This window comes from Phalacrocorax carbo, chromosome 2 (assembly GCF_963921805.1).
Source record: "Phalacrocorax carbo chromosome 2, bPhaCar2.1, whole genome shotgun sequence".
Classification (NCBI taxonomy): Eukaryota; Metazoa; Chordata; class Aves; order Suliformes; family Phalacrocoracidae; genus Phalacrocorax; species Phalacrocorax carbo.
This window is the reverse complement of record NC_087514.1, coordinates 10,152,526-10,396,318: the sequence shown is the minus strand read 5'-3', so window position 1 is coordinate 10,396,318 and position 243,793 is coordinate 10,152,526. Positions and strand designations below refer to the sequence as shown.

Below are 243,793 nucleotides of genomic sequence, written 5' to 3'. Positions count from 1 at the left end.
TGTTATGGACGTGAGTCAACTAGCTTAGAAGCATATAACTCTACTTGAACCCAGCTAAAGGTGAGAAGAACCTACTCGATCTCCTTATGCCTTTGCTTTCACCCAAAAAGCATGGACAGTGTTGCCTCCTTTCCCCGTGATTAACTCCCTATACAAATTTATGTTCTAAATCCCTTCAGCCAGGGGTTTATTCTTGCCCCCTTCTACAGGTAACTGGCACAGCAGAGCACTAGCCTGCAGCTCCTATGTCTGGGCATTCAGAGGTTAATCACAGCTTGGGGGAGAGATGCTGGCACCGTTTGTTAAAATGTAGAAATCTGAATCTCACAGAAATATCACACCAGAAAATAACCACACTTCTTCTAAAAAAAATTAAACCCTTTTTATTTGTATATTTATTTTTATATATAAAAGAAATACAAAAAAAAGAACACAAACAAAATGCTGATTATGGCAATTCTGTTTTGTCAGCCCCCTCTGCCTCAGCTGCTGCCTCAGATCCACCGGGAGTGAGCAAAGTCCTCCGGTTGTAATGTCCTTTTATGATTCCAGAGTTATTGTTCTCATTAAGGATTTGCTTCTGTTTTTGCCTGTTAAGAGACTGTACAAGTCCTAATACAACAGCTGCTAATGAATACTGTCCAGTCAGTTTTCTTGGTTGTAAGATTAAAGGATTTGGTTGAACTCTTCCTAGAAGAAAATATGTTTTGATTTTTCCTTCCTGTTCACTGATACCTTTGACATAAATCTCTCCTCGGTAGTCGAAGGCAAATCCCCGGTCCTTCAGGATCAGATACGTTTCTTCAGGCACTTGTATTTTGTCACTAACACCTGTGCTGTCCATTCGACTTGCTAAATTAACTGTTTTGCCCCAGATATCATATTGGGGTTTCTTAGCACCGATAACTCCCGCTACGACAGAGCCATGACTAATCCCTATTTAAAACAAAAAGAAAAGGAAAAAAAAGTTGAGAAGAGCTGGCCAGTTAGACAAGAATGGCTGAAAACTGTGTTTGCACTCAAGAACCAGATGAAGCCTGGTTTAGATATACTTATCTCTAAGCTTAAGGAAGAGGTGTGTATACAAAGAAAGTAAGGAAAAAAGGCCAAAAAAGCTAGAAAACATGAAAAGTGATATCCACAGAGTTATTTTACAGGACGTCCGACACAGTGGAACCACAGTACTTACATATCATCTGTATTCTGCACACTATTGCCAAGGCTCCTGCAAACTGATTCTTAAGTAGTAGGAAAGATCTCTCTGGAAGGATCTTTCTGGGGCTACATTTGTCGAAGGCAACCTTGTTAGTGCTATACAGCTAAGAAATTACATTCTTATGTTCCATGGAGTGAAAATATTAAAGTATTACACAAAGTTATTGAAAGACTGTATGTTGTAAGATTGTAAGATTCAAGGCAAGTAATAATATAGAAGATACTATTTTTTTTCTACAGTGTTTTAAGAATACATTAGTGATAGTGAAAGGCATATCTTTGGGAAGAGGATTTTAGTTTTTAATTTAAAAAAATTATTTTTTTAAATTGGTGTTTGAAATGGTTTCCAAATACTGTTGCATTTATGCTCTATGAAATCCTTGCAAGTGACCCATGCTTACTAAGGGTGGATGAATGTTCCCTGAGAAATCTTGGGAACTGGAAGTTTTCTGTTCAAAACTGTTAGGAAGTGTAGATCACACATAGTGGTGCTGTGACCCTCCTCCTGTGACTGATGAATATACTTCAGCTTTTTTATGGCAGGGTTGTCTGTAAGGGACATGCTGCTTCTGGGTGTTTTTTGGTTTTGGCCAGTGATCCAGTCAGCATGAGAAGCCATCACATTTGCTCCTGCCTCATGCCATATATTCAGGCCATCTTTTCATGTCCCATCCTACTAGTGATGCAGGATATCCCATCCAGCACAACAGCTTCCCCATCACAGCAATTGAGAGCTGCTGCCACTGGGAAAGGTCAGGTCAGAACTGGAATTCAATTTTTGTCCAAAACCAAAGTACCGCACACAGGGTTTAGGCTAAGCTACTATTGCTCCTTTACTGAAGAAAAATCTAAGACAGGGAGGTTAATTAGAGACTGTGCAAGCCAGTATCAGTCCTGGGGTTAGGTCTGGGGTGCCCAGGTCACTTTTTGTGTTATACCTATAGGCTCTTAGCTACAATTCTTAAAGACAGTAGTTTAATTGTGTATTCACATTTCCCTAAACCTTAGAGCTTCTGCAGTCTGCAAATCAGGGCCCATATTCTGCAAACAGTGTATTTCTTATTTCTAAATTTGCCTGGGATGAAGTAACTTTGAAAAAAAGGGAGTCTTTAAAATTACATGTCCTTGCAATGCTCCTGGCATGCACTTACAAAGTTGGATCACACACACACACACAGAATAACAGGTTGGAAGGGACCTCAGGGATCATCTAGACCTTGCAGATAAAACCCCATTTTAATTCTCATGTTTGAACTATGCTTACCAATACGGAGTTCAAAGTTGTTAAATGAATGCTTGTTGATCTCCTGTATGCTTTCATTCAGAGCTATGGAGAAGTCAGCCAGAGCACACAAATGCCCCCATTTGTCTTCACATTGCTGAGGAGTAAGTTATAAACCGATATCTTAGAAAAGTTTTGCATTTGCCCAACTCCCACCCATACCCACCAAGTGCCAAGTATCTGAATTTGGGATTTGTAAGAACAGTCTCAACATACTACATCCAAGAGAGGTAGGGTATTATTAATGGTAATGCTTCCCATTTACATTACAACACTTCTACACCTGGGTACAGACAAGCTTAGCATGAAGTACCGAAGAAAGTAATTTTCTGTCAGTAATTTGCCAGGCAATCATGGGAATTAATGAGGCGTGTGAAATCTATCTAAGGTTGAGAAAGAAAGTATAGAGAGGATTGAGATAGCCAAGGTGTAAGGGACGAAAACTAGTGGGAACTAGGGATGATCCAGGTAATGAAGAAGAAGAGCGAAAGAAGTGAAAGACATAATTCTCCTTTGCTGAAACTGTCACCTTAGGAAAAGCACCAATTCCAGTGTTCTCGGGGATGGAATAGTGGCAGGAACAACAGGGCAAGTCAGGCAACCTGGGACTGGTTAAGTGGGAGAGAAAAGGCTATTCTGTAGCTCATTAAGCTAAGCCTCTGCTTAGAGCAGTCAAGTCACTCCCTGCTCCATCCCCTCTTTTCCATTCCTACATGGCAGTTGATATACACATGGGGACCAGGACCAACAGAGCAGATGGTGGGATAGGGACTCTCAAGGGAGGAGAGGGAACTCCTTAATTGTTTCTCTGAGTAGAGAGTGGAATAAGGAACAGCCATGGTTTTAGCCCAATAATGGCATGATGTTGTGTCATCTATTCTGAAGCCAGGTAATTCTTTCATCAAATAAATTTCCAATCCATAGGAATGAAGCACTACAAGCCCTGCCCCGGGTCATGCAGTCCAGCCCTTTGCAATTTTCATCATCCTCAGTGTTTAATACTGAATATAAGCATCTCCCTGGCATCGCCCTGTTCTGTTCACACCATGCTTGGTCCTTGCCCTCAGTCTCATTCAACCCACAGCATGCCAACCTCCCTTGGCAGCCCTCACCTCTTAGATGCTGACAAGGTGAGAGTCATGTATGTATGAAGATAAGTATAAATAAATACTTAACATACCTAAATACATAAAAATTCCATTAGGCTATTATAATTCAAGAAAAAGGATGAGTTAATCAGTCTTGGAAATGCGGTAAAGATTTTCTCCCTTTGAATTTTTACCCACATCAAGAGTCAGAAGAAGTGGTTAGGAGCTGTGTAGCTATAACCATCTACCTCCGTGATGTTCAGTCCTTCTTTGCTCATCTCCATACAGAAGCATTTTGAGTTGGAACAAACAAAAATCTCATGCATGTCTAGTTTTGTGGATTTCTAGCTGCCAGCATCACTTGTTACTCTGTAGGTGGGAAACGCTCAGCTAGTTACACTCCACATGTTTTATAATGTATGCGAAAAAAACAACGGACATTTTCTAGTTTATAAAGCTCATACTAATCCAGCTTCTGCTTTCCTGGCAGTTGCAATCGACGTGGGCAGATCGGATTCCCGTGCTGTGGTTGCTCTGGGGCAGCACACCCTTTTTTGTGGTGCTTTTCCTTGGGGAGAGGCACCAGTTGCCAAGCAAGACAGATTTCAGCAACAGCCACCTTCTCACTGGATGTATTTTAGAACCTCATCTAATTCCTTTGGAGACCCCATTTTCAGGCATATGCTTGGGTGTAATTATGAATGGGTTTCTCTCATCTGACTTATCTGAGGTTTTTGGCTGTGACTGTGCATGTGCCCTCTGTGGTTCATTTTTTCCCTCAGCTTGGTTTGTGCTCTGCAAGCGAGGGTAGCGTGCAGACTTCTGGCTTTGTGATGTTCTTCAGTTGAACTTACGGGTCTGCTTTCTTTCTGATGTGTAGTTTATTGTGCTGGCTGTAGATATACAGCTACATCATCACAAAAATGTATAAATGAAGCCTTACACTTGCATAAGTATGCTGTCAGTTAATGGATCTGCTCACTTCATAGATTATTGGAGGCTGTTAGCCAGGTTCCAGCCTGAGTTACAGTGATAACTTTAGAGTATGTCCGAAGATATAGATAGAGCTGCTCTAGATTCACATCAGTGTGACTGACAGGAGATTCTTTTTTTCTCTCCTCTAAACCTAATTTTGAGTAAAGAATCCATATGGTTCTTGTTCGGAGCACAAGGTGGCATTTCAATTCATCAGGAAGTGCAACTGTTGTCTACCAGAAGCCCAAAATGTCTATTTTCATTTAGCAAACACAGCTCTACGAACATCAGAAAGATAACATTAATATTCTCTAATATGAATGTTCAGACAGATCAAAAGCTTTGCTTCTTAAAGAAAACTATTCTCTCACCTGTTTTTCTGGTGATAATCCTGACACGGCCATGTATGTGCTGCCAATCGTTTTAATTTTTTCAATATCTTGAAATCTCTCTTCACCTAGTAACTAATACATATGTAAAAAACCACAGTTACTTCTGTAATTCTTTATGCAAAATGCTTCCACAGATATCAAAATCAATCATTACACTCATGGTGTCTTCCAGTTGGTCATGGTGTACAGTCTGTTCTGGGGCACACTGAGCTGAGACACTTTGCAACATCATCCGCTCGCAGAGTGCATTCAAGCTAAATTCCGCTGTGCTCTGTACAGCTGTTTGGTAAATCGCATAATGGATGATACAAGGCATACATATTCCAGCCTAACTTAAATGAAGGTGAGTCCTGCATTTCCAGAGGTATAATCACTGAAGATTAGTGAAGATAAACTCTCTGCATATTTGTGTGTGAATATAAGACAGCTTGATCACTAAAATTGTTCCTAAATTTATTTTGGAGGAACTCAGTTTACATATTAAGTGCTGCTACAGCAACATTTCAGGTGATGAGACCAGTGTTAAAGGGAATTCAGTCCACTTAAAATAACCATTTTAACCGTATTACAAAGTCAATGGATGAAGGTAGATGCCTCCAAAGAACTGCTATGAGAGATCATGCCCTCCTGTATCCCATACTTCTCTCTACTTACATTCAGACCTAACAGTGGTTATTCATTCTACACTTTTGTTATGTATTTTCCCCTTCTACAAAAAATACAGAGAACCAATGGGAAGTGGTAAACACCTATATCCTTTTTGAGATAGCTATAGTTGCTAGGTATGCACAAAGATCTTGTCATATTGAGAATCTGCAAGAGGAAGAATAAATCTAGTCTAGTGACTAATGCACTGAGTGGTGTGGGAGTGACAGTTTCGTTCCTATTCCAAGTCCATAATCACAGTTTAACTTAGGACTTTGCATGAAACAGAAGGCAGAGCCTTACATCCCTGGAGACAGGAAAGTAGAGTCCAGGTTGTGAACTCTATCAATGAAAATAGAGCTTTATGTGGGATATGGGCACATATCACCTCATCATAGGCTTTAAAAATGTGTATTGCTCATGTTAATACTGAAATAGCCTGAGAAACTTCATGATAAGCAGTATGGTATCTAATAAAATTAAGTATCGATGTGGATAGGCAGTCCTGGAAGAAAAAAAATACAGTTCACAGAGACAAGGAATTTCAAACTTTCAGTTCTAAAGGCTCAACTTAGCTGGGTTTTAAATTAAACAAATTCTTGCTGTGGTGAAGTAAAAATTTAATGAAGCATTTCCCCCTTCTTTTATACACTGTCATGCATTCTTTTTCCATCTTGTGGGTTTGAGTTTCCTGTCAATTAAAAACTAAAGGGATTATTTCATTCAAAGGGGGAAACATACCAAAGGCATAACATGAAATATCCCCTGCCATTGAACTAACCACAGTGTACGTCAGCCAGAGCGCCGGGGTCTTGGAAGCTTTGCTGTTCGTGTACAGATATCACGCCATCTGTCTCTAATGGGAGGCTGCACAGCACTGTGCTCAGGGAACACAAAGCCATATGGTTAATGGCTCCCTTCCAAGTCAGGAAAGTCCAAAAACTTGACCTGCTTCTTGTTTTTCTTCAAACTGCCAGAAAACCCATTATCTACGTTTCCCTCCTACAAGGGCAGCTCTTCCAACTGCTCTCTTAAAGAAAAAGATCGTATCTTGTAGCTTTGCTTTTGTGAGCAGTCTGAGAGCACCAGGTGTGTGGGCAAGAGGGAAAAATGGTCTTGGTTAAAACAGCCTATATTTTAATTTCCAGATGGTTGCTGGAAGCAACAACAAACAGCACAGTAATTTAAAATGTATGATAAATATCTAAAATTACTCTCTTTAAGAAAGAACGAACCTCATGGCTGTGAGGTAGTTTAGAAGAAATAATCTCAAGTTATCTTTTTTCTTCTCATTCATTACTGCTTCCAGATCTCTGTTTTTTCCTGCTTTATTCTGTCTGTTAGATAGCTCCTTCCCTCTTCAAATACAGGTTTATTTACCAATTCCTTTCTTCACAGTATGACAGGATGATGGGTTTTGATACTGGGGAAAGATATTCCAACTCGGTCCTAAATCAGCTGCTATTTGTTACAACATTTTAAATAGGCTTGCTAATTTACCAAGGTAGTCCAGGGAACATTTTCAAACACTAGAATGTGGTTGGTATCTGAAATGCAACTAATGGCTCGATGCCGCAATTCATGTACAAGCCGAGGTTATGTGGAGGTCAGACCCTGGGATATACACACGCAATGAAACATGTACAAAGTAGTACAAAAGAGAATGTTCCAGGACATGGCACACAATTTCAAAGTAATCAGTGAAGTCTGAAAGCAGGATCCTGTGTCCTGCTGAAACCTCTATTTGTGGCAACATAATATATTAAAATCTGTTGTAATAAACACCGTGTAAATCACTACAGGATAAAGAAAATGGGGGAGGAAAAGAGCCTATGAACTAGAAAGCTCTTATTAAAGCACAAATCCCGACTGTAACATCACTAAGATACATAAATGAAAGATTAAAAGGCTAGAAAGAATATTACACTTTAAAAAAATTCCTTCAAGACTCATAATCTTCAGGAGAAATGTTCCAATATTATTTTTTTCAGTGTAACATCTCTAAGAATGGGAGTTTAGCCCTGTATGTGTCTTAAGATTACAGACATAAAAAATGGGTAATTATAAAAGTAGATTTGCAATGTTCATATTTGTTTTTTGATGTATGAACTGTTCCTGTCAGCACCTTTGAGCTTGGGTACAAAATAGGAAATTATATATAACTGTATTCTGTAATGATGCTACATGTTAAATTAAAAAAAAAGATACTTTTTTCAGTCCAGAAACCAACACCTTCCATTCTGCCTCAGTCAACAGGAAGCCTGGATAATTTGGAAATCAACAGGTTTGTGAGCCATCAGGGGGGAAAAAAAAAAAAGAAAACCCTGACTAAAGGCTGTGCTTTGAGAAGAGTCAATCACATATTCCCCAGGACCGACTTTTGGGTCTGGTTCCCCCGGCTCCCTAAGAAAGACCCAGTCACAACCTGACTCCTCTGTGGGCTCCTACCCCATGTGGTTGTTGGTGCTAGGTTCTGTTCTGCCATTCACTATTTCTTGTTTGACTGGCTTTGACTGTCTAACATAGTTCCATTATCTGGAAAACAAAATAACAGATCTGGATTGTAAGCCTTCTATTTTGCAGTAACAAAGAAACTCCTCTAAAAAGAAGAAATAAATAACCCAAATCTCTTTCTTGTGCATGTGTCACACTTTCCAAACCAGGTCAATTTGTAATTTTACCACTGCTTTCATTCAGAAACATCTTCCTGGCCCTATAGACAGATCACCCCTACTATGACTATCTATGTATGGAGAGGAGAGGACTCACAGTGTAGAATCTGATTTGAGATTAGGAACTCAGTTCAGTTGTCTAATCATGGGTGTCTGGTATCACCTAGAGCATGCTTCCCTGAAAATCCTCCAATGACTTGTTCCAGAACAGCATGAGTTTTCTGACAGTGCAATATGGGACTTGACAGTCCCATGTGGGTGTCTCAAATCACCTAGGATATCTTAAATTGCACCAGGTACCAATGTCATACACTCCTGTGCTAAGACTTCTACGTTCAGGTATCTCTACAGAGGTATTCACATGATGCTGAGGAGAAAAGTTTTCCCATGGCTAACAGATCTGTGCTGCTTTTAGGCTGCACATCTGCATTTTGCTTCCAAGGCTGTATTGAGACATCAGACAATCCTGGCAAGAGACATCATGAAAAACAAGACATCATGTGACATCATGTAGTGTCAGTCAACATGTTACATGGAAACATTGCTGGCCCTGAAATATCGTACCTGAAATGGCTTCTGGTTCCTTTTCCATGGGTAGGACTACTCACTTCAGTTGCTCTGTCTGGCATATCACCTTTCAGATTGCTTAGACTGAACAAACTAATGGCATGACCGTGCTGGAAGTTGGTTAGCAGCCAGCAGGGGATCACGTAATTTCATTTACTACCCGTACCAAGAACATATCTGTTATTCAACTAAACATGTCTGGGACATAATATAGTCCCTAATTAGGTTCTTTATTAATTACAGAGCAGGTGTTAGGGGCCTGAATGTAATATTGTGTTAGGGCTTTTGATGAAAACCTTGTCTTCAGTAATCGTCACAGCAGCAATGGAATTTTGTTGTGAAGATTACATGAATGTGCATGACAAAATATCTTAAATTAATTCATAGCAATAGGCTTTGCATTAAGTTTGAGCTGTAATAATTTCAATCAGATCTGGAAAGAAAAACAAAACTATTAATCAAGAAGCATGCTGACAGCTGCGCAAGATCTCAGACATAAGAATCAGGTATTTATACCTACAGGGAAAGGAGTACAGGAGCTCAGCATGTTACAGAGCTCTTCTCATAGCAGAGTAGTTTTGTTTTCTACTAAAATGCACAGGGATGAAACCCCTGTGAATTTTTCTATTTCCCACTAGTAATTTTAGGATCTGACCAATTATATGGATAAACTCTCAATATCATTGGCTCTCAGAGCCTGGTAATCTTAACCTTGGTCTAGTTTTTATGAGCTACCATGCTATGAACATTCCTCATGCAGATGCCCAGGATGAGAAAGGTTGAAGGTGCAGTTAAGACCCTGATCTGGGTTCATATTGAGATTCCGGCATAGGAACAGGTATCTTTGGTTTTTTAAAAAATGCAGGAAAGTCAATTATCCCTTTGTGCCTTTGTGTTCCACTTATGAAATGAAGGTAATATGAGCAAATGGAAAATAAATTCTTTAAAACTTGTGAGAGGCCTTAGCTACTTGCTGCTCAGGATGGAAAAAAAAGAATTTTTTCCCTAATCTCTTTTTCTCAGTTATATGCCTTCCACTTTCATTGTTTCCTCCAGTACCTTCCTCTGAAGCCCTTGGAGATACTTGCTCTTCAAAGCAAAAAACCCAACCCAAACCAAAAACTCTAGGCTAGATCCTCAAAGAGAGATAGGTGTTTAAAGTAGGACTGAGGCAGAACTAACTAAATAAATAAAGAGACACTGATTCTCAAATGTTCATTCAGCTGTGTTCTAAATCCTGGAGAGATTTGAACTCTGCCAATGCTTTAGTTTTCTAGAAAAAAGGTTTTCTGTATGCTTAATCTATGGGCAGAATCCTGGTCCAGATGCAAAAACAAAGTATGTCTTCTTGTCCTCTCTCGAAAACTCAATCTTTTGCATTCTGATAATGCTTTTTGAGTTGAGAGCCAAAGTAGTAAAAGATGTTCTCGTTTTTCAAACCACAAACTAAGTGGAGTTTTTCCCTTCTCTGATTTAGACAATTGCTCCATGGTTACATAGCTCATGTGGGATGTGAGATCCAGATCCAGCTCCTTTTGAGGGAACAAATTCTGTTTTCTTGAACTGCATCTTAATTTTAAGATAACAAGACACTCATTAATCCTCCAGCTGATACTCTACCACAATACAGAAATTAATTAAAAAATTCCTTGGGATAAACAGAGATTAAACAGAACATGATTTCTTGGGCAAGATTTTTTACTGTTTCTCAATAACTTCTTGCTATCCATGTGCCCTCTTCTCTGTTGTCCCGTTTAGTACTAATCTTGCCTTGCTCAGCAGAATTCTGAAAAGGCTATCTTTTTCCCACTTCCTCTTTAAATAACTTCTGCAAAAACAGAGTTATGGACCAACGATACCACCACCACCTCTTCCTTTCCCCTCCCCTTTTCTATCTGGACCATTCCAGTCTGGCACTCAGAGCCAATCTCACTGTTAAGTAGAGAAACCTCAGATTCTGCTTCTACCACTCGGGGAGCTCAGGAGGGCTACACACTCCTGAAAACTGCTTGCAGGAGTTAAAATTCCCCATGTTAGGTAATTTTGGCCTTACTTTTGCACCCTGACTAGATTTAAAGTTTTTTTCAAAGCTCTTCATTGGTCTATCCTTTGTCCCCTTTCTTAACTCCTCTTGGGCTCAATGCAGGACTTGATACCACCTGTCTAAGCTTCCTTACTAACTAGTTGGCAGAGTACGCAGCGCCAAGCATGCACCTTGCTCCTGACTTCCTCTTCACTACATTGGGGATCTGACTTTTCTTCTCCTGTTTATCTTATCCCCTCCTGAATTCCCTTTCTGAAATTAACTGGACAGCATACCTAAATAAATTCTTCCTTTCTATATCCTTTCTATTTTTTTTTAATTTCCCTTCACCTCTGAATTCCTTAGTAAAGCAAGCAGCTGTACTTCATTTGCTTCTGCATAGCATACCTGACCAGAAAAGTCTCCTCAGCTGATATGACACCACCTTTCATTCTCTACCCAGCATTTGATTCTGAGCTGTGTGCTTCACATTTAGCTTGACACTGGTTTACCTTTAACATTCATTGAGTCCATTCAGCCAATGGCTTCAAAAGAATCTGTTTGGATTTAGATCACTACTTTCCACAACTGTTGCAAATATCTTCATCCTTCTTTTGTCTACAGAATTAAGGCATGTTCTACTTCTAGATACACTGGCACAGATTGTGCTTTTATATGCATGTTTATACTCAAGTAACTATTGACTTCAGCCTCTATCTCACTAGGTCATTCAGACCAAAGTTTGGCAAGACTAAGTGCAAATAAAGCAAAATAGACACTTGTAATAGTAATTGGAGTAAAAAACCCAGACAATTATTGGAAGTGGAATAGTTACTAAATTAGATAGTTTAGGATGACATGTTTGGTATTTGGAAACTCATCATTTAAGCGCTGTCAGATTTCCTCTAGTAGCTGGTATTACCTCATCAAAGTCTGCAATTATTTCATTCAGCAAGCGCAGACATTCTACTCCTTGGTTATTCATCTCGGTCTGGGAATAGAAGTCAGCAAATCCAGGAATAGAAGCAAACATCACACCAACAGCATCATAGGACTGAGAGTATAATTCCTAAAAGAACAATGAAGAAAAATCAGTTTAAGTGGTAATATAAGGAAAATAATTTAATTGGCTGCAGTAAATGTAGGTTTCTTATCTTTGCCATGCATAATACCTTAATATCTGAGGTTAGCATTAGTATATTAAGTGTTAGTCAAGTTCAACAGGAGGAGGCTGACAGCTCTTACATTTTTTCATGGATTCTATGCAGGGTTTGCCCTTTCTTTGAAAGCCTGCTCTTTCTGCTTCTGAGGACGGGGGCTACACCAGCAAAACTGAAATAGAATTTTAATTTTTATTTATATGGGGAACCACTTTAAAAAATGAAGGATTCCTTTGCAAGTATGAATACCAGAGAATCAAACACTGTTAGGCAAGTAAAAGGAACCTAATGTTTATTATTTATTGTTGTTTAAGTTTGTCTCAGAAATGTTTTCTGTTGACAATATATTTCTAAATGTGTTGATTAACAGGGATCAGATGGGACCATTTAAAATGTCTAATATGACGTCTTTGTAAAAAGTCCTTTCAGCTACCACATTTTCTAATGGATAATTTATACTTCACACTACTGCAGCTCTTTCCAAGTTTGTTTATTCGCAGGTTTATTCACATCCTAAGGCGACTATGGAGACATTCGGTTGCCTGGCTCTGAGAGAGGTTCCTGCTTTTAGGTTTTGAAAGGAGGGAGAAAAAGAAGTGAGGGTGATAATGGAGTTACTGAGGACAGAAAGCAGCTTAAAAGGGATCGGACACAGGAAGTTATTAAGATAAAGTATGCCCTAGGATAAGCTTCCGCTTATGTTATTCATCTAATTCACTCTGGTACTGAATGACAGATTTATTTATGGATGGGTTCTTGAGATTATATATATGTGAAACCGCAGTCAGTTCTTCTCCGAACACAAAAAAATTTTTAGGAACAAAAGTAATTTCAACTTTTAAAATGCCAAGGACATAGCCCTACCCCACCCCTCCCTCCCTCTCCCGCCCCCCCCCCCCCAGCTATGCTTTTTTACTGCCTGATATAGCACAAGTACCTGCATTGTCTTTTGTGTAATGTTTTTCTAGCTTCCACTTCTGTAGTTTTACCCAATGGCTGATACTTTCATTTATGTTCTGGGACTTCTTTTATGACATTCTGACCTGGAATAGTTGCTTTTCAATGTTCTTGTTAGTGTGCTTTAGGAAATTTTAGTGCTTTGCTGTCATGATGAAAGGACTTACAGCTGGACACCATACACCTGATATGAATACCTCAGGCTCCTCTTCTTTCTTCATCCTGCTTCTCCCTAGAAAAGCATCCTGAACCCCTTCCCTGCACTTATGCTTATAATGTTGCTCCTTATCTAGACTCTAACAATATGTGCTCCAGTAAGTGGGAAAATTCTACTAGTTTTCAAGGACACCACAAGGCTTTGATTGAGAAAAAACATGACTGATTCCCTTCCTGCTCTTACACTTTTTTTCACTGAAGAACATCTGCAGAGTCATTGAAACCATACTCTAAGGACACTCTTATTCCCTTTCATAGGTATAGAAAAAAGTAATAAGTTTGTTCGTGAATGCTTATGGAAGACTAGTCAATATGTGTTAGGAGAAGCATATATACACTCAAGCATACTCTTTCCTCAGATTGTGAAGACAGAAGCCTTCAGCTGCTAAGTTTTTCTATTTTTGGTAAGAAGCATCAAGACAGAAATAATATATCCATGAGAAAATGCTTACAGTACACGTTTGGGAATTCATTTTTTTGAAAGCAGAGAAATTGACTTAATGGCCAGACTTGAACTGCAGGATTGATTGTACTGAAGTCTGGTAGATGTTACATAAATCATCCCCAAGTACAGTCACTCTAGAAATTGCCTTACAAAAAGCAGGGGTGGTGGAATTGAATTCAGCAGCAAATTATTGAAGCATCAGTAGTGATCCATGGGACATCTGTTTGCTTTTGAAGATTATTATGCATGTGAGTGTATGTGAATGAATGTGTAAGACAGGACACATATTCCCTGAAAATACATAATGCTGTTATGCCAGAATATGCTCATGGTTGGTATTGGGACCTGCTTCATTTGCAATGAAGCATTTTAACCTGGTTGCTTTCACACACAAATTTTCACATGTGCAGAGCAGTGCTTTTATGGCAGTTTAATACCCACAGAGTGTAAAATTCCTCAAGAGGCTGATTTCTAAAGTGCCTTTTCTTGTAGGTTCTCACTATGTCGCCCTTCCCCAGGTGATATTTGAAATCACATCTTCAGAACACAATGATTCCTTACTGTGCAGTCTAATTTATCTGGCTACATCTATTTCTGAAAAGTACAATCAGAAAAGGGTAGCTTTGATTCCTTTTTGCTGCACAATGACTGGATATGTCAGTACTGGCAACCTGAATATTGCAACATTGGTAATCTCTTCATTATAAAAGATAACTTCAACATTACATGAGAAAATTCCAGAAAATTTCATTGTACAATGGCCTTTATTCACTCATACTATTATAATACTCATTTGCCTATTTCAGATAAGGAGTAAGTGACTCACTGCTGCTTTCAGAAACAAATTCTTGACTTTCTTTTATCCCTTCAACAACCTGTCTTCAAACTCTGCCTTAGGAATATCCAGAGACTCCATTATCAAGCTTTTCTTTGTGTACTACAAACACTCTTTAGGAACATAGCCACAAACTATGTTTTTGAAATGGGTATTTCATTAACTGTCCCAAAGAGGCAATTCAGGGGCAATGTGAAATGGCAAAAATGTTCTCTTGGGTCTGAAGATGCAAGAGGCTTGAGTCTGTTGCAGCCTGTTGCACAGATTCCTTCCATGATGACTGGCAGGGCTGTAATAATACTTCTGCAACACTGAACTATCTTAAGGTTGCACAGGCATTCTGTTAAATTCATATATCTTTTTTAGGAATACTAGATTTTCATAGACTCATAGGTTGGAAGGGACCTCTGAAGGTCATCTAACACAGTTCCCACTCAAAGCAGGGCTAAATACGTCAATTTTCTCATGCCTTGTTCAGTTGAGGGTTGGACACCTCCAAGACTGGGGATTTCACAACCTCTCTGAGTCCTATTGCAATGACCACTTTCCCAGGGATCTTTTTTCCTGTATATCTAACAGTGATTTTTTTCCTGCGACTTGTGTCATTGCCTCTTGTCCTTCCACTTGCACATTGAAGAATAGTTTAGGTCTGTCTTCTCTATAAACACCCATTAGGTAGCTGAAGACAATGATGAGATCCTCTTTCAGCTTTTTCCTCTTAAGGTTGAATGAACCCAGAGCTCTCAGCCTCTCCTCATACACCATGTGCCTCTACACATCTTGGTGGCTCTTTGCTAGACTCCCTCTAGCAGGTCTGTGTGTCTCCTGCTGGTGAGCCTGAACCTGGAAACAGCACCCCAGATGTGGTCCTAGAAGTGCAGAAACCTTTACTTTAAAAAATGATTTTTTTTTTAATGTGGATCAGATACCAGATATTGGCAGTTTTCATGTAAAGAATCCTATCAAGAACTAAGTTCTAACAATTCTAACAGTTCTAACAGTTCTAAGTTCTAACAGACCAGCATTTTGTTTGCTAAATAGACAAAAGTATCAGAAATAAAACTTTTACACACTTCATTATCCCGATCCTTCTCCAGGAAGTGACGGGCTACGTGACTGGGTAAAATATTCCGTAGCATATTTTCATTGTGCTCCCTTAGTTCCTTCATTTCATTGATTTCTTCTTTTGCTTGAACACGCCACAGAAAATCCAGCCTTGCTGTGTATTCAAGCTGTAGTTCCAGAAAGAAAAAAAAAGGCAAGAATAAAACCAGACAAGATAAGAGTATACATGGTATCATCATCCTGGCAGGCTGCTCCTACCACGTAACTGCCTTCAGTGCTGCTGAAGATCTTTGACTCTGAAAGAATTTTATTTAATTGCCAGAAAAAGAATAATTCTTTGCCTTGTGTATGGTAAGTGTCTCAGAGGAATCTTGGGCAAAATAATATTTGTTATATTACTGCTCTGGTCAGCGGCTAGAAAATGACACAAACCTATTTTCCTTTTAAACACCTCTTTAGTAGTTAGATAACAGAGTCAGACAGGAGATAAGGTATTGGAAGGTATTGGTACTGGTGTGAAATACATATGTTCCCCCTTTCATATGTGTTTTCAAATGAAATGGGTTTCATGAGGAAATAGCACAAGGGCCATTCTAAACACTCTGCAGACAGGTAGTTCTCAAGGATGAGCATTTTTCAACAAAACTAAATATAACAGCCCAACACACTCCCCAAAGGACTTTCAAATCTGTGTCACCAAAATGAGGTAATTCTGCTATTGGGACATGCAGTTCTTTGCATTTTAAGTCTTATAAAAGATAGTGAAAACCATGCTATTTGATACTCCCTTGAATACTCTGTCCCTGGTGTTTTGTTGATCCAGAGCCTGCAGTCGCAATTTAGCACGTGCGCGGTGGCAGTGCCTGATACCCTCAGATAAAAACCAAAGTTAAATGGTTTTCAGCGCTGTATGTGTGGGGGAAAAAGGGAAGATTGCTGCATGACACAGCTGATATATGAATATATATATATTGTATATTTATATTTATACACCTATAAATGCATATTCATACATATATAACTGGCAACTGTCTGCTAGCTGAAGCAGGGAACACGAAGCATCATGTTGTTTGCCTGAGAGGCACATGTATCAGCACATGGACAAGACCAACACTGCCAGAACTTTTGAGTGGATTACACTGATGGAGAGTTTTAATCAGATTTTAAGACAGGTGACACTGTGGCTTGCACAAGGGGTGATTTATTAAGCTACAGTCTTACTGAAAATGATGGAGATATATCTGTGTGCAGTAAACTGAAAGAAAAGGTATTTGTGCAGCTCGAGATGCTCTAACCAGAGATAGTAATCAAACACCCAGCAGAGGAGCGCATTATACCAGCAAATAAATGCATTTTACAACTGGGAGAGACATCAAATGGGTTGCCAAAAGTTGTTGGGATTAAGGAAGTGCTTGGGGTATAACTCACCTGCCAAGCTGAGGTAAAAGGCTAGCCTGCAGTGGGTGGGAGCGACTAAGAAGGGGTTCAGTCCTGTCCACATTTTTCATCACCAGCAATTTGGGCTGTTTGTTGGCAATACCAATGGCAAACTCTTCAGAAGACAATGCAAAACACCTTGCAAGGGGGCTTACAGTTTGACTGTACTCCAGGGAGCTTTCCTTCCTAAAAGCTAAAAGCGAGCCTGGTTTGATATAAACTTCCAAAGTTTGTATGCATTTTAGCAGTGATTTACTTGCCCTCTGGATGAAATTGCCACCTTTATAAACAATTAACCTCTTTTCTTGTTCTAATATTTTGTTCTTCCATCTTGTGACTATTAATTCCCTAAATTAATTGCACCAAAAAACCTGTCAGGAAAAAGTATTTTTAAACAATCTTTTTTCAACGTTTTTCAGTTTCCTTCCCCCTTCCTTTTGTGCTAGAAGACAGAGCCCATCCCAGATCATAACTGACTTTTATCTCTACTGACTGAGAAGGGAACAGTGACTATAATTTTGCAATGAGTTCTAAAGGTGTTTTACTGACTGGCTTGGAGCAGGAGCTGCTGGTGGATTCTGACTTTGTTGATGCTTCAGATATTTAATGCCTCTACAACAAGAGCTTTGCAACAAACTGTAGTACAGTTTTTCACGGCTGATTTTTTTGTGCTGCTGTACAGGAAAATGTCACATCTATAAACCTAGCTCAGAATAGTAGCAGCTAATCTTTACATTTTAGGTAATATCAGTCTGGTTATTTATAATAACATTGTAACATGAAATATTTTTCTTGCATCGTCAGTGGACACCTGAGATAACGCTGTCAGTTCAGAGATAAAAGGGTGTGCTACATATGAGGTTTGAAAATAGAAAAATTTAAGAAGATGCTATGCTAAGTTCTGATATTTGTTAAAACTAACAAAATCATAAGGATGAGTTTTGGGTTTATTTTTTTTTTTATTGTGTAAAGAAATGTTCCTGGGCATGGTGGTGCCAATAAAAATGGCTGTCTGCAACATAAATCTTGAAATGTCCAGACTTTCTTGCCCTGATATACAGCTCTACAAAATACCCCCAATTCCAACAGTGAGTGAAGAAAATAGCGAACATGTATTACACAGAAAGTCTAACACTACCTATGGCCTCTAAATTCTGTACAACCCCACCCCTCTGCAGACGATTGCCACATGCAAGGAAAGCACAAGGTAAGGGCCAGCATTTGAGGGGCAGAATATTCTTCCTCATAGAATGAGAAAAGAGGATTTACATCCCAAAGGGATACTTCCAACGACTGAAAACAGTCTAACTCCATGTAAAACAAGGAAATATCCTTTATTCACTGCACTAAAATCTGAATCGAGAAAGGGTAGTGAAGAGATGTGAAGCATAATACCAGAATTAGGTATGTCTCTTCCTATCTTTTTCAATTGGAGCAATTTCCTCTTTGTATTTCCCCATTCCTCCTCTTTTTCCAAAGCATGAAGAAGGTTCAGGGGGTTGTGACTGTTGCAGATAAACTGCTGTGCAGGGCTGTAAGTCCTTCCTCCCTTCCCACAAGGCTCTGTAGAGCTAAGCTACGGCCCTGACATCCAGAGGTTATTAGGTATGTAGCTTCTTGTGCCTGCCCAGTCAAAGTTCAAGTCTTCTTTTGTACCAAAGAGCCCCAGAAGTGGAGGAGCAAACCAGTCAGCCAACACTTGCCTACACCAGAACACTCATCTGGTATATACAGGATCCACACTTGGATCTACAATCTAAAATAAACCAGAGAGGATTTTGGCCTCTGTTTTATAAAGCCTTTTTTTAGGTCTAATTGGGGTGGAAGGGGAGGAGGGACCGCGTCTGCTGTGGGCAGTTTTATTCCCTCTTTGCAGTTATTAAAATATTCACTTTTAAAGCCACGACAGAAATTTTGGTCAGGGTTAATAGACTATTTATATTGTGTGTTTTCACTAGAGGTGTATTTCTAGTAAAGAGACTGTATATAGTATTGTATTTTGATCAGGTTTTAAGGGATAGTTTATGTTTATACAAAAAGTTCTATTTAACACATTAAAAAGCTAAAGCAGTAAATTAACGCATTTTACAACAGAATAAGTCTAGCTTCGAAATTATCCACGACACTTCTGTCATGCTTTTTCTCAAGTTTAATTTGCAGAAACACTGCTGTAAAATATGTATTACTTGTATTTGAAAGATGTGCTTCTAGATGAAATTGAATTTCTAATAGGGAATTAGTCTATTTAGCCTGACGTCATGTAGTAGTAACACAACTACTTTTAGTTATGGGTTTAGCACCAGAAATCCTTGAGATTTATTGGCTGAAGTACATGTAAGATTTTAAGAAAGCTCTGAGTCTGTTTAGAGAGTCTCACACAACTTTTTCTGGAATGTAACTTAAAATTCTGGGTGCAAAATTGGGGATTAACTTTAAATCACAATGGATAAAGTTAATAAATTAAAGGCCCATAAATTTAGCCTTACAAAAGTAATCTTTTTTGTAAATCCACTTAGAATGAGGCAAGTTTTAAGTTATTCTACTTCAGAACACTTCTGCAATTTGTGAGAATCAAAGCTGTGCTGGAGGAGAGTTTTATTGGACTTACTGCTCTCCCCATCAATTCAGATTATTGAAGAGATTTTTTTTTTTTTAAATGTGCTCTGGATTAAATTTTAATATATTTTTTATTTGGAATTTATACAGAGACCTTTAGGTTAACTCTATAATAAGAAATTAAACAAAACAAGGAAATGTTCCTGGGCACTGCTGTTGGATATTGTTAAACTGATGGAGTGGCCCTATGAGTCGTTTGGGAGAACATGCAAGCAAGACTTAGCACATCTCAGGGACCATTTCCAAGGGTAGTCTGAGTGCAGCCACCCTGTTTTATGGAACATGGAAGATTAATAGGATAGAAAAAGACTCTGCTGTGCTAACAGGCTTCTGTGCTGAAAAATACTCTTCAAGACTCCAGGTCAGGCTTTTGTAGAAGACAGACATTTACACTCAGAACTGTGATCCTGAAGAGCATTGCCTGGATTCTGCCTAATCCTTGCTTTACCTAAACTCCTTCAGCATTCTATTTCTTAGTAGTTACTCTTAGTTTAGACAATTGCCAACCCTTCTATTTGTATCTTTGCATATATTAAGAATAATTGGGAATATTATAAGGCTTATCACAAATCTGGGATGTGCAATTCTTATTTGTTGCATATTTTCCCTTAATGGGCTTTATGTCTTGATAAAAATATGTCAAAGTACTTTGTTTTCTGTCAAACTTAAATCTGGGCACAAAGTGCGTTTCATCCCTTGCCCTACTTACTCATTCCTCATTTCCTCAAAAAGAAGATAAAATTGAAGAAAATTGCTACACTATTTAGGTGTTGCTTTATTTTTGCTCTATTGTGGAAGGAATGGAGCCTGTAGGTACCTGTACAACTTATAAAGTTATTATAATATTTTAATGAAGTGTTTAATATTGTGTTATTAATCACAGCAACATTCCTCTCATTGCCTCACTCAAATTAAGACTGAGAAATGCTGGTATTAATCAGCCTAATGTTCTTGAAGGGAAAATCTTTAAGCAAGTTGGACAGGCAGAACAATGTCTAAAGGCAATTTTTGTTGCTGCTTCCTTTAAATCAATGGTCCCATTTGCCTTTATGCGAACAGAAACTTCCCGAAGTCAGCATGTTTGACATGCAGCAGCCTAAAGGTTGCCAACCAGAAGCACTGTGAACAAAACACCCTGCTTTAGGTGGTTTTTACTCAATGCACTTGTTTTAAATCTTAATTTGTCATCCTTCACCCTCCCTGTGCACTGTGTATGGGTTCTTGAAATACCTGGTTTCTCAGTTTCTCCTTGAGGATATCAAGCTTAAATCTTTGAGGTCCCTAAACCTTGCTTATGATCTAGGTCCATGTGAAAGACTTCTTGCAAGTGGTCCATGACCCAAAGAAGTTAGTGTTGGTGCTTAGCCAGAAATTTTCCTCATTTCCTCAAATCTGGGGTTTTTTCCCTCTATGAACATACTAAGCTATTTCATGGGAGTTTTGTTATTTACTGTTTGTTATTCCCTTTCTTTGTTTTGGTTTTATGCCTACTCAAGTGCACTGAAGCAGTCAATGCCACTGGAATTGTACATGTACCTAAGATAAATGAAGTCCTGTTTGTTCCTTCAGTTTCTATTAGAAAATGCAATATAACTTGCATATTGCTGAATACAATATTGCACATGTTCTTTAAGAACGCTAGGCAGTGTCAGATGTGAGCTTTCTTTAATCAGATTCTGCATATAGTTTATTCAATTGTTAGAGGTCATACGCTCAAGTGAATAAAAAGGCAGTTGGTATTTTGAAAGTAATTATGTCACATCCTGTAATTGCAAGTGATACAGGGAATGGTTAAAGAAAATATTTGCATTACCTGTTGACCATGATAAAATACAGCTAAAAGGAACATTGCCATCAGTAGTAAAGACGCCTCCTTTGTACCCAGGAAGTCTGTGCTGGAAAAAAAATCCAAAGTAAAGTACAGTTATTGATTTGTCAGTGTAGTAATTGTTCAGAAGTTTCATATCATAATGCATCCTGGTACTTGTTGTTGTTCTTTAAAAATCCCTTGTATTTGAAACTGAACTTAGCAATAATTAGTTCAAGAGAACAGGAGTGTAATTGGAGTGCTCACTGTTTGGAGACAAATGGATTAAATAACTAAATTGTAGGTACACAGAAGGTGATGATCGTTCTCTTTCAAATGTGATATGCAAGCTGTGTGTCAGTCAGTCTCTTTTCTTGGGAGTCTGGTAAACAATGATGAACACCACAGTCCCTGCAGAGTACAGGAGGTGCAATCTGGATGGGGAAAGATTGAGGCTGGAGCTGGGAGAGAGAAACTTCCAGACTGAAAGTAAAAGCCCCGTGAATGGGCCTGGAGATAAAAGATGAATGAAGCCCAAGACAGGTGCTGAAAGTTACACATCCCTGTCTTGTGAGAAAGGTTCAGAGAACATGACAGCTGAGTTAAGGAAGGAAGTGTGGATCAGTGGGGAATTAAAAAAATGGCAAACAGTAATTAGGGCTTGTTTTACTGAGCCACAAAGAGGAATGCAGAGAACAAATGTCTGCCTATGACAGGGGAAGTAAAGGAAAATCCTGCAGAGAGTAGGAATGCAAAGACGGTAAACCAAAAAGATACTGGCTGTATGAAGTCTGCTGTATGAAATCACTGAGGTTCTGTGTGTGGAACATGAAGAAAGAGTGACAAAATAAGGTGAGGGGTCCAGAGCAGTTAAAGGGGGTTTTAAGTATGCGGAGAAGTTTCAGTTATTTGGAAAGATGACAAAATGGAAGAAAGTGAGTATCTCCGTGTTATCAGTGGGGTTTAAAAAGGCATGTTTCCCATGGGAAGACATAAATGAAGAGGCTGGGGAACTGGTAGGGCCAATCTTATAGTAAAGCAAAAGGGAGAAAGAAGTAAATTTGGATGCAGCTCAAGCATGGATACTTAGCAATTATTTTGTTGAAGGGAGATGAGGACAGATGAGGAAATGGATGAGAGGTGATTAAAGCTTGAAGTTGTGAAAAAAGTTAATAAATGAGTAAAGAAGGACTGGAAGTTGGAAGAGACTTTGGGACAGTCTTCTGTCTACCTTAAGGTCTAAGAATGAAGCAAAGTCCAGACCCTGAATCCATTTTCCATAGTAATTTTGGAAAAAAGATCAGGTGATATTTGTCAGAGGAGGGCTGCCATGACAGAGAAATTAGAGAAAGAGCAGAGCATGGTGGAGACTAAACCAAAAGGAAACTTTCTTCTAGGCCTAATGAAGAACTTACTGTGAGGAAATGGGATGAGTCATAAGTATAGACCAAAAGACAGTCAAGAAACATCTTTGTCGTCTGCAAATATGTTGGAATTCACATGTTTTCCATTTTGAAGTTGTATGAAATACAACCTCCCAAAGATTTCATTCCAGAAGGACCGCTTGTACACTTGCTAAAGGCAACAAACTCAAAGGTCTTAGTAATGAAGTAATCTGTTATTGCATATTGTGGTAATGTAGTTATAGCCACAAATATAGGAGCTAGATGGGTTTTCACAGGGAGTGGCAAAAGCTTTTATTTAACTAATTGGTTTAGCTAAGAAAACAGCTAAATTTCTAGTCACACAGCCTTGAACCTCATGCTCCCTAATGACAGAGCTGAAGTTCAGATCCTTGTCCTGAGTGTGGAGCATCTTAGCTGAGTTCCCTATGTCTTGGGCTGTTGGCTACTCTAGATGATATTTCTGGCTCTTTCTTACTCCTCTGTGATAAAAGTCCCTAGGGAATTTCATTGACACAGGGAATAGAAATTACTCTGAATTCTCTAAGATTTTCACACAAGGGAAAATCTTTCATAGAATCATAGAATCATTAAGTTTGGAAAAGACCTCTAAGACCATCAAGTCCAACTGTCAACCCACCACCACCATTCCACCTGAGCCATGTCGCAAAGAGCCACGTCTGAACATTTTTTGAATACCTCCAGCAATGGCAACTCAACCACCTCTCCCGGCAGCCTGTTCCAATGCCTGACCACCATTTCCGTTAAAGACATTTTTCCTAATATCCAATCTAAACCTCCCCTGACAGAACTTGAGACCATTTCCTCTTGTGCTATCGCTCGTTACTTGGGAGAAGAGACCAACACCCACCTCACTCCAATCTCTTTTCAGGTAGTTGTAGAGAGCGATAAGGGCTCCCCTCAGCCTCCTCTTCTCCAGAATAAACAACCCCAGTTCTCTCCACCTCTTCTCATAAGACTTGTGCTCTAGACCCTTCACCAACTTCATTGCCCTTCTCTGGACACGCTCCAGCAACTCAGTGTCCCTCTTGTTGTGAGGGGCCCAAAACTGAACACAGTATTTGATGTACAACCTCACCAGTGCTGAGCACAGGGGCACGATCACTGCCCTGCTCCTGCTGGCCACACTATTCCTGATACAAGCCAGGATGCTGTTGGCCTTCTTGGCCACCTGGGCACACTGCTGTCTCGTGTTCAACCAGCTGTCAACCAACACCCCCAGGTCCTTTTCCACTGGGCAGCTCTCCAGCCACTCTTCCCCAAGCCTGTAGCGTTGCATGGGGTTGTTGTGACCCAAGTGCAGGACCCGGCACTTGGCCTTGTTAAAGCTCATAGAGTTGTCCTCAGCCCATGTATCCAGCCTGTCCAGATCCCTCTGCAGATCTTTCCTACCCTCAAGCAGATCAACTTGGTGTCATCTGGAAACTTACTGAGGGTGTACTCAATCCCCTCATCCAGATGATCGATAAAGATATTAAACAAGCATTAGAAAAAGGAATTGGATCCCAAATCTGTAGTGCCTGCTACTGTAGAAAGCTAGTAAGGAAAGACATGAGTGCAGAGCCTTGCTATTTGTAAAGATGTGGCTGTTGTGAGAACTAATTGTACTGCAAATCCATACTTTTCTGTCATTCCGAGGATCTTCATTGGGCATGCACTTACAAGCACCGCAACTGCAATACCAAATTTGTCAAGTGTCAAAGACTGAAGAAGTGTTTTTCTGAATGAGGTAAATCACTGCTGCTCTAGATTCAGCTATTGCAACACCTAATGTGCATCTGACTGCTAAGTACTGTGGCTTTTCTCTTCTCCTCTTTAACTCCTCTTGTTGGGAAGGAAGCCTGGGAGTAGTAGTCTGTCCTTCAAACGCACTCCTACAAAATAGGATCATCCCTGTATTCTTTATATCTTTTACAACTAGATGCTTTATTTTGGATTTATTCAGTTAATAAACTAAAGCAATTGTTCACTCCTGTTGTCTGAAGTTGAGGTAAGAGTTTCAATCAGTATCTCTGGAGTTTTCAAGAATAGAATCAACCAATGTATATGCACTGTAATGCATATTTTTAGCAACATGGATAGGCTATGGGAAACATAAAAGACAAACCCTGCTCAATGCTTAAATGTCCTTATAAAATGAACATTTTAATAAAAAGGCCTGAGAAAGAATCACATTACAAATCTTTTTGGATTAGTCATTGCCTTTTGCAACCACCACTCCATACTTAACTATGGTGCTGTGCTATATGTATACACTCTGGGAAGACTTGACCCATTACCTTATTAAAAAGCAGTTCCTAAAAGGGGCTGTGAACACTTACTCTCCATTGTGGTTAAAGTTGTCATATTGCAGAAAAAGGGAAGCATAAATGGTCTCAGTCAGCAGAGAATAGATCGCAATCATGATGAGAAGTACTGCCAGCTTCAGGACAGAGTTGAGACGAAGAAAGACTGCACAAGTCACCATTGCCAGCACACCGGTGAAGACAAAATACTGAATAGAAAACAGCAGTCGTTACTTTCAGTGATCAGTGACTACATATTAACTCCATAAATATTTACATGGATGATGAAGTGATCAGAAGTATAAAAAAAAATCGCTCTGGATTTCAGTGCTCAGCTAAGCCTTCTTAGGGTGCAGGGCACTTTGAAAATAAGGGGTTTGCTAAAATAGAATATGAAATTACAAATTCCTTATTTCTCATGCTGCCTCCATGTTAGCACAAATCCCTCTCTGTGCCTTTATGGCATTTTCATTGTATTAGAAGGGAAATGCTGTATGGTATATTGAAAAGAGAAAAGGGAGAGATGTAATAGTTTACTGATAAAAAGTCAGCTGAGAGAAAATAATTTATATTCCTCTGGATTCTGAACTACCATAAGACCCACATTAATCAGGATGGGAGAATCCTATTCCTGCTTTAATCCTTTTCCCATGCTACTTGCAGAGAGGATAAAGTCACAGGTTTGAGCATATTTTTTTTGTGTTTTTTTTTTTTTAAATTATTATTATTATTTTTAATATTGCAGTTCTAACTTAGTTATATTACTTTCTTAAAATATGATGCCTGGAAGTTTTATTCATATCTTACTTTCTAATACCATCTTTGTCTCATTTTTCTCAATGATTAGTCATCTGTCAAATGCAATCCACGCAGCTGATACTGGATATAGAGAGACAATCATGGCCATGAGCCATTCAGATTTAAAATAGAAACACCAACACCCACAGTCCAAATGTAGTTTAAATTAATTCCTATCATACATCTTTAGGAGAGATAGCATTCATTTTTCTGAGTACAGTTTTTCTTCAGTACAGTTCCTCTGTAGGAAAGTCTGCATCCCTAAAATTTGCCACATACTGCTGGCAGTATCATGACACAGCCATATAACTTTTTAAACAGCATACTTCTTATATCTACACATGAACAACCTATTGATTTTGTTATCTGCTTGCTCATCAGAGAGAGGATTTCTTTTTGTTCCAAATGCAAATTTAAAATAAATACAGCAGAATAACTGCTGGTTTTTGCAATGTAAGAGGAATTAGTCTCCATTAGCTTCCTAGGAATTCAGTGTGTTTTATTGCAGTAGGTGCATTGAATCATTGCTGGATGTGTTTCCAACAAAAGGTTCTGTATGAAGTCCAAAGGTTGAAGCTTGGTTCTAATGTCCCATTAGACAATAAGATTAATTCCTCTGTAATCCGCCTCTGCTTTTTCTATCAGCATATGGGTAGAAGTAAAGGTTCAGCTTCACAGTGCTGTTGAGGCACCTGACTCCACCACCCGTGCACACATCACTGATTCCAGGTAGTGGTTGCCATGTAACCTTCGTGTATCTGTGCCTCAGATTCAAAAGTACCCTTAGAAGTACCTCAGGATAGGAGCAGATGTCTGTAAAAGATGCAGATGAATTGAATGTCTCATTCTTCAGGGCTACTGGTTTGTCAAAATCACACCATAGCTGTCAAGAAAGAAAACAAAATCAGGGCTATATTGTGCACTGGTGGCTAAATGCTTGTATGGCTGGATGGATGGGTTTAGGAATGGAACTCGCTGACATGCTCCTTTCTGTGCCAGCTCCCTAACTGGCACTAAGGATTAAATGGACAGGAAGAAAACATACTGTGGAGATTAAATGGAAAGGGGGGAGCTATTCATACTACAGACATTCAACATCTGAGTAGCCTTCCTGTGCTCTCTTGTTGCCAAAGGTGAAATATGAGCTTCTCTGGCAGTTTCAAGAGGACTGATGTTGGACTCTTAAGAATTACCCTCTCACTATTGCTATAAACTATAGAGAAAAATATTAAATTGGGAGGATAAAATCAGGCTGCATGTGTGCACTTGTCTGCAAGCAGTTTTTTCTGCTACATTGCTATGGACAGTGTTATCCTTCTAGATGTGGGACAAAATCCCATGGCATCATACGGAATTGGCTTGTGCCAAAACATAATGTAGTCCTAGAACTGCAACTTCGCATGCCTAGAATGGAAGGGAAAGAAAATTCATTCATGATACAATGGTTCTGAGAATGTAATACTGCCTTTCACTGTTATGACCTGCATTCATTTTAATGGTATTTCAAACCAAGTGTATTAAATGTAAACAAAACAGCAATGTTGAGTTGCAATACATTATGGTCTTAGAATACAGGAAAGAAATCTTTAATCGTTTCATATTTTGTCAGTTAAAGCAGATGGAGTCTCCTGTTACACATATTAACACATATTAATCCAATCTGGATGTTTATGCTAGGTCTTTTCATCAACCTGGTATGTACAAGCTAGTTCCCCTGTCTTTCTTTCCAACAGAGTTAGAGAGTTTGTTTAATGAGGCCCAATTTCTTATAATTACATTCTAATGAATTTTGAACTTGGAACTCTCTTGTTTGTTCTTTCAGCAGTTCAGTCATCTCTGCAGTGCAGCAACATTATCTAGGTTGTCTGTGCAGTCCTCCATGACAACAGATAGTTAATGGTACCTTCTGAAAGTTTATGAGGTGTACAGAACCTCTGTGTGTGGCAGAGTGCCATGACAACCACTTTGGGTGTCTTTTTAAAAGACTTTCAAGATCAGGAACTTTATTCTAATGTTACAGCAATAAGAATACACTTGATGTAAAGAACTGCAAGACTCATTTCCTCCCCTGGTGAAACCAAAGCCTTATGGCTCTTGTTAGAAAGCGTCTGAGTCTTAGTACCCTCCAAGTGGGTGCATTTGAACTCAGTGGATGTATACAGCTGCGAGGCTGAGCGGCATTCCCTGTTCTTAAATGCACGCAGATCCCTCCTGAGCAAAGTATTATTAAGGCAGGATTTTGACATATGAAATAATGAGGTTATATGAATGTTGTGATTTCCTGTAGGACTCAATGACTCAAGTCATTGCCATTCTAAATGTATGACAATAAATATAACTGTTTACTGCTTTATAGAAACCCACTGGTATGACAGTAGAAAGATTTATATTTCTTTTGACTGTTTTTGGATTAGCCATCCCACAAGATTGCAATGGATGCAATCTTAAAAATAATCCACAACACGTCAGGGAGGATCTTGTTAGCATCACATCCATAGCAAACTGGGTATGGATAGCACGTTAGAGATCATCTTGTTTCAAGAACAAGATTAATTCTACCAAAATCTTTCCTGACAGATATTTGTCAAACACAATTTAAAATCCCTAAATTCTGCAACTCTCCTTAGTGATCTATACCACAATGTACCACTGTCCTTATGTTCAGGAAGTTTTCAGCCCTATTGAACTTCCTGTCATTTACTGTATTTATATTTTCTCTGTAAGGATAGCAATCAATGGCTACATTATTCTTTCTCTGACTAACTCTCATATCAGTGACTGCTTGGTATCACTAAAAACACAGGCAGATGCTGAATCTTTACATATTGGCAACCTAAATGCAATCATGGAAGAATGACAGCAATGGAACATAATAAAATCTCAAATCTGTTAGAAAAAGATGAAGCAAACCCTTGAAGTATCAGATTTCAACATACTTACTCCAATGATATAATAATTATAATTATTTGATTATTACAGGATAATTATTGCTGCTGTTGTGTTGTTATAGTTGCTACTGTTATTACTGTCACTTAGTGTTTTCCTGGTATCATCTAGATGAAAATAAATATTTAAAAAGAAAAAAGTTCCGATGAAAAAACACTGCTACATCCATAGCAAAAATGTGCTTTACAGGAGGAAACAGTGATGAAAAAATTACTTTTAATCTATCAGTGAGGTATTCACCAACTTCTTGGCTCAGGCTTCAACATCAGCAAAGCTGTCTGACATATTAATCTGCCTAATTCATAGAATCATAGAATCATTAAGTTTGGAAAAGACCTCTAAGACCATCAAGTCCAACTGTCAACCCACCACCACCATTCCACCTGAGCCATGTCGCAAAGAGCCACGTCTGAACATTTTTTGAATACCTCCAGCAATGGCAACTCAACCACCTCTCCCGGCAGCCTGTTCCAATGCCTGACCACCATTTCCGTTAAAGACATTTTTCCTAATATCCAATCTAAACCTCCCCTGACAGAACTTGAGACCATTTCCTCTTGTGCTATCGCTCGTTACTTGGGAGAAGAGACCAACACCCACCTCACTACAGCCTCCTTTCAGGTAGTTGTAGAGAGCGATAAGGGCTCCCCTCAGCCTCCTCTTCTCCAGAATAAACAACCCTAGTTCCCTCCACCTCTTCTCATAAGACTTGTGCTCTAGACCCTTCACCAACTTCATTGCCCTTCTCTGGACACGCTCCAGCAACTCAGTGTCCCTCTTGTTGTGAGGGGCCCAAAACTGAACACAGTATTTGATGTACAACCTCACCAGTGCTGAGCACAGGGGCACGATCACTGCCCTGCTCCTGCTGGCCACGCTATTCCTGATACAAGCCAGGATGCTGTTGGCCATCTTGGCCACCTGGGCACACTGCTGTCTCGTGTTCAACCAGCTGTCAACCAACACCCCCAGGTCCTTTTCCACTGGGCAGCTCTCCAGCCACTCCTCCCCAAGCCTGTAGCGTTGCATGGGGTTGTTGTGACCCAAGTGCAGGACCCAGCACTTGGCCTTGTTAAAGCTCATAGAGTTGTCCTCAGCCCATGTATCCAGCCTGTCCAGATCCCTCTGCAGATCCTTCCTACCCTCAAGCAGATCAACTTGGTGTCATCTGGAAACTTACTGAGGGTGCACTCAATCCCCTCATCCAGATGATTGATAAAGATATTAAACAAGACTGGCCCCAAAGCTGAGCCCTGGTCAGTTTTCAGTGCTGGAACATCAATCGTGACCTGCCTCCAGCTGGATTTAACTCTGTTCACCACAAATCACCGAGCTTGGCCACCCAGACAGTTTTTTTACCCAGAAAAGAGTACACTTGTCTGAGTCATGAGCCTCCAGTTTCTCTAGGACGATGTTGTGGGACACAGTATCAAAAGCTTTGCTAAAGTCCAGGTAGATAACATCAACCTCCTTAGCTGATTAATTCATGCAAACCTGCCCCAATATTTCTGAAGAGATCCAGATAATCAGGGCTCTATTGTACTTGCATATAAGTCCCTACTGTTTTACCCTGTGTCATTGTATAGACCTAGGCCCACTGTATTAAATTATCTATATTTTTATCTAGACAAAGCTACTAAGCAAAGCTTGGTACATACATTTTCTCAGAGATATACTGGTAAACTCTGCTCTAGATCTGTCATGCTTGAGAGTCTTAGTGGAGATGTGTAAATCAGACTAAACTCCCTGTGTGGGCAGTGGAGAGAGAAAATTTCCCTTATTGGGACCAGCATGATCAAAAGAAATCTTTGGGGATGCCTGTTTTTCTGCACTGACTATAATGTAACCTGAGAGTAACTCTGCTTGTAGTTTGGTACTTCAGCTAAGTTGAACCTGGGCCAAAGGGGTTTGTCAAGCCACTAAATGAGCAAAGGCAAAGTATGTTTAGATTTTATGCTTTTAAACTTCTTTTTCAATGCTGTGGTTACTGGCTCAGCTTGACCTGCTCCATCCTTTCTTTGAAGGTATTTTGTGGGTTCATTGATATTTCTCATGTTTTTAATCTAATTAATGGGAGAACTGTGAGATGAAGAATTTAGTATCTATGAGAATTACTTGGGTTGACAGTGTTTAAGAAAGTATACCAACATGGTCCTCAAAGGGTAGATATATTGAACAGAAAGTAGCAAAAGGGTTTAAAAACAGATGATACTCATGAGGGAGAAATAATTAGATATTTCAGAAATACATAGTTTCAGCAACAGATTGAATTTCCTGAAGCTGTGGTACTTTGCCTTTTATATTCAAATCATAACTGCTTATAAACACATTAGTTAGCAAGTCCTGTAGCAAGCTTAATAATTCATAAATCGTCTTTTCCTGTATAATATTCCCTGGTTCCCTATAAGCTTACAATATTGATGATGGCTCCAAGAAAATTAATCAGAATGGATGCAAATATAATGACATTCCTGGCCAGGTAGGTCTCATTAATCCAGCAGCAAGTTTTCCGGAGCATTAAGGGTAAACATTTGTAATCCTCTGCTGTAGTGATTAGCACAAGAGCGGAGTGCAGCATAATCAGAATAGAAAATTGAATGACCATTGGTATCACCCTGGGAAGAAAAAAAACAGAGAACCCAGCATTAAACCTCAGCACAATACCACTGCTAATAAAAATAAATGTGTAACAGTTAAGACTAGGAAAAAATCAGTTGTCATAAATCTGAGACAATTAGTCTAGGAAAAAACACATGAAAACAAAGATTGGTTCATGTTCCATAGGTCTGCCATTGTTTCACATGGTTTCTTGCTGAGAAACTGCTGTTGAAGAAACAAGCCAGGGAAATCATTGCCAGTGCCTCTATCTGTCTATATAGAGTCTGAGTGGCAGGAATGCCCTTTCTTTTGGGACTCAGTTGTGCCTTAAATTTCTTTTAGAGCAAATCTATTAAACCTGCAGGATCCTGATGCCTCTTATGTATGACCTGGTTCCCAGTCTAGCAGGTTAGTTTGGGGGTAGTTTAGTAGCATGGTACTTTGTATACAGCACAACACAGGTCTTAAATTCTTACTATGAGGGTCATAGACTCTAAAGGGAAAGCAATAATGCAGCCTGTTTTCTGGAGTAAGTCAGGATATAATAATTACAGAAGTAAAAGATTCCCCTTATTTTAATTAATAGTGGATCAACTGCAGCTAAGAATGTCATTGGTTTCTAAAAAAGCAAAAGAACTGATCTACTGTTTTCATGGAAGCCCTTTAAAATGCAAAACAGATGAAAAGGTGTTCTATGATCCAAACATGTTTAAATAAAACATGTCATTTGGCATACTCTATAAACTTTGTTCTTGCAAATGTGATCCTTAATGAAGTATTGTTAAGTGTGTACACAGAATAGACAGATCAATTCCTCTGAATAAACTGTTAAACCCCATAATTTATTCTAGTCTGACTTTCATTATATTTTTCTAAATGTATTCCTTTTTCCTGCTTAAAGCTGGGGCCTGAAGTCAACCGAGAAACTGACGTGGTTGGGAAATGCAGTAAATCATTTTACTTTGCTGAGAAGAAAACACTCAGAACTTCACAAGTCAAGTTTTTTTGTCCCCATTTGTGCCATCATTGTCTTCCTGTGTCTCTTTCTCCAAAGATCAAACCCATGCAAAAAAAAGTAACTCCACTGCTTCTGCAAACCTCTCCCTTCTTCACTCTGCTTTCCCTTGCCTTTTTGCTCTAAGGAGAATGATTAAACTTGAGGCTCTGAATTGAATGATTAAAATATCTAGTAACCTAGTTGTACACGTGCCAGTACACTACAGTAATTCAATCATAATGTCTAACAGAAAAAAATCTTTGGAAGTGGACTGTCAGGATGCTACAGGGAGAATTCTGCATTTCCAGGTGCTGAATGTAGGTAAGCTGTACTCTGCTCATTAAGCCTTCTCTAAACGTATGTTTTGTCTTATTGAAAACATAAAGTTTCAGATTTTGCTACCTATCACCTATCCCTCTTCTCTTCGGGTAGGCTGCGATGCTATTTGTACACTTGTGCCCTACAGTAAGACAAATTTAAGGGTGCAAGGTGGAAATAGAATTGAAAACATCAACATCGCTCTTCTTTCCTCGTTTTTCAGGTCAGCCACATCCACTCCCTGAATATGAATGGACTATATCTCAACCTACCTGAAATTCTCCTCAATTTTAGGCTATTCAAATTTGGCTTTAGAAGAGCAAATTCTAAACTCATACAGTTCTGAATTCAGATCTGTGGTTTGAGCCTGTTAACTAAAGCTTCCACCCTAGAAAGTTTCACCTTAAGCTAACAGGTAGCCAACGAGAGGAGGAAACCACACTGAGATAATGGCAGGAGAGGATACATGGACATAGCAGGACAAGCTTGAGAATCAGTCTGTGTCGGAACTGGTATTTCTTAGCTCTGGCCATGTTTGCAGGTGATGGATAGAGTCCAAAATATTTGCACCAAGGAGACACCAAAGACGAACTGGGTAGTTTATGTGAAAACTGTGAGTGTATCTTCCTCACAGTACTGATATTTGTAGAAAATACCTTGAGAAAACAGGATAAATGAAAATATTTATGTTTAAAAGGAAAAAAGATTTTTTTGGAAAAAGTAGGCAGAAGTCAGAGTATATGTGGGGAAATGTTGGTCATGTTGAGGGAAAGGATATAAAGAACACGTGAGATACAAGTGTTGAACTGGAAGAGATTTAAGTGCAGAACTGTACTCTGGTATTCATTAGCCTGCTTATTTTTAAATATTATCTCTTACAAGAATGTTCTGATTTTTAATGCCCTAATTTAGCTGTGATGATAGAGATTGATATACATTAAATCTGATGGTGTTTTAAAGTAAACATTTGCAAAAATATTATTCCTTTCTGATCACCCAAAAAGACCTGCTGGGACAGTGACTCCTTTAAATTATCAGGGTAGAATAACATGCGATTTTCTTCAAACTTTCTTGTTTACCACCTACTAAAATTAACCAAACTAACACAGAAATATGATCAAGGCATAAGATTTTGAAAACAGCATGCAAGCCTCAGAATAATTTACAGTAACGCAGCTATGGCTTATATATACAGCTCCTGTTCTCAGAACCTCAAAATTAATGAGACTTGCAAGGTAGGAGTCCAGAAAAGAAAATGGGTTAAACAAATAACAAACAGAAAACAAGGCTGTAGTTAGCAGAGAGTTTTTCTTTTGGAACATGTCTGAACTGCTGTAAGATATATATGCACAAGTGATACTTTCTGTAGTGTTAAATTATATTAGAAAACTTTTTGAAATAAAACATGAATAATATCAAAATGGAAGTTCTTCTCTCTAGTGAACTGAAATAAGATGAATTATGCATTAACTTCCATTGAGAGCTTCCATGTGGTTATATTAGCTTTGACACTGTTCTGTTGATGTACCCTTGGTACGAAATGTTATCTTACACTTGGTTTCACATTTCATTCCAAGAAGCTTTGTCAGAGTTTTGTATGTCACCTGAATACAGGACACAGTGGAGCTTCCCAAAAAAGTCCCATCTTCTCCAGCAAGCTCACCCAGAAGTAAATTTTGTTTTTGAAAGAAGGAACAATGTAGCCAGTAAAAACAAACTGTACTATGAAGGGAAAGGTGAATAATGAGGAAACAAAGACTGGAGCAATCAAAAGTTTTGTGGGAAGAGTGTCAGGACTTGCTGAAAGTCCCAAGTAGATATACAACGCAATGATGCCTTGAAAGCACCTTCTGTCTGTGGAAATACACAGAAAGCCAAGGGAGAGCCAGTCAATAAAGCCAGGGAAAAGCTGGACAACATGTTCATGGAGAACTAGTCAAGAGAGTCAAGAGGGCTCATCAAGAGAGCTGTGTAGTTTAGGATACAATTAATCTCACTGCACAGTAGTCTCTTACATTTATTCAGGTGGATACACCTTAAGATACATTGATTGACCTGTTCTCCAGTGGCTTTACTTTGAACCCAGGGTATGGACACTGACAGATAGTTAGGTGAGATTAGTTCCCTCAGCAGTATTCTGCAGTAGCCTTCTTGCTTCCCAAAGCCAAATGACTGAGATCCTCTTTGGAACTGAAAGTTTCTATCTATATCTCAGATATATATAGACAGTCTATATACGCAGATGTGGCCTACCAATTCTGCAGACCTGACCTGATCCAGCTCTAAATGAAACCAAGTAAATGCTTTCAAAAAGATTAGGGTCAAGCCTCAAGAGGTAAGACCTGAGGACACTAAACATGAGTTCTTATTTTGGACTGCCAAACATGTAAGACCCAGTGCTATTGAGTTGAGGTACTATAACGGGGGCATCTAGGGACCTAAGTCTGGGATGTCGATTCAAAATGCAGCATAACTGCTTAGGTGCCTAAGAAACCAAGGCCTTGTATTTGTTCATAATAAATATATAGGCAACAAAAATCCTTCTACTGTATTTGTTTGAACACCGATGTGTTTGTCTTTTGTCTAAGCCTGCTTGAGATAAAAACAAAACTGAAGCCTGCACACCCATGACCTCCTAGAGGATCCATCCAGTATCTGTGCAAAGATTTTGTTAACAGCATGCTGATAGGATCAAGTACAGCAGAAGACATAGCCAAGGTTAGAGGAATAGGAACAAACAGCCATAATACTCTTCTGTCCATGAACTTCCTGCAGAATTAGGACACCTGGGTTGGATCCCCTCTTTATTCAGAAGAGATTCTAGACCAAATGCTTTTCTTTCTAGGGGTTCCCTTACTGTCAAGATCAAGTGAAGTTTGAAATGGAGCTTTTGCCTTCCCTCCTTCTTGTGTACAGTTGCAAATCAAGAGCTGAGACAGAAGGAAAACTTACTAAAAGGGAAGATGCAGGTGTTTAAGGGAATAACAGTCTGAAATATTTTTTCCTCCCTTCACAAGGATAACCCAGTAAAAAACTGACAGAAATAAGAGTAGTTTAGCAGTCTACTCTAGTATGATCTATTGCCCATGTGAGCATACAGAAAGTTCATTGCAGGAAATGAATCAAACTCCCAGGCCTCTCAGACAGAGAAGATGAATCACTGCAAGGTTGGCAATGTAACTTAATGGCTTCATAGAGGATAATTACAGCAGAAATATGGCATTAATTTATGTCACTTAGAGTAATTTCCCCAGCTCAATATTTCAAAGAATAAAAACTACTGCAAAAATTTTTAAATTCAGTGATGTGCCTGCCCTGTCAGGGAAAAGTATGAATGGATCAAATATTTATCCTATGGGAGACAGATATAAACTGAGATAAAATTCTGAAACTCTCATACACAGTAGATGCAATAATAGAAAGATATTTCCTTTCTTGAACATACAGACTAAGGCAACTTATCTGGGAAACTCCCTGAAGATCCTTGGTAAGATATGTTTTCCGATTATTTAAATAATGTTTTCTTTCACCGTGTTTGCAGAAATCCCCAAAAGACTCAGCTCACAAAAATATTCAAACATGTACTTAAGCAAATACAAAATTCCATCCCTGTTCAACACAGCACTGAAGCATTCACCGGAAGATACATAAATGTGTTGTTAGGAAATGAGTAAGTTACCATGAGGAGCGTGAATTATAGTTTATTAGTTGTTCCATGGAAATTATATCCGTGCTCTTCCACTGTGGTAGATTACTTCTCTGATATCTACTAGAGGTATAACATGAGCATGCAGTTATCTCCAACACTCTCTGCATCCAAATCCTGCCTAACTTTGTAATAGCTTGTTTATGTGCTCATATCTTGAATTGTTTTTAGAACTGGAATTTAGGAAATTTGGATTGCCAGATTACTTCCTCATTCAATAAGTTTAAGCATATTGAAATCTTCTTACTCAGAACCCCTCATCCTATTATTTTAAGGTTGTTCAGCTGTTGACCTCTGCTCATTTAACAAGCACGTTTTTTTAAGACTGAAACAGAATTTTGAAGCAGAGTATCAAAATTTGAAATATGAAGACCAAAATTTGCCTTCTTAAATCTTGACAGTGATCTACAGCTCCTGAAAGAACATAAGAACTGCCATAAAGAACCCGTGTGGCTCCAAATCTCTCTCAAAAGGGATAGTGGAAAATATTATTTCCCTAAACATCTTGCCATGCTCCAGCAATCAATCTCTAAGGGCATTCTTGAGGCTAAGTTTCCACAATTTGTTTTAAAAGCCCTGCTGATCTTATCATGTAGGAATTTATCTAATCTTTACTTGAACCTATTTATATTTACAGCCTCTTCAACATTCAGTGACGGAAAGGTCCAAAAAACATTTGTGAAGTGCAGACAAAAACACAAGACCGTGGTGCAAGATGGGAAACCAGAAAGTGAGACAGCTGCAGGCAATGTGCTTATGTGACTCCTTCTCCCCTAATTCCAACAGCATTAGACACTCTCACAAGAATTAAGAGAGATGAATCTGTGCAGATAGAAAAAATGTCATGTTTTTTTGCTGGTGTAACAGTGATTGATATAGCAGCAGAAATCTTTTTGGAAAACAGGTTTGGTTAATAAGATTCATAAATCTTCTTGTACACACTGAGAAAAAAATGAAAAAACCAAAACCAGCTACCAGAAGTGAAGAATTTTGAATGTGTATTGGGAGAAGAACTTTAAAAAAGCAAACAAACTTGCTAGCATTAGAGCAATATAGCCCATAAGGAACAGCAGAAGGTCAGGGACTACTCCGGGTACTTTCCCAGATGAGAACTACAAAATACATGGGACACCACTTCTGCAGAGTGCAGTTGCCTGCCTGCACCTAACTACCATTTTGGTATTCTTAGACATAAACATGGTGAACCCGGTCTTCCAGAGATGATCCAAGAAATATCGCTAGATTACTGTAACACAATACATGCCTTATTTCTTATACAAATACTGTATTTTTAAGGTTATTCTACAGGCAGGATAAATTAAGGATCTTCTCAGTACCAGAAACCACCTGAGAATTATGTTCATCTGGGCATTTCTTTTTTAGCACCTGCTCTGCCAAAGACCAAATGGGACCAGAGGCATCTTTTAGTGGCAATCATATTCTGCTGTCTCTGCTATGATGCTAGAAAACTCACCTTAGGCCTTGTACACACTCTTGTGTCCTCACTACTAAATAGTAGACAAAAATGCCAGTTGATGGGTTTGACTGTGTGAAACATGTGGACACAGAGGTCTCAGCTATGTCACCTTTTTGTCACCTGGATAGGAAGTTGTTGCTTGGTCAGCCCCAGATAAAAGCAGAAGTGAGAAAAGATCTACCAGATCACCTCGTTGCTTTTTCTTCATGGCACAAGATTACTTTCCCCAGCAGGGTAATACTTATCATCAGCAACAAAGCACAACAGTACAATTTTCTTACGTAGCATGCAAGAAACAAAACCAAAACAATCACTGAATCCCAAGGGGATTACCAGTCACTTAGCAAAGAGGCACCATTGTAAGTCGGGATTGTGCTTTACTTCAACACTGGAAGCAGCAGGCCATACTGTGTCAAACCTTTGTAACCCGCAGTTCCCACTTATCCCCAAAGGGGTTCTGCTTAAAAACATAATATGAGTAGATGCTGCTGTCTCACATGAAAACATGTAGTTGCAGATAATGTGATACAAAAGCAGTTAATATTGGGAAAAAACTGAAAAAATATTTCCAAACACTTTTTGTGGAACAAGCAGATTTTATTGGTTCATTCCACTTCAGTCCTAGAAATGTTATGCCACTGTTTCCCCAAGAGCACCTTCAGATATAAAGAGATATATTTCTGTATTTACCTGGAAGAAGGAAGTAAGCTTTGGATAGCGGTGATAAATACAAGAACAATGAATGCGCACACCAAGTTTGATTTGAATACTTCATCCCGCATTTGAGAATACTAGAATAAAAAAAAACCACAACAAACAGAAGGGTAAATTAGCTTTTAACCCATGCAGTAGTTTCATAAAGACTGATGCACATAGGAGAATTTGGGGAAATGAGCAGGAAGTGCTAATAAATCAATAAACCTGAATTTGTTTTTAAAAATTAAACACAACAAATAAATCATTAATAAGCTGATAAAATACTTTATCTAAGAGAGCAAAACCCTGTAATTTGCAATACAAAGTTATTTTACTTGGTTGCCACTTTTTCAAAATTGTTTGCTTTGAAAATCGCCAGGTACATACTGGGGGCTTGTGCTGCTGAGTGGAACAGTAAATACTTAATAGCTTAACCAGAGGAACCATGGGTTTCCTCACCTGATGGCAAGCACTGAAGTCAGCTGAGACTTTGCATGCATGAGGTCATGGAGGTGTCTCTGTGTTTGCCAAATTAAGGCCAGTCTGTTTTCTTTTTTACTTTTCTTTTTGAAGAAAAGTATGTATTTTGGGACATTCTGTGACTATTTGGGATGTGGGTCATGATCTCTGCATCCTAACTTATTCAGAGGCTGTGCATGAACTTGGCGATAGGTGCATTCTCCAAGGAGAAAATGAAAGTATTACTTTTTAAAAGACCATCTGAGGTGTATTATTATTGTTTTACTACAAAAGTATTTTTCTCCAGCATATCAAACCACTGGAAATGCTAGCAGGTTTCCCTTTTATGGGAGTTACCAAGAAAAGGAGTAACAGATACATCAGTGAATCACAGTGGATAAGTTGAAGTAGAAACACAACTGAATTCCTCAGCTGGTATTTATCAGTGCTAATTCAGTTAAACTCCAGTTGTTTACAGCAGATGAAGATTGGTCCATAGATATATTTTTGTAAAACTCTTTATCCTATACTGATGCCACTAAGTTTTCTTCACCTAATAAAAAATCCCACGGATGCCTGCCCTGGTCATTTTTCCTCCTCTGAACAATAACTCCATTTCACTTATTCTCTTGCAGTTTTGAAGGAGCTAGGAGTTACATGTGCAGAACAAAAGGAAATCAGACTCAGATTGATATCAGATATCAGAGTCTTTCTCCAGCAATTTGGAAATAAGGCAAACTGCAGTTATAAATGCCTAGAAAGCATTATAATTGAGAAAAATTAAAACCAATTAAGAAATGCATCAGGAACATACATTGAGACACTCCAGCTATGAATCACATTTTATAGCTAACCTGCTCTTGAAGGAAGATCCTATCTAGACTTAGATTATATTCACTACATGGACCTTCTGTAGGGACTTCATCTCAGTTGTAAACATCTAGTCAAAACAGTCTCAAGCTCTTGAAATAGGAAAAAGGCTTCACTCTTCCCTGCTCCCATTTGCTATGAGTAAGAGGTGGGGTTTATTTGTTGGGGGCCCTTATTTTGACTCCTCATCTCCTGTGATTATACCCTGTGTCTGCTGTTGGCAGAGGCAGTATCATTTTGACATGATTTTCAGGCACCTCCACTTCATTTTGCTGCTGGAAGCCCAGGGGCACTGACTGTGGGTTCATGTGCAGGAAAACAGAACCCCATCAGTCTGCTTAAATAACGGACCAGGGCTTTTCTTCTGTTGCAGCACAAAAAGAACCAAAAGGAAAAAGAAAGGTACGTTCTTTAAAATATAACATGAAATCCCAACTGTTCCTTAGGGAAATTATAGCAAACTAATTGAATGAAACACAACCATGGAATTTCCTGCTGTGTCGAGCATTTTGTGAAAAGGGCGAATGCTGTGGTCTAATCAGTAACAATGTTGTGATGAGAAATTGTTAGTATCTCTGAAGCAGCACAAACACCGATGATTAACATAGCACTTCTGTAGCAGTCTATCCCTTAATGACTTGGAGAAGTAATTGAAGGATAGCCTAAGCCTCAAGGCACTTCCATAAGTATGGGGAGCCATGTAGCCACCTAGAGCTGCAGAGACAACTAGAAACAGTCATGGTGTGACCTACTCTGCAATGAAAACCTTAGCTGCAACATCCCACAGACCTACCTGCCCTGGCATGACTTGCTTGTGGCGCAGTGAAGGCTCACCCTGCTTCCCGTGGGACTTGAACCATTTGCCTGCACTGTTGTGGGGAGGACTGTTCAGCTATTGGCGAGCCCAGCCAGCTAGCCTAAACTGAGCTTGCATAAGAAAGGCCAGGTTTCCCTTGCCAAGTAGTGCTGCTTATTCCCTGCCTGTCCTCTCCCAGGGCTCTTTGAAAGGGGAGTACCAGTAATACAACAGGCTTTACATGTTCACCTAGAGAAAGTGTTTGTGAACTGGGGAGGAAGGTTTTTGGTATTATCTTCATTGCTGCTCTTTGAGTCAGATAAGACCTTATGGATGAAAAGGGAGACCATATTTTTTTTTCTGTAGAGTGTTGGTGTTTGTGCCACTGGAAAAGCTTCTGCAGTACAGGAGAGAGACAGAAGGAGGTATATCAGGAAGCCCAAGGGAGGAGAAGAGATGGATGAACTCCTGAGAAGACCAAAGAGTAGACACAGATACAGCTGTTGACCAATGACAAAAAAGAAGATGCTGAACAGGCCCAAAGTTTGATCAGTGCTTCTTGCAGACCTTCTTGCCACTGGAAGTTCCTGGGTTGAAGTGAAAATGTGAGGCCCATGTCTGCAAGGATACAGCATGCAAGAAGGGGAAAATATTTTTTCTGCTCATTTAATTTCTATTTATCTTACCCGGCAGAAATTCTGAAATGGAGAAACTCAGATATTTAGGTCTAATATTTGACCTAAGAAAACCTGTACTGTAAAATCCAAAGCCATTTTGATATTTTCGGTGTGCTCACCTCACAGAAAATTTGTAGATATTTTACCTCTAAGCCCAGTCTGGTTTATGATCCCACTATAAATATGCAAGAAGACTTAGAACACTTTATGCAAATCTTTCCATTGGAAACTTTCCTTAACGAAAACCCTACCAGTGTATAAAATTCCCTGACCTCTTACTATGCATTTTCCTGTATGAAAGTACATGGTACTGATATTTCCAAGTCACTGTTATTAAGGCAGAGCATCATATGTTATCTTTTAATGATTGGAAATCATCTAAAGTAGTATCAGATTTTCCTTATGAACTGCAGGGGAATAGACAGGGATCGGTGACTGGAAGATCACGGGCTGTGACGGAAAGATAGACTCCTCCCCATAGGAGTGGCAGGAACAGCAGGCGCAAGAGCTATATAAGCGTGTGACGCAGCTAAATAAACGGGCATTTTGTATCCATCATATTGATGTCTGTGCATCACTGTCCCCAGGGTGGGTAGAGCCCTGTGTCCCGGAGATATGCAGCCCAAGGTAAGTTCTCCCATAGAAGCGTACAGCTACAATGAACTATTACATATCTGCAAACCCTTAGTGTGTTTTGATGCCACCTTTAGAAGTACTCTCTTGTGATGAGTGTTTAGCCTTATCTCCCTATGTTTTATTTGTGAAAATAACCTTTAGCAAAACTGAGAGTTAATTAGTCCCTACATGAAATATCAAGTGCTAATGTGTGAAATACAGGTTAGTAATGGCTAGTCCATTTAAGTAAAAAAACCCCTATAAAATACACCATGTGGGTATCCTACACAAATCTTCTGAAAAATGAAGTATTACGAAATTCATGTGGAAATATACATACTGCCTCAGGGAGATAACCCATTTGCTAATGTAACCATTACTGCTTGCTGTGAAATGTACATTTATTCTGTCACCAAGAAGGACACAGAGCAATGAGATAAGAGAGGAGTGGGACGATGTACCAATGGCTTAAACTGTTGTGATATACCAGTCATTTAAACCACTGAAATCAGGAAATATGCTAGCTCCCATGGTAGTTTTGGTCATGCTGATTCCAGAAATTATTTCTTTCTTTTTACCTTTTGAAACCTTAAAAGAAGAAAACCAGCACTTTCATTGCTAGCATAAATCTGCTGTGTGCAATTGTTTTACAATGAAAAAACCAGTAACAATGCAGACTGTTTAAACAGAAGTCCAGCATGACATTTCAGGTCTATGATCCCACGGGATGGTAGTCCTGTTACTAATGCAGGAAAAAGAAATATAGTTTATTCTTCTTAGGGTTACTCACTTCTTGGTGGTTTGAGGTAGAGAGCATTAACACAATTCTCATTGAACGAGGTTAACATAACACTTCTTGATCAGGATCTCAGCTATGGGTACTGGTTGTTCTGCCTACGGAATAACTGTAAAGTCTGGGGTAAAAACTACTTACAGATTAAAAAAAAATATTAGGAAGACTGCAGTGCTGCCTGGAAGTGTGATGGCTAAACATGAGGGCACAAGATCTTACATAGGAGAAGTTCCTTTACTTCAGAGCTACCTCTGACTTGAAGCTGCCACTGGTCTGAACAGAAGGTGGGTGCCAGCAGATGAAAACAGCAGTGGGAGATGGGACATCCACAAGCATCTACTGCCCACTTGCTCAGCAACACTGCAGGGAGAGGTTCAAGATGCTGATGTAGAGGGTCACGTAAGCAGATGCAAAATATTAATGGCCAGACTGAAAGACTAGGGGTAGGGAGAGCAGAGGGAAAGGCTTCTGAAATAACTTCATGAGACTCCAATTTAAATCTGAGTTTGTTATATTGTTTCCTAAATGGACAGGAAGAAGGGAGAAAGTGATAGTAATATAAGACAACATAGAGGAAATAGTTACTTTCTGTAGCAAAACAGTTCTCGTGACTGCATGTAGACTATGGTTTAACATTAGATTTGCCTGGGACAAACCTGTAATAACTGCAGAGACAAAGAGAGAAGGGACATTTCCCACATGGTCTCACAAGACATTGCCCCTGCCTATAATGAAGAGGACATTGTGATTCATATTTCCTTAACCCACATCGGCCCATGGCATCCTGATGCATTCTCCATCCTTCTCTGAGCGCACCTATGATACTGCAGCACCCTGAACACAAGCACAGAGGTTCCTGACCAGCAACTATGCAGCTGTTGGAGGTAGATGAACCAGAGCAAGTAAAGCAGTGTTGATATTTTTTAAAACTGTACTCCTGTGTAATGCTAAAAACCATCCTGATTTAGAGGACAGAATAAAGATTGAGTCCACGTTATGGACAGAGTTTTGTGTTTGTATTGCCTGTGCTTACTGGCTGGGACTAGCACCTAAGGAAATATTGAATGAAAGCACCATTTTCTAAGCATTGCAGCACAGGTTGTCAATGGAAATGTTATTCTGAGAAGAAAATGTATCAAAACTGCTCAAAATGTTGACTTTTAAATAGACTTTTTGTCATCCAGATGCAATGCAATACATTTTTTAAATCTCTCCTATGTAACGTGATGGATTAAAGCATGGGGGGTTCCCCCCCCCCCCCTTGCTTAAATTGCACTTAAATGAAAATCTACCATTTCTGTATAGATTTTCCTTGTGACTGTTAACTGTGAAGTCTAAAATGACAAGAAAGTATATATTCTGAATATAAGATCTGATTCTGGGTGATGCACCTTTGCTCCAGCCTGTGTTCAGGCCTCATTTTTATTAAATAGTAATGTAAGACTAGGTGAATCATTGAGTAGCTTGCTCATTCGGTAAGTTGTTTGGGACAAGGCTGTTTCCTCTTTTGCATACACACAAAAAATATCTAATATACCACCCCCCACCTTCTAGGTTAAATGCTATTTTTTCTAGACTTTTTCACCATATCTTTTGACCTTGTGCCTTGAAAAGACTAAAGAGTATTCATGACTTCTAGGCCTTTAGATAGTAATTCACAGGATATCAGAAATCTTGGGTTTCATTTCCTCTGGGTCCCTGTCAGCTTTGCACGATGACTGCACTGAAAGATATACCTTCATATCTTCTGTTGCAGCAGTAGTGGCTGATTCAGCTTTGGGGATTCTACCTTGTATCTTAATATCATAAATATTCTCATGGGGAAATTGAATATTTTCTTTTTGTTAAACGAACCTTTCTTTTTCCTTCTGCAGGATTGCTTGTGAAATAAGGTCTTAAAGGTACTTCAGGCAGAATTTTTCTTTTCTAGTGGTTTTCATTAAGCTCTCACCACTGATACCACCTGAGGACTGGTCTCCCACAAGTCAAGTAAAAAAGTCTGTTTTCCACTGGACATTAAAGTGATGATGGAGAAGAGGGCCTCCATGCTTGCAATTCCCATTTATTTTTCTTTCTTTTCAGTCTAAGTGCACATCCTGCTGCAGACCTTCTGTTGCTCCATCGTAATAGCACACAAGTCAATGAAATAATTTGAGATCTGTGCAAACCTGCCCCATGTCACCAGTTTGTAAGGCAAATTCTCCCATTGCCTTATCTTTTTTAATGTATAACTTACATCTGGATGTAGACTGAAAGAGAAATTAGTGAGATCATACTGCTGTTCAGAAGTAGCAAAGACACAAAAATATTTATCTCTTAGAAGCAGATGTTAAAAAAAAGGATGTTTAAAACAAAAAGTTGACAAATTAGTTTTGACTTGAAATAAACATAGTGGCTGCCTAGAGGACAACAGATGGATCCTATGACTAAATGAAAGAAACATATCTATATAAATATAGATATATGTTTTGAATAGAAGTGTCAGTTTATTAATATGCTCAATCACTGTGCCAAAGCAACCTGCCATCTGACAGAAAACTGCTTGTACTAGACAGCAAACGAAACCCGGCAAATGGCTGTTTTCAGAAGCAGAGTTTGCTCAGTGTAGGCATTTTCCAACAATGAAATATAATCATTGCAGCATTATAACACCTGTGTCATGACACTGTCTATTATGACCTCTAGCTCAGTCCAAAGAAAAAGGAAAACAAAACCAGAAAACAAACAGTGCAAGGTAGAACCTACAGCTTCTCTACTTCAGTGGACATTTATTACAATTTAAGTTGCAAATAATGCAGCTACCAAGACCCAGCTACCTTATGCTCCAGGCTGGAGTCTTTAAACATCAGTGAAAAAGGCTTGATATGCTCTCTTCTCAATTTATCGCCACTCCGTAAGTCGATGGTGTGCTCTATTCGCTTGTTAATTTCCTCAGGCCCAGACTGGACATGCAAAGCTTGTGCAAGATGGTTTGGAAGCAGATTTATTGAATTTCTTGTTAGGGCAGCCAGAGTCTAGGGGAAAGCACATGCAAACAGAATAAACCTGCTGGTCCCCTTGGGTTAAAAATGCAATGTTTTAGATCATGTTGCATTGCAAACCATTACAGCATTCCATGCAATTCATTCAATGAAATCTATAGAAGGTAAAATAATAAGTCTGTTCCACTAAACACACACAGTACACTAAGGGGAGTACTTTAATGCCCTCTTTTTTACAGACTAGGAGCTTTTCTGCTGCACTGAACACTAGGAATACATTCCCCTTTCCAGATTCTGCTAATTAATTATTAAAGCATGCATGAGGGGAGTACACACCAAAATCACAGCGGGGTATCTAACTCAATGGTGTGTTTTAACAACTAAGAATGGAAGCTACAGAAAAAAGAAATCACAAAACAGGAGTAATGATGTTTTTCTTGATCTTAAGGTTACTGGATGTGTGTAGTTAAGGAACAGACCTGTTAGGCAGGAGTGAAGAAGGTGACATTTCTGATTACTTCAGCATGGGTTTCAAGTAATATCTTCTTCACTACTGGTATATTTCAGCCAGTCTAGATTACAGTTAGGCTATATGATTTAATTTAACTGTAATTCATATTATTATTTTACATATTATCTCAAATGCATTATTCCTTTGGTATTTCATTGACTAATGAAAAGAAAGAAAAAATTTTTGCACAGCTTCACAAAGGAAAGCCAACAGAGATAGTATGAAGGGTGCTTCACCTTCAGGAAGGAGGTAGAATTTGCTTTCATAAAGAGAAAAACTCAGTCCAGTTTCATGGTATCATTTCATGACACAAACCACAGTGAAGTAGCACTTTCCCACTGAATGGGAAAATAAACCTTACTACCTGTGATATTTCCAAGGGTTAACAAACGTTACTGAATTGAAAAGATAAAAACCTTCATACACCACAGCATAAGACATTTCAGAATTATTATCAACAAGAAATACACTTCTGCTTGAGAAAAGTTATCCCATAGGTCCTTGCTGGAAAGATCTTCTGCTGTATTGTTGGAAACAGGAGTTTGGGCTGGATTTATCACTAGGTTTCTCTGGAAAGCCAATTCTTTTGGATCATGGGATTACATACAGCGAATAGTATAGGGAGGTTTCCCTTGCTTGTTTTAAAAATATAGTCATCGATTACATTCTAACAAATCTGGGAGAGCACATTAAAACACAGGATGGGTCTTAAGTAGCCACTGTTGAACCCCAAGTGACAAATTTCTTTACAATAAAGTCCAAGGACTCTCTAGTCACAGTTAGTATCTTGTTTTCTTGTATTCCATCTTTTGATGTGTAACTTAAGACCCCATTATACAGGCAGAAAAGAATATCAGGACTGAAATCTTCTGTCTATTGAAGTGAAAAGCAATATTCCTGTTTGCTTTAGTAGGAAAAGGACTACAGTAGAGAAGGTTTGGCAAACCACTCTACTCAAATCTCTCCATCTTCCCTCCAGAAAATCAATATCATCAACATTTGGAGAAAAAGAAATATCAGAGAAACTTTTCTCATACTAAAGTTTCAGATATGCCTGAATTCGTATCTTAGCCTTGGATTTAAGGTAGAAACTCTAAGTTAGAACTAAATCCAAAACAATCCATTGAGTAAGGGATTGCTTCAGTTTAGGTGCTCCTCTCTGTTTTAAACTGAGCTATGCAGAAAAGTTATTATCATTTGTGGTGGCTGAAATTGCACAAATGGGTCTGAAGTCACTATTAAAGGATGAGATCATATCAGGTGCTATTTTATGTATTAATTCCTTAGAATTAGTTCATATTGCTATATCTCCACTGGAAGTGAGGATGGAGAAGGCCCCTAATGTTTTAGTTGGCATTGTATTTTATTTACATGAGGAGACTGATCTCAATTCACCCTGGTAAATGACTACATTTTGCTTCAAATTATATTTTAAAATTTGATTAATACGAAGAACTGCCTTCTTGCTGAACGTATAACGTACTTTACAATTCATGGTGGATGAACATGACATAACATTACCACTATGGCAACAGTGCCAGTAGTATTGGTGCAAAAATGGACTTTGAAGTTGCATTTTTTTTCAGAGTATAACAAGGAAATTAATGTTTGAGTTTAGTGGAGTCTTCTATCCCTCACACCTATACACTTACTTAAGAAAATGGCTTCCCTGTAATTAGTAATAACAATAATGGAAAATATAATGCAAATTATTGTCCCAAGAATATGTTCTAACCACATTTTGTCTCTTTATGCCCCTCTTTGCTTTCCATCTTTTAAGACTGTGTTATGCCAACGTAAAGAAATATTGGTTCTCCCAATTAACTCTCCTACATCTTTGTGAACAGCTGTATGGAACATACCATTGTGAATCTTACAATGGGCTTTTGAACTTTCCTGATGCTGACAATAACCATTCATCATACAGGAACACATACAAGGTCCTGTTAGGAAAAAGTCCAGCCAAACTTGCATCTGAGACTACAAGATAGAATGAACTGAACCAAACAAACAATAAAGCTCCAACTTTACAGATATTATATAGATATTTTAAAAAGATAGCTGGGATTAGGTTTTACTTCCTTCCTGCAAAGTTTTCATGTAACAAGTCCAAGAACCCTGACCTCAACAAGGAGAGAATTTTTTAATTTATAAAACTGTAGGAAGGCTTCAAATTATTTTTTCATACTGCGAACATCAGGTCTTGGACAGAAATAGGGAAATACCAGATCACATATTTAAAGACACAGGATACAGGTAGGATTTAGTTCCAGAGGAAGACACCTAAATGAAGGTGTCTAGGTGCTTGGTGTCTAAGCTTCTGTTACTGGTGATATACACTCTGGATACTTTAAATTGCCCAATCATATGCACCTATGGTCAGCTGAGATACTCCAGGGAATCCTGGACAATAGTTTGGAGCTAGAACATATGACAACACCTACAGAAAACCCATGCACTGCTGGCTGATGGTGGTGACCAGCTGGAGTGTGCTGGGGTATCTCAAACTGCGATGGACAGCCACTATTAAGAAGCTGAATCAAGCTCTTACTCAGCATGTTTCAGCAAAGGTGTTTAGCTCTGTTTGGGACATTAGAATCTCTTACCTCGATTCTAACTGATAGTCCAGATGATCACAGATCTTTTATAGGCCCCTTGTCATATGGATGTCTCTGGCACCCTGGAGAACCACATATAGCACTAGACCCTTATGTTTAGGAGCTGAGCTGCGTGGGAGATTGATACCTGGGACAGTCAGTAGAGACACACATGCAGGTGCCTTGGTTTTGAACTGAATTCCACCCTGTTGCTTATACTTGTCCGTCACCTTGACAGTCTTTAAGTATAATTTTTGTCATAACTGGTAAAAGTCATTGCAGCCATCACTAAAATAGGATTGTACAAGACAGACATTTTAATTTGCCTTTTTCCTAATTCTTGTCATTACAGACCCATCAGGTGCCTCCAGCACCACACACAGTGACCACCTCTTTTGGAAGGCCCAGAGAAGAAATCCAACTTTAACAGCTATTAATTTATTTTGAGGAGGAGGCCTTAGAAACATAGAAACATCATAGAATGGTTTGGAAGGGACCTTTAGAGGCCATCTAGTCCAACCCCCCTGCAGTGAGCAGGGACATCTTCAGCTAGATCAGGTTGCTCAGAGCCCCATCCAACCTGACCTTGAACGTTTCCAGGGATGGGGCATACACATGACCAAGGCATCTCTCTGGGCAAATGGACCTTCACTCTTTTAACATAAAATAACTTCTGTCCAACATTCCGTGCTTTAGAAAAGAAACCCAGATACCTGTTTCAATAACAGAAAACTCCATCCATGTTGGGCATGGTCTGAATTTCAGAGCAGACACTTGCATCCTTGGCTTACCTCACTACCAGAACTGACACATGGTGCTAACTATGCTTAGACACGGGCAGCTTTTGTTAATGTCTGTGACTGTGTACATAAAGAGAGGTTATTCTGTTCTTTACTCATGCAATTCACTGTCTTAGGCTGCCCATAGAATATGAGGTTGAGGTAAAGACTAAGGATTGTGATGAATTTGAGTTTGGCAAGAGAACTTACCAGAGACTTTGCCATTTCATATTCTTCCTGACATAACTACAGCTAAAAGTAAGACACGTGGTAAGAGTTGCTCAAATTTTATTGTAATTTATATTGGGTAAAGAAAACATTGAAATGGTATTGGCAAATATTCAGGCACACGGAGTGATTCCTTGTTGGATTGCAGCTACTTGGATTCTCAATGTCTGATGCTGCCAGTGACATTTAGGTGGCATAATTAATGTTATTAAATGCTCACTCTGTCCAAAGTTGACGTACCTTTGGAAAAAGCTACTATATCCTAATATAATTTAAATCTATCATCTGAATTTTGAGCTGAAATACATTATTTATGACCAGTAATGCCTATTGTCTCACCTTTAAAATGATAAATTACATCATTGAATCACACATGGAATAGCAGACTTTTAAAATCTTGTCTTCACCAAAAAGCTTGTTGTAAAGCTGTGTAATATAAAATTATATTTTTATTCTTAAATTGTTAAAAAACAGTGAGAAACTATTCTAAAGACAAAAATTTGCTTTAAAGCAAGTGTTTAGTTATACCTGTTTCAACAATTTTCATGCATTTTTTACTAGTTGATTGAGTGGAAGTTGATCAGTAATAGAAGACCACTAGACCTTTATTTCATTCCTCCTCTGTTAGCATCAAGGTCAGGTTTAGCTGAGAAAATGATCAATGAAATGATAGCCTACTATGCACAGATTTTTTGGACTACAGAAATTGGAGTGTCTTAAGGAGAAAGAAGAAGAAACAGTGAGAGATCAGAAGATATTCACAGCAGCATGCACTCACACCTCTATTCCTAATGAAATGAGAGTAGAGACACAGGTCAACAAACTACAGTGAATACTAAAAGGCAGCATACATGCACATACACAGATGTACAGAACATATATAAAACAGGTGTTTTATATGACAGCAAGTTATGCCATGCTCCAGTTCAGTTTGAAGAGACGAAGAGACCACCACGGGCTGATTGTGAAGGCTTATTACTTCCGAGCAGATTTGTAAGAAGCAGAAGACGGTTGACAAAGCAAGACCTCCAAACAGCAATGCTTGAAGTTCAACAGACAGTGCAGACAAGTAGGACTAAGGATGTGCAGCAGAAGGAAGGATATATCATGTCATTACAGATCCCTCAGAAAAATGGAAGAAAACTCCAGCTGACCTTGTTTCATAAAGATTCATCAGTCTTTCAAATGCAGTGAAAAAAGTGGTGTCTGAGGGCATTTTAACCTTTCCATCTTTAATTCCTCTAAGCAAGCAGACTTTACAAGAAATTTTTATGACAGTACAAGGATTGCTGGTTCCCAGGGTGCTAGCAATTAGCCTGCAATGCTTTCAAAAAAGTCTGATCAGGAGCAGTTTTTATTATCTCATATTTCTATTGAGCTACTCATGACCTTAGACCCTAACTCACGTGCTAGTGAACCTTATTGTCTTAGAATCTAAATTTTTTATGTTCTTTATTAAAAAATATTAAAAAGTAAAGAATGGACAAAGTGTTTTCACAAGGGTTTTTTTTTTTTAGGGAGACCTTTTTTCTTTCTCTTACATATCAACAACCTACACTATGTTTTTTCCTCTGGCCAAACGTCCATTCACTCATCCCTTTACTTTGATGGCAGTGCAGTGAAGCTATGAAATGAGATAAACACTCCGACAACGTGTCCCAGCTCATTTAGTAACATTAACTTTACTTTTAATTTACTACTTTATGGACTGGTTCAATTAAAACTAAGCTGTGTTGGAAAACCCTAAAACCTCTAGTCCCCTGGCATTTCCCCAGTTTGCATACATGATTTATTTCTGCCCTGAAACAATTTGTTTAAACCTCTGCTGTTACAGTATGTGTTAGAATAAATGTTAAAGATGAATTTGTCTCCTCTGAGGCTTCTGTTATTGAAATGCACACAAACATTCATTTATACTTGATGACATTAAAGGAAGTTTAACTTACATTCTGTTTTCCCACTATGTTATCAAATGGAAGTTCAGGGCTCCAGGATCCTTCAGTAAATGTTGCTCCACTGTTTCTCCTGTCAGAGGAGCTGACAGCCTCTTTCACAATATCTTCAGGCAAAGTCAACAGACTCTCCTCAGGTTGTTTAATTAAATAAGTCTCAATGTTATGTTTCCTCAAGAATTCGTTACGCTCTTTGCCATGCCCTTCTTCAACTTTATAATCCCCATTCAGGCAGTCCAGAGTGGCTTTGGAGATGTGAATTCTCCTGCATAAGTGAAATAAGTAGTAGCAAATACTGATTGTGCTCTACCATACGTAGGTAACAAGGAGATTATGAACTCTGCATCGTTTTTAACGTGATGGATAAATAGAAGGTTTTCTATTGTATATGATGATTTCTAAAAAGAAAATTAAATACTGTATTCACAAACATGAGCTTCATTTGGGGACAAATACTCTCAAGGCATGTTCACATCAAGAGGATCTCACTAATTCACAAAGTCCTGTCACAGGAAAAACACTTTGATATTCACACCTGCTACTTTTGCTCACAGTAATAGTTTAATGGAAGGCCTTCCTGAGTAAAATACTATTCAAAGTGAATGAAAATTGCCACTTGAGTTAAATATGGTGAGAGGAAAATATAAGGTATGTATTCAAGCAGTTTGTGTGAAAGCTTTTTAATTTCCTTCAGTTACATGAAGTAGCTTAGACAGTTAACATTAGTGGTCTGATTGCATCTGAAGTGAATTAGGGAAATAGGGAAACTATATAAAGGCAGGTGAAGTGATAATTTCTGGTAGGACTAAGTGATGAGTTCAAAAAGCTTTTGCAAAAGTGACATTGAATCTAAGAAATGACATACAAAAATCTCAAATTTTGCAAAATCATAATAAGGTTTTGGGTGTCTCCCAAGCAAACATAGAGGTGCTTCATATTTGGATTTTCTTAACTGGAATTATGTTTGCATGAGAAGGACAGGAAGAAGTTCAAGTAACCAAAAAAAAAAAAAAAAAGAAGTAGATTTTATTTCTATTTTAATGAAATCTTCAGTTTCATAGATGTAAGGTAAATTGCAGACACCTCTTAACACATCCACATGGTTAGCTGTGCTATACTTTACAATGTAGCGTCATAAATGCAGTTAGCTAACTCAAGCAAAACAAATTAAGATACTTTAAAATCAGCTCATTTTTCCAGTTTGGATGCATGGCACTTTTTGCGAGTCAGGCTTGCAGACAGATTCCTAAAATTCATTCAGCTAAAATTCTTGATCATTTCTTAATGCTGAGGCATTTTTCTCAGGCACCACAAATTGGCTTCTCTCCACTGAAGGAAAGGGTCCTAGCACGCCCCTTGGGAGCTTTCTTCTGGAACTTAAAGGATGCCACTACAGAGTTAGATTGCATCAAATACTGCTGGAGTAGGAAGGCTGTAAAGATGTGCATGTATGATGCGCATGTATTACCAGAAAATTAAGTGCTGGTTGTCTTTAAGCGTTGTGAAATACCCAGGAGTTTCAGAGTTTGGCACAAACTGTGTCTACGTAAAGTATTAGAGAACAGCATATAATGAAAAGATCAAAAATTTATATCCTAGCCATTCTTTAACCTGTCTCAGCTTCTGTCTGAAGTCAGCACAGGTTTTGTACGACTTCAATGTCTGAAATCATGCTGTTATGACATCCACATAGAATAGTGTTCTTCTGTAGTCAAATGTCAGTAAAACGAACAATAAAATACAGTAAAGATGTTTCTCAAATATAAGCAACTTTTGGCCTGGACTTTAAAACATGATCATATGATGGCTCAGAAAGGCAATATATTTCCTAGATCTTAGAAATGCAAATAAACTGAAATGATTTAAGTAAAGAACTGTTATAAAAAAAAAAGAAAAAGAAAAAAGAAGAAGAAAGAGAAAGAAAATGATACATTAGTTGCCAGGGTGACTATCTTTGTGCTGAGTTTCCACTAATATAATTTGGGAGGATTGCATTATAAAGCCATGAAATATCGATTTTAAAATGGAAATGGTAACAGCTTTAACTGGAGCATGGAGCTCGCTACTGATATAATACCCATATATGGACCAAAAATTAATAAATATTTGCTAGGTTAAACATATTTTCTGGTTTCACCTTTTGTACAGCTTACTTAAAAGAACTTAAAATATATAGTGGAGAGCTGTCTTTCTAATTTTACAGACATGCAGTAAATTGGGAACCTGAGCATTGAAATAAAAAGGTATACCCTTTCCTCCTGTCGAATACACATCAGGCCCAAAGCTTTAGATGATACCTGTCATTGATACAACCTGGAAAATTAATTATTAGCTAAGTTTTATGCCAATTCAATACCATCGATTAACACGTAGATTCACCAGGTGAAGACTATTAGAAGATGGGGCCCTTAGAAGAGTGTCTCTGAAATAGCACTGTAGGATCTTGCATGGTTTCCTTCTCAGGTGTTGTGGACACATTTTTTCCCTCTTAGAAAACCAGAAATGATTGCTTTTTTTCTTTTTTCAGTGTTCCAGACAGTTGGGCTGCCCGTTTATGCTTCTTCTTTCAGGGGCAATCAGTCCCTGTATCACCCATGCTTTGAGGTCTCAGGGTCACATGCAACCGGCAAGGGAAAGAGCTGAGCCGCTTCTCTCCTGCCCCCAGACTGGGTGAAGGGATCCTCCCCATCCTGGGCAGGCAAGCTGCCTCCCTCCCCTGTGCACTCAGGAAAGGACAGTGGTTCATCTTTGCTCTTGTTTCACACTGTGAGAGCAGGACGATTCATAACCCCCGGGCAGCATTTCTGACAAAACAGAGGAAAACAGCACAGCTCTGGGAACAGGAATGATCTCGGTATTGCGGCAGGGAGGGGGATGTGAATGCTGGCAGCAGGGAGAAGTAAGGAGAGGCTGAAGCGAACTTAACTGCTCTATTAAATCTGCTCTGCTCACTAGGAAAGCCTGTGGTAAATCACTGTTTTGAGGGACTTAGTGAATTGCTGTCACATACAGGCTTTGTTCTGTTGGCAAACTGATACACAGGAGTAGAAATCACTCTGCTCCAATAGACTGCAACTTAGCCAGGCATTTTATCAGCAATAGCAAGGTGGTGCATTCTCTGGGTTATTCATTAATAGCCATACTACCTGCACGCATTAACAACAATAAACTAGACTTTTTGTAGGTGACAATGGTGAAACGTAGATAATTGATTTGCTCATGTTAAAAAAGCACCATGTGATCTTAGCCGTCTGGGGCTATCATGTGGGATAAGCAGCAGGGAAAGAAAATTTTTTTCTGCAGTTTTATACACCACTGACGTATGCAGAGTATAGAAGTTGTTTTCAGAGCATGTAACGTTTTATTTTCTGCTGATTCTAAGAATATATATTAGTATAAAGGTCTACTATGGGGAACAGTGGAAGGGGCCCACATTTAGAAATACAATATAAAGCAAATATCTTTCTAACTTCCTGGCAACATGACAGCTCTGACAGATCCTGATGTGCGTGTAGGGAGTACAGCACATGACTCAGATTTGATGACTTAAAACCTCTTTCAGTCAGGATGACAGCATCAGTTAGACTTTTTCCACATAAAGATGTCCACTGCTAATGCTTCGATGTTCCATGGCCAAAAATTGAATTATTGCAGGGGATCTTTTGCTACATCTTTCACCTATGGAAGGTGGAACTAAAAGTGAGCAGAGGATTCCTGCCACTGCTACTGTTGCTTCAAATTTAGGATCTGCAACTTCCAAACTACCATGACATATATGTCATGTCAGGCAGAAATAACATTCTATCTTCCAGGTGAATCAGCCACCCCTGATAAAGAAAAACTAGGCAGTGAAATGGAAAACAATGTATTTTCGCTTATAGGCAGGCTGACATAAATGTCTCAAAACATTCACCAAAGCATCAAATTATTTAAAAGACTTCCTAGAGAGCCTGCTGTCCACAACACCTTGTTATTAGTGTAACAACCTGTGAACACATAAATCTTCCCACACTTTGTGCATTGTGAAATAAAATAAATTACAGCCTTGTGACTCACGCCAGCATTTGAATGCAAAGGACAAGAGAATGAAGCCTGGAAAAACTCAGGAATGGTCAATGCCTAACTGGGAAATTTGGGCTACCTCTGAGTATTATATGGGTGGAGTAAAACCACTGACCTTATTCAGGAAATCATAGCTGGCAAAGAAACAGAAATACCTTTGTCTTTTCCAATGCCTCTGAAAGCTGACCATTTCTACCTTTTCTGACTATAGCCTCACAAATCCTTACTAACCACAAAATAATAAAAAAAAATATTTAAAAAACCCCAAAGGTCATGGTTGATGACATTATGTAAGGCAGTTAATCTGTTGGCAAGGTTAACTGTGTACCGCGCTGGAAATGGTTTTTGACTGTGGGACATACACGTTGCCTTACCCAGGAATTCCGCCTGACTCGAGTTTGTTTGCGATGTCCACGTCCCATGACCAGACATCAAACTGCCACTTTCGCAGGCCCAGCACTCCACACAGAACTGATCCGGAATGTATCCCTATTCTCATGTCAATGTCATGCTTTGTTCTTGACCTAACATATCTGTTAAACAAAAGAAAAAAAAAAAGACCAGACTCATGAAAGTATATGCCACAGTTCTTTGTATCTTTTAGAAAAGGGTACAATGTAGAATGCAATGTCATTTGTTATAAAGAACCACTTAGTCTGAAAAATTAAGAGATAACTTTCTAGGTAACAAAGTACAGGTAGTGTTAAAAGGACTTTAAAAGCCAGATTATCATTAAGGCTTAACTGCATGCATGGTTCGGTAGCAGAGGTTATTATTCTTATCAGACAGAAAGTGAAAGATTGGGAGAGGAAAAGATGTCTGAGTGAAGTGTCTGGACTCAATGAGTCCTTTAGCTTGGAATTATAAAAGAGCATTCAACCACATTACAGAAACTATTATCATGAAACCTACATATACTTTTTATATTTTATTGTATTTTTGAACAATTTTCAATATTTCAAAGATGTTATTTTATTGATTGAAATTTTCCAGAATTACCCTTTGTCCAAAGGTGAATTATTTTAAGTAGATTTGGCCAGAACACCATTTGCTCTGTTATGATAAAGGTGTGATTCTAAAATCCGTTTCTTCCGTTTTGTGTGATGGGAAAGACCATTTCACTTCTTTAAAAGTAAAAACATGCGGGCATATTTGTCTCAAAAAAGGGACTTTGTCCCATTACTATTTTCAATTAATATGGCTATTGGTTATAAAGGGAATTTTACTGTGTTAAAATAATATCTTCCTCTTCTGGTACAAGACAACATGCATCATTCATAGCCACAGGCACCTTAGTAGTGTCTTAGACCTAGGTCTGCCTCTTCCAAATCAGTATTTGAGATACTCCAGCACATCACCATGGGAAGCTCACAACTAAAATAACTGAGCTGTATCCACTGGGATGACAAAGAGAGCACTTTTCCCATTCTGCCTGTGTGACAGCAATTATTTGTGCCAGAAATACTATTAGAGCTAGTGTTCATTAATATTTGAATAGCATGCTCAGGATAGGAAAAGCACGTTGGTCTACAAACAAAGCTGTTGCTTCTCTGTAATGAGTCGCAGTTCTACGGTCACTGAAGTCAATTGTTGCACAGCAAGATCACAAACCAGAGAAGGCAAAGAATAAACAGTTCTATTTCACAGCTCTGAAGCTAACTACCGTAGCCTCAGATGCCTCAGTCATGACCTTGACAGACCCTTTCTAGAGGAGAAAAGGGTAAATTGCTTACTGCATTCAATACTTCGCCTTTCATTGTTGCAACAGGGCATCAGTTCAGATGGGGGGGGGGGGAGGGGGGAAGAAATAAGCATTTTAAAGAGAAGCTAGTCATATAAAAATGGGAGGAATTGAAAATAAGCAATTAATCTTTATTTCCCTTTCCTGCATATTCTGAAACCTTTGAGAATAGCATGCATAATGTAAGTCCCAGCGCAGTTGTGTGCCTACAAGATCTGTTCATCATATCAGGAAGCTAACATTTCAGATACTTAAAAGGGAGAGATTTTAAAAAGTTAATAATAAAATAATAAAAAATAAGCTTTGAGAAGGGATTTATTTGCATTCTGATACTCTGAGTTGACAGTTTTAATTTACAAATTGCTTTATTGCTCTGCAAGCAAGAGGGCTTGAAATATCAAAAATAAACAATCACCGGTCTCTGGAAGATGGGACATGAAAACAACTCCTCCGCACTGAAGTAGTGCCTTAAATGTTGTGAGAAGAGTTAAGAGAAGTGAAAGAACTGCAATTTGTAATGTGTTTTGAAGAATTTTTACAGATATGCTACAAAAAAATCTAAGCTAACACTCATTACTGTCAGCGGAATTAGCACACAGCTCCCCACATGATCGTTTCCCCAGTCTACTTTTTGCTTTTGTTCAGACTAAGGTAATTATTTCTCATTTTATGTCTGATTTCCTTATCTTGAAATAAAAAGCTAATTGGATCAAGAGGAATAATTGAGCAAAAAGCTTTTCATTGAAAAGTGCATGCAATAAGAAGACCTTAAGTTTAATAAAGTGGTCTAATAGCATATATTTATGTAATATCTCTCTCTGCATATATATATACACACACTCTATTAGACCAATTTCGATTTTAAATATTATAGTATTTAATTGCTAATAATGACTAGTATTTAACATTGGACAAATACTAGCATTGAGCAATCATCAATGGCATGGAATTTAACATGCCCAAATGCCAGAGAGAGTAACAAGTCTAAACTGGGAGAGCAGTGGCTGGAGAGCAGCCCTGCAGGAAGGGCTGTGGGGATGCTGGACGACAGCAGGCTCCGTATGGGTCAGCAGCGTGCCCTGGCAGCCAAGAGGGCAAACCGCATCCTGGGGTGCATCAAACACAGCATAAGCAGCCAGTCAAAAGAGGTGATTATCCCACTGTATTCAGTGTTGGTGTGGCCTCGCCTTGAGTACTGGGTGCAGTTCCTTGGATGCATCCAGAGGAGGGCAACAAAGCTCGTGACAGGGCTGGAAGGCATGTCCTATGAGGAGCTGCTAAAGACCCTCGTTTTGTCTAGTTTGGATAAAAGGAGGCTGAGGGGTGACCTCTTTGCTCTCTACAGCTTCCTGACAAAGGGAGGAGCTGGTATCCAGTGATAGGACACGTGGGAATGGTTCAAAGCTGCACCAGGGGAGGTTTAAGCTGGACATTAGGAGGCATTTATTTACTGAATGGATCATCAAACACTGGAACAGGCTTCTTAGAGAGGAGGTTGATATCCCATGCCTGTCAGTATTTAAGAGGCATTTGGGTAATGCCCTCAATAACACGCTTTAACATTTGGTCAGCCCTGAAGTGGTTGGGCAGTTGGACTAGATGATCGTTGTAGGTCCCTTCCAACTATTCTATTCTATTCTATTCTATTCTATTCTATTCTATTCTATTCTATTCTATTCTATTCTATTCTATTCTATTCTATTCTATTCTATTCTATTCTATTCTATTCTATTCTATTCTATTCTATTCTATTCTATTCTATTCTATTCTATTCTACCATGCCATTCCACCCCATTCCATTCCATACCAAGTTAAGTTAATATGTTGTTAAGTTAAATAGTGTAATTTATGGTCTTGTATTTGTACCCTATGTGAGAACTAACACACAAAGATCTCATTGGAGAGACCACATACAAATGATGGTGCAAGCGAGCAATACATTCCTCTGTTTCCAGGGTGTTCACTAAGGATTGCTGGATTTTAACATTTCCTTTGTCATAAAAATGTAATGATGGCCTGAAAAGGTTTCATCAGCCTCAAACACATAGGACTTCTGCATTTGTTCAAAACTTCACATAGCTGTACTGTCCACCCCGCCTCCTGCATGACACTGCAGACCCTAATCAAGGTCCTACCTCCCTTGCCTCATTTGTTGCCTTTCACAGCCTCCCAGCAACTTATTCCTGTGTGCTGCTCAGGTGATATTTGATCTCAGCCCTTCATCTGCAGTTAGTGTGGATTTGGCTGGCTGCCTGCATCCTTTCACTGAAGGCTGTCCCGTTGTTCTGTCTGCTACAGTGCTGGTGAACCTGCAGGGCCCCCATCTTCACATCCTCCTCTTACTCGCCCTTCACAGCACCATGCTCTTATGTTGATAGATAGGAAACTAATTGCATGAGAGGACCTGACTGAATCGAGCCACAGGCAGTCTGAGATATATTTAAACAGACCCTGTCCAGAACATGAATCAAAGCAGAACAGCAATCTGGTCCTGCTCCATTGCTTTATTATTTGCAACACAAGACTGAGGGCAGAGTGGCTGAGAACCTCTTTGTGGAGACATTACTCTTCACGAAACTTTTGTTGTAAGATTTTAAATTCAATAAAGAATAAATGGATGCAGTTTAAAAGTGAAGTGATTGATTAGTATGTAAAAAGTCAAAAAATTATTCTTTTTCTTTAAAATTTGGTGTGATGTGAGGTGAAACAGATTTCTGATTTATGTAGAGAAAGAGACTTCACCATAGTCAAATCAATCTCCCTAACAGCCAGACAACCACACACTTTAAGAGGTGTTGTTTATATACTGTTATAGGAAGAAAACAATTAAAAACTTTGAAACAATTAACATTGGATCATCTTCATCAATAAGGGCAGTTCTCATTTATTCAGAAAAAAACTCTCAAAAATAATAGCTGTACTAGATACTAAAAAAATGAGAAGTGTTCATTTTGCATAAGCTCAGGTGTTTGACATCTTTTAGTTCTTCTGACTCTATTCGACTATCAATGAAGCTTCTAATTAAAAAAAGTATTTGCTTCAACTGTTTTACAGGCTTTCTGCAAATACTTTGACAAAGTGCATGCATGAAGCAGCATTACTGATGATCTATAAAGCAGACCCTTCTACTCGTAAGCTATCTGATATCTTATCCAGGATGAGGCAACTGTGGCTGATGCTATTCATGCCATACCTCATTTCATTCAAGTCAATGATAAAATTTTCATTGATTTTAATTGGATCTTGGCATTTCATTCTGGCCAGCATCCTTTGATGGGTATTCGATTTTTGTGCTGTTAATCAGAGGCTTTCCTATTTGCATGTAGAAGGTGAATCAAATGTCAGAAATCTGCTTTTCAGCCTTTTCTGTAGCTGCCAAAAATCCAAATTCCCTGGAATTCATACCATACAGGCTCAGACAGTGACACAGTGGCTACATCTGTGATGACAGTTTAACTATGCAAGGTCCTGTCTATGCTTTGAGATATTTAAAACAGCCCCAAATGATTTTCCTGGCCAACTAGGTATATCACAACTTGTCCCCAGGTTCCGGAGTTTGCATAGGACGAAGACCATTTCCAGTAGGCAATTTGAATGTAACTGCCTGCTTTTGGAAGCAAAAAATAGTTTAGAAGAATGAAGTTGGCCAATCTGTGCCACTTTTTCCTAGTGACAGCTAACATTCCCTGGAGGCGTTTAATTTATCCATCAAGTAATATCATCCTCATGCAGATGTAATAGGAAAGTCTCTGTATTCTGGTTGAAGTAAATAAGGGTCATAGCTGATCCTGCTTTGAGCAGAAGGTGAGACGAGCGATCTCCTCATGTCCAGTCCAAACTGAACTGTCCCATGATCCTACGGTTCAATTACACAGGCAACATTTTGGTTGGGCTCAACAGATTTGTGGAATTTTCCTAAATGAACTCAAGTGCTTTTTGGTGGTGACATGAGATGGTAGTAGGTGAACCGAGGTAAGTGCTCTTTCTTGGTGTGATTCTGGGAACTGTGTCATACTTGCAAAGGAGCTATCCATTATTTTAAAAAAGCTAGGTAATAGGGTGCACTAAACCGGTGACAGCTCAAAGAATACAGCTCAGGTACTATGACTCACAGGATATAACACTTTGTAGATGGACTTCACACAGCACTGAATTTACAATTTAAGGAGGATATTATCCCAAGAAGCCAGTTTAAAATAGCTCCAGGGTGAGTTTACCTTGGAATTAGAGCTGGATTCCAATGTCAGCAGAAACTATTATCTGGAGAAGTTTCATATCGTCAGACTTATCATTAATATAACTGATTTGCTCTGAGTTCAGATGGATACTATAGCAACATGGTCAGAGTTGAACCACTGTTGTATTCCTGTTTCTTAAATCTCTCTGCTCTGAGAGGCAGGAAGCTAATATAGCACAAGGGACTACAAAAAATATTATCAGAAGTCTGCTTTTTCATTTGAAAACTCTCTTATAAAAAGCTGTATAAATATACACACTCCTATGCCATTTTGCCAACATTGCTTTTATTACATTTGGTGGCACATTCAAAGAAAAAAGGTCTCAGAGGTACACGATCCTATTAATCTCTGCCCAGTTCAATTCAGCAAAAACAGGGAAAGAGACTCTCTTCTGATGCTCTGTTCTTTCACAGTCAGTGGCTGAAATGGACAAGTGGAGGTGACGATGTGATCCAGCCCCAGTGTGAAACCTATTGACTCTGTGGCCTGTCTGAAAAGTGCTGGCTGAACTTGTGAATATCTTGTAAAGCCCCTTTCCACCACCATACAGAAATGAAGGTAAGCAATAGGGTTTGATTCTGTGAAGCATTTGACTGTCTTCTGTGAATCAGGGCTAATTACAACATAGGCTGAGCCGTGTGTATTGTACAAGAAATAATCTGTGGAAGGAATCCAGAACGGGATCAATTATATAATTATATAATTATAAAATTAAATAACTATTGATTAATCACAGAATATGAAAGCAATTCCTGGTTGTTTCTCTGCCTACGTATCTTCTTTAACAAGCATTGATCACTTTATGATTTTTTTTAATACTCAGCAGATGAAGTTAAAAGCAGTTTTTCCTGCAAAAGGCAGGAAACCTGCCAGGTCAGTCACTGAGATAATCTGAAATATTTGTGGTGTTTGGGTTTTTGTTTGTTTGTTTGTTGTGGGGATTTTTTTGTTTTGTTTTTGTTAGTTGGTTGTCTTTTTTTTCCCCTCTCATGAACTGATGTCACTATTAGTAGCTAATTACAGACTTTTAATGAAGACAAACTGTTATCTAATTTCTGGAGTTTAGCTTGCATTGTATGCTGGGACTATTTTTTCTGTCATAATAATTACTCTTTCAGCTGGTACTTTAGTGGGAAATAATCCAAGAAACAAAATACTCAGAACTCCTGGACTTACCAAACAAATACACCAGCATAAAGATTTGTCTGAATTTCCACTGTTATGTGGATTGTTGTTGGATTTCCATCGTTAGACCATATGACTGAGTCCTTGGGAAGGTGGACCTCACACAACCTCCCTCCCCCCTCTTTTCCCAGTTAGAAGGATTTTAAGAATAAGGATATTTGAGCAGATGCTGGTGAAAGCGGCAGCCTTTAACCCCTGCAGGCAGCTCCTGTCACTTATGCTGCCACTGTGTCCCAAGCTGAGGAGCAGAAGGGACAGTTACATTGTCCACCCTGATAACCTGTGCCACACGGCCTGGTACATTTTACCCACTCGTGCTCTTTTGTATTCCAGTAACTTGTGCCTGATGGAAGTATTTACTGTAGGAAGAAATTCAGGTTTGATTCAAAAACACTGAGGGACAGAAAAGCCATCACTTCTCTTGGTAATACCAACGCCCATTTTTAAATCTAGTGTTTTCTGCCCATAAAATTTTTTATGTGCTGCTACCAAATAACTTCTCAATCCTTTTTTTTGCTCAGCTAAAGAGATCAAGCTTCTCAATTCTCTTATTTTAAAGGCACTTCTGCTTCATGAATTATTTTTGTGACATTCCCCTGCACCCTGCACCCTTATAAAAATGTTTAATAAGCTTTTTAAAATGAGGCCACCACAGCAAGATTCATTATTCTCGTCTTGGTCTTGACACTGGCAGACTACGCTCTATAATTTCCACTTTGGAAGTACTCTTTCCTCTTCTTTATGATTATTTCCTTCACCTCTCTTTACAGTCCTTCCTCTACTTCCACTTTTTATCATGCTTCCTCTCCTTTCTCCTTTACCTTACTTTCCCTCTGAACTTTCCTCGCTATGCTTTATGTAACTACTCCTCTCCCCACAGCCCAACCCAAAGAATGGAAAGCCCCAATGAACAAGCATGCTAATATCTTTCTGGAGCATAACATGATATTTAGAAATCATCTCAGTTCAGATATACTTTTATGTTTCTCTTATCTATTTTACATCCATTTTAATACATTTGAGGAAGCAATTTTCTCACCAAATCTAATCTCATTTTATTGTTAGGTCTTAGCTTATGTTTCATATTTTACTGTCAGGAAATAGATACCTCCATCCTGAATCTTATCACATATCATACTGTCATGATTTTAGCTGGGATAGAGTTAATTTTCTTTATAGTAACTAGTATAGGGTTGTGTTTTGCATTTGTGCTAAAAACAGTGTTGACAATGTGGATATGTTTTAGTTGTTGCTGGGTAGTGCTCACACTAGTCAAGGACTTTTTCAGCTTCCCACGCTCCGCCAGGTGCACAAGAAGCCGGGAGGGGAGGGGGCACAGCCAAGACAGATGACCCAAACTGGCCAAAGGGATATTCCATATCATAAGACACCATGCTCAGTATCTTAACTGGGGGGAGTTGGCTGGGACGGGCAGCAATCGCAGCTCGGGGACGGGCAGCGTCGGTCGCAGGTGGTGAGCAGTCGCATCACTTTTTCTCCAGGGTTTAATTTCTCTCTTTTGTTATTTTCCTTTTCATTGTATTATCATCATCATCGTCATCATCATCATTATCACTTTTATGACCATTATTACTGTTACCATTTTATTTTAACTGTTAAACTGTTCTTATCTCAACCCACAAGCTTTCTTACTTTTGTTCTTCCAATTCTCTCCCCCATCCCACTGGGGTGGGGGGAGTAAGTGAGCGGCTGTGTGGTGCTTAGTTGCTGAGTGGGGCTAAACCACAACACCTCCATAATCCCACCCATCTGGCACTCCAACACGGCTTCGGAATCTCACTAACATGCAATGAAAATGCTGATGAGTGCTTTCTTCTTACAAATCTTTTCCTCCCCATATAGATATAATATGGCTGCTCTTTTTTGTAGGTAAGAGCAGTTGCAGGTTTAGTTTCCCTGCCTGTTATCTCTGACACCCATTTAGCTTGGGTGATAACTGTTAAAATAAAACATTATCATCTGATGACTAAACATTCCACTAACATCTCATTTCTAACAACTGTCAGTACAGACAGGCATTAATACAATAAAATGAAATACAGGAAGAGTTATGCTGCATGTGAAAATATATGAAAATCAGCTAAATATATGAACCTTGGTGAACAGCTTGTTCTTTTTATTTTGATTTGTGTTTCCAACTGCAGCTAAAGAGAGTTTACAGGAAGTTGGGTTTTGCAAGACAGCTGGAGTTAGGATTCTTGCTCGTACACGAATGTGATGGGGCAAAGCTTCCTTGCTTTAGAGTAAATATAAGATTTCATGGAACCTTTCCATGGCTGAAAGTTGCACTTCAATAGTACTCAATGGTTAAGGGAGCAAAGTACAAGACAACATACTGGAATAAAAATAATAGCTTTTCTTTTATAACATTTGTAACAAGACACGGTGATGCAAAAAAATCATTACAGATAAAATAATAATCTTGGATTGTTTTACTGTGTTCTGAACAGGTCCTTATATCTGCAAAGAGAGAAGTGGAGCAGCAAAACTCAAGTCTAGATCCTTGGTATATGAGCTTAAGAACAAATTGTAGCTTCTCAATTAACAATAATGTAACACTTTACATCTGTCCATGTAGAATTATTTTACATGTTGTGTAATGAATAGATTTGAAATTCTTGCTCCATTCCTGCTGACCATGCAGTCTTCAAGAAGGCTAGAAGGAAAATTCAGTAATTGTACCCTGAGATGGCCGATTTTTGGACACTGCCTTACTGAAAGTGGTGGTACTGGTTCTTGAAATATTACCAACTACCTGTTGTCAACGGAGAGAACAGGAATCTTGGAGGACTTGCAGGGGAAAATCTGGTCTGTGTAATGCAACACATCCTTCTGCATTAATTGCTTAAAGAATTTAAACTTGTACAAAAATCAGGAGTTTTAAAAGTACTGGGATTGCTCTCCATGATCTAGGTGCCTAAATCCCAATTCTAGATACAATGTTGTAGCATAGACACTGGCTTTTGTTTTAATGTCTAATTCTTAAGCTAGCCTAAGTGCTTGAGCTAAAATATAGCTAAAATTTAAAGCTAAGATGTAGCTCTGCAAGAGGGAGAAGAAACAACTATTCATGTAGGCTTTATGAGTAGAAAAATTTTTGGACATTTCCTGTAAACATCTTCTGATTTGCAAGAAGGCTTTGAGTCTGTCTATATAACCTCAATGTAATTGTGAAGTCTGAATGATGGTTTCTCATATCCTGGAACATCTCCCTTTCACTTTGGACATACAAAATATTTATCTGTGAAATCTTCAGGTGAAGATAAAAAGATTATAATCATCAAAATGTTATTTCTATAAGGTTTTAGATCTGATCAAATTTTGCATTGACCAATATCGTAGAAACTCAGTTTTCTAAAGAAGGGCTTTTTTCATTTTAACTGTGCAAAATATCTACTAATTTAAGTTCTAATTAATAGACTGTAGATAACCCCAGATTCTCTCAGAAATGTGGACTGAAGTATTTGTAATATCCCATGGAAGGATTAGTCCTCATGAACTATATGAGCACACATTAAGGTAAGTAACATAAGGCTCCTATAATCTGAACAGAAGAGGCTGGGGGGGAAACTATGGTCATTGAATTGACAGAAATACAGATACTGAGATTATAAAATAAATTGGAGTGGCTGATACACCAGAAGGCTGTGCTGCCATTCAGCAAGACCTGGACAGGCTGGAGAGCTGGGCCGAGGGGAACCTCATGAACCCCAGGCACCAGTACAGGTTGGGGGCTGACCTGCTGGAAAGCAGCTCTGCTGAGAAGGACCTTGAAGTGCTGGTGGGCAGCAAGTTGACCATGAGCCAGCAACATGTTCTTGTAGCCAAGAAAGTCAATGGTATCCTGGGGAGCATTAGAAGGAGTGTGGCCAGCAGATCGAGGGAGGTTATCCTCCCCCTCTACTCTGCCCTAGTGAGACCACATTTGGAGTGCTGTGTCCAGTTCTGGGCCCCCCAGTTCAAGAAAGACAGGGAACTACTAGAGAGAGTCCAGCGGAGAGCTACGAAGATGATCAGGGGGCTGGAGCATCTCCCTTATGAGGAAAGGCTGAGAGACCTGGGTGTGTTTAGCCTGGAGGAGAGGAGACTGAGGGGTGATCTGTCAAGAGGATGGGGTCAAACTCTTTTCAGTGCCCCAGCAACAGGACAGGGGCAATGGCCACAAGTTGGAACATATAAGTTCCACCTGAATATAAGGAAGAAGTTCTTTCTTTTGAGGGTGACAGAGCAGTGGCACAGGCTGCCCAGGGAGGCTGTGGAGTCTCCTTCCCTGGAGAAATTAAAAACCCACCTGGACACATTCCCATGCTCTGTGCTCAAGCAGGAAGGTTGGACAAGATGATCTCCAGAGGTCCCTTCCAACCCATATTATTCTGTGATTCTGTGATTCTGTGACTCTGTGAACTGAATTATCCTGGGATGACTGAAGTTCTAATGGACTTTGGTTTCTCAGTTCTCACTGAATATAACAATGTTGTGGTTTAGCCCCAGTCAGTAACTAAACACCACGCAGCTGCTCACTCACTTACTCCCCCCAGCCCTGTGAGGTAGGGGAGAGAATCGGAGAAACAAAAGGAAAAAAAAACTTGTGGGTTGAGATAAGAACAGTTTAATAGTTAAAATAAAATGGTGATCATAATAACAATGATTATGATGATGATAATAATAACAACAATAACAATAATAATAATGAAATAATAATAGTAAAAAGGAAAAGGGAAAAAAAACCACAAGTGATACAACTGTTCACCACCTGCCAGCCCAACGCTATCGGTCCCCAAGCTACGATTTCTGCCCACTCAGCCTGGCCACCCCTCCCAGGTAACATACTGGGCATGACGTTGCATGATATGGAATATCCCTTTGGCCAGTTTGAATACACTCTCTCAGCTGTGCCCCCTCCCCTCCCGGCTTCTTGTGCACCCGGCAGAGCCTGGGAAGCTGGAAGGGTCCTTGACTAGTGTGAGCACTACCCAGCAACAACTAAAACATCCATGTGTTATCAACATTGTTGTCATACGGCGTCCAAAGCACAGCACTGTGCCAGCTGCAGTGAAGAAAACTAACTCTATCACAGCTAAAACCATGACAGTATCCACCCCTTTATTCCATATAATTTACATAATGCTCAGGTCTCCTACTACCCAATACAATTTCAATAACCCCTCCCCACCTTCTCATCCTTTAATAGAACATACAGATTTCATTTATCATTCCCCTAGTCTATGGACCACCCCTGTAAAATGTCTGTGAAATGTCCACTCAGTTCATTTAGTGCATGACTTTGGGTTCCATCTATTGTATGAGTCTTTCAGAGAGCGGGTGTGTGTGGTGTTGGATTGTTGCATGCTGAAGTCAGTCCTTGTTCCATCACCGCTGCACTTTGCTTGGTTCAATGGAAGTTCATTTTTTGTATTAATTTGGGAGATTCCCACCACGATACCATTGATATGGCATATAGCAACCATAGCAGTGGTGACATACAACATTACATAGCAATTAACATCTTACTATTCAGTTCATTGGCTGTTTTCACCCAAAATCAAATCTTGAGGCACACACCGGACTCCTCCATCCTCCCGCATCACCCACCAAGTGCACCCAGGTCCTCGAGCAAAAGCAATCCCACGAATGGGTTTGCCTTTGCCTGAGGCACGAAGAACCCAGGCTGTTTTGCCCAGCATGTCTTTTACATGCACTGCAGGGACTCTGTCCCCTTCCAGGGTACGTAAGGGTTCTGACTGGGCAGGGCAGCTCGACTGGCAGATCCCCTCGTGTTGACTAACCACGTGGCTTTTGCTAAATGTGTATCCCAGTGTTTAAATGTTCCACCCCTCCCCCATTGCTCTCAGTGTAGTTTTTAACAGTCCATTATATCTTTCAATTTTCCCAGAGGCTGGTGCCTGACAGGGGATGTGATACACCCACTCAACGCCGTGCTCTTCAGCCCCGGTGTCTATGAGGTTGTTTCAGAAATGAGTCCCGTTGTCTGACTCAATTCTGTCTGGGGTGCCATGTCGCCACAGGACTTGTTTCTCAAGACCCAGGATAGTGTTCCGGGCAGTGGCGTGGGGGACAGGAGATGTTTCCAGCCAGTGCGTGGTTGCTTCTACCATTGTAAACACATGGTGCTTGCCTTGGTGGGTTTGTGGGAGTGTGATATAGTCAATTTGCCAGGCCTCCCCATATTTATATTTCAGCCATCGTCCCCCATACCACAGAGGCTTTACCCGCTTCGCTTGCTTGATTGCAGTGCATGTGTCACATTCGTGGATAACCTGTGCAATAGCGTCCATGGTCAAGTCCACCCCTCGATCACGAGCCCACCTGTATGTTGCATCTCTCCCTTGATGGCCTGAGGTGTCATGGGCCCACCGAGCTAGAAATAGTTCACCCTTATGTTGACAGTCCAGATCCACCTCAGCCACTTCAATCTTGGCAGCCTGATCTACCTACTGGTTGTTTCGATGTTCTTCAGTGGCCCAACTCTTGGGGACGTGAGCATCCACATGATGTACTTTCACAACCAGGATCTCTACCCGGGCAGCAATATCTTGCCACAATGCGGCAGCCCAGATGTGTTTGCCTCTGCACTGCCAGTTGCTCTTCTTCCACTGATGTAACCAGCCCCACAGAGCGTTTACCACCATCCAGGAGTCAGTAGAGAGACAGAGCACTGGCCACTTTTCCTGTTCAGCGATGTCTAAGGCCAGCTGGATGGCCTTTACCTCTGCAAACTTGCTTGATTACCTTCTCCTTCAGCAGTTTCTGCAACTTGTCATATAGGACTCCATACAGCAGCCTTCCATCTCCGGTGCTTTCCCACAAGGCGACAGGACCCATCAGTGAACAGGGCATACTGCTTTTCATCTTCTGGCAGTTTGTTATAGAGTGGGGCTTCTTCAGCACGTGTCACCTCCTCCTCTGGTGATAATCCAAAATCTTTGCCTTCTGGCCAGTCCATAATCACTTCCAAGATTCCTGGGCGACTGGGGTTTCCTACTCGAGCCCGCTGGGTAATCAGTGCAACCCATTTACTCCACGTAGCATCAGTTGCATGGCATGTAGAGGGGACGTTTCCTTTGAACATCCAGCCCAGCACTGGCAGTCGGGGTGCCAGAAGCAGCTGTGCCTCAGTACCAACCACTTCTGAAGCAGCTCGAACCCTTCATATGCTGCCAATATCTCTTTTTCAGTTGGAGTATAGTGGGCTTCGGACCCTCTGTATCCCCGACTCCAAAACCCTAGGGGTCGACCCCGGGTCTCCCCATGTGCTTTCTGCCAGAGGCTCCAGGTAGGGCCATTCTCCCCGGCTGCAGTGTAGAGCACATTTTTTTCATCTTGTCCTGCCCGGGCTGGCCCAAGAGCTACTGCATGAACTATCTCCTGTTTAATCTGTTCAAAGGCTTGTTGTTGCTCAGGGCCCCATTTGAAATCATTCTTCTGGGTCACTTTATAGAGAGGGCTTATGATCATACTGTAATTTGGATTATGCATTCTCCAAAAACCCACAATGCCCAAGAAAGCTTGTGTTTCCTTTTTGCTAGTTGGTGGAGACGTGGCTGCTATTTTGTTGATCACATCCATGGGGATCTGATAACGTCCATCTTGCCATTTTATTCCTAAGAACTGGATCTCTTGTGCGGGTCCCTTGACCTTACTTTGTTTTATTGCAAAACCAGCCTTCAGAAAGATTTGCACTATTTTCTTTCCTTTCTCAAAAACTTCTTCTGCTGTGTTGCCCCACACAATGATGTCATCAATGTATTGAAGGTGTTCGGGAGCTCCACCTTGTTCGAATGCATTATGGATCAGTCCATGGCAAATGGTAGGACTGTGTTTCCACCCATGGGGCAGTCAATTCCAGGTGTACTGGACACCCCTCCAAGTAAAACAAACTGTGGCCTGCACTCTGCTGCCAAAGAAATGGAGAAAAATGCATTAGCAATATCAATTGTGGCATACCACTTGGCTGGCTTTGACTCCAGTTCGTATTGAAGTTCTAGCATGTCCGGCACGGCAGCACTCAGTGGCGGAGTGACTTCGTTCAGGCCACGATAGTCTGCTGTTTGTTTCCACTCTTCTTGAGTGAGCTGATATCTTGCAGCTCACTCAAGGATAGAGATCAGGTAGTTTCCATTTCTTTTATGAGTTCTTCCTCTTCCTCCTCCTCTCCTCATGATGGCCCTGCTCTTCCATTGTCTCTTTCTAAACAAGTTGAATTTCTCTTCCAAGATTTCTTCTTGTGTATAGGGGCGACTGATACTGGCACGGTTGATCCTCTGATTCAGCTGCAGTGCTTCTCACTGGGGCTGGAGTAGCCACAGCATCTGTCACGGGGTTTTGAGTGGCCACAGTGCTTGCCGCTTTCCTTGTCTTTGTCTTTTTAGAATCAGAGGGCTTCTCTTCCCCTTGGGGGTACTGAATAGTGTTAAACAGGGCTCGATAGGCATGGGCCAGGCCCCAGTACATCGCAGTGGTTTGTATCTCTCTGGAATTGCCAGGGTGACAGCACACTTCCTCCAATTGTTCTACTAATTTTTCAGGATTCTGCACTTGTTCAGGAGTGAAGTCCCACAACACTGGGGGTGCCCACTGTCTTAGGCATTTGCCCATACTATCCCACATACCCTGCCACAAATAGCTATCGAGCCTTGGGGCAGATCTCTGGATGATATTCTTATATTGCATATTAACCGTGGACAGAACAGAAACAGTCTGCCAAAGCAATATCAACAGATGTATCTTAACTAGCCAAGGATGTTCAAGATACTGAAAAGTTGTTGTAATGAAGGAGGAGGGTTTATAGAAGATGGTAGCTAAGGTTCAGTTCAGTATTTCCTCCATAAAAAACCTCTCAGAGGAGGAGGTAAAATTGTTAATTGTATCCATGAGGTGGTACCCAATGTACAGTAACGGCTTCAATATAAACTTCAAATACCAAATAAAACTCAAGGCAATCACTGCAGAGCACAGCAGACCACAAAAACCAACACCAATCTTTAACAAACACGGCAAATACAAGATAAACTAATCAGTAGATCAGATAAACTAATACTGTGACCAGCAACTGTTATTATCTCAAACCCTTCATGCCCCACATTGGGTGTCAAAAAGCACAGTCGTGGTTTAGCCCCAGTCGGCATCTAAGCACCACACAGCCGCTCACTCACTCCCCCCACCCCTGTGGGATGGGGGAGAGAATCAGAAGAGCAAAAGCAAAAAAAACTTGTGGGTTGAGATAAGAACAGTTTAATAGTTAAAATAAAATGGTAATTATAATAATGATTATGACAATAATAATAAAATAATAATAACGATAATATAATAAAATACGTAATAAAAAGGAAAAGGGAAAAAAACCCACAAATGATACAACCGCTCACCACCCACTGACCGACGCTGCCCGTCCCCGAGCCGCAATTGCTGCCTCCCTTCCCCAGCCAGCCCCTCCCAGGTAACATACTGGGCATGACATTGCATGATATGGAATATCCCTTTGGACATTTTGAATACACTCTCTCAGCTGTGCCCCCTCCCCTCCGGCTTCTTGTGCACCTGGCGGAGCGTGGGAAGCTGGAAGGGTCCTTGACTAGTGTGAGCACTACCCAGCAACAACTAAAACATCCATGTGTTATCAACATTGTTGTCATACGGCGTCCAAAGCACAGCACTGTGCCAGCTGCAGTGAAGAAAACTAACTCTATCCCAGCTAAAACCATGACAAGCTGTCATTTAAAATACTAAAACTACAGTACCATTTCTGCTGGATTACTGCCTTTGAGACTTGGTTCATAAAAAGGCACCAGGGTGTTAGACATTTCCACAGGTGACAGGAGATTCAGAGGAATTTACTATCTTAGAAGAAAAATAACTTAAAAGGGGTTTGCTGCAGATGGTATTACCAAGCAAATGGAAATTATTTGATGTGTGTCTCCAAGAATTTTTAACAACGTTGGTAGCTTTTTTCATCTGCGTATGTTCTCTAATTCATATTTCACTTTCACTGTGGGGATTCCAGAAGCAAAATATTGATTACTTTGTGCAGCGTTTATGCTGTGATAATTGAATCCAATCTTCTTAATGATCATTGTTTCATAATCATTATTCATTTACATTTTCCATTAATTAATTTTTGTCAAATTCTTTCTTTATTAAGTAGTAATGTAGCTGCAGTACGGATTAACTGTCTGGTGTATGTAATGAGACACACTCAGATTAAAGGAGGAATGCAGTCTGGAAAAGAAACAGACAAAGAGATTGGACAGAAAAACATCCATGGAGAGAGCGCTTGGGTTAGGCAACAGTGTTTTAGGGAGACAGCAACAGAAGAGGGGTTTGGAGGAGGGGAACTCAGCAACATTGATATCAAGGATAAAAAAGAGAAAACCTCTCTTGGAGCATTAGATGTTGGCAACTGTCACAGTAAATCGGTGGGCAAGCTCTATACACGGACTGCTGAAACATTGTTATTATTAATCCTGATTGCATCAAAATTCAATAATCTATCAGCAACACAACTGTATTTACCTGATGGAAACACATCCATTAATTAAGACAATTTCAGCCCTTATGGATTTAAGCCCCAGCGTAATTTAACATTAAAATTTGCTCATCTGGCAAAATTTAGTGCTTACGAGTTTGTCTATGTGCTAGTTTCCAAACAGCTGTCTATTCAATGTTTATATTGTTTTATTTCATTAAAGGGATTACTGGAAGCAATTCAGTCTCCTCATCATCAACTTCCTCTTAAAAATGACAACAGCACAAAGTGAGAACGGTTAAGATCTATGAAAACTATCACTCGCGCACACAGCTATCATGTTACATGCTCTGAAATAGCACAGGTTAATAAAATGCATTTAGTGTCTGTTCCCACCCATTACATGGATTGAAAAAGTCCTGCCCTTTTCACAGTGATAATCCTGAGGTCTCTGAACCACCCTAGGAATTACTTGTCTCGTAATAGCATTCGCAGATAAGAAGTTCAGGACACTGTCAGAAACAATGAAACAAGAAGAAGAAGAAGGAAAAAAACAAGCATTACCTGATAGTTTTGATCATGCTGAGCCCCATTTCAACACAGCAGTGTGCATGGTCCTGGCGAGGTTCTGGGAGCCCTGACACGCAGTAGTAACAGTCCCCCAGGATCTTTATTCTGAGACAATGATGTTCCTATATGCAAATGTATCAAAGAGAAAGCAAAGATCTGCAGTTATGTTTTCATAATTGTAGATGAATGTGAAAGTGGTTGAAAAAAGTACTGAAAAAAATATTTTAGAAACTTGTTGATGGGTGTTTCTTTCTTGTGATTAGTACAATCTTGTTTTATTTCACTATAGAAATAAAGTACCTTTTTCAGTAAAGTACCATTTTCAGTAAAGAAGGATATAGTGATTTCTGTGTTATGCTAGACAGAGATGGTCTTGCTGACGGTGAGAAATATTTCATCAGAGTTAGGCTGGAAGCTAGGCCAAGGATTCAGAAATGCCTGCTAAGATAATGAATAACCCATTTTAGACTATATTTCTCCAGGGCATCCTTTCTGCCCCTTTTATGTACTGGAAATAAATGCAAAAAACTCTTTCCTCCCAGTGATAATCCCTTCCCACCTAAAGTTTTCACTGTCACACTGAAGGATTCCCAACATCTGTAGGAGCTGATCAAGTGTCTGCAAGCCAAGGATGTCAAAGGTGTCTTGCAATAGTCTTGTACTGTGGAAAAAATGACATTTCTTTGGCAACCAGCTAGAGACATTCTTTATCCTAGGAGCAAATACTGAATTTCATTACTTAAATACATATTAACAGTGTCTTTATAGACTGGGATGACAAACTACTGAGTGATTGGATCATTACTGGAGAGTGGAATAATGATTTGTAAAACTGGTTCGTTAGATGATAAAATTTGGCCTGTGGTATTTATTTCCTTTCTTCTCTTCTCTTTCTCTCTGGCAAGCTGTGGTGGAGGCTGCACTAATCAAAGAAGTGGGGATACATTAAATCCACTGGGAAAGAGAGAACTTAAAGTAGAACATAGGAGCAAATGTGAATTTTGACTGTGCCTCAGGAATTGAGTACTGGCCCAAATGAATGGGACTCCAGGCTATTTTTCAAGATTTTCCTAGGAAGTATGAAGCTCTGTAGTTAACCTCAGACAAGTCTTCACAAATCCTAGAGTGGCAAAGGGAACCTACACACTTCTACCCAAAGCTTTTGCAGAAGTCAGATGAAGCTTTAAGCATGCCAGCAAGGGTAAAATCTGCACTGGGCACAGGGCCAAAGTAAGCTGATTCACCCTGAAATCTCCCTAAACCACCCGTAGGAGCTAAGTGTGTTTGAAGCTTTGGCTAAGTCTCCAGCTAATACCATTGCTGGGTCTCAGAGTGCAATGTCTAGCTGCCCAGTTTCACAAGGAAATTCAAGACTAAAGTCAGGCTTATAAAATGTCAATGTTCATATGTAGCTCTCCTCTTTCCTTGCCTGCTTCTCTTCAACCCTTCTGCAGACACATACAAGCAAACATCAGTATTTTTCATATGATTGCAACTGAAATCGTACATCCTATAATCCACCAAGTATTCATTGTTTAATGTGTTTCTTCCTCAAGGGAAAGAATGAGAGATTTGGTTTCACCACACTTTCCAGCTATTTTTTTTTCTATAGAGTGAAACTAGGAAAAAATAAAGTTAATCAACAAGTAGTGAGGACTCAATGGCATAAATCAGTGCATGTTAAACTGTTAGTGGGCTTCCTTAAATTTCTCTCTGTGTTCCTGGGTTAGACAAAATGTAAAGACATAAAGATATAATACAGATTCTAAAAGTCTTTGGCTTTTCTAATAGTGTCATTCAATCGATTCATATTTTAATTGCCATTTGCTTTTACATCTACAAAGTAAAAGGAGCATTTATAATGCCATATTGGTTTGACTGAGGTGTAGTAAAGCAAAAGGCAGCACTTTAAGTCCCTTCAGATCCCCTGCAAATATGTTACAACTGATAATCTCATAATATAATATTGGGGAAAAAAAAGGAAAACCAGTCAGTTCCAAGAAAGGGAAAGGGAAAGGGAGACAAGTCTCAAGTAGTATCATATTTTAGTATTATAATTACATTTTTAGATGCAGCATTTATCATGCAGTCTTGCACCTGTACTACCTGCCTGTCTGACAATGTGGGAATCCCCTATTAAGTAAGCATCTAATTCAGAGCAGTTAGAGAACATAGTCTGCAACAAAGAAAAACCTCAGCTGTTGGGTTTCTAATGCCTCATTTAAACTGCTGAACTGCTGATTCCATTAAAGACAGATGAGACCTCTGGCACCTGGCTGAATGTCTCTTCATTTGCTAAAAATCAGAACAAGGCAGACCACTTCAAAAATATGTGATTTTTATAAGAATAAGAAAGAAGAATCTTAATGCATAAAAAGGCCAGCTAATGAGAGTTTCATGTATGCAAATGTGAGTACCTCTGTGTGACACAGGAAATCCATTCAGCTGCACTTGAACGTATGCTTTTTCTTGTCATGATATGTCATCTCTACATTCATTTGCCAAAGCTCAGGAAGTCATCTATGGAGTGAGATGTCCAAACAGAGATGGCTATATATAGGTGTCCATATGTCAGCCAGTTGTCAAGGCTGCCATTGCAGTTAAATGAGAGCCAGGCAACGCAGTCAGTGAAGCCTAGGTACTGATTCAGCTCACAGATCAAGCATTTGGCTGGCCTTCAGTTCAGTGGTCTACACATAAGCTTATGGTGCATCATTAAGACCCTGGGGTAGGTGAGGCGCTCACACAAGACTAACAGACATGACATAAGGCATATGTCCCTCTGAGGCAGTGCACGGGCCAGGCAGGGTGTTTCTATTGGCACAAGAAGCCACAAGGAGCACTTAAATGACTCCTCGTCTTCCTTATTTTTCTTGTTAGTCAAATCATTATGACTGCTAAACATGAACCATGTTACAGTCTGACTATGTTGTCCTCACCTTTTTTATTCTTCCCTTATTATTCCCATCATACCTGTTTCAAAAGTAAACTATGATTTTTTTTTATCACTGGAAATGTTTCAGCTGGAAGAAAATAATTCAACAGCTGCCAGGAAGGACAGAGGGGTAATGGTATCTGCCTTTGGCAGAGGAGGAATGCATGGTCTCCTGAGATTCCCTCTGATAAGTCTCTAGTTTAATCACATCTATAGTTTAGTCTAGATGCTTTGTCAGGCTGGTTGTATTAGTACATTGTTAGATTAATGGCTAATGGGGTAGCCATGTTGTAGCTGTAAGTAGGAGATTGAGTTTTGTAAGGACCTACCTACTTTTCAGTAGCATAAAATGATAATAATAGCTTTCAAGATTTTCCTCACACTCTAGAGCTGAAGCTCACTTCCTAAAACCATCTCACTGCAATGGTATCTAAGACTTGCAAGCTGATATTAAATGAAAATGAATTAAAATATTAACATGTATGAAGAAACTGTAAAATGAGTAAATTATTGCAATAAGAGAAAATGGCCATACAGGAACTTTGATGCAGCAGATATTACACTACAATATTAAACCCTTACACAGTTGTGAGGCTGTTATGATCTTCTCTTTATTTTATTTTATTCCTCTTCCCTTTCAATAAGCAATTCCAGAAGTTGTCCTTGGGCATGTAAATGATGCTGATATTACATAGACATTCACTTCAGTATCCATCAGCCTCACACCTGTCCCCATACTCACTCATTAATGTCATTTACGGACGATATCAATTAATTTCTCAGCATGTCACAAATAGGGGTTTCTTTCACTGTATTTCACTTGCTACAAGTGAAATATTAAGGGACCTGATTCTGCCAGGACCATTTGAAATTAGTAGAAGCTTTGCCTGGGGATATTGAGCAGACTCAAACACTCAATTACAAATAAAAATAATTCTAGATGAATTCAGTAGCAATTGCTAAGAAATCTTTTTCCAAACCACCTTAATACAAAACAAAAGAAAATATGCAGATTTTTCATAAATAATTACCTCCTACATGTGAATAATTTAGGTTTAAACTTATTAAATACATCTTTAGTGACTGGAAGGGAAGCAAAGCAAATTGGCATGAAGTGGAGCTGAAGAAAACAGTTGCTCAAATATCAAGTTACTGAAAGACACAGTCAGAAACTTCATTAATATTTCTTGTTTCCTTGGGCTAATTTTCTGATGAGGGGAAAAAAGTAATTGTGTTTTATAAGTTATGCCACTTTTTCAATTCTGCCCATAGTGAATTAATCACTTCATCTGCTTTTGAAGGGAATCCCATAGGCTAGTGAACAGCCCACAAAAGAGCCCACCTTCACAGTCATTGTAATTTCAAGCTAAAAATTTAGAACATTATGGTGAAAATTACTAAGGGTGAATGGCAGAACAAAGAGATCATCCACATAAATCTTTTAAAAGAGGAACAGAGTGGGAGGAGACACGGACTTGGCCTTTGTGTACAATAGCTCAGTTCTAAAACATTTGCCAAAGGCATAGGGAACCTAGATGACAGGCCTTTCTCAGCACGAATGGGGTCTAGGCCAAAGTTCTTAATCAGCAGGTTGTTTTGGGGTGGGCTGGACAGAGAGGTCCATCCAAGTTCCTCCTGTTGCAGCTCTGTTACTTTGGACAACAGAGCTGGGACCTTGACAGAGCCAGACAGAGGGAAGTTCTGGAGTCTGGTGATGCAGGCAGAAAGGGAGACCAGGTTTGGGACATGGCTGAAAGGACTGTTTCTATGTTTTATACGCATAAAGGGAAAAATGTGGCAGTCTTTCATCCTCTTTCTGGACCAGGAATACTTAAATATAGCTTTATATTAATTTTTTTTACATAGTTTAACAGATCATGTAAGGTATGATTTCTTTTTTTTTTTTTTAGAATAACCTACAGTGGGGTGGTTAGGACTCCTCCAGGCTGCAGAAAATATGGGTTTGTGGTCTCTAATGCTGCAGAAGGAACCGAGGCATGTTCCTGCATGAGTTTTCTAAAATCAACACTTCTGTTCCTTGCTATACTGTGGAAGAAAAACAGCTGTGGCTGTTGTGTCTGGTGAGCAGCCATCCTTGCCAGCTAGCATTAATGAGTAGATTATGCTATAAGAGTTTTCAGGTACAGAAATCCCTGTTAGAAAGACTCAAGGTGTGTTTCTTTCCTGCCAAGGCAGGAGCAATTCTGCATGGAAATTCTGCCACTTAAGAATTTCTAGGACTGCAGATACATAAAGGGTGAGGTGGACATTTCTCAAGAATATACTTGTGAATACTAAATTTCATTCGAATTCCAATTTAGTCCACAAAGTGTTTGGTTGGGTTGGGGTTCTTTTTTTTGTCTGTCTGTTTGTTTTTCTTTTTTAGGTTTGGATTCACATAACTCTTAGTTCCTAAATCACCAAGAAATTTTAAAACTGAAATTTTATTTAATCTGTCATTTTCATCTGACTTTTTTAATAAAATGCCCATAGGCTGTCACGTTCAAAGGTGTTTTGTGGGCTGATGTTTTATTTGACTGTTCAGGTCTTTTGATGATTTACTGTGCCTTTTAGCATCTAAAATACTATAACTTTGGTAAGAACATTGTTTAATAGTGTTCTTTATTCTCTAGTATTAGACAATTTATTATTGACACTGGTGCGAAGGGAAAACATCTTAGAGTTAAGCACTGCAAAAAGAGCATTTAATCCCTCCCATTACTAGAAGTTCATATAAAGTTCATATAATTAAGTATCATATATACACTCATAATCCAGCTAACTCTGCTTCTTAATACAGTGCCCCAAACATATACTCAAGAAGAAATTCACACCTTTATTTACTGGCATATATGTTTAAACAGACAGGGTTTTTTTAGGGAGTCTCTAGAGTCCTGCTGGTTATGTGCTTGAAAATCATTTCACAAAAGAATAAAATGGCGACAGCTCAGAGGTTAAACGTGGCCGGGAAGAGTAAAGCACTGCAACAGGTGTGTCTTTATTGAGGAGACAAAGGAACCTTTATTGCCCTCCACTCTTCCCTCTTTGATATTAGCTGGTGCGGGTATTGTACTAGGGTTATACCATGATGCATTCTTGTGGAACTTGATAGTTAGGCTGGTTTCCACTCTTGGCAATGCTAGTCACAAGTAAGACTGGTAATTCATTGTGAGAGGAATTTTTGGCAGGTTGTCTGCAATCCCCCAAGAGAGAATTTAACCAAGGTTACAGAAAAAGACCATCTTCTCAGAAAAAAAAATAATCATCATTCTTTAAAAAGCCAAAATAACCTGTGATTCACACTACATAAATAACTTTCCTGCTAGCACCAGACTAGTGACATAAAGAGAAAAAAGGTTCATATTAAAGTGTGAATTTTCCATTCAACATCTACAGTTCCTCTGAGTAAGAAGCACTGTTATTCTGGTTTATCATATGAGAGCTGATGAGACTGTAAAGTGATGAATTGCCTTATGGGCCAGTTATTTTATTCTTTTATGAAACCCATGCATTTTAATTCTTCAGGGGAAGGTTTGTTTCAGCATCAATGCCTCATATTAAGGATGGGTCCAAACTCAGATCTAAGACTCTATGTGTGTTCGTCTTTTTGTGTGTGTCTAAACTAGAATGCTGTGGCTTGATTTAATCTTTAGGTCTCTGTGATGTTGGACTACATCTCGGCTGCTGTTGCAACAAAGCTTACAGATGTCTGCTCATCTATTTAGGGTTTTACTCTTTCAGCTTTGTCATATGTGAAACTGAATCTACACACAGTGTAGGCACATTTAGAAATATAACAAACAATTTAAATCATAGTATCGGCTGACATCTAGCACTGCACAGAAGGCAGAGGAAAAACAAACATAAAAAATAACTATTATTTCATCAATGCAGGACCTTTTTTAGGCTTAATTATCTTACCAAGTGTCATCTTATTTCCCTTCTTTCCTCAAAATTTCTGCCTAAGGAAAATATTAATATTAATTAAGTTTCTGTTTAGGCCTTTCAGTAGATATAAACATAGGGAAATACTTTCATGAGTTCTCTTTTATGCCAACTTATTTTTCTTCCTTTCGAACTGTCACTTTTCTCTTAATAACTATAAATCTTCCACAAATATAGACTGATTAGAAAGGAGAAGTAGCTGTACATAACAAAATATTACATTACTTTCTTACAAGAAGTATTGAACTGAGTCCTAATTTTTATTCAGAGTTCTGTGGTAATGACACAGGTATTACGGAATTTGTTGTTATCAGTTATATGCATCAGCATATGCCATAATACTTGATGTAACCGACTGAAGGTTAAAAATATCTCAGACTTCTCACTGCTTCTGCATTGCACAAGAAACAGGAAAGCTGAATAAGAGAAACAAAAAACTAAGCTAAATTAAGTTCTTCAGTAAGCTGTGAAATAATGGCTTTAATATAATATGGTTTATATAAGACGATAGTGCAGATCAAACAATCTTTCATATGGGATTATAAAATACTACTTTTATTTAGAAGTAAATAAGTATTTATAAGGATTTTCCTTAAAAGCTAAAGAAACTGCCTCAAGCTTTCTGCAATTGACCTCTTTGCTTTGATAATTCTTAGCACAACCCAAGAATTTGAGTGTCTATTTTAAAAAGTTATGATAACTTCAGTTAAGCCAGATAAGAACCAGTTAAGTGATAGTTCTGAATTCTAGATGTGAATGTGTAATCCTCATTAGCAGAAGATCCTTCTAGGGAGGTTTGAAAGGACGACTTTCCAAAACGTTTGTCGAAGATTTGCAGGCAAGAATGTAACCATTGCTAATAGCATTTGGAGAAGGAGTAAGACTGGTAGAATGATCAATTACCATACAGGCATGTTGGTCATAACAAGACAGCAAGACCATAAAAATCCAAAATAATATGTTTCAGTACAAAGGTGTCATCACTGTATGGTCAGAAATGTGTGAACTTTGGACAGTGACCAAGAAAAGAGAGAATAGGAGGAATGGTGATGATCTCCCTCCACCACACTAGTGGAGGTTAGTCCAGGAACATTGCTTCCAGTGCTGGTACCTGTACCCTAAAGGAGATTCTGTAAAATTAGAGGTGGTCCAGAAAACTAGTCCCAAGAATAAATCTTACACAAATAAAGGCTCTCAATGAGCTTAGTCTGTTTCTTTTATCAAAAGGAAGTCACTCTAGGCCCCCTTTATAGTAAATAGAGAGCACGGTCACTGACATTCAGAATATAATTCCTCTTTTCACATAGTAAGTGCCTACATTTGGTTGGATAAATTATGAGCTAAACTCCATTAAATGTACTTCATTGCCTACACTAGCATCCTTATTAGCCAGCTGAAATGTTGACACCTGAAGGTAGTCACATGGAATGAAACTTTGACCAGAGAGACATGAAAAAGAAGAAAAGAGAATGCAAGCCTAGCAAAATTGAGCATGTGTTCTGCTTGTATTTCTGTGCTTTACTTTTTTTTCAAATCAGTACTAATTAAGTAGCAACTAATTTGCCTAATGGAATAAATTCCTCTACTGTGTTTAATCAAGGTCATTGTTGAGTTAGATAGAATCCAGCCTAAAGGTTGTAAAACCTGCTAGTTGTAAAACCATTGCAATGACTGTGGTGGTTGATTATATGACCTTTAAATGAATAGGTCTTTTAACCTTCCTCAGTTCTTAGAAGAAAAGTCAAAATAAAGATACAGTCTTAAAAAAAATTCATTTTCCAGCAAGGACCAGAACTATAAAAATTCCTTAGAAACAGTGGTATGGGATCTGCTTTCATACCATTCTTGGCCTAGCACTACAGCAGCACAAAGTTCTGATGACTATCTGAGCTTTCACTTGCTATCAAAACTAATCACATTTGATAAAACTTGTCAGTGTCTTCCAACCTCAATGGCTGTATAAAATCCCAATGGGGAAAATCTGGATGAATGTTGTTCAAAGTGATCAGAAGGTATTTCCCAAAACTCTCACCAAGTTGGCTTTACATCCTTTTGCAAATAAACTGTATTTAACTCACATGTGCTAGCCGATCAAATCTGGCAAAGAGTTCATTCAGCATTCGGACCAGCTCCTGGGCTGACAGAGTTGTGGAGAGGTTGGTGAATCCTTTAACATCTGCAAAAAGAATGCTAAAAAAAGAAGAAATATTAATATTTCAGTCTATTTCATTTGAAAACTGAATGTTCTAAGTTACCTTCTAGTAATTTACTAGTGAAGGGTCATTTTAAAGTCATGCTGCCTTTGCCCTGGACCTATGGAGATTCTGGAGTACTGAATATAAACACTGAAGGAACTAAAGAAATAATATCAAGTGTGAGAAAGGGTTTTGCCAGAAATGTGTGTTATGCAATTTTGAATTTTCAAATCATTGAGGAAGATATAGTTAAGCCTTAATAAGCACAGCTGTCCCCATTTATCAGTGAGAAGAGTGAGGCATAGTGCACCCATAATAGAGAGGGCTGTATAAGGAGGCAGACTTGGCACCCAGCTGTCTGTTAGTATCTGTCAGGCTTCTTTGAGGGTGGGTTTATATATAGGTGTTTTTTACAGTGGTGTCCTGGTTTCATCTGGGATAGAGTTAATTGTCTTTCTAGAAGCTGGTACAGTGCTGTGTTTTGGATGAGAATAATGTTGATAACACATGGACGTTTTAGTTGTTGCTGGGTAGTGCTCACACTAGGCAAGGACATTTCCAGCCTCCCATGCTCTGCTGGGTGCACAAGAAGCCGGGAGGGGAGGGGGCACAGCCAAGACAGCTGATCCAAACTGGCCAAAGGGATATTTCATATCATGCAATGTCATGCCCAGTATGTTACTGGGAGGAGCTGGCTGGGATGGGTAGCAATCGCGGCTTGAGGACTGGTGGCATCAGTTGGTGGGTGGTGAGTGGTTGCGTCATCTGGGGTTTTTTTCCCCCTGGGTTTTGCCTCTTTCTCATTATTTTCCCTTTCATTACATCATCATCATTATTATTAGAGTTTAATTATTAAACTCTTCTTATCTGCACCTGTGAGTTTCCTTACTTTTGCCTTTCTGATTCTCTCCTCCATCCCACAGAGGTGGGGGGGAGTGAGCAAACAGCAGTGTGGTGCTTAGTTTCTGGCTAGGGTTAAACCATAATAAGTGGTTTTGACTTCAGTGATTTCAATTTTTAGTGTGATTTTCAGGCTTTACAGTCTATGTGCCATACAAGTCTCAAATTCTAAGATAACAGACAGATTCATAACAGACTCTTATGGACTTGACAGATGTACCTGAGTTAGAAGTATAATACCCTCTATTTAAAAAGTAGTAATGTTCAAAAAGACACATATCATGCTGGCATAGCCTGGAAATAACCCAAATGAGACTTGTTAGCACTTCAAAGTCAATTAATAACTTGTGTTACAATCTGAATATCTGAAGATCTTTCATTTGTTGAACAAGATCACAATTTGACAGTGTCTGAAAATCACAAATGTAACCAATAATAAATACACTAATGGACAGGTTGACAATAAAATATGACTAATGAGAATTCAACTAATCTTCAAATGTATGGGCTGATAAGGTTTTGGGTGAGGATTAAGTAAACAGCTCACAAACGATATAAGATTTTTACCAGTGAGAAAAAAAAAATAAGATGTGAAGTACTGAACTACTCTAAGAGGAATGAATAGTAATAACAGCCTAAATTGATAAAAGTAAGGTTTTCAAACAACTAATTTCTACAGTTTTCATTATCAAAACAATAAAGATCTCTAACTGGATATTAATTTTAGGGATTCACATAGCATTGGTTCAGGTAGTGTTCAGTGCTCAACTTTTAGGAAAAAAGGTGAAACTCAGTTTTGAAAAGATCTAGTCCCTGGCTGCATGCATAGGAACCAACCAGTATCTGTACTCTAAAACACACAGAATCTTCAGTTCAAATCTCCTTCAAGCATAAATTATGTTTCAACCTTTCACCCTGATGACATTCAAACAGAAGGGTCATCTTGTCCCTATTTTGATTTTTCTATAACACTTACTCCAAGAATGAAAAAGGATAATGGAAGACATTTTAATTTAGTTTAATTCAAACCTTTTCTAAGGGTCCTTGATACTTTCCACCAGATTTAATAAAATAGTATGTCTGAGCTACTGCAAGACCACAGAAGAATCAGATAATCAATTTACTCTTTTGAAGAAGTTCAAATTATGTGTATTGAACTGATCCAGACAAAGTTATATTTAGGTTTCATCAAAAGGCGAAGTACATATTTTCCTGGCAAACCATCTCCCATCATATCCAAGGATGCTTATTTTTCACTTCCTTCAGTGACGGCCACTCAGTCATTTGCCCTTGTGGTTTGCAACAAACTTAGGAAAATATTATTGGCTTAGCTAAATACTCTGATGGTTGGGAACCACAATAAAATCAGAGATTGCATAACATCATGGAGCAGATGATGATCATTCTGGCATAAACTTGCAATTAGGACTTATTACCTTGCGTAGCAGTTCATAGGGTAGCTATCATCTTCCAGCTAACTAATTTCAGGAGAAACAAAATTTAGAGAGGAGAATAAAAAAAAGGAAACGGAATTAGGAAAATTATAATAAGAATAATTGAATGAAAATGGCAACTAAACGGAAAAGCCACATGATATGGCCACATCTTTGAGAGCATCCTACAAGTCGCCATATATTTTCTGTGTGTGGTGTTAACCAGAAGGTTGTGGCAGAATATGTGTCCACGTGCAGGCAGTGTTCCCCTTTCTGTGCAAACCTGACCACTTAATTAAAGTGAAAAAATACACAAAAGGTCTAGACCCAGTGTTCAATTCAAATGGGTCTTGCCATGGCAAAGGCATCCAGCCAACCTGATAAGTAAAAGAGGACACCAAAGTGCTTATCTGCTCAGGGATCAAAGAAGGGTACACTAATTTTCTTATTTTTGAATGAATAAAGCAAAAGAAGGGAAACACTCAAACAAGAGACACTTAGCAGCATCTGAGACCTTAAACATTAAAGAAAGGCTCCTCCACCCACCTGACATTCTCATAACGATGGATGTAGATCTTATGAAACTGGTGTTGCAAATGTTCATCTTCTACATTCGTCATATCGTTTATCATTTCCAGGACTACAAACCGTGGTAAGACAGAGAGCACCAGCCTTTCCTAAAACAAAGAGGAAACCAAAGTGTCAGCATCAGTCTGAATGAGTACTTCACGGGAATCTGATTGAGCTCTGCCCTATTTAAAGAGCTGGGTAACTGGCAATTTAAGATGTGACCCTCCCCTCTAGCTCAGATAAACTGTGATAATTCACAGTTCAATTCTGAGTCCAGAATATGGACCCTTCTCTCCTTCCCTTCCTAGACATTCTTCCCTCTAATATGTTAAGCTTACTTATTGATTATTTCAAGATTCATCCTGCTTATTACCTCCATTATGAGCTTCTCACTGAACATCACTTACAAACATATCAAGCACTGCATTCAGGCAGTAGTAGCTTGATTAACAGATATAGGCCAGAGAAATTTTAAAGTCTTCAGCAGCAATGAGGATCAGATTTTTATTGTTGCTTGTTTATCAGAACTTACAAACCGAGTGTTTAGCATTCATAACCTGTATAATTAACAATAAAGCTGGAGAATAAATGAAGTGAAAAATACGCAGAGGAACAAGACTCCACTTGGTGAAAAGGACAGCATTTAGACAAAGCTTAGTTGTACTGTCAGAGATTAAAGACAGGGTTAATATAAAATAATGCATGCCTAAGATGTTTTATGGGAAAGATTTAGCCATAGACTAGTTTGTATGTTTATAGGGTTATAACAGATAACAAGAACTAAGTTATAAAGTGCCTTGGGAATCTCAGAGTCTTCTCAACAGTCTGTGACATGGAAGTACTTACACCATTTTGACAAATGGGACTGGATTTCAAAGTTCCTTGAAAACTCTATATGTAATCTGAGAAGTAAGTGTTTATATGTGTCAGTGAAGCAGGTTTCCAGGGCTTGTTGGCTTGTGGCCCACTTCACCTCTTTTTTGAAGATGCCCCCAGGACAGATTGTGGGCTGAGCTGTTCTGCTGACCCAGAGCTGACCATTCTTTTTCCCAAAGGCCTTGTACAACCTCCCTGTCCCATAATGGATTCATGACTGTTCATGTCATACAGTAAAGACTGTACAACAGCAGCCACTGAAACAGTTCATGGAAAATATAGCCTTCTCCCACACCTAAAGGCATGTGGGAGTTGGGAAAATGGGTTGTTCTGCAGATGACAGCCTGCTCCTGGCCATCTTTTAGGTCCTAAGGGAGCAGATAGACTTTCACTCATTCATTGTATGGACATTCATGGTGGAGTGCCTGTCAAGAAAGAAAAAACTAATTTATTGGGATGTTTGGATAGGGTGATGTTTGCATACAGTCTCAAATCTCCCAAAACAGAGAGTTGGTTACTGGTGGTGGGAGTCTCCATTGCAAGGGTCCTCATGGCAGTGGCTTCAGCTAGGTCAGCAGAGACTCCTCACATGACTCTTCTGCTCAGTTCTTATAACCTGGCTGGCCCATGATCCTGTGACAACCCCAGTCCAACATAATTCATCACTATTGGTATATTTTAACAACATACTAAACATTTCTTAAATATCTAAACTACCTACAAAAGACTAATTCCATAGACCATTTCTGCAGGGACAGTTTCTACTGTGTGTTTACAACTGTCTTATCTATGCACAATTTAATCATAGCAGCAGGAATCACCTAGAAAAGGTCCTGGTTGGGACACTCCACTCAGGATATTAATTAATACACTTAAACATATAAATGGGACTAGGCAAAGCAGGAGTTGCATCTGGGAAATTCTAGAACTGCCCAAAATTCCCAGCTTCTGTAAGAGTCTCTTAATGTGTGTGAATTGTGAAGTTAATCTCCAGCTTTCAGGGTGGTTTCAAGTTAGTCCATTGTGTCCAACCAGTCTGTTGTCTCATCTATGCTGCTGGATCACACAGAGAACTGGCGATGTAAGTCTACTGTGTGAGCGCACACGTCTCTGGTGCTAGACCACAATTACGAAAATCAATTCTTTAGTTATACTGGTAATTCGAGTCACTTAGCTCTTTCCACACACATAGATGTGTTACACGGTTCTTCTGAGAAGGGCTGACTCTTCTGCTCATGTGAAGTAGGTCCAGTCATGTGCTCTGCTACTGGAGGAAGGGGCATGGGCTCCCTGAGCTATCATTTGCAGACTGTGCATCTGGGACTCAGGGCTACCATGTCTCTTGACACTCAGGAAGAGTAAATATTTGAGACAAGCTGGAATAACATATAATTATATAGATGCACGAGTTTATTAACAATGTATATTATTAATGTATATTAGTAGAGTATCGGTGTATATTAGTTTATTATTAGTGTGTATATATAGTAGATCGGGTCATATTAGCACACATATCTGTACAGTATTAGTGTGTAAGTATATATATACACATATACACAAAAGTGCTCTTTTCCAGCCTTTGTCATAATATGAATAACCGCATCTCAGTAGGGCCAGGCAAGCCTTCGAAAGATTATTGAATTCTTTCATAAAAGCCCTAGATCATCCCCTGAGAGATTTTACAATGTCCCTGTTTCAGTGGCTCATCAGTTTGACAGCTCTGGCAGATTTTGCATGCATCCCACCCAAATCTGTTTCTCTGCAAATTAAGCTTTCTTTTTATCTTTTCAAAGTGGGTATGGAAAATCATTGATTGCCTTCTTCTCTGTAATGATCTTTCTGTACTGAAATACTGTTTTTGTGTCCTCTTGCCCTCAGTCTTTCTTTTCTAGATTAACCAGATTTGTCCAGTATTGGAATATATCACTCCAAATCACTCTGAGGCAAAGCTAGCCGTTTTTCACTGAACTGGCTCTAAATTATTAACCATTTTTTTCTTTACAAAAGAGTAAAAGAGTGAAATCTTATTGAACTAAAGAAAAGAATGTCATTTCTGTAAACTACTTATCACCAAATTTCAGATGACATTTTGGGGAATAGGATAGATCTAGGGATAGCCAGATGTGAACTTCCAATTCAGGCATATGCGGAGAGTGTGAAGAGGTGGAAGACACCAATGAAGAAAGTCCTCTCAAGCAATGCCCACAGAGGAAATGCAGCACAGTGTGAATATCTTCCCATATTTTCAAAGAAGTTTAGTACTACTGCTGTGGAGAAAGCCCTTATGTAGTACCAAGCCATATGGGGGGTGGAGATGGTTTCCAGAGCTACTCTTCCCTTTCATACCTAGCAAAGGCAGCTATTTCTGTAAACCCTTTCTCCATCTCTGTCCACCACACCCATCACACTTTAAGAAAGACCATTTGCAAGTTTGGAAATTGAGATCAATGTTGAACCCAGACATGAAGTGGGAGCCAAAAGATATAAAGAAATTAGTGTCAGAAAAGAAAATGTCCAAAGGTTTCAAAATCTCTTTACTGAAAATAAGAATATGGAATAAAATAAGTAATACAAAATAATGCCATATAAATATTTGATGAGAAAAAGCATGAGTCCTGGAAATAGCCTTATAAGTTTTAAGATGTTCAGAAATTCTAGTAGATTGCAGCTCTTTAGGGCTAAGTCTTACTCAAGCTTTTAAACTGTAGGGAAACAAGCACTTCATTACCACTCTTGTAAAGAAATTCTTAACTGAGAAGGAGCTGCAAAGTAGGACATAAGCTGAATTCCAGAGGTGCAGGACAGATGATACCGTCTTATAAAATCTAATTACTAGTATGGAGCTGAGTTATCACACATATGGTAAATAGACTTGTTTTGTTTATGACCATTTCTAGGCAGGCTCGATCTAAATCTTAACATTAATTTCTGATATTTATTTTTTGTTCAGCTAAGCCAGCCTGGTCTTGCTTTGTATCCTGTTCTATCTAGTCAGGTGAAAAATCCATTCTTGCCATCACTTCTTGGCAATGGCCATTTCCTGTGATTCCGGTTGCCTTAAGCTGGGCTGAAGACCCTAACTTATACAGCATTTGCATTTTCTATGCAGATTTCTTACTTATTCCTTGCATTAGGATCAGTCTTTTCTTCTCTTTGTACCTCACCTCTCAGACCTCAGAAGATTTGTTGTCATCTAAAGATCTATTTTGGTCACACTGAGGAGATATATGAGAAGAAAAGGTAATTTTAGGTTGGTTTAGAAGAATATGGTTAATTCTTGAACCAGCTGTAAGGATAGGCCCATCCCTACTGAGTACCACAGAGGCAACACACAACACTCCCGTTATTAGGAGGTTATAGCATAAACTAATATTATCCAAGCTATGGGGTATGTCCCTTCTTGATGGGAAAAGTTGTTCAGAAAGAACAAGACAGGGCAAAGAGCGATGATAGGTGGAATGAGAGAGAAAAGCAAAACAATCACGAAAATGCTGGGTTTGATGCCAGCAGGATTAGGTGCTGTAGATGAAATATAGCCACAGAGGAAACATCTGAAGAAATGAGGAACTCCTCCTCAGCATTCATAGGAGGCAATATAATTTCTAACTTACAACTTTTACAGTAAAGATCATGAAGAATTTCTACTCTGAGCAGTTTTAGTCAGTAGGGACAATCCTTAGCTACAATGAAAACTGATTGTGGATAAACACCTTCATTTGTCTAGGTGGCAGCCCCAGCTGAGATGAACTGTACGTTTACTTAAGAAGGCAAAACACATGCTGCTAATAGGTTCTGCTGGAGTGGAGGTGTGTAACACTCCACTCTGAGATGGCAGCTTTCTCCCGGGTCCCTGCCTGCATAAAATTGTAACACAGAAGGTGAGAGAACCAAGACTCTACTAATATTTAATCCACGTGTTCTACAAACCTTTACTAAATCATGGTCAGCCTTCAGAAAGGAGAGAAAAAAACCCAATCCAATTCAGTGATAGCTGATATAGAACAGGCAGTGAGCTATCATGCAGTGAGCTCATCCTTTATTCTGGTAAAAAGCCCAGCTCAGACCTTCTGTTTCCCCATATAAATTGTACTAATTTTAGCACATCTGCATTGTCTTGACTTTTTTTCTACCATTCCCACTTGGGAATTCGGCTATCGTCCGCTCTTCTTCTTACATGTAAACACTGGATGTGGTGCTTGTGATAGCGAGAAGAAAACCGGTGCCTCAGGAGGTCCTTTACACTCCTGCAAACCCAGCTTTTCACAGGAATGTCTAACACTAAGATAGCTCCCATTTCAAGCAAATGTCCCATGGCATCTTAAGATGTCATATTTGGGAACAGCTGCTGATTGATATTGCAGGAACCAGAAACATTTTTGATATCTTGTGCCCTTCAGCCTTCTATAACAGAAGGCACTTAGACTATATATTCTCTTATTCTTTCACTATTAAGATACATCACCCAATATGACCGTATAATAAATCCAGCCTTTGAATAAATCAGATCAGTCTTTCAGGGAGCCATATGATTAAAGTGTTCGATCAGTTCCTATGAAAATACTTTCAAAATAGCACAAAATCTTTTCACTGTAAAAAGAAATATGTTACCTCCTACCTTATCCTTGCAGGAAGACAAATAGGAACACAAATGCAAAAAGAAAAGAAGATGAAAGAAAGCAAACAGAAATCCTGGATATTATTGAACTGCTTATGAAATCTATGATAAAAGAACATAACAAAGGCCATTTCTTCATAGACATATGGCTAAAATGCAGAATATACTTTTTTCACAACAAGAAAAGCTTACATTCCTTGTTTCCATTCACTTAAGAAGGTAGCAAGCAATGGGTTTAAAACATTTATTTAAAATAAAACATAGTTCGCTTGGCACATGTTCACTAAGCCAAGAAAAATGTGCCCAGCACATTTGATATCTTAACCTTGATGCTACTCATTAAGGTAAGTTAAATGTTCTTGGCTGCACATAAGATCTGGCAATGATCCATAAAAAACAGCGGTTAATTAGTATGCCTCTGCTGCAGTCCCCCTCTGTTAATACCGTAGCATGTGCGAGCTCATGTCAAGATCACAGCTGAGAGCACATATGTAGCTTATGTCACTATTTTGTATTATTTATGTCATGCTATGGAGGAACAAGAAAAATAACGTGTGTGTGTGTGTGTCTTTATGAAGCACTCCAACCAGCAGTCAGTTATCTGGTGCTGAAACATCCAAAGGATAGAAAATTCTTCCTTCTACAGGCACCAACTGTCCTTTGCTGTTCAAGCTGCTCTTACACCACGCCAGACTGACAGGGTGGTGGGGACGCTGAACCGAGCCCCTTCCAGAAATTGAGCACTGAGAGATGGACTCCAGTGTAGATCATATCCATCTTTTCCTACAGCTGGTGCTAATGTTCTATGGACCAGGATGTCTCTCTCTTGACAGGTCTTTCACATCATTTTTTGCTTTAATCCAGCAGTCAAAAAAGGTTTTCATTTATCTGAGAATGAGTGTCAGGTCACAGTTCCCTTCCTATAAAGATCCTTGCCACACAACTCCCCTTTAAACTAGCTAAATATGATTATTCCCCTTCCACAGATTTAGATACCGTGGCACAGAAGACCAGTGCAAATGTTTAGAGGTCATGTGCAAAAGAGCAGTAGCAAATCACAGAGAAGAAAAATGCAAGTTTTCTTATAGTCTTCTGTACCATCCTATTTGCATGATTATAGAGTCCTCACATTTCTGTTCAGTCTCTCCTGGAAGGCATTTCAGAGAGGGTGGACAGACATGAGAAAAAAAATATCTTCTCTTTTTCAGAGAAAGGCTTAATAAAGAAGTGTCATGAACTCTAGGGTGAAGGAAACTACATTATCCAGCTTTGTTGAAAGCTTGCTAGTTGAGCAATTGGCTAAGTGGAGACAATTCAAAGGTGAGCAGCAGTAGTGATAAGTGGTTTGAAAAGCAACAGATATACATTTGTTCAAGAGAAAAGGCATAGAAGAAAGAAAATAGCAACAAAAGGATGTTATAAAGGAGCTGGTCATCTATTCTCCTATTAACCACTCATGACATGAATCATCCCTAGTCTTTAAGATGGAGCAGTCAGAGTTTAGAGTAAATAAATGTAAAAAGAATGTTTAACCCAAACAATAATGAAGTGAAAGGAAAAAAGACCAGTAAAAATCACTAAATGTAACAAACTGATGGTGGAATTCCAGTCTGGATACAGAAACCTGAATTTTGGTGACTACAATGTAGGTATGCTTAAGCTTCCATTTTATCCAGTGAATCTGGAAGGATACTCAACAGATCAGATGTAAATGACTACTTTAGTGTCACTACAGGTCTCTCTGGGCTCCTTTGTCCATATTGACTGGATCTCAGCTGACTGTAGTGGGAGCTCAGAGGTGAAAAAAGCGTGTAGTCACCTAGTTTAGGAGGTGTCTAAATATGGAGCTGACTCCTACCCAAGCTACTCCTTCAGGAAAATTTAGGAACAGTGAAATAAATCCTGAAGTGATGAAGCAAATTAATTCATGAGTCACATATATCTGTTTAAAGTCCCAAGACTGTAACATTGATACTTTCTCTAATGGCCACTTCTCGTTTTATACATCTGTAATAGTCATTCTTTTCTGAACAACTTCTCTGTGGTCTGTGTGCACTGATCCCTTGTGTTCCTTGTACTGAAGCCGGGAGGTATCAACAGTGCTTACAACTGCACAAATGTAGCTAGGCACATTCATGGAAAACTGGGACATGTCTCTGATGAGTAAATAACAACCTTTGGAACAATTTTTGAGAAAAGTCAATTAACCAGTCCACAAGGTCTCGGTCTTGTGAATAAAAACTGAACTGGAGACCTTTCCACTGGTCCAGATCAAAGAAAGCAAAATACTAACAAGCACAAATCATCAGCAAACAATCTGAGGCCTGCAGGAGGTTGCCAGAAGGAAGGCCAGACTCCCCAAGGTTTCCCTGCAGACCATGTGAGGGTGTCCCCCCTGCAGGGTTTGCTGTCTGCATATGCTTCCTACACCAGCTCCTCTTGGATGGTGCACAGCAAATGACAAAATGCTGCTTATACTGCCCTGGGGCTTTCCTTTGTTTCTCAACATTTTTATTAGGACCGGCTTTGCTGAGGGATGAAAAGCCCCTCTTGAATGACAGTTCAGTTCAGGTTTTGTTCTTCCTCCTCTACACATACTTTCAGATGGGTGAACCTACCTAAATCTTGTGGGAGGAAATCTTTAGATTGCGTAACAAGTTCTTACGGCTATTCCCAAGACAGTTCTGTAAAACTGGAATGGACGTACCCCAGAAATATTTAACTTGGCAGAGACTCTAGAGAAACTGCTTCACACTTCCCATATTGATTTTTAAGAATCATTTTGCCAGAACTGTTCAGCTCGGCTTTAACAACATTTATAATTAATATCATAGATGCTTTATTGTCTTAAGCACTGAACTTAATAGGATGAGAAAAAGGCTGTTCAGAGCAGTGGTTTTAGCCTTTCCAGAGCACGTGAGCTTTTGTTACATTTAGGGGAAGTAGATAAAAATGGTATTGTTTTACTGAAAAACTGACAATGTTCAGAATAGATGTAATTATTGTAGATGCCACTCTAGAAAATGGGAATTAACACTTCTCGTTATGATGAACAGCTCTGAAGAGAAATTCCTTCATTCTTACTTAGTGCACAATGGACAGTCTATTTGCAGCTGTTCTTTCGTGTGCGTTATCAAGACAATGGCAAGTAATTAAAAAATATGGAAGGAACTGCAATATCTAACATGTTCAGACTCGTGGGTTATGAGGTTGCCTGTCAGCTTTTACTACTTACTGCTGCAGTATGTGATATTAACTTTCTTTTATTTGAATTCAGGCAGTTGCCATTCCCGCTTATCCCATCCTTGGCTGCATGCTCTATTTAGGCATCTGCTGTTCTCAAAGAGAAACAAGGCCAGATCACACAGGAGGTTTTGGAGTCTCCTTTTGTTTAGCCATTGGCTATGAAACATAACTAGGGTCTCATCCAAACTGATAACCCAATGTTTATGAGAGTCATGATTTTTTCCAGTAGTGCCTGATTAGTTGTTAACTGAGAAGTACTGTAGAGTTTGTAGTAATGTGAGGAGGAAAAAGTTTCTTCCACACACTTCTTGCAGTAAGGGCATTTTATCCAATTGTTTCCTCAATACTATTGTCCAGAACAGCATGAGGCAATATAAGTAGCACATGCTGAAGGGAAGGACTGCAAGATACTGCTGGTCCTTTGCTTTGTTTGGGTAATGAATAGTTTGAAGATTCGAGAATCTGAAACCACATGACAAATTCTTGGCAGAGCTTGGTGATTACCAGTCTATTGCCAGGTGTCAAAGGAGGTGCCTTTCTCATGAGCCAGTTGGCTATGTAAGACTATTGCATTCTTAATGCCTGTTGCCCTGTGCTCCCTGAGCAGTAGAAGGCTGATTCTAGGGCTGCCAGTTCATGCCTTCCCTGTATCATTTTGGCTTTGTAAACACTTACTCACCCTGTAGCCTGCTGGGAGGTGGTGGAACAACCCTCCCTGTCAATTTTTTTGGTGTGGTACCTGTTACTGCTGCTACCTGTATCTTTTAAGTAAAAAATTGTATTCCTACATAAAATACTTACAAAAAATATTTATTAAAATATTTTAAAAGGTAAACGATTCATCATGAAACTAAGTGCAGCTGGTGCTTACACTGTATGGCATGGGTGCAATGAATCATCTCACTGTAAGGCCACATGAGCGCCACTAACTGGCACGGGAGTGGGTGGGAGCACATGTCCGGGGATCAGAGCTGTAGGGAGCAAGTCTGTGTTTCTTGTCAGCAGTGCCTGGCTGTTAGATCTGCTAGGCTACATCGTGAAACTATCTCCTGACACTGCTTTGTCATTTGAGCTGTCTTTTAGCTTAGGCAATAGAAACTACAGGTCTCAAATTCAGTGCCGGTGTCTGTATTGTATTTGAGCAATGGTTAATAATCCCAGATCCTCTGGATCCTAACACATGATTTTTTGCGTCCTGAATGAAGAGCACATTAGACTTATAATCCACTGTGAAACCCAACCATGTAACAAAGACATGCAGCACAAAGCAGGAGTTACAAAACTATTTGTGTTACCACCCTGCCTTGTTGACATGAATATTTATGCTTACAAGTGATACTGTCCAGCCCCACAGTAATCCATTAGACATATCTAATACATGGAAAGGCAGATTTTGTATCTTTGTAATTTTGTTTCTTCTAAATCTCATTATTTTATTTATTTATTTATTTACTTACTTACTTATTTATTCTGTATTGAACAATTGTGCAGAAAAAAATATCCAGAAGAAAAATATTTATAAGGAAATAAGACACATGTCTCAACAAAAAGTATTGTGCTGTCTTCTAGAACATTGGTTTCCTTAAATTCCAGTTAGTTTGGACAGGAAGGATGAAGCCATGCCTTAAGAACAGGAGAAAGACAGACACATCTGCTGGAGACTGATTCCATAATGACAGACCTTAAGCAATTTCTTATTTTACAGGAATGCAACATGAGAGCAAAACAACTCCTACAATTCAGTTTTGTTCTAAAATATCAGAATGGCCCCATCTGACTTTAATGTCTATAGGGCTATGTCCCGGTACACTTTCACTTCTCTAGGACTTCTTTGACTTGTCTTCTGCTGAATCTTCCTGTAATTGTTCTGCACTGTTTCTACTTTCTATTCATTTAGATGTTTCTTTTTTCATTTTGCTACTTTTTTGCTGTTTCATAAATTACTGGGCAACTTCAGCAAAATATACATTTCTCAACAGTACTGGTTAGTGCAGCTAATGACATGGAAAATGCAGAAAGCAAGCTCACATGCCATTTATTTTTCAGCTTCATCTTTATGTGACTAAATCACTGCAGAACAAGATGTAAAAGAGCTAGAAGATCATCTGTTCTGTTCAAAACAAGGAATACACATTTCTCAGAGACTTACAAGACTCCAATACTAAACAGCACAAGCTGGATAAAACTTCCCCTGCGAAGTTTCTCTAGGTTGGAGTAATGGTCACTTTCTGAAAATCAAATCCCTTTTAATAGGCTTGTAAGTGGGTACTTAAATACTGATGGTATGAAAGAGCTTTGGTCATAAACATTTAATAAACATTGATTCAAAGATTTTATTTTACCTTAAATTATCTCAGCAATGGCATCAGTGACTTAACTCTGTCTAGCTTAGAATTGGTACGGCTCCTGGTCAGGTAATTTAAAACCGTTATCTGGACCACAGAGTCTCTATATTAATTGTGAAGCTTGTAAGGATGTTTTTAGAGTCCTCCTACAGTCATTTCAGGTACTAAGGAAAGTCAGTATAAAGTTTCCTTAGTACCCTAAAAATTCCGATCCTGAAAAAGAAAGAAAAATTAGTAAGTATATTCAGAGCCTGGGAGAGGTACTAGCCTGATGAATTTGGAGCCTGGAGTTTTTTATTTAAGCAGAGATAACTGTACTGCAGACCAGCTGGCAGAAATGTCTCATCGCTGTAGGGGGCTGAAACTATTTCATTCCCCTTACTCATTTAACCCTTGTCCAGTTCCTTGAGATAATCAGCAAGGGCTGCTACTGCCAGTCACTGGCAGCTGTGATTATGTTTTTTTTTCTTTTTCTTATTTTTTTTTTTTTCATTAGAGACCTCTGTAGCAAGGAGCTGAGAACACGGGAGGCACATACCACAAAAGCCTGATCAACGAGTTATCAGTCCCATTCACTATTGACCAGCACAGAATTTAAACAGCCTGGTTTAGAGATGAAAAAACCCACACATATTTTCACAAAGTAGTTTTATCATTGGTGAATCCAAAATCCATCTACTAGGGAGGGGAAGCAGAGGTTAATTTTTCTAGGGAAAACCCTGTGCCTGAAGTCCTGACACTCTCTGGGATTATTTTTCCCCTGTATACATTGCAGTTCAGGGCCTATTTCTCTAGCACTGGCTGTAAATCTTATTATTCTGTTTGAGTCCATGTGACTACTCCAGATTTGCAAGGATGATTTTTTGTCTTGATTTTACTTTAAATTTCTATTGAAAGCAAAATGTGGAGGTTATGCTTTGATGATAAAGAACAGACATCAGCAGCAAACGTAAAGGAACAACATCTAAAATCTGACAGGTAAAACATTGTGTTTTCTACTAAGTGGGCTGAGCAGATGGGGTGTTTTGAGACAAGAAGATGTAGAAAATGTGCATGCTGGTCCTGAGGTATGTTCGCTGGTACCTACAAAAGCATAAGTGCATGTAAATATTTCTTCTCCTCATCCCAAAAGGTAGGAAAAGTCTGTCAATCGACTTGAGAAAAAGAAAATCTTCTGCATCACAGTATGGATTGTAAAGAACAATACAAAGTTTGGATATTTCTTTCCTTCTTGGATTAATCAGTATGTTATACTTTGAGTATGATCCTCTATTCTGAGAAGAAATTTCTATTGGGATCATGATTCTTTAGAGAAAGGTGCCAAGAAGAAAAAACTCTGGATAACTGTGAAAACCTTTCTGAGCATCTCACATTTGACAGACTTTTTCCTATAAAGAAGAAAGCTGGCTAAAATGCAATATCTAACCAGATGTTTACACAGAATTTTTAATTTGGAGGTTATTGTTTGTTCTTTAAAGATAAAAGTATTGTGATAATGATTTTTATTTATGAAGCATTTTAAACTACTTCTACAATGAAAAAGGAAGGACACGTGATCTCTAAAATTCAGATTACTCTTTTTTTAAACTAAATCTGAACTTCATCCTCATGCCACTTTAGAGGGATTTTCATATTCTTAGCGCCAATATAAAAAAAGATGACTTTATGGCATTTAACCCTCTTAAAGCGCCCTTTCCAATCCCAGTCAAATCTGCTCTTACTTTAGAGACTGCAAAGTACTGATGGTTGATTAAAATCTAGATCTGTAAGAGCTTGATAAAATGTACACAACATATAAGCTTCTTTTTTCTCAAAAAAAAAAATAGAAAACAGAGTTCATCAATCTGCAAGAGAGCTTCTTAAAGCTGCAGGAAATAAAGATTGTTGTAAAGTGTGAAAAAAATCCTCTGGAAATAGAGGTAGAAGGGAAACAAATGGTGAACAGAACAGTTTTCTAATGGAAAAAGAGATTAAGACAGGATTACAGGTTTTCCCCAGATAACAGGCAGGAAAGACTAAATATGCCAATGGCAGACTGTTCTGAAGACTAAGGGATGTCTTCTTTTTCTACAGCCCTCATACTCACTCTGGAAAAACAGAATGTGTGTTCATACCCAGAAAACAAAGCAACCCTCTTCTCGCCTGGAAAAATGGTTCTTTAGGGCAATTGAGCTCAAATCCTATGTGGAAATTGAATTAAATAATATCCAAACTGGTTTAACTTTCAAAATGAGCTTTAACTGAATTTGTCAAATCTCCTATGAGAAAGAGATTAGCTGCAAAGTAGGTGTCCAGTAAGCCAGTGGCAGGTCTTGCATGTCTGCTAGTGTGTTCTCATAGAGGACACTTCCCATTAGACCATTTAATGAAGAAAAGGTTTTTCTTCCTGTTCCCCACTAATCTGACCAAACCCATAATTATGCCTGCAGATGCTTGTCTTCATCCCACCTTGATGGGAAGCATCTTCAGAAGCTGGATGGATCAGATATGATACCAGCCTGGACTTTCTCGCCTGAATACTCCTTGCAAGACAAGAGGCACACAGTGGTTGTTCCCCACCAACTCTGTCTGAATTGCTCCTTCTTCTAGCCTTCACCTGTTTCTTCTGCCAGTGTGCTAGACACCCAAGAAAATATATTCATAAGGCTTAGGGAAGATACTGAGAAGGAGTTTTATTTCCATACAAGAGGACCTTCTCTTAGTGGAATTTATGATGATGCCTGCAGAGAAAGGGGTCTGCTTGCTAAAGACTGTGTTGGAGGGCTATGGAAAAAATATAGCTAAAGATACTACTGCATTTTGGCTTTATTATCTCCTAGCACTAGCTAACTCCACTGAAACTGCACAAATGTAGTGCTAAAGTAGAATAATTTTCACTATTTGGCTTCTCAGTGCTTAACATCTGGAGGATTTCTTTCTGATTTGAGTTTTAGTCCCTCCCAATAGCTTAGCACAGCACTGGCAACACAGCTTTGCTAGTGAGCTCTCTGCACCAGGTAGGGAGTTTTCTCTTCATGAATTATGCAGGACCTGCTACAGTGAAAACAAGACCAAACACCTCACCAGAGGATGAGTATAAGCATCACACAGGTCTGGGCTGATTTCACTCATCATCTCAAACAACTGCAGAAAAGATCCTTCTTTCATAAGATGCCATGAGGTGCTCTAAATCTACCAGAACTAATGCAAATAAAATGTTTCAGGGAGGCTTTATGTTATTTTTTTAAACACTGGTCCCGTCCACACATTATTCAAGTTAGTAGAATACAGTCTAACAACTTTTCTTAGCTTGAAAGCAGCCTCCAACTGATATTTCCCTACTGCTTTATCTGGGCTTCATTAGCCTCATTGGTCTAGAGAGGTCTTGGATGGCGAAGTCTCTTAATTATGAGTAAAATTACTTTTGTCTGAATAGCAGTCCTGTAAGGCTGTGATCTTATTACAAGCTAAGAGGTAAGTGTTGGACTGATTTTTAAAGCTATTTAGCTAAACTTCTGTGATGTTCCCTTCCCAGTGATTTTAAGCCTCCGTTTCCAGCTTCAGTCATAAGAAATGTTGTAAGTCAAATATTAATCTCCTTGCACAATAATTATTTTCAGATATGTATAACTTGGCATATATATGTGTGGTGGAGGAAGAGGCAGTGAGACAAAGTTATCTGAGAGACTCTTTATAATTAGATTATAACATCTGAGGGTTTAAAATGTTAGACAAAGTTCAAGTAAAGATGAATTGCTGGAGAAAGAGAAGGTAAGGGCACCAGAGATATATTACAAATTCATTTCTTCATAAAGTCATCATTTCAATATGTGTCTGGATTTAATATGTCATCTATTTAAAACTTAGGGATTTTGTATGATGAGAAATAGAAATGAAAATTAAAATTAATGCAGGTTTCTGCTCTTAACTGAGGGCAATTTCACAGCATTTTCACAATGAGAGAAATGACATGTTCATTGTTTTTGAAAGATTTGCAGTAGCTAATCAAGAAAGTAAGATATACTTTCTGTTTTCATTGTCCAGATATGATGACAGTAGAATTACCTGCTGTGTACTTACAATAACAGCAAGGTAAAAAGGAAAAGAGTGTGTTTGAAGTGGTTATTAACAAGGTACAGCACTGGGTGTCAACCTTTTTGAAACACATAGATATCAAATCAAAATATTGACCCAAAATTTCAAACAGGTAGTGGAAAGTGATTATATTCTTGGAATGAAATGGACTTAAGAAAACTGTGAACCTCGTCTTTGTTGTTTACGCATAATTACCATGTGTTGAAAACAAAACTGGAGGACATTTTATGGCAGCCATTTTTGGTTGGTTGATATAACTACATTTATTAAGCACAAGCAGCTAACTACATTTCATTAGAAAATGCTTAAATTAATAATTTGATCAATAATTGGTAAATTGAGACTGTTTTTCAACATTATTTTGTCTATGCTACCTTCTCTAGCTTGCTTCTCTGACATTTCTCTTTCTATGATATAGTTTTTCTGGTACTCAGCAGTGGAGTCTCATCTAACTAAGCCAAGCTCTGAAGTGTAGATCTTCACCAAAATTCTAATTTTGTAATGAAAATTGGGAAAAAAATAGACACAGATGTTGCCATAGTTTCAGAGAGTGCTGGGATTTACAAATGATGTCACACAGATAATACTGTAGAGTTAAGTGCATAAACATAATTAGCAATGTCTGCTGGGGTAATTCTCCTTTGTATCCACAGTACTGTTCACTTCATTAATAGAGTGATTAGAGTTAGAAAATTCATTGTAATTGAAAATGCTAATGTGTACTTGTTAACAACCCCAGGTGCTTAAAAACAAAAAAAATAATAATAAATAATTGGTTCCTTGATTAATTAGTCATTTTTGAAAGTGCAACTAAAACTCCTGACTTTCTGAAATACTTCTGAAAATTTTACTCAAAAGTCCTCTTAACAGTAAATGGTGATGGGGGAGAAAGGATGAAAAAATATATAGGAGCTTAATTGTATAGAGCTTTGGAAACACAGAACCTGGCAATTAAGTCACTTAAAAGCTTTGGGAAACTTTGGCCAGGCTCCTTAAAGTCTTTTCCATCATACAGGTCTGCATTTTACCCTCTTCCTTCCTGCGCAGTTAGAGAATGAATTGCAGTTAGTGTAAAAGCTGAACTTGCACCTGAGGATATTTTCTGTGGACAATGAACCAGTGGAGTTAATTCAGACTTACAGATATTCAGCTGAGACATGACATGGGACACAGATATTTTCACAGAACAAAATGGCTTTGACTGTCAAACTGGAAAACCCCACGGCAATACTGGAATAGAGCAAGGAGTCCCTAAACCGTGAAAACCTCACAAAAAGAAGAGATCATAGATCATAGATTTTGGTAGTTTCTATTTTCATCACACTCTACAAAAAATGTGATGTCAAATGAATGAATGAAACTGGTTTCACTGAAAAACTTCAGCTCATCTACATGAAATTTATCAGGAAATACAGAACCATCTCTTGCTTTGCACCACAAGAGAGAAGCTGATACAGTGAAAACTTTATATTTGTAGTTTAGAAAATCTGCAAATACTCATTAGGGGATTCTTAAAAATCTCCAAAACCTAAACAAATCCTTATTTATAAGTATTGTTGTTTTCCTATAGAGCTCCACATGTCTGATGGTACCTCTTGCTTGTCTCTAAAAGAAATTATAAGATGTTTGGCTCACAATTGGGTGACTTTCCATGACTGGCTTTTTCAGGCATTACACAATACTGAATAATGATAGCAATAGCATTTATAGTTATTAGAATGACAGATGATTAGAGATGACAAATGTAAGGGATATTGAGAAATTGGAAGGGTCATTTTGAGAGTGCAGAAACTCGATTTCTTAGTTTTAACAATGCACAGTAATGAACAGAAGTATATCTGAAGCATTTATATAACCTTTATAATGATAAAAAATTGGATTCTTATTCTGCAATTACTTAGGGAAGAGCATACCATTCCTTCCTTCATTTTTTAACTCATGCTGTTTTTTTCTTCCTTTAATTTTACTGGTCCTCCAATTTAAACAAAGTAAGGACAAAAAAAAGACCCTATGAGACCTGTCTTGCAAAATGTGTGTGGTGGAAAGAAACGTTGAGAGAGTTTAATTGTCACCCATTACTATTGAAAGTAGCAGTACCACCAATGAAAACCACAAAAGCATGACCCTGCTGTAAGAAACCTTAAGTTTAGACAGTTTATGAAAAGTGAAGGCTAAATAAATCAAAGTGGAAGATAATTCAGAATTTCTGGAATTATTATGTGGAAGAATTACACAAATAATTATTCCTCTATTTTATCTGCACATTTTTAGCTCTTCAGCCATATTTTTAGAAATTTTCAGAAGACACATCACAACTATTGGCCTGCACACACTTTTCCCCCCTTCATATGAGAGAGTTGTTTTCCAGAAAGTCATAGAATGAATTTATTAAGATTCATCAGGATTTAATCCTTAGTTTTTAAAACTATACACATTAACAGGTAATAGAATCTTTATATTTGTGTGAACTACAGATCCCCCATATCATGAAATATATGTCTTCAAGATACAAGAATGCTAGCAGTCACCTGATTACTGCCTGCAGATACTGATCAAGAGAGCATGAACAAGCTGGTCAAGAAAAGGCGTCACTGAAAATATGACATTGCCAGACTTGTTAAAGGAGCTATGTTTAGAAATTGCATAAATAAGCCACTATTTCAGGGGCAAAGAAGACAAGACTGAAGGAAACAGGGTCTTCATTCCTCAAGACATTCCAGTACTGGAATATCTTGTCATTGTTGTTGTCCCAAATACAAATGAAAACCTGAAAATTGCATGATATGTATTTTTATTTTATGTGTGTGTATATGTATAGGTATGCATAATATCACAGTATCAAAGTTCCAACCGAATTAATTGGAAATATTTCAAAATGTTTCGTTCCTAAGTTTTGGGTTATTTTATCATTAAATTGAGTTTTAGAAGAGATCTTTCATTCAGTGTCCTGATGCCTGTATTTTTCTATTGTGGGTATTTCCCTTGGCCTGAATACATTTTCCTTTATGCTTTTCCAGTCATAAGATGCCTATCACACACTACTTTGTTTGGTTATAGGTAGGTCTCAAGAGCAGTGAGATAACTCTCCAGGAAGTTCTGCCTTCAGGGGACAGCACAGCCTTGAAGCCTTTCAAGGCACTGGGCCAAGACAAAATGCACAGTTCAACGTTGACTGATTAGAAACAAGTATTTCAGATCCAAGCCCTACTTCCCCCCTCACAAAGAAAAAAAAACCCAACCAACAAAAAAAACCCAAAACCAAACCCCAAAAATCTGATTTTTTCTTAAACCCACCAAAATGGAAATAATCTGTCTTCATTTTCCTAATACAAAATAAAATTTCAGCAAAATGTAATTTATCAGAAAAAAAAATGTTGTCTTTGTAGAAAACTCATTTTCCATGATAATAATTCTAATGGAAAAACCTCAGAATGATCTTGAAGAGGGGAATCTTTTGATAGTGTTTCATAAAGATTTTTACAATGAACTCTACAAAACAATGAGCAAAGTAAAGCTTACAAAATAGTAGTTTATAAAAGATTACACAAGAGGAGAAATGCGAAATACAAAGACTCACAAAAAACCAAAAGCCATAAAAATGTGGTCCTACAGTTAAAATGTGAACAGAGCATCCTAGATAGCATCCCTCAAAGCCCCTTCAGTCAGCAATGGCTGGGGAGATATTCTGGCATAGGCAACTTGCATTACTCAGCACAGTCACGCATTCATACTGAGTCAGTCAGTAAACTCTAGAATATGACATCTTCCCAGATCTCTGTAGAAGAGCGTGGCTTTCAAGAAATCAACGAAATAAAACTGAGAAGCAATACACATATCTATACAACAGGACAAAATGAAGGGCTAAGTTCATTTGAGAATGAAGTAGCAGTGTAACATGTAAATATATACAGGCTGTGTTTTGATCTTAATGCAAGTTTTTAAACAGCAGGTGAACCTTCTGATATTTCAGTGAGAATGCAAAATACGTATGGCATGCTACATCTCATTTCTGCTGCCTTGATATGAAACAATAAGCGGCCATCTACTTTTTATTCAATGCCTTTATTCTGGATTGGAAAGGATGCTGTATCTAAGAACAACCATACCTGCTCGGATCGGAAGTTCACCTAGCCCAGTATGCTATTGCACACAGTGGCCAAAAGGAGATTTTTAGGCAGTAGTTTAAGAACAGAGAAAGCATCCAGTAACACTTCCCTGCAGTGACCCTCCAGCTCCAAATATTCACCTGTGAGCCGATGTAATGTTCTAGTATTTTCTCTGCCTAGAGTTCTCCTCCATGAACTTGCTTAGTTTTCACTTGACTGATACAAGTTTTAGTTTCCACAACACTCTGAAACATGAATTTCCCCAGTTTAACCCCTCTTGAGTAAAGAACCATTTTTAAATACCTGCCAGCTGCTATTTCGTTTCATGGCCTCTTTTTATTGTATGGGAAAGGACAATGAATAGCCATTCTTTATTCATCCTGTTTCCCAGTAAAAACCTTTAAGATGTCATATCAGATTGATACACGCCGCCAAAATAACAGCATGAAACTCACTTAACCTGCACAAATCAGGTGGCATCACACTGGAGTCGGCAACGCTAAAAAAAGCCCTGTCTTGTCCAATTATCAGTTCCAGTTAATGTAAAAATAGGATTGTTTCTCCAATACCTGTCGCTGATTTTCTGTCTCTAGTCTCAGTCTGGCTTCTACACATCTTCTGGTCTCCAGGAAGGCTTGACGTTGTGCTCTGTCTGATAGGTAGCTAATGAAGATTCCTGCGGTGTTCATACACATAAATAACACTGCCTGAGCCGCTATCTGCAATGAACAACAAATAGGATTTAGTCAGACAAAAGAAGCAAAAATATGTTTGGAAAGAGAAAGAGAGAGAGAATGACCGCTCTGCAGTCATGTAGGCTGTAAAACTAAAACCGTTCAGAAAGTTTGCATAAAAGAATCTCTTGGATCTTAATTAGGGGCATCAAACGTGTAAAATTCTTTCTGCCTTGAGGAAGAAATATGCAGTATTTGGGGGCATTAAACTCTAGTTGAACCACAAACGATGTTTCCAAGAACTGACTCACAGGGCTTTAGTCAGGAATGATTACAAACATAATTAACAATTTGTTTTTGCACTGCCTCTTCTGTAAAAGCAACTTTGTGATTTGTTCCATGGCTTAGTTTCAGAACAAAGCCATATTAAGGAAAACAAAGAGTGTCAGTTAGCTAAGAATTAATACTAGTGATAACAGTTATTCTGTTATTATTGACCAAATTAAATAAATTAATTTTCAGCTGATGCCAAAGCACAGGCTTGCACAATCTGAATCCTGAACCGTTCAGCAGAGGAAGCTGAAAGGATAACCAAATGCTTGCGTAGCCTGTGCCTGTGTACACAGACCTTTTCTTCACTGATGCTTTTATAATAGCTGCACTCTTTTTCCTTGTAGTAGGTGCATCACAGCTTCTTCTTTTGCAATACGAACTTAAAAGAGCTAAATGGGAGTGGATCCTTGGGCAGTGTAAATTCCAGTGGTGTATTTATCTTTCATTGATACCTCTTTGTGCTCTGTATGTAAGGCAGAGCACATCAACACCATTGAAGTCAGGATTTTTTGGGAAACCTAGTAAGAAACATACACTATTTACATCCACTAGAGGCAGAACACAGACCTGGATTTTCAGTGGCTTTATCCAACATCTCACCCGTCCTGTACGTTACAAATTCATATGAACTGAGAGCAGTTCCTACTTAGAACCGTAGAATAATTCAGGTTGGAAAAGGCTTTCAAGATCATTGAGTCCAACCATTAACCTAGCACTGCCAAGTCCACCACTAAACCAGGTCCCTAAGCGCCACCTCTACACATCTTTGAAATACCTCCAGTCATGGTGACACAACCGCTTCCCTGGGCAGCTTGTTCCCATGCTTGATAACCCTTTTGGTGAAGAAATTTTTCCTAATATCCAATCTAAACCTCCCCTGATGCAACCTGAGGTCATCTTCTCTTGTCCTGTTGCTTGTTGCTTGGGAGAAGAGACCAACACCCACCTCGCTACAACCTCCTTTCAGGTAGTTGTAGATAGCAATAAGGTCTCCCCTCAGCCTCCTCTTCTCCAGGCTAAGCACCCCCAGTTCCCTCAGCTGCTCCTCACAAGACTTGTTCTCTAAACCCTTCACCAGCTTCTTTGGACACACCAAATTCTTCATTCTGCCTTTTTTTAATTTGTGAGAGTGTCAAGAGTGATAAATAAGTCGAGTAGATATGCAGCATGTAGGGCAAAACTGCTCTGACTGCTGTCTTAGCTAGAGAAGCCATCGGGGCACAGTCTGCAAACTGCAGCTCCCTATCTTCCCACCAAGGCCCAGTCACAACCACTGTGCTGATGAGGTCCCACTGAGTGCACTTTGTCTTGTAGGATCACACCTTTCTCCCAGTGGCAGACCTGTCATGGAGTAGGTGGGGTTACGTTACCCTATGGCCACACTGCCTGCCCAGCAGAGCTGTCCAGGCTCTGACAGCTATGGACCATAACGCTATGGGTGATACCTACAGGATTATAACATCAGAACAGCCACGCCAGGACAGATCAAGTGTTCATCATTAGGATTCTGATAGTGGACAATAACGGGTGCCCAGGTAGGAGTACAAGGGTAAAACAGTAGATACAAGTACAAGAATAAAGCAAGTATCTAGTGATGTTATGTCAAAACAGTCTTGAACACTCCAGGAATCTGTGGTTGCAGAACACTGTGGGCTAGAGGTTGCATTTTTGTAGTATTATCTGCTAATCAGCCTCCCTAAAATCAAAGTGTTGCTTGTCTTAATAAAAGAGAGAAAACATTTAGCAAAACCCCCTGACCTCATTGTGATGCTGGGCCTCAGATCTGCAGGTCTTGCTTCTCATATTCACATGGGTTTGCAAGTGAGATTTGATATCAAACTATCTGACAGAAACTTCAGCTTTATATATTCCCGTATTTCTGAATCTGGAGTATTGTTCTACAATAGTACAGGGAATTAATTTACAATTTATATGCCATGATTAGATAAGAATGCATATCCTGGCTCCAGCTGAAGTTTTGCTTAACCTTTGCCAGTAATAGATGTCTAGGAAAAGCTTTTGAGAAATAGGGCATAATTAGTATGATCCTTGCGTCTTCCTGGCTTCCGGGATCCTGTGGCTTACAGCATCTCTGAGCTGGAGGTGGCATACTCTACCTGTCTGCTTAACTTTTTCTGATACCTTTCTGAAGTTAATTGTACCTTTGGGCCCTATGGCATTCCCTGAAAAAGATTCCTACAATTTAATTAGGCACTTTGTAATAAAAATGCTTCATTTTTTTTTTTGCTTTAATTCGCAGCCTTATTATTCCTTTGAGTGCCGCATCATGCTTGTAATACGAGAAACAATGACTAATCATTCCCAATTCATCTTCCTCTCACCATTCCTGATTTTACTGACTTACAGCATTATCCCTCTCAGCCATTTATTTTTTAAAAGGGAGGAATTTGATACTATTTAGGCTCACTGCATTTGTCATTATTCCACCTCTGTGTTTACTGCTTTTTCCCTGTTATCTACCTTACCCTCTTTTACTGGAGACAGGATGCCCCAGACCAGCCAGCTTCCCCCAGACACTTTCCGCCTTTGCTCCAAGATAAAACAGAGAATGCAGTAATCCAGCCCATGAGATAACTGCTTTCTGGTGCAGGCTATTAAGAGGTATATGATGAGCTGACATGAGATAAGACCAGTTCAGAATTACATTGTTCAGCAGGACAACTGAAATCAGCTGTGGGTGGCTGGAGGAGTCAGCATTTCATACCTTTTTGACTGACTTGAAAATAATCAGTGCTCAGAAACTAGAAAAGCTAGGGTATAGGGTAAAAGAAAAAAAAAAAAGAAAAGCCTTTCGCAACATTTGAAATGTGCATTTCAATGGTGAAAGCCGTGGCAAGGTGCTCTCCTTTGTTCGTAAATTCAATTGCAAGTTCCTCATGAGCCCAGTTCAGTCACCGGTCTCTGCTATACTCAGGACTAGCACCACTCACTTCAGCAGATCTCCTTAGAGCAAATGCAGTCGAATTTGGTCTTCAATTAGATTTCATGAGCACATAATTTGATTTGGACAAAGGGAATTATGGAAAACATGTTACAGGTAAAACAACAGCTTACTCAGAGGCAGAATCTGCTTTACTTACACATAGTAGTCTGACTGAAACCAACCTAAAGAGTAAAGCACTATGCCTTATGAGGATACTAATCTGTAGTCTCTCATTGCCACTCCTTTTTCCTACAGCTTACTGTGGACAATTCCAGAAGTCCTGCAGGATTTTCTATGGCCTATCAGGGCCACAAGCCAGGGCAGACTCTGACTTTATAAGATGTACGCAGTTTCATATCTTTTTACCTGACCTAAAGATAATCAATACGCACACAGTAGGAAAGCTGAGGTATAATGTGAAAAAAAGAAAATAGTTTCACAATGTTTATGAGCTATTTAGTGTATTTGTACCTTGCATAGCATTCAAATAAACAACTGTAGCAGAGACAGCAAGTGATCTTGAAAAGTGTTGAGTGATACATTTTGATGTTTAAATAGGGCTCTGGGGAGGTCTGCTTCTCAAATATTTAAAAAATGCAAACAGGAAGGTACCCATCACCATGTTGCTTGGGAATATCTGCATAACAGGACCAGCACTGCCCCTGCTGAACCTGCAGCCGCACATAATCGCATAATAGGATGAACAGAGCTAAAGAAAGGTACTTGACAAGATCATGCAAGTAGTTAGAAGCAGCCATTAAAAATTTTACTCCAAAACTCTTGTTCCCATATTTTTCATAGAAGGTGATTAAAAGCTTAGTTCACAAATAAATCCTTTGTCAAATAAATTTACTGTTATAAAGTGTCCTTCATGCAGGCACCTCGGGGCTCCTTGCAAAGTCAATACAAAAACTAGTCAAAAACAAATGCAATGAAAGGAGAGGAGGGAGGTCAGACAAGAAAGCTGAGTTTAAATTTGACAGTACACATCGATTCAAATAATTTCATTTTTATCTGTCACTTATTGTATAAAAAGGACTTTGCCAAGACAACTGAAACCAAGATAACATCTTGAGTGGATTTGGGAACCACCAGGTCTCAGCCAAAGAAACAATCAAAGGGCACTGGACACAGCTGGTTGGGAAGAAGTATCAATCAAAGTAGGTACAGTACAGTAATGTAAGAGAACAGGAAAATGAAAATTATTTGAAAAGACAGTGAAGTAGCTCACAAGTCTGTTGCAAACTGGTAGGTGAATCAGCCACCAACAGCTTTTCAAGACAGAATTGAATGTAGTTCAGGAAACAGGAAATTCCAAAGGGTACAGGTGAGTTACTGAGAGCAGAGCTGGGCCAAGCGCAACAACAATTTGTAGGCATTCCCACTACTAAAAGGAGTTAACTGAGTTTGCCTTGATTTGGAGTTTACACAGATTCCTGTGAATTTATGAACCACTGGGAGTGAGTTAAAGAAGGGTTTGCAAATGTCAGAAGTTTCAAAACTTAAAAAAATCATAACTGAATTATGTTTTAGTTTTTCAATGTGTTTCCTCTTTGAAAAGGTGCAAGTGTCCACCAGGGAATATAAAGCCATACAGCCAGCTGTAAAGTCTCCTAATTCAACACTTTCTAAGACCTGCCATTAAAAGACATTTGTGGAGTGTATAGTGATTGACTGAGTTCAGTACTCCCAAAGATCCCATAACCAGAGGAAAAGTGAATACTTACGAACATTCGGCAAACACAACAGTTTGAAAATATGTTGACTGATTGCTAGCCCTATAAGATAGTAATTGCCACAGACAATCTTCATCATGAATTGTTGAACCAATGGTAGCATACATTCACATGGAAAGCACAGTGGAGATGGATGAGAGAAATCTGAAAGAGTTTAGAAACAATTCTGCAGTGCAGGAGGACACTGAGCTTGTGTGTTACTATGTCAAGTGCAGAAAGAAACCCTAGTATGCCCTGCAGAAATAAATCTACCATTAATCTGTTCAGCAGGTGATTTTGTCCTGCTGTGTAGAAACAGAGCAGTGCTAGGTCTGATCTTGCCAAAACACATCTGAAAAGTAAAGAAATAGTTTCCAGTGTAATCTCCAGTTGGACATTCTCAGGGCAGATCAATCCTAAAGAGCAGGAATTTCATTAATTCCTGAGAGGAGCTTATGGGAAGTTAATTAATTCATTAATTTTGTTATTTTGCTTTCTAATTTTGGATTGGCTTCAACAATGGATTAGAGTAGTTCTTGCTTGTTTTCAGAAAACTGGGAAAGTAAAGCTGTTCTGGTTCTTTAAGAGTGTTTTCTGTATGTGCCACATAAAGAACTGGTTGCTATGGTAATTATTATTGGTTAATTAGGTTTGAAGAAGCATTTTGATTCATCATTAGTTGTTTAACTAAAAACAGCAGCACCCCACAAGGTTGGGTTTTTGTAACTAAAATGCCTCAGAAAGCCCATTGCCCTCTCTCCCTTCCCCATCATCCTCTCTTTTAGGTTACTTCAAGGGAAAATAACTTATGCTCTTATAAGAACTGGTACCAGGAATGAACAGAGGGTTGCCTGAGAAATGTGGGATTTGAGACCAAAACACTCTACTTTGTATAGAATAGGAACATCTGGCAGCACAGACTCTACCACTGTCTCACTGCTGAGCTGCAGCAAGCTTCTGTCTCCAGCTGAGACCATGATTTTATGAATCAAAGCTCTTGGCAGTGAAACTAGTAAGTACCTGTATCTGTACTGCCTCTTGCTCACCTTGATCCCTCAACACAGCTTCCCCTTTGTTGTGCCAGATCAATTATTTGTGGGACCATACCGTGAACTATATCAGGGAACTCGGCCAACTTAAAAAACAAACATTTGGCGTTGGCAGTGATTTTCCTATCTGGAGCAGTCGTCTGATTGAGTTCACAGTACAGCCTCCACAGGGAGAGGAAGCACATGAACATTCATAGTTGACATTGCTGCCAACTCATTAAACTGAAATCACTGCTGCCTTATTGTTAAACCACCTTGTAAGGAGTTTTTTTTATTCCCCAGGTTCACTCCTGACTTCTCCTGGGTCTAAAGGCTAAATGCCAATGGGCATAATAGAGGGGGGTTTTGTTTGTTTTAGATTGTGGGTGCCTCTTCATCAACATTTATTGGAAACCAACCTTTCTCACAAAGGTGCCCAAACTGCTGCCATGAGTTTCCAGAAAGCTTATTTGTCTCTGATCCTCTATATTGTCCAATGCATAAGTATAACAGCTGTTTAAATCCTACTTGCAGCTGGAGTGAATGCTAACTCTTTTATCTGATCTACATATACATAATTTACTGAAAGACAGGAATATACTATGCACCTGGGAAGACAGGGATGGAGAAAGGTTTATTCGTGGTAAATTTAGTCAAGCACAGCCTATGATGGTTAAGAGCAGTGCTTTACCACACCCGCCCCGGTTTGCTAAATGTGAGAGGAGTTATTTGTATCAGTGTCACCTCCTGATTTTGTGTTTAGAACTAATTTTTGTGGTTCAGCTGTGCACAGCTCCCATGGGAACGTTGGCTGATTCTTCAGAAACTCAGATCTTATTTATGCCTCCAGGAGAACTGAGATATTCTAAGAAGCCTGGTCTTGCTGCTTCCAGAGAAGGCATTAGAGGACTTCACTATGTACTTAGGGACACAGTCTAGCCTTTAATGTGTATGAAATCTGCAGCCTGCAAGGCAGGCTGGCTTTATCAAAACACAGGGTGTACCCCCTGGAATTACTAGATTACCCTCGATGACAGTAACTGATCTCAGACATGGTTTTCTCCATCCTATTGCAGAATATCCCAACATGCCTATTGCTCCTGCACTGCTAATGATTTAGAAAACAAAGACCATTTTCCTTCTGAACAATGACACATTTGCATAAAATAAATTGTTCTAGATCAAGACAGAATTCAGAAATATGTGTCTTGTCTTTAACATTCAGAACAAGAGTTTAATTTGCTGTTAGAAGAATAGCTACTTCCTTCTTTCTCTTCCTCTCATTGAATTCATTAGAAATGTAGAAAATTGAATGTCTGATTAAGTTGTTGATAGGTAGCTCAAATCATAAAATTTGGTAAGTCAGGTATCAACTATGGCAAGACTTTTGCAACATGGTGTGGTACAAGAGATATTTCAGAAAAATCATATCTTATTATACCATATCATATCAGACATGTAAGGGCTGACATAACTCGAGTGATGCACAGAGGTAGTCAAGCAAATGTGTAACCCCGCTAGTGCTATCAAGCAGCCCCAAATGGCAAATAATTTGCAGCACATCTCCTCTAACAGCCCTTGAGTTTGTCTAAAATTTAGGATTCAGGCATAATCTGAATTAAAAAAAAATCTTCTGGGACTTTGGATAACCTTTTTTGGTACTTTTAATAGATGTTGAAGTGACTAGGCATGTCTGAGACAACGTCGGTAGTAGGGTAGTAGACAATGTGTACAGGCAAATGGACAGAGACGGGTCAATGACCTTCAATTTTCAGTAACTTTTCAATGGCTACAGGGTACTCAGCTGAACTCTCTGACCCTTATCTAGGAACTGGTCCTGAACACAATGAAATCTGGCGATGACGACTCAGTTCAGTAGCACAGCACTCTTTTGTCATCATTTTGCACACAGGATGCTATTACAGACACCTAAAATGTTCCTATTTAGAATGAATAATCTTATCCTTTGATGTGAATAACTTCTCCTATTCAGTGTTTTCCATGTGCTGGTTAGGTACCTTCTCCCACCTCTGAGACAGCTGCATTGCAGAGTAATTACAAGGAGAAATCTAAAGCCAAACCTTCCAGATGTCATCCTTTTATTGTCCAAAATACTTCACCTCGTTTGGTATGTTTAGGTAAATGTAAAAGGCTAAGATAGGAATCTGTGTTTTCTTCTCCAAATATATGTAACCTTGAAACCATAGTACATGTACTACAGAATTATTTTAAATTACCTGTGCTGTCTAACCAAGAGTAGAATCTGTAACAACCCAGAAAAATAAATGGCAAAAAACAAGGCACAGCACAAAATCCTGCTCAAAAAGAACACACTGGAAGCAGCCCATGGCAATCAGGGTAAATTAGGGAACTGTTGAAATGATGGTATTCCCCTCCCTGTTCACTGCTTAGAAAGGAGTGCAAAGCAACCGTGGGGTTTCCTTTTCTGCACTTCCATATTTCAGACTCATGAAGCTCAGTCTGACACTAAAATTTTCCCTACCCCTTTTTTATGCAGAAGCTGATCTCCCTTACAAGCTGCACATTCACTGTTCAAAACAAATACCAAAGCAATTACGTTCAGAAGAAGCCACATTCCATTTAAAGCCACTAGAGAAATAAGTTACTCTTAATGAAAGTTACAGCATCTAAACAAAGATTTGTAAGAAAATAATCTGAAATGGGGAAGCACATTCACAACATCCTAGATATTAAGAATTAAAAATCATTCCTGTTTTTTTTTTTCCTGAAGAAACCCTTACCAAATGCTAATTCTTCCCCTTGCATTACATGCATGGATGTCTGAATTGTAAATAACTCTCTCCCAATTCAGATGTACTAGTGTTTGGGGACCAGGCATCAGACATCATAGATAACTTCTCAGTGACAAAGATTCCATCTGACACCCAGTCTGGAAATGTCTGAGAGCATCACCGAGCATAAATGTGAGCCTGGACACCTTAAACCTAGGACTTCTAAAGTGAAAGTCACTTTTGGAAATTTTCCTTGAATTATCTCAGTAGTTCTGTCTAAGTCAATGCAAGATAGCCAAGACAGAAGAACTCCTAGTACTTTCCTTAATAGATTATACAACTGATTAGGAGTAATGGTAGGGAAAAAATTTTCATCAAAGCTGCTTTGCAACATTGGAAAGAGTTTAACTACATTTTAAGGAAAACAGAATTAGGTAGTCTGCATTTCTGCTAAATGAGTTTGGGGTGGTGTTCTGCACAGCTGTTTTTATTGCTCTAGATAATGGCTCTTATCTGAAGTAGGACGTCAAAACTAGGCAAGCAATAATTATATTTGTAGGACTGACAGCAGTTCATCTTTTCTGACACACTTCATTGCTGTTTTCATCTGATCAAATGTATGGGTGTCCAGCAATTACCTGCAGTACGTACTCCGTGTCTCTTTCCAATGGAACTGGCAATCGTCATAATTTCTGCACAGGTGACCCTGCTTCAGTGCATTCTGCAGAGTTATAACGACAGCCTGCACAATAAAAGCTTTTCATTTTGTCTCTTAGCTATGTTAGGCCCGGCCACGTGAGTTTTCCTCTGAATTATCAAGCTGTGGCCATAGGCAGAGGAAAGAAGCAAGATTTTGCAAATCATTTTTTCCCCTTTGGTATTGCAATGGAAAAAGAAAGTAATAACGAAACGTAATGACGTTAAATTACTCTTGGACTCTTTATCAAGAAATAAAGAAAGCCTTATGAAAGCCACTACAGTCTGGGTGAGAGTGAGACTAATATCTATTAGGAAGTAAATTAGTTTAACTGAAATAGTACTGAAAATACTGGTAATGAAAAATAGATGAGGGATATCATAGTATTGAGTGTCCTTTTCCACATAACCCCTGTCCTTCAAATCCTGCTTCTACTCTGATGGGAAGCTCTGCTGATCAGCTGTTTGTGTTAATCCGTTATACCTGCTGGCAAACAAACCACCCCCTGCAGCTGTTCTTTTTTTTTAATTATTCACAAAAGAAAAAAAAAAAAAGCCAAACCAGTGCTGGAAACAAAGGCTCTTTACACTTTATTATCAGCACTTTTAACTGAAGGTCAATGGCAAGGCTAAATTTTTCCCACTTGCACCTCTAAATTGTTGTCATTTTGCACAGGTTTCATTAGAGATGGAGTTCACCCACTGAATCTACTGCTGATTGATGTGCAAGGCAATGAGAGTAGACTTATATATCCCAGATCAGGCTGTAGGTTTGCTAGCCCAGAAATAATAAGGAAAATATCTCCTATCTCCAGATTTCCCACTACGGCTGCTCTGCTTCCATCTTAAATTATTTTTGGAAAAGTGACCCGAAAACACCAACGAAAGCCATTTGATGTTCCCTGTGTTTATTTTCTCCCTCAGTATCTCCTTTTATTGTTGACTATGATGGTCCCCAGAAAACGAAGAAAAGACATAACTCAGCAATGCTATTTTTAGAGTCCTTTCCTAGTAAGACATTAAAAATAAAAATCAACCCAAAACCCAAGCACCTACTTTCTCAGCTATGCCTGATACTAATGTTTGGCTGTAAACATGGCAGATCATAGCACCTGAGGCCTTGGAGAAATCCTGGGTTGCATAAAGGTAGTGGACTGTAGTCTGACTTCAGTGTAGACAGAATTTCAGGCATTCTTAACCACATGGAGAACCAGTGCTGATATCACCTTGGGAGACTGTAGGAAACAGCCTGTGAAGATATGAACGTGCAAGGAAAACTTTAGGATGGTTTGGGATGGGGTAAGAGGGTCCAGGAGCCTTTGCCCTCCAGAGCTGAGCTGAAGACACCTTAGGCACAACAGAAGATATGAATCACTCAAGGTTAAATGGGAATTTTATTGATAACTATCTAGAGTTACTCACTATTTTCTTTAAGTCTGGTTTATCTCTAATTTTTTAACTTTCAATTAGGAACTGTCCTGGAGACAAAATAGAGAAGGGATGTGGGAGCAAATGGAAATGTACCAGACAAAAGGCATGAAAGGTTACAGCATTCCAGACCAGCTGGATTAAAACTTTATCTCAGAGTTAGGCAAGGACAAACATTTTCCTTTGTGAAACCTGTGGGTGTTGTTTTGCTACTAGTCACGGTGAATGCTTCAGTGTGGTGAGCTAGAAGAAGTCAGACTGACATCAGAAGCAGAGAGAGTGCTGTGGGAAAAAGTTGGTTGAGTCCTTTGTCTGGCGGAATACGCCACAGACAAATAATGAAGGATTAGGTTTCTTCCACCACTCTGCTAGCAGAGGAGGTATATAGCACAGGATTCATTCTTCATTGACACTGGTGTGACCTAGGACTAATTCTTTTGAAGGCAGTGGCTTATTCTGGTATAAAACAAGGATGGGATTAACATCAAATCCTGATATTTACCATGGGCCAAATTCTCCTTGCCTGACAATACAAGCCATGCCTTTGTTTTCACTGCTTGTGTAAGCATGAGAAATAGAAACTGGACTGTTCATGGAATATTAAATAAATGATACAAGACAAAACAATTGCTGTCTGTGATGCTGAATAATGAATCCTGCTGATACCAGTGAGAGCTGGTGGGGAGTATTAAATCTTGATAGACATAAACTAACAAGAGAAGTCCCCCAGGTGTTTTACATCAGTGTAGCTGTGTGTAAGTTTATACAGGGTTTGATCTAATGCATGGCCATGAAGGGTGTCCACATTTTTGCAGTTTGGGTTATTTCAAGGCACCCACTCAAGACCAAAGTCAGTCCTAACCTGCTCACACAGAAGCCCATTGACTTCAAAGGGAAATTTGCTTGGGCAAAGCAGTCTTTGGTCTTAGTGAGTATTTAGCTCATGTGTCTACTCTTTAGATCAATGTAGCCGCAGTCATGACACATAAACATTGCTCTCTTAGGAGCACTCAGCAGAGCATTTGAAAAAAAATTGTGTGTGGCCTTGGACATGCTGGGGTATGAATACCAAGGCTGACAATGCTGTGTTTCATGGGACAGAAAACATGCCAGAATTTAAGATAAGAAGAATTAGCCAACAAAGTGGATTTCTTACTGGAATTTCAGGCAGTGGAGAGAACATTACTTCTGAGCCTTGAAAAAGAAAGCCAATCAGTTTTAGCAACTGACCTGCCCAGTTGGTTGATGTTTTTTGGAACCAGACAGCAGTAACAGTTAAATCTATGAAAGGGCTCAAGGAGAAAGGAAACAGTTAATGACAGTGTGAGATATTTTCTGGTGTTTAATGCTTGATCTAAAACCTGTTCTGTTTGATGGAGGTAGGCCTGCTGGCTTTGATGGTTTTTTAAGCAGTTTCCTCCAACGATCTTTGTTATCTGTCAGTACACAAGTGAAACAAAGCATTTCAGATATCCTAGGGAATTGCTTATGTCTCCTTCCTGACAAGAATTTGAATTATTTTTTTCCCTAAAAGGTTGAAATCAGTTCTTAGAGTGCAATTTCTGCCACCCAGCCAGTCAGCAGTGGCCAGATACAACTTTTCCAAGGCATGTACAGAGGTTTCAAACTGCCAAAACGTTCTTGCCCTCTGACACGTTCCTATGTATTATTTCCACAAAGAGTTTATAAAAAAGAGAAATCTTCTAAGTCATGCCAATTATTTTTTTAAGGAGAAAAATATTAATAAAAAAGTAGAACCAGTCAGACTAAATACCTCACAAGATGATATAAATAAATAAATAAATTTGAGAAAAATGTCTGGAAACAGGCAAGACAAATTTGGATAACCAGAAAAGTTTTATGAAGGGCTATTTTAAAAAAAATTATTTAATGAAAACCAAAAAATATGTGCATCTCTGTGTTTTAAAATTTTTAGTTCTTGGCAGACTCCAAAAAAATTCCCTAAACACTCACATTTTTTTCTTTTTCTCTAGTTAGTAGCAAAGAGATACAGCTACTGCATTTCCCAGCAGCTCAGCCTTGTAGGTATGTAAAATGCCTTTCTAAGGCTGGTACGGCTCTGGTGTCACCCAGAAGGCAAAATGTGGTTACCTAGAGATATTTAAGATTCAGAAGACACCTATAGTATGTGAGCAGCATATGGTAACTCTCAACTCCCAATTTCCACTGAGTTCAACTGGAAACTGAAATGGAAGAGTCATTACCACTCAGAGCTGGAAAATGCCTCCTCTGGGAGATGGGGCTCCTGCTGACCTCAGTATTCAATAAAAACTCTTTGCTGGATCACAAGGGCAGATATTGCTGACCTGCAGGACCTGCAGTTGTGAGAGGTGGTAGCTCAGGAGCCAGTCCTGTCCAGGGCTTGCAGGAGCACAGCAGTAGCACTGGATTTGGATGGGATCATCCAGACATTCTGGAAAAATTTGTCTTAATCCATAAAATGTCAATGTGTCTATCTTCGAAATTATAACAACAAAACCCCCCAGGATGACCTGCCTCTACCTAGCACCCTACTTTCACTAAGAAGGACAACACCTGTATTCCACATGCATGTCTTATGCCATCCTCTGCTGTGAACAGAAAATCCAGCATGAATTTGCAAAGTATTCATCATTACAAAGAGATTCCTGTATCTGGCAGGAGTAGAAATGGCTGTCTAAAAATCTTTCATTAAAGGTTTCTCTATAGTTACTCTGAACTTCTGATGCTGATTTTGTAGCCTGGAAATAAAGGCATTTTGCTGAAAGACTGAATAGCCCTTCACAACATGAAAGATGTGATTAAAATATCCTGGCAATGTCAGATGTTATTGCCCTTGAAGAGAACATTATCCACCATGTTCCCTGAATTACAACTGTGTGATGTTAAGGCCTTTTTTCTTTACTGGAGAAGGAAGGGAACATTTTGTGTCTGTTCAAAAGTAATTGCCCAATTCTCTGCTTTCCGGCAGGGTGGGATGCTCAGTCCTAGGAAAGGTGGTGTGCTACTCCAGTAACAGAAAGCGGCCTCAGGTCTAATGGACCCATTGTGGGTGTTACACATGAAGCTTTGCAAGAGACAAACTATCCCATGAGGTTTCCCAGTGTGTAGGGGAGGAAGACCCAGGACTCTTCCACCTTTTATGCTCCAGCTACTCAGCAAGCATAAAGCAATCTCTATATTTACTTATAGCATTGTATGCCTATACTGTTTCCATTATTTTCATGTGTACCATATATCTAAGAATAGTTCTAAAGTCAGCTGTAGTCTCAAAGACTTCAGAGACAATATCCACGTCTTTTAATGTACACAAGCACTTACATACTTTGCTTAGATCAGGAACAACCAGGAAAATTCTTATTCTTTATAATTACATGGCATATGCACCACAAATGCATATAACAAACAGACTCTACAATAATGATGATCCTCTGAATATATTTATATATGTATATATTTATATATATATACATAAATAAAATAAATCAGACCAGGTTTACAACATAAGAGAAGGAAGATAGAAGGTCAATTAAAATGAGCTGAGGATGACCTGAAAAATATTTTTCACTGCGTAAAAATGGCCCTTCCTTATTCAGCAGATTCACTCTTTGCTGTTTCTTTGCCTTCAGCAGGACTTTACTGACAAAACACTCCTTTCACCAGTTGTTAGCCTCTTGGAAAAGATTATTAGGTTCTGTCATTTTCTTGTACCATCAGCAATACTATTGGCTAGTAGTTGATCCGGCATGTCCTTAGCAAACCACAGATATAAATCCTTGAAGCTGTGGCATTTCAGGCTACATAAATGAAGCTAGTCCAGACTAATACATCAGCCTCAGTGCAGCAATCATGAGAAATACACAATGGTTTTCTTCCTCGGAAAATGGGGGTTGAGAACACTTTGCATCATAGCTGGAATTAAGAGCCAGTATCATTTAATTATAGAAAGCAGGGCATGAGAGGACCTTGACAGGTCATTTAACCCATGCTCCAGGTCCTGGATATTATCTAAATCACTCCTAAAAAAATGCCTCTCTAAACTGCTTAATCATACCTCAGGGTAAAGCCTCCCAAGCAAAATGAGGTTATTTAAGTTATTATTATTAGGTTATTGTTACACAGTTTCACCTACTATCTAATGTAAATATTCTTTATAACAACTTAAGCCCATCATGTCTTGATAGCTATAGGTGAAACAAGGAACAACTAGTTTCTTCCTCTCTGTAGCAACCCCTTCTATATTTGAAGGCTGCCAGTCTTCCTTCAGCTTCCTTTTCTCTAGAGCAATCCTTTTCCTACAGAAGTAGTGAAAATGAGCAGTATCCACTGCAAATAAAAACAGTATGTTTAAGGATTATCAGTGTTTTGTCAGGAGATGGTTAGTTTCTGGATTTTTAAAAGGAGGACAGTGTCAGTTGCTCAAAATATTGTCCTGGCAATGGTAGACTGCCTAAGGGTAAAACTGCCTCTAGCTTTTGTTGGCAGCTAAGACCGCTGAGAAAGCCATAGTGAGACTGCAGTCCACACACAGGTTTATCAGATATCTCCTAACACTTATGTAGCAATCTGACCATCTGAAACTGACTGGTTGGTACTGGTGGAGGAGCTCTTTTTGCTGATGGAAAGAAAGGACATGTATTACTGATATTCTTTGAACTCTCCCACCTATAATATTGCACATACCACAGAGATCTAGAGGGTGGAGACAGAACTGTTCTCCAAAAGAAGCACAGAGTGTGCGTGTTCTTGATGTTCGCTATAAGCTTGTGCTCTGGGACTGCCTGATGTCACCAGAGGGGGATGGCGAAAGCAAGGGTGCTGCTTTGAGCTTTGGAGTATATGATGGTGATAAGCCCATAGAAGAGCTCTCATGCAGAAGTGATGTGCCAGGTCAGGTGATCATATGTGGTGGACTTGGCAGTGTTAGGTTTACGGTTGGCCTCAATGATCTTAAGGGTCTTTTCCAACCTAAATGATTCTATCATCCTACGATACCGGCCTGCAGTTAAGTCCCACAGTAAGACTCAAAGCTGGAATCGACTTACATGAGTACAGAAGGCCTGGCACGTATATGAAACCAGGTGTCACACTGCAGTCACAGGACCTGTGCCCTGCACTTGGTTTGTGTTTGCTTCAACTGGATTTGGAGATGTTACTTCTGCCCTCCAGATCATCAGCAGATCTTCAGATCTGTCTACTTGAAACAATACCTGTACTGTTATCACAGAATCACAGAATGAATGAGTTTGGAAGGGACTTCTGGAGATCATAGAGTCAAACCTCCTTCCTCAAAGCAGGATCACCTAAAGCAAGTTGCTTGGGGTTTTGTCCAGTCAGATTTTGAATATTTCCAGGGATGAAGACTCCACAGCATCTCTGGGCAACCTGTTAGAGTGTTCAATCACCCTTACAGTAAAAAAGGTACTTTTATGTTTAAGTGGAACTTACTGTTTTTCAGTTTGTGTCCATTGACTCTCATCCTGTCACTTGGCACCACTGAGAAGAGTTTGGCTCAGTCTTCTTTACTGCCCCCCAGTAATGTGTTTATACATATTACTCAGATCACCCCCTCACATACACATATACCCTGAACCTTCTCATCTCCAGCTCTCTCAACCTTTCCTCATTTGTCAGATGGCCCCTCACAGCCCTTCTCTGGACTCACTCCAGTATGTCCATGTTTCTCCTGTACTGGGTAGCCCAGCACTGGATACAGCTCTCCAGATGAGTTTCACCAGGGCTGAGCAGGGGGAAAGGATCACCTTCCTCAACCAACTGGGAATGTTCTGACTAATGCAGCCCAGGAGGCCTTTGGCCTTCACATCGCTGGTTTGTGGTTAATTTGGTGTCCACCAGGACCCCCAGGGCCTTCTCTGCAGAGCTGCTTTCCAGTTGGTCAGCTGCCACTGTACTGGTGCATGGGGTTATTCCGCAACAGGTGCAGAACTTTGCATTTCCCTTCTGTTGAAATACATGGCATACCTGTCAGCCCATTTCTCCGGCCCGCCAAGGTCCCTCTGATTGTCAGTGCAATGGCTGATACATCCAGTGTATCAGCTCAGTTTTGTATTGCCTATGCTGTACAGGACTGCTTAACTCTACTGAGTTTGGTGGGAGTTAGTGGGACTTAAGGAGTCCCACAAGATACATACTCTTATAACCATTTAAATGATTTAAGGAGTCCCTTAGCTTGTGTAGTGTTGAAAAATCTCTCTTGCTACCTCCCAGTACTTCTAAGTCCCCAAGTCACGTTGAAAATTGGGTTCTAGGCCAGCTGACTATCCTGGGAATAATCACTATGGACCTTTCCATGTTTTGTAGACCACAGGTTCATACAAAGTCTGTGAGAACGTTTTTGTGTGTGTGTTTATGATTTGTATTTTTATATTTTCCTTATTTGTAGGATGCTTTAACATTTTCTTTTTTTTATCTGAGATTCCTTGGATTGTCATGATATGGTAAAGGCCACTAAGCTCTGATGAAGCACCTTGCAAGTTCTCAGCAAATCTGCAACTGCTGAACCTATATTGCTGTTAGCCAGAAGATGACAGTTTGATTAGCAGATTTTAGTTTGAGTTTTTAATGATAGTAATTAGAAAAAAAAATCTCTTAATTAATGGTGTGTGTATTTTCCATTTTTAAATTGCACCTATAAACTCTCTTTAGATATACACAAACTTTAGGAACATAGTAAATATTATTTTGACTTGCAAATGTAATTACTGAACCTGAAAGCAAGTTATAAAAAAAGAATAAAGCATAAAATTCCACGCACTGAGTTTCCTGAATAATCACGTCTATCTAATACAAATATATTTAAATCTATCAAGTGGTTTGAACCTTTAGAAATTTAAATATGGGTTATTATTCAATTTTATTAGATATATTAGTTGTTTCTGGATTTGAAAAAATCAACTATGTCAAGTTTAATTACAGAAGCCTTGTGTTGCAGAAGAAAACCAGAAGTTATCTCAAATATTGTTCCCTCTTGTACATCATCAAAGGAGTTCTTTAATAAATGACACTTGGACAGATGATTTGTAAATTCAGTAAGGAAGTTAGCATGTTCTGGTGCCATGGAAAGCAATCTGGCCAGAAGAAGCTTTGTTAGCTGCATGAAGAGCAAAGAACAGTGGCCTTAACAATCTTCGTACTAAGTTTCGAGGCCTCAGACCATCAAACAACTTAAACTTATAACTGTCTTTTTGCATGTGAGTGCATTTCTTCACTTTAAAATAATCGGCATAATGTTGAGATGCATGCTTTTACACTACTTCAAAGTCACATTACCACTGACAGTCAGAATCACAGGATCACAGAATGGCAGGGGTTGGAAGGGACCTCTGGAGATCATCTCGCCCACATCCCCTGCTTGAGCAGGGACATCTAGAGCAGGGGGCACAGGAATGCATCCAGATGGATTTTGAATGTCTCCAGGGAAGGAGACTCCACAACCTCCCTGGGCAGCCTGTGCCACTGCTCTGGCACCCTCATGTAAAGTTTTTCCTTATATTCAGGTGGAACTTCCAGTGTTCCAACTTGTGCCCATTGCCCCTTGGCCTGTCGTTGGGCACCACTGAAAAGAGTCTGGCCCCATCCTCTTGACACCCACCCTTTAGATATTTATAGCTATTGATGAGATCCCACCTCAGTCTTCTCCAGGCTGAACAAAGCCAGGTCTCTCAGCCTTTCCTCATAATGGAGATGCTTCTGTCCCCTGATCATCTTGGTAGCTCTCCACTGGGCTCTCTCTAGTAGTTCCCTGTCTTTCTTGAACTGGGGGGGCCAGAACTGGACACAGCACCCCAAATGTGGTCTCACTAGGGCAGAGTAGAGGGGGAGGATAACCTCTCTCGAACTGCTGGCCACAATCCTTTTAATGCTCCCCAGGATACCTTTGGCCTTCTTGGCCACAAGGGCACACTGCTGGCTCATGGTCAGCTTGTTGTCCACCAGCACTCCCAGGTCCTTCTCAAGAGAGCTGCTTTCCAATAGTTCAGCCCCAGCCTGTACTGGTGCCTGGGGTTGTTCCTCCCCAGGGACAGGACCTTCCACTTGCTCTTGTTGAATTTCATGAGGTTCCCCTCGGCCCAGCTCTCCAGCCTGTCCAGGTCCCGCTGGATGGCAGCACAGCCTTCTGGTGTATCAGCCACTCCTCCCAGCTTGGGATCATCAGCAAACTTGCTGAGGTTACACTACGTCCCATCATCCAGGTCATTGATGAATGTATTGAACAGGACTGGACCCAGCACAGACCCCTGGGGAACACCACTAGTGACAGGCCTCCAGCCAGACTCTGCTCCACTGATCATGACCCTCTGAGCTCTGTTGTTGAGCCAGTTCTCTGTCCACCTCACTGTCCTCTCATCCAACCCACGCTTGCTTAGCTTGCTTACAAGGATTCTTTGGGAGACAGTGTCAAATGCCTTACTGAAGTTGAAGTAAAGAACATTCACTGCTCACCCTTCATCTACCCAGCCAGTCACACCATCATAGAAGGCTATCAGCTTGGTCAAGAATGATCTCCTTGGTCAAGCACGATAAACTTCTTGTCCTCTACATGCTTGGAGATGACCTCCATGATGAACTGCTCCATCACCTTTCCAGGGATGGAGGTGAGGCTGACTGGCCTAGAGTTTCCCAGGTCCTCCTTCTTGCCCTTTTTGAAGACTGGAGTGACATTTGCTCTCCTCCAGTCCTCAGGCACCTCTCCTGTCCTCCACAACCTTTCAAAGATGATGGAGAGTGGCTCAGCAAGAACATCTGCCAGCTCCCTCAGCACTCGCGGGTGCTTCCCATCAGGGCCCATGGAGTTGCAAGGATCCAGTTTGCATAGGTGATCTCTGACCCAATCCTCCTCAACGAAGGGGAAGTCTTCCTTTCTCCAGATTTTCTCTCTCTCCTCTGGGGGCTGAGATGCCTGAGGGCCAGCCTTGGCAGTAAAGACCGAGGCAAAGAAGGCATTCAGTAACTCTGCCTTCTCTGCATCCTGTGTTGCCAGGGCCCCTTCCTCGTTCAGCAGTGGGCCCACTGTATCCCCAGACTTCCTTTTACTGCTGAAGTATTTAAAGAAGCCCTTCTTGTTATCTTTGACATCCCTTGCCAGATTTAATTCCAAGTGGGCCTTGGCCTTCCTCCTTGCATCTCTGCATACCCTGGCAACATTCCTATATTCCTCCCAAGTGGCCAGTCCCTTTTGCCACATACTCTATACGTCCTCCTTCTATTTGAGTTTTTCTAGAAGCTCTTTGCTCATTCATGTGAGTCTTCTGGCTCCTTTGCTTGACTTCTTCCTCACAGGGATGCACTGATTTTGAGCTCGGAGGAAGTGGTCCTTGAATACCGACCAGCTCTCTTGGACTCCCCTACCTTTCAGAGCCCTAGCCCATGGGATTCCTCCTAACAGGTCTTTGAAGAGGTCAAAGTTGGCCCTCTTGAAGTCCAAGGTTGTAACCTCACTCATAGCCCTGCTTCTAATTTGCAGTATCCTAAACTCAACCATCTCATGGTTACTGCAGCCAAGGGTACCCCCAACTCTCACATTCTCAAACAGCCCTTTCTTGTTTGTTAGGATAAGGTCGAGCAGCACATCTTGCCTCATTGGGTCCACCACCACCTGCACCAAAATGTTGCCCTCGATGCTCTACAGGAACCTTCTGGATCATGCATGTCTTGCCAAGCTGCTTTTCCAGAAAATATCAGGGTGGTTGAAGTCCCCCATGAGGATGAGGGCCTGCAATTGCGAGGCTACTTCCAGCTGTCTGTAGAAGGCTTCATCAGCTTCCTCTTCTTGATCAGATGGCCTTTAGCAAATGCCCACAACAGTGTCACCCATATTTGGCTGTCCCTTAATTTTTACCCACAAGCTCTCACCCTATTCTCCTTCCACTCCAAGGCAGAGCTCGATGCATTCCAGTTGCTCCCTCCCATAGAGAGCAAGCCTCTACCTCCCCTTGCTGGTCTGTCTTTCCTGAAAGGCCTGTAGCCATCCATGACCACATTCTGGTCATGTGAGCTATCCCACCATGTCTCTGTGATTGCAATGAGATCATGGCCCTGTGACTGCACACAGACCTATAGTTCCTCCTGTTTATTCCCCACACTGCATGCATTGGTGTACAGGCATTTCCTCTCTTCAAACCCTTTAAATGTTATTGTGTCATTGTTGGTGGGATCTGGAGTAGCTGAATGCTTACATTAGATATTCCACTATAGAGGAACAGCAAAGAGTGGCTGTCATCAAACAATGTACATAACTATCCCTTAAGCATAAGTAGACACAAATATATTTTTACAGGAAAGAAAGTGATAAGTCATTGGAAAAATAATTTCTAAACATGAAGAGCTATTAAGATTATAAGGAGATTATTGGAGGCTCTATTATCCTGTACCATCACATAGAAAATGGGAACACTTCATGTGTTCTTCTACCATTCCTGTGGCCTCTCAGGTGGCTAATGAAACATAGCAGACAAAAGCAATTACGTTAGCAGAAATGAAATACATATAATAAATTCTTCTTTTCTTCCCATTATTGTCAACAAGATGCTATTACTCTAGGGATTGGGGAGAACATGGAAATTATCATAGCATCAGTCAGAGTGGCATTTAGCTGCACCCTAGAAATGTCAAAGAATTTTTTACAGTAACATCCTTGGGCAAGATCCATATGCCTTAAGTTCTGCCTATATCTCAGAGAACAATTTTCACTGGCTACTCTCAAGGACTTTCAGATCTTGGAGGAATATACTAGAAACCTCTCTGTCCATTTTGTGATATACTGCTCCCTTAATGCTTCAAGTATAGGCTACTTTATGCACTTAGCACCTTGATCAGGAAAATCAAGTACACACCTCCCACTCAGCTTCATTGCAATTCAGAGGAGGGCAGGCAGGCGGGAGGCTGCATCCCTGCAGTGCACTAAACAACATCAAGGAACGTCTTTGGAATGCAATGATCTATGCTGTTAAACTGCCAGAATGGTCACAGGCACTGTTCTGACTTCGGTCAACCAACCCTCCCTCTGCAGTTCCCATGTGTTGTTCAGCAGTCATCATAGACCTGCTTCTCCCACCTCGCAGGCTGGATGCAGGCACCCTGTTTGGGAGGAGTTAATATAGCTACAGCCTTTGGGGAGAGGGGTGAACTGAATCCAGACATGTGTCCAACTTCGCTTAACTCTTTGGGCAGCACAGAGCTCAGCCTGAGACCTACAACCTCCAGACAACTTCATTCATCACCCAGGAAGGAGGGAATTTCTTGTTGGTCAATTGATTTCTGGGTTTCCCTCAGTTCTAGGTGAGGCAGTTTGGATCTATGGATCCCAGACTTGGAAAGACACATATTAAGGCAACACAATAATCAAGGCGGGAATCTTCTCCATTCCTCTCATTGAAACTGGTCCACTGCATAGATGTGAAAGCAAGAAGCATGGGGTCACAAGGTCAGCTGAGCAGGTGGCTGGCTCTATAGACCAGTGCTGCAAGAACAGCTTCGTATAAACTGTATAGCGTATAGCATCTACTCAGCACAGATAGTCTAATGTAAAGGGATCTTGGAGTCACTGGTGATTAGGCTGAAGTAGAATAGAATAGAATAGAATAGAATAGAATAGAATAGAATAGAATAGAATAGAATAGAATAGAATAGAATAGAATAGAATAGAATAGAATAGAATAGAATAGAATAGAATAGAGTAACAGTTGGAAGGGACCTACAGCAATCATCTAGTCCAACTGCCTGACGACTTCAGGGCTGACCAAAAGTTGACGTTTATTATTAAGGGCATTGTCTAAATGCCTCTTGAATATTGACAGGCTTGAAACATCAACTACCTCTCTAGGAAGTCTGTTCCAGTGTTTGACCATCCTCTTGGTAAAGAAATCCTTCTTAATGTCCAGGCTGAACCTCCCCTGGTGCAGCTTTGAACCATTCGCACACATCCTATCACTGGATACCAGGGAGAAGAGATCAGCACCTTCCCCTCCTCAGGAAGCTGTAGAGAGCAAAGAGGTCACCCCTCAGCCTCCTTTTCTCCAAACTAGACATACCCAGGATCCTTAGCTGCTCCTCATAAGACATGCCTTCCAGCCCTTAAAAGAATTATGTGGAATGTGGTCTTTTAAAAAAGCGTAAAGTTATTTGCAAACATTCCCACTACATTCAATGTATTCACTTTTTAACAAAAAATGTGTGCGGCTGACGGAAGTCAATACAATACTCCTCTTTTAATGTATCATGGAAGGTGGTGGGCAGGTTTCGCACAAAAATCTCAAAGCAATTTAATTCATTAGTCACATACTACAGCAACTGAGGAAGGCAAATTTTCAAATCAAACGAAATCCAGAAACATAAATTGATCTGTGGGGGTCAGCACAGGCCAATGATAGATTGAGTGATGAGGTGGGAATGATCTTCATTCGCAGTCCCTAACTGACATCTGTAGTATCACTCCTTCCTCTAAAAGAACACACATATCTTGCACATTAAATTAGATCCATACTGAACATGTGTGGGAAGATTTCTATGTCAATTATAACCCTGTCCAGTAAGCTTATGAAGATTATTAATACTAATTTGCATTAGAGGTACTTTCACATATGGCAGGGAATGATTGGTTAAAAGAATGTGTCTATCTAGATCTTGGACAGTTATTTGAATAACTGCCATGAGATCTAAGTAATTTCTTTACCTAAGAGCCTTACTCCAGAGTTATAAAACACCTGGTATACAGTATAATATTACATAGTTCTTCTGTGCTGATTAATTTTCCTGATTATTATTATTTCTTATTTGCATTGAGAAGATACCTCTGGACTGATGGATGAGGCTCCTACTCTGGTAGAACTGAAGGAAGCAGCACAGAATAGACAGCTCCATCCCTGAGTAGCTCCCATGTAAAGGAAACAGCAGAGTTTGAACAAAGGAGAAACAATAAAGTGCCTGAAAATAAGACCTCTCCAAAGAAACAAGCTGATTTTCCTAATTAGGATTCTGCTGCTGTTGAATGATTCTGTTGATTCCAGTGAAGAGGGATTTCTGCATTTTATTTTTAAGGGACTGTGCTGTTAAAACAAAGGAAAGTGAAGATATAGAAAAATCCAGAACTGTAAAGGAATGATTAAATCAAAATTGAAAAAGAAATTTGAGTATGTAGAAGAATTAAATCATTAAACTAATTAATATAGTCTTTCATTTATACCAGGGGCAACTGTTCCCCAGATTAGAACTAAGAACATCATATAAAATTATAACATCAGCATCAGTCTGTTTGGGAGAAGTACAATGGGGGTTGTGGAAAAAAAAAAACCACAAACCAAAACTTGGCTTGGGTTAGTTTTGCTTTATTTTTTACAGTGGTATGCTTCAGCTGTTTCTCAGACTGCAGCAATGGTTAATTAATGAACTCAGCAGCCTTCCTCTCTCCTCTAGGGCTAACTGCGTGAAACCTTGCAGCAGAAGAAGCTGGCAAATAAAATAGCAGCAATTCTTAAAATAGTTGTTAATAAACAAAACTGGCATGATGAAATATCACTGTCAGCCAATCGCTGCCTGGCTTTGCAGTTCATCCTCTGTACATTTCCTGACATTTTTTGTTCTAGATTAAGCAGCACCACACTCTCTCTCTGTCTGCAGACCTGGGTGTTTGGACAGAGCTCACGAGTGACACAGCTCACTCCAAGAGATTCCTGGAGGGGCGGGATGTCCACATTTGTGTTCTCTTTCAGAAGGAATGTGGAGTCAGAGCAATGCTTTCCCTAAAGAGGGTCCTGAGAAGTGATCATCTTGGTTCACCTGAAAATCCTAGTGCCTGTGGGAATCTTTATATTACACTCTGTGGGCTTTAAATAGGTCCCTAAACCAAGCTATTGGGAGTCTCTGGGTCAGTCAGGCCCTAATAAGATCTGTTAGTAAGATCCTTAGTTCCAAGAAATGCTAAGTACTTTTTGTGCTTGATCCTTTTTGACCAGCCAGGTCTCTTTTATCTCTAGTTCGAATTTGTGAGGCTGGTACCAAAATGCTCAAGATCCACTGCACCACTAACTCAGCAATTTGCTTTCTTCTTCCTCCTTGGGACAGATTGTAACTCTACAGTCCCTTCTGTGCTGGGGATGGGGACAAGCTGCACTGCACCAAGAACAGAGCAAGTGAAAGAGAGTTTGTCTCTGGAGGAAGGGCTAGATGGGGGAAAAAAGGCTCAGAAGCCACAAAGCAAGGTCCTTGTGCACCTCATTTGCAGACACATGACTATTAGAGTTTAAGTGAGAAGCCTGTGTTGAATGTCACCATGGTCTTACAGGTCCTTACACAGCATGCAAAAAGAATCTAATGTCTGAATATAAAATAGCCAGTGTGATGAACAGGAGGAGAGCTAGCTAGGAGGGAACTATGAAAGACAGGGAGTATATCTTAAACCTCATTTTTCTCCAGGATTTAAAGATTGACTATGAAGTTTTTTTTCCTATATTTGGGCTCCTCAGCCCCAAGCGCCCTTCCCCTCCACCCCAGAGGGCAGTACCTATATCTTTTTGTTCAAATACTGAACAGGGCCTATTATTGTCTTTTCAAATAGCTATATATCTTCTGTGTAGCAATTCGATGACTGGAGGTTCACCCTTCATTCAGTATCTCCTGCCTCCCTAGGAAATGCCTTCCTTGTAGGCTGTATTTGCTTTTGAGGAGACGGAGGGGCAGCAGATGAGCAGGGAGAGAAATTCACTGGGGGAGCTGCAACACTCTTAAAAAGAGATTCAAGATTCATCGGGTCAGAGAGAGGGAACCAGACCGTACAACCTGCTGGCCGGGAAATGTGCCTGAGGGAATGATTTAATAGCATTATATAAAACCCCAAAATGTTCAGCAAGGACACCACCACATATGAATTCCTTAATCAGTTGGTTACAGAGTCAGGATTGTTTGTTCTTTCTTTTTTTGGCCCACTGGATCTTAACTGTTTATCTTCCCAGAAGAACAGCTGTGCTAGGAATGGAGGGAAGATTTGCTTTGGAAACTGTCTGATGAGGTAAGTGAGGTGGATTTCATTCCCCTCTGGGGAAAAAGGGGTTTAAACCTTAGTCTGCCACATCCCAGGAACATCTTCATCACCACATTTGTTACACAGAAGAAGAGCAAAATCCCCTTCTCATCTGGCTTTGACATCAAGCAGGCACTTTGTGTGTAGTACAACGCCAAAATGTTCCCACTACAACAGTGTTTGGATTCTGGCTAGGCTGAACGGTAACTTTAACGTTGAGTCATTGAAGCACTTCACGGGATGCTCAGAAAGAGAAGTGCAGTTAAGTGCAAGAAGACTGCACTTAAAGAAATGTGATGTTAACAAGGTGCCTGCAGGGAAGGTGTGCTAGGCAGCAGCTGAGTAAGGGGGTTTGGGTTTGGAGTTTCCATCAGCCTAAGCATTACTTTAAAGCTTAATTTTCTGTTTACTCAAAATTCACCTTTTACATGAAACACTCTAGTTTTTGTTATGCTTAGCCAGACATGCTGGAAATAAGGAAAATGGAGGAAGGAGTTCTTCCACTCTGTACCTTCTCTGCCCTCTGGAAAGAGAAGAATCCATTAAATAGTTCTAGTTTTGCCCTTTTCTGTTTCCTGTTCAGATCAGATCATTGACAGGGTTGAGAAGTGCAGTAAGAGGATGGACCAGAGATGTTTATCACTTCAGCCTTCTGCACAGGATAATAAGGATCATTCTAGCATGATCTGCAGTTAACTGTCAGCTGTAAGTGTGCTGCTCTGGTGTGTGATTATTTTGCATTAGATTCTGCTACTTTAGAGCATATGCCTCTTTCTAGGCCATAAGAAACAACTATTAAGCAATAAACAACACCTTAAAAACAACCCAGAAGTGTCCTGACAACAGAAAAAGTGTCACATTGAATCTAGTTAAGTAACTTCCATTGAGAACAAGTGTACTAACTGTTATTTGCTGAAACTCACTGATAAAAGCAGGTTTCATTCATGTTTCTGCCTGAGTTCCTCCATTTTGGGGGAACTCTGAAGGCAATTAATCATCAAATTGTAAATATAACTAATGCATTTGCCCTACTTAGCACAACAATGATGCAGCTGCTTCAGAGGAAAGTGTATCCTATTCTAATCTAATTACGCTGTGACCCACTGATACTGGTCAGGTGATATTATGGGATATAAAAGGAAACCAGATCATAATCCAGTCTAAAATCACACGATCAGGTTATAAGTCACCCACAAAGGTCTATGGCAGAAAAAAAAAAAGTAAACAATGCTATGAAAGCAACCAGAGGGATAAAGGTGGCGTGTTCTGATTCTGATTCTCAAATGGTAGCCAACTTAGAATATCCTTATACCCTACAGATTTAACAGATACTCCACAAGCATTTGGCAGAGATTTTGAAGGATGAGTGTTTTGTACATACTCATATACTGATATCTGTGATCAGATTTTGGAAAACATGTAGCTGAAGTATGCACGTAGAAGCTGTCAGCTGCCATTGTATAATTATACAGATTTATCTCTATAGGACCCCATGTGACTTCATGAATTCTGCCTCTTCCTTTATTAATAACTCTCTTAGAGGATTTGGGGAAAAAAACACAAGGAAGTAAAAATCACGATATTAATTCACAGAACTGCCTAGACTTGGAAAGACAGATGCTAACAGAGGGAAAAGAATTAGCTTCCCCAGTCTTGATACTACCCATTTCAAGGTTATTTCCAAATATATATTTATAGTGTTATTTACTATGTGTAACTTAGGACTTGATCCTTCAAGGTATCCCTTATGCAGGTGACATACAACAGTAGGCTTACACTAGTGGAATTTACTCATGTATCGAGAGTACGTTTGTATCTTACATAATTCCAAGCCTGTCAAAATTCATATCTACATTATAATCTGCCTATGTTATGTAACACTAAGGAGCTCTAAGTTGTTTATTCTTCCCCGTATGCCTGAAATACATATATGGTCTTAGAAATTTTGGATTGTATCCTACATTATCGCCAAGGAAAAAGTAAGAATGAATGCAAAACAAATTAAAATTTCATTTTGACAAATGTCAGAGACAAACACCACCCCCAGCATGGTATCTGACCAGGCACACAAATCAATGCACTCTACTTCTTTACCAGTAAGATCTTGCATTTCTTATTTGTTTCCTGACAGAATCTTCAGTCAAGTCAGTACCAGTGTTGCTTTTACCTAAATCATGGTATCAGGCTCTTTTTTTGATGGCTGTCCCCTGGTTGAGCAGCAGCGCATTGGTCAGCATTTCAGGCTGGGGTCAGTTGGGTTTAATGGTGGTCATATCTCCCCAGAAGCACTGAGCACTTGGCAGGATTGAAATGAGTGACTCTACGTTTGTTTTGTTGTGTTTCCAATTTCAAGGGAGTCTTTCTCCATCACCTTTGCCTAGGATGCTGGTTCAGATGAATTTTGAGATGCAAGGGAAGAAAAATCAGATGGCCTCTTAAGTGTTACTGCAAGAAAAACTAGTGAACAGTGGTCATTATTTGTATTCGTGATAATGTATACTTTGTTAACTGCAACAAATAGCTGAATCAGGCAGTAGTACTGCATGCTTGTGTTCAGCATTGCCAATGATTTGAACTGCTTGTGAACATATTTATCAATGAAAACTAGGATTAATTAAGAGATTAATGGAAAACAGATCACAGGACTTGATTTTCCTCTTGTATAAACTGTTGCAACTTTATGAGTTTAAATAGACTTATAAATGATTTATACCCCTATGACTGAGAAGAGAATCAGAACCATTGTGCCCATGGATATTATTGGGTACAGTAATAAACTGACTCCAGGGCAGACAATTCCTTCTGGTCAGAATTTAATTCAGTATTTTCTCTGCATGAAATCCTGGTCTTATAAAAATCAGTGGAAAACCCGTTATCTGCACCATGATCAGAGTTTTACCCTCTGCTTTTTTCTTTCACTGTATATTTTAATTCCTGGTTTTGTCCAGTGTAAGCAACTGTCTGCATCCTGAGGCACAGCAAGATGGTCACAGGTATTGCTACATAATCCAATAGTTCATTTAGTCTTGAAAGGCTTCTCTGAATGGAAAATGCAGTATTTTACCTGGAAAATAAGCCCTGTGATAAAAGAGAGTGCTTAGCCTGCAAGATCAAGACATCTGTTTTGCCCCAAAGGTTTCCTATCTAACCTTGATGTCACAGTCCATTAAATTCTCTGGACCTGTAAAGCAGTGGCTATACACCCTCCATCAGCCGTAAAAGCCCTCATTCTCTAACACTCAAAAGGGCTCTGCAGTTCCCTGGGAAAAGTGAAAAAATGGCGCAACGCTGCAAAGCAGCAAAGCAGGACCGCGCCTCTCCCCGGGCGCCAGGTCCGGCCCCCCCGAAGCCCCTCGGCCGAGCGCTGGAGGGGGCGCAGGGCCCGCCGCCGGGAGGCGCGGAGGCTGCGCGGCGCCGTGCGCGGGGGCGCAGCGGGCGGGTTCCCGCCGCGGCCGCCGGGGGGCGCCCTCGGGCCGCTTCAGCACCGCGCCGGCGGACAGCGCCCGGGCGGCCGCGCCCCGCGCCCCCGCCCCCGCCCCCGCCGGGCCCCGCCGCGCCGCGCCGCGCCGTGCGGGGGGCAGCGAGCGGGACCCCGGACCCCCCGCGGCGGGGTGGGAGCAAACCCCGCGGCGGGCAGGGACCCGGGCTCTCCCGTAGCCGGCCGGAGGCAAAGGGCGGAAGCGGCGCACGACCGGGCGACGTGAAGCGGCATCTGGGAAGGCGGGAGCCGGTGTAAATCAACACCGACGTGTGGCAAGCTGTGCGGATCCTGCTAAGGAGATTTATACGTGTAGTTCATGAAGGCAATCGTCTGGCTGGTAATCTCTCATTGCGCACTGCTCAAAGGCAGTTCATTCACGCAACTGGCAAGGTTCCGGGCTGCAAAATGAAGATATTACTATCTCTCCTGAGAAATGTCTTTGATAGGAATGTATGCTGGAGATGCGTGCACGTGTGTGTGCACTGGCTAAACAGCCTTGATACCTGCGCATAATGAGATAGCAGCGCATTACTCATAGCTCCAGGATAGGACATGGAAGTAAATTAAGAAATCGGCACAACTCACACAGCTTTTGACCCAGCACTAATAGCACCAGCAGCGCACGGGAGTGGGACACGGCGCACGGCTGCAGTTCATTCATCAGCACGTTACCAAGAGCTGGGGAACAGCCCTGCACAGTCTAATTGTCTCACATCCATAAGGCTCAGCCAGGCACAACACACTGGGGAAGCTTTTCCCGAAACAGGGTGAGCCTGGCCTCTGGGAAGTGAGGTCAGGCAGCCCGCAGCTAACAAGTCTGTGGAGGGAGGGGGGGCACAGGGGTGGGCAGGGATTTCAGGAGGACCAGGGTCTGAGGGAGATAGATGTTTCCCAAGGACCATCATCATCAAAACTTCCAGGTGCAAGATCAGCCACTTCCCAGCTGCGCATCCCAGCATTTGTGTAAACAACATGCCACCACCAACACATTCCTCTGCACCCTCCCTCCTCTGGGGATTATGTGCCGGTACCTCCACCCCTTCTCCCCGACTCCCCGGAGCTAGCCAAATGGAGATGATAATCCACTGTGAAATATCGGTAGCACAAAGCGGTGACAGTCTGGGAAGGGGGGCGAGGGGGAAGGGAGCAGCAAGAATTTCCAGGATTAAGTTGCCCTAGAAAGGCAGTGTTTCCGTGCCTTGCAGGGTTGTTGGGGGTTCGGTGCATTCTCACTTTCATATGGAAGAAGCCAGGTGAGCGTGAAGTCAGGTTAATCCTAGTTTTAACTCCTCAGACCCATATCTTGCCCAGTGCCTCTCAGCAGTTTGCACTGCACCACCTGTCCCCCACACAACCAGTACTTTGTCCTAGACATCATTTGTAAGGATGCAGCACAACAATGCTTGCCCCACGACCACCAGCAGAAAAGGCTTCCCGGTGCCCTCCAAAGCCAGCCTAGGATCTCACACCAAACCTCCAAGCGGAGCTTTCTCCTGATTTCACTGCTCCCCTGGCAATAGAGCAGCATGCTTTGCTGCTGTTTTCCCATAGACCAGACCAAGTTGTGCTGCACATATGAAAGTACCAGTCCTCCCAGCAGATCCAGAGTCAAAAGGCATGAGGAACTAAAAAAAGATGAGCAGTGGGACGGTTTGACCAAGAGAATCATCTCATGGCATGGACCACTGCTGGAAGTAAGGAAAGGGAATGATAAATGACCCGTCCTCCCCACTTGCCCCAGGAGCTTCTCTCTCCAAAGCTATTTCAAGGGACAACAGTGTAGAGAACATACAAGGAGAGGGGACAGAGCATTAGGAAGTGTCACCACCCCCAGCTTGAGATGAAACCTTGGGATAGGCAGTGGGGGAGCGAGGAATGGGAAAGGAGAAGGTTGCATTTTGCCTATGGTCTCCCCTCCAGGTAATGAACATCTGAGCACCTGACTAAAAGGGAGAGGATATCTTGGGACACCCCACATCTCCTCTCACCCAGAGTGATGGGGAAGAGGAAGGTTCCCACCCTTTCCTCACCACGGTACCTGGTTGAGGGAAGTCACGGCCAACCTGGGGATAACCAGCTGCATGACGAGCTGCAGGACAGAGGTGACCAGCCCAGCCAGGATGGCCCAGGTGAGTGGCAGCGGGAGCATGCTGTAGGTTGCAAAAAGCGTGAAGAGCACATAGCCAATGCCGTCCCCAAGGAGGCCACAGCCCAGGCCGGCCGCCAAGATCTGCGTGGCCATGGCCACCCAAGTGACCACACCGCTGTACTGCAGGTAGGTGTACGAGGTCGTGTCCTTCCTGACCACCACTAAGGCACAGATCACCACCTCGATGCCAGTGAAGAAGCCCAAAAGGATGCCCTTAATGGGGTCCATGGGAGCGGAGGCCAGGGTCAAGTGGAGGAACAGCAGGGTCAGCTTGGTCAGCACGTCCAGGATGTTCATGACCACCTCGGATTTGCGCCGCTGGCCCAAGAAATAGCGCTGGTAAAGGCGCTCCAAGTCCCGAGACTTGAAGGAGTTACGGAGAGTGGGGAAGATCACCCCGCGGTAGGTATAACCCCAGTTGAGGAAAAAGTCGGAGTTGCTGGGGGCACAGTCCAGGGGCAGAAAGCCCAGGTCCCCGCTGCTGCTCGTGCGTTCTGGGAAGACTTTGGTCCCTCCGTTGTTGTGGCGCTCGCCGCCCAAACTCCGGCCGGCCGACTGTCTCCGGAGGTGGTGGTGGTGGTGGTGGTAGTGCGGCGGGTGGGGGTGGTGGTTGGGGCAGCAGGTCTCTTCGGAGCTGAAGCCCTTGCCCCCACCGCTGCTGCTGCCGCCGCTGCTGCTGCTGTGCTCCTGGATGAAGCGCTGCTCGGTGATGTGGCGCACGGCCGTCTGCCACAGCAGGCGCTGGGGTCTGCCGCTGCCGGGGGGGGTCCTGTTGATGGTGTAAAGTTCATCGCTGTCGCTCAGGCACCGCACCTCCGAGAGCTCCATGGCGGTGACTGGCGGGGGGCAGAACACCGGCGGGGGGGGTGGGGGGTGGGGGGGCACACCGTCTTTGGGGAGGGGAGCAGGGGGAGGGATGGAGCCGCGGGAGAGGAGGGAGGGGAGGGAGAAGGGCGGGTGGAGGCGGCGGCGGGGGGATCACATTTATGAGCAGGTCGCTGGGTCCGGCGGTTTGGCTGGCGGCGGGGTTGGTTTGCCGCGGGGGTCCGCGGGCCGGCTCAGCGCAGGCGGCGCTCGCTCCGCACCCGCGCCCGCTCCCGCGGCGCCCCGCGGAGCCGCATCCCGCGGAGCCCGGCTGCGGCGCGGCCCCGGCGCCCCGGCGGGCTGGGTGCGCGCCCTCCTCGGGGCGGTGAGCAGGCAGGGAGCCGAGCCGCGGGTGCGGAGAGCAGGAGGGAGGAGCGGAGCATCTACGGGCGCAGCCCCGCTGCCCGGCGGGCGATCCTCGGCCCCATCCGGAGGCTGGAGGCGCGGCGGGGAGGGGGCAGCCGCCTTGCAGAGCCGTTCACAGCGGGCAGCTCCTCTCTCCGGGGATCCCGGGGCTCCGCTCCGAGGTCTGGTCCCCTGGAGCTGCTGTAATCCCCGCGGCTGCGGTCAGCGGGAGCCCTGCGAGCTCGGGCGGGAGGGGAGAAGCGGCCGGGTCGCGGGCATCCTCGGTCACGGCGCCGGAGCGGCCGGCCGCGGGCTGCCCGCCCGCATCCCCCCGGCGGCGGGGCATGCCCGCCGGGCGCGCCGCCCTGCCTCACGGGGCGCCTCTGCCCGCGGGCGGCTCGGGGCTGCCAGCCATCGCAGGCGCCCGGCTTGCCTGGTAACGAGAAAAAAGAAGGGAAAGAAAGAAAGAAAGGAGAAAAAAAAAAAATCCCAGCAAAAACCGAGCCTTAAAAAAAAAAAAAACAAAAAAAGTGAAAGAGCGGGGAACGAAAATCCCGCCCTAAACTCGGAGCTCTGGGAAGAACGCTGGGAGCATCCCAACTTCTCCGTGGGTCAGGGCAGGGAGGGCTCCGGCTCTGGGGCTTCCCCCGGCAGCGAGGAGGAGGAGAGGGAGGAAGGGGCGAGGGGCGGGCGCGCAGGGAGCGCGGCGGCTGCGGGGCTGGGGGAGCCGGCGGCGGGTGCTGCCCCGGGAGCCGCGGGGACCGGCCCGGCGGAGCCGCCGCCGCCGCCGGAGTGGTGCTGCGGGCGGGCGGCCCGGGAGGAGGCAGAGCCCCGCACGGTCAGCTGATGCCCACGACGTCGGCGGGGCTGCCCGCACCCCCCCTGCCCGGTTAAAGCAGCCGCAGCCGCGGCGCTGGGAGGGGAAGAGCGGGCGGGCGGCTCGGGGAGGGGGGGGAGGGGGAGGGGGAGAGACACGGGGCAGGTTCTGCGGTCCCAGGAGGCTCCTTCGTGTGTCACTTCGGTTTCTCCAAGCTGCGCTTCTGTAGGTGCCCCGGACTGTCCCGCAGTGCCTGGCAGATTCGTCCATCCGCTATGCTAAGTGAGAGCTGATGCTGGAGCCGGGCAATCCTCTCCGTAGGCGCAAGGGAGAGCTGCCTCAGGCCTTGTCTGGGAGTTTGTGCTCTTGGCCCCCGGTGGGGAGAGCCTTGGGAACCGCTCCACCTCTGCCTGGGTACCACTCCACCGCTGCCTGGGTGAGCTCAGACCCTCTCAGAAAGGTGCTGTCGCTGCCAGGACTGTGGCTGTAACCACCCTGTGTTGAGTGTGTTTGTATGTTTGATGGCTACTGTCCTGTCAATATTTACATTAAAGCCACTGTATAAAGAACAGAAACTGTCCCGTGCACAGACTCTGGAGTCAGAGCCACTCCTTATTCCCCCATGTTGGCAGATGAAATTGTCCCTGCTCCCCTGCTTGTGGCATCTGCCTGTGCCAGCAAACCTGCTTTGTGCACGGCGGCACAGACTGGAGAAGAGGGGTAGGAGGGAGCCATCTTCACCTTGCCCATCCCTCCTCTGCCCAGAGTAAACCTCGTTAAAGTGTCTGAACCCTGTCCTGGGGGAAAGGCAGTTTTGGAGCTGAAACCCTGCTGCTAGAAGCAGCTGAAACAGAAATAGACTACACATTAGACTCTTGCAAATGAAGGGAGAGGTGTTTTCTTTGTGTTTCAAAACACAAGAGTGATGCCTGCTGAATTCTTTGAGAATTCAAAATAGAAGTGCAGCTGCCTTTTGTCAGCAGGGAGGATGGACGGAGGCACTGCCTGGAAGGGAGCTGCTCAGAGCTCTGGCCTCTGTTGGGAGATTGCGTGCCTGCCCATGGCACGTGATGCTTGACTTTCAGTAGGCCTGAGCTGCCATGAACACCCCTCCGACTGCCATTGTTTAATTCACCTTTTATTATTATTGTAAGGAAGGCATTGAGATTTAGGAAGGATTTCACTGATTGTTTCTGCATTTTCGCTACAATGGATTTGGGGACTCCAGCCAAGACTGTGTCCCAAGTGTGAGGCAGGTTTTGTACTGATATAAGCAGAGGAAATTCTTGTTCTTGAGAGTCCAGATAAGAAATGAGGGGTGTTTTTGTGAACGGGGATGGGTCTTCACTGTGGTTCAGCATGACCCTGCTAACCTGGAAAGGGTTAATACTAGTTTCACAGTAATAATGGAAACACACATACTTGCTCCAAGATAAATCCTATGGAAATCACAGTACTACTTGAAGATGAAAACGTTACTATCAGTGGGGAAATCTTATATAAAGATGTATTTCTTCTATAACACAAATTATAATTAGGAGCAGTATTACCCCAGAGCACGGAAAGAAAACATCTTGCTCATCCAGATTGCCGAACACAAATCATGTTAAATCAAAGGAAAAGGAGACAAATATATAATGCAGCTTAAGGAGACACCCATTCAAAAGAGATAAGATGAAGCCAAGATAGGGAGCTCTCAGTTCTCTAATGTTGCTGTAATCACTGGACAGAAGGGTCCTTGGGCCCCATGACAGCGTGAGCTCTACCCTCACCATTGTTCCTGCAGCGAAGGCTCTGTATCTCCCCAGGCAGTCTATTTCTATGCTTCTCCATCCTTATCATTTTCATATCTAACTTGAATTTTCCTTGCAGCATTCACTGCAGCATCACTTCTTGTCCTGTCTACCATGGATGGGGAGAACAGATTATCCTGGCATAGTCTATACATGTTTAATGTATGTCTCTTCCACCCGTTCCCTCTTTCCCTTCTCATTTCTTAAGCTAAACAACCTAATTTCTGTCTTTTTTTTCCCCATGGATCACATTTTCTAGGTCTCTGATTGTTCTTTTTGGTTTGTTTTGGATTCTGTGCAGTTGTTTCATGATTTTATTTTCTTTTTTCCCCTCTGCGAATCGCCCACAACTCAACTGAGTTCTACAGTGGAAAGATGTTGTGTGTCTAAGAACAATGTCTTATGATCTGCACTTCTATTTATACATCCTGTGAGATGTCTGCCTTCCACCCATCACAGGCTTATCCACAACTGATGACCTACTGAAACATCTTTGCTGTCCTCAAGGCCTGGGCAGGTGTTACTTGCTCCATATGTGCAAACAGCCTACATGAAGTATCTTGCATTTGCCCTTGCTAAAATGCATTGTAGTTTTTCCACCCCATACGCCCAATTTGCTTAGAACATGTTGAATACTAAACCTGCCCTCCTCCATGCCAGCAGTCCTCCCCAGCTCTGTGCCATCTGCGTGTTTGGTGAGCCTACTCTCTCTTCAGTGGTGACGGCAAAGTAGTGCAGTGCGGTCAGGTAACAGTCAGCGTGCACATTTCTTGCTTGTATTTCTGAATCTCAACCTCAGAGGCACCGGACACCTTTGTGCAGGGCTACCAAGAGGGGTCAAGATCTTTCTGAGCATCGGGACCCACTGCAGCAATGCTCTGGGCTCTGCAGAGTAAAGAAGAGAGGGCTGAGCATCCTGGGGAGCTGCAGACGGACGAGATTGCCAAAGCCCTGGTTGCCACTGAAGGGTGGATGAGAAGGGGGTCCAACAAGGTAATTTCACACATACTCTCTGAGTCCTGTAAGTCCTGACAGGGCTCAGTTGGCCCTACATTAGTACCATGCATTATTCAATCTTTGTTGCTATTGGATTTTTTTTTTTTAAATAGAGCTAAATGTCTTGGCAGTGTCACAAAATCATTAAAAGCCATTTAAAAATAATACTGTCACTAGAAGGCTTTTGAAGGATGAAATCAGGCAGAATTCATTCCTCTTCTGTCACCTGAAAGTTTATGTCACACTCCTCTCCTCCTTCCCCCTCTCTACCCACAGCAGTCACATTTATGTACAGTTTAATGTTATGATATTTAATCATGCAAATAATGATCTCATTCACTTTAGTGGGACTATTTATGTCCTCAGGATTGCAACCCTGGCACTGTGCTCTGCAAAGCACTCCAGGGTTCTCCCATAAAGGTAGCCTCAATATCTAACACATTATAAAGGAACACCTGTGTTGCTATATGTCTTCTTTATCCAAATACAGATTTCACAGAAAAATTAAGAGATAGAAAAGAGAACATTTGACATATAGCCTGTCTGTGTCTTCATGCACACATGAATGTGATATTTCAGTAATAAGGAAAATGAGAGAATATGAGCAAATTATCTTTGATTTCCTCCTTACCTGTTTGTTGAGGTTTTTTTCGCTATGACTCCCTTTTTTTCTTTTCTCCTTGGCAACAATTTAGACATTCTAATAATAATGAAAAAAAAAAAGAACTTCTGGTATTGATAGAGTCTCCTTTTTTAAAACCTGTCTATCATTTTTCTCAAATGAATACATATCTCAATATGATGTCTGTATGAAAGCAAGCAAAGGGCAAAAGGGAATGGATTAAAAATTGTAACACTAGCTAGTAAAAGCTCTCAAACTGATTAATGAAAGCCATGGTAAAAGAAAAGCAAAGCTTTATGGACTGAAAGATCAGAGAGACAGAGGATGAGGACACATAGCTTGACAGATGATGGAAACAATCAACATTTGCTGGGATTTGCTGATGAGTTTTCTCAGTACAGTGAAAATATCAATGAAATATTTTAAAGAAGTTTGCAGGCAATGAAGATAAATTATTCCATACCTCAATGATACCATATGGCGGGGGGGGGGGGGGGGGGAAGAAAAAGAAAAATGAAAGAAAAACAGGGAAAAAAGAAAGAAAAAAATCCTTAGGTCAGTTATAATATAGAGGTAGCAAGAAATGTCAAATTTTTTGTCTATATTTTAAAAGAAGATTTTTACTTTTTTTAACTTTTAGTTTGGTGGGGTTGGTTTTTGTTTTTTTTTTTTCTGTGCATGCTATTGCTTCTCCATGTTGTGAAGCAACAGTTCCCTCATATGCAAACTAATTTCTTCTTCTCTCTCCCTCCCTTCACAGATACATGTACTCACATACAAGGGTCAGAACACAGTCTAAGCATGTGGATTCTGTGGAGGGAGATAAGGGGCTGGAGATAAATAATTCACGTTTTAACCAATGGGTGGAGCTGTGTTTTCCCCCCTCTCTCTTCCAGGTCTACTCCTTCCTCATCCACCCTGCTAGTACTCTAGTTTTTAAAATGGATTAGCAGCTGTGACCATCGCAAGTCTTTTACTTATGACTTTGTGGGCACTGGTGCTGACCGGGAATATATTAGCCAGGCTGTTTTGTACCAAAATTTATTAGTCTGTCTATTTGAGCAATTGTTGCAGTTTCCCTGAAACTTGACCTTCAGAAAGGCATTAATATGATGGAAATTTTCAGCTCTTAGGAAAAAAAAAACCAAAACAAACAGCATTTTTAAAATGGTAACTTTAAGTTTTTAATTTTGAGATGATTATTCCAATTTTTTATTGTGGATGAATCAGAGATGGAACATGGTGGAGCCCTTAAAGCAAACAGGATTCATTAGAAAAAAAGACCAGTCTTCTTTGCTGGGAATGGAGGGCCTTTATCCTAATCCAAAATCAAGTGCAGCTTCAATAATTTGAAAAAAACTTCCCAAAACAGAACTTCGCATTGCTCCCTGGGCCACCCAGAAGTTTCCCTCCACCTTTTCACCCTTTTCCAACCAGGTTTCAGAGAATGACTGTTTCTTTGCTTGTCTCTCTCCTCCAAGCATGCCATCACTCTTCTCTAATGTTGTTAAGACTCATGAATCCCTGGAGCACCTGCATTGCTGAATGAATAATACTTTTTACAAAGAAGTAGACAGTTCTTGATGCTTTATGGGATTCCTTTGAAGAAGAGGGTTTTTTTTCTTTTAATACAAAAGACCTTTGACTTGCATGTTAATTGCAACAGAGTTAAAATGAAATGAACTATTAAATTCACCTCTTAATGCATTACAAGTGAAATCTTTATAATCTACAGCAGACATACCATTCGCAAGAGTTTATTCTTGATTGGCTATCTGAAGCAGCAAGTGGCAGGAGTGATAGCCTGATGGGTGAAGCTACAATTGAAAGTAATACCAGAAAGGAAACTTGAATTTGAGACATTCTAATGAATCTAAAAACCTAAAAAAGCACACGTAAGGCTAGTCTGTATAACTTCTTCACATGGAATAATAATTCTTATCCCTATGCAGAGGTTTTCAGAAGCAGATCTCAAACTGTTTTTCTTGCTACAGGATGGAGATGTTTCCTGTGGATGTATACAATAAATCTAATTAGGCTGCAAATAGGGAGCTGTTATATTGTATGAGATTTTAAATCCATCCAGATCAGTATCCTGCAGCTACTGCAGTATAAGACATATCCTAAGAGGAAATCCCCGTCAGCCAGATCAAAGGGGGGAAAGTCTGGTAGGGTTGTGTGTGCATGTGCTTGTGTGTGTGTATTAAACCTTGGAACAGCAACAAAACCTAGAATCGTTCATGTTTCCAAAGGAAAGGAAATTCCTTTTTGTTTCTTCTCGTTCTTCTTCCATCTGCGGGAAAATAATTCTATTCAATTTTTAATTAAAATATGAAGACAACTTTTCTGCTCCTAGGAACTCCTTTCTTTGCACCCCCATTTCTTTCATGAACCAGGGAACCTGGAAGCCCAGGGACCGTGGCTTGGCTTCCAGGGGTGTTGGGGCTGCAAGGATGGCAAAAGCTACAGAAATGCTGGAAGTCTGGGCTGAAAGAGACTTGCATTATGTCATCTGAGATGCAGAGCCCCTGAGTTGAGTTCTCAAGCAGCTCTTTGCAGATCTGACAGGAATCCGGGCAGGTTTTTGAAAGAACCTAGCTTATGTTTCTGAAACATTGCTTCATCAGATACTTTGCATATGCAAATGTTAGGACTGTGTTTTGGTGGCCTGCAGATAAGCACAAGGTTTAATTCAGCTGGGTTCCTAGGCAGTACTTTTCCCCAGCAATAAAACTCTTGCCCCCTACTCCCTTATCTTCTAATTTATTTTTTTTTTTTTTGCATTAGAAAATTGAGAGTATGTAAAGTAACCCTTTAAGTGACTTGCTGTATCACAGAGAGAGCACTGATGCCTGGTGTGCTGATATTAACAGTGATTTATTTCAAACTGAGCTCCCATCACAGCTGAAGCGTGTTAATCTGCTCATTGCTAGTCAAGCTGGGGATGGTAGGTGTTCTTAGACAAAATGTTTAGGAGGAATCGTTGACTCATGGCAATCTTTAGTCATTCTCTGAAATGATACTATTAATGTCTAGGGGATAAGCAGAGTACTTGTTTCTCCATTATATTATCTTGTTTTTACATTCAGTAACATCTCCCTTGGCATAGGGGGAGGATAACAGATTCATGTTTGAGCAATCTATTTGATATTGCATTTCTCTAAATCACCAAAACCTGTCATTTCCTAGTGTTGCAGGATTTGCTGTAGCAGATTCAATCTGGTCTCCTTTTGATAGCAATGGCAGGTTGTTGGTGCTCCAAACAAAGATTCAAAACTGGCCTGTAGGTGGTCTACCCTACACATAAGATCAATGTGATCCTCTCTTCCATGACTAGAAAAGGCAATATCAGCCTTAAAGGCTGCATCTACTCTGTTTTCAACATCATGAGGTTACTAAGAGCCAAGGAAAATATCATGTCATTGCCAGGTAACACGGGAAACTACAGAACATCCAAAAGCCTTTTCCAGGAAACAGTCATGGAGAATGCTTATGGCAACCTACAGGGCTCTAAAGCTGGGTTAAACAGCTTCGTACGAGAATCAAACCAGAGGTACTGTTATTGTGATTAATATTATTTATAATGACAACATCAATAATTTGCACAAAGGATGGATGTGGTTGCTCCCAGTTATATGGGGAAGCAAAAAAAGAAATTCTTTTTTCTGGAATCATAATGGGAGGCAAAATATCTTAAGTTCCAGTTCTCTGTAAGGAAGAAGCTCCGCATTACACTACACTCTGCTGTAAGTTTTTTGGCATCTCTCTAATGAATACATTTCCAGTGAATGTTTTCAGCATGTAGCAGCTCAGACATTTTGTTTTAGCAGTAAAAGAATGCTATGGTACTTCTGCCTGTTGATCCCAAGTGTTGCTCCAATACGGTTCACATCATAACATATGAGACATGCCTCTGAATTGAAAGCCCAGTGTGTTTTTGACTGATCTAAGCTTTTGCATATGTTTTGGTCTTTGAATTACAGTCTCAGCTTGTGACTACAACCCCACTGCATAAATCTCTCTACAAATGTACAACAACAAAACATTTCTGGTTCCAATCGATTTGCAGCCCAGGATGGGACACAGCACTTAGTTGTAGTGAAGAACCATATGGAGTTATAGAAAACAAGGGAAGTATGTGTGGGAGCAGTTGTGACCACTGCGGTAAGCAATGGCCTTTACAGAGCAGTTGATCTCCTTTGAGATTTCTGCAGGAATTATGGCAGGGAAATATTTAAATACTTAGGGTGCACGACAATAGCCTTCCTCATTTTTACAGAAGCTGACAGAGTCTCAGCAAAAGGCTGGCAAAGTGGTGAAGCTTTAGTGCCACAAATTCAGGACAGAATATTGAAGTCTTTCTCCAGATTCGAACTGAGAGCTGTGCAAAGCCACTCCAGCAGAAAATGTACTCCTGATCATTCAGCTTGTATATTTTTGCCAGCTAAAATCGGGAACCCTTAACAATCATCCTGGTGGACCATTTTGTCTGTGATCATAGATCATTGACTTTTTTAAACTTCAGTAGCATTGCATTATTTATTCTTTAAAATATCTACCAGGTGTAAAAGGCTGAATGATGGAATAAGTGCTGTTCTTACTAAATAGCACAACTAAAAAGCAGGAGCACCAATATTTGAAGAGCACAACCAGATTTAAAAATAATTTTGGCTAACTCAAGATATGGTGTAGAAAAACAAATAAAAGAACAGAAGATGCAATTCACTAGGGGCAAGTGGAAGGTACTGTATATAGGCAGAAACAAATGGTTACACTAGCACATGATGGGAAACAGCTGGTTAAAGAGCAGTTCTGCAAGAAATGATCTGGGGGTTGTTGAAATTGAGCCAGAATGTCATGCTGGGGCAGGAAAAACAAACATTGTGGTGCATAAGCAGAAAGGTAGACTGTTAAGGCTTGTGAAATAATCCTTCCACTCTGTTCAATACTGGTAAGGTTGTAGCTGGACCCCATGCAGTTACAAGAGTATTTCATGGGTCAGAGACTCTCTGGGGGATGGGTAAAGAGGACGCTCCCCTGATGGGACCGTACAGGCCCAGCCAAGGTCCATCAGGCACCTCTGTGGGGACAGAGTCAGGCTGAGGGTGAGACATCAGCTTACAGAGCTGGAGACCTGCATCTTATGGCATCACTGGGACAGGGATTGGTGGCCCTGGGATGGGCTGTGGTCGTGTCCTGGGCCATGGGCAGGGGTGGGGGAGGCCCTGGGTGAGGAAGACCAGGGCCAGTAAAGAGCTGCCGATGCCCTCAGGGGACAGACACCAGTTCTGGGAAATACTGGACCTTCCAGGAACAGTTAAGAGAAGTGTGATTTGAGATGTAGGAAATGTAACCAGCAGGAAAGTTTGAAAGGAACCCTTATTTGGCTGTGTTCAGGTGTTGCCTTGAAATGATGTCTCCCAATAAAATTAAAGAACAGTATTATAAGAATAGAAAAGAAGTAAAACAACACAAAGCAAGTATTAATGTTTTATAACTGTAGAGGATATTGCTATTTAGGTATTGCTATCTCACTGATACATATTTCAATAAAGAAAGAAGGCATTCAAACTGCATTAGTAATGCTCTGAAGGGTGCAGTGGATATTACTTAGATGTGATGACACTTCTCATCACCATATGTAAACTTTATGCATAATGTATTTTTGACTCATATTCACCTTTGCATTTCAAAACTTCATTTACTCTGTGTTAATTTATTTTGTACATACAACAGTATGGGAAGGGGACAAGTTAAGAATTTCCTTTTAAAGAAACATCAGCTTTTACCAGCCAATTTTTAACAATTTCTGCAGCACAGGGAGGAATTATTTTTTTATCCTTCATGGGCTAATAACTGTTGAAATGTGGCTATTCATCTTTTATTATTTCAATAGCTCAGAGTCATAGGTGTTTGTATATTTACTCTCATAAAGCTTTGTAATTTGCAGGCCTCAGTATTTTGTATGAGTTGAACATATAAGGCCACGTTCTCATTCCACTGAGACTCTCTTGACTCAGCAAAGAGAGAGGCTGACAGAAGTCCAACTACTTCCCTCCAGTTCAGTGTTTGGCATAGGGCCAGACCTAACATAGTTGTCCATCTCCCCCAGAAGGCAGGATTCACCCTTCGGGGTGCACTGTGTATCTAAATGTACTTTATTTCTTACTGTATCGTAGAGCAGCAGTGTAGCAGAATGAATGACCATTCAGCTGGACCTCCCTTTACTACCTCTCATTTGCTGTAACGGTTCCTCAGGGAAGGCAGAACAAAGGCTGCTGAATGGCAGCATTGAATCCTTTAGCCTTCATGAACTCATTCATTCCCAAGTCAGCTCCATTGACACCTGTTCTGGTCTTCTCAGTACAGAAATGCTTGCAAGCAAACTACTTTGCTGTGCTCTCCCAGGAAGCGCTATTTTCACCCGAAGAGTAAATCTATTCCACCTTGCCTGCGTGTCTCCCAATCCATTTTTATATAGCCATGGGGTATCACTGCTATGCTGAACTCCAGATGTCTGAAGCTATAAAATTCTGACGTTGATATCATTGAATGTTTGATGCCATTACTGACAATCTATGCTCGGAAATTCATTTACTTGGACACCGTGGAATGGGACTTCCATGCAGGCAGTGCCTGTAACCAAACAAAAGGACACTGCAGAGATAGGTCATTGGAGAGCTTTTGCTGCCTCTTCGCAAAGTAGCAAACTGAGTCAATTTTTCCACATATTCTAAAGTGTATCATCAGGGAATACCTCCAACTTGTGCATCTGTGTTTCAGACTGGCTCCAGCCGAGGATACTCAGGGAATGACCTACTGGGGTAAATCTTAATCTAGAGTCGAACTTTCATTTTGCCTTCTCCTTTTTAATGTAGAATGATCTTTCCCACAGAGGAGGTATATTGAGGAGGTGGATTCCCAATAAACTTAGTTCACCCCAGGATTATGTGGTGGATGTTACTTTCCTTTGACATGGCTTTTCAGAAGCTGATGGTGTGATAAGACCACAGCATACAAGGAAATTCTCACTCCAACTGTCTCCTAAGTTATGCAATGGTTATAGCATGAGTCCAGGAAATGAGAGAGAGAATAGCAGTGATAGGACCTGGGAAGACAGAGGTGCTGCCAGCCTGGTAAGATCTTTGTCCCTTGGAAGGTGCCAGTGTTAAGAGATCCATGAGAGAAGGAGGACAGCAGCATGCACTTGTGCCACATTACATGAAGTGAAGAAAAGAGCCCAACGGAAAAACTCTAGACTCTACTGTCCTTTTTCCAGGAGAGAAATTCGAGGAAAGAGTGGTTCTAACCACTGAAAGGAGAAGTAAATCGTAAGTGAGGAAATATCAGAGAAGTATGTGACAGAAATGGCCTGAGGCAGGAGCCTGAGATAGTCCCAAAGAACAGTGCTGGTGTTTTACTCAGTGCTAGTCATAGCATAGTCAGGCATGTTTAACCAAAGATTTATTTTTCAATAGAACCCTATCAAGAAAAGTTTTGTTGGCATTTCTTGTATCTAAGTTACATATCAAAGATATTCCTTGTAGAGATCTAATGGTTTAGATACTCATCTGAAATAAGAGAAATTAATCTTCCAACTCCTATTCTGTTTGATGTAGAGCAGGATTTGAAGCTACATCTTCAAAAGTTTTGTGTCACCTCATCACACAGGTGCAGAGACAATTTTTGTCTGACCCATTGAGTGTGGAACCATTTACACAAAGGAGAACTGCTTGAACAGGAGTGTAAAACAGACCCACACAGAGTGATCCCACTCTTTCTCTACTACCTGTGACTGTGCCTCACACTGAAGTACTTGGAACCAAGAGTAGTAGGGGGATGTCATACACTCTGCCCTTTTAAATGCAGGCTTCATTCACCTAAGCACTTGATTCATGTCATACGTTTACTCAGGATTACCAAGATGATTCTTATAATGTCTTATTTGAAACTACTTCAGTCTCTGAATCCATTGGATGTAGGAAAACCTGCTGGGCACCCTCACAAATTTTCCATTTATATTAAAGGAGTTGCCTCAGAAAAACAGAATGACCTTTATGGTTTTTTTCCCCCTAAAAGTACAGTGCAGCCAGAGGAATGGTGGATGGGCTGGAAATAGCACAAGTTGTACGGTTCATGCCACTAAACTTGGTAAAAACAAGGATGATATGTACCTGCAATATCTTCCCTTGAAATAGAGGCTTTGACATCAGAGGTGTTTGCTGTCTCCACAACAATTTGGAAGGCTGGAGCTGTATTGTATTAGGCCTTTGATTCACTGCAATGAAGAGAGTGAAATACAAATGAATATTTATGATGCAGAATAATAATCACTTTAGTTAGATGAGCAGTAAATGTGCTGAATAATCTAGGCTGAAAACAGGTGGGGTCAGCAGAGCTGTGGGATCCTAAAAACACCAGGCAGAGTTTCAAGTCAGCAGATTAGAAAAAGAAAAGATCATTACCTATGCCACAGTTAAATTCTCCCATTTATTTGAGGAGGGCTGGTGGCTAGGATCTCAACTGCCAAGGCAGAGGACACACTCAGGAGACTGTTCAGCTAAATAAGATCTGAACTTATATAGCTCCTCCATAGCTTGATGAGTTGGAGGTAAAAGCTACACTTAAGTGCTGGGAAATGGGCTATGAAGATTAATTGAGTGTCCAGGGAGAATAGATTGAGTTTCTTGCATTTCTGCCTTGTGCTTTTAAACAAAAAAAAATGGTGATGTTTCTCTGTTCAGAGAAATGAGACTGCAAATAGAGTAAGAGACCCCTCTCTGTTAAGAGGAGCAATTAGAAGAGGAAGGTTGCCTGCTCTCATAAAGGCCTGGGAGCACAGAATAAGAGTGGGAAATGTCTGGGCGAACAAGTGCTGCACAAAGAAGGCAGGAGCAAGGGGATATCTTGGTTGAATGCTCCATGACATATAGCTAGAAGAAATTTGTTCTAAAGAATGCTTTCTTGCTCCTCTCTCTCCTGGGTTTTGTCAGAGCTGCTTGGAGCTGTGTCTATGAACGGGCTGTTTGGTCTGGAACATCATTTACTTGACTCTGCCTCTTTCTATGTGTCTTGCTGATGGCAGCTGATGTGTGGTGATGTGCTGGTGTGCCATCCATCATGGTGGAAACATCATCAGGGCCTGCCTCAACACAGCTTCCAACTCCCTTTGCAAGGTTGGAGCAATCTCTCTCATCTACCCCAATCAGGTCATCTAGTGGGCAGGGACAGAGAAACCCAGACAAAACAAGGAAGCAGTTCAGCAGTCACAAAGTTCACTACTGTAAAGGATTAAAGATACCTTTATGATTGAATTTTAAGTGGCAAAAACACTAGTTCAGCCCAAACTATCCAAGCATATCTCTGCAGCTTCTTATTGAAAGTTTCTCTTCTTTAGTCAGTAATGATGTGCAGCCTGAGCTCACAGGGATAAGTCCTGAAGTCCTGTTGTCAGCCTTCTTGAGTACACTGGGAAACACAGTCCTAAGGATGTATGTCTAAGGATGAAACTTTGACTAGCAGAGAGAGAGGCTGAATATGTCTCTAGGCTTTACCAACTTTGGCAGCAGCTATTGTGGTGCGTTTAACAGGTCTGTTTTGACTGAGATCTAGAGACTTTTCTGACTCAGCTGCAATCAAAAAATCATCCATGCTCTTTATTTTCACTCTTTGAATAAAAGAGTTTCTCTTTCCAGTTGCAAATACAAAATCAATCCCACATGCATCCTCCTGAAGACAATGAAACTTAACGTGTATTGTTCTACAGCTTGATTCCTGACTGCCTGTCATATTTTAAAGTCAGAGATAAGATTGAAGGGAAAGTTTTGTTATTCAGTAACCTCCTCCATCTCTCTGCATATACAAGATTGACTTCTTGTTCCATTTTGCCCAATTTTTAATGATTAAAATAAAGCGCAGCCTACCATGGGCATGTTTCTCTCCGCCTAAGAGATATTGCCATTAGTCTATTTCTTGGAGGTCAATCTACATGTATTTTTGATCTGTATCATTCTATACCTTCTATTTCTCCTCCTTCACCATAAAATAACTCTTGTTCTTCAATCTCCAGGACAAAATAACAGATATTTTTGTCTCCTGTGTATTAAGCTATATTTGATGAAGTAACACACAACCTCTTCAGTTTTGTTGTTGGTTTTTTTATATATAGCACAACCCCCCACTTTTTTGTTTCTTTAACTTGCTTCATTAGGCATATTCCCTGGCTTTGAGCCCCACACATTCTTCAAGATCTTAAAACTGTGTTAAAGAGCAAATCCCTTGAGCGTTAGAATACACAGGATAGATTTAATTATTTCCCTGACAGGGTTACCAAAAAACCCCTCCAATTTAGAGACACTCTCTGCCTTTTCAACCACCTCCTCAGTACGCAGCAGAGCAGGTGGAAGGAGTTCCAAGGTTGGGAAAGGAACAACTTGTGTGTACACAACATTATATTTATAATTCTCTTGCCGCCAAAAAAGAGGTTTCTTAGGATAACTATACCTCTAATATAATTGCCAAGGGTAAGGATGAAACCTGAATACACCTGAACAGAATCTATAATGTTCTGAACTGTAGGTTGCCTCTCAGACACTTTGGCAGCACCTAGGAAGAGAAGAAAATAGTTCAAGGAAATATTTTATCAAAGATGTACTATATATTTATCCCATTGTTGTGGCTTTATTTCTTTGTTCTTCTGATTAGAGTAAGTCACAGTAGGTCCAGAAGTAACAGACCAGGACTGGTCACTCCTTCAGGACAACTCCATGAACTCCTTCTGTAGATGAGGCAATGTGCATTACCAAAATGTAAAGTTTTACTGGCCCATGAGGGTGTCCAGGTTCGAATGCCTTTTTGGTCTTACATCTAATGTAAAACTTCTGCCTCACTGGGGACAACAGGAACCCTGTCACTGTGCTAACCACGAGTGTTATACTTCAGGACTCTCTCAGGCTCCTGCCATGTGTTGAGGTTGTTCTGCCAAATTTTTTTTTCATACAACATGCTCTGTTATTGTCTAATTTAGGATTGAACAAATGCTAGAGCAAATCATGTTGTTTATTTTCCTTCCCAGTGGGGAGTATTGTCTTGATATTGGAAATCTCAGCTCATGCATGTCAGGAAGACTGATGATGACCCCCCAAACTTGTGTTGTATGTTAATAACAGCTTAAGTTTCCATGTCTCCTTCTGCCAGGTAGTCTTCTGAAGCCTTTCCTTCTTCCCACATTGGAATACTTAAGCTAGCCTTGATGTCCTATTGTGTTATGAAAGAGTTTTTTTCTCCTTTCATGTCATGCGAAGAGCAGAATAGCACATGTTGGCACTGAGTAATTGTAAAGCTATGCTGACCCACAGGTGCTAAATCATTTTCTTCCTTCAGATATGTTGTTCCTGGCTTTCTGCAGTCTTGGACAGATTGAGTATTTTCTGCCTGATGTTTTGAAAGTTTTCAGTGGATCCTTTCATAATGTAAGATTTTGGAGAACACTTACAAAGCTTCTCACACACTATTTACACCCTCTTTATGTTACTCTATAGGAGGAAGATATCTTCATTGGTGTCTGTGATCCAACCATGTACTCCAATTTATAAATATTTAGGCAGATTCTGCATCTGCCATAGGTCCATGAGATGAATAGCACCTACAACACCAATCAAACATGGTCTGCTGTCAGGGAGTGGTGAGGGCTGGCTGTTCCCTAAGGGAGAGACAGGACCCAAGGGTGATCCTTGTGCAGGCAGTGCCACCAGTAACAGGGCAGAGTCCCGCAGGGTCTTGACATGGTGGACAGAGTTGGGTGCTGGTAACAGGGTCCATCGGCAGTCCCAGACATGGAAAATTATGAACCAGAGCCAGGGTCCATGCAAGGGTTTCAGTCATGAGCAAAAAGTAATGGAGTAAGGGACAGGACTGGAGATTGGGCTACAACAAGATTGGGCTCCTGAGTCCATCCAGTAGAGAGCACTAATGACAGGGCTAGGGACAACTTCAGCATTCATCTGAGAGGTTGGATCCATCTGGGAGGGAAGGTACCTACAATGTAGTTTGAAGGTCCATCCAGGAGTGGAATCCAGAGAGACTGACTAGAAACTGGTACTCCTACAACAGAGCACAAGCAGGGACTGAAGGTCCAGGGTTGAGCTGAAATGGGGATCCTGGGCCCACGGGCAGTGGATGCAGGCGGAGGCCCTGACTGAGACTGGTCAGTGGAATTTATGCCTACTAGTGCTCTCAGGGCTCTGACACTCATCTACTCAGGGTGGCAACTGATTGAAGGTTAAGGCACCTAAACCTTCTTATCCATGTACATGTGTGATAGCTGTCCAAGCTCCATTACAGCTGATGAGTCAAGGGCTTAATAAATCTGCCTAAACATAGGCCATAGTTTATTTGTCACACAGAAGCATATCTGAAATGTCTACAGGGAGTTGGTTGGAGACCATGTGCACACCTCTGAAGTGTTGGAGGCCAGGTGAGAATCCTTAGGACAACTCAGCTGGCCCCAGGCATCCCTGTCAGTCATGTTGTCAATGACTGTTCCAGACATACTGAGATGAACAGCTCATAGCATTCAATTCAGATGCCTATAGCCACTATCTAAACTCATTTTAGATACCATGGATGAGTTGTCTGACAAACTCAACTTGGAGATGAGAACTTTCCAGTCTGATATACTAGTCTTATCTTTCTTGTCTGCCATGCTCAGCTCTGGAAGTCCTTATCGTATAATGATTTTGACAGATGATTCATGTTCTTCCTTTTCCTTCCACATAGACTATCCATCTGCTGAACTCAAACTAGGACAAGGATTTTATGGGAACATGGACAGAGTATGAGGAGGAAGACCATGTTTGTCCTGGAAACTCTTTGATCCAATCTTCTCCCTTCCACCTCAGTTATATGCACTCCAGCCCCATGTATGCCTCCATCTTATAGCCCTAATCCTCATCTTCAGAACCAGCTTGTGTTACACTGGCAGCACATCCTTGGCTATGGAAACTGGGATGCTGACAGATAAACTTGTCCAGAAAGGAGAGCAGTGCAGTTAAACTATAATCATCATGAGTCACTACATCAGCTTTTTAGAACCAAGAGAAGTATTTTGACTTGTGCTCCACTTACAGTAAAAAGCCAGAATGTTCTGCAGAAATCAGATACTATAAAAAAAAAATAATTTCCTTGGTAGTCCAAATTTTCTTCTACTAGGTAGTTTTCATGTAAATTTTTTCTGCTAGCAGTTGGAATAATCTTGTTTAAGACATGATTCTTTCAAAATTTTACCAGGAAAAGGTAAAGATTAGATTAAAAAACTGAGTCTAATCAGTGGGAACACAATTATGCCAAAGCTAAACACTTAAGAAAAAAATCCATGCAAAGGTTTCATTTGCTCTTCCCTTGATGAAAGGTTTTGTAGAGCATGACTGGTTTTGGTCCCTCTTTGTTAAAAATTATTTGAGACACAGGGAAAAAGAACAAAGCCTTGTCAAGAACTATAAAGTATGCCATAAGAAGATGCTCTATTGAGGACACAACTCTATTAGTGAAGCCCTGAATTTCAGAATCTCTTCCTGATAAACCTTGAAAGAGGAACATATATTAAAAAAAATTTCTTCAATACTGAATAGGAAGCATGTAACATAACTTGTTGGCTTTTGCAGAGCAAGGCTGGAAAATGTCAAAAAGCAGATATAAACAGTTTACAGCACTGGAGAAGGGATAAAAATTGATCACAGATTTTAGGACTTGCTTTTGATGAAGGTATACTCCTAGCTCGTCACATGTGATGCCACATGCTCAATGTCCATAGGTGCATACCAAAAAATTGCATTTGCACTATACAATCTGTAAGGTGTACAGTGGCATAGCCAATGAGGTTTCACCCAAACATCTGCCAAAGGGCAAGGAAAACCCTTTATAATTTCTGCCATTACACATCTAATAAGACACACAAGCAGCTGTAGTCCAGATTTTAGTTCATTAGTTTTAATGGTCTCTTCAGTTAAGATCCTACACGATAAAAATAAGTCTAGAAGAACCTCAGATATTTACCTAGGAAATGCAAGGAACAGCAGACTAATTGGACTGAAACAGCTGCAAGGCAGGACACAGCTGCTTTGATGTGAGATAGCTCCTTCCCATCATGGAACAACCCCTAACGTTCACAGCCATCCCTCAGAACTGCCGCACCAGAGCTTGCTGCTCTGATCCCCCTGCACAGTCAACATCTGTGGCAAAGCACAAAGCCTGGGAACAATTAGCATTGAAATTAGCTAGTCTGGGAGTGGAGAGGGGGTGCTTTTAAATTATTTCTCCTGTCTTCTCTCTTACCTATTTGTGGCAACACTGGTGTGTTTTTTCCCATGCTTAGAAATGGACAGTAAAGCTCATTAGTTTTGTACATACCAGCTCCTCCTGTTACAGGATTTCTGTTCTTAACCTCTCCAGTTGTAGAATGAAAAAAATGTCAGACTCCTACTCACTTTTTACCAGTCAGAAGAATATGTCAGGTTGTTTTCTGTCATTAGTGTCTTAGAACAGTTTGAAAGTTGATTTTGCAATAAGAAGTTGTGACTCTTCTTTCAGAGGAGCTTAAAGGGAGTGCTGATTTATTTGAACCAGATTTTAATTCATTACAGTTGAACTACTACCTGAGGCTGCAAAAGTCAGGAGACATGGTAGTGTTGGGTTGACAGTTGGACTTGATGATCCTAGAGGTCTTTCCCAACCTTAATGATTCTATGATTCTATGATTCTATGAGGAGATGAGTTAGGCTTGCTCCTGAATAACTTTCCTTCTGCTTCCATAGGGGAATGGACCAGCCTCTTTACAATCCTTCAGATGACTTCTAGCTGTTTTGAAGACAAAACCTCTTCCATATGGCACTCTAATTGTGCAATAAAAGCAATTTAATTGGAAATAATTACTTTGTTTTCAAAGTAAGGAAACTATTTCAACCCAGAGCCAGCTTTTGGAATGGTACCTTGTAAAAGAATTCCTAGATGATGGAGGCATCTGTTTCATTTTTAACTATTGTGTACATCCTTCAATTTACCTATTTGGTATTGTTTATACTGCTACAAGGAACTAAAGACAAAGGGTTGTTGGAAAGAGCAGTCAGAAATGAAACAAAGTCAGAGATAAAATATCTTCAAAGAAAATACCAGAAGGCTTTAAAAGAACAGAGGAGGCTTAGGGGAAGTGCCTATTTATCTAGCTGCAGCCAAGTACAGAGGCACGGGTTTTTTTTTCCAATGTTGGGGTCTAAGATCAAAAAATAAGTGAACCCTTACAAACCATTTCTATGAACAGTTTGGGGGGAAGCAGGAGCTGGTGTAGGGGAGGAAGTGAGGCAGCAAAAAAGCTGTTTGAGGAGTGAGGCCAAGAGAGGCAGAGGAGGACCAGGAAGCTCTGGGTAATGAACCTGGCTGTTCAAGTAAAACAGGAGCATCCTAAATTTGTGAGGAGATTGTGAACTTTAGTTAGACTTGATGAAGCATTGTTCTTGGGCTAACTCTCTCCTCTGGCAGCTGTTTGAGTAAATAAGCAATCCTTCATTTTGACAAAGCTCTTTTACATCACTTACCTCAGCAGCTGGTCAAAAGCTTCCCAAAGGAGTTTCTTGGAGGTGTAAGTGTGGCTGAGAGCATGAGATTGAGTTTCCAAGCAGCTGTACCTTGACAGCAGTGAAAGAAAGAGTGCTGATTGTCTGGCAGCAATATTTAAAAAGGACTAAAGGGGTGTGATGCAGAGTTTGGTTTATATCATGATGGAGGTTTTTATTTTGGATAGCCTTAGTGTAAGAGTTATTCCAAAAATAGCTCTGGTAAACAGCTTATGCCTCTTAGACCCAGTCCTGAGATAGTCTAAAGTAGGCGATTCTGCTGCTGAAATGTACTTACACAGCTTTTGGTATTACTTTAATGATCCTGGTGTGACTCCACATTAGCAGGTGTACTGATGCAACTTCCACCTGTAGATCAGTTTATGGTGATGTCTCTGCATTTCTGCTGTCACTCAGTACATCCAAGCTGTGCTTTTATATCACTTCAGAGGCATGATCTCATGCACTCAATTATCCTGGTGTAATGTGAATTGTTAAGGTCATTCTGTTGTTAATTAATTGGTCGTGCCACATTAAAATAGTCTCCCTGAAGTCCTCTGCATTACAGATTAATGTGAGCTTCTCCATAGACTTAGCAGTTTGAAATGTCTCACCAGCAACCTAAATGACACTGACATGCTGAGTTGATAGTTATTCTCTGTATTGCAGGAGGGAAAGATTTCAATAATATTTCAGCTGTGTTTGGATGTCTGTTGGAAATACTCTCTCTGAAATACCAAATTAAATCCATGTGCCATAAAGAGAATAAGTAGAAAACTGAAGATCATTTGGCTATGTCTGAAGAGCTCACGTGAACCCACAGAGTGAGCAGACAAATGAGAAACAATAAAATTATCGCTTATTAAAAACATGGCTGAGGGTCTGGGAAGCCACCTGTAGGAAACCTCTAAATGCTTGGCCCCAGTAAGCAACTGACCATATTGTTTTTAATAATGTCCCAATGTAAACTTGGGGAAGTTTATTCACAAACATAATTGTAATTTCCATGGGCAACTAATCATTGCTATTATACTCATGCCCAGCTGCAGCTGGCTGCAGCTAAAAATGGAATGCTGGGTATTATTTTTTCCCTATGTAGTTTGTTTTGGTAATTAAGATTCTGATACTTGGAGCATTATTGTGAGAATGGGAAGCATGAAAGCTTTGCAAAGCTCACCTTGTGATCAAGCTTTTCATGTGAAAAACTAGGCTCAGGGCCTACTGATGGGCAGGATTATTCCCTGAGTCCTCCACTGCTCTCATTCTTTTGACAGTCCTTTTAGGATCACAGAGTGCTGATACAAAATGACTGCTTCATTTGGCAAAAAGCACTTCAGGCCTTCTCTATGCACCCCATTTACCTGATTTCTCTAGTCAGTGTCTCCTCATAAACCCCACTTGTTTTCCTCACCATTGGGAATTCTTTGGCCTTCAGTCAGGATATAAGGAACATGAGAACATAAAGAAAAAAACAATCACCGTGAATAGCTAACCTTTGGAAGAAAGGCCCACAGAGATGGTGGAAGCTCTGTCCTTGGGGATGTTCAGACCTTGACTGAACTCTAAATCAAGCTCTGAGCTGCCTCACCTAGATTCGAAGCTAGCCTTGCTTTGAGTAGGCGGGTGGGACTAGACATTTCCAGGAGTCTTTTCTGGTCTAGGGTTTTCTATGACTATGTTCTTATCCTAGGGTGTTTCTTCCATTAGTACTAAAATGCAGAAAAGGTCATTCAATCATTTAATCTGAACTCTTGCAGAATTTTGGCTACAGAAGCTAAGAAGTCCTGAACTGAGTCCAAGAACTTCAGGCCTCAAACACCTCTTTGTACATTTAGAGGTTGTCTTTTGAGGCCTACGTCCCTGCACATGTGTACAAAGTTTTTATAAAGTAGGTAGAAAATATTACCAAACCAGATGGGGGCATGTCTTAAACCCATATCACTAAGAAATGCTTGCAGGTCTTAGGCATGAACTGAGCTGGTGCTGCCTCAGCAGAGTATAAATTCAACTGCATGCCACTGGGAAAGAGAAAGAGCTTTTCCTTACCTCAGGAGCCACCCAACAAGTGCTGTGTCAGGTTTTGCATACATGTCCTTGTGGCAACAATGAGTGACTCAGTTGAATTAGATGAAACTGATCGATAACAGGTAGAAAGAGGTTTTCTTCTGTCTAAAAATAGGGGTTCCCAGGCACAGAAGCTGATATATTCCCTAATATCTTTGGAAATCTCTAAGCATGTTCTACAAGATAATAAAAGAGCAGTGGAATTAAGATAATGAAATCCATAAATCCATGGACCAAAGCCTGTAGGTTCCTGAACTTGCCAATCAGTAAGTGCCTCAGCACTGGGACTCTCAGAAGAGGATGTTTCTCTGTTTTTGTTCCCTGGTGAACCCACACTGGTGCCCATCATGGTCCTCTTTGGCTCCCTTTATGTAGAAGTCGAATGACTAGAGGATTCAGCACAGAACCAGGGAGGTTCAGCTTGCATCAACTTTGCTAAGTAAGGGCATTCTCCCCATCCTTCCAAAAAGGGGCCTCTGGGCCTAGAAAAAACACACAAATGAGGACATAACTGTGGTGTTGTGGTCACAGCACACAACTGGGGAGGGAGAAAAGCTTGGTTCTGCTCCTAATACTCAGAAACTACTTCTAAGTTTTATTACTTATGTTTCTGTAGTAACAATTGTTAGGTAAAATACAGGAAAGTCTACTGGAGTAGTAAGAATATTATGCAATTCATAATGCAAATAAAACACATGATTATACTTTGCTTAGTCTGTAGGCTGCTTGAAAGGCATGAATTAAAAGCTATGTGAAGCCTAGAGATGAGAACTTAAGATTCTGCTTCAGTTCTTCCCAAGAATTTTATTTAAAAATGACTTGAAATAAATAAAGATCAGACAAATTAATTTACATATGAAATGAGGTCTGCTTGGAATTCTGATATTTAATCTCACAATGAGATAGTTCATTACCAAAACAACAAAAAAGCAATGCTTACAGAAAAAAAGGACTGTCTTTTTGTTATTTCAACTAATACTCTTGGAAAAAATAAACAAGTTCTGCAGTAAACAAAACCTTCTCCAGAACTGCAGACAGTTATGGCTACAAGAACATTAGTCATAATAAAACAATAATGAAGTTTTAATTGTAATAGCCTGAAAAGGTCAAGTGACAATTTTAGGGAAAAATAAATAAAAGACTTAAAAAACTGGCTGAATTTCTCAATATGAAAAAGGTCATTATAATTTTGATTTGAGCTTTTTTTTTCTTTTGACATGTCAGAGTCACTTGTGCAGTTTCAGAAATTAGAGAAGACTTTCTGTGCCTGTTTGGCTTTTTTTAAGGATGACTATAGTGAACATTACTGAATAATCTTGGGAGTAAACACAAACAAATCCAGAAATCTGAATATGAGCTAGAGATACTAAAAGTGATGTGGGGAAAGAGGTAAGACCTAGATACCTGAGTAACAGAACAGGAATATGCTAACTTTCATCCTTATTTTACGTGGGATAATTGGAAAGAGTAAAGCCATTATTTTAAAAAATTTTTGCAAATTTGAATGCATATGTTTCAAGTGCTTCTCAGTTAAGATACAAATTTCAGAGTTAAAGACCCTACCTGATGTGAGTGCTTGAATAGTTTTGGAAATTGACCTTGCATGGCTAAACTGTAGACCACAGACATTGTGGCATCAGAAATAATACAAAACCCAAACCAGTTTTGAATGTTTGACCTATGACCTTTCTTAGTGTTCTTATAAGTCCAGAATGCTCACGGCCATACTTCCACTGACGGCAATGGCAATACTGATTTTGACTTACATTTGACTTTTATATGGTACAGTGACATAATAGAATTTCATTTGTATTTTTATAGTATCTGAGAAAATAAGATTGCTTTCCCTAAATGTGTTAAAAAAAAAAAAAAAGGAAAAAAAAAAGAAAAAGATACACCTAATTTCATTCATTGTTAGTTTACTTTTTCCATTCTGTGATAGTGTCAGAGGTTCTTGAGACACCTGGTGTTCCTTTGATGGTGATGGATTGGTGATACTATTCCCTGAAGAATAACCCAGGGCATTCTTTATTATTTTCCTTTCTATTTCAGACATTTTATTAAGCATCAAGCTCTGTTATTCCAGTGCAGGCTACCATTTGATTAAAAGCAAATGATTCTCTAAGTCAGGTTTGCCTGGTTGAGAGCCATTTCCTATGTTCATGCAAGCAGGTCTGTCAAACTGTGACCCTTCTTTATCCCTGACATGTTTACGTTGTCAAGGTCACAGAGAGAGATGTAAATTGTTTGGTTTGAATAAAAACAGTCAGAACATTTAAATAACAAGCAGATCATAACCCGGTGACATGGCAATGGAAATATCTCACTGTGCTGCCCACATTTTTCAAACAAGATGCTGTTATAGAATTGATTTACGGGCAGTGATATTTTAACAAAAGAGAGGCTTGAAAATTTCTGCATCTGGCATTGGTTAGGGGATGTCTGGAGGCAGCTGGGACTGATGCAAGCCCCGGCTACATACACCCTAGTAAACTAGCTGTGTCCAAAATCATCCCTTGGTACTTGGCTGACTAGCACAGAGCAACCCATGCCCATACTGTTAACTTTTCTTCCTCTCTGAAGTGTGACTGTATACAGACTGGTTACACGAGTCATTTCTGCTCTCTGCTAGGTCCTAAGGGAAGTGTTAGATGTCCCTGACCAAAATAATGCCAGTCTGAAGAACACAGCAACACATACAATCTTGGTCTGGTACTCACTGATATTCTTTCATTCTGTTTAATTTATTAGGAAAGCAGCTTTTGAGTGTTTCTTGCTGTGTTCAACAAACATGACTTTCCTTGGTCCAGATTCACTACAGCTAGTAGGCACTTAACTGAGTGATTTAATGCAAAGCAGGAGCTGAGATGGCTCCATTTTACCTCATGGAGAGAGATGGAATCCCTTATATACATGACAGCACTGCTTTCTTGGAAGTACCTGTCTCTGTCTCCAGAATACATAGGAGATTAAAACTGACAGCTCCCTGATGTAGGCACCTCTGCCTGGTGCCTGCAGTTGGCCAGGATGAATCTGGGTCTTTGTCTTTCCTTTCTTTCCCGTGGGAGTTGGGAAATGTATGGACTCAGTAAAGTTTGATGCTCAGGAAGTCATGGTCCAGTGTATTTTAAGTGCTTAAAAATAGTTTAAGTAGGTGTGGAAGTATTCACCATTCAACATTTCTACGATCAGACTAAATTTTAAAGTATATATTTTTAATCTAAAAATAGGATGCAAACCCAGATGCCATCCAGACTGGCAGCAAGACCAATATAGCCTCAGACAGGAAAAGAAAAGAAAGTTCATACAAACTACTGACTTATTAACTGCAGTTTATTATCAAAATTGCAAGAAATACACAGGAAAAGCTGAAAGCTAAGTAAGATTTTAATTTACGTGAGCCTTGTTACAAAGGCACTATTTCTAGTAGGTCCCCAGATTTGTGTTAAAGGCTGCCTCCAGCTGACCAACTTTAGGGTGAATAATCCAGTGGTTTAGTGCAATTAGAAGTGCCTAGCTATTCTTTAGATGACATTAGCAACAGAAAATGGTATGCCTTCACTTCATTAGCCCATTAAGCTCAGGAATATCTTAATGATACAGTTCACATTTGGGCAAACAAGTTTTGTCCTGTACTATGAATGAACAAAAAGGAGCACGACTGTAATAACACGAAACTGAATTGAAGCTAACAATAACCTCTTGACTTTTGGTTTACTTTCCCTTGTTTTAGCAATCATTTTTGTTCTTCTAGTTCAAGTGGCCTATGTGTTTTAGGACCAAAAAGTGATGGAGAGAAGAGACATCTGTCAGATAGTCTGACACGAAAATACTGATAATAATAATACCAATATAATCACTGCTCATGCTGGAGTCCACTGCTTTCATTTTCTAGGTGGGTGGAGAGATGCAGGGCAAGGCTAAGTGACTTTTCCAATGAGAAAAGTGTCTGGACTGTCAGAGCCCCCTGTTAGCTGCAGGGAGGGAAGGAGATTAAATCTCTTCAATCCTCTGCTCCCAAAGTGACTTTGGTTTAGAGAAGGCGGCAGGCAGGAAGTGATGCCTGATACTTTGCTTTGGAGGAGAGAAGTAGGGAGTAGGACTAGGAAGTAGGAGTAGGAAGCACTGGAGTAGTCTACTTCTGTTTCAATGTGCTGTAGACATCCTGTGTGATGGCTGATCCCTTTCTTGTCCTCCTGCCTGGCATACAGGATTCAGGAGACAGACAGTGAGAAAATACACGAGTGCTTTAAGCAGCAATATATTTTGAAACTGAAGGAAAAATAATAGTATTGAGATTTTAATTCATCTTCTGATCTTAGAAATATATAGCACCCTTCTATATTCAGAAGGTTCCTTTAATTACAAAAAGAAAAGGGAAAAAATAATTCTAGGAATTAAGGCTTCAGGAAATACATGATATTGTGAGACTGGCAGTTAATCACTGCAGTTGTTAACCTTGCTCCCACATTGCAAGTTTGTTACCTATCCTGGACGAGGAAAAACACCCACAGTTCAGCCACATCTACTAAGACAGTTAAAATGTCCATGAACTTGTACCTCTTTCTGATTTGTGGAGGCTAAGACCCTGTTTTCTTCTGCAGAGAAATCTAGGGATTTCACTGGAACCTCCTATTGAACCTCTGGAACCTCCCACTGAATTTAAAATCTTGGATTTTGGACCTTGGTTTTCTTCCGTGAGCAATCAAACAGAATATCCCTTCCTAAAGCCCTGCTGACATAGCTCTGGGTCTTTTGAACCCTCCAAACTGAGATTCTCCATTCACAGTATCCTCTGTGATTTTCTGTGGGGGTTTTAGTAAATCTCTTCCTCTATTAATAAGATAAAAACCACAAGCACCGAGTGTGGTTATTGTGAAATTATTGGTACAAACACAAGATTTAGTCTGTTATTATTATCACTGGCTAGAAGAGAAATTGTTGTTAGAGGGAATCCAGCACTACCTGTATTTTCTGAACATATTGCATGTAGAGATCGTTTTCATTCCATTTCAATATGAAATCCAGTATTGTCCCTGTTTTATCTCTTCAGAGTTTACAAAAAACAATTTCTTCTTCTCACAGCCTTTCTTTCTTTCTCTTCCACCTGGGACCTTCTTTGTGCCAGACCTTTTCTCATGCTTGAAACAAACTCTCCATTCGTCTGGCTGACACATTGCCTTAAACCTCCCTGACACTTGCTTTGCATCTAACTTTCCCATGCTGTTTGCTCTCAGTAGATGATTTGCTGCCAGAAGAACCAGAGATCTGGGCCATCAAAAGAGAACAAAAGAAAACAAAATAAACTCACAATTTAAAAATAGATGAACATTTTTTCCAGCTTCACTCTGTGTCCCCATCTGTTAATTTAAGAGAAGAGCTCTTTCAGAGAAGAAGGATCCCTGTAGGGACAGCTGCTTCCACAGCCCTGACAACCTCAGGAGGTCACTAAAGGAAACATCTCAAAATGATATTTAGTGGGCTGTGTCCTGCAAAGAGCTGATGAAATTTTTCATTCCCAGGGTCCTCACTTCTCCTGGACCTGACCCTTTACTGTGGGCTGCAGTGAAATAAGGGTCAGTTTGGTATCTGTTTGGTATCATATCTGTTCGGTGTTTACCCAGATGCCCCCAGAGGCCACTTGGCCCACTCAAAGCACACCCCACACAAAGGACTCAGGCAGCTGGGAGCTTTGCCCCAAGGATGTTCCCTTTCCCGGAGTCCCAAAGGGTACACATTATCCTAAAAAAAAACAAACCAAAAACCAGAGAGGGAAAAATGAAAATAATAACAATATATAAGTGATTCCATCTTTCATTTGTTCATCAAACCAACATAATAATAATCATTAAAAAGATTGCCTAGATAATTTTTTGTTTGGCTGGGTTCCCCACCCCCACCCCCAGATGAAGGTAGGTGCATGCTGTCTTGAAATGACACTGCCAAATGCAAAATAATAAATGCTGTCTATGAAAAATCAGCAGGTCCAGAAACATCAACAGTTTAATATTTTTGTTGGTTTCCCCAGTTAATGTTAGTTGGAAGAATTTAGATTAAATTTGCAAATAATCTCCTTCACTTCAGTCCTGGTGTGGTTTTATTTGGTTTGGTTTTTTTTCCCCCCAAATAACATCCTAAGCTAATATGTTGGTATATAACACACATCTAAGCTCTTTTGCGTGTCTCCAGGAAGTAGGAACACAACTTTCACCTCCATCATACAGCCAAGGGTCTGATGGATAGGTTGACCTGCTACAGCCCAGGAAAACCAAAAAGTTGTACCACATGACCTCAGGGATGTACCAAATGAAGCTTGTTTGCTTGTTTGCACCTGGGTCACATTTCAAATACGAGGCTGACCAGCCATTATGGTTATTTACTCAGCTCCTCAGCTGTGCTGGACCCATGTTAATCTGGCCTCCCTCTTGCTGTTGCTACAAGGCTAAGAGTCTTTTGTTTTAAAACCACCTTGGGTATGACTCCACAAGCAACTTTTCTCTTCCAGTACATTACTGACATCCCTGGTCAGGGTCTGTGGGCAGAGATGACACCTTCCTGTGTGCCAGCAAAAGGCCACACATCTATCTTGCACTGCTCTGTTTGAGGACTAAGCCTGGTTTTGCAAGATTTTGTTGTTCTTTGATTTCATTCTTGGTTGCAAAACATACTTACACAAAGCCAGATCTTAGTGTCTGGAGTGTTTATCCAGTCGCCTGAAGTCCTAATTTTTTGCTAGTCACCTCCTAATTGATTGCTGTGGAACAGAGATTAGGAGGGCTTAGACAGAGGAGAATGACTTCAGGTGGGATGTAAGCTGGAAAACCTGCACGATATTAGGCATTCATGGAAATCACATCTTAATAGAGAGGAGTTAGGTTGGGGCCAGCCTGGAGGAAGGTGTGGTGGGGAGAGGACCTTCCATGGATCACGCAACTGCATGAGCTGGCAGGTCCAGGAGAAATATAAAACCTGCGGTGACATCCTGCCTCTGTGGACAACTGCCTTCAACATCTCTTTCAACCTGTGTTTTTTTTTCAAACACTGCCTGTACCACTATGTTTGCCCATGGCCCTTGTGCAAGGTACAAAAAGGAAGGAATATCCCCCATTCCCCATGGAGTCAGGGGATTTCTGTGTTGAGTTACCGAGACAAAAGCGGGAAGAAAATCCCTGCTGACACTCCTACAGAGAAAGACATAACTCAGACACTGAGACAGCTTGAACTGTCCATCCTCTGCAAACAGAGGAGCTCCAGGACGGAGTGAAGGACCGTGTGGGTGCACCAGACGTCAATGCCCGCAGAGAGCTCTGCCTTGGTGAGCTGCTCACCTTTCCTACGGCATCCCCAGGGCTGGGCCGGGGGCAGCAGGCAGGTGCCCCAAGGAGTGGGGGTCTGGTCCTGTCTCCACACGGCTGTGACAAATTCCTTAAATGGTCTGTGTCACTGTGTGCAGTGTCCATGCCCAGGCGGTGGGGCTGCAGGGGTGGTCTCTGTGGGGAGAGGCCGGGGCTGCCCCGTGCCGGGCACAGCCGGTCCCGGCCGGCTCCAGCGGCCCCACGGCAGGGCACAGCTGGGCCCCTCAGCCGAGCTGGGGGCGCCGGGGGGAAACGGGCTTCAGAAAGGGCCAAAGGCAAAACACGGCACAGGAGGAGGAAGCCGAGGAGGGAGCAGCAGCAGAGGCACCCTCAGGCCGGAGGAGGGGGAGGAGGGCAGGAGGCGGTGCAGGCCCGGAGCAGGGACCCCCCGCAGCCCTGCAGAGGCCCCGCCGGAGCAGAGACCCCGCCTGCAGCCCGGGGAGGGCCCCACGCCGCAGCCGGGGGATGTTTCCTGCGGGGGCTGCGGCCGTGGAGAGCCCAGGCGGGAGCAGGGGGTCCCTGAAGGGCGGCAGCCCGGGGAAGGGCCCGGGCGGGAGCAGGGAGGGGTGTGAGGAGGGAGGGGCGGCCGAGAGGGGCTGGGATGGGCTGACCGCAGCCCCCGAGCCCACCCCTGCGCCCCTCGGGGTGGGGAGAGGGGTCTGGAGGGAAGGGGTGAAGGTGGGAGTGGGGGAAAGGGGGAGTGGTAGGAAGGTATCAGTTTGATGTTTGCCTTTTTTTCTCACTACCTGAATCTGTTTTAAATGGCAATGAATTGAACTCCTTTTCTCCAAGTTGAGTCTGTTTTGCTCATGATCGTAACTGGCAAGTGATCTCCCTGTCTTCATCTTAACTCATGAGCTTTTTCATCTTATTTTCTCCCCTGTCCCCCTGAGGAGACGGAGGGACTGAGCAGCTGGGCAGGCATCTGGCTGCTGGCCATGATCAACCCAAACACAGTTACAGCCCCTCTCTTGTAACATGAAGCTACTTGTGATTTGACACAAGAGACTCACACCGTACAAGCTCTTGGTCAGCTCTTAGCCACCTATATATTCTAAATTCATAGTATAGCCATAATGGTGTATAGACATGACTATGGCAAAAAATATTAAACTTTTATTAGATTAACTAGTAGAACTGGAAAAACAACAAAAAATCCCAGACAAGTTTGCGGGTGCACCAATCTTTCCTCAGGTCAAGGGTCTGTGTGTCTATAAGCTTGTTCTCTTTTTCTAGTGGAATCTAATGCTTGAGTAAGAGATCTTCTAAAAAGCCTGACTCACTGCCTGAGATTAACATCTTGCCTCCTCCTTGCTTACTTGTTGGAGACATCTAACTAGCTTTGGTGGGTGATCCAGGCCATCTTAAAAGTGAAGTACAATAGCTGGGATGAAGTGGTTTTTTAATTTTTTTTTCCTAGCACTTCAGAGGAAAGTTAGGCAAACTTAAAAAGGTTATTTAGCTTTCAGTTAGCTGAGTTTAGGTATGATATATCCTACCCTTATCTCCTGCCATAATCAGTAATGATAACAAGGTAGACATTTTGGCTGGGACGGAAGTCAATACATCATCTGGCTATTTTGGGGAAAATCTCTTTAGCAAGGCATGTTGTGACAGGACAAGGGTTTATGTTTTAAACTAAAGGAGGGTAGATTTAGACTGGATATAAGGAAGAAATTTTTTACAGTGAGGGTGGTGAAGCACTGGAATGGGTTACCCAGAGAAGTAGTGGAGGCCCCATCCTTAGAAACATTCAGGGTCAGGCTGGACGGGGCTCTGAGCAACCTGATCTAGTTGAAGATGTCCTTGATCATTGCAGAGGGGCTGGACTAGATGACCTCTAAAAGTCCTTGCCAACCCAAACCATTCTATGATTTTATGATCATTTTAGATACAATGCAGGGGACCAGTATATTCCATATAGCCAGTCCACAAGTGCCTACGAGGGGCACTTTCAAAGCCCTAAGTTAGCTGCCAGCGACATACAGCGTTCCACAGAAATATGCCCCATGGGTATCAGCACTCCTGAAAGAAGAAACCTGCTGCTGTGCACAGGCTCTGGACACTGCATTTGATTTTAAAATGGGACCTTCTTGCATGACTCTGGAGTCCTTAAATGCCTTAAAGATGTCTAAATGATTTGCAAAAATATCCATCCAGGTAAGACATTAAATCTCACAGAAGGTAAAGGGGAAACTCATTTGAATGCTATTATAGCTCTCCCTTGCCACCTCTTTATCTTTAGAGGTCTAGATACTACTGTAAATCTTATCTGATAGGCTTACAGCCATATAGAGAATTAGGTGCAATAGTACTTCACCAGCAGCTAAAAATAGAGTGCATTTTTATTTTCTCAGCCTTCTCTGAATTGCTCTTTGTCTCATCCATTTGTATTTGAAGAGAAAACTGTCACTTGCCTTGTCCTTGTACTGGTTTAACACAAAAACAGCCCCCAGAAGTTGATATCTCCATAGCAAATGGTAGCCTGAGGCTTGGTGGCTAGGCAGTCCAAGCAGTCTGAAAGTGGCCCCATTTCCTGCATCCAGTGGCACAGAGGAGAGTAACAGCGTTATCAGTCTCCCAGGCTGAATGACCAGATGTGCATTTACAGCTGGGAAAATCCAGGATAAATGAGCATAAGTGCTGTTGCCAATAGCCATTGCTTTGTTCTTGGTATGTGAACGTCCCAAGCCTATCAAACAGCACTATAGAGAGGTTAATTCATGGCTACAGACAACAGATGCTGAGGCATCCTACACTCCACTGAAACCTGTTTATTTGTCACCAGAGGTAAAGCCTGTCTCTGCAAAGAGCAAAACTCCTGAGACAGAAGCTCTCAGCACGTATGGTTTAAGAGAAAGTACCTGGTTTAGAGAACACTCAGCTCCTGCCAACTCAGCACGGTTTCTCCAGGCCTTCTTATGTTGTTTGTTGTTTGGTTTTTTTTGTCATGGGCATAATTTTAACACCTGCCTGCTCAGAATCAGAAGGTGCTTTGGTAGGCTGATGAATGTAGCTTCATGACAACCTAACAAACTAAGCAGCAGTCTATTTTGCAAAGGCAGAAGCAGTGGTTTGGAGCAGGAGCACAAGGAAAGACATGGTCACCTCCAGGATGAGTGCATGCAGTTTGTGCAACAACCATGTGAGGCACAGGAGGGAGACATACATCCTAGCAGTGCCCAGGTTTAGCGTAGTTTCAGTTTCTGAATCTCTGGGGTGGGGAGAATGACCTCTTCATCTGGGCAAGATTGTTCTAGGTCCTTTGTGGCAGAAAGAAGTTGAAATCTGGACTTCTTCCCTCGACCACACAGACTTGTACATTTTCACAGGTTCCAGCCTCCAGATACCTCCTCCGTGAGGAAGCCACCATGCTGCAGGCTGCAGGTCAGTGCAGCACAAGGGAAGCACTGCGAAGAGCCTGTCGTCTGCCTACACTGTCAAAAGCACATCCCAGCTGCACTGGTTGAAGGCATGTGGCCATGTGTGCCACCACCTCACCTTTGGAGTTTGTAGACATTTTCTGGTTTTGGCCATGTGCTCCAGTTGTTCCCTTTCCAGATCCATTGCCCTTTTAACCCAGTACTGCACTAAAAGATAGGAAAGGATTAGGGAAGTCGGCTGACCATGAGGGCTGGCATTTCCACACCTGCAGCTGTTCTTAAAAAGCAATATGTGAGTGGTCAATGACACTGTTGGTGCATCTCTATAACAGTAATTTTCTTAGTCCTTGTTTTTCCTCAGTTTAAATAGCTTCAACTTGATTGTTTCCCTTTGATCTTTCCCCTCTGTGGGCCAGCACTGAGTTCACAGATTCTGTTTGTGCCACCACAGTCTATCACTGTAGGAAAGTCAGACCTTTAGGCAGGCCCTTGTTCAAATGGAAATGTTTCTTTGGGTTTATGGAATCCACCCACATTTATTCTTTAAAAATGTCAATAAATACCAACACCCAATTAAATTTTAAATCCTGAGGTGGTACCTTCCTAGCATCCAGTTAGTGGTCTTGGATGGGCTTCCTCTGATCCAGAGCCATGAGTTTCATTTCTTTGTACAGTTATTCACTTCCGAATCAAAGACCAGAGCAGATGAGCACCATGCCCTGCCCTCAGTTGGCAGAAAACAGTTCAGTGCAGCTGAAACCAGTTCAGTTAATTGATAAAAAACAGCTGAGGACCAAGCTGGCTGAACCTCTGTGAGTGCTCACTAGGATAACATTGCTTTGTCCCATTTCCAATTTGCTATTTCAGTTTGATATTAAAGCAGCCTAACTTTTTGGGAGCAGTGTTTTTTTGTTCTTTTTGGGAAAAGAAGTGGGATGTTAAAAGATACTGACTGCTACAGCTTTTTCAAGACCGCTGTGCTTCTGCACTTCAGCTGGGCTTTTCCCTGACCTGAGTTTGGAACTGATTAGGAACTGGTCAGAAATTTATATTATGACTGATTTTACTGTAAATACCTGTATCCTGAGAGCTAGAGAGCTCTGCTGCTCTCTGGGAGATGTGGGGAACCAAGTAAGTGGAGAAACATTATCTGAAAATCAGTTAAAGCAGTAGTGTCTGATTCTTGACCTATGCTGTAGGGAGAGGCTAGTTGATCATTTTCCTTTGGTACAAAAGGAAAGTAGAACTTTTAATGTCAAGGCTGATTAGGCAGCTGTGTGTAATTGAAGGAAGTGCTATTGTGTTTAATATCCTGGGAAAATAAATATGATAAAAGGGGGGGATGCAAAATCATCCTCAGCTATAAGGAAAACAGATTATTGAAGCTGGAGCTTTGTAAACGGTCCTAGAGAAGTGCCCGGGAGGTGTCAGACCTCCTTTGTAGGAGGTTCCTTTGTAGGAACCACGGCCACTGGATCCTTTGTCAAACTACTCTGTAAGAATTGCCACCCTTGAACTCTATTTTGTGGGGAGAAAGAGAAGACTGCAAAATGAAACTAGAGCTCTTATGCCCCATGTGAACAACAACTCTTTGATACCTTAGCAATTCGGGGATGCAGCAAGGGATATTAGAAACTGCAAAACACTCCTGTGAGACTTTTTTGAGGATAGCTGTAGGCAGGATATACTTTTCCCTTATGCAATCTAGTCTGCTCCCTTGCTTTTCATGTTTCTTCATTATGACGAGATAAGCAAGAGGCACTGAATTAGAATTTCTGGACTCTGTTCCTACCTTTATGACTTACTTACCACATATCCTACAAAAAATTCTGCCTTTTCCAAACACCTCATTATTTCTCTCTTCCTGGACACTTGGGTCATGGATCCAGGATAGCTTTGTCATTGTAGGTAAGGTAATCAGATGCAAAATGGAGTCATTGCTTACCTCTCTTGTAAATTCCTTTTTTCCTTATAGGGAATCAAGTGTATGTTTTTATGTGTGTGTGGGCAAAGCACAGATTACAATCAATATTTTTTTACAATATCTGCTATTCATTAAGCTGTTATTACTGATAGCACATATCTATTCCTACAACATACTCAGTTACTCATTCACTCAGCTTACTCACACACAGTTACCCAGTTGGAGCAATAGCTGGGAAAACAACCCCAGCTTCTCACTCACAAATAGAGTTAGCTTCTCGGTAAGCGTTCAAAGTCCCGCAGAAGGACATAGAATCAAAGAATGGTACAGGTTGGAAGGGACCTCTGGAGATCACCTTGTCCAACCCCCCTGCATGAGCAGGCACACACAAAGCAGGGGGCACAGGAACATGTCCAGGCAGGTTCTGAATATCTCCAGGGAAGGAGACTCCACAGCCTCCCTGGGCAGCCTGTGCTGCTGCTCTGGCACCCGCACAGGGAAGAAGTTTTTTTCTCATATTGAGGTGGAACTTCCTGTGTTCGAACTTGTGCCCATTGCCCCTTGGCCTGTCGTTGGGCACCACTGAAAAGAGTCTGGCCGCATCCTCTTGACACCCACCCTTTAGATATTTACAGCTATTGATGAGATCCCACCTCAGTCTTCTCTTCTCCAGGCTAAACAAACCCAGGTCTCTCAGCCTTTCCTCATAAGGGAGATGCTTCTGTCCCCTGATCTTCGTAGCTCTCTGCTGGACTCTCTCTAGTAGTTCCCTGTCTTTCTTGAACTGGGGGGCCCAGAACTGGACACAGCACTCCAAATGTGGTCTCACTAGGGCAGAGTAGAGGGGGAGGATAACCTCCCTCGATCTGCTGGCCACACTCCTTTTAATGCATCCCAGAATATTGTTGGCCTTCTTGCCACAAGGGCACACTGCTGGCTCATGGTCAGCTTGTTCTCCACCAGCACTCCCAGGTCCTTTTCAACAGAGCTGCTTTCTAGTAGTTCAGCCCCCAGCCTGTACTGGTGCCTGGGGTTGTTCCTCCCCAGGGACAGGACCTTCCACTTGCTCTTGTTGAATTTCATGAGGTTCCCCTCGGCCCAGCTCTCCAGCCTGTCCAGGTCTCGCTGGATGGCAGCACAGCCTTCTGGTGTATCAGCCACTCCTCCCAGCTTGGGATCATCAGCAAACTTGCTGAGGTTACACTACGTCCCATCATCCAGCTCATCGATGAATATGTTGAACAGGCCTGGACCCAGCACAGGCCCCTGGGGAACACCACTGGTTACAGGCCTCCAACCAGACTCTGCCCTGTTGATCACGACCCTCTGAGCTCTGTTGTTGAGCCAGTTCTCTGTCCACCTCACTGTCCTCTCATCCAACCCACACTTCCTAAGCTTACCTATGAGGATGTTATGGGAGACAGTGTCAATTGCCTTACTGAAGTCAAGACAGACAACATCCACTGCTCTCTCTTCGTTGACCCAGCCAGTCATGCCAGGTCCTTTGCTTCACCAGGTATATATACACTCCTGTAGTCTTTATGTGCGTATGGCTGCCATCTCTTCTTGGATGTGGCCTGAGATACACAACTTGAGGTTATGTTAGTATGTGCTCATGTCCTTGTACAGATTCAGCAGATTTTTGTTGCTGTGAGTTCATCAGCTCTTGCAAATTCATCTGGAGACTCCTAGAGTCCAGAGCCTGTCAGTCCATTGCAAACTTTCATACAAAAGTCGAAGTACATTGTTTTCCTCTTTCTGACCTGGTTTTTTTTGGTAACTATTTCCCCATCCACACCTACAGAGAGCTACAAGACTCGTTCACTGAAACAGAAAGAGTCCTTACGACCCCTTTTCCCTTGGTCTTGAAATATTTCTCTCTTTAGGCCATTGCATTGAATGTACATGTGCAATTTCATGTTGTACTTCACCTGATCTAAAGTCAAGCTGCTGCCTGAAAGGCAGATCTCCCAGCTCCTCCCCCGCATCAAATATAATGTTTGCTTCCACGGTGACCTTGATCCCTTTCTTGACCTAAAGGAAAATTAGAACTTTTCTTTTTATTAACTATTTTTCTTGTCAGTCAATGAGATGGAACAATCAACAGATTGAAGGCAGGAAGGACTATGGGAGCTTGCACTTGCAATGTGTGAGGAAAGGGGTGCCACATTGTTGGGGACAGAGTTGGTACACATTAAACTTTTACCCCAAAACCTGCATGACAAATCCTTGAGCTTTTTTCACAGCACTGTGTTGATCAGCAAATAAACGTGATCACCAAACTCTTCTGCAAAGTGCCATCTTTATACACTCTCTCTATACACATTCATGGATTCCTAAAGCTATACAAATGTGACTGAGCATCTCAAGAGAGTGCATTGTGTCACAAATGTTCACTGCATAGAGCAAAGCTAGAAAGCTAGAAGCAAGTTGCTTCACTAACAAGGTAATAGCAGTATGGCCTCACTAATTTCTGGAGAGATCAACCTGATTTTTACATTTGAAGGAGAGAGGTGGACCAAAGCCACAAAGAAGCAAATATAAAACACAAAAGATAAGGATAAAAATCAAAAATCCATTACTCCATTGTCTGACAGCCCCCATAAGGTCAGAGAGGACACAAATGCACAAATGCTTGCTGAGCTTTTAATGGCCATTTACAATTACACCACTCAGATGAGACTGTTACATTCCAAACTGAATATGCATCATTCTGAAATGAAAATCAGAAAGTGGGGGGAAAAGAAGAAAGACAAAATGTAGAAATTACCCTTTGTTTTTATGCCAACAGGGCTACTGGAAAAAGGAATGTCCAGCCTCACATGAAACCTATAGTGGAGGGAAGGGGAAGATCCAGTTCTTCAGTTCAGTCTGTTTCAACAAGCAAAGGAAGTTCTTGCAATAAACACAACAAATTCCTCTCCTGTATGAGTTTGGCTCAATCCAAGGACATAGAAGCAATGTAATATATGATCAGATATTTAAATATGGTATTGTAATGCTTATACACATATCACCATTCCCAGGACCATATTGACTGTGACGTTTCCTCATTTCGGAGTGCCTTACTTTTTACCCTCAAGCATTCATCAGTCTGCATTGGAGTTATTTCTGTACAGCAAGGAAGGGAGCAACTTATCTTAGTTTAACTGCTTCTACCTTAAGGAATGATAAGTATAAACTATATTAAGGGAAAATTTATGTCTGCCAGAAAAAATCCATAGGTAGTTTAGGGCACATAGTTCTTGGGCTTAGTGCTCCAATGCTCCACATCATGTATAGACATTAAAGCCCAAGCAAAATGAACATCAGCTGTGCAGAAGGTTGCACTGAGATACATAAGAAATTATATTTTCATTCTTAATTTAGAAGCATGAACTGCTAAAGGCCTTTTGGCCTGGTTTCCAGTTTTACTTTTTTGGTCTGCTTGTGTCACAGTCATGAATTTCTGTTAATACACCATGTTATGTACTTTTGAGAGGATACTACTATATGAAAATGGATATATATAAAAAATGTACATAGGGATACAACTCAATATAGTAACAAGTAAAAATAGCACAGCTTCACCTTTCTGTGGGCCTAAATTTCAGGAAGTTTAAGAGAGGTGATTTAACCACACTACTTTCTATAGAATATGCCAATAAATACTGAAACAGCTCTGTGAAAGTGACTCTTCATCCTGGCTTAAAGATAGACACAATTAAGTGATGTCTTCTTGATCCCATGGACATGATGCCAAAGAAGACATTGAGTAGCTAATAGAGCCAGGCAACACATCATATTTCAATAGTATTGGTTAGGCTGGAAAAGTTCTAGCCTCTCAGTGCTATGGCACAGTGCAAACTCTCAGGTCAGCATCAGGAGATTTCTCCTGCTCAAGTTCCTGGACATCCTGAAGGAGGGAGAGCTCAAACACTCACAGCTCTGCTTCACTCATGACCAACAATATGAATGAGAAATTAACAGGTCATGGCAGGTATATTTACCATGTTGAACTATATACCTCCTTCATGAGAGCAATCTCTTCACACATGATTTAGGTTTCTTCTCACATTGGTCTCTATTCTTTCCCATTTACTTCCTTTTTTTCGTCATTGAGGGAGAGAAATGAGGAAAACAAAGCTTTCTCGGGCAGTTATTTATGGCAACAGAAAGAGAAATGCCATTTGCAGGTTAGTTAGAATCATAGAAAAAAAGAATAATTTAGACTGGAAATGACTGCATGTCCTTCCTCTTATGTCGGGGTCTCCAGCCTCCTGCCCATCTTGATGGCCTTCTGCTCAACTTGCTGTACTTCGTCAATGTCTGGGGAGCCCACACTGAACTCGCTCCGGTTTAGTGTCATCCACCAGCTTGCAGGGAATGCATTCCACCTCCCTGGCTCGGCTCTTTAAGAAGAGGCAAAACAGTATTGGCCCCAGCATCAAATCCTGAGGAATACTAGTTGTGACCAGATATTTGTAGAAACCTTCCCAGTTTTACTGACGTGATCATGCCCCAGTTAATTCCCACTGTTGACACTCCATCTGTCATCAATGATCTCCCATGTTCCCTCTTCAGGGGAACAAATTTCACTTCCCAAAGTGAAATTTCTGAAGTCCCAGTCACTCCCTGGAGACTCCAGTGAGCTGATCACCTGAATTCTTCACATTTCCATTACTACATTTCCTTTAATGAAAATTTTAATGAAATCTGTGAGATACAGTAACAGTGTACAAAGATGATGAAATTTCCAATTTGGGAGAAACCAGCTTCATTTTAATCCTGGCAGCAAATATTAAAAATAGAATTAAATGCAGAAGGAAAAAAAAGTAGAGAAATGTGATTATATATGTACACAACAGACCTAGAATCCATATAATATCTCTAACTACTTTTTGTTATGTTTCTCCAGTGAAGGGCACATGAAGTTGGCAGTGTTCTTTGCAAAACTTTTGGCCAAAGGGCATCTATTTTTTTCTACCAAAATGCTATTGCAGAGTAAGAATTTAAGCAATGACAAATCCAATAATAAAAAAAAAAATTGCAAATCAATATATATAGTGGCTTATTGCAGACACATACTCGGTCTTTGGATAGACAAAGGGAATTCAGCAGACCACTGACCTGTAGTAGAGTCCTTGGAAAATAAAACTGTCCAGAGACAGCTTATTTTACTTTATTCAAAACTTGTTATTTTATATCAAATGAGATCTTGGACTTAAGCCATACACATTCATTCCCTGAACCTTCTCACATCTATAGCTGCTGCTTACACCTTTACTGCAGAGAGGAACTCAGCACTTCAATGTTTTAAATGAGTTTTTCCAGCAGAGGCGATACTATAAAACATTCAGGCTTGTTTTCCAATGATTTAACAAGGATGTGAACAGCAGTGGCCGGTGGCAGCCTGGGACCTAAGCAGATGAGATTGTCAGAACCAAACAAATGAGATTTGTAGTGGTTTTGGGTTTTTTTCTAAATGACTATTTTCTACTGCAGGTAAGAAAATTGCAAGACAGGAAACGTACTTTGGAAAACAATTCCTGCTGCAAGCAAGAAAATATCAGTGCAAAGTGCATGTACTGCAGATTTCTTTCCCAGTCTAAGTTTTGTTCTGTTTCCAGTGTTAGTTTCACATTCCTCCGGACCACACATGAGGAAAGAGAGAGAAAAAGAAAAAAAAAGTTTTAAAAAATGGTGTGTCCACAGAGATAACACCACTCAAATAAACCTCCATGCATATATTATTTTAAGTTTTACTTTAATATTTCTTATTAACTAAAACCAAATTGGTTGAAATATTTTGTAAACATCTGGATCAAACATACCAGGAAAATTTCAGCTAGTACTTAATAAAATGCGGTGACACCTACAGGGAGAAAAATAAGGAGGAACAGGGAGAAAAGTAAGGAAGATGTGATCCTTGCTTTTAGATTTCCACCTCTAGAAGTTGTCACACCATCAAACTGTAGGCATCTGAATCTAGGTGCCAAGTTAGAACATTTTTTATTGGATCTGAACAGCTCTGTGGAGATGAACTGACTCTGGTGCTGGTCAATACATATGCGTTAGGATTTAGCTCAGCATCACTTGTTTTCTTTTTGTGTATACAGACTGAAAGCAGGGGGATTTGTTTCCTAGTGTGGACCACTGAGTTTCATGTCTAATGTGAGGTTGTGTGAACATACTTATTTGTATGGATGGGGCTCATCTGACCTACTGCAAACATCTACACATGGCCTGGTCACCTCTACTGCTTGCACAGTCAGTGAGAGAAACATGGTACCACACACTTCATCCAAAAAGGAGGAGTCTGAAAGTGAACACAGAAATTTTTCTCCAAAAGTGCTCTGTCTTCCACTGACTAAATCAGGAATCTAAGTTATTTTATTTTAAAATCAGATATATTTTTTTTATGGTGTGAACAGCAAAAGTTAAATGAGATTAAGTCCATCCTTCATATCTGGCATTAAACTCCCCACTTAATCTTATCAAACTTCTGTTAGATGGTTTACAGACAGGCTCCCATTTAATCAGAAACACAGTTCCACAAACAGTTATTTATCAACTGTGCACTTTTCAATATTAACAAAATCTTTACTAAACAACATGGGTTAACATTTTCTACTTCCACTGTGAAAACAAGATTTAGAAATTGCAAATCCATTAACAGTTCAATGATCAATATATACTAGCCTTGTGTTAGATAATTATATAATCTGAAAACATTCCAAGGTAATTTCTAAAATAACTGTATGAAAGCTTCATTGATCTGCCTAAACAGAAAGCTAATTAATGACTGAAGTTATCCATGGATTCTGATAAAGTAAAAATTTCAAATTTGGATACCTAAATGGAGGCGTAACATTCATACTGAGGTACCTAAATGATTTATTGAACTGCAATAAATTATTGAAAGCAAATTCAGCTTTCTAAATTTGAATGAAACATGATCCAGCTGCCTAAATACAGACATGTAGTGCCATCTGAGACACACTATCAAGACATGAGCATGACACTACTTCGTATACCATAACGACTATAAGAAACCCTGCTCTCCCAGTTGGATACTGGAAACCAATCGCCCCAGTCCCACAATGGGGAACTGACCCCAGCTCTTGGAGGCAACACAGAACAGAGGAGAATTTTCAGGTAGGACCTGGAAATCATGTCATGCTGTAAGCAATCAAGATTGAAAACTTCCACCTCAGCTATCGGAGTAATGCACTTAATGCAAGGCACTTTGGAGCTCTGTGTGGTCTTTTATACTAATGGAGATTGCTGGTAACATTTAGTATCTTTAGTAAAATATCTAAACTCTGTGGGTTTGCAATTATGCATAAAGAGGCTAGAGAATGAACAAACACAGCACACACTGCAGGCAAGTGAGGACAACTTAAGATTTTTAGAGGTAATGGAAAAAAAAGCCTGCAGGTAGAGCCATGCACTGCACTTTGTAACCAGGAATAGCTCACTTACCTGTGTTATCTCTCACCACACAGGAAGGGTCTTGAGATGCTTTACCTGAGGGGAAAACTTCATATGGAAGTAGTGTTACTGCTGCCACTGTAGTATAGAGCAAAAATTATTTCGTAGCACACAATGGTATTATGAGGTAGTTTAGATTTGGGAGTTACAAAGAAAACACTTTCTTTGCAGTTATTTGTGTGATTACTAGTTGCTAGATGGTGACAGGAATTATAATAACCATAGATGGTAAAGAGCTGAGCCGTTGGTTAGCCATCCACTTTTCATATCACTTGAGCTTTATATCACTTTTTATATCACTTGATTTGTTCCTGATAGGGATTTTCACAATGCATTACAGTTAGTAATTAAATTTAAAGGCAAAATAGAAGGAAATTCTCCCTCATTTCTGAAGTTACTCTGATATTTCATCCTTTTCCCTCAACCTACTTCTCCCACTGCCTGACTTCTTACACCTTCAGGTTTCTCTTTTGTTCTTTACCCTTCTCCTCTATTTCTTGTCTTCAGCAAGCACATCATGATACTACATAGAATTAACCCTCACTTGCAATGGTTCCTCCCTTTTCTTTCACCATTCTTGTGAACAAATACAGTTTTCTCAGTGTCTTTACCCACATTTCTCTCCTTTATCTTCAGTTTGACTCTTCTGTTAGCAGTCCCTTCAGCAGTACTACTCTAGAAAACACTTATTCACGAAAGAGGCTGACGCTAGATGTATATTCCCTTTGTTGGACTGAGAGAACTTGGCTCAGACATCCTCGTTTGTATTTGAGAAGAGATTTACAAAACCGATATTGTCTCCCCTATTGATAAACTATTACTATAGTCTGCAGTGAAGTGTTGTCCCATGCCAACCTGCATTTTCTCACACAATATCTGCATGGCTTGTGTAGGTCAGGGATCACTGCAAGTCAGCAATTTGGATGCAAAGCCTTCAGGGTCAATAAGTTTAGCTGTATGAATGCAAACCAAAATGTGTCTGATGCATCAGCACAAAAGAACAGCCCTGCTCCTTTTAATTTAATAGCACAGAAGTAACTCTACATTCTAAAGAACAGTTGGGTCAGTGCCCCCCTACAAAAGTCCTTCAATACATGGTGAAACTGGATAAAGTCTAATATGAGCTGGACATTGTACCCTGAGATGATAAAATTCTGAGGAAATCTTCTGTGTTCTCTGGCTGAGTTTCTTCCATATGACTTAGCTGGAGGTATCATGGTTTTCCTGCTAAAGCAGATTGCTGGTTGGATTTCAGCAACCTTTGAAAGTCTCTGCATAAAAATCCATTGGTGTCCCTGTGCCAGCTCCTCAGAAGTACAGTGCAGTTTCAGCCCTTCTTTATAACTCATCTGTGGGTTGTTTTTTTTTTGTTGTTTATTTTGTTTTGCTTGCTTGTTTGTTTTCCATTTAATTTTGGAAGAAGGAAGGGGATAATGTTCAGCAAACCATTCCAAACACTTGTATTTCTCCCCAGCGATTGAGCTCTTGTGCTACCCCAGCTGGAAATCCAAGCAGAACCTTGTCAGCTTCAAAAAACCTCAAAACTTGACCGCGGACTATGTGTCAAGACAGAAGAAAGAAGAGCAAACTTGACAATCACACTCGTAGTCACTAACAATTAACCTGCCAAATAAGCCAGATGACAAATTAATGCCTGGCCACTGGTGACCATGAGGTTTCCATTTGCGCCTTGCTTTTTGTGCTCGTTCAAACAGATCTCAATCCCACATCCTGTGATCATTGCTGCAGACTTTGAAAGACTTTGAAAAGTCTTGGTTTCCTACAGCTAAGACAGCCACTTACACTGTTTAGTCTAAGATTAAGCCTGGATTCATAATGCTCTTTAGATGAAACATGTCTGAATACCATGCAAACTGTATAAGATATAAGCCAAGATTTTCAAGAGTCAAGCTCACATTTAGGATACTCAGTCACTGTCTAGTGTTTGTATATTGGGTAATGAAGCTTTTTTTTTGAAATCTCAGAACTGGTGTTTGCAGTAATCTTCTACTATTTTACCTAATCACCTAGCTTAGATAAATCTTTAAAAAAAAAAGTCTCAAAATTAGTTCTTCTTGAGCCTGTTAAACCTAAATAGTTATGTAGTATTATTACCTCATCAATGCCACTCCTTTTCAGGAAGTGAATATTTAGTTTCCAATTTTTTCATTCAAATTATTCTTTGTGTTTCTGTGTGCCATCCATTTATTTATCCCTCACAACTCTCAACATTGATGCTTCACCTGATGAACATCACTTAGGAGGATTAATATACCTGACATGATTAAGCATGCTTTGACCTTTCTATTATTACTATTTAGTGAAGTACATAGACCCTGCAGGTCTCTATCTCTTCCAGTCAGAGCAGTGGCTTTGCTGGTTCCCCAGGATATCTGAATTCTTGAAAAGAAATGCTGAATAAGCCCAGAGAGTGCAATGTGTTCTGGCACACTTGACTTAAAGTCCTTACAGTAGTCCTAGTGCAAGAGTGACATTCATGTGTGCAGAGCATGTGTGGTCTAGCCTGTCCTCAGTGTGTCAGACCCACTAGTCATGAGCTCTACAGCAGAATTCATCAACAGAAAAAAGGGAACCCTATATATTCACTCCGACATTATCAGTCATGAGCACGGCACTGAGTAGCACCAAACCCAATTCTTCCCCTCTGGATGCTGGTATTTAGCCTGTTCCTGTTCTCAAAATATTTATCAAAGACCTTTCAAAATACTAAGTGTTAAGTCTTAATATATATGTTGCCATAGTGATATTTCCTTTATCCACTACATTAATGACATATAGAAAAGTCCAAGGGAGTAGGGTGATGTAATTTTCTTCTGCAAGGGTCAGGCTGGCTGGTCCCTCTCTTGAGATACCCTCCAGACATTTGTTATTCTGACTGCAGTTGTTTACATATGACATTTAGTACCTCCTTTTGCTCCAGAAGAGTGGGTATTTTGAAGACAGACTGCATATTTTTGTAGATATCTTTCTTTCCATACTTACACACCCCTAGAACTCCCAGGTGTGTCATTTAGGTCTGACAAATTTTATCATTCTATAAGTTATTATTTCTTCTCCTGACATTTCAATATCCAAAAATATTTCCTTTTTTGTGTCAGAAAAGTACAAGTTCAAGGTAAGTATTTACTCAGCAGTCTCCTTCATGAAACTTATACAAAAAAGCTTCTAAGCCTCTCATCAATGTGCATATATTCCTTCATAGATCCCTTTAGCCCCTGATGATTCAGTGGAATTATTGATCTCTTGCAGACTTCCTGATTTTCATTTGTTTTCACACCATTAGCTATTTAGTCTTTGAAATCCATCTTGGTCTTCCTAATTTTCTTCTTACTTAATAACTGTTTTCTTAATTTATCTTCCAGTTTATTGGCTTCATTAGGGTCAGATAATAAAGGATTTTTGTTTGACTCATTTTGCTATTTGGAAGTTGCCATTTAATCATGTCAGATAACTTCTGGCCTCCCTTCTGTTCCTCCTTTCCCCTTTTGCTTGTGCCTCCTAATTCCATTCCAAACTTGATTTGTAGAATAGTTTATTTTCATAAATTACTTTGCCAGGTGACTTGTTTTTAACTTGGAATAGTTTGTCTAATTTTCCACGTTTTTTTTAATCTTCCTTGTAAAGTTTTGCATCCTATTATTCCTTTTGGGAGTCTTCCCATGACCCTGAGTGGAAAGGAACTGGGCTGTGTTGGCAGTTAATTTAGAGGCTCAGGACTCTGACTCATGCTAAGACAGTGTCCCCCATAAATGACTGCCCTCAGCCATATATCCTGCCTTTCTGAGAAAGGACATCATCCAATCCCAAATTTGGAGGAGTTGAGAGAATGCCTAAGTTCCAGCCACTGCAGTTCACTGTCTGAAGTCTCAGTAAAAATTCACCTTCTTCAGTGATTTAAGCCACATCTTTTGGCTACTGGACTGTGAACTGGAATGATTTAGTAAGCATTATCCTTCTATAGAGATGAGGCAGGTAGGGAAGAGATAGCAACCTAGATCACTGGAGGTCATGTCTCAAAGTCCTCTCATACTGGCATTTCTGGACTTATTTTCTATATACTACCTCAGACGAAGACAAAAACCTAAAAGAGTCAGGATGCCACTTGCAGGTCTGAATAGTCCACATCTCCTTCTGTCAGTCCACATTTCAAATAGACTCTCTACCTTGTGCCCCAACAGGTTGTAACTGTAAGGTTACACACCAAGACTGTGCTGACACAGTCTGTGCATTTCACTGAGGAAGTCTATCTCTCCATTTTGAGCCACAGTTAGGTTTGGTGGAAACCAGAAGATGCCATTTCCCAAGACAAATTAAAAATATAAGCTCTGACCTCATGGGTCACTTAAGCTTACACTGCACACCAAGGACTTTATGGATAGTCTAAATATGATGACATTGCTGTTTCTATCCACTGAGTGCTTAAAACTACACTTCCCCTTTCTTGGGCTTGGAAAAATTAATGGTCTTTTTCCCTTCTGTTTTGAAAAGGGAAAATACACGGTGATAGATTCTCCTAATGCTCATTCAGAATAATATGTTTGCTTACAGTAATTTGTGCAAATTGGAAATCCACTTTTCTCTCCAGGAAATGAAATTATTCCCAGTGTTCACACATTTCCCTGGACAGCTGAAATAAATGGACAGCTCATGTTTCTTGGAACCATGCTGCAGGCTGCCTGCAAACTTATCTGTAGTCAATCAGTTGTGGACCAGTTTCGCACAAGGTGAAGGCTTTGGAGTGTAGTAGTTGTGTATCTGCCTGTGCCCTTAGACGGCTAATGTGAATTTCTGCAGAGAAGGCTAACCTTAAACTAATGGAGCAATCCCCTTCCACTCAGGCACAGAAGGAGCGCATATCTAACACATCACTGTGTGTTTGCACTTTATGGTAATTTTGCCTGGTGTGTGCAGAACATTGATTCATTGTCGCCTTGGACCCTGGTAACCCACAAAAGCAGGGGTCTGCTTCAGTCTCTACCCTCCAGCATCACTACCAACAACAGATATGAAGCTTTAACAGCTGTAGACCTTCACAAACCAGGTCTGCAAGGTGCAACTGTACCAGCAGCACAGAGTGGATACTGTAAAAAGATGAGTGCTTGTAGTGGATGACTCTCCGTTAAAAGGCACTGAGGCACCCATCTGACGACCTGACAAGGAATAACGAGAGGTTTGATCCTTTCCCAGAGCTGTGACCTGAGACATCACTGAGAGGGTGCCACAACTTGTCAAGAGCACAGATTACTATCTGCTGTTACTCTTCCAAGTGGGCACAAGTGATGCTGCAAGCCAGAGCCTGGGCAGAACCAAGGAAGACTATAAAGTTCTGGGGGAGCAAGTGAAAAATATTGGTGCCCAAGTCATGTTCTCCTCCATTTTACCAGTTGGAGAAAAATGGGCAGCCAGTAATAGATGAATAATGCCAATCAACTCTTGGCTATGTGGCTGGTGCTGTCACAAAGGTTTTGACTTTTATGACAGTGGGACAGTCCCCAGCAAGCATAGCATGTTAGGGAGGGATGGAATCCACCTGTTTAGAAGGGGCAAGGGAATCTTTGGCAGCAGGCTGGACAACCTGGTGAGTCAGGTTTGACACTGAAGGACTCAGGGGGCAGGGTGCAAAGTGGCAATGCTAATGCCATCACATCCAACGGGGGAATAAGCCAGGCCAACCAGAGCAGCAACAAAGGTGCCTTAACTGCCTCACGAGATGAAAATCAGAAGACCAACCACCTCAAGGGTTTGTGTATGGCTTTAGTGGATCCTTGTGCACCCCTCCAGGGAAACCTGTGTGCTCAGTTACCTCCCTGAAATGCCTGTACACCAACACACGCAGCATGGGGAATAAACAGGAGGAACCACTGATCTGTGTGTGGTCACACGGCCATAGTGTGATTGCAGTTATAGATACATGGTGGGATAGCTCGCATGACTGGAATGCTGTCATGGATGGCTACATACTTTTTAGGAAAGACAGACCAGCAAGATGAGGTGGGGGAGTAGCTCTTTATATGAGGGAGCAACTGGAATGTATTGACCTGTGCCTTGGAGTGGAGGAAGAATAAATTTAGAGCTTATGGGTAAAAATTAAGGGGCAGGAAAATATGTGTGAAATTGTTGTGGGCATTTGCTAAAGGCCATCTTCATCAGGAAGAGGAAGTCAAGGAAGCCTTCTGCAGACAGCTGGAATAGCCTCACAATTGCAGGCCCTGGTTCTCATGGGGGACTTCAACCTCCCTGATATTTTCTGGAAAAGCAACACAGAGTGGCTCGTGTAATCCAGGAGGCTGCAATTCTGCAGAGCATCGAGGATAAAATTTTGACAAGGTGGTGGTGGAGCCAAAGAGGTGAGATGAACTGCTGGACCTTATGCTAACAATCAAAGAGGGTCTATTTGAGGATGTGAGGGTTGGGGGGTGAACATGAGGTGGTTGAGTTCAGGATACTGCATGGTAGAAACAGGGCAACAAGTAGGATTAAAACCTTGGACTTCACGAGAGCCAACTTTGGCCACTTCAAAGATCTGCTTGGAGGAATCCCATGGGCTAGGGCTCTGGAAGGTAGGGGAGTCCAAGAGAGCTGGTTGGTATTCAAGGACCACTTCCTCCGAGCTCAAAATCAGTGCATCCCTGTGAGGAAGAAGTCAAGCAAAGGAGCCAGGAGACTCACATGAATGAGCAAAGAGCTTCTAGAAAAACTCAAATAGAAGGAGGACGTATAGAGTATGTGGCAAAAGGGACTGGCCACTTGGGAGGAATATAGGAATGTTGCCAGGGTATGCAGAGATGCAACGAGGAAGGCCAAGGCCCACTTGGAATTAAATCTGGCAAGGGATGTCAAAGATAACAAGAAGGGCTTCTTTAAATACTTCAGCAGTAGAAGGAAGTCTGGGGATACAGTGGGCCCACTGCTGAACGAGGAAGGGGCCCTGGCAACACAGGATGCAGAGAAGGCAGAGTTACTGAATGCCTTCTTTGCCTCGGTCTTTACTGCCAAGGCTGGCCCTCAGGCATCTCAGCCCCCAGAGGAGAGAGAGGAAATCTGGAGAAAGGAAGACTTCCCCTTCGTTGAGGAGGATTGGGTCAGAGATTGCCTATGCAAACTGGATCCTTGCAACTCCATGGGCCCTGATGGGAAGCACCCGCGAGTGCTGAGGGAGCTGGCAGATGTTCTTGCTGAGCCACTCTCCATCATCTTTGAAAGGTTGTGGAGGACAGGAGAGGTGCCTGAGGACTGGAGGAGAGCAAATGTCACTCCAGTCTTCAAAAAGGGCAAGGAGGACGTGGGGAACTCTAGGCCAGTCAGCCTCACCTCCATCCCTGGAAAGGTGATGGAGCTGTTCATCCTGGAGGTCATCTCCAAGCATGTAGAAGACAAGAAGTTTATCATAAGAAGTAGTCAACATGGATTCACCAAGGGAAGATCATTCTTGACCAAGCTGATAGCCTTCTATGATGGTGTGACTGGCTGGGTAGATGAAGGGTGAGCAGTGAATGTTGTTTACCTCATCTTCAGTAAGGCAATTGACACTGTCTCCCAAAACATCCTCATAGGTAAGCTTAGGAAGTGTGGGTTAGATGAGAGGACAGTGATGTGGACAGAGAACCGGCTCAACAACAGAACTCAGAGAGTCGTGATCAACAGAGCAGAGTCTGGCTGGAGGCCTGTCACTAGTGGTGTTCCCTAGGGGTCTGTGCTGGGTCCAGTCCTGTTCAACATATTCATCAATGACGTGGACAAAGGGACAGAGTGTAACCTCAGCAAGTTTGCTGATGATCCCAAGCTGGGAGGAGTGGCTGATACACCAGAAGGCTGTGCTGCCATCCAGTGAGACCTGGACAGGCTGGAGAGCTGGGCCGAGGGGAACCTCATGAAATTCAACAAAAGCAACTGTAAGGCCCTGCACCTGGGGAGGACCCCAGGCACCAGTACATATTGGGCGTTGACTGCTGGAAAGCAGCTCTCTTGAGAAGAACCTGGGAGTGCTGGTGGGCAGCAGGCTGACCATGAGCCAGCAATGTGGCCTTGTGGCCAAGAAGGCCAATGGTATCCTGGGATGCAATAAAAGGATTGATTGTGGCCAGCAGTTCGAGAGAAGTTATCCTCCCCCTCTACTCTGCCCTAGTGAGACCACATTTGGAGTGCTGTGTCCAGTTTTGGGCCCCCCAGTTCAAGAAAGACAGGGAACTACTAGAGAGAGTCCAGCGGAGAGCTACCAAGATGATTAGGGGACTAGAGCATCTCCATTATGAGGAAAGGCCTGGCTTTATTCAGCCTGGAGAAGAGAAGACTGAGGGGGGAATCTCATCGAAAGCTATAAATATCTAAAGGTTGGGTGTCAGTATGATGGGACTAGACTCTTTTCAGTGGTGCCCAATGACAGGACAAGGGTCAATGGGCACAAGTTGGAACATAAGAAGTTCCACCTAAACATGAGAAAAGACTTTTTTCCTGTGAGGGTGACAGAGCAGTGGAACAGGCTGCCCAGAGAGGTTGCAGAGTCTCCTTCCCTGGAAATATTCAAAACACAGCTGGATGTGGTCCTTTGCAGCTCTAGGTGTAGCTGCTCAAGCAGGGGGATTGGACTGGAATCGTCTTGATCTCCAGAGGTCCCTTCCAACCCTCTCCTTTCTTTGTTTCTATGATTCTGTGATTTCAGTATTACAAATTTCCTGACTCATCTGCTCCTCCCTTTCATTATAATTTTATTTTTCGGTCTCACATCAGTTATCTCCAAAGGTATGTTTCATTACCATAAGTAGAAAATATTCTCAGTTGATTATATCATATGTAAAACAGAAGACAAAGGTTAGTCATGCACAGAACTTTATTATTAGAAACCCAGCATGGGTTTAGAAAGTTGTTAATTTTCAGTCCTCAGTTTCTTATTATTTTTACAGAGTCTATGTGGAGAATTTCCAAATGCAGGTGGTAAGTGTAATTTGTCAGGTACTCAGTCAGTCATTGCTTTTTAAAAAGATAACAGTTCAATTTCATGCAGTTTTATCTGCATACAGCCAATGTATCATGAACTTAACAACTTCTTAACATGCTTCAAAATCCCATTTTTTTCCGAATAAGAACAATGAAAAGAATGAACTGTGAAATGTGTGAATTCGATATATTTTCCATGACATGGACATTATAATTTTTATATTGCATATCATTAGCTTTTTAGTCTTCAGCGATGATCTTTCTGATGGGCAAAAAAAGCCCAGCCAGAAACAATTTTGTTGCATGCTGATTCTAATAATGAAATATGAAGGTGATTATAATCATATGCTTTCCATAAGGTAGCATCTATAGTTGTGACTGAATATATTCAGTATATTAGAAAAGCTATTATAAATTATGCATAGTATAATTAAAACATTACCCAAAGGCTTTTCATCATTACTTTCAGACTCATCTCTTTCCTCACAGTTTCTGCTCTTCCCTTATAATTTCATATCTGCCCACATAACAGGCTATTGATATACTTTTGCTAGGATCTCAGTAACCATTCAGCACTGCCTCCATTCTCATGGCTCTTGACTGAGTGCCACAGATGGTGTTGGCATTGACATGTAGGTAGACAAGTGATTCCTAGGAAAGACAGTAGACAGAACAAGAAAGATCCTAAATCCTGTATTTGTCTGTGATCAGTTAAAATAAAGCTATCTTGTTGTTTTGTGTGTTTAAATAAGGCAGCAAAGATAGCATGCTTCGAAAGGTATGTGGTAGCTCAGTCATTCTGAACAGTGGTTCCAAGGCCACAAGGACATGAACTCTCCATCCATCCGTGTAGATGTGAGCACACCACAGCGTTTCGTGTGGCTCCTGTTGTGGCCCACAAAAACCAGCAAGGATGTTGGATATAATGGGGAGAGGTGGATAGGTTTGGTTCCCCCTGCTTTGCCCATCCAGAAGCTTAAGGCTCAGCGCAGGAGCCTCTGGGTGAAAGTCCATGGCCCGTACTATGCAGTGTAGCTCATTGAACGGTCTTTTAAATGAGCAGTGAAGAGACTGGTAGCATTTCTATTCCTCGATACGTAGACAGATGAAGGCATTTGTGTGTATGAGTACAATATTTATCCATCCTTTAAGAATTTATTACTCCCACATTTTGTGAACTGCTGCTTGCTACATCAAAAATTATATTTATCCTTATCTTACTCAGGGAAACAGACAGGAAATAGAAATGAGGGAGACCTTCTTGTGTATCTGATCCAATAAAACTTACCCTTTTTACTTGCTGCAGTGTACAGATCCTACCCTCCTGGTCACCAACACCTATAACTGAGGACAGGAAAACAGCCTTCTCTTTAGAAATCACAGGCCGGTTCACCATGCTGTGCTAAGTAGGCGCATGGGAGAGGATAGGCAGTATCAGGAAGGTATAGCCCTGCACACACTTGTGCCCACAGACAACCAGACTCAGAAAGGGAAATTTATCGCATCTTTAAAAGGGAACCATAGCGTATCTTTGTGCCCATAAAAAAACATAATTAAGACCTGTCATTATGAGACAAATGTCATTTACAGGACTGCTTTTAGAGTGGGTCAAGACCCTGCTGTTTTTTCTCAGGACTAAGACCAAAGCCTCAGATTAGTGCTATGAAAATAATAAATTCCCCCCCCCCCAAAAAAAATTGAAAGTGTGCATTAGTCTTTCCCACATTTTATTTTCACTCAGTTTCATTTCCATGTGGTTTTAAAAAGCACATAAGAAAAGTCTTTGTACTCTGAGTTTAACTGAAAAAAAGAAATTATTGTTCAAGGAAAGGTATTCCACTTTTGCTGGTACTCTACTTGCGCCAGGATTTTTAATAAGTGATGGACCTATGCAGTGTCATGCATAGATTGCAGTGAGAATTAAGTTTCATCTCAAAATTAAAAAAAAAACCAAACAAAAAATAAGCCTTGCATTTACAAATAGACTAGTTTTCATGGTCTATTATCTAACTTTTGGGAAATTCATATTCTTGGTTAAAAATGCATTTTGAAAGAGGAATAGTGCAGATATTATTCCAACATAAATCAAAATAATAAAATAACAAAACATTAAATCTCTTTACATCTAAGAAATCTAGGACAGTTACAGTTTTTCTTTCCAACTCTTCAGTAATAAGCTCAATAACAATTCCTAATTACCATAAAGATAATATTTCACTTTCTATTTAACAGGACTGTTTTAATATTGCCTACAAATTAGCAGATGTTTACTTCTCCCAGTGTTTTCCTGTAACTGTAAATACACCTGCAGAATGACTTCTCCATAGTAATTTTTCAACATTTAAGCAAAGAACTAGAGATTGTTCTAAAGCAAAATGAAGTAAATCTGCACCAGCCATTGTTCACTTAGCCACACCAGCATGCACTCTCCATGTGTCCCCTATATGAGACATGCCATCAGCTCTCACTCATGCTCTCTTGTAGCTGTCAGAGCTAGTCCATGTGTGCTGGAATTTAAACATGTGCATCTGTGGATGGCCAGAAATGCTCCAGATGTAGATGTGATCATTATTGTCACAGAATTTCAGACACTTGGGTTAACACCTGTGCTTGATATAATTTGTCAGAAAGATTGTGAAACAGTGAAGATAACTGCTGGAGAATTTCTGCATACCTCTTACCCTGCCATCCTGCAAAAAGCCACATACGTGAGGGACTTAAGCCTGTACCTAGTGCTGCTGGCACTAAAGAAATTGTACACATAAACTTCAGGTGTTTTGCAGGACTAGGCATGGAAAGCTGTTTTTGACTGGCAGTATTTTTTAGTTAACTGCCTTCTCTCCCTCCCTGCCTTCCTGCCTGCCTTCCTGCCTGCCTTCCTGCCTTCCTGCTTGCCTGCCTGCCTGCCTGCCTGCCATCATCCATCCATTATGGTGTGTTCTTGAAGAACACCCAATAGATATCAGGTACCACAAAATTTATGAGGAGGTTGCTGATATAGCAATAATGAGAACATCTTGTAGTCTAAGAAGAAAACAAAGAAAACTTTGAAACATGAAATTGTAGCAGGGCTGCATGGTAACTTAGCTGCTCATAAATCACATCTCTGAGCACATTATACCATAGCAATGAAAGATGAACTGGGACTACAACCACTCTAGCCCATCCTTCCTATTCCCACTCCTGGGAATACTGTAAGTACTAAAACTTTTTATATTGAATTCAGAGATTTCTTTGCCAGGTTGTTCTGTGATGAAAATTCAGCTAGCGTGAACCTGAGTTAGAGAGGGGTGTAGTTTTGGTTAGAATTCTGGAGAAAAGTTCAACAGAGTTTTGCTTTAATTGTTCTGAAGTCCTTCTGACCCTGAACTGAATGTGAGATGCTAAGAGTAACTAAAGAGCTCTAAGATGACATACTGAATTCAGATTGCCACTTCCCATTCTTTCATTTTTCTTTGGAAATGTCATAGCTTTATGTAATTTATTGGAAAACAGTAATTAAGATGGAGAAACCAAGGCAAAACAAGTTACCCAACTAGTCCAAGGCCACGTGGGTGAATAATTAGAGAAAAAAAAGACCAAACAAATAGTCCAGACCTCATCTCCCGATCCCCTGCTGTAGCCACTGGAAAATGATTCCAAGCCCTAGGTTTCCTCTCATGTGTCTGTACTCTACAGCAAAAGATATTTAAACTTTATTTCCCCTCTGGCTATTTCCCAAAGCTTTTTCCTGGGTCTGTTTGAAATTATTTTGTGCCATCTGAGAAGTCTTATTTGCATAGGAAGATTTTATGGCAAGAGGGAACATTCCTTCAGAACAAAAGAGGTGCTCAACACGCTGGTGTGTCCTTTGCTATGATTGGTGCGACGGTACTGTGTAGAAGTGTATTTGTAATGCAACCTTTCCTATTAGCTACTGACCTTTCTTCCTGATCAGACCCTGTGCTTTTTAGTTTTTAGATAAAGTGTGGGAAAGAAAAGAAGAATCCTCAAACGTCTTTTCAAGCAGAGAATTGGAAGCTAGCAAAGGACTCTGATGATGAGGAAAATCTAAAAATATGTAACAGCAAAGAAAGCTGGCATACTATAAAGTAGATTTCAGGAGAAAATCCAGTATGGGAAGAGTAGAAAAATGGTAAGGAGATACACGCACAAAAAAAATAAGTTTTGAAAAGAAAAATTAAAAGTTTGGAGAACAAAATAAAAAAGAGAAAGAGCCTCATTTATGATAAATGACATGCAGAAGATCAGGTATAGAAAGCAGCTGAATTAAACTAAGATTTTACAATAAAAGACACTTTTTCTTTGCCAGAAAACTGCTCATAATTTATTGCAAGATTACTCAGTGCAGGCACTATTTTTTTTCATGCACCTCACCTGTGTTTTTGAAAGTCTGCCCCAGCAGAAACAGGATGCTGAGATTGAAGATTTGAGCGAAATATTCCACCATGTTTTCAGTCAATAAATCTGCCTTATAGCCTGGACCATGCCCACACTCAATTTAATCAAGATTCATTGGAGTTCAGTATTCTATCCTTTGGGGAAAAAAAGCAGTTCAAGAAGCTTGGCCTAACAGTAGAGGTGTGATATAGCAATACTTTATAGTACAGCCTCTTTGCAGTGATTTGTGTGAATAAAGCCTAATCTAACAGACTGACTCAAAACCTGCCAGCTACCCTGCTTGCGAAACACAGGATTTACCACAATGTCAGAAATAGCATTTGTCAACTCATTTATCTGCTCATGGACTAGGGCCAGCACCAAATACTTCAGAATAAGATGAAATAACTCTCACAGGAGACAGCTATATGATAATCTGCCTGAGTAATGCTCTTATCCTAAATCTTAATAGTTACTGTTTGTCTTGAGCTTTGTATCACGAGGATTCATCTGCCTTTCTTCATCTTAGCTGTTTTCTTTACCTTAGCTATTCTGTGTCTTATTATTCAGAAGTAGATAACTCCCTCCTTACCTGCAGCTACATTCTTGGTCTTGGACACTTCAAGTGGAAACATGTTGCACATTGGAATGGTGTATTGAGGGGGTAAAAAAAGGGAAATAATTGTATTGGCTTTTTGCCCCACCACCTTTTAAAGGAGACATGTAAGAGTCTCCTGTTGACTTCCAAAATGTCCCCTTTTCTCACAAGGTAAAAGATGCTGCTGTGGTTTGCTGTGACATGGGGTGTCCTGTGCTGGCCCCTGGTAAAGGTGAGTGGGAGCATGACTCCATGTTGTATCTACCCTAAGCAGTTATTTTTCTTAAAGACTACAGAAATTTACGGTACCAGCTAAACTTTGTAGCTTAGCAACCCCATTCATATAAAGACCTGCATCTGAGGCTCCAAGTCAAATCTAGCTTTCTGTATAAACAGAAGAGAGAGCCTCTTTTACAGGGGGTTTATTATCTGACTGGTCAAGATGGAAGCAGAGCTGGGAAAGGTAATGCAACAGATAAACATGATGACCTGAGAGAAGTTTGGCAAAACACCTTGTTTGCATCACAGATGACCTTTTATTTTATCATTTGGCTGTCATTTTTAACATTTTAGGGCAGGGTTTTGTTGGAGCGGGAGTAAGCAGACAAAGAAATAAAAATGCAAATGTGGATGTTAAAGGCTGAGTGAAGGAAAAGGGTATGGAGTAAGCAATTTAACATCACTGTTAAGTGGGAAGAGAGTCAGCTGGAAGACAGAAAGCAATGTCCACACCTGAGGTGAGTGTGGCATTGGTGAGGCACTGGAGTCCTTCACTCTCCTGTTGTTACTGGCTTATCCCACTGACCTCTATGTTCCCCAGCTTACCTGGCTGGGACAGTAAGAGGTCATACTCTTCCCCACAAATTCTTGGTTTTCTCATCCCAGAAGCAGGTGGGGGTACATACAAGGAGAGAGGGGAAGAAGTAGCCCTGGCTGAATGATGGTTCCTCTCTCTTTACTCTCTATAGTCTGATTATTTTTCTTTGCCAGCTCTGCTGTGTATGTGATGCTACAGCAGGTACTTTTATCAGTGTGAACTTTACACCTTTTCCCCAAGGTTCATAGTGAACTGCTAATTTTAACATTAATCTCTCTCCAACAATGTGAACAAAATTGTTGCATGTCGGAGGGTTGTTTTTTTAATATCCGCACTATGGCTTGCTGCCACAAACTTCTCTGACGTTTCCTGCAATGACAGCTGATCTCTGATTCTCTCTCCCAAATGACTGCACACTCATAGAAGAAAACACTGGTTTTTATTTTCCCCAAGGAAAATACAAAGGTTGATCCATGTGTTTAAAGGTACAGAGTTACCAGTTACAAGTAATTTTTTGGTTTTGGTTTTTCTTTTTTTTTTTTAATGAAGAAAATAGGATTAATTCTCTTCTAAAACACATTGGTGGACTTCCTTAATTTCAATGGTTTCATGCAAGCGTAACAGAGCTGAAAATAAGACCCAGTATATTTAACTTGGTGTAACAGCACACATGGGAATTATTTAAGCATCGACTGATGGTATGACTAATGTTCCACCCTGACAGCCTGCTCTGGTGCCTCCCTTAACTTTGCTTCCAGTCTTAGAGCTTGTGAAGCACAACAGTATGTTAAGCAATGAAGAGTTCCTGAAAATAAACACAGTCTCTGGAGCAGATCTCTTCACCTTTCTGTACCTCTGTTTTCTTTCTGGCCCTTTGCCTGTTACGTCATCAGCAGTTAATTTTTTTGTTTGTTTGTTTTGACTGTAAAAATTAAAATATCAAAAAAATTGCAGAGTCCTGAAATATTTCAGTTTGTAAACGCTTCAAGGGTATTTCACAGGTAGTATAGCTTTGATATACACTTATCTCCTGTCTGTACCTTAGCAGGCTAGTTTATGTCCTGACTGATGGATCATATGGTCTTCATCAGAAAAAGACAGTGTTCTCGGCTTCAATGAATCATGGGAGATGTGGTTTGGCAGAGAAAGGTGGAATGATGCAACTGGACTATAGTTATCTTGAGGCACTCTGGCAAAATTTTGAAATACAGAACTTTCAATTATTGCATCTTTTTTTTGTGCAATTTTTGTGCTTTAAAGTTTGAAAATACATACCACCTCCCCCAAAAAGGCTTGTTGAAAATCCAATTTTCCATCAGCCCTTCTGACCAGACAGCTTAAGTGCAACACTTTCAGCCATGACTCCTTGCTATACCTTTTCCTAGTGACTAGATCTCCAGTCTCTGCCACCGCTCTATAAATAACCATGCAGCCCTAATGAGAGAGATAGGCCCACAGAAATGCACTGCAAAATCTGGAGGCAGCAAGTCTTACCACCAACTCTCTGTGGATAGAGGGATCCAGCTGCCTTGTCCCTGTGTAAGTCCTAATCTTGAGACAGTGAATTTGCAAATTCAGTTGTATTTTAAGTCTCTAAATGTGTATGTTTTACAGAAAAGGCTGGGACTCTAAAGCTCATTTCCACATAGCCAAGTTGGTGGATATCTTTTCAGAAGTCAGGAGGAGCCAGGCAGTTATATAGTACCTTTCGAATGCTTGTTTTGTATACCTAATCATTTTGGATACCAAAAGAGCCTGTCCATGCAGGGAACCAGATTCTCTAAAGTCAGGGGACAAGTCATGGACACAGATCTGATCAGGAGCCCCTCTCATAATGTCCGCTTCCCAGAGCTAGTCAGGTCAGGGCAGGAATCACTTGCTCATTCAGTGTCCAACAAATTTTCTTCCCACCACCCTATTATCTCTGTGTTTCATCTCCATTTCTCAGCACCTTTTGCCCTTCCTACAGATCATGCTAATTTACCAAAATAATAAAATAAAATCTTCTTCAGACAATGCGTAGGAAGCCTTGCCTGCTTGCACAGAGACTCTCTCTGCTATTCACAGAATAGGAGAATTCAGTACATGTGTTTCTAAATTCGTCACTCACATTAATCCACAATAATAAAAAGAAAAGTAAAATATATTCTTTCATCAGTCATTTAAATGCCATGATCCATTGTTTTAATAAAGAAAGGAGGAAACCAAAAGGCTTTTTGTTTGGAGCAGTGTCAAAATGAGAGCTTTTCTCCTCTCTTTGAAATTAAGGGTGTTTTTTTCTTTTTTGAATGAACAGCCACTGCATTTCTGTGTCATGTTGTCATTTGCATGAAGAACTCTGAACTTAGGAAACTGAAATATCTGTAAGATAAGGATCAGCTGCTGTGATGAGACTAACGATCTCATTACCAGTACAAGCTCTGCAAGGTCATGCCTGTGGCTCTGAAACCATGGAAAAAATTCCAAGAAAGATTGACAAGTGTAGGGCTGAAGCCACAGGTATCACAGAATCACAGAATCCCAGGTTGGAAGGGACCTCAGGGATCATCTAGTCCAACCTTTATGGGAAGAGCACAGTCTAGACAAGATGCCCCAGCACCCTGTCCAGACGACTCTTAAAGGTGTCCAACGTGGCCAAATCAACCACTTCCCTGGGGATGTCAACCACTTCCCTGGGTAGTCAGTGTACATTTTGAAGCAAGTGGATACTCTGGTTGGATGAGGACTATATCTAATTCCAGTGCCTATTATGTGCTCTGGCATCAGGTTCAGAGTGTGGATGAGGGGACAGGCACCTCTCCCAGGAGAGTGTCTGTCTAGGTAGTATTGGTCAAAAGGTGAGGTGCCAGTAGGAGGAATTCAAGTATATGCAATGTTGCTCCTTAATTTTGTATTTCCAGTAAAACTTCCTATTGCTCATTTCTTGCTTTCCTCTGTTCAGCTTTCTACTTGATGAACATAGTAGGGTGGATTGTTAAAAAGATCTCACTGTTGTTTTTTTTCACTGAACAGAAATCTTGTTTCCTCTGCACAGTTACCTTGTCACTTCTCAGCTCTGTCAGGGTGTACTCCTGGGCAGAACTGTATTGCCAGGCCAGACATGAAAAAGAAACCCTGTAAGCTGAATATGTGTTTTTCTTAAAAATACTCATATTTGGAATACACTAGTACATTGGGGGAGGGGGGAGGGGTGGCTATTGTGTGCAGTCAAATCCTGGTTCTAATATTTTTATTTGCAATTTTAGAGGCACACGTCAAATATTGCACAGTCTACTATAAAAGCCAAAGGTGCACTTAGTGTAAGTTTAAAAGGTATGAGTAGGGTAATCCCTTTTATTTCAGTCATAGTGTTTCATCCACCTATCTCTGCACTGAGTCCAGTAACATGTATCATCTGGCAAAAATGTTTCTTTCAAAAAGCATCCAAACTTGATTTGAAGATATCAAAACATGACATCATGGCTGGATCTGTACTACAAATGAGGAAGGTCTGATGGTGATGAAAGATAAAGGTAACATTCATGGACATCTGTGCTGGCTTACCTGTTATGCAATGTGTAAGATGATCATTATGAGCGTAAGCTGAGACTAGAAAGAGGTTTGCTTTTTTATTTGGAATCTGGTAACCTCTAACTCCCTCTGATGTGGCATTTAGAAGCTCTTAGATGACAACTCTGCAGAATTTCACAGATATTAGTCTTAGTTTACACTTTCTCTGGATGGTGAGCACACAAAAGGTCAAAGCAGGCTTTCTTTGCATGTGGTTGCCCACCATGTAGTTGGCAATATGTGTATTCTCTGCCCATCCAGCCAAGCTGAGGTCCTTCTCAACAGGAAGAAAGGCTTCACTTTGTTGTACTGCAAGTATCATAGGTCACTGGAGAGTGGTGTACTGCAGCTGACACCAGCTGGTCTGGCTAAGTTCATGGAAGCAGTGTCTTCCACAGCTGCTTCTCAGCTCATGCCATGCCAAGGAGCCTGTAAGCACTTGATGCTGTGAGATCAGTGGAGTCACAGTGACATCCTGAATACGTGGTAGTTTTTCCTGCCACAGGCCTGTGTCTTCGCTTGTGCTGCTGTGGCTTGTTCAGAGGCACCCTCATACCTCTTTAGACCATCTCAAGATATTACCTCAGGAGCTGTGGCTCAGAGGTAGAGGCAGTGTCCTTCATTCCAGAGTCAGTCTGACCCCAGCTTCCTTACTGCACTCACATTTGCATGATTTTTTCTGCAAAAGAACTGCAAGATGAAAGGGGAACAGATGGCAACAGGGTGGCTCTGGGAAAACCCAGTGGAGATCCCTGCATGCTCTGACCAGCTGCAGTTCATTTACCCACAGGAACTGTATGGCTACTAGTGAAGGAATCACTAGATAGTCTTTTCTGGGAAATCTTCGTAGCTGTTGTCTGTAACTTGAAATTGTACATATGCAGAATTCAAGAAAGAAAGCTTATATTTTATTTTCTTGATTTAATTCAGTGTTTTCCTTTGTAGTCCCTTTGGCCTAGACCTGCAGGTCCTGGCATCCCAGCTCCTTGAAATTCCATCTGCAGAAATTGTGACACTTCTAGAGGTCCCTTTATCATTTCAAAGGCAAGTCTACCTCTTGCTGGCTTCACAACACTGTTAGCCATTTTCTGTCCAGGATTTTATTATATCAAGAGAAAATCAGTAAGTATGTACTGTCACGGTTCAGCAAAACCATGAATCCATGAGAAATGCTGAATTCTTGGACATGAAAGCGTCTGAAGGAGAATTAGCATAAAAGCTTACCATTTGAGGACCTGCCTGGCAATGCAGCGTTGCTATCTGATACCTTGTTCAGTTTTATTTACCCTGTCATACTCGTCAAGGATGGCAAAGCACGTAGGATCTGGCTGAATGACCAGAAATGTGTAAGAGGTAGCAAGAGGTTGAAAAAAAACAACCACCCCAAAAAAAGCATAGGTGTCATCCTTCTTATAATGTCACTGTGGTCCTCACTGGCAACAAATCATGTAATCTTTTTGGTGGTGGTCTTTTCTATGGAGATCTAGATGATATTCCTTTCTTGTAAGAAACAAACTGGCCACAGAAAAAGCATTTGGATGATCAGCTTCAATATCATTTTTTCCATTTTGGATGCACTCACTGTAGTGACAGTCTCTGCAACACTGCAAGTGCCCATTAACAATCTTGCCTTCCTTGCAAACTCTCTGTGCAGCAACAGTTGTAGGTATGGTCTGTTTCTAGTTCTTTTGGTGTTCACAGCATAGCACAAATGGTTATATATGTGCTGTTAAATATGTCCACTCTGGGGAATAATCCCTGGCTGCCAGGTCAAGTACTACAGAGCGGTTACAGCTCACTGGCCCCTCTACAGTGAACTTGTCTATCTTCATTCCATAATTCTAAGAACAACTCCATAGGTCCCCGTGGTCCTAAAACACAATTTTCATTTGTTATACTTCGTCAGTTCAAAGCGTCAGAAACAATGCAGGATCTGTGCTGTAAGCTGTGAGAATGCTGTATTTATAGGCTAAAACCAAATCTAGTCTCTTTTTGTTTGCCCTGGACTGTGGTATGAGAACATGTAGTGATGCTGGATGATGGAAAACTTGCGGGGGTAGTTTTAGAGAACTGTGTTTAGTGACACAAATCCTGATCTCACCCTCACTACCCTTTTGAGAAGAACTCTGGACCACACAAGCATGTTTTGTTTCAGAGAGATTTTGTTGGTTCACTCTAAAGGAGAGCTTACCACCAGTTATTAAGTGTTGATGCTCAAGGAAACAATACTTGTCATTGAACCTGATAGGTTATTTGACAGTGGAATTCGAAATCCCTGGCATAGTAGTCTCCGTCACTGAGCACATCACCACTGGAGAATTTGCACAGCAACTCCCCTCTAGTACCTGAGATCGAGTATTTCTTTCCTTGTCTGACTTGGATGTCAATGGGAATAAATGGGACTGGGGAGAAAACAGAAGCATTCATGGCACTGGCCTGCAGCTTGGACAGGGGTGACTATCCCAAGCAATGCCTTGCTGTCACATCAAAAATAAAGTTTCAACCAAAAGTCTAATGCAAAGGAAAAACCTCATAAAATGTGTATTTATGTAGCATAAGCTGCAAGGTGAAGGGCCAAAGTTCAAAAAATCTTGACGGCAGTCCTTTTTGAAGAGAAATCTGAAGTATGGACTTCCAAATTTGTATTTTAAACAATGCTAACAAGAGCAGTGGACAGGGACAGTTAGTAAAAATGAGCAGAGAGAGATTAAGAAAGCACTGGTGTAGATGGACACTAGAATACCCACAAACAAGCCACAATCATGTCATGGCTCACTACTCATACATCGTGGTGTGGGTGTTGTGATTCTATGATCTGCAGCTAGCAGCCCTACAGACTGTTTTAGTGTATCATCCAACCATAATCAAAGTGTGCAGCATCTCTTTTAGGAGTTTTAAACTATTGGATAATCAACCTCATTTTTAAAAATAAGTGCCAGATTTCCAATTTCAATTTGGTGGCTGAAGCTTGTAGTCGTTAATTCTTGTTATGCTTTTCTCCACTAGATGAGAGCGCTCTATTTTCTCCTCATTAACACAAACATTTTGTAATCAATTCATCTCTCAGTCATCTTTTCAGAAGCAGAACAGATTCAGTTCTTCAGGTCTGCCACAGGAAGGCATGTACTCCAGCCCTCTAATTATTTTTGTAACAACTTTTTGTATCTGTTCCATTTTTCCCCAGTCTAGTGACTACATCTGAATACAGTGTTCCACTCCTGGTTTCTCCTGTGATGTATACAGAAGTAGCAAATAAATAAGTAAGTAAGTAAGTACATAAATAAAGGGTCTTTCTGTTCCTCCTCCATCACTAGCTGGTTCAAAATCCTACTAATGTATATTATCTATGGCATCCAATTTGAAGTTCCCACTGAGGGACTTCTGTATGATGATGCCTAAATACTTGTCAGAACTAGTGACTTCTCAGGATATAGTTCTACCCTCCTATGCTCTGGCTTGCATTCATCTTCTTGGTTGGCATTTGGATGTAGTGAGATTTCTTTTTGTCTGCTTGGATGGGTGCAAGTAAGCCAGGGATATAAATTGCTCCACATGACATCCTCAGCCTCACTGTTATATATTGGTCAGGCAAGCCTTAGACCACCTGTAAACTATACAGTCATTTTAAAAGAGACAGTTAACAGTAAGAGAAATTATGCAGGAGTGAGTGGGAAGGCCAAGGAAATATATCTTTCCCCCTTTCTGCTTCATTACAGTGTGTATGTCTATGCATGACTGAGAGCTGTGAAAGACTGAAGCATAGCGGTCATCTCAGGTTTCTCTGTAGTTGTCCCCATATTAATACTGACCTTCTTCAAGAAGCGTTCTTCTGCCTCTTTCCGCCTCTCCAGATTTTTGCCATGTCTTGCAAAAGTCCAATTATTAGCAAAGCAATAAGGCACTGTGCTGGTCACAGTCAATAAATCTGTGTGGTTCACAGGAAAAGGAAAAAAATTCTGTGGATGAAACTAGGGTTTTTTAATGCACAACAGAAATAGAAAATCTTTGACAGATTCAGGTCTTGTAGCGACAGAAGAAGGTATTCATTAGAAAGGTTATAAGGCACCACTGGGATGCATCTTTATAAGAATATATGAGTTAAAGCAATGGCTTGCTTTGATTCTATACAAAATCCAAAACCAAATAAATAAGTAAAAAGAAAAGGTCATATATTTCATTTTCCTGTTCTTAATTTTTCAGGAAAAAATCCTGGAGTTTGATGCTTTCTTCTCATGCTGTCACAAATGTATTCTAATGGCATTTTAGGTGTTACTGCAGTGCAGCATGAATTCTCCTGCCTACGTGTGTTCAGCAACAAATACAAAACAGGCCCGGCCCGCAGCAAAAACACTCTCCCAATAACATTTGACTATTGTATTTACAGCAGAATTTCATTCAAAGCAAGCAAGCTCACAAGACTGAATCTAATTTTCCCACATCACTTGGAGAGCATAATGCTCCAGTGCCCCCATTTTGAGGAAAACAAATTTAAAAGATTTTCTAGAACAGATCAACCCACATATTTAAATGGTACAACTGAATAATGGAATAGTTAAGCCAGTTCAGCTGCAAACAAGTACGCAATAAGCTTATAGGCAGAGGGTAGGCTCACACAAGTGCATTCACAAATACAAATTGTTTTCTTGTAAACCGAAGTTTACTTACATAGATTTATGGTAGATCTTAAATGTTTCTCTAGGGGTCTTTGTTTTCATGAGAGAGGAAAGAAATAGAGAAATGAAATCTCTTTAGCACTTCTGTTTCCTCTCTGCATGCACCCCCAAATCTTTTCTTAGCTTTATGCCAGTACTTACTTGTGTCACCGACACACATCAATTTCAGCTGGTCCCAGAGTACCAAAAGCAGAATAATTCTGCCTATGAGACCTCCTACCCTCACCAGGCTGAAGCAGGCAGTACAATGCCAATAATTAACCTTGACTATGTAATAACATTAGGCAGTTTGGCTGTGACACTGCCATGATGATGTGGAAGATACTGACATAACATAAAGAGCTGACACAAAAAAGGGCTGTAGGCTTAACAGTTTGTGGTTTTCTCCTCCTGGCATAATATAAGATACAATGTCTTCCTTCAAAACTTGGCTCTCTCATACCCACCTTTAGATGAAAGAACAGCATGATCAGTAATTGTTCTCTAGTGAATTTGCTCCATCATTTGAGCATCTCTGATTGTTGACAGGTTTTCATCCACATTTTGTATGAGAATTGGTCTTTGTTGCACTCATTCCACAAAAGCTAAAGGATGCTTTTGAAAGATGTAGATGACTGAAGGTAATAATAATAATGGTCCAAAAGTTGCTTACAAGACATGTTTTGTGTAGACCAGAGAACTTGGGCAGAATTTCATAGACTGGCTAGCAATCTCCTTGAAAGCCTGTCTAGTTAGGTTTAATGGTGTCTGTTAGGATTCTCTTTAATTTCCCCCAAAGCTTTCTGCTCACAAAAAATGTTTTGCTGTTATTATAAAGCAAAAGTTGGATTTTTTTTGTTTGCATCTAGAAGACAGAGAAAAGAAATAAAAAGATGCAGAAGGAATGCTAATTCCTATTTCTGAATCCTATTTCCTGTTGTATTTGTGAAATAATGCAAGCTACTGACTTGCAGTTTTGAAGCAGGTTGAGAAGAGAAATGCTTGTTTTCTCAGAGTTTGAGACAGAGCTAAAAATTAGTTTTGCATTAAACCCTTGGTTGTGCTCCACACTTCCTCTGTGACCCTGGAAAGATGCTGTAGGATGCAGGAGGTGAATGGGTAATGACAGACTTGACTTGCATCAATATCAGAGAGGCTGACCTCCATCTTCCGGGAGAGCGTGCCACGGGGGAACTCAGCTGAGGTCCTTGACCTCTGCAGAGCTTATTGGGTGAATGATCATGATCTTGTAAAGGAACCATAAAGAAAAATAGTCTGTAGCTAAAGAAAAAAAGGTTCATTTCCCAGGTCTGGAGAATGAAATTAGGACTATCTACTTAGTTCTAATAGGAAATAATGCTCACTTTATGTGTGAATGAAACACAGGATGCTTTTTGGTGCTAGATCTGTCAGACCATATTCAAGGCACAAGCTGTCCAGAAATAACATCACCCTCCAGCAAATAACAGCTAACACTGCAGAATAAATACCCATAATAAATTTACATACCTACAGCTGTCAGGTTCTGTAAGGTCTTTGAAACGCTCAAAAGTGGCTAGTCAGATGATGTACAATGACACTACTTCCTGTAGTATTACTAATGACAATACGAATATTCTCACTTCTGGACTGAGTTCTCACCATGTTGGACACTACTCGTATCATTAGCGGTTGCTCAGAAATCCCTTGCGAACCCCAGTTTGCTCATCTGTCTATTTCTCTTCTAAGGACTGTATCGTAGTGTTTGAGCATGACATCAGCAGAAGATTGGAGAACTGATTCAAGATCATTGTGATTTTTTCCTTCGGCCATAATGGTTGTACCAACGTAAGTCCGTAAGTATCCTTCAAATTCAAGACATGTGTTGTCCTTGTATTCTGAGTTTGGACAGTATCAACAAATGAGATAAAAATAATAATACCTGCTATTGAGAGGTCTTAATGTCTGGAAGTGTGTAAGAGTTTGTGGATAGCCTCTGACATTTCAAAATTGATTGTTTTCTGTTTGTGAGAGAACATGTTCCGCTGCACAGTAGAGGGTATTTTGTCCTTCCCGTTCATCATTCAGAAAGTCTACTTAAGTTTAATTCACCCGTACCAAAATTCTGGTAAGGTTTGAAGGGAATTATTTTGGGGCATTTTGTCATCATGCATTTTTCCTCATAAACCTTGTGGAATTGGTTCCAAATAAAAGAGCGCCTGCAGCAAGTACTGATTCCCAGGGAGTCTGAGAGAAGGATTAACAGCCAGGTGAAAAAAAGCTCAGCAGAAGTGATCTAGCTGTCTCTTCTGCAATGCTTATGTTCTTGACTATTTCCCACCTAGCACCTACCTTCACGCTTAGTCTTCTCATTCAGTAGAAAGGGAAAAGCATAGAAGAGAATTCTTTTAAGAACAGAGCAGGAACATGTGCCGCCTTCTCTAATTTTTGAGTGTCATTGCCAATAGTGAAAGCTCTGTTATGAAACAGCAATAGCTTTTCTGCAGAGTTAAAAAGAAAAAAAAAAAGGCAGTAAAAAGCACAGACAGAGTCTTAATATTTTGATTAGATTAGATACTTCTCTCTCCGTATGAATAGTGAATCAAAAGGCAAGCAAGAGGTAGGGAAGTTGGCAAGCCCCTTTAGCGACAACAGCAGCAGCTGCCTCTCAGAACTATAGCCAAGTCAATGGAGTATGACTTTCTCTAATGGACTGTGTTTGTAAAAGGAAAGTTTCTTCAGAGCTGAACAAAAAAGGAAGAAAGGCTTGAAATTAACTTGAGTAAGCTGTAAAAACAGAGGGTGAGAGCCAAGTTCTAAAACATGCATGTGTCAAGGGAGAAACATAACCTGGGGAATCCTCTCATCTGGGGTGAAATCCTCCTTCTACTCTCTCACAGAGCTTTGTAAGTAACTGGATTCATTCGATCCCTTACCTGCTGCTTACAGCGAGCTGGTGCAGGAGCACTGGCCACCCACACCAGTGAGTCCCATCCATGGCAGCCACAGGCAAATAGGTAACAGATGCTTTGCATAAAACAGCCCACAAGATTTAATGTGTTGACTCATGGAGCCTAAAAGCCACAAAACACTACCCATACTATCAAAGTAAATATAAAACTTGGAAGAAAAAAAATGGCCTAGGGCCTTAAAAATGTTAAAGAGTGAAGGAGAGAGCTGAGAGAGGGCATGACTGCATTTACACTGGTGTGATACTACTGAAAACACTCTTTACCCCATCTTTCCATGTCACCACCCAACTTACTTTCTTTTACCTCCTACTGTCATCTCCCTTTTTCAGACCATAAAAGCATAAGAACAGATCTGTTATTTAGGATCCTTGCAGCCTGAAACTATTTTCGTCTGAGGGGATTTCCTGAGGCTGTCATGGTTTTCCATTTAGGAGTACCTTACAGACGTCTTTTCCAGCCTTCTCCAGTCCCTCATTTTTGGCAAGGAGTTCCATAAATCTATTACCTGTAACTTGAAGAACTTATCTTTGTTTATTTTCAACCTGAGTCATTCTAATTTCATTTTAAATCAAAATCAGTTTAGCCCTCTTCCCATGTTTGTTGAACAATTCAAAAAGCTCTTAGATACACTTAAGTTCTGCTACTCTCATCTTCTAAGGGAAGCTTCCACAGATCAACTTTCAAAAGTTGCTGGTTGACTTCTGAACCTGAATCAACTTGTTGTGCAGTGGACTTTAGTACTTATATCACTTTAGGCCTAGGCAGTTCAGTTTAGCAAGTCAACCAAGTCTCAAAGTAGCTGGCTATGGAAAAGCTGTGCAGCAGAGCATTAGTTGAACATTTTCATTCCTTTTTCCATCCACATGCACAACAGGGCATAGAAATGCAGCACTCTTGAAGGCACATGTGCGCTGGTTTGTATTCATTGCCTGCACTTCTTTTGTTTCAGTCACTGGCTGCATGTCAGAGGATGAACAGGGCTACCTCCAAGCTCCTCAGCCTGGAACTCCATTGCATTTTTGAGTCCTCACAGGTAGGTGAAATTAAAATGGCTCTTGGACTGTTAAGTGAGAGGAAGGAGAGACCTGGGGAAGCTGAGTTTGTTACTTGCCTTGGCCATTGTTAATGCCGGCAGAGCTGGGATGAGAAGCAGATGGTAACTGCTCCTACGAGTTCACCCACCACAGACATGAGTGCAAGTGCAACAGCAGAAGCTTTCAGTCTGGCTCTACTGGCAGGAGACATGTGGCGCTTGAATAATACAGTTCCTTCCATGTGTACTGGAGGTGGGGCTGCAAACAGCCTTTCCCAAGGATACTTCCCTCTCCACAATGCACTGCCCTTTTCATCTGTCTGATTAGTCTGAAGCCAGACTCTCTGTATATATTTTGTTCTGGAGGAGCGTCATATTGAGAAAGATCCCTCTTTTTGGTACTGATAAACAGCCAAAATATTTAGTTAATAGGCTGAACTAATGTGAAGTAACATGATGGGAAAAAATGTTATGGAATTCCTGCATGAGAAGTTTCTTTCTGACACAGCCAGTGAGGAAAGCAACAGCACAATGGCACAGTCAGTTCTTACAGCTTTATAGTTACCTGGTCCGATACAGAGCATCTTGAAGAAAAATCATTTTATCTGATACACAGCAGGTTGAAGAAAGACCATTTTATCTAAATTATTTGCTCCTCAAACCCAAGCAAAAAGACCTGTCTAGTTTGGAAAGGAGGATGAACTTTTCACCCAGTATATCCAGATTCCTGAAAGCCATCAAATCATGGCTTAACTTAGCCTGGTGCTATCTTTCACAGTAAGAAACTCTGGAGGAATTGTTAAGGAATCTTAAAAATGAAAAAATGTTAAAAAAAAAGTTGGCAGAACTCAGGCCTTGGTCCTGCATCTATGGAACTTCATAGCAAAACCCCAGTTCTTTTCCCCATGACAAAAGCTGATTAGCTTTTCAAACAACAGTGTTGCCTTTCTCATTAGATTTACAGGGAAAGGTGCATTTTTAGGAATCCTCTAAAAAAACCCCTGTAACGTTTCAAGGTTAAAAATGGGTGACTACTGAAAAAACCTGACCATTAAGATAGTTACACACTGAGAAACATTTATCTATGACAAACTAATTATATAACTGATTGCTCAGATGTCAGCTGCAACCAGGGGACATTGCAGGGATAAGACTGCCGTCATACCAGGCACTCTGCTGGCAGCGGTGTGCTCCGTGCCAAAGTAAATGAAGAATCAAAAGGGGAAGTAAAGACATCCCAAAGTGACACCGCTTCCTCACAGTCATAGAAAACATTGCTGCCACAGCTGGTCTCTTAATCCTTCCTGATATTTTTTCCACTTTGAATGAATCGACTGTATTGGCTTTCAATTCTTGCACATTGGCTTTATTATTAATTTATTAACATTTATCTATTATTGATATATATTAATTATTGATAATTATTAATTTATTAATGGTATTTTCTCAGTGAAAACTTGAACACATAACAAAAACATTTGTGAATGGAATAGTAAGCCCAAAGAAGTGAATATTAGGAAGCAACTTTTTAAAAGGTATTTAGCATGGAATCATAAACTGCTTGAATTGTTTATCTGTTACAGAATTCACTCACACAGCAACTCCTTTGATTAAATTTTAACTTTGGTTGTGTCCACATAGCAATCCCGATGCTTTTCATGTAGTAATTCAATCCAGCTCTAAGGTCCAATACTACAATGAGCTTCTCATGAACAAATTATTAATTGATTATTTTGCAAGATTATACACATTCTTTTGAGAAAAAAAATTAGCTTTTTCTTAGTTTATTAGCTATAAGTTGCCTCATTTATATGCAGCCTTCAATTTAAATCCTTAAATTCTTGAGTCATGCCACTGTTACCCCCGTACCAGCCCCAGACACTGAGAGAGGGGTTTTGTGTGAATTTAGTGCTCCATGAGAGGTTTTCCATGACAGCATGGAAAAACAAACTCCTCTTTATACAGATGGCTATGTGCAGCATGGAAGTGATGCTACAAGTTCCCTGAATAGTCCAGCAAGAGATGAGAAGGTACATCCTTCTTTTTCTAAATATCTTTGATGACACTTCCAGGGAGTCCAATACTTGATATGAGAGTGTTTTGTGTTATGATCACTAGGAGATGAGTCAACATTACCAGTTATTTCAGTCCTAAATGGCTTTTATTCTCCACCAGTATGGGCTGAATTGGATCCACGGACCTCCTTTTGGTTCTTGCACTGGTGGTAAGTGTTGTAGGTGCAGTGGAGGAAGTGGGATACACTCAGGGTTTGTTTTTGTGAGCGGTGAACCAATTTAGCCCATTATGGCATTATTTAAGAACCAGAATGTTTTGTATGCTTATGTGTTTAGAAGCTGGCAGAACAGAAGCACACATCCCAATAACACTGCTGTTTATTCCCTTCTGTAGGCAACCTCTTAAACAAGATAAAAGGTTCAATTCAACCTTAAGGCATGTGCACAGATATCCTTTCTCCCCTCCTCTCTTCCTCCCCAGTGACTTAATTTACTTGTTAAACTAAAATAAACTACAAACCATAGAGAGCTATCTATACAATTAAAAGGACGTGAACAAAGCTAGCAGACTCTTTGAGGAAGCCTCAGGCAACCTGTGATGGGTTATCTGAGCAACAGAAAGGATTTGGCTAGACAGGGTTTTGATCTTTGAAGTTGTGAACCCATGACGTTCCTATGTCTCTCAACCACGAGTGTTTTCCCTTAAATCCTGGCATGTACTCCTTTTCCCTCTCTTAAACTTTTCCCTAAAACAAAACTCTACAAAATCTTTTGTGTAATCACCTTCAGAGCAATCAATAGTTCCTGAAATTTAATGCAGCACTTCGTTAAGTTTGCAAATGATTAGCAGTTTTGTGGGGCCCAATGCTGGGCCCAGGGCTGGTTTGGCCCTTTCAAATATTGACAGAGAAGGTTTCCCTCACATGTTAATGTGTTGTATTGCAATAGAGGTCAATAGCTTCAGGCTTGATCTTGATTAGTATTTAAAGGCATATTGTTGGAAAATATTAGTTTAGGCATTTTAACCCTACAGGCAAATGAGGAAACTGAAACTTGTATTTGCTGAACAGATTCCATTAGAAATGCATTAGTTAATGCCTGTAAAAACACATCATTCCTGGTCTCTGTGGTACTTTAAAATGCATTCCTTAATATAGTCTAATTTGCATCTAATTCTAGAAAAGAATTACCTTGTTGCTGCTGCCCACCCCAACCAGACCCCAGATGTCCAGCAGGCTGTATGAGGTAGATTGAGGTCTCATCACCTCTACTGCTCTTCAGAAGCCTTGCTCAAAAGTCGCCCCTCTGCAAGATGCTGCAGGGCCAGCCACAATTATGGGAATCCTGAGATTGTGGAAGATGTGGGCTGACAGGTAGCTGGGGGAGAGAGGTGCCGGCAAGCCTAAAGATGGTATAGAGGTTGAAGCAGAGACTGAATCAGAAAAGTAAAAGTGGCAGATCTTAAGCAAGCTTGCCCATGATTTATACTGAAAGTGTCTCTCATTGTGAAGCATCCAGCCCCTCTTCATGCCATGCTCCTTCCTTGTATGCTCTGTTTAGCAATGAAGTCACTGACCTTTTCATTGTCCTCGTGATGCTTCCAAGGACCGAATGTGGGTTGTTTCCATCTCTCCAAATTCTGGCAGTCCTCTTCTTATTAACTATTCTGGGTTTATATAAATTTTATAAGTCCACTTCTGGAAGCAAGGAATCAGTGGAAGAGGATAAAAGGTATCAGGAGTTGCTATTAGGAGGTTACTGTGAGACAAAATGAAATGAAAACCTAGATTTCTGCACAGGAAAGAGAGTCCCACAGGACTTCCTAAGGGCAGGTGCAGCCTGATCCATGCTGCTGGATAATGGTTTACTGACACCTAATGATTTATTCTCCAGGATTTATACCATCTTGGAATTCCTTATTGTCTAATGCTTTAAGTCGTGGAGAAACTGAACACAACAGCTTCAAAAGTTCCCAGGTCTGCTGAGATCTGTGAAAACTCTGTTGCTGAGTTTTCCCTGCTTTCTAGCTTTGCATTTGTCTGTAGGGAGGCATAAAAGGACAGAGAATGGATTTCTCAGCTATTTTAATTGAGACATTAAGGAGGGAAGCAATGATTAAAATATATTATCATGTGAAGTTAGAAAAAGATGAGCGAATACAGGCTAAAAGTAAAAAAACCCAAGAAGCTCTAAACATGCTCCTGAGCTGTCATGCAAAGGCAAAAAAGAAAAGTGTTTCCATTATGTAAGCTAGAGATAGAAAAATTGCCCAGGAAATGTACTTTCCCAACAACAAAAAAATTTTTGTTTTATCATTACTTGTTCACCAGGAGGTGGGGCTGTTAAGCACTGAATTTATTTGGTGCTGCACTGAAAAACTGTAGGTAAAATGAAAACCATCTTTCTCTTAATTTTTTCTCTGAAACTCACTGTGAAAATGTGAGTGAAAAGCATGAACTTTCTAGATATTTTAGGCATTGGTTTCATATTCTGATGCAAAAATGGAAATAACTTTAAAATGATTTTGCAATGCTTTAAATGAACTGCCTCTAGGAGTGAATTAAGTACCAATAGCTAATTAAAAGATACATTAATTTGGGAGACTGGAAATCTCATGAGGTTTGTAATTATTACTATTCCCAAATTTCTATTGAGTCTATTTCTAGGATAGCTCTGCAATTCCATTACAAGGACTAAGTCACAAAAAGAAATCACAGGACCCTGCAATGTAGCTAATTGCATAATAAAAAGATAAACACATTTAAGGTCACTTAGTTCTAATTCTGACAAGCTGCCAGAAGGGATGAAAGCAGCTTTCCTTAAGTAGAAAGCCTGAGCTGAGGGAAGTGCTTATTTCTGGTGCTTCCATGGCTCCTGCTTTCATCATGTCTGAGGGAGATGTTGCAGACCCCTTGAGATGGGAAGGAGCAGCCAAAGGAAAGAAACATGCACCACAGCAGGGAAATAGGTGCAGGCCTGAGCTCTTGCCTTAAGCCCTAGCCATTGAGCAAAGATCCTTCAATGGCAGGGCCACTTGCCTCTTTTTCAGTGTCAGAATTGCCATGTGAATGTTGAATATGCACATCTTCATTTCATAAGACACATGACATGGGCATATAATTAGTGGGACAGACTTGCAGCTAAGATGATTTAAAGGGATTCTTGCCCTCATGATGCTGTGTTGCTAGGTCCCAATACGTCAGGAAACGTCGTTATCACACTGTGCTGATGTGCTTCTGCACCTGCAGAGAAATCATTTCTGATAGACATCATCAGAGATTGTCAGTCCTTTCCTTGTACTCACAAATACCCTGGGTACAGCCCACCCTCAAAGAGAGCTAAAGAAAAAACCTCAAGTCCATGTAGTGGATCTTAACAGACATTCGCCTAGATAATCAAGGAGTCCTTGCCTAGTCACAGGACTTAGGTGGATCCCCTAAAACCTGCCACATCAGAGGTGGCCCTAACCTGTTCACAATCCAAAGTCACACTCAGGAGTTAACTAGCTCAAAGACCATCAAGGCATCCACATTTACTGGGGAGGGTACAGTCACCAGGAAGTCAAGAATTATTTCCGGCCACTGGTGCTATTGAGTTCAGGAGTAATGACTGATCATTGCGTCCTGCGGCAGTCACAGCTTCTGCCAGCTCATCCAAATGCTTCCTCCCACTCACAACACAGCACTTCCCTCTCCTCCAAGATGACTCATGCTGTGTTCACTTCCATCCACAGCCCTGTGCCTGCCAGGCACTAGGAATAAAGCACAGCCAAACTGTTGCCTTGGGTGTCATGGTGAGTTCTATCTGCAGCATATGGAGGGCAATGAAGTCCCAGTTGTTATTTGGTCTCCTCTGTTGTTTCATCTAGGTACCGAGCAAGGTGGAAACTCATGAACAAGAGGGGTTTTGTGATAGTCAGCTGCCTTGTGTTGTACCCTACCTGAAAAAAATCAAAGCTTTCAACCCCAAAAGGATTTGAAGGACACTTAACACATATTTGTGCTCAGTAGTTTCAAAGGTTAATAATAATTTGTTCAAATAAGGGCGGATGCCTTGTTCCTGTCCATAAGTAGATAGAGACTGTTAACTAAACAGTGAGAGGTTGATTTTCATATCCATATAAAAACGGGCATCAGGAGCTGGCCTTTGAAAACTTCCAGAAGGTCCAATAGAGAGATGTGACAGACAGATAAAGCAGCTTGCTCTGTTCAGTGATTTTAACGTTGTCAGTATTAGGAATGAAGGGACTGTGCAGCATTCAAGTTTCAACTCTTGGGCTGACAAATCACATATTTAACTCTTTAGTGTGCAAGGATTTCTTCTGTGATCTCAGATTTCTCACTCCACACCATTTATAAATACAACATCTGTATTCAGATGCCATGTATTTATCGATCTACCATAACATGCTGGTGGTGTAGAGTCACAGAGATGTTTGAAAACATTTAATGTTAATATCTGGGAAGAAACAACACTACAAAATCCCAGTAGACCTCTGTGAGTTTCCATTCCCTGGTGCCTATGCATAGAGTGCACTCTGCATAGGGCAGCAACAGAACAAGGTCAGGACACATCACTAGAAAAGGGGTTACTGAGGTTCCTTTCCTTGTTCTAGTGCATATTTAAATATTATGTATAAACCAGATCAGATATTAAAGGAAGAAGTGAGAGGTTAGGAGGTCCTTAACTCAAAGTTCCCTGTAAAGTTTATGGTGTGGTCTCGGAGGGATAGGGCATGAATTCAAGTCCTCTCAGGTAGAGGATGTCTGGTATAAGTGCTCTAAACACTGTTTCATTGCTTAATAGAGAAAACACCTAGCCTGTTCCCACCCTCCCTTTTCTGGTTGGATTGTGAAATGAATCAACCTTCCTGGAGCTTTTCAAATGACAGTAGCTGTTTAGGTGTACCTTTTGGCATTATGCCTTTGGCTGAAACCTGAAGACAACAAAGTGCTAGCATCTTACTGACATGCAGGAATCACTTGGAAGACCTTGACCAGAAAAATGTAGAGTTATCTGTTCAGAGATATTAAATTCCTAATGTAAAACGCTCACGCTGGACTGGTGGAGGGCAAAGCTGTAAGCTATTCTGAGAAGGAGAGATATTATTGCAGTGTGTTATAAATGCTGTAATGGGAGTTTTACTGTGGATTCAATGAAGACAGAATTTCATCCTACACCACTGAACTCTTAAGTTAGAAATCTTGCGTATAGCACATACTCAATTGACTATTGTTCATTTCATAGAATCATAGAATGTCCTCAGCTGGAAGAGACCCACAGGGATCATTGAGTCCAACTCCTGTCCCTGCACAGGACAACCCCAAATTCACACCATGTCTCTGAGGGCATTGTCCAAGTGCTTCTTGAATATCGCCAGGCTTGACACTGTGACTGCCTCCCTGGGGAGCCTGTTCCAGTGCTCCACCACCCTCTGGGGAAGAACCTTTTCCTAATACCCAACATAAACCTCTCCTGGCACATCTTCCTGCCATTCCCTTGGGTCCTGGCATTGGTCATCAGATAGAAGAGATCAGCGCCTGCCCCTCCTCATCCCCTTGTAAGGAAGCTGTAGACTGCCATGAGGTCTCCCCTCAGTCTCCTCTTCTCCAGGCTGAACAAACCAAGTGGCTTTAGCTGATCCTCATATGGTTTCTCCTCTAAACTCTTCACCAACTTCGTGGCCCTCCTCTCTAGTAGCTTCATATCCTTAATGTACTGTGGTGCCCAAAATTGCACCCAGCACTCGAGGTGAGGCCGCACCAGCGCGGAGCAGAGCGGGACAATCCCCTCCCTCGCCCGGCTGCAGCGCAGGGCCTGATGCACCCCAGGGCACGGTTGGCCCTCTTGGCTGCCAGGTTGCACTGGTGGCTCATGTTCAACTTCCATCGACCAGAACCCCCAGGTCCCTCTGCAGAGCTGCTCTCCAGCCTCTCGTTCCCCTGCCTGTCTGTACAGCCAGGGGTGTCGTGCCCCAGGTGTAAAATTTGGCACTTGCCCTCGTTAAACTTCGTGCAGCTGGTGATGGCCCAGCTCTCCAGTCTGTCCAGATCTCTCTGCAGGGCTTCTCTGCCCTCGAGAGGGTCAACAGCTCCTCCCAATTTTGTGTCATCAGCAAACTTAATTAGAATTCCTTCTAGCCTTGCATCCAAGTAACTTACGAAGAGATTAAAGAATACTGGCTCCAAGATGGATGCCTGTGGAACCCCCGCTAGCGCCTGGCCACCAGCCCGATGTAACCCCATTTACTATGGCCCTTTGTACCCGACCCATCAGCCAATTACTCACCCACTGCATTACGTGTTTATCCAGCTGTGCGCTGGTCATTTTGTCCAGGAGGAGACTGTGAGAGACAGTATTGAAAACTTTACTGAAATCCAAAAAGATCACATCGACTGGCTTTCCTTGTTCAACTAGGTGGGTGACCTCGTCATAGAAGGAAATCAAATTTGTTAGGCAGGACTTTCCCCTCATGAACCCGTGCTGGCAGGGAACAATGACTGCGTTGTCTTTCAGGTGTTTTTCAATAACTCCCTGAATAATCTTCTCCATAATTTCACCGGGCACAGAAGTGAGACTGACTTTCTCTGCTCCTGACCTGAAACAGGGCAAAATAATTCTTCTATTAATTCCTTGTTTATCACTAGTCACACACATGTTTTCTTTTTTTTTTTTTCTTTTGGCTCATGATCAAAATACAAACACCCAACACATCTAGAACCTATTTTAGTTTGTATAAATATTTTATTGTTTTTTCCTTAGCTAGCAGCAACTTTCTAGTCCTGAAACTTTGCTTTACCTCTGGCTGAAATTTCACACTCATTTAATATTAAGATTTGACAAACTGGAAATACTAAAGTTGAATCATCAAGTAGTTTGAGGCTACAATTTAATCTACTATAAAGCAGACTCATTCTAGTAGGGAATGCCTTGTGGTAGCTTTACTGTCCATGTTTATGTCATGGTTTTAGCTGGGATAGAGTTAGTTTTCTTCACTGCCTCTGGCACAGTGCTGTGCTTTGGACGCCGTATGACAACAATGTTGATAACACATGGATGTTTTAGTTGTTGCTGGGTAGTGCTCACACTAGTCAAGGACCCTTCCAGCTTCCCACGCTCCGCCAGGTGCACAAGAAGCCGGGAGGGGAGGGGGCACAGCTGAGAGAGTGTATTCAAAATGGCCAAAGGGATATTCCATATCATGCAATGTCATGCCCAGTATGTTACCTGGGAGGGGCTGGCCGGGGGAGCGGGGGCAATCATGGCTCGGGGACGGGCAGCGTCGGTCAGTGGGTGGTGAGCGGTTGTATCGTTTGTGTTTCTGGTTTTTTTCTTCCTTTTCCATTTTATTATTTTATCATTATTGTTATTATCATAATCGTTATTATTATAATTATTATCTTATTTTAATTATTAAACTGTTCTTATCTCAACCCACAAGTTTTTTTTGTGCTTTTCTCTTCCGATTCTGTCCCCCATCCCACAGCGGTGGGGGGAGTGAGTGAGCGGCTGCGTGGTGTTTAGTTGCCAACTGAGGCTGAGCCATGACAGCTTAATATATATTTTTGTTTCTTGAAAGTTACTTACAGCTTAAATAATTAACTATAGTTTATGCTTGACATTACAATATTATTCTTCTTTGCATACAGACATGGCTGAACTGATTTGATTGTGCGATCCTCTGGGCAAAGCTGCTGTTTCTTCTGTCTTACACACGACTGAGAAAATTAACAGGTAAAGCAATAATATAGTGAATCTCATTCAGGCAACAGAAGGGGTATAAGATAAAAACAAATATTTGCATCCTGATTCTGATTTAAATCCATCATTTTTTATGGTAGAAATAAAAGAAGAAAACACTTGAATTGTCATACCTGGAACCTTCATGTGCAAATATTCATAACCTTTGTTCAACAGAGTTTGTTCCCACCAGTGAAAGGTTATGATATTGTAACTTCTAGCACCTTTGTCTCACTAATGAAATATGACAGTAGAGGTCCATAAATTCCCAAATCTGATGGTCATGTTGTATTTCCTGCAAGGGTCTTTCAAGCACCAACATTTCCAAGCACAAATCATTAATTTTGGGAGCCAAGATTTGTTCAGGATGCTGTTGCCTGCCTTGTGCCAAAAAGCACATTTCTCTTTCAAGCAAATTCTGTCCCCAGCTTGAAGTTGACTGTAATGTCAGTGCTCATGAAAAAGCAAACAAACAACCGAGCTGTGATGAGTTATGCTGTGTGCAGAAAGCACGAATGGAAAGGTGACAACCTTAACCAAGAAAAAATAAAAGGACAAAAAGGATAGAAGATTTATTTTAAACATCCTGACAGGGTACCAGTAATGAAGAAAAAATGATAGACACTATTAAAGTAGAAGAATATGTGCTTGTGAGCAGAAGTCAAAGATCTGTTTTCTTTTCTTGTGCCAGCCTGCTCTTGCAGTACTGTATAATTTTATAATGATCATTTATTACTTCAAAAGTTTTGTAAGCGTTCCCAGTATGGGAAACAGCACAATGCAGCAAAAACTGGCACAAAGGCACACTCAGATCCTGATCCCAGTTTCTCAGATTTCAGATGAGCTCAGACTTGAGGTTCCCTTTGGGGCTCCTCTCTCAAGACAGCACATCTCTGCTCATACCATCAATCTAATTCTTTGTTCTCCCTATAGCATGGGCTACTTGCAGTGATAGCTTGCTTTAACGTCTTAATCTATGCTGCAACACAATTCAGAGGTGCTTCTGTTCCTTTGGGATACATAAGAACTACTGAACCTGTACTGGTGAAATAAATCCCCAATAAAATGAACGTAAATGCTTGCTCTAACTTGAATGATTTTATAGATTATTTTGAAAATCAGCTAAACATGGATAGCACCTTTTTAATCTCTAACTTTTCAACATTTTCTTATAACTGGATTTTCTTTTTGTTTCTTATGAAATGTAATTGAGAATATCTCTCTAGAGGGAAGCAGGGAAATTTTTGGCTTGCTTAACCATGAAAAGTCCATCTCAGATCTTTCCTGAGCTGAAACATTCATTGAAACAGGGCTTTCTTTGTTTTGTGAAGAAATGGAAAATGGCTTTTATTTTACAGCTGTTTCTTGGCTGGTGCATATGTCTGTATAGATATCAGCAGATGTTAAAGTCTGGTTCTATCTGTCAAGGATAAATAAAAGTTTAGTGGATGATGGGCATGAGGTTCATGTATTGTAAATGTTACTAGAACGTGACCCAAAGAGCATTATAGATGGTGATACAGTGCTAGCTGTATAAATATATATATGTGCCTTTAGCTTCCTCAGGGCATAATTTAGGAAGATATCTGTTCACTATTCACCTGTTCCAAATGTATTTCAAGCTGTAGAAATAAAACCATTTTAGTTCACCTAGTTCACCTATTGTGTCTCACTCATGCTGATGTAGCCCAGGAGTGTGTGATTTGCTTCATCAGAGTTTTACTAGATTTGCAGAGTTTAAAACCAAGAATTTGGCCCTAGACAGGGTTAGATAAAGCATGCTTATTACTGAATAGATAAATCTGCCTTCAGTTTAGTTTTTCTCAGGCAGACACAAAGAAATCTTGCGCTTCGTTCTTTGCAAGCTTTGGTATTTTTTTCCATTTACATGAGAAGCTTTTATTCTTCTTTACTTTTTTCTGTTTCAGAGTGACAGAGCATTCAATTCTTTTGAAAGAGCAAGAGACCGTTAAACACTTGAAATTAAAACAAACTCCAACAGAAAAAGCTCAAAACCTGGGGGAGAAGGAGGAGCCTATTCCCACCTTATGCAATATGGACTTGGTGTCTTATAGATAAAAGATAAAAAGGAGCCTTTGAAAAAGGCAAACATGAGGAGGAGGAAGCAGTAGAAATCAGACTTGGCCAGGCTGTACAGCAAAACAGCTTTGTGGGTGTTCAGCCTTTATGCACCAAAATTGCCACCCGCAAAATAGGCCTTGGTCCCAGCTTTCTCTCTCCCCAGCCCTATCAATTCTGTTTCATCCACCCCTCCTCAAGAACAGCAACCAGAAACACCAACTGTTTCATAATAATAGCACATTTTATTGTGGTAGAAGACAGGAGGTACAAAGCCAAGGAGGAGACTGAATTTGGGGGAAAAAATCAAGGGACCAGGAAAAGTGGTTTTCTGAGTTGACTTTTGGTTGTTCTAGTTTGTAACAGGAGCAACAAAGCCATCAGGAGACGTTTGACAGGTCCTTTACTGCTGGTGAGGCACCAGATCTACCCAAATTCCTCTCCATCCTATTGCTTATGTAGTTTGTTTTGTGCACTTTCATTTGCATACCTTCATGTAGTCCTTGAACCTGATTCTTTTTACAATAAAGCCCCTTTGCGTTTCCTTGGCTCTATAAAGGGGACTTAATATTTTATGTTTGCATTGATTTTAAGGACTTCTGCCCCATCAGAGTACTGAAAAAAGAGCATAATTACTCTGAAAATCTACCTCCATCCACTGCATCTGGTTTACTTTAGTCTCCAGGAGATCTCTGGCATTCGTGTGTTACTGTTCTCTGAAGGATACATAGCTGTAGCATCCTCCCTAGAAGAGCTCTGAATTACTGGGAGAGCCTGAAGTCATCTGTCAGTCGAGATGGTTGCTGAGGCACTTTCACACCTACTCAGTTGCAGTGTGGTTAGTTTGGGATCACATTCCTGAATCACATGGAGTCCACATGTGAGCACATAAGACTGTGTGACCCGCCTTTCAATGATTTAGGAAGGGATAATGTGTGATCCATGTTCTGTAATTTTAGAACATAAAAAAACTCTTACGCACGTATGACAGGCCAGAAGAGAACTTGTGAAGCAGGACTTGTGAACTTTGTCATAAGCACGGTCTGGGCGAGGAATGAGGAATTTCTCTATTCCTACCAAGCAATTGTTTGCATCCAGTTTGCAGGTGTCTTCCTGTCAGAGTGACCGGTTCCTTGGTGAGTTCATCATCTGTATACCCGAGCACTACAAAGAAGACAGCAGAGGAAGTTCTTATGCTTTGGACCCAGTTAGTGATCATCTCTACTTGGGGAACAAAGTAGTGAAGGGTGTTGCACTTAGAGACAGCATGAGATCGTAGGAATTCCCTGCTCATTACTGTTTCTCAGACCACAAGACTATGCTATTCTTGTGCTGCACTTTGATAAGACAGGCTTTTTCTTTCAGCCTTCCTCTTTTGTTTCTGGTTTCTTTTTTTTTTTGTTCCACATTCTTATGCTGAATTCTAGTAACTTCTGAAACAGAGTAAGATATGCTTTATACCTTCTCAGCAATGTTCCCTTGCTTGTTCCGTCCTTAAAATGAATTCTTTAGTTATTTTTTCCTTTCCTCAGGGGGATGTCCTGTCCTGTATTTCTCTCAGCAAGAAATAAAGAATAATTTTTCTGTTTTTCTATTTTTTTCTTTAAATTAAGTCAGAATGTATAAGGAATTAAAGCAGGGCAGTAAAATGTATGCTTTTGACACTAGGGAGATACGGATGGTAGAAGCACTCTACTGGTGTAGTAGCAAAGCATCCATGGTATGGATGCAGCTGTACTGAAAATGTTCTGTTTGTTATCAGTAAAGGAAAACAATCCACAAGGCAGGCACAAATCTGTTTGGTTTTTTTTTTTCTGTATAAGTGTATATAGATTTTTTGACCTCCTGATATTACTTGGGAAAACACACAAGTTGAAAAAATCAGCATAGGGATTGGATTTCTGCAAAAACAAGTTGCAAATAATTTTACTTAACAAAATAATCATGAAATATAAGTAAATAAAAATCATGCCATGCAGATATGGCATAGCAAATGCATATGCTACTGTGACCTATAAGGAATTTTTATAAAGAAGTGTGAATAAAAAAAGGAAAATTAAAATTCCTGAGAGGGAAATTAATAATTTTAGTGCTGAAATCTTACCTAATTTACCTAAATTCAACAACTGAGTTTCAATAAGTATTTGAATATCTCATATGGGAAGCTTTACAGTCCTATTCTTCAAGGACAGAACATATTTGGGGTGCCAGAGCCATCTTTTATTACTTGAATCAATATTCTGAAACGTTTTAATCTATAAAAATGTCATTGGATACAATTGCACTGTTTTCATGCAGTCTAAATAAGGCAAAGTTTCTGTTTATGCCTGCTTGGCAATTAAGTGGTTTCTTCTAACTTTCTGCCTGTCTAAAGCCTTGACTCAGCTATTTCTCATGCATCTGATATTGTGTGATCCTAGAAATTCCTATTAGTCTAACTAGTTGGCCAGTACTGGTTTATGTGTTATTCACGTATTCTAATCTCATACTCTTACCCATTCCATCTGCAACAGTTGCGATATACTGCTTCCCATACTGTTTTACATATAACACTGTTATTTAAGCCTGAGAATTAGGATTAAATTATAGATACACACAGGACCTTCCATTGGCACAGCTCATTCAGTGAGTAATCACATTCCTCAGACCCAGACCAGAATACCTGTTTCAGTCAAAACTTTTCACATAAGCATCAAAGTCTTCTAATTTACCCTTTTCAGGATTCATTCAGCCCTCTTAGCCTAGCCAGGGCATAACAAAATGAAGCTCATACATAGAGACTGAGAAAAGGCAAGAAGTAAGCAGTTCTAATTTATACAATTGCAAGGTAAATACTGGATCATGTTATAATTTAAATATTGCATTGCTTCCACCTAAGGCTAAGCCAAGCCTATGAATGTTCATCAGTTGAGATCCCAGGGAATTACACAGAAATTAACTGCTCCAGCTAGAAGAGACTCCAGATTTGCTGTCTTAGACCTCGTTGGACAAGGTATCTTTGAGGTTTCCTAGGTTGGTATTTACCAGAAGTGCTGTCAGCCCAATGAAAAAGTCAACTTCATACATTTTATATACATTTATACATATTCCTTTCTGTATGAGGTAGAACCATATTTTATCTATTAACTAAGCACTGACCAGACCATAGTGGCTACACATAACGTACAGGTTATGTGTATCATTTGTATGTGAATCATTTGTCAATAATAGAGCAAGAAATCAGTCTAACTCTTGGTTTCTTCCTCTGAGCACTATGCCATGAGGCCTGCCTGTTAGCAGGGAAGGTTTATGTGGGAAAATGATAGGGAATGATCTTGCAGTTTCATTTTCCTCCCCACATCCTACTTAGATTCCAGGTACACACAGCTCTGGCAACATTCACATCTTTCCGTAATGCAACTGAGATTGGAGCTTATTGTGATACACCTATTGAACCGTATATCTATTTGACTAACTTTGGTGTCTTGTGACTTATTTAAATGTAAATTGTCTGGAACAAATGGGCATCCAGTTGTTTTCATTCCCCATGATTCTCTGAGAGAGAGGTTTTGGATACAGTGTGCGGTGCTGACCCTGCAATAAAAATGATGCTAAAGTGGAAAGCTCAGGAAGAGGCTGCAAGAATGATTAGAGGTCTGAGAACATTTTTTTTTTTCATTGGAGGACTTAGAAAGCTGAATTTAGTTTGTTTGAAGGACAGAAGTTAACAGCAGATTTATTAAGCCCAGAAGTACCAATGGGGGTGGATATTTCTGATGCCACAGTACTCCTTAATCTAGGAGATAAAAGCTAATAAGAACCAGCGGTTAGAAGCTGATACAAGACAGAATAATTTTAGATACAAGCCTTAACTGTTAGCCCTGAGTGGGGAATGACTAAAAAAAGGAAAAAAAAAAAAGACTCTTCCCTTCTATTAGGTGTTTAGACCCATTCTTTGGAAAATGATGGTCCAGGTACAGGAATTCCACGATGAAAAGCTATTGCTTGTGTTGGCCAGGACCTCATCTCATCTCAGTGTTTTGTCCTTAAAATTCACACCTCGGTGAAATGAGGCTTCGATCCATTTCTATACAGTCAGAGCAAAAGAGAAAGCCAATTCAAGAGGCAAAGGCTGAATATGGCAGTGGAAATGGAGAAGTGAGTGATGTACCCCATGTCAAACCGTGGGTGGCAAAATCAAAAATAAAACCAGGTTTCCTGATTCTCAGTGTGTTTCTATATCTGTTTGGCCATGGAAGTTACTATTATAGTAACTAGGGCTTGTCAGAAATGTGTTTTTCTTTTCTTCATTGATTTTTTTAGAAATAGCAAACTGACACCTGAAGACTATTTCAAAAAGTCTGGCTGAAATTCAAAAGTTCTGATATAATGGGATTTGCAGTTTACAGTCACTGCTCTTAGGGATATTTTTTTTTCTTCCTGATCAGGGTGCCTACTTTGCCCACTGTGCCTTTGTTGTCTTATTATTACTGAGCTATTTCAGTTTGTCAGAAGAGTCCCACAGCCAGAGGTACATGGAAGATGTCTATGGGTTAGTGAGCCCGGATATAAAGGAAGAGAAGCAAATAAACTATGACATCAGGGAGCAACTTGGCAAGGTTTTAATCCAAATTGTTGTTTCCACCCACCAATATTCAGATTTCTTATGAAGTTAATTTTTTGTCATTAAAAAAATCCAAAACCAAAAACTAAAAGAAAAAAAGGTGTTTTTTTCATGCAGAGTAGATATTTAAAAATGTATGAAAGTGATAAAAAAATTCCTTTCTTCATTTTAGACAGAAAAAAAAACTCAATCAGCTATTCTAATGACAGCCAGCAGTGATAAGGAACCAGAATTTCAGTGTTATCATCCAGAAAACTAGACGTTCATCTGAGAGCTGTCTCTCAGATATTTTAATAGGCATATTTTCATTGAAAAAAGACTCATAAAATCATATTTTAATCTTACATTACTAGGTACTTACTTGCTTTGAAAATATTGTTTCTTTTCCTGGCATTTTTACTAGCCACCATATAGTCAAGATCAGGATGAACAAAAATAGGTAATTAAAGGAAACTGTCATTAAAATTTTCAGTATAGTTTAGTTTAAGAATGGAGGATACTTTTTGTTTTATATAAATTGGCAGAGATATTCAAATCAGGGTATCACTGAAAGCAAACTCTTAATTGCCATATCCTTATATTGTTATATAAAATTATAAAATTTTATAAAATATAAAAGCATATCTATTGTACTATAATTATATATTATAACACATGTTATAGAACTGTATGTTTTATATTTCTAAGTATTATTAAAGATATATATAATTCTTATATTTCTTATAATAGTTAATGGTTTAGATATTAGTTATGTAATAGCTTCATATACTGTGTTTATTAAATGATACTCACATGACACGTAAGCAGACAATGAAGCATATTTTCATAACTTTCGTTGATATTATTGTCAGATGGGTAACTTGTAACTTTATTCAATCTGGAAAAATATTGCACTCAAGTTCCCTTGTGAAGAAATTTATTAATGACTACATCTATTCCAGTTTCTATGACAACATATTGCTGTGCAGGGCCAGGTGGAATTTTACAATGGTAATTTGGTTTAAGGGTTGAATTCAGCATGAAAGTAGGACCAATGTACCATTAGGAACTTGCCTGAACCAGTTTAAGGACTAATACGCAAGGTGAAACCCTTCTGCTTCACCAGGCTGTGCACAAGAAGCTCCATTTACAGGGCACAGAGACTGTGCATCTGCTCCCTTGTCTATCTGGGACAACCCTGAGGCTAGGACCCAGCATTAGCTTGCCTTGGGATGTTCCACAACAAAAGATGTTTGAGTATAATTCAGGGTTTATGATAGTATAGTTTAAAACTAGAAGTGAAGCTCTCCTGGAGAGACAAACTGGCAGGATAAGGGAAGCTATTGTCCACTCTCACACCATTTCACACTAAGACCTTTTCACCACTTACTCTAACGCTGTGGCTTTTTGACGTTTTAATTCTGGTAAGATAGAAAGGATGCTAAACTGCAGAAAAATGTAAGAAAAAAAGGAAAGGAAGGAAAGGAAGGAAGGAAAGGAAGGAAGGAAGGAAGGAAGGAAGGAAGGAAGGAAGGAAGGAAGGAAGGAAGGAAGGAAGGAAGGAAGGAAGGAAGGAAGGAAGGAAGGAAGGAAGGAAGGAAGGAAGGAAGGAAGGAAGGAAGGAAGGAAGGAAGGAAGGAAGGAAGGAAGGAAGGAAGGAAGGAAGGAAGGAAGGAAGGAAGGAAGGAAGGAAGGAAGGAAGGAAGGAAGGAAGAAATGTAATTTATTTTATATTCTTACATCATCTTTGCTACCTGTATTGTTTATTGGATTAGTTGCATGTCTTTAGTCTTTGTTTTCTTTCTTAAATACCCTCTCTCCTCAAACACCTTTCTCCCATAGTACATTAGCAGCTTCCTGTGGTGGTTGTGGGTATTGAGGAAGTTAACAGAGTAGGGACTAATGAGGCTGAAGCCAGTAATTGTTCTGAGAACTGCTTTTATGACAGCAGATTTGATGGTCCAGATCTCATGGTCCAAATCTACAATTAGCAGTAGACTTCTTATGTGTCCTGAAATTCACTTAGGTCACGTTGCTCTTTCTGAGATGCTTCCCCTCACACGTTTTTTCTCTCTCTACTTCGGTGTGAATGTTTTGGGGCAAGGCTGTCCAGGGCTGCCACAGAGACAGCCACAGTTGAAATGGGGAATAAAAGGTCAACACAGCACTGAGGCTGAGTTCAACTGATGTGATTTGGGAACATGCATATCTTAACACAGTGTTAGAAAAAGGAGAGGACACTAAAGTGCAGGCAACTTTCCTACTCGAGGTATATATAATGTTCCTTTACTGCATCCATTGCAAGAAGCCTATTTTGTTTAGGTCTGAAAAAACTACCTTTGTAATACCAAAGTGCAGTAACTGTGGTCTTCTGCATTAACTCAGAGTAGTATTACGTTCACAAAGTAATTTATGAAGGATTGTTTAAACTGTTATTTGAAGACTTAAAGTTTCTGCAGTGTTTAAACTAGTTACCTTTTATTAAAGAAAAACAAAAATTTATTTTTAGAAAAAAAAACAAAACCAAAACATAAAGCTTTCCTTTGCAATATAGTTTCTTCTTGAATAAGGTAAAACTGAAGTTATTATTCATGAAATGACCATTTATGTAAGAAAGATTTTTTTATATAAACACTCTTCTTGTGAGTATTGAACAGCTTTTTACGTATTATTCGCTCTGACAGCTCAGGCCCGTGGGATTCTTTCTTACCTGATATGGACCTTAAATAGACATTTAGCCATTATGACAGTTCATTGGTCTGGAAGAGAAAACAGGTCAAGGTATCCTTTTTACAGCAGCATATCACTACAGCAATACCTTTTGGTACCAATCTGGTCTTACACATTATTAAAACCAATGGTTTGGGAAATTGGAGGGTGAAGGAAAAGATTTTTATGGATTGTAATTGTTTTCTGCTTTTTTGTGTAGGACCCATTTTACCTAAGTTTAGTTACCTAACAGTTAGGTGTCCAGCCTCTTTATAGAACCTGCAAAGGAGAGAAACATTAGACAACAATTCACCTTACCTCTCTCAAAGCCATTTCAGGATGGGATCACTAATTTTTTTAGGATGTGCCTGTTGAACTACAAATAATAGAAGAACCAAAAGGAATAGTTTAGATTAGGTGCTTACTTTTTCAGCTAGACATAGACCAGTCCATATCGTGTTTTTCACCTATCTTTCAGACATCCCTGCAATTTTTGGACTTCTCTGAGGAGAGAAATAGTCTGATACAAAAGTTTCTTCCAATTAAGTGATCATTTTGGAGAGAATTTTTTTTACAATACATCAAAACAAAAAAAAACCCCATGCAATATATATTAGGAGTGCCAAATATGACAGTCTGACAATGATGAGGCTGATGCTGCTCCAGGTCCCAGGAACAAGACTGAGCATAGATGCACATATGCAAATGAGTCTCAGTTGATCCCCAGACCTTACAGTGTTTCCAGTAGTTGGCTTGAACCTCCTGGTCCCTCTGGTAGGCAACTGGCAGGCCTTCTGGAATCTTAGTCTGTCTCAGACTTATGGCTACTTCAATACATTCTTCCTAAGCTTCTTACCTACTCACCACCAAGTCCTGCTTAATACCGTCAGTCACACACTAACATACGTATCCACTTTGTACACACGTGCTCCAGTTTCTCTAGTTGCTGGAATCCAGAAATATGGGCCTGTGATGGCCCCATTCTAGTTGGTGGCCATTGTGCTTCCAGGCTCCTTTGGGTGTGTGCAGATGAACCTTGTACCATATAACTTAACAAAATACATCTACTTTACTTTTCTCAATGTGTTTTACAGATTCTATATAAAACAATCACTTAATTTCTCAATATTAATTTCTCAATATTAATTGAGGGTTCCAGTAAGCTTCATTTTAATTTCACATCTCTTTATAAAAAAACCAGTCACCTCAGCAAATGTTTCCAAAGACAGAGGCTGATTTGATTTCTAAAATAATATTTAGTTTGTTTGACGGATGGATTTTCTCAAATTTCCACAGTGATCAAGGACCATGGTATTGATATTAACCCCATATTTGTAAAAGCACCAAACTGAATTAAAAGCCAATATCAGATCATGGAGTGCAAAACTGTTACGTTGGGACAGTACAGATCTTGAAAAGCATAATGTACTTCGGCTGTGAAAAAAAAAAAATTACCTTAATTTGAAAAATGCTATTGTTTTCACATTTTCTGGTGCTGTCTCCCAATGCAAGTACAATGCTAACTGATATTCAGTGAAGGCCTGATTTCATAGCTTTGACTAAAATAGGTCTTGCCTAGTTGTGGAATTATATTTGCTAAGCTGGCTGTGTGCTAGTGTACTGGATGAATGTTCCAGTAGTCAAATTAAAACATATATGAATGTATCTTTTAGCATCAGCTTTTTACACTTCTGTAGTAAATATTATTCATAGGATCCATTGTCATTTTTATTCTCTGATTAACAGACAGTGCTAAACACTGAGCAGTGAGTGACAGCAGAAAGTACTGGTTTATGCTAATTGATTTTTAAAGTGGCCTATGACCTAGAAATAATTCAGAACCACTAGTCTGCTGCCATCCGAGGAGACCTGGACAGGCTGGAGAGCTGGGCCGAGGGGAGCCTCATGAAATTCAACAAGAGCAAGTGTAAGGTCCTGCACCTGGGGAGGAACAACCCCATGCACCAGTACAGGCTGGGGGCTGAACTACTGGAGAGCGGCCCTGTCAAGAAGGACCTGGGAGTGCTGGTGGGACAGCAAATTGACCGTGAGCCAGCAATGTGCCCTTGTGGCCAAGAAGGCCAATGGTATCCTGGGCTGCATTAAAAGGAGTGTGGCCAGCAGGTTGAGAGAGGTTGTCCTCCTCCTCTGCTCTGCCCTAGTGAGACCACATTTGGAGTGCTGTGTCCAGTTTTGGGCCCCCCAGTTTAAGAAGGACATGGAACTGCTTGAGCAAGTCCAGCAGAGAGCTATGAAGATGACCAGGGGACTGGAGCATCTCCCTTATGAGGAAAGGCTGAGAGACCTGGCTTTGTTCAGCCTGGAGAAGACTGAGGTGGGATCTCATCAATAGCTATAACTATCTGAAGGGTGGGTGTCAGGACAATGGGACGATGCTCTTTTCAATAGTGCCCAGTGACAGGCCAAGGGGCAATGGGCACAAGTTGGAATACAGGAAGTTCCACCTCAATATGAGAAAAAACTTCTTCCCTGTGCGGGTGCCAGAGCAGGGGCACAGGCTGCCCAGGGAGGCTGTGGAGTCCCTTCCCTGGAGACATTCACACCCCGCCTGGACACGTTCCTGTGCCCCCTGCTCTGGGTGTAGCTGCTCAAGCAGGGGGGTTGGATGGGATGATCTCCAGAGGTCCCTTCCAACCCCTACCTTTCTGCGATTCTGTGATTCTGTGAAAATAAATTCTCACAGAGATTCTGTTCATGGAGATTTTAATCTAAAAAGATGAACTGTGGATTTTTTTCCTCACTGAAGCACTGTAATTACTGTGAAAGTGAAGCAATAAACAGGATCTAATGGCTGATCCTATCTTGTATAACTTAATAGTGTTTTCATAACAAAAATATTACATTAATTGTTATGTATAAGAAGACTGATGTAATTATTATAAAGCAAATAGAATAAACTAGATATGATCAATATACTTCAAGTGCAAAAGCTCCAGAGAACTGAAAGATGGTTAATGTGAAGCCAGCAGGGGACTGTAGAGTCAAGGGGACTCCAGGAACTGTAGAATAATAATGTGACATCCAGTAGAACCTCTAATGAAGAGTAGAATTAATGGACACATGGATAAACAGTGTGTGTGTGCCAACATAACATCTGGAAAAGAATGTATACCTTATATACCTACTGGGGTACTTTGAAGAATCAATAAATGTGTAAATATATTAATATATTTATTTGGACTTCTAAAAGCTGTTCAATAAAAAGCCAAAGAAAGGCATTGAGGAAACTCACCAAATACTCTTACGAAAATTAAGCTGCTGTGGTATAAAATAGAACTCCCTTGTATGGTGGAATAATTTGTTAATTGCTAGGGAAAGGGAAAGAGCAGTAAGCAATCAGACTTATAGTACAGGTAGGTGAGCAGTGGAGCTCCCCAGTGTCTGTCCTGGGAAAGGAGTATGAATAATGAGTTAACAAAGTTTGCTGATGATACTAACTAATTTATGGTACGAAAGACAGGGCAACTGATGGCTTCTGGAAGATATTACAACACTGAATAACTAAGGAATAAAATGACACATAACATTCAATGCAGATAAATTTAAAGTGATGCTCAAGCAGTAATACAGTCCAAACTCTACATAGAAAATGACTGGTTTTAAGTGGACTGTTATAATCCAGGAACAAGACCTGGAGTTGCAGTATATAATTCTGTGAAAATATTAGCTTAATGATAAGAAGAGTCAACGAATCCAATTGAATATCCAGAATTCCAGAAAAAAAATAAAGCAAAGAACATAATTATGCCACTGTACAGATCCACAGTGTGTCCACTTCTTCTGTAGGGTATGATGTTCTCATCCCTCTCCAGTTTAAAAAAAAAAAAAAAAAAAAAGAAGAAGTAATTTCAGAAGAGCAAAAAGGCTTATCAAGGCCTGGAACAGGTTCTGCACCCATATGTAGGGTAGGTTTTTTCAACCTGCAAACAGAGAGTCCAGGATGATATTAAGAAGACCTATAAACCGTAGGTGTCCTAAACAAGATGGATAGGGATCAGCTCTTTCTCTTTTCTAGTACAAAACCAAACCACTTAATTGAAATGAACCTAAAGGAAACTAATAAGTGACAAATTGAAGATATTAAAAAGAGTAGCATTCATACAGGATGAAGAACCTGCCCAGGCTATGGTTTACAAGGACAGCTATCTGTTTCTGGAAGTCACTGAGTCATAAACTGCTGGAGGCAAGGAGAGTATTTTCGGGAAGTATTAGTATTTGCTGCCTGATACCAGCTCCCAGATATTCATCGTTGGTCACTGTCAGAGATAGAACAGTGGAATAACCATATCTCAGTTCTGACACAATATGCCTGTTTTTATATGATTATCATCAGATCCAACCTCCTGCATGCTGTGGTTAACAGTAAAGCACAGAGAGGTCATTTTTTCTTTGGAGAAAATGCATTAGAGTGATTTACAAATAGATGAAGTATACAAGGAGCTTACTTGAAAAGACTTTAGAATGCACTGAGAAGCTTCAAAAATCATCAGCTTGTATGGACATTTTGAGGGTGCTAAGTCATTAAGCTTCCTTTGCAGAATTTTCTTCCCATTCAGGAAAAAAAAAAATCTCTTACCACGCAGAATTACTGAAAATAATGAGAGATTCATATAAATGAAACAGGTTTCTCCAATGGTCTGTGAAGTGAATGAGGTTTGGTGCATTAAGTTACTGCATGCCAATTTTGCTTCTGCAGTTGTTGGTAAGGACTCAATTCAGTCAACTGAATGTAAGTACTTAGCGCTATTTGAAATGGCTCATGGTATCTGAGACATCCTCAAGTGTCTGGCAGATGCAACACAAAAATTAAACCAGACCCTCCTGGAGCAGGAGCTTGAAATCAGGCAAAGACTGTGGCACAGAAAATGGTACTAGACACCAATTTTTAACTATAACTTTCTGTGTACCTGCACCTAAGTTATCCATTGTGAAGTGCTGTGACTTAGCCCGAAACATCAGTGAAAAAACATTATGTCCCTTTTTACTTCATGAATTAAGAACATACAAATGGACAGAAGCTTATGTTCTATTTTCTCCATTTCTTTTAAGCTGCCACATTGGTCGTATGTCCAAATAAAAAAAAAAAAAAAACAAAAACACAATATCAAGTCCAGGCTTACTCTCCATTACCAACCAACTTTGCCACTCCTCCTTTTTCATTCTTTTTCTAAATACCACCTGATTCTATTTCTTTGATGTGGTAGAATGTGCACAATCCATTTGATAGGCAAAGAGCTAATAGTTCTGTATCAATTCTTTAACAAAGCACACAGGCAAAAATGTTAATTTTTTATTTGCTAATAGAGATACATCTCAGTAGAATCACAACTTCAGAGAATCAAACAATAATGAGAACTTGTCTTTAATTAAGCGTTTCACCAAGTAGAATAGTAGGGAGAAGAATCTTAGGGAGCCATAATTAAATTTAATGAGACTGAGTGTCTGAACTCTACTCCACCCAGGCAGCAGCAGCAAGATTCAACTTTGTCATGTAAAAATAGAACATAGTTGTAATTCTTCTGAAGTGAACCAAATTTTATTGCCACTTCCCCCCCCAATAAAACACTGTCAGGTTACATGCTAGCATGTTAACAACATACAGCTATTGCAGGCTCAGTCATGGTGGTGACACATTTTCCTAGCCAAGGATGAATCTTCTGGAAAAAAGTGTTTCAGAGAGAAAATCTTCAGAGGAACCAGTTGCTGGGTATCTTACCTTTCTGCCTGACATACACCACACGCTTTAATTGGCCCAGTGGAGATATGATGGAAATCTGTCATCACTACATTGCCAGCCCAAGGGAACTTCACTTCCTTTTTCCTAAAAGTGTGACTGGACACGGAATAGGGCTGCCAGCCACTCCTGAAGGCACACCGGTTTTTCTACCAGCACAGCCTCTGAAGGTGCAGGGGACCAGTATTTTCCCAATGAGAAATAATGTGGGAATTAGAACCAGTGTTTACGCTGACATCTGCAACCGTTGTGACGTTTTTCTATCCCCATACTCTTACTACATCCTACTGAGTTGACTAACCTAAGGACTGATCTGAAGGGAGCAATGTGGGTACTAACAGGAAAAATCTTTGGTTCTTATGCGTTAGTTCACTTCCTTCTGTGAAAGACGGATATCAAAATTCACAAGCCATTTCCCATTGCTGTCAAGGACTGTGCAAGGACAAAATAATAGCATATGTAGTGGGACATGTGACTTGAAGATCATTCCTTGGGGTAGGTTGAGGTTAGATACCATATTATCCTCCAATAACTTCCATATGCATTACGGTACAGTAATAGTAATGCATTCACTGTCCTATTTTCTTAATCCTCTTGCTTGTGGAGCTGTGGCGTGGGTGGAAATCAAGATTAAAAGATAGGAGTTTAGATAACTCTGCATAGCTAAGCCCTGAAAGTATTAATATTTGTCTTTGAACTGTGCTAGTCATGGTGGGGAGTAAATTAATGCAGGATTAGAAACATTATTTTATACAAGATGAGATACAGGGCCAAAACGAAGAGCCCTATTCCCTGTTAATTAAACCACACCGTTCGTATTGTTCAAAAACACTGATTTAAGGAGCAGAATGGGAAATTAGAAAATATTTTGGTCTGCTTATGTTTAATTTTAATTAACTGGAGACATACTAATTTGACAAGTGTTTCACAACACAGAATTTGTAAAGGGAGAGTTGAAGGTTATGCTTCATCTGTAGACTATATTTTGAGTACAACTGCATTAAAAAAAACCTTAAATACATGCTCCAGCCTTACAACATAAGACATTTAAAACACTTTACTGTAGGCTTTTTACCAAACAAATGTTTTTGCTTGACTTAAAATTATTGCTTAAATATTTCTGAACTTCACCACTATGTACTTCAACAAACATAACTGATCATTTAATTTTGTTTCAGTCTGAATTCTAGAAACAACACCCGTGCAGTGGAGTACAGCTCACCTAACATCAGTGTTCTGGGCGGGGGTCATCCCATGCTAAGCTGGGTGTCTAACAAAATATATGACTCGGTCTTCAGAACTAAAAATCTCACTTCTGTGATGAAAGAGGAAGCCTAAGTGATTAACTTAAGATTTAAGCATTTGATTTTTTTCTGCATCATACTGCGATATCAGTATCTCCCAAGTATTAAATGTATGTTAAGAATAACAGAAAACATAAAATAGGAGGTGAGATATCGGACAAATGAAGTAGTTGAGTTGAGTAGATGCCTTGGTATCTTCAATATCTAGGTGAGAAATATGAAGAAAAAAATTTTCCTCTAATTTCTATCTTACATTTATTAACTATCAATTTTCCTTCCATTTGATTTGCTTCCACTATATGTATTTGTTGCTCTCCTTTCCTTCAACAAGGGTATTTAAAATCAGGAATTGCTCCCCATTACTTGTGCTTCTTAGGTTGATTCTTCTGCTCTGGAGAAAAGGACTTCTCCCATAGGAGAAGGACTCCCAAAGGACTCTGCTTCCCTAAGATTTTAAAGATAACTTTAGAAATAGGTTGGCCCACTTGCCTATGGGAGGATCACCTTTTCTTCTCTGAGTTACGGCATCATGACTGAGAACTGATTCTAGCAAAAAATACTATCTTCAAGATGTGTCTGAAAGGGACAGTAAAAGAAAGGCAACGTCTCAGTCTGGTCAATCTCACACATAGCTGTGAGAAAGGAAAGGTCATGGGCTTCATGAAATATCCAACCGGTAGTTGAATACGGTAAAGAGAGGAATGGGAATATGAAGTAATAAGATACCTGAGAATGCTACTGCTAAAAGAACACCTGCTAGTAAATCTTGGAAAGTTTTCCAGAGTGCCATTCCTGCTTTTCCATTCTACAATCAAATCAAGTGAACACTTTCAGGTTTAAGTAGTGGGAAGTAATCATATTTTTGTACTCTTGGAAGTCACCACATTTTGATTCCTTCAGGGTAAATTGTTTGCCCTTTTTAATGCCATAAGTTGTGTTTAATATCACAGTGTCCAGATACTGATAACTGTTCCCTCAGCAGGGAGATCCCTGAACTTTTCTGTAGGGAATTTAATTTTTTTAATACAATTCTTTGAGCAGCCATGTGATTAAGATTAGGAAATGGACCTTGCAAAAAAAAAAGGCAAAGTCTTCATCTGAGGACAAAGTTTACTTTCCACAGATTTTTACAGGTTATTTTGCTCTTTAAGGAATTACTTTTATTTAAATGGAACAGGACACAATTCTTTTCATAATGAGCACTAAATTATACTTTTATTTTTTTAATACATAAGGCCAGTAGCACAGGCGATAATACAAACGTGTGCAAAAATTATTAACTCCACTAAGTGATGTCAAATCTTCTTGGACAACAACTCTTAGATGGAAAGTTTGAGGTATGACTGAAGATTTGATCTAGGTCTGATAGCTGTTACAGGAGGTGAAATCTTCACCCTTTCTCACAGTTTTTTTGAGGTAGAATCTCTTGATCAAGTCAGTCAGTGGAGCCAAGAAGCTGGAAAAGCCATGTCTCTTGACAGTAGACCAGAACTGGAAAGTGAAAACACAGTAGGTTTAGAAGATGAGGAGAGCTGCTCCTCCCAGTACCATCTATAACGATTCCCCTGCTAATAAGAACAACAGAGTTGTGTTGTGGAGCAATATCAGGGATATATAAAGAACTTGCCTTCCCTTCAGCTTCTGAATCTCATTGTGGTGGGTTGACCTTGGCTGGATGCCAGGTGCCCACCAAAGCTGCTCTATCACTCCCCCTCCTCAGCTGGACAGTGGAGGGAAAAATATAATGAAAGGCTCATGGGTCGAGATGAGGACAGGGATTGCTCATTCACCAATTGCAGTCATGGGCAAAACAGATTGACCTGGGGAAAAAAATTATTTCATTTATTACCAATCAAATCAGAGTAGGATAATGGGAAAATAAAACCAAATCTTTAAAACACCTCCAAACCCCTCCCTTCTTTTTGGGCTTATCTTTATTAATTTTCTCTACCTCCTCCCCCTGAGCAGCACAGGGAGACATTATTTCTCCCACTCCTTCCTCCTCACGGGAAGGACTCCTCACATGCTCCCCCTGCTCCAGTGTGGGGTCCCTCTCACAGGAGACAGTCCTCCATGAACTTCTCCAAGATGGGTCCTTTTCATGGGGCGCAGTCCTTCAGGAACAGACCGCTCCAATGTGGGTCCCCCACAGGGTCACAAGTCCTGCCAGCAAACCTGCTCCGGTGTGGGCTCCTCTCTCCACAGGTCCTCAGGTCCTGCCAGGAGCCTGCTCCAGCACAGGCTTCCCACGGGGTCACAACCTCCTTTGGGCATCCACCTGCTCTGGTGTGGGGTCCTCCACAGGCTGCAGGGGAATCTCTGCTCTGGCACCTGAAGCACCTCCTCCCCCTCCTCCTTCACTGACCTTGGTGTCTGCAGGGCTGTTTGACGTATTCTCACCCCTCTGTCTGGCTGCAGTTGTGCAGGTTTATTTCCCCTTTCTTATATAACTTATCACAGAGGCACTGCCACCATGGCTGATTGCCTCAGCCTTGGCCAGCAGTGGGTCAATCTGGCAGCCGGCTGGCATTGGCTCTGTCTGACATGGGGGAAGCTTCTGGCATCTTCTCACAGAAGTGACCCCTGTAGCCCCCCTGCTACTAAAACTTTGCCACAAGAACCAAATACACTGAGTTTCCCAGAGGTTTTCAGATAACCTTCTCTAGGCTTCCAAGATGTCCCTCAGAAGATATCCTTGTCTTGTTTATCATGTCTTGAGTCAGTGGAAAACTGTCATGGTGACAGATTAGTGACAGATGGGGAGTACATGGTTTGTCTATACTTACGTTTATTTTGGAAAAAGAAAAAAAACAATCCCAAACCACTTGTTCTTTGCTAAAATATTCTAGATCAGCTTTTCTAAATTCATGCACATGTGCATGCTCTGTTTCCAAAACAATTCTTTTTTCTGGTGTGACCATAATTAAATGTTGAAAATGGCTTATACTATATCAGAATAAGAACAGATTGGCATAATCTGGAATGAATGTGCCATTATGAGTGAATGCTACTTTTATCCAAAATGAATTTTTCTGTGTTGACAAGCTGTGAATTTCTCAATGGAGTTCTGTTTGGATACATAAGCACTGGCCCTGGGAATGTTAGGGCTACACCTAGAGTATCAAGATGTGTTCATGGACATGCTGTGGACATGCCATATCCATAAATCTAGAGTAGTTTACTTTCAAGATGAATGGTTGCATACAAATTGGCTGTGAGGAAGATATGGCCTGTGATACTCCTGCTTCATGCCTCAGAATTGTTGAAATGTGGCTGGGTAGTGAAGGTCTAAGTGGCATCAGGGACAACTCTAATGGCTCAGCAGTGTAGATGATTGCCTGCCACTGCCCTGGCACTACTTAATACACTGGTATAGACAAAGCTTTAGAGAAATCAGGTCCTAATACCATGTACCTAGTGGTTTCTCTGATATCCTGGCTTGAGTACTGAACTGGACTATGACTAGGGATAGTTCCTTAGAATGACCAGTAGCTGAGAAGGCTATGTTCCCATACAAGACTATTCACACTGTTTTAATGTATATGTCTAGTAGCTGCCCAAGTTAGGACTAAGCTCACAAAGTTCCTTATATAATCAAGAGAGTTCCCTATATAAGAAAAGCCTCCTGACCAGGGATTCTTTTTTCTCACTGAATTGCACAAAAGTGACTGGTTGCTACTGGCAACTCTGTAATCATGACATCACGAATGAGTCTGCCACCGTTACTCAAAGTAAAAAGAACACCTTTTGGCACTTAAACAAGTCTCTGAGTCACTCAGAATCAGATTCACATATTTGAAAGAACCTTTTGGTAAGAGAATCTGTCTTACCAGGGTGGTGACAGGTGCTCTTAGTCTCTAAAATGCACTGACGCCAAGCTACCCATAGTGGCATTGCTATGCTTTGAGGCATCTGCCTGCACAAAACTTATGAACCGCAATCTCATTTCAATGAACCATCTGTATTTCTGTTTGTTTCTATACCTTGCACTCCTTATGTGGAAAAGGGGAAGCATAATACTTACAGCTCTGTCTTAAAATTGCCTCCTTTAAAAGGCTATTATTTTCTGAAGGTTGTGTCCAGTCTAGGAAAAGCTACATTCTTTATTGGAGCTATGGGATTTCCACAGAGAAGAATAAAGAAAGTAACTATTAAAAGTAAGAATCATACTCATACTCTCCATTGATCTTACTGATCTTATGAATACTTACAAATATCTGAAGAGTGGGTGTCAAGAGGATGGGACTGGACTCTTTTCAGTGGTGCCCAGTGACAGGCCAAGGGGCAATGGGTACAAGTTGGAACACAGGAAGTTCCACCTAAACATGAGAAAAAACCCCTTCCCTGTGCGGGTGCCAGAGCAGGGGCACAGGCTGCCCAGGGAGGCTGTGGAGTCCCTTCCCTGGAGACATTCAAACCCCACCTGGACGCGTTCCTGTGCCCCCTGCTCTGGGTGTGCCTGCTCAAGCAGGGGGGTTGGATGAGGTGACCTCCAGAGGTCCCTTCCAAGCCCTACCATTCTGTCATTCTGTGATTGCTGAATGCTGTTTGCTTTTACCTGAAGTAGGCTAATAGTTTTTTACAAAAATTGGCAGGCTACATATGGTATCTAAAGTTAGGTGTCAAGTCAAACTTTGGCAGAGAGTGTGAGTGTCCATATAGCAAGGAATTATATATGAATAATGCAGGTGCATGCCACAGCATAGTTATAGATGAGAGCTGAACCCGCTTACAAATAAGAGCCATGGTTGTGAATAGTGGCTGTTAAAGACTGATGTAGTGTTTGTCTTGGAGATCCATGGCCATGGATATGCAGCCCAGATTGATAAGGTAATTGAACACTGGTAGCAATTCACCCAGTTTTGACCTCAGCCTCAACTCCTTCATGTTTTCCATCAGCTTTTGTCTGATGTGAGAAGAGGTGTTAATTACATTGCCACCTTCTTCCAGGGTTAGCCCCCCTTCCTGACTGACAGACACCCTTGAGACATTTATTCATATCCACCCACCCTTCAGAGAGCTGCTGGATAATGAAGTGACCTTTCTTAATTTCCTCCAAAACTTCAGAGAATTTGCTGAAGAAATTCAGGTGGAAAGCTGATTGCAACCTGGAGCCTTTGGAAAACCACCAGAAAGCACTGACTCTAAAACATTCACTTAATTCACTTTCACTGGGAGCAGGGGGAGTCACGGGTAAAGAGATAATGATGAATAGCCACTAAAGGAAAAGTATTAATGTTGAAGTGCATGTGACACTAGAACATAGATGTAGAAGGGGCCTGTGTAAGACCTGGAGAAGCTGAGCACAAGTGGTGGCAGCAGAAGCAGGAGCACAAAGCCAGAATCAAGAAGAAAAGACAAGTAGGAAAGAGGTGCAGAGAAAGAGCTGGAAGAGACAATTTTTACTTTGTGAATCTCCCTCATCACAGCTGGCAAGCAGGAAGATGTCAATGTTATATTCCGATAGCTAGATCAGAATTATATCAAATGGAACAAATAAGCTCCTCATTCGGCTTAGCTACCTGGGGAGATAGAAGATGACATCGAATAAATAACGCCCCACAGGTGACAATTAAGAACAGAATAACTTTGGATTGGCAAATGAGTGATACAATGCACCAGGCCAAAGGAGAGACTTTCCACTTTCAAAATTGCCAGTCACTGATTATAAGAATGATTGGAATAAGGAGCAAAGAAGACAAAAGAAAATAGGTAAACAACATTCACAGCAAGGACCATTTTCTTGATCTGATATTAGTTTAGTTGTGTGCTATTATTTTACATGAAGTAGCTGCTGAAAGCAATCTAATTTGCAGAATAGTTTCCAAAAGAAAGGTATCAGAAGCAGTGTATCCCTGTATTGTTCAAATAACAAAACCAACTTCAAAAGAAAGGCAGTAAGCCTTCAGAAAGATGAGAAAGACAGACAGTGATATATAGCGTGCACAAGAATGAGGAGGAAGGAAAGAAAGAGTGATCTTTATGGCTATAAGTTTCTTCCAACTCCAGACATAATCCATGAAAAGAGGAAAGGCGTTTCTGAGAGAAATGTAGGTCCACGTATGAGATATTGTATAACAAGTTGCAGTTGAAAGGAACTTTAAGCAGATATTTTTAACATGAAACTTAAATCCCTTGGAAAAAAAATGGACAAAAAAGAAGAGGAAAAAGGCATGTTCATTATAATGGACAGGACTGTACATATAAAACCTTTCAAAGTAGTGTAAATATTTAAACAGCTGCAATGAAAAACTTTTCTATTATCTGAGAATGAAAGCATATTTCTGGAATCACATAACTGAGTCTCTGACCAGAATAAAACCTGAGCTTTTCTGTTCTAACCCTCTGCATAACTGGTTTTCAAATCTTCCCCATCATCCATCCCCACTCCTTTACAATTTCCATTTCTTCTTCAGTGAGCAGGTAACTAGTAAACTGTTTGAGCAGTTAAAAATAAATTTTCCATTCCTACAGAATTCAAGTCAGTTGGAACAGGGATTTTAGTAAATCAGATAATTCCAGGGCGATGCTTGTAAAGGGCTTCTTAAACATAAGGCTCTTACTGTGGCTGAATTTGCCCCCAGGAGTCTCAGTTGTGTTCTGTCATTGAACTCTGAGACCAAATTACTTCTCACTTCTAGGCCTCAGTGTCCAAATTTAAGATTCTGAAAACAGCCTAATTATTGCATGTATCTTCCCTGACTTACCAATATTTAAAACAGAATGGGAGGATACTGGGTAGGATACTACATTATCCAGCAGCTCTCTGAAAGGCAGGTGGATATAAAAAAACTTTCTCAACTGTGTTTATACGGGTAAAATCCTAGTTATTTTACTTCCCTAACCAGAAAGAATCATGACAACATTACAGTTCTGTTTCATCATCTATCATTCAAAATTAAACAAAAATGTTAAAAAGTCCACCAGCAAAGGAATTTAATTCTACTCTAGAATGCTTCCATGAGTCAGAGCTGTATTAAACCATAGATTTTGGCTCAGGACAATAAACCTGAGGTAGAACTATCTTAGGCTTGTGACAATATCACAATTTCATCTCCTGTTAAGGAAAAAGGAAAGTTCTCGTGTTCTTTGTTTTAGAGGAAAGCTTGAGAATAGGCACAGGTTGTATCCTGTACGATGAAGCCCATACAGTTTTACAGACTGTCCATTTCTCCAGGAGAGTATAAAAAGAAGTAAAGAGAGAAACTTGCCTCAGATGCATTGCCATGGTCAGTTAGACCTCCACCGTTTGGAGGATAGTGGTTTGGGATGGGACAAACTGAAATGGAAATGCAGCAGTCTGCAGAGGGATCTGGATTTCCAGCAAACAGCTGTCACGAGTAGACGTGCCTGCTTTAATGGTACTGTTTCCCTCTTCAGCAGTAGAGGTAAAAAACACGCCACATCTGTGGCCACATGCTACTGTGTTTCACCGGAATCCTGACATCCAGACTGCCAGAATCAAGGACTGCCTAAGCTCCCACCTGGCACGTGCGACAGCTTCTCCTTCCTGCGGGATGGGGCACATGCACTGACAGTTTGTTGTATGTCCTGGGGTATGGTCAGGATGTCTCTGGAGCGCAGACCAGCACCTCAGCAGTCAGAAGTGGCTATCTGAGTCTTGTGATCTACAATGTAGCCTTGCTTGACAGAGGTGACAAGTGATGGCCCCAGTCAAATCCCAAAGACTGAGATTGGAATAGGGCCACCAAGATGACCAAAGGATTGGGAAGCTGCCATATGAGGATAGGCTGGGAGAACTGGGTTTGTTCAGCCTTGAGAAAAGGAGCCTCGGAGGGGATCTCATCCCCATGTACCAGTACGTAAGGGGTAGCAACAAAGAAGATGGAGACTCCCTTTTTACAAGGAGTCCCATGGAAGGGACGAGGGGGAATGGACACAAATTGCTCTTGGGGAGATTCCGATTGGACACCAGAGGGAAATTTTTCACAGTGAGGACAGTCACCATTGGAATAATCTCCCCAGGGAAGTGGTTGACTTGGCCACGTTGGACACTTTGAAGATTCGGCTGGACAGGGTGCTGGGCCATCTTGTCTAGACTGTGCTCTTCCTAGAAAGGTTGGACTAGATGATCCCTGAGGTCCCTTCCAACCTGTGATTATGTGTTTCTGTGATTCTGTGATTGCTGTCCAGTGCTCTCAGTAGTCCCAGACAGGGGTTCATGCACATAAAGGACAGCATTTCTGGATGTTCAGTGCAACTATACCCTTAAGGAACAGTACCTTAAAAAGTGCCAAGTCCAAGATACTGTAGTGAAGGAGGAATGAAAAGACTGGATTGGTGCTTTAGTTTCTTTTCACCTTTGTTGAATCCTAAATATGGTGTTAACATGATGAAAATCAGAACCCAAGATTTTAAAAAAAGAGACAGTGACAATATTATTTGAAAAGAGAACAAATAAGCAGATAATTTCCTCCAGCACAATAAAAACATTACTTGAGGCAGCCTACCACATTTCTGGTTCTAACCACACTGAAACAAATCCTTTAAAAGTCACACCTTCTTTTGATTATAATGGTAAAATTACAAAATTGTTACCAAGCTAGATAAAGGAATAATAAGGACTAGAGACATTATTCACTGTAATAGAGTAAGACCGTGGCATGCTCAAATTCAGGTAATATCTTGGAAATTTCCAAAAGCATTTACCAATCCACAAGGCATCACATAAATATCAAAAATTAAATCTGAGGAAAAAATATCAATATATCACCGGGTTTCAGAGTGTTCAGTACAATGAAGAAAAGATTTTAGTACAAATGCTTGTATGCATTTGGGGAGCCGAACCACCTTTTCTGAAACCCATGAGTGTATGCAAAAGCAGGTATAGAGCTGATATTTCAAATAACTTCTGAAAGTGGGGCAAGCATAATAAATTACCGGGTCTAAGAGTGGAAACATTGATTCATAGCGGCAGCAGAAACCCATAAAAGCACAAGAATGCAAAAGATTTGGGCAACAGTGCAGGAAATGCCCTATATATGTCTGTCAAAAATAATATTTTGCAATTTTTAATGCTAAAGTCTGACTAAAAAGCACATTATATGAAGAAAACAAACAGTAACTCTGAGGAAATAATTTTACCTGAATATGAATTATATTTGTGCATATAAAGTAACAAAACCAGCCATCCTGCTTTTTGCAGCTCAGACCAGGAGAAGATGCAAGGACAGGCATCAGAAACAGCTCAGTGTTAGAGACATCAGTTGTGAGCCCAATACAAATCATACCTCAGCTCTGTATCAGAGAAAACATCAATATGGCAATCAAGCAAAGTTACATCAATATTATACCATGATGAATAACAAAATTACTTTGGTAATGCAAATTCTGATTAGAACACCAAAGCAAGGATGAAAGCTAAAATCTCTGCTGATTCTGTTAACGTACAGATAATTTCAACTAAAACCTGTGGATGCATCAGCTTGCTAGCACTAAACCTGAGGCAGGCTATTTAGGCAGAAATAGAAAAAAGGGGCAAAGGAACTTTTGCAGCAGACCTGTTAACTGGCTACCAGGAAAGTTCTAATTGTCTTCCAGTGGTCCTGTAGGTTACTTTTCACTCAGTGCAATATCTACTTTAAATAATGATCCAAAGTAAATTAATGGAGGAAAATAAGTCCTTTTAGCATCATTAACAGGCCCACAAACTGGATAAGCAGAAATTTATCTACTGAAAGGCCAAGGAAGCTGCACATTTGCATAGAATGAAAGAACTAAAATGAGTCCACTGATGA

General features: G+C 40.5%; 1 protein-coding gene across 2 annotated transcripts; it reads right to left on the bottom strand.

Annotated features, from left to right (window-relative positions):
• Positions 1-363: 363 nt before the first annotated feature.
• ADCY8 (adenylate cyclase 8) lies at positions 364-139,703 on the bottom strand. 2 transcript variants are annotated; one of them, XM_064442079.1, is made up of 18 exons: positions 137,565-139,703; positions 106,010-106,159; positions 86,155-86,285; positions 83,159-83,270; positions 74,195-74,322; positions 56,337-56,495; positions 51,895-52,165; positions 45,669-45,866; positions 38,637-38,737; positions 31,264-31,465; positions 26,698-26,787; positions 25,143-25,315; positions 21,404-21,485; positions 15,546-15,704; positions 11,782-11,928; positions 4,932-5,024; positions 2,480-2,594; positions 364-936 (listed from the first exon to the last, which is right to left on the bottom strand). In XM_064442079.1, exons 1-18 carry the CDS (start codon positions 138,501-138,503, stop codon positions 449-451), a joined length of 3,738 nt encoding a protein of 1,245 aa, XP_064298149.1. In that variant the 5' UTR covers positions 138,504-139,703; the 3' UTR covers positions 364-448. The 2 variants fall into 2 exon arrangements, with proteins under 2 accessions (XP_064298149.1, XP_064298150.1); XM_064442080.1 differs by lacking the exon at positions 45,669-45,866.
• Between the last annotated feature and the right edge of the window lie 104,090 nt (positions 139,704-243,793).

Excerpts from the sequence above, each read along its gene's own strand:
- ADCY8 (XM_064442079.1), bottom strand. The coding sequence starts at position 138,503 with ATGGAGCTCTCGGAGGTGCGGTGCCTGAGCGACAGCGATGAACTTTAC. Across the intron at positions 38,738-45,668 it reads ACTCCAGCCTGGAGCATAAG|TATTCTCAAATGCGGGATGA; the intron begins GTAGCTGGGTCT and ends TTTTTATTCTAG. Across the intron at positions 21,486-25,142 it reads AACTTTAACCACAATGGAGA|CACAGACTTCCTGGGTACAA; the intron begins GTAAGTGTTCAC and ends TTTTTTTTCCAG.